The 278,794-nt window shown below is 35.2% G+C and overlaps 7 protein-coding genes across 11 annotated transcripts; 5 read left to right on the top strand and 2 right to left on the bottom strand.

Moving 5' to 3' along the window:
- The first annotated feature begins 4,884 nt into the window (after positions 1–4,884).
- On the top strand, positions 4,885–15,023 carry LOC136036484 (gem-associated protein 8-like). The gene is made up of 3 exons (XM_065718747.1): positions 4,885–5,362; positions 11,498–11,560; positions 14,684–15,023. The coding sequence occupies exons 1-3, from the start codon at positions 4,942–4,944 to the stop codon at positions 14,899–14,901; spliced, it is 702 nt and encodes a 233-aa protein (XP_065574819.1). The 5' UTR covers positions 4,885–4,941; the 3' UTR covers positions 14,902–15,023.
- A 2,036-nt stretch (positions 15,024–17,059) lies between these two features.
- Positions 17,060–52,467, bottom strand: LOC136036483 (juvenile hormone acid O-methyltransferase-like). Of its 2 annotated transcripts, none has more exons than XM_065718745.1 (6): positions 52,390–52,467; positions 35,423–35,638; positions 29,970–30,173; positions 28,124–28,256; positions 26,271–26,424; positions 17,060–17,355 (listed from the first exon to the last, which is right to left on the bottom strand). In XM_065718745.1, the coding sequence occupies exons 2-6, from the start codon at positions 35,593–35,595 to the stop codon at positions 17,177–17,179; spliced, it is 843 nt and encodes a 280-aa protein (XP_065574817.1). In that variant the 5' UTR covers positions 35,596–35,638; positions 52,390–52,467; the 3' UTR covers positions 17,060–17,176. The 2 variants fall into 2 exon arrangements, with proteins under 2 accessions (XP_065574817.1, XP_065574818.1); XM_065718746.1 differs by having other exon boundaries at positions 26,277–26,424.
- Positions 52,468–68,405: 15,938 nt separating this feature from the next.
- On the top strand, positions 68,406–131,369 carry LOC136036482 (DNA repair and recombination protein RAD54B-like). 3 transcript variants are annotated; one of them, XM_065718742.1, is made up of 4 exons: positions 68,406–68,515; positions 96,740–98,465; positions 104,559–104,754; positions 130,651–131,369. In XM_065718742.1, the coding sequence occupies exons 2-4, from the start codon at positions 96,742–96,744 to the stop codon at positions 131,263–131,265; spliced, it is 2,535 nt and encodes an 844-aa protein (XP_065574814.1). In that variant the 5' UTR covers positions 68,406–68,515; positions 96,740–96,741; the 3' UTR covers positions 131,266–131,369. The 3 variants fall into 3 exon arrangements, with proteins under 3 accessions (XP_065574814.1, XP_065574815.1, XP_065574813.1); XM_065718743.1 differs by having other exon boundaries at positions 68,475–68,718; XM_065718741.1 differs by lacking the exon at positions 68,406–68,515 and adding an exon at positions 87,436–87,573.
- Positions 82,468–83,436, top strand: LOC136036594 (DNA fragmentation factor subunit beta-like). Its single transcript, XM_065718899.1, has one exon. It carries the CDS (start codon positions 82,468–82,470, stop codon positions 83,434–83,436), a length of 969 nt encoding a protein of 322 aa, XP_065574971.1.
- Positions 131,370–145,066: 13,697 nt separating the features above from the next.
- Positions 145,067–199,219, top strand: LOC136036487 (galactokinase-like). Of its 2 annotated transcripts, none has more exons than XM_065718752.1 (9): positions 145,067–145,205; positions 149,549–149,729; positions 160,771–160,948; positions 163,781–163,913; positions 172,377–172,502; positions 182,224–182,405; positions 191,740–191,890; positions 195,532–195,652; positions 198,926–199,219. In XM_065718752.1, the coding sequence occupies exons 2-9, from the start codon at positions 149,571–149,573 to the stop codon at positions 199,091–199,093; spliced, it is 1,218 nt and encodes a 405-aa protein (XP_065574824.1). In that variant the 5' UTR covers positions 145,067–145,205; positions 149,549–149,570; the 3' UTR covers positions 199,094–199,219. The 2 variants fall into 2 exon arrangements, with proteins under 2 accessions (XP_065574824.1, XP_065574825.1); XM_065718753.1 differs by having other exon boundaries at positions 145,080–145,189.
- Positions 199,220–229,940: 30,721 nt separating this feature from the next.
- LOC136036491 (LETM1 domain-containing protein 1-like) lies at positions 229,941–278,424 on the top strand. The gene is made up of 7 exons (XM_065718762.1): positions 229,941–229,959; positions 231,694–231,898; positions 242,517–242,689; positions 253,974–254,087; positions 260,680–260,854; positions 262,626–262,775; positions 276,998–278,424. Coding segments are annotated over exons 1-7 (996 nt in total). The 5' UTR covers positions 229,941–229,957; the 3' UTR covers positions 277,175–278,424.
- On the bottom strand, positions 265,007–275,648 carry LOC136036492 (fas apoptotic inhibitory molecule 1-like). Its single transcript, XM_065718763.1, has 2 exons — positions 275,364–275,648; positions 265,007–266,007 (listed from the first exon to the last, which is right to left on the bottom strand). The coding sequence occupies exons 1-2, from the start codon at positions 275,439–275,441 to the stop codon at positions 265,528–265,530; spliced, it is 558 nt and encodes a 185-aa protein (XP_065574835.1). The 5' UTR covers positions 275,442–275,648; the 3' UTR covers positions 265,007–265,527.
- Positions 278,425–278,794: the final 370 nt, after the last annotated feature.

The raw sequence follows: 278,794 nt of genomic DNA, 5'->3' as shown, positions 1-278,794 counted from the left end.
TGAATTAAAAAAGTGAGTGTGGGAGAGATGAGGAGATTCATTTATTGAATATGCCAAGTATTTAAGTGATTAAAGTTATTATGTCTTTCACAGGGAACTTTAATTGAGGCAAAAAGGGGGATTTTTGTTGAAGTAGAACGCGGGAGGCGGGGTCGAAGGGATGAATTTTCACTAGGGGAAAGGTGAGTTGCCTTAGGATTATGAAAGGCATTGTTAGTGAAACACAAGGAAATCTTACTACCTGAGTGAAATTTGGCTCTTTTCAGGGCTTAACCACACTCGACACGTGACTTTTCAGGGCCAGTTTAAACGTGAGAGGGTAGGTTTTTGTTGATGCTTGCATCGGAGCTATCTGGACGCTGTTATTGTTTTAATTTGCCTAGGGTCTTATTGTCCTAAAGACAGGAGTTGAGCTCATATTCACCTCTAGTCCTTGTTAAGACAACCGTCGTTTTTACACTAAAAAACGGATTTCTTCATCCAGTTGAACGAGTGCCGAAAATTCAAATCTATATCAACAAGCTTGTGAAGTAAAGCACAAGCTGTGCTTGTCTAAGTGCTTTATTACTATGGAACGACAACTAATATTTTCCTGGAAATTCCTAAAAAAATCTTGTATCTTTTTTTCCAAATTTTATCAATTGTGTCCAGCCTCAAAACAGCTTTTTCAACTTTATCCGGCCTCAAAACAGAAATGAAGAAGGCTGCCTCGTCTAGGTCAACAAGAGACGGATGAGAAGAGGATGCAAGCAATAAATTTTTGCCGAGTGAATCAAATTCGAAAACACAGACTTGTGATTCTTTTCAAACAGCCCACGTCCTCGTGAAAATGGTTCCTTACCTGAAAACAGAAAAAAAGTTGTTGTGATTAATAAGATTTGACAATTTTATCAATGGGCTAATTGTTCTTAATTTTATTTAGACTTTCTACAGCGAAAAACCGACACGAGATGGACTATAGAGACCTAGGTTTGTCAGAGAGACTTGTGCCCATAGCAACCCGAACTATATAAGCTCCATGAAACGCGGAATGAAGAAAAGTAACGATTAGCCATTTTAGTTGCCGACATGTTTACACAAGTTTCCCAGCGTACGATTATTACGGCCTTCAGCGGCATCTCAAATAAATAAATGCGAGTCATCTAGGGCCATGGGTCTTGTTTTCCAGTAAAGTTCGATTTTCCTATCCCTTTAATTGCTTGATAAGGGAATTAAAATGGGCGACTAAATTACCTTGACAACGGAATACGGCTCTTTTCTGAGCATTCGGGCGAAAGTAGTGTTAAGCGCATGAGGTCTGGGGTGATATTAATATTGACATGTTCAACCAAAGTGAGGTGATTATTAAGCATTTCATGTTACTCATTAAACGTCCAAGGGAGTTAAAATTAGTCAGGTGGGTATTTTTAAGAAACCAAACATATATGATGTTTCAGCTCAAATAGTAATGTACTGTGAGATTGTTAGCAATATTAATAGGAGTATCTAATGCATTTAGTCAGCTTCTGTGGACCCAAGTCAAAAGATCTGGAAATGTTAATTAAATTGTTAAATTTTTGATTTTTATCGATTAATTTAAAATTGAATTTTTAGTTTGTTTAGTCTTTTATTTCCTTAATAAATTTAAGATCTGGAAGCGTTAATTAATTTGTTAAATTTTGATTTTTATCGATTAATTTAAAATTGAATTTTTAATTTTAATTATTCTTTTATTTCCTTATCAAAACTAAAAGCATCACCACATATCATAAAGGTCAAATGTGTTGTAACAGTTCAACAAAATCAAATTGAGTAATCAAAAATAAACAAAAAATTGCTTTCGAACTGAAGTAAAATTTGTTTATTATAAAGTCAATGTACAGAATTGTAAGGTTTAAAATAAAGATTGTTTGTGCACTCCTTCATCTACATTCGATTTCCTTTTAGTTCCGTATGCTAATGGAAGCTAATTCTTAATAGTATTCTTAACTATAAAGAACCACACACTTGAATGACACGCAAAGGGGCGGATCTAAATCTTTGGTGCCCCTAGGGCCCAAATCTTTGCTGCCCCTAAGGGAGACACAAAGATTTACAGGGAAATCCCCCAAAAATGGGTATAGCGGAAGCAATTAACAGAGAACCCCAGTGTTGTTTTAAAACTATATTTTTTTGTGAATAGGCAGGTTAGTAGAGAAGTGCACCTGGCACTTTTACGATAGATAATCACATCAGTCAAGTTCTGCTATATATAAAAAAAAAACGCCAAGTGTGTCTTTTTTTTGCACCCATTGGCAGCATGCGTCCTAAGCCCGGGCTTATTGGGCCTATGCTTAAATCCTGTCCTGATCACATATCTTTTAAAATAAGTACATTTGGAAAAAGACAGATTTGGCCCGTAGAATAAATTTCTTGAAAAACAAATTTTCTATGTGTATTCCTATATACTTGAATGCATAGTCAAACATAGATAAAGTTAACATAAGAATAATTTAGAAGCAATATACGATAAAACTAAATATAATTATACCTAGACGTATTTTGGCTCTGTTACAAGTCGGAAATGTCATTCAGATTGATATCTATTAGTCTAGTTAACATTCTCCTCAACTAGATGAATGTTTGCAGGACTTTCATGACGGATATGAGTGAATGCAGGTATGCACCATAAGATTACATTTAACCAACCCTATCTAGCTTAAGGCAAATCTAACAAAAAAGAATTCGATGCAGGGTTGCGAAAGGGATACTTTTAGTGCTTTTTTGAAATTTTTTCACTCTGGGGGACACCGTGCCACTATTGCGTTAAAAAAGGCAACATTTTGAAAAAAAGGACACTTTTTGGCATTTTTTCAAAATCAATACCATGTGTATTTATTTTCAGTTTTTTCTTAACTGCAACTGCTTTTAATTTGTGCTTTGTGCTTTTCAGGTTCGCTCTCGTCTTAGGGATTTTTTTCGTATCCGCACTACTTTCCTTTTCAAAAGCGCGAAAATTCAAACGTGGTGAAACATTTGACTTGCTCAAGAGAGTTTAGAAAATTTTTTTGATAAAAAACTGAAGCAAGCGTATTACTGCTGGTAAGTAAAAGCTTAAGGTCTTTTATGACTAGTAGCCTACAGGAGTACGCAGAGGTGTGACCTGGATAGTAGTTAGTATCAAACTGTCCGATCCTGATTTGATTTGCTGCTTTGGTTCTCACTCCGTGTGACCGGGGACCTATCTAAACTTTTAAATATACTGGAAATATGAGGTTCTCGCGCCGTTTGACTTGGGGGGACCTATTCAAATTTTCAAATATACTAGAAATTTGAGCAGGTTCTCACGCTAGCAAAACGACCCGGGTTGCCGGGCCCTGGAGCCTTTTGGAGTGCACTCTGGATGCTTTTTGGGCCCCTACGATCGCTCTAGGTCGTCTTAAATCGCCCTGAGAATGGTCTTGATTTTTTTTTTTTTTAAAAACGAAAGCTGAAGCTTTGAACAGATTTCTTGTACAGGAATTCTGCATTAAAGTTTCCCTTCATACTCTCACATTCTTGTAATTTTCTCCTTTCTCTCTTGAAAAACTTGGCCTTTTCTGAACCCAAGGTGTGGCTGGACCTCTGTATAACGCTTCTGAATTGGAATCCGATGCTCACTTTTCGTAAGCCTTCATAACATGGAATGCACCGTATGTGAAATCCAGCACAGTCTTTCCCTTATAAAGGTTTCTTCATGCTGTCTAGGTTTTTCGGTTCGCTCCATCTTGAGCCGCTAAGATGGCAAAGGCCTAGCGCAAAATATTTCGGATTTGCTTAAACATTTGTTGTGCACTATTCTGCTTTTGGTAAAAAGGATTGCGATTAAATAAGCATTTCCATTGTCTCTAACAGACGCCATCGACCTCTTCTCAGAAGAAAGAGAGTGGGCAGAGAGAAACAGATTTTCCTCGAAAAACCATGGCTATTATTGCCACCAAAAAGCCTTTTTTTTTTCATTATTTGTCTCCTTATCAAGTTTGATCTCTTAGTTAATTGATTTCATGAATTTATTAATGCTTGGATGAAATAACGCTGTGGTTGTGTATTTTTACGAGAGCAGCGTTACAAAACGCGTTTGCAAAAGCCAGGTGAAAATGATGTGAAGCACGTTCTAAGCCAAGCGCGTTTCACTCGCTTTTCGATATCAGTCTGCGGGAAATGGTCGATAAAATTTTGCAGAAGACCAGACATCGTATCTGTGGTCTGCTGGCGCAAACCTTTTAAGCCCTGTCTTTATTATGGCGTTTTCCGGCCCAGACGGCTGGGGCGGCTCATAGTGAAGACAGGTTTTTATCGCCGTTTTCGTTTTCTCACGGTACAGAGTAGACATTTTGGCTGAAAACGTAAAAACTAAACAACACATTTTGTCATTCATCTTAATTCTACTCCAACTTTTCTTTACGTTCCTGTAACACCGCAAACGCAACACAAATGATTCAGAATCTTCTGCAGTTCCTGAAATAAGACTGTGCTTTCGAATTTTTTGCCAAAAACGATGAAAATGAAAACTGTCGTCCAAAAAGCGGCAAAGCCGGCTCTGGTGCCGGAAAATGCCATAATAAAAACAGGGCTTTACTGAATTTTCGGAAGAAGAGTAACTAGTACAACCAAAGGTTCAAGAGAACCCGAGAAATTGTACTGAATTCTTTTTCTTCTTCGCGTATTAGGAGATTTGAGGTTTTACATGGGATTTTACGTATTTGAAGAACCGCTTTGCTTTTACTTGAAAAAGAAGAACGTAAATCTGGCCCTGGAGTTGTGAGAAAACCATTTAAAGCCTATTTTTGTCAATTTTTAAAGTATATTGGCTAATTTTCTAGGAGGACACTAAAAGTGTCCCTTTTTGCTGAATTTGACACTTCAGTCCCTAAAACTCTTGGCAATACTGATTCGATGTTGGCATAGAAATTCGAAAAAATACGTTGCTTGTTTTTTCCACAAATGCAAGAAGAATTAATAGAATTAATCAACTCCAGTTTTGCTTCTGGATTTAATGATGGACAAAAATACATTTTTAGGAAAAAGGAAGTGTCAAACACCTATAACAGGCCTAATGTTTACGACAAGAATGCACCCAATGGAGTAGCCCTAAATGAACATTTAAACCCATTGAAAAATGTTGAGAATTGCCAGAACCTTTTAGAAAAATCTTATTCTGAAACAGATCAATCTCCATCCAGGCCAAAAAGAGAGCGTACAAGTGTGAGTAATTCACTAAGGTCTAGTTCTTTTAAAAGGATCAAAGAATCAGTTTCTGAAAGAGAAATCTTAGAAAACACAGAAACTGAGGATGTTCATTTAACAGTAGATAAGGATTTTATACAGTTTCTGAAGATAAGCATGGATCATAAGAAAGAGAGAGGTAATTTTCTTTTTTCAGGAACCATTACTTGAGCCTTGCCTACTATCCTAATGCTTGTTTGTGACCTAATTATTAGGTCATATCCAAAAGTTTACTTTTTTCAATTGGATATAGATCCAATCCCCCTCCCTCATCTGCAAATATATAGCCCAAATTTACTTCTAATACATTCAGTCATCTGTCACTCTTATTTTCTGGTTCTTGTTTTTTATTCAATTTACAGGTCCTACACAAGTAGAAGCAAGAGAGATGCATTGGTAGAATACATAGGAAATGGGTAAAAGACTTCTTTTTTGGAAAGACCATTTTTTTTGGCATTCCATAGGAAATAGGATAAAAGACTTCTTTTTGGGAAATACTACCTTTTTTAGCATAACATAGGAAATAGGGTAAAAGACTTCTTCTTGGGAAAGACTACTTTTCTTTGGCATTCCATAGGAAATGGGGTAAAAGACTTCTTTGCAGGAAAGACCACTTTCCTTTGGCATTCTTTAGGAAATAGGGTAAAAGACTTCTTTTTAGGAAAGACATTTCCTTTGGTATTCCATAGGAAATAGGGTGAAAGACTTCTTCTTGGGAAAGTTAACTTTTCTTTGGAATTCCAAAAGTAGCATTCCAGAGATAGAGTTCCATAGAAAATAGGGTAGAAGACTTCTTTTTTCAGAAAGATCCCTTTTCTTTGGCATTTCAAAAGTAGCATTCCAGAGATGGGATTCCATAGAAAATAGAGTAAAAGACTTCTTTTTGGGAAAGAACACTTTTCTTAGGCATTCCAAAAATAACATTCCAGAGATGGGTTTTGTATTGCCCTTATTTTACTACAACATGATGCAATATGAGTGTAGTAACAAGATCTTCACCTTGTCAGTGAAATTTCATTCATAAATAAATTTCAGTCATAAATTCAAAATGTGGTTTCTGTTTGGTAAATTTTTCTATTACAAATTCAAATTTAGTTCCTTTTTGAGCTCTTGAAAATGACAAAAATATTTCCAGTTTTTGGGGATAAAAAAGATTTAAAATGGCATAACCTAACCATTCTACACCTTCTTCCATCAGCCTTTATATTTTCAATACTTCATTGAAAATGCAGTCAATAATGTGAACAACAAAAAATTTACCCTCTGTTTTGGCAAGCAACTGAAAAAAAATATATATTTAATATTTTTCATTTATAGAATAAATGTCAAGCAATAAAAGTTACATTTAAGAATCAAAAGACAATAATCTTTCTGTTAATATGTGAATAAAACTGAAACACTGAAAGGATATATACATCAAAATAGGATACTTGGTATTTCTTAAAAGAGATCTTTCTTGGTAAATTTCAAGTGTTTGATTCTAAATAATTTTAATAATAACCTTATTGAGTTTTAAATAATTTTTCTTAATTGCATACTAGTTTTTTACCTTGTATAATTTTGGCTATATATTTGCACATTAGGGGAGGGGGGTTGGGGGTAAAGTAGGTCTATAGGAGAGCTGGATACAAAATGTGTTAACTACAATTATTCTGCACATAATGAGGTAATAATTGCTTGGTTGCCATGTTTTCTTCTCAGTAGCCCCTAATCTAGACTTGCACTCAAATTTGCACTTAGGCTAGGCCTGTTGATGTGATATAAGTACAAAAGGTAAGTATAGAATATTTTTATTGCTTTTCTAGGTAGAAGACAAATTACTACTACTACTAACAACTCATTGCAGCACCAAGCTGGCTGAGGACAACACAGCTATGCACACTCACCCTGCACCCCAATCTGTTTAAAGCTTCCCTCTTTATAACCTCCCAAGAAGTTCCCGTTTCCCTTAAATCTATCCTTACATTATCTTCCCACCTCATATGGGTTTAAACTGTTTTTGGTTTGCCCTAGATGGTTTTGCAATAAGCATGATATTTGGCAATCTGTCACTCTTCATATGCAGAATTTGTCCTAGCCATCTCAACCTTTCTCTCATTGTAGCCTTAGAAAGCAGGATTGATCCATTTTTTTTGTAAGCTTACTATTTGAGATGCAGTCAGATACCTTAAACAATCCATTGGCAATTTCTCTGGAAAAAATCCAGAAAATATTCCTCAACTTTCCAGCTCCCCTAAACCTACCCAAAAAGTTTCAAATTAATGTCTTACTTGCTCCTGAGTTATATTGTATTTGTTATTTTGACAGCCATGAGCACTTAGTGTCTTTTGACATAGTTCAATATTCCCCTCTAGAGCATTCCCAGAAAATTTCCACAGTACCCCCTAGATGATCCTAAGATATTGCAAATGTGCTTTTTATATGACCATGGTGTACATAATGTCTTTGATTTTGTTCTACACTATCTCCCCATTCCCTGTAAGTTTCAACTTAATATCCTTAGTAGTTCATAAGATTCTGCATTTATGTCCTTTTGACAACCTGGATGCACATAGCATCTTTTAATTTAGTTCAGCATCCCTCTCAATATTCCATGATATTTTCATCTTAGTATCCTTAGCTCTGCTAGTAGTACAGCCTCTAGATAATGTGTGTTTGAATTTGTCTTACCATGTACTGAAGTTTCAGTTTAATATTCTTTGCCATTCTTGAAATATTGCATGTGCACCATTCAACAAAATTTATGCACATAGGATCTTTTGATTTAGCTTAATATCCTCTCAACATACCCTGAATATTTAACTAAATAATCTTAGTGATTCCTGATATTCTACAGTTGCACCCTTTTTACTGCAGTGTCAATTGATTTTGCTTAGCAGCCTTCTCACAATTAAATGACAGTCAACTTCATATCCTTAGAAGCTCCTAAGATATTATAGATGTGCCCTTTTTGGAAACCAAGATGCACATTGTGCTTGATGGTTTGGTTCAATACCCTCTTAACCTTAGCTGACAGTTTCAACTTAATATTCTCAGCTTTAATATGCTTATTGCATATATACCCTTTTGACAAATGTGATATACTTCATCTTTTTTATTTATTTCAGTATCCCCATTAATATTTCCTGAAGTTTTCAATTTAAAGAGAACGCCTCATATACGTAATAAAAATACACAAATATAGAATTTCGTTACATAAGTTAATTCGTAAGTTACGTTACGTAAGTTACTAAAGTGTAAAGGGTGAGCTATTGTGGAGGAGATGAACCCCCTTATATACGTAATAATTTCTTTTCGTTTTAGGTTCTAATGCTGCTCCTTACTTCCACCTGAAAAAAAACTTTTTTTATTTATTTTCTCGTGTTTTTTTAAAATAATGCTAGAAAATCCAGCGGTCCCTTCATGGAAATTTTATTCCTCATGATAAATTTCTCCATGGAACGATCTTCCCAAGTCACCCCCTCCCCTGACCCCCCTTAACGTGAAAAAATCCCCCTAGAAACCTCTGTACACGTCCCAATAACCATTACTATATGTAAACAACAGTCAAAGTTTGAAACTTGCAGCCCCTCCTCCGGGGACTTTGAGTGAGTAAGTCGTCCCCAAAGACATAATTATTAGGTTTTTTGATTTTGCTAAACAAAATGGCTATCTCAAAATTTTCATCCTGTGACTTTGAAAAAAATGAGCGTGGGAGGGGGCCTACATGCCTTCCAATTTTTTGGTCACTTAAAAGGGCATTAGAACTTTTAATTTACGTCGGAATGGGTTCTATCGCGATATTCGAGGACCGCTGGGCCGATACGATCACCCCTGGAAAAATAAACAAAAAATACAAACAAATAAACATGCATCCATGATTTGTCTCCTGGGCAAAAATACAAAATTACACCTTTTTGTAGATATTAGCTTGAAACTTCTGCAGTAGGGTTCTCTAATACGTTGAATCAGATGGTGTGATTTTCATTAAGATTCTTTAACTTTTATGGGGTGTTTCCCCCTATTTTCTAAAATAAGGCACATTTTCTCAGGCTCGTAACTTTTGATGGGTGAAACTAAACTTGATGAAACTTATATATCTAGAATCAGCATAAAAATGCAATTCTTTTGATGTAACTATTGGTATCAAAATTCCATTTTTTAGAGTTTCAGATACTATTGAGCTGGGTCACTCCTTACTACAGTTTGCTACCACGAACTGTTTGATAGGAAGAAGTCGTAAGAAAGTGTTTAAAGGAAGGTGGAACTTGCTGGGAGGGTGTAAAAGAGGAAGTTTTGAATAGATTGCGACAGAGGAAAAGCATGTGCATCTATGTGGGGCTCAGACGGCATGGTGCTGCAGTGAATTGTTAGTAGTAGTAGAACTATTCTTGAGATAATGCAGATATGGCGTTTTGAAAAGAATGTATGTTACATAGTGTGTTTTGGTTAGTTCAAACCCCCCCCCCCCCTCAACAAGCCTTAAAAGTCTCAGTATAATACCCTTAGCTATTCAAAAATGTTACAGATGCGACCTTTTCATAACCTTGGCGTACATATTGTCTATTGACTTAGTTCAGCATTCCTTTAAAATTCCCTTAAGTTTCATCTTAATACACATATGACCCAAGATCAAGTATCTCCCCATTTTTCAATAATGAATCCTATATACAAACAATAGGCTAATTGCATAATTTACAGTCCTTGCCCCATTGGGTGTGGGGAGTTGTGTCATCTCTGTAGACATAGCTACTGGATCTTTTGACTATTTTGAACATAACAACTATCTCAAGGTTTGATCCCACATCTTTTAGGGAAGGGCACAGGATGGTATAGGTGGGGAGCAGGCTGCCCTGCAAGCACTTTTGACTAGCATTAAAACTTACAATTTCCAATCAAATTAATCCCCTCCGAATTTTCTACAAACCCTTCCATACAAAGTGACGTGGTGAAAAAAAAACCACTCATCCTGAACCCATATTGCTTGGTAATGAAATTAATCCCTGGAAATTTTAGCAGTTTTCTATTTTTAGTTTTTTCAGAGGCAACAATATAGCGTTGGTTATAGTAAAGGCCATATGAGTCCAATGTTTTATTATTTTTTTTTCAGAGGCACTTCATATGGAAGGGGTGTTCGTATACACTTGGGAGGGGGCTCATTCGATTGGAAATTGGAGGTTCTATTGTCCTTTTTAAGAGTCGAAGGTGATCGGAGGGCAACTAGCCCTCCCCCCACGCCCCTTTTCGCCAAATGCATTCGATAAAATTTTGAGTTAGCCATTTTATTAAAAATGTTCAAAGATCAGATAACGAAAACCAGTGTCGACACAGCCCCCCAGAGCTCAAAGGCAGGTGCTGTAAGTTATGCCCTTGGGACATATATGGCTCTTATGGAAGTGGTACTTGTATTAACTTCACAGAGGGTTCATTTGAATGGAAATTGAAAGTCCTAGTGTACTTTTTAAGAGTCATTAGATATGCTAGGGCAACTAGCTCCCCCCCAAACGACCTTTTCCCCAAACCCATCCGATAAAAATTGTGAGATAGCCATTTTGCTATAAGTAGTTCACGCACTAGATAGCCAGGGGGCAAATGCTTTAACTTATGCCCTGGGGGCAGATAAGATTTTACTTATGGAGTGGTCGCATGAACATCAGAGGTGGCTCATTTGGTTGGAAATTGAGGTTAAAGGTACCTTTTTAAGAGCCATCAAAAGTGATCGGCGTACATATACCCCTCCCCCCTCCTTCTTTTCGCCAAATGCGTCAATCAAAATTTTGAGGTGTCCGTTTGAAATGGTCAAACGATCATATGACAAAAGGATTCGGGGTCAACATATCCCCTCCCTCCCCCCAAAACTGGGGGAAGGGTTGTAAATTGTGTTCGGGGATTTAGTGTCCAGAATAACCAAAATGTCCAGAAAAATTAGATTAATCACACAAAAAAATCCCCCCGAATCCCCTTTGCACAACTACTCACCCTCCCCCCTTGAAGAGTGAAAAAAGGGGGAAATCGGAATTTCTATTTGGACGTATTTTTGGCTTTCAGTGGTCGTTTTCGATCCAATCAAGCATGACGAACCCCCCCCCCCCCCAATCTACTCTTGAAAGTATTATAATATTGTTTGCTCATGGTTTTGGGAAGAATGTTCTGATAGGAAACCGATTGCTTGTGTTGATATTTGAGTTAAAAACTCGTCTTTTTTTTTACCTCGTCTGTCTTGAGCATTATGCATTTTTTCTTTTTGCCTGTTAATTCTTTTCTATTTTTAATTCATGTCTTTCTTATTTTATAGAAGAACTGAAGTCTCAACGTGAAAAAGAAGAAAAGATGGTAGAATTTATAGATGTTTCTAATGGTAAGTAATGTTTCTGTGAATTCGAATTTACAGAAAAGGGTATAAAGCTGCTGCGTCGAATCGCTGGCATAACATACGTAGATCGAGTCTCAAATGCCAACCTACTCAAAAGACTGCAGTATAAACCTGGAAGGAGAACTTCTCCTATTGTAACCTCCATGGTCTTCTCAGATTGGCACAAAACAGAGAGCAGTATAGGCGACAAGTACATTTGCTCGTGAGGAAAGAGGCCCCGAGACGACCACCAAGGCCGGACGAGACTTAAATCTAGTATTTGCATGATAAACGCCCTATCGCTCAATTTGTTCATTAATTGACGCATTATAGAACCGTTTTTTTTTTAATTTTTTTTCAGCTTACACGAGACAAGACAAAGAGAAGTGACAGAATAGATTGAAAATATATAATTTGGGCTATATATTTGCACATGACAGGGTGGGGGGGATTTAGAATAAAGTATTTGGACAGTGTAAAGTTAGAAAACAATTCTTGCTATATAATATGCAGAATAATTGTGTCGCACACATTAGGCATGCAGACCCGCTTTACATTTTTGCTTGGCATCGCTTAAACAGACTTGTTAATCATTAGAGCTAAGTCAATTTTTGGAACCCCTTCCAAATAAAGTGTAAAAATCCTTTGTTTCTATTTCCTGGACCAGATTGAGGCTGCAGTTAGCACTAATGAAAGTTATCTTCAGAGAATATTAATGAAATAGTAAAATTAATTAGTTAAAATTCGTAGTTACCAATAAGTGGTGGTGCTAATATAGTGTTAAGAACGGATATATATTTGCACATGACAGGGAGGGGGGGATTTAGAATAAAGTATTTGGACAGGATACTGGTACAGGACTAGCCTCCATCATATGTAAGACAACTTTGAATGTTAGTCTGTACTTTTGTCTGATAAATTGATTTTCGTTATCTAATCTTTATAAGATTAAATAAAAAAAACGAGTTTTTTTAACTGAAAGTAAGGAGCGACATTAAAACTTAAAACGCACAGAAATTACTTCGTATATGAAAAAGGCTGCTTCCTCATCAACGCCCCGCTCTTTACGCTAAAGTTTGACTCTTTCTCTCAATTCTTCTTTTTAAAACAGTAAAAAACTTTAGCGTAAAGAGCGGGGCGTTGATGAGGAAGCAGCCTCTTTCATATACGAAGTAATTTCTGTGCGTTTTAAGTTTTAATGTCGCTCCTTACTTTCAGTTAAAAAAACTCGTTTTTTTTATTTAATTTCTGAACGTTTTTGAATCAATGCATGTTTTGATTTTGGCTCTCCACAGAGGAATAATCAAAACGAAATTTGCATATTTTTTTTTTTTTTGGGCTAAATGGCTTTCTCATAATTTTGATCGAATGATTTTGAGAAAAAAGAGCGGGGGCGAAGCCTAGTTGCCCTCCGATTTTTTGGTTAATTAAAAAGGCAACTAGAACTTTTAATTTTTTACGAATCTTTTTATTGGTAAAAGATTTACGTAACTTATAAATTAGCTTACGTAAAGAACTTTTGTATTCTCATGTTTTTATTACATATATGAGGGGATTCGCCCCATCGTCAGTACCTCGCTCTTTACACTAAAGCTTAAATTTTATCCCAATTCATTAAGAATGACCCCTGAATCACAAAAGCCGTAGAATAAATAGTTGAAATTACTAAAAATACTTTAGCGTAAAGAGCTAGGTATCATAAGGAGGTGAGCCCCTTATATGGGTAATAATTTCTGTTTGTTTTTAGTTTTATTGCTGTTCCTTACTTCCAGCTGAAAAAGCTTTTTCACATTTATTTTTTAATTTTTTTTTTAAATAATGCTAGTAAATCCTGCTCTCCCTTCATGGAAGTTTTCTTTTCCCATGACAAATTCTCGATGGAAAGTTCCCCCAGCATATCCCCCTCTTCTCAACCCCTCCCCCCAACCAAAAAAATCCTCCTGAAAACGCCTGTATACTTCCCAATAACCATTACTATATGTAAGCACAGGTCAAAGTTTGTAACTTGTTGCCCCTCCCACGGGGACTGTGGGGGAGTAAGTCGTCCCCAAAGACATAGTTATAAGGTTTTTCGACTACGCTGAATAAAATGGCTATCTCAGAATTTTGATCCGTTGACTTTGGGAAAATAATTAGCGTGGGAGGGGGCCTAGGTGCCCTCCAATTTTTTTGGTCACTTAAAAAGGGCACTAGAACTTTTCATTTCCGTTAGAATGAGCCCTCTTGCAACATTCTAGGACAACTGGGTCGATACGATCACCCCTGGTGAAAAAAAAACAAAAAAACAAATAAACACGCATCCGTGATCTGCCTTCTGGCAAAAAATGCAAAATTCCACATTTTTGTAGATAGGAGCTCAAAACTTCTACAATAGGGTTCTCTGATACGCTGAATCTGATGGTGTGATTTTCGTTAAGATTCTATGATTTTTAGGGGGTGTTTCCCCCTATTTTCTAAAATAACGCAAATTTTCTCAGGCTCGTAACTTTTGATGGGTAAGACTAAACTTGATGAAACTTATATATTTAAAACCAGCATTAAAATGCGATTCTTTTGATATAGCTATTGGTATCAAAATTCCATTTTTTAGAGTTTTGGTTACTATTGAGCCGGGTCGCTCCTTACTACAGTTCGTTACCACGAACTGTTTGATACGATAGAAGGCTTCATTAAAATGCTGTAATATAGTTTACAACAAACTGACTTTTTTTTAATTTATATTTGTATCTAGTTTGTTTTTAAATTATATATGCATCGTCTAATTCAGACTTGGCTTACCAGGTCTCTTATGTAGGGTTGCTTCCCTATGAGAAAAATCTCTAGACTTTAGTAATTTATTTATTTATTATTTATTTATTTTCTTTATTTCCCTCAAAAAATGAGGAGTACTCTACAATATAATATAAAGAAAAAACAACTGATAACACTTACAATCAAAACCTATCAAATATTGATCCAACACTAAAAAAAAAAAAAAAAAAAAAAAAAAAAACTTGCTAAATAGATTAGCCTATAAATCATGAAGAGCCAGAACTGTTACTAAAAACTGTTACTAAAATCACTGTGGGTGGCAACCCTGCTCTTATGGCCTAAGTGCAGTAGAGAGCTGACTTTATAATTCGTTTTTAGTTCCGTATTCTTCCGAATCGGGTAGAGGGTATTGGAGAGAAATGAAAAAGAAGAAATTAGAAGAGGAGGAACGCACAAAGCACAACATCGATTGCTATGGTGAAGATCTTGCTCAAGTGATTTCTGGAATGGAGATGGCCATGCAGCTGAACTTTCAAAGAAAGTGCCACCAAACTAAACCAGCCTATTGGCCCATTGTACCATTGAATTTTGGGTAATCTTGCTCCGTTTTTATTTCTGTTTGTGTTATTTTACAGCTACTTGATTTTAAACTATGTACCTAATTATTGTAGGATTCTTATACTTCAAGGACAATTATTAAAAACGATAGCCAAATTTAGTATTGTGATTTGTTTTTATTTTATTTTTCTCTTTAGAATATTATAGCGATAGCCTCAGGACTTTCCAGGATGCATCTGGGAATGTTACCACGGATTTGGTACGAATATTGTTATTTCTTGGAGCTGAGCCAATTGACGCCATACGTCTTGTTTGCATGAATCCTTTGGGTTTCAAGTATGGCCGTGTCCAAGATTTTTTTTTGGGGGGAGGGGAGGGTTACAATTTTTTTGGGGGGTGGGGTGGGGGGTACAAATCAAAAATTAATTTTGTTACGTTTTTAAGAGTCAAGGAAATATTTTTTTGTTTAGGGGGGTTAAACACGCCTACCCCTCCCCCTGGATATGGCCTTGGTTTCAATGGAAAAAAGTGGGCAACTGTCTTCCACTTATTTCTATGGTTGTATATTGTCTTTTAGTTACTTTTATCGTAGAAATCAAGACGTTACGTACGCGTGTAGGCAGGTTCCTCCCGCTTTTCCAAATGGTCAGTAATAGACATTGAGTGTGTAAAATTACGATTCCAAGCACTGCGATTCTACTATAGTTTTACAAGTTTTTCTGCAATTTCACGGATTTTATTGCCTCCCTCCATGGCTTATACCGATATCGTACGAGATCACGAAAATTATTTCGAAAATCATGCTTTGAATAAGAAAAACTGTATTGATTCCTTTGTCTCTTCTAATAAAGACGTAAATATGGCTTTAAGTTATGCTTTTGAAGATTTATTGATCCTTTTTTTCTCACAGAAATAGTTGGGAAATAGAGTGCTACTCGTATCTTAGATATCTTAGACTCGTATAAAAAGATCTTAGACTCGTATAAAAAGACTTCATTGCTCACAGGACTACTTCTTGATAATACTTGGTAATTCGAGGCATATTTTTCCGTTTTTCCACTGTCTTTTAAAGCTTTGTCTTGAAAAAAAGAGACATAAATTTCTTATAATTCATGTGTATAACTGTGGGTTAATTTATTTGGTTTACGTCAGTGACGTTTTTAGGCTATCGCATTATTCCTTACCCGTGTTTCAGAGAAACTGCGCCTTTTTGAAACTTTATTGGTTTCTGTGTTGAATTTTAAGCCAGTAAAATTAAATTCCACCTGTCTTTTCGCCTGTTTGAACTACCATATGAAATTTTAAGCCTTAAAAGGAAGAAAAATGGCACAACATCTTTTGCAAGTAAACTCTCTTTTTCTCTGTGTTTTGACTGTAGCATTCTGCATAACGATAAGGAAATTTATTATGTAACCATATAAAAATCTTGGAATATGAAAAGAATGAAGGAAAAAAGAATTACACCGCCATCAGATTCAATATAGAAAAATAATTTCGTACTTGGTAGATCAATTTATCCGGGGATATTCTTTAATTGATAGGTTTTCACAGACACATTCCAGTACGTCAAATCAGACAAGCGAAGGAATAAGAACAAAGGAATTTTTCCGAGACAGTGGAGTGTTCCAATGCTCTTGTTTACCTAACTGAGATGCAGTATGGTCAAATATAGCCTGATGTCCGGTAATGTCGGTAAATTTTACTGACTGGCTGGTTACTTTTACATATTTAGATGGTAAGCAGGTAAAGCTGTTGCAAAGACTAGTAAATTAATGGGAAAGTCGCAGTACAATTAGGGTATGTTAATTTTTCGGGTTTGTAGAGAAACTGTTTTGCTGAGATGCATGCTAAATGATTTATAGATAGTTTTTTCTACGTTAATAAAATGGTTTCTATTTTTACTAAGGTATGAAAACGAAAAAAGGGGTTTACCTGCGTAGATTTCTGTTTCCACAATAAAACAAAAATATATACATTAATTCGAAGCATGGCCTTACAATATCTATTATAGGAAAACAAACCACAGGCCAATGATAAATTATTGTGCAAATTTGTTCTCTTTTAAAGTGATCTGTCATCAGCTTATTGCTTGCTGTCATCTTTCCTGTTTGTCATCTGTCAGTGGTTAATTTTCTATCTTAATAATATTATTTCTGACTTCTACTGTGCTTTAGAAGAAAGAAAAGAGAAAGCGGCCTATGTTTGCCGATTTTTATTTTCCGAAAAAAAAATCAAAATAAATAAATACACCAATTTTGTGCAACCAGAAAAACTCCATTAAAAAAACAAAGCATTCACCAAGTAGATAATAAATCATGGTGACAGTGCCGTCTTTCTAAAATGAGCAGTCATAAGCTTATAGTTTGCTGTCATCTTTCCGTTCTTCGCTGGGCCTGTAATCTCCTGCAAAGTCTGTAAGCAGTCTTGGATGAAGAATTCTTGTAGTGCTGGTGGAATTCGCTGAGTGAAAGGATTCACAGCTCTTACTGCATCTAAAAATACCGTTTAAATGCAATTGACATAAAACTAAAATCAAAGAAAATTAGAATGGACGGAGGTAGGGGCTTTTATTCATACGAGTTGGTTCATAAAAAAGCTTAGAAACGTGAAAATCGAGAAAAATTTTTTTTTGGCACCCATCATGCCCTCTACCCCAAATAAATACATGCGTACATATCCGCCTAAAGAATTCTACATGAGTAGTAAAAGGGGTTTTCAGTTACTACTGGCCTACCCCAGGCAGTAGGGGCACCAGTTCATGAAAGCATAAAAGGGGGGCAAGGTTTTTTAATGAAGATGCACAAAGGTGTTTCTCAAAGCCTGGGGGGAGGGGCAAATCTGTGTTTTGTTCGATTTTCCAATGAAAATATTAAAAGAGTAATCTTTCTAAATCTAGGGCGGAATTGCTTCCCTTCTGTTAGCACCTCCTACCAAGAAGTTTTATAGTAATACTAGGTCATTGAGGAACTTACTAGCTCCTTGCGTCTCGATTTGAATGTTTTAGGCTTGTTATTCGAGTGAGATTGCATCTCAGGTGTGAATCCTTGGGTAGGATTCAGAGTATGGTGCACTCATTGGAACGCATTAAGAGGATTTGATACCATTAAAATCATTTTGATTGCCTCTACGTCGGCTGACCGTCTCAAAGAAATGGGTCCACAAAAAAATTCTCCCAGGAGACTAGTTACAGTTGAGCTTATTAAGAATTTGAGGAAATTTCTCAAATCCACAAAAGAAAGTTGAAAAGAAAGCGACATTGCGTCGGCAAGGTTTTCAATCAAAGGAAATTGGATCACAGGAACCTCCCAAAACTGAAAAATTGATCAAATGACATTTATTTTGAGCTGATTTTTGTTTTTACTAAAATCAAAGAAAATTAGAATGAACCGAGGTAGGGGCTTTTATTCACACGAGTTGGTTCATAAAAAAGCTTAGAAACGTGAAAATCGAGAAAAAATTTTTTTGGCACCCATCATGCCCTTTACCCCAAATAAATACATGCGTACATATCCGCCTAAAGAATTCTACATGAATAGTAAAAGGGGTTTTCAGTTACTACTGGCCCACCCCAGGCAGTAGGGGCACCAGTTCACGAAAGTATAAGAGGGGGGCAAGGTTTTTTAATGAAGATGCAAAAAGGTGTTTCTCAAAGCCTGGGGGGGGGGGCAAATTTGTGTTTTGTTCGATTTTCCAATGAAATATTAAAAGAGTAATCTTTCTAAATCTAGGGCGGAATTGCTTCCCTTCTGTTAGCACCTCCTACCAAGAAGTTTTATAGTAATACTAGGTCATTGAGGAACTTACTAGCTCCTTGCGTCTCGATTTGAATGTTTTAGGCTTGTTATTCGAGTGAGATTGCATCTCAGGTGTGAATCCTTGGGTAGGATTCAGAGTATGGTGCACTCATTGGAACGCATTAAGAGGATTTGATACCATTAAAATCATTTTGATTGCCTCTACGTCGGCTGACCGTCTCAAAGAAATGGGTCCACAAAAAAATTCTCCCAGGAGACTAGTTACAGTTGAGCTTATTAAGAATTTGAGGAAATTTCTCAAATCCACAAAAGAAAGTTGAAAAGAAAGCGACATTGCGTCGGCAAGGTTTTCAATCAAAGGAAATTGGATCACAGGAACCTCCCAAAACTGCAAAATTCATCAAATGACATTTATTTTGAGCTGATTTTTGTTTTTATGACACTTGGTATTAACCAAGCGACATATAGCGATCGCAAATTCTGTCTGTCCGTCTGTCTGTCTGTCGGTCTGTCCAGGTTTTGCTACTTTAGGCACTTCCAGGTAAGCTAGGACGATGAAATTTGGCAGGCGTATCAGGTACCGGACCAGATTAAATTAGAAATAGTCGTTTTCCCGATTTGACCATCTGGGGTGGAGTGGGGGTCCGTTAATATGGAAAATAGAAAAAATGAAGTATTTTTGACTTACGAACGGGTGATGGGATCTTAATGAAATTTGATTTTTGAAAGGATATCGTGTCTCAGAGCTCTTATTTTAAATCCCGACCAGATCCGGTGACATTGGGGGGAGGGGAGTTGGAGGGGGGAACCTAAAATCTTGGAAAACGCTTAGAGTGGAGGGATCGGGGTGAAACTTGGTGGGAAAAACAAGCAGAAGTCCTAGATACGTTATTTACATAACCGGAACGGATATGCTCTGTTTGGGGGGGGGGGGGAGGGAGGGTTAATTCTGAAAAACTACAAAAAATGAGGTATTTTTAACTTATGAAGGAGATATCGGATCTTAATGAAATTTGAAATTTGGAAGGATATCGTGTCTCAGAGCTCTTATTTTAAATCCCGACTGGGTCCGGTGACATTGGGGGGAATTGGGGGGGGGGCCTAAAATTTTGGAAAATGCTTAGAGTGGAGGGATGGGGATGAAACTTGGTGGTAAAAATAAGCACAAGTCCTAGATACGTGATTGACATAACCGGAACGGACCCGCTCTCTTTGGCGGAGCTGGGGGGGGGGGTTAATCCTGAAAAATTAGAAAAATTAGGTATTTTTAACTTACGAAGGAGTGATTGGATCTTAATGAAATTTGATGTTTGGAAGGATATCATATCTGTCAAATCCCGACCAGAACCGGTGAAGGGGAAGTTGGGAGGATAGGGGGACCTAAAATCTTGGAAAATGCTTAGAGTGGAGGGATCGAGATGAAACTTGGTGGGAAAAATAAGCACAAGTCCTAGATACGGGATTGACATAACCGGAACAAATCTGCTCTCTTTGGGGGAGTTGGGGGGGGGGGGTTAATTCTAAAAAATAAAAAAAATGAGGTATTTTTAACTTACAAAATAGTATTCGTATCTTAATGAAATTTCTTATTTAGAAGTACCTCGAAACTCGGATCTCCTATTTTAAATCCCGACCGGATCCAGTGTCATTAGGGGGGGGGGGAATCTTGGAAAACGCTTAAAGCGTGAGATCAGGATGAAACTTGGTGGAAAGAATAAGCACAAGTCCAAGATAGGCGACTGACATAACCAGACCGCATCCGCGCTCTTTGGTGGAGTTGGGGAGAAGAAGTAATTCGGAAAAATTAGAAAAATGAGGTATTTGTAACTTACGAACTTAATGAAATTACGATATTAATGAAATTTGATATAATTACGATATTAATGAAATTTGATATCTAGAAGGATCTTGTGCTTTAGAACTCTCGTTTTAAATCTTGACCAGATACGGTAACATTGAAGGGAATTGGAGGGGGAAGCCAGAATTCTTGGAAAACGTGGAAATCAAGGTATCTTACGAATGGGTGATCGGATCTTTATGAAACTTGATCAAACAGTTCGTGGTAACGAACTGTAGTAAGGAGCGACCCGGCTCTATAGTAACCAAAACTCTAAAAAATTGAATTTTGATATCAATAGCTACATCAAAAGAATCGCATTTTAATGCTGATTTTAAATATATAAGTTTCATCAAGTTTAGTCTTACTCATCAAAAGTTACGAGCCTGAGAAAATCTGCCTTATTTAAGAAAATAGGGGGAAACACCCCCTAAAAGTCGTAGGATCTTAACGAAAATGACACCATCAAATTCAGCGTATCAGAGAACCCTACTATAGAAGTTTCAAGCTCCTATCTACAAAAATGTGGAATTTTGTATTTTTTGCCAGAAGACAAATCACGGGTGCGTGTTTATTTGTTTGTTTTTTTGTTTTGTTTTTTTTCTTTTCCCCAGGGGTCATCGTATCGACCAAGTGGTCCTAGAATGTCGCAAGAGGGCTCATTCTAACGGAAATGAAAAGTTCTAGTGCCCTTTTTAAGTGACCAAAAAATTGGAGGGCATCTAGGCCCCCTCCCACGCTCATTTTTTCCCAAAGTCAACGGATAAAAATTTTGAGATAGCCATTTTGTTCAGCATAGTCGAAAACCATAATAACTATGTCTTTGGGGATGACGTACTCCCCCACAATCCCTGGGGGAGGGGCTGCAAGTTACAAACTTTGACCAGTGTTTACATATAGTAATGGCTATTGGGAAGTGTACAGATGTTTTCAGGGGGATTTTATTTTGTTTGGGGGTGGGGCTGAGGAGAAGGGGCTATGTTAGAGGATCTTTCCTTGGAGGAATCTGTCATGGGGGAAGAAAAATTCAATGAAAAGGGCGCAGGATTCTCTAGCATTACTATAAGAAAACAATGAAAAATAAACATGAAAACGTTTTTTCAAATGAAAGGAAGAAGTAGCATTGAAACTTAAAACGAACAGAGATAATTACGCATATGAGGGGTTCTAAAAATACTTTAGCATAAAGAGCGAGGTATTTAGGAGGAGATAAATACCTTGCTCTTTATGCTAAAGTATTTTTAGTAATTTCAACTATTTATTCTACGGCCTTTCTGATTCAGGGGTCATTCTTAAAGAATTGGGACAAAACTTACGATTTAGTGTAAAGAGCGAGGTATTAACGAGGGTACAAACCCCCTCGTATACATAATAAAAATATAAGGTTATGAAAGTTTGTTGCGTAAGTTAATTCTTAAGTTACGTGTATTTTTTACTAATAAAACGTTCATTAAAAATTAAAAGTTCTAGTTGCCTTTTTAAGTAACCGAAAAATTGGAGGGCAACTAGGCCTCCTTCTCCACCCCTTATTTCTCAAAAATCGTCTGATCAAAACTAAGAGAAAGCCATTTAGCCAAAAAAAGAATTAATATACAAATTTCATTTTAATAATTTATGTGCGGAGAGCCAAAACCAAACATGCATTAATTCAAAAACGTTCAGAAATTAAATAAAAAAAAACAAATTTTTTTAGCTGAAAGTAAGGAGCAACATTAAAACTTAAAACGAACAGAAATTACTCCGTATATGAAATGGGTTGTCCCCTCCGCAATCCCTCGCTCTTTACGCTGAAGTTTGACTCTTTGCCACAATTCTACTTTTTAAAACAATTAAAAGCTTTAGCGTAAAGAGTGAGGGATTGCGGAGGGGACAGCCCATTTCATATACGGAGTAATTTCTGTTCGTTTTAAGTTTTAATGTCGCTCCTTACTTTCAGCTAAAAAAATTAGTTTTTGTTTATTTATAAATAGAAGAATCTTATGTCTCAGATGCTTCATTTTCAATTCGAATCGGATCTGGGGACATAAGGGCTGGAGGGGAAAACGCTTAGAGTGGAGAGATCGGGGTGAAACTTCATGGGAAGAATAAGCATAAGTTATAGATACGAGATTGAGATAATTGGTACGGATTGCTTTCTTTGGGGGAGCTGAGGGTTGTTAATTTGGAAAAACTAGAAAAATTTAGGTATTTTAACTTAAGAACGGGTGACCGGATCTTAATGAAATTTGATATTTAGAAGGAACTCATGTCTCAGAGCTCTTATTTCAAATCCCGACCAGATCTGTTGACATTGGGGGGAGTTGGAGGGGGAAACCGGAAATCTTGGAAAACGCTTATAAATGTCGTAGATACGTGATTGACGTAACCGGAATGGATCCGCTCTCTTTGGGGGAGTTAGGTAGTGGGGTTCAGTGCTTTGGCGAGTTTGGTGCTTCTTGACGTGCTAAGACGATGAAAATTGGTAGGCGTGTCAGGGAACTGTACAAATTGACTTGATAAGGTCATTTTACCCGATTCGACCATCTGGGGGGCTGAAGGGAGAGGAAAAGTTAGAAAAATAGAGCTATTTTTAACTTATGAAAGGGTGATCGGATCTTAATGAATTTTGATATTTAGAAGGACCTCGTGACTTAGAGCTCTTATTTTAAATCCTGACCGGCATTAAGCCTCTGATTTTCCTTTTAAAGCAATCTATTGATTCTTAGAATTTTGCTAGAGCTCATACCATATGAGCTCTTGGCTCTTCAGACCTTGTCACAAGTGCCATATGAGCTCATAGCTCTTTTTTTCTGGCAGGTATGCTAAAAAAGTTTTAGAAACTGGCCTCTCCAGAAAATTCACACTTTCTAATGATGTAAGTTTCATCAAAACCGAATATCTCCATCTCCAGCACAGAACGATAAAAGCTGAATAGTTTCTCTAAGATTTTTGGGAATGGTTGTCGCCATTTAATTTTCCTTTTTTACTTTGGATCTCCTGTCCAGGCTCTTCAAGTTATTAGTTAAAGCAAAAATCCACAAAACAAGTTTTTCAAGGTATAGTAAAGAACTCCACTAAGCCAAAAATGGGCAGAAATAAAGTCAAATAACCTTCCAAGCGTAAAACTACCACAAATCTCCATCAATAAATAAATGAAACTCAAAACGAACAGAAATTACAATAAATAACCTAGCCAAAGTCAAAATGAGCAAAAATTAAAGTGAGTAGGACTGACAAGCCCTATAAAAAAACAAATGACTGTGAATTGTCAGCTTAGTATACATATATTTATATTTTTTCCTTAAAGTTTTTATTATTTTTTTTACTAAAGTAAAAAAGTGAAAACATTTTAAATGTATTTTTTTCTCAGTAAAGTGCAAATTATGTTCTGGGAAATGATTTCGACTATTAAAATGGGCACTATCCCTTTCAATTTCCGATTGAATTTGTCCCTTTCGAAGTTTCTACGGCAACTCTTTCTATACAAAGTGTCATGGTCCAAAAAAATAATACATTGTGCCCACATCGCTCTTTACTTAGGCAGCGCAATAGCGCTACCTATGATGGCAAAGCCGCCCTATAAATTCTAGATAGTTTGGGCACACTAACTAAAAGCGTTTATAATGGACGAGACAGGGTGACTCTTAAGATCTTTAATCCCCTTAAAAAGACACATTGACCTGTTCTGGTATGCATAGTTTGATGAAGGTTTTCTCTGATTTCTGGAAAAAACGTGGAAAATACCTGATTATCGGACTTTCTAAAGCTAATTATCTTTTTTTTCGATAAAATCGTAGAAATGTTTCATAACTAGAGATCTATCAGTTAACTCCAAGACTTTTATTATCAACGTCACTCTGTCTAGTAATTTTTAGTCATCGGATAACTCTTTTTTTTTATAGCTATTTATTATGAAACAAAACTTTTAGAAAAAAATTGACTCAAGTATCATTGAGTTGCAGTTTTGTTTCTATGATTTGAATACGTTCTGGAAAATCTAAATTATATTTCTTTTTAATTGAATATTTTCTTGGCTTCGAAAAACAAAACAATTAAAAGAATATTTTAACGGATAATTCATTTTTCTTTCGGGAGAATTTTAAAATAATTCTTATCTGCTTTCTATCAGTCAACACTATGACATTTATCGTTGTTTTGACTTTGTACAATAACTTTTCTTTTAGTAATTAAATTTTTTTTTCCATAGCTATTTTTATAAAAAATAAATAAATATCGATTTACTGTAATTAAAGTTAAATTACTTTCTGAAAAATCTACGTTTCATTTCTTGTTGGTTGAATGTTTTCCTGATTGTTGAAAAACAAAACAAAAATTGTTTAAAAAAACATTTTATGGATCATTCACTATTATTCCGATTTTTTTTTAAATGGTTCAGAAATATACTACTCTGTCAATTAAAGCACCAATGACAGTGAAAATGAAATCTAATTGCTTGAATTGGCTTGGAAAGTTACCCAGCCATTTACATTTTTAAAATCAGGAAAGTTGGGAATTCAATTTTTAATGAAAAAGAACTCTATATGCCGGTATGCCGTTTTCGGTAGTAGCGAGTGCCGCCTTAAAAAAAAGAAACATGGCAAATTTTGAAATTTATTGATGGCAATTCATCGGTTTGAAATTGTAGATATTTATAGATATTGCGAGGATTATAAGTATTATTTGTGATCTCAACTTGACTGGGTTGATGTATTGGAATTTCCGTTAACTCATTTAAATTATTGCATGGTTGTACACCAATTATTAGGGGTAGGGCAGTCAAAGTTTTACATTTGAAATGGGAGGCAAAGACTTTATGTGGAAATAGTTTTTTAGACATACATTTTACAAGTTTCCAAAAAAGTTTTTTTTATAGATAAATACAGGGCGTGGGTGTTAACCCTCTTGTTTGAAGGAATGTATTTGGACAAAGTGTTAATATAGACGTTGTGGGTGCTTGGAATTGGTAGCTGCCCTCATATTACAATATATCAATTATAAAAGGGAAGACTACCATCGTATACCCATACCTGAAGAGATTGGATAAAACATTTCGTGGTAAAAAAAACTGTAAGCAAGGACCGACTTGGCTAAATAGTAACCAAAACTTTTAAAAAAATCTTTTTATAGGTGCATCAAAAGAATCGGTTCTTCATGCTAATTCCAAATATATAAGACTCAGTAAGGTAGTGTTGCCCACCAAAAGCTAAGAGCCTGAGGGAATTTGCCTGATTTTTGAATGAGGAGGAAACACCCCAAAAAAGAGAAGGAGTCTTAATGAAAATTTCGCTATCAGATTCAGCGTATCAGAGAACCCTATTGTAGAGTTTTCAAGCAAAAATGGGGAATTTTGTATTTTTTTGCCAGAAGAAAGATCAGGGATGCATGTTTTATTCCAGGGGTGATCGTGTTGGAACAATGGTCCCAAAAAATCAGGAGAGGGCGTATTCAAACATAACTTAAAAGCTCTAGTACGCTTTTCGGTGACCAAAAAGATTGGAGAGCAACTAGCCACCCTCACCCCTTTATCCCCAAAACGGTGCTAACCACTTGGCTAGGGCCGCTCTAAAATCCTTCCCACCACCTACATTTTCTTGAATTAGTGTCCTTGTTAACAAGGGTAGTTCTTCTACAAGAAAGAGGGAGGCAATGGGCCTCTGAGGTATGACACTCGACCCAGAGTGCATGGATCCGCCCCGCCATAAAATTAAAATAAAAGGGTGATTCATGAAGAAACTTTGAAATATTTGGAGATATAGCTGGTCATATTTAAAAAAAGAAGCTTTCTCCAGCCACCATAATAAGGTAAAATATTGGATTTGGATACACGTATTCGTACACTCACTGCGAACATGGTTGATGTTTTCAAACAAGAATGACTTCTCAATAGTTGAACAGCTTCTGACATCAAATTTTGATTCCAGTGCCATCTGGGCAAAGTATTCGGCGGGATTTTTTAAATAGTGGGTTCGCGGCACGAAGTTGGACACATCCTAAATGATGAAATATTTTCAGAAAAGGCTATAGTGATTTTCTATGGCGGGGAGAGAGGGTCGTCTGCCTTCCACCTCGTAAAGTAAAGGGAATTTTTCAAGTCTCCCCCTCCCTTACCCCCTGATATACTTTTATTCACCTTTGCATAAATACATGTCACAATTGATGAAAGTCACCATTTGTACCTTTGCTGTAATCCAACAAGTCTTGAAAGATAGGTCATATTCCCCTCGTTTTTTTGAAGTTAATATACCTCAAAACGATAGCTTTTTTGGTGGTGGATAAACAATTTTGAATGGTTGTGTTATTTTCACAATCTGTTTTGACTTACAAAACCAAAACGCATTAAAGGAATAGTTGTTAGAATCTTGAGATGGAGGGATTTCTGGGGGGACAACTCAAGTCTGAAAATAATATGAAAAAACAACAACAGGCAAATTGAATAGAAACAGTGAGAATCTTAAAGGAACAGTCATACAGGTCTCAAAATCAGGGAGGGGGAATGAAGGCCCTACCTCCTGTGTACGCCCATGCCCTATGCTTATTTGGCAAAGTTTGTCAATTATAAGTGCAAAAAAACATTATAGTGCAATTTAAAATGAAGAATATCAATAAGGTCTATAAATTTGTATATTTTAAAATAATTATATATAAAAAGCCTATAAAAGCAACAGAATAAGGACTTGAATGAGGAGAGGATCCTATTTGTATTGACACCACAATAAACATATACTTGAAAGAACAGTCAAAAATAACCGGCCAAAAATAAACCTAATATCAATAGAATAGCTGAGGGCGGGCAAGATCCTGATTAGCTGAGGGCGTCACCAATATCTTGATTGGTTGCCTAAAATTGTGCTTATATAGCCCAGCTTAGGCCAAATAAACAGTAGAACTTAAGTGAATGTGGTGGGAAGAGGCCATATAAGAAGAATTAAAGACAGCGGGAACTTTATCTGAGGGAGAAAAGAGTGAAATCGTGTATAGAGAAGAGATGTGTAAGATGTGCAGCTGTTAAACTCAGATGGCTTAGTGCTGAGATAGTTTCTTTTATTTTCTTTTATAGAATAGAACCTTTTTTTTAAACACAGGTATAAATGCAAAAGTTTGTCAGACAGCACACATGCCTAGTGGTATATTTCAGCGCTGCAGATAATACCCAAACGGATACAAAAGCTGCGTTGAACCAACTCATTTGACAAAAAAAAGAAGAAGCAGAACTACCCTCCTCCAGATTGGTCTATTAGATAATTTTTAACAACCTCTTAAACAGTCACGGTTTAGCCGGAACTGGGTTGCAAATTTTTAGCCCAGTATGACAAACGCTGAAACATGCTCTCGACGTCAGACGAATTTCATATGTAAATTATGATCTATGAGCCGTCAAGTACCAGAGGCGGATCTAGATCAAAATCTTGGTGGGGCCCAATGTGACAAGGGCGCTAATTAGCATAATCTTGGTTGGGTGGGGGGCAATATGACAAGGAAGCCAATAATTGACCAAATTGACAAATTTGAACCACCCCCCTGGATTGCCAGTGTTAAGTACTAATGATAATGATAATTAGCTGAGAAAGTCCTAGAAAAATTCAGCCATGCAATTATTATGGAAAATGTTAGAAATATTTAGTATTTTAAATAATTTTTTTATTTTTAAAACTGAGCATTTTTTATTTAGCTTAAAAAAAGGATGAGTACCTTCATGTATTCTTTCCAGTCGGGCTTATATGACATCAGCTCGTACATGGTGAAAATGGGATTTTGTGCTAGAAACACCAGAAAGGTTTCTCCTCCGGGCTTGAGCAAATCGTATATATTGTCAAGCACTTGTCTGGAAATAAAAGATAGTAAGCAAACAGTAAAATAATCATATTCAATAAAAGAGAAATAATAACAAAATAAAAATCGGAGTAGAAAGTGGTGATAACAACGTTGCTTTTCAGTAATATTAAGTATTTTAAATATCATGAAAAGTAGACTTTCGAACTGCGGAACGAGAGTAAGTAAAGAGAGAAAAATAATAATAATAATCAGAAAAATCCGATATAAAGCACAATAATAATCAGTGTAGGTATCGACGATATCAACAACGTCTTTCAATAATTTAAGAAAAAGGCCAAATTTCTGGAATGAAAACTTTCGTATAATGGATCAAGAGTAAGCAATAAGTTTGAAATAGTAATAATAATGAGAAAAGTGAAATTAATAATGGATAAAGAACATTGACGATAAACAACAGTGCGTTTCAATAGTATTAAGAATTCGAAATTTCTGAAATGAAGGATTTTGAATTTGGAAATGAGAGTAAGAAAGGAAAGAAAAGCAGAGAGTAAGCAAGCAAAGAAAGGAAAAATAAAATTAATAATTGATCAGAGAAATCCAATTAATAGTACAATAATAATATAAGTAGATACTACGATAAAACCCTGCGTTTCAGTAATGTACGAAAAAGCCCAAATGTCTGGAATGAAGGTTTTTGGATAGTGGACTAAAAGTACGCAAGGAGATTAAGATAACGATAATAATCAGAAAATTAGAAATAAGAGTGAAAATAATATGAATAATAATCAGAGGAGATATTTACGATAGAAGACTGCCTTTTAATGATTTTAAATGAAGACAAAAGCTACAATGAAGGCTTTCAAATAGTGAAATAAACCATAACGAGATGAGAAAATAAGAAAAATACTACTACGAAACATGACACAGGCAACCATGACATATAGGAGAAGAGGCATATATAGGAGAATATAGAAGAAAAATACATATAGAATAAGTATAGATTACTTCTATACTTCAAGAAATACAGAAGAAGAAGGAATATAGAATAGAAGAAATATAGAAGAAGAAGAAATATACATCGAGGATGCTTCTTTCAATAAGTGGCAAATTATTTTCAGGACAAACCAGAAATAATAGAAAAGAAAAGGCAGCTTAAATTTACAAACATGAAGAAGAAGAAGTATATAAGAAGAAGAAATATAAAGTATAGAAGACATATACTTCACGGATATTTCTTTCAATACAAAGCAAATTATCTTCAGGACAAACGAGAAACAATAGAAAAGAAAAAGCAGCAAAAATTTACAAACATGAAGAAGAAGAAACATAGAAAAAGAAAAAATATAAAAAAGAAGAAATATACTTGACGGATATTTCTTTCAATAAGAAACAAATTATCTTCAGGACAAACGAGAAATCATAGAAAAGGAAAAGCAGCAAAAATTTACAAGCATGAAGAACAAGAGAAGAAGAAGAAATATAGAAGAAGTAGAAATATAAAATATAGAAGAAATATACTTCGCGGATATTTCTTTCAATAAGAAGCAAATTATCTTCAGGACAAACGAGAAATAATAGAAAAGAAAAAGCAGCAAAATCCACCAACACTGACTTAAAAAAGAATCAATAAAAACCAAAACCGGAAAGCAACAAAGAACTAAAAAGAATGTCCAAAATAAAATGTGATTGAAGACTAAAAAATCCGGATAATTTAGCTGTATGTTAGCAACTTCTTTTTTGAAAGTTTGTGTTTTCTGCCTACCTCAAATCCGTGGTCCAATGCAGACAGTAGAAGCTGAAGATCTTATCAAATCCCTCCGGGAAAAGCATTCTAGGCTCGATTGTTCTTTCTATGTCCATTTGTTTGTAAACCACATTTGGACCGTTCAAATTTGGGAATGTACAGAATTTCCTTGCAAACTCGATCATTGTCCAACTAATATCCACTCCTACTATCTCAGAAGCGCTGAAATTTTGCGTAAAAATATAAAATAAAAATATTAAGAAAAATGATTAATCTCCAAATTCAATAAAACTGAAAAAAGCGTTGTTTTTTTTAAAGTAATTTTGTAAGACTAAACATGAAAGCTTTGACTAGCGTTTTATGTAGAATATTGTCCTTGAATATTTATGTCAAAACAACCCCACATTTTCATTTTACCCTAAAAATTTTAATTTTTCCGGGCATCAAGAAGAAAAAAACCTCTCAGCGAATTTGGAGATAAAAGCGTTTTAAAAGGATTCTTGCTTTTGTTTTGCTCTTTAATCAATCTTTTAGGATAAAAGATTAAATACTTTTATATTTCACCCTAACGACTGTCGTATGTACAACTGTACGAGTGGCACCATAAAAGTTGCACTGCCCTTGCCTCTAGATCCGTTTCTAACTTTCCTTCCTAAGACATCAACTGTTAGTTTTTAAACTATTTTCTTAAATTATTCTTCTAAATCTCCTACATTGTCGAATTTTAAACTCTGCAGTTTCATAGCTAACTGTTTTTGGACAGTTAATGGGGTCTCAAGTAGGTGGGAGAGGGCAATTGAGATTGTCTTGTCTCCTCCACCTATATCTAAAAAAAGACTTTTTTCTTAGGTATGTTTACTGAGAAAAAAAAATCAGAATAGTAAAAAATTGCCCTCGCCCTAGATTTGGAAAAGAAAAACTTTCTTCAATTTTCTCTTGATAAAAGCTGAAAAAATTCTTTTCTCCTCCCTCTACATGTTTGTAGATTGATACCCCCGAGAAAATTCGTCTCAAGTTCTCATCTAGGAGTCTTAACAACGTCGCAACTACCTGGAAGGTACTTGTCCTACCTAATTTCCGCTTTAAATTGTCTCAAGACAGTAATAGATGTTTATCCTTACTTTCAACATTAATAATTGCACTCCTACACACTCTAGCATTTTGTGTAGATACCCCTAGTCTTCGATTTATAGGAAAATAATCGATAAGGTTGGGTGTCTTACCACCAAATGAGCTCCATATTTGCATTTGGGCGACTTTGTGCCCAAATGTACTATTGTGTATGACATTATTATTGTACCTACAAAATTATTTTGGTCTATTATTGTTGCTATTTCCATTCCCTAAAACACATTTACCAAGCTAGCATACCATTTATCTCTATTTGTACAATCATTAGTATTAATCCCTCACCCCCTTAGAAAAATGCTATATTTCTACCTGGGATTATGTCTATTTGTTTCTGTAATTGTATGCAAAATTCCTCTGAGTCACTAATGTCTCTGTCAGTCGGTTCCGTAGGGGCATATACCATTTTCACTGATTTCTTGCACTTTTTGGTCATAAGGTTTAGTAACTAGAATTCTATGATCAATATCATCCCAGCACTAAAGAAGACTTAGAAGTCTCCTTATTTATCATGAACTCAAGTCCCTGCTTATGTAATCCATCTTTTGTTCTTGAATAAACAAACTCCATACCAATATAGTACCTAATTTAGCCCTGGAAGACGAGTTTCTGAAGTTCCCAATAAATCTAGTTCAAAAGGTCTCCATTCGTCAATCAAATGTTAATACGATAGTTGTCTTTCAGTGTTGTGGCGTTCAATTTTGCCATTTTCACGTTAATTATAACGTCGATATTGATATGGTCTCAAGAAAAGCAATAGGTCCCACCAGTGCGGGTCAGAGACTGATAACCTCTTGCACAAAGCACTTAAGTCGGCTTAAAACTGGCCAGCAGGAAGTCCCGATGACCTATAGTTCAATAAAGGATTTTTGCATTCCAGGGCCCATCATAATGACTGCATTTGTTGATGCTCTTCAATCAGCAAGAATCAATGTCCTAAATAAGCAATATAATGCCTATTAAGTCTGACTCACTATATATTTATTGCTGCAAATATGTTCCTTCAATGAGGAGGCAATACATAATAAATAATATGACTAGGTAGAAGCTATTCAGCCCAATTAGTCCACCAAACCAATCAGAATCAAGAAGAACTGTATATTAATGAGCATTAATGTACATAATGAACAGCTTTGTCGTTTTCTAGGGTGTAGTCATCTACAAAAGGTACCACATCTCAAGATCCACCTGCATCGCTCTTCGTAGTCACGTTTGTTGCAAATAAAAAATTATCTATCTATCACGGTTCTGGCTAGGAGATCTCGTGAGGAACGCAATTGCCCGGATGTAACTATGAGAATGGGCAAGTAGAGTTTCCCTTCTAGGGTAAGGATGGAGGAAGGAGCCCATGATAGATTAGAGACCTCAAACCATCTTACAAAACCGGAACAGCTCCAACATTTTATACTTAACCTCTCCTATTCAGGGCATTTGCTAGAAATACCAGTAGAAAACCCCGTGATCATTTTGGGTGTTATTTTGGCCCACAGAAGGACACCATCTTCTTGACAGGAATTTAATAATGCTTTGACATCAATGTCCTTCTGTGAACAGTTGAGCACAGTAGTTTTCTTTTACACACATCTATTTTCCCTATTATCAACTGTCAAAATCACTAGGATTTGAGCTGTCAGAAATTCTACTTTATTTATTTTTAAGACTAAGTTCAGATCACCACCCAGTTATAGAGCAGACTTGAGGGGATTTGCTACTGGTTGGTGCATGCCGATACTGTGGTACAAAAGTTACGTTTTGAACTGTGTCCCTGCTAGTTGACCATTTTCTGTCACATCGGGTAGTGATACTTCACCATTGTGACCTTAGAGTCGAAATTTTGGGCACCCCTCGCGGTCAGTAGCAGAAACCTTATTCATTATTGGAACTGATTGGTGGTCATCGAGACGTCAAGTAGAGTGTCCAAGCTTACCAGTGTCTTACCTAGAGTGTCTTCAAGTAACTCAGTTTCTATTTGAAGCCTGCTCAAGTGTCGCTATGGAGACTTATCAGCCTATTGAAAACCAAAAAATTGAAAAGAGGATTGGACTCAAAATGTAACTTCAGCTGTGACGCCTAATATGGGATAAAGCGTAAAGGCCCCAATATTTACCAATAGATGAAAGAAAAAATGAAACCCGTGATATTTGCGTTCGGCTGTATTTGTTTTTAGGCGTCGGGAAGGATCGCGTGGGACGGTGACAACAGTGATAACTTGGTGTTGCTAAATGGCTATGGCTTGGTAAGGTGCTTTTGTAGCAAGTATCCCAGCAAGTTTATTTGATATAATTGTACATGTTTTTTGAGAGGTGCAACACGAGAATTGTTTTAGATAATCCACATTTTTGGTAAGTGCAAGGACTCATGCCTGTATCCTAGGTCAAGACTCCTTGCCAAACACCTCTTACATATTTTTCTCTTTTTTTAGTCTCAGAAATTTAGGTAATGGCCTATGGATTTGGTCAAAACATAAGCTATGAAATGATGGAACATGAATGAAGGTAAAAGATGCAATAAATTTAATAAGCAGTTTGAACGGCCTCAAGGTATAATAGAAGAAATGTGTCACGAAAAACCTAACATCAGGGTTGAAAAAGGGGGTAAATAACGGAAAAATCGAATTTGAAGAATGAATTCATGTACCAAGGACAGTTAAAATGAAATCTGATTGTTTGAATTGGCTAAGTGGAAACAAATACAACCATGTCTTAATAAATTCGAAAGCTCTGGGATTGAATTTTTAATGGAAAACATCGCTATCTATAGTTTTGCAGTTTTGGTAGCAGTGGGAGCCAAACTTCAAAAAATAATCGTGACGGAAATGAATGAAATATGAGCCAAAATAACTAATTTCACTTTTTTTTTATTTCACGTTAAACATGGCTACACTTATGGTAATGCCCTAAAAACTTTTTAATTTAAAAAACAACACAAAAAGAAATTTTTTAGAAAATCTTGGTTTTAAGGTATGAATTGACCTAAGACGGCTCCAGCCGGCAAGAACAATATTTGTATTTTGTGTTCTTGGTATTTTGTTATTATCAACACGTTATCAAACTTTTTTCACCATTTGTTTTTGACTGCAATACAAGTTTTTTTGCTTTTTTGTCAGTGATTGCACTCTTTGAAATTTCTAACTGTTGTAGATAATACATGGCTATAGTATATAAACATATATAATATATAAACTTGTAAATACATGTTATCAATGATATAAGTACTGGTATTTGAATGTTAATTATAATATAGCCTTCTGCAGTCTAAATCAATTTTTAAATTATATTATCCGTAAGTGTTACTCCAATGTAGGCCGGGCATAATTGTCTGGTATAAATGGTCCAAAACTATTATCCAAAACAACCAAGTAACAAAAGTTAAGGCAATTGCAAATCAACCTGACTTGTATTTTGAAGATCTTTAGGGTTCCTGCATTAAATAGCGATTGAGACCACACTGTTTTTCCTTCATAAATATCAACAACAAGAAGGACAATAGGGGAATCTTTTCGCAAGACAGTGGAATTCTATATTTGCATGAATATTTTGACCCTATGCCCAAAGGCCGTCCTTAGCAAAACATAAATATATAAAATAAAAGAGACTTACAATGAGATACTACCATTAAAACTAAAATGATTTTTTTCTAAAATGTCCCAGCATCCTTACTTTAGCGAAGTTCAACCAGGACTTAATGGTCGTATTTTATTGTGTCTCTTTTCTTTTTCGCAAGACAGTGGAATTCTGTATTTGCATGAATATTTCGACCCTATGTCCAAAGGCCTTCCTCAGCAAAACATAAAGATATAAAATAAAAGAGACTTACAATAAAATACGACCATTAAAACTAAAATAATTTTTTCTATAAGTCCCACCCTCCTTACTTCAGCGAAGTTCAACCAGGACTTAATGGTAGTATTTTATTGAAAGTCTCTTTTCTTTTTCGCAAGACAGTTGAATTCTGTATTTGCATGAATATTTCGACCCTATATCCACAGGCTGTCTTCAGCAAGACATAAATATATAAAATAAAAGAGACTTGCAATAAAATACGACCATTAAAACTAATTTTTTTTTTTAAGTCCCATCCTTGATTCAGCGAAGTTCCACCAAGACTCAATGGTAGTATTTTTTTTTTTAAGTCTATTTTCTTTTATATATTTATGTTTTGCTGAGGACGACCCTTTTACATAGGATCAAAGTATTCATGTGAATATAGAATTCCACTTTCTTGCGAAAAGATTTCCCTATTGTTCTTTTTGTCGTTGATGTTAATGAATTCCTGCATTGCTTTGCTATTTGCCTTCAATCCTATCAGTTTTAATTAAGACCTTACGTACTAAGCCCGTATACCTGGAAAGCCACTCAGCCAAGAGTCCTCGTGTGATTTCTCCAGTTCCGCAGCCAATGTCCAAGATTCGTTCTCCAGGCTTAATCTCCATTTCCCCAATGAAAGTTGCCATCGCGGCTGATGCATCTCTTTTCTGCATTGCACTAGAGATTGCATAGAGCTCAGCGTCTTCCATGGCTTGGAGGGGAGTCGACTAGCCGCAATGCTAGCGTATTTCGCTAAAAGAAATGTCTGAAGTTCAGCTCTTGAAATATGAAGAGTCAGTATTAAAGGAAATCAATTAAACAAGAGGAAGGTCAAAATTTATGCTCCCTAACCACGGTAAAAACCTTGATTATCGATTATAATTTGCTAAGGTCGCTTAATACGTCTTCGGTATTAATTTGGATTACAAAGATCTATTTTATGGAAATTTAGCTGATTGTGGATTCTAAGTCTTTTTTTCAAAGTTAACTGTCATGATGAGAAAAACTACAAGAGAGAGGGATAGAAGTATGATAAAGAGTTAGACAATTTTAGTCGGAGAAGAAGACTATGAAAAAGGACAGAACTACTTTCTTTAATGATACACAACCAGCGCAAAAATTACCCTTTCATGGCAGCCCGAAATTAAAAACAGACTTAGTCCCAATTTCAAAATGAGCCCTTTACATTACCAAAGAATCGAGAATCTGCCTAGGGATGTCATTTGGTACTACAGTTTTTACTTCTGTCAAGATATTAGTCAGTTTTGGCTGTGACAAACTACTTTTCAAAGCCGAACTTTTTTAAATGAACATAGATTTTATAAATTAGACAATTAATTTTAGACTGTCACTTCAACCTCTTTGGGGCCTTGTCTTTTATTCTATCTCATTCGCAAGTTTTTTTTTCGCACGTCTAGACTTTCAATGCTATCCATTTTCAAAGCACTTGTATTCACGAAATGTTTATTTTCTGACTTTAATATATAATATAAGCTGCTGTCCATATAAAGTTTTATAGTGTTTAGAAATACTTCTCATCTCGACTTAACGGCCCGTGTGCTTGATCACTCATTTTTAAAGACTGTCGATGAAATTTCAAACTGTGTATGAAAAGTAGAAAAGTTGCGATGAAAAGTTGTAATGTCATTCTTACGTTCATGTGAAAAACTTGTATTTTATTTTATTTAATTTTGTTAGTGCTTAGTAACCTACCCACGGTTACTCTAAATGTAAAGAGGGTTACCTTCTCTCAAACCTGACTCTTTATGTCTTTATTTTAAATTTTACTTCTACGCAGCATTGTTTCTAGATAAAGAGTGCATTTAGTCTATTTGTTTTTCAAAGTACAGTACAATTATCCGAATTATATCATCTCCGCATATTTTATGCTTCATCTAGTCCAGTTACGTCAATCACGTATCTACGATATTTATAAGCGTTTCCGAAGATTTCCGGTTTTCCCCTCCAACTCCCCCCTATGACAACAGATCTGTTCGATATTTGAAACAAGAGCTCTGAGACATGAGTGCTTTCTAAATTTCAAATTTCATTAAGACTCTGTCACCCGTTCTTAAGTTAAAAATTCCTCAATTTTTCTAATTTTTCCAAATTAACAACCTCCAGCTCCCCCAAAGAGAACGGAACCATTCCAATTATGTCAATCGGGTATCTATAACTTGTGCTTATTCCTCCCATCAAATTTCTTCCCAATCTCTCCACTCTAAGCGTTTTCCAAGATTTCAAGTTTCCAAGATTTCTGCCCCCCCCCCAACCCTCTATGTCCCCAGATCCGATTCGAACCGATTCGAATGAACATTTGAGACATGAGATTCTTCTATATATTAAGTTTTATTGCGATTTGATCACCCATTTGTAATTTTCATGTTTTCCAAAAACATTTCATGTTTTCCCTCGATTTTCATGTTTTCCAAAAATTCTGGTTTCCCCCTCCAACTCCCTTCAATGTCACCGGATCTTGACTGGATTTAAAATGAGAGTTCTAAAGCACAAGATCCATCTAGATATCAAATTTCATTAAGATCTGATAACCCGTTTGTAAGTTACAAATACAAATACAAATATTTACATGGGATGTTGGGGGGGGGGGGTAGTATTGAACTAAATCAAAAGACTTCAAGCGCATCAAAGCCTTGAACACAGTTGTGTGCAACTAGCATGTCAAATTTGCGCATCAGCAATGTACCAGAAAGGGCTAAGGGTGTTTGGATGAAACTTTCAGAGTATATTGAGGAGGATTTTGAACTAAATCAAAAGACAATGTGCACTTTTAAATTAACAAATAAGGTTTATCTCCGATTTCACAGAAACAACTAAGAGTACCAGAATGAAACTTTCAGTGCTTTTTGAGGGAGAGATTGAACTGAATCAAAAGAAACTAACTGCATCCAGGTTGTAAAAAGGGTGTATCTGTAATTTCTCAGAAATTGCTAAAGATATTAATTTGAAATTTTCAGAGAATACTGAGGAAGTTGTTGGAGTAAATCATAAGACACAATGCGGATTCACGTATTCAAAACAACTATCTGCAATATCGCAAAACGAAAAAGTTTATCAATGTGAAAGTGTCAGGGAATGCTTAGTAAATGTCGAACTAAAAAAAAAAATATCCTAAGTGCATCCCAGTTGTCAAAAAATTGTATCTGCAAAATATCGGGAATGTATAAGGGCATTAATTTGAAACTTTCACTGAAATTTGAGATGGATTTTAAACTAAAGACACAATGCACACCATGTTTTCAAAAGGACCTAGCTGTAATGCTTCAGGAACAGCTAAGGGTATTAATTTCAAACTTTAAAGGTATGCTGAGAGGATGTTGAAGGCGCTGTATGTATCCCTATGGTCAAAAGAGCGCATGTGAGATATATCAGGAACGGCTAAGGATATTTTGTTCAGAATTACAGAGTATGTTAATGAGGGTGGGAGGTGCTGAGCTAACTCAAAAGATATTATGTATATCAATGCTGTAAAACGGACGTGTCTACAAAATTTCTAAGCGTTCTACAAAGAACGCTTAAAGGTGTTAGAACTTTAAGTGTTTTTTGAGATAAATCAAAACACATTATGTGCTTGCAGGTTGTCTGCAACATCTCAGAAACTGCTAATAATACTAAGTTTACAACTTTCAGGGACTGTTGAGGGAGATGCTGAATGGTTGTCAAAAAGGCGTGTTTGCAATATCTCAGGAACAGCTAAGATTAGTAAGTTGAAATTTTAAGCGGTTATTGAGGCTTATATTCAACTAAATCAAAGACATCAAGTTCATTAACGTGGTCAAAGCGGTATGTTGGCAATACCTGAAGAGCAGCTAAATTAAAATTTTGCAAAATTTTCAGGGAAAGCCGACTGGAATGATGAGTTAAACTAAAAAACACTATGTGCATCTAGGTTGTCAAAAAGATTTATCTGTAGTATCTCAGGAATAGCTTACTCTGCTTATAGTATTAAGTTGAAACCATTAGGAAATGTTGAGACAACATGTTGAGACAACAATCAAAAGACGCTACATGTATCGTGGTTGTCAAAATAGCATATATGAAATAAGTCAGGGATCGTTAAGGGTTAAAACTTCTAGGGGAAATTCAGGGGGACGTTAAACTAAATTACAAGACACTTTTTGCATCTGGGTTTTCAAAAGGGTATATCTGCTGTACCTTAGGAACGACTTGGTGCATTAAGCTAAAAACTTTCAGGGAATATTGAGGGTGCTGAGTAAATAAATGCAAATGAACTGTATGGATCCAAGTTGTCAAACTCATGTATCTGTAATATCCCAGGAACAGTTAAGGTATTTAGCTGGACTTCCGAGAGATGTTGAAAGGGAAGTTCAACTGAATCAAAAGACACTATTTGCATTTCCTGATTCTTAGTGTAAAATGTTCTTTTTTTATGTAAAGGGAAATATTTTTATTCTTAAGTTTCCAAAAGGGCTATATTATTGAAAAAATTTCAGGGAATGTTGAACTAAATCAAAAGAATCTCTGTGCATTCAGGTTGTCTAAAGTTTGTACCTGCAAGATCTAAGGAATGACTAAGGTTATAAAATCAAAATTTAAGGGAATGTCAAGGATAATGTGGAACTAAAACAAAAGGCACTGTTTGCGTCGAGGTTGTCAAAAGGATGTACCTGCAAAATCTCAGGACGGCTAAGGATATTAAGCTGTAAATTTCATGGCATGTTGACAGGACTGTTGGACTAAATCAAAAGCAACTAAGTGCATCTATGGTGCCAATAGGGTAGGAGGCCGGCAGAACTGCTCTTATTTCTAAACATGGATTAGCCTTGAAACATTCACTTAGCCGTTAGAGAGGGAGGGAAGAAGACCGGTAGGACTGCTCTTATGGTCAGACACTATTTTCTACCAACACGGATCACAAACTGAATGAATTTTATCCCATGGTCCGGAAAAACCGGTTGTTTCATTAGCATTAACCAAACTTCACTTCTTCGTTTTTTGGCAAATCCCGAATTGTTATTTTAACATCCATGGGCAGACACTATTTCCTATCAACACAGATCGCAAACTGAATGAATTTCACCCCATGGTCTGAAAAACCGGTTATTTCACTAGTATCAATTAAAATTTACTTCTTGACAGAACTTGAGTGTGGTGGCTATAAGACACAAGTACCATAGACATTTACCAAATTCATAGAATACCATTTTAAACAGACTGATTAGAATATTTAATTCTCTGTTAATTGCCACAATATTATACAGCTTATTTTTTTCGAGTATGGAAAGCATTCTTAAGAATATTTTAGAAATGGTCATGAGTTGTTCCGTTTGTTTCTTTTTCTCATAAATTTGCTGGAACAGATTGCGCAAGCTCACCAGCAATGTCGGTCTGATCAGTGTGTGGTTAAAATCGAACATATATTTCTGGAAATGACACTTGAATAATAAAAAGAATCGACGAAATACCCCAAGAAAGTACAAAAATATGAAGGATTGATTTATCTTATGAAGATGCATGGTTTATCAATCCATTCATAGAAAAATAAAGTGTTTATGGATGTAAATTCATACAAAAATAGATTAAACGCAAAAACATGGTAAATAGTCGTGTTAATAGGTTATTTAAGTCAAGTTAAATGTAAATAGTCAATACCCATGTTACAACCCTGCTCAGTATGGTATATCGTAAAAAAAGTATAATAAATGAAATGTCATTTATTTCAAATGTCACATCCAATGATACCGACATAGCCAAGAATCGCCAAGAATATACCATCGCAGCCAATGATGGTATCTGTAATCTTTTTCGGGTGGCAAAGGTCGGAGAGTTTTTTTTTTCACAGAAGCATCACACTGTTTCGAATATTATTAAAATTTGTACTTGTTTAAATTTTTGGTCTTGCAGAGGTTGTTTGTAGGGTTGGATCCAGAGGGCTCTAGAGGTTGGATCCGGGGCGACAAAACAACCTTAAGTGGTAATATCTCTGGGCGTAATATTTTACAAAGTTGGTGGTGCAGAAAAGTCAAAATTCCCCCCCCCCCTTCCCCGAGAAAGAAACCTAGCTGTGGTCGTTTGTCAGCCCTTCATTCCCATCGGCACCAGTAGTTCTAGTTAAAGAGGAAAATTTGGTGTCGGTTTCGTGACTTACACTGTTTCTGCAAGAAATAACTTTAAATCTTTCAGTGACTGTGCATGCATCGATAATTAGAGAAAAATTAGATCTAGTGTCATACATCAAGGGATAATCCAGCTCTATTATAGTGCTCTTAAAGTTTGTTAAACTAACTTGACTAACAAACGGTAAAGGGGCTGTCTTTTTTACTTTTCCAGTAAATCTTAAGAACAACCCAAAAGAGTGTGGGTGTACCACTATATAGTGAGTGGAAGCTATTTTTTTTTCTTCGTATTTTGAGATCTGGACATTCACTGAAAGCTCAATAGTTACTTGGAAAATCAAGCGGAAGACTTTTAGAAGACAGTGTAAGCAATGATTCAAATCTTATAGCATGATATAGTTTATAGCAAAGTGCTTAAGTCAAGGAAACTTATGATTAGTTTTTTGACTTAAGGTTCGTGTAAAAATTTTAAAAAATGGTGAAGTACTTAACTCAACGTGTGAAACAATCAAGTATATCACATCGTTAATTGAAATTCAAGAATATGTTAAAGTTATTGCTAGAGTTATTCTACAACTTAAGGACTTCAAGGATCAATGGGGACATTTTAAATATTTAATATATAGAGTTGGTTAGATTAGTTTGGTTAGTTATAGTTCGTTCTGGGTGGCCTGGTTTCCTTAGTTCTCTGTTGTAGTTTCCATAATTTTATTACTAAAGTACTCTATTTTTGTCATATTTTGGAATATTTCACTATGATTAACATAACTTCACTTCTTTAATGTGGTCGATATAAAATGCAAGTACCCAGTAAGTTAAGATTTTTTACCCAATGATTTCTTAGAATTCCACTATAAAGTAGTCACTAGACCCTAGCAGCTAAAGGTATGTCTAAGTATATTTTCTTATTATTCACTATACAGGTACGTACACAGGGCAAGGGGTTTGTGCCCCTCCCCCTCAGAAATCCTCAAGTTTCTTGAATTTCCTGGACCCTTCTAATTCAAGTTATCAAATAAATTTGTTCTACCTCCCCCTCCCCGGTTGCTTCCCCCATAAAAAAAACTATCAAGGGTACATGCCAGGTATATGTTACCGTGAAAGACCGAAATTGGAGAATGTCGACATTCATAGATGAGTGCCCGAAATTCCTTTTTTTTTGTGCTTGGGTTTAGTCGGCTTAGCCAGTCAGCCTTGCTAGTTTTATACTAGGTTAGATGGTGACAGGTTAGGTTAGGTTTTTAACCTATTTCTGAAATTTATATCCAAAGTTAACCTAACTTAATCTAACCTAACTTGAACTAACATAATCTAACCTAACCTAACTTTTATCAGCATAGCTTGCATAAGACTGACAAATCTGACTGGTAAAGCTGATTGAATCAAAATAGAGAAGAAGGAATTTCCGACATTCACCGGTGAATGTCAAGATTTACCAGGTTTTGGTCTTTTACCGTAACATATATATTTACTTGGTCTGGAATTCCTTTGTAAAATTATTGGAGAGTAGAAGTATGACTAATAATAACTTGAATTTGTTTATTTAGTTTATATAATGATATTTAATCACTTGAAACCGTGTATAACTATAAATAGTGTACATTTTGGCTACTTTGATATTAAGCAGTTCATCATAACGAAAGTTAGAAGCGGCTCGGGTTAACCAAACAGTTTGTGGTAACGAACTGTATGTATGGAGTGACCCGGCCGAATGGTAACCGAAACTTTAATTCCCTATTGTATGAAAATCATTAAGTTTAATCTTGCCCATCAGAAGAGACAACTTACTTGATTTTCGAAAAAGGAGGGAAGAATCTCCCAAAACTCAAGCAATCTTATTGAAAATTGTACCATCAGATTCAGCGTATTGGAAAACCCTACTGTAGAGTTTTCAAGCTCCCAGCAATAAAGTTTGGAATTTCGTATTTTGCCAGAAGCAAGGCCATGAATCCGTGTTTATTTATTTATTTTTATTTTTTCTTTGTTCTTTCAAGAAAAAAATTGAGTAGGGAGTAGTGAGCCCAGACTTGTCCCAGTTAAAGGTAGTAACGGGGCCACAATTATTGATACGGAAAGAGTTAAAGAGAGATGGGCAGAACATTTTGAGAATGTGCTAAACTGAGATGTGTTAAACTTGTGATACTTTGGATGTGAAGGAAGATTTATTTTGTGAGGAAGAATTAGTGACAATACTAAAATGATTTAAAAATGATAAGGCCCAAGGTGCTGATGGTGTAGCAAACAAGTTTCTTAGAAATGCTGGCAATGAGGTTAGAAATAAGTTACTGAAGATTATGAATATAATTTTGAAAAAGGGGAATTACAGAGCGATTTTAGGAAAACCCGAATTAAATCCCTGTATAAGAAAGACGACAAAAGTGAGTGGAAATTATAGAGGCACTATCCTGGTTTCTATAGGCAACAAACTACTTAGTATGATGATACTTTTTAGACTTAGAGATGCTGTAGGCAAAGTTTTTAGAGAAAAACAGTGCGGTTTTAGGAAGGATTGAGGATTTGCTGACCAAATTCTCACTCTTAGGTTAATGATTTTGAAGGGCCTATGTTATCAAACACCTTTAGTCCTCAGTTTTACTAAGAGAAATCGCTCGATTTAGCTGATAGCACAGCCTTAGCGAAGGTCTTATCCTTGTATGCTATACCAGACAAATTCATTCAAGTGATTGGTTTTATGTACGAGAATAACACTGCTGCTGTTAAGGAAATTTAGGTTAACAGCTGGTTTTGTATTAAATCTGGAGTTAAGCTGGGCTGTGTTCTATCCCTCTTTTTATGGATCATTTTGATAGACTTTGTCTTAAGCAGTAGAGGAAAGGCAATGGGTGCCACGGAATCAAATGGGGAAGAAAGACTTTTCTTGACTTAGATTATGCTGGTGATTTAAGCATCCTAGATGAAAGTGTGAGCAAAATGAATGAACTCACAGAGGTTGTGTGAGTTTAGAGGTCTAGAATAGATTTGAAAATTAATTTTAAGAAGACTAATTTGGTAAGGCTAGGAATAAGTGAAGGTAAAAGGGTAACCTTGGTGACGAAAAGATCGATCAATTGGACAGCTTCATTTTGCTCACACATCTTTGTAGTATCAAGGAGGCACACTCGTGCCTCTATAAAGAGGCGACACACGACAATGTTAAGCGATCTTCGGTTCCAGTGGTCGCAGACGGATAGGGAGGGATGCATTTCGTAGCCCGAGCTCCAACTAAGAAACCTGCAAAATTTCATCCCCCTCCAACTTTTCCTTCATGGGGAAAATATGACCGAAAGTTTCGACCTGTCAACCCAAGCCCCCCTTTAACGTTGTCCGATCGGGCTGAAATTCACAAGTTAAGGTCCCCTAGGGCCCAGGAGCTTATCCGCGAAATCCGATAACTCCTTCCCTGTTTTCCAGAAACCACGCATAGCCACTTAAAATTCATTTACTTTTTTTTTCTAGACGCCTACAGGTCACATCCGACATCGGATCTGGGTGTACGAAGACTCATTCGATGCGGAATTCTCCGAGTAATTTTCCTGGAAAGTTTCGTAGGAAAATCTTAACCCCCCGAAAGTTTCGACCCTCCAACCACCCCCCCCACCCCTTTTAACGTTGTCCGATCGGGCTGAAATTCACAAGTTAAGGTTCCCTACGGCCCAGGAGCTTATCCGCGAAATTACAGCTCGATCCGATAACTCCTTCCATGTTTTCCAGAAACCACCCATTAGCTATTTAATTAACGGATTTCTCTCCATAAGAGCCCATGTTAATTTGAAATTTTTAAAATCTATTGAGAAGTTATATTTACACACATGCAAGTTATTAGCTCAGTTGGTAGAGCGTGAGACTTTTAATCCTCGGGTCAAGGGTTCAAGTCCCTTACGGGCGGTTTTTTTTCACAACATCAAAAAAATTTTGATAACACCTGGACAGCTTATCATTTGAGAGATAACAGAATATTAGCTTCTTATGAGCAAAAGAAACATTTCGGTCATTCTATCTATTTTTTTTTCTATTTTATACAATGATTTAAAAGCGGGGGGGGGGGGCGGCAGCCACCCAAGTTCCTCTCCTAATTCCTGTACGAGGAGTACAGGAATTATTAAATTACATCCACCATGGATTGTAGAAAAACGTACAGAAATAATATGAAAAAAACTTCGTTTTCTTAAAGAGTTAAAGAGGCTGCGTCCCAAAGTCGAACCTTAAAACGTACAGGAATTAGAAGAGGCAGTTGGGGGGCTGCCGCCCCCCAAACCCCCAGCTTTTAAAGACTCTTTTGTACAGGTTTTTTTTTTTGGGGGGGGGGACTTCATTGTTACTAATTACTAGTTTCGGCGCAATGGTTCTCCTGTCCTCTTGTGTTTAAGGTTTTTCGAAGTTATTCCATTATTCATTCATTTCAATTTTTTGTTAATTAAAAGAGGGCCTTTCCGAAGCCAAGAGCTGGGGGTTAGCAAAAAAACAAAAAACCTGTACAAAAGAGTCTTTAAAAGCTGGGGGTTTGGGGGGCGGCAGCCCCCCAACTGCCTCTTCTAATTCCTGTACGTTTTAAGGTTCGACTTTGAGACGCAGCCTCTTTAACTCTTTAAGAAAACGAAGTTTTTTTCATATTATTATTAGTAAAGACGGTGGTTGCCTGGAAGATGCTAAAAGTAGAATAACCAAGGCTCAGGCACTTTTTTTCACAGTTGAATTTTTTTTTTTTTGGAAGAATAGGAAAATAAGTCTGCAAACTATGATCAGAATATTGGAAGTTACAGTGATGACGTTGGTCAAGTATGGCTCTGAAGCATTGACGCTCCGAAAAATGGATCAAGATTTACTAGAACTTTTCAAGAGAAAATGACTACGGATTGTTTTGGGTACCCGACTAACTGACAGTATTTCCAACTGTAAGCTCTATGAAAAGTGGGATTCACTCCGGCTTTCCAGGGCGAGAACGAGAGACATGCTGAGATGGCTAGGCCACGTTCTGTGAATGGAGGAAGACAGAATGCCAAAGATCGTCCTTTTTGGTCAGCCGTCTACGGCTAAAAGGAAAGCAGGTCGTCCGTGGTTGGGGTGGGAAGATGTCATAAAGAAAGACTTAAGGGAAACAGAAATTTCAGGAAAGGGTGTAAAGATGGAGGCTTTGAATTGATTAGAATGAAGGTGGAGCGTTCGTAGGTGTGTTGGCCTCAGGCGGCTTAATGTTGTAGTGAGTTATTAGTAGTAGTAGTTTTTGGAAAACAATTACAAATTAAATAGAAAATATTTTTTTTCGATTGAAAGGAAGGAGCAACATTTAAACGAACAGAAATTATTCTGTATAAGAGGGGGACTACCTCCTCAATACCCCGCTTTTTAAGCTAAAGTTCAACCTTTTGTCTCAATTATTTAATTGTATCTCAAGATACAAGACTATGAAAAATTGCTTGATTTTTGAGAAAGTCGAAAACAACCCCAAGATGGTGAGTGATCCTAATAAAAATAAAAAATGTATCATCAAATTCAGCGTATCAAAGAACCCTGTAGTAGAGGTTTTAAGCTTCTTGAGCAATATTCGGCCGCTGGTACTAAGGTTCGTTGCAACTTTAATTATCGTGCCCCTCCCGACTTAAACATAAATAAAAAGACCCCAGAAGCCTCAGTCGTGCCTTTCCCCTAGCCACAACGCCCGGAGCAGCTCTATGGTATGCATGCTTAACTTTGTACGGTAGTTTCCAAAGGATGTGCCACAGCCCTCGTGGGAGTCGAACCTATTCACATGGGCGCTATAGAAAATTTAAGCTTTCATTTCCATTTAAAATTATTGGCTATCTTAAAACGGATTGTGGTTGCAGCGGTAGCTGCAACTTAGTAAAGAGTGAACCACAGCCCATAGTAACCAAAAGATAAAGAACGTGTCAAACAGTTCGTGGTAACGAACTGTAGTAAGGAGCGACACGGCTCAATAGTAACCAAAACTCTAAAAATTGAATTTTGATATCAATAGCTACATCAAAAGAATCGCATTTTAAAGCTGATTTTAAATATATAAGTTTCATCAAGATTAGTATTACCCATCAAAAGTTACGAGCCTGAGAAAATTTGCCTTAGTTAGGAAAATAGGGGGAAACACCCCCTAAAAGTCGTAGGATCTTAACGAAAATGACACCATCAGATTCAGGGTATCAGAGAACCATACTGTAGAAGTTTCAAGCTCCTATCTACAAAAATGTGGAATTTTGTATTTTTTGCCAGAAGACAAATCACGGGTGCGTGTTTATTTGTTTGTTTTTTTTGTTTTTGTTTTTTTCCCAGGGGTCATCGTATCGACCAAGTGGTCCTATAATGTCGCCAGAGGGCCCATTCTAACGGAAATGAAAAGTTCTAGTGCCCTTTTTAAGTGACCGAAAAAATTGGAGGGCATCTAGGCCCCCTCCCACGCTCATTTTTTCCCAAAGTCAACGGATCAAAATTTTGAGATAGCCATTTTGTTCAGCATAGTCGAAAACCATAATAACTATGTCTTTGGGGATGACTTACTCCCCCACAATCCCTGGGGGAGGGGCTGCAAGTTACAAACTTTGACCATTGTTTGCATATAGTAATGGTTATTGGGAAGTGTACAGACGTTTTCAGGGGGATTTTATTTTGTTTGGGGGTGGGGCTGAGGAGAGGGGGCTATGTTGGAGGATCTTTCCTTGGAGGAATCTGTCATAGGGAAAGAAAAATTCAATGACAAGGGCGCAGGATTCTCTAGCATTATTATAAGAAAACAATGAAAAATAAACATGAAAACGTTTTTTCAAATGAAAGGAAGAAGTAGCATTGAAACTTAAAACGAACAGAGATTATTACGCATATGAGGGGTTCTAAAAATACTTTAGCATAAAGAGCGAGGTATTTAGGAGGAGATAAATACCTTGCTCTTTATGCTAAAGTATTTTTAGTAATTTCAACTAGTTATTCTAGGCCTTTCTGATTCAGGGGTCATTCTTAAAGAATTGGGACAAAACTTACGATTTAGTGTAAAGAGCGAGGTATTAACGAGGGTACAAACCCCCTCGTATACATAATAAAAATATAAGGTTATGAAAGTTTGTTACGTAAGTTAATTCTTAAGTTTTTACTAATATATTTTTTACTAATAAAAACGTTCGTTAAAAATTAAAAGTTCTAGTTGCCTTTTTAAGTAACCGAAAAATTGGAGGGCAACTAGGCCTCCTTCTCCACCCCTTATTTCTCAAAATCGTCTGATCAAAACTAAGAGAAAGCCATTTAGCCAAAAAAAGAATTAATATACAAATTTCATTTTAATAGTTTATGTGCGGAGAGCCAAAACCAAACATGCATTAATTCAAAAACGTTCAGAAATTAAATAAAAAAAACTAATTTTTTTAGCTGAAAGTAAGGAGCGACATTAAAACTTAAAACGAACAGAAATTACTCCGTATATGAAATGAGTTGTCCCCTCCGCAATCCCTCGCTCTTTACGCTAAAGTTTGACTCATTCTACTTTTTAAAACAATTTAAAGCTTTAGCGTAAAGAGCGAGGGATTGCGGAGGGGACAACTCATTTCATATACGGAGTAATTTCTGTTCGTTTTAAGAATGTCGCTCCTTACTTTCAGCTAAAAAAATTAGTTTTTTTTTATTTAATTCAGAAAAAAGCTGACACGGATTCAGAAATGGTAACTACTATTTAGGTTCGTTTTAAAAGTAAAAGTTTATTGCGAAAAGAAATTTATGGTGATTTCGAAAAAATGTCTAAAACCCCTCGAAAATGGTGTCAAATCAAGTTGAAAAGTATACCATTGGAATCAGCATGGTCGAAAACATAAAAAAGGGAAACTACATCCCCCCTCCTTGAACAGCAGGGAAAGTCACTTTTTGAATGGTAGCACTGACTGAGCTTCATAGAGAGTTGTGTAATAGCTCATTCGAACGGAAGTTTGAGCTAGGGGGTATCGGTACGCTGTACTCTGCATCGGTATCAGACGTATCGATGTCAAGAGCATCGGTATGGGCATATTGTTATTGGGCGTATTGGTATCGCCTGTATCTTAGAGAGATTTTTAGTAGCTCATATAAAAGATAGTGCTCATATATACGTCCTTCGTGTAAATTTCCCCATCAGCAAGTTCTAACTGGCACTAAAAATGGCACTTTTTGTGCCTTGTCTCATGTGGAAAAGCTGGGGCTACTGGGCTACCAGAACTTTTTAGAATGACGTTTACTGACTCATTTGAAAGCTATTGCTCAGATCTATTTGATTTTATTAATTTTATCATCCGTAAGTGTGATACAGCACTAAAAACAGTGTTATACACTTTTTCACCACTGCCTTATAGTTTCTATTTACAATTAACTTAACAAAAAACAAAGTTTTTCCGAGGGAAATAAAGAGCGAAGTTGAAACTTGAAACGAACAAAAATTATTAATTCACAGCCTATCTAACATATATCAGTAAAACTGAAAATAAGTCCACGGAAGTTTCCCCATGTTTGTAGGATTACGGAAAACCGTCGCTTTACTGAAACACAAAACTATATGTGAGTTTTGGCATGGTAAAAGTAAACCATTTAAGGACACTTTTAACAGTATAAAAGTAAAGCATTTTATGATTGTGGCTTTATTTATTATTTTTTGTTTAATTTGGCGTCACTTCTGCACAATGAGCTCAGTTCAATGATTGACTGTCGTTTCGGATCTGAAAAGGACATTTGATTACTATTTTGTAGACAAGTTCACAAGTGAAGAAATCTTATTAGCATTGAGACTACAGGCTCGCTTTAAAGTTTGAATCACAACTTGAAATTCTCCGTTTTATAGAAAGAAATAACTGGATTTCCAGAGTGCATATTACGGTTGATATGTTCTTCATTTCGGGCAATACTAGGTGTGACCAAAGTGTTACCTGATAAATCAATCCGTTATTTTTAATGCTGTTTAATGATTTTATTATTTTATAACTTAGTTTTTAAGAAAATTTTAATTTTATACTGAAAGTTACTGATATCAAAGCTCATGGAAGACTATGAAAAGCGTTATAGATTAGTTTGTTGTTGTGAGGTTACGTATTTACTTTTGACTCCTAAATCAATATTCTTGTTTTTTATACTTGGATTTTGTGTTTTCAGTGAAGCGCTAGTTTTCTGTAATCCTACAAACATAGGGAAATATCACCAGTTGATTTATTTGCATTAGTTTTACCGATATATGTTAGATAGGCTGTGAATGAATAATTTTTGTTCGTTTTAAGTTTCAACTTTGCTCTTTACTTCCCTTGGAAAAACTTTTTTTTTTAAATTAATTGTAAATAGAAACCATAAGGCAGTGGTGAAAAAGTATGGAGTCAGAAAGGGAGCTGGGAATAGGCAAGTCCGTTGAAGTGAGAACTACAGATCTAACGTCGTAAAAGTAGAGTATGGTAACAGTTTAAATAATTCTATCTTGTTGGTATATAGGATATTATAACTTTGATAAAGTACGGAGTTAGCAAGGGAGCTGTGGATAGGAAAAGGTTGGGAAGGAGGAGCCAAAGATCAAACGTTTTAAAAAGAGAGCAGGGTAATAATTTAAACAATGGTATCTTGTCCGTGTATATTCTACTATAGCACCAGAAAGTGTGGAGTCAGCAAGGTAGCTAGGAATAGGCAAGTCCGTTGAAGTGAGAACTACAGATCTAACGTGGTAAAAGTAGAGTATGGTAACAGTTTAAATAATTCTATCTTGTTGGTATATAGGGTATGATAACTTTGATAAAGTACGGAGTCAGCAAGGGAGCTGTGGATAGGAAAAGGTTGGGAAGTAGGAGCCAAAGATCGAACGTTTTAAAAGGAGAGCAGGGCAATAATTTAAACAATGGTATATTGTTCTTTCGTAGACTACTTTAGTACCAGAAATTGTGGAGTTAGCAAGGAGTTGGGAATAGGACAGGGTACGGAATTACAAGCCAAATATCAAACAGTTCAGGGTAACGAACTGTAAGTATGGAGAGACCCGGCTCAATAGTAACCAAAAATAGTAAAAAACAGAATTTTGACACCAATAGATACATCAAAAGAATAAGTGTTTATTTGTTTGTTTTTTTTTGCCAGGGGTGATTGTGTCGACCCAGTGGTCGGAGAATGTCGCGAGAGGGCTCAATCTAAAGGAAATTAGAAGTTCTAGTGTCCTTTTTAAGTGATCTTTCCATGGAGAAACTTATCACGGGGGAAGAGAATCTCTCTGATTTCTCTTAAGGGGTTGCTGGATTTTTCAGCATTACTTAAAAATTAATGAGAAATTAAATTAAAAAAAATAGTTTTTCAACTGAGAGTAAGGAACAACATTAAAACTTAAAACGAACAGAAATTGTTACGTATATTAGGGGGCTCGTCCCCTTCTCAATACCTCCTTCTTTACGCTAAAGCATTTTTAGTAATTTCAAAACAGTTATTTATTCTAATTAAAAGGCCTTTGTGATTCAGCGGCCATTCTTAAAGAATTGGAACAAAATTCGAACTTTAATTTAAAAAGCGAGGTATTGACGAGGGGGTGAACCCCCTCTCATATACGTAATAAAATATACGAATATAGAAGTCTGTTACGTAAATTAATTCGTAAGTTACTTATATTTATTACTAATAAAAACGTTCGTAAATAAAATAAGTTCTAGTGGCCTTTTTAAGTAACCAAAAAATTGGAAGGAAATTAAGCCCCCTTCTCCGCCCCCTTTTTCTCAAAATTGTCCGAACAAAACTTCGAGAAAGCTGTTTCACAAAAAAAACAACAAATTATGCAAATTTCGTTTTAATTATTCATGTGCAATGAGCCAAAATCAAAATCTGCATTAATTCAAAAACGTTCAGAAATTGAATAAAAAAACAAGTTTTTTAAACTGAAAGTAAGGAGTGACATTAATGCTAAACGAATAGAAACTATTCCGTATATGAAAGGGGCTGTCCCCTCCTCAACGCCCTGCTCTTTATGCTAAAGTTTGACTCTTTGTCATAGTTCTACTTTTTAAAACAATAAAAAATTTTAGCGTAACGGGTGGGACGGTGAGGAAGAGACAGCCCCTTTCATTTACGGAATAATTTCTGTTCGTTTGAAGTTTTAATGCCGCTCCGTACTTTCAGTTAAAAAAGCTTGTTTTCTTTTATTTAACCTGATATGTTGAAAGGAAAATAAACATTCATGAAGGGCAATTGTTTAAACAATGCTATTGTGGTGGTATATCGGTCAATACAGTTTTGAGAAAGTATAGAGTCAGTAAGAGCGCTGGGAATCGAAAAGAGCCTGGAGTAAGAACCTACAATCTAATGTATTAAAATGAAAGTAGGCTATTATGAAGGGGATAGTTTAAGTAGTTATTTTATGGTTTATATGCCACTAATAAAAGTATCCAAACAACATAATAGTTTAAGCCTAGAATTTGAAAAGGATAAAATTGTACTTACCAAACACCAGCAGAAGAATAGTACTTGAGCTGCTGTATCCATTACTTTAAATAAGTTTTGCCATTAGTTATCGTATCTAAATATAAGAGAAAAGAAAAAAGAGTCAAAGAAGACCAATGTAATCACGATAAACCTATGACCAGTATTGTTAAACCAATCTAAATTTGGTTATAAAATAACTAAGCCTCGACCTATTGCTCTTATTTGCTAATGGTAGTTTTAGTTCGTTGTCCCTTAGCCAGAGGTTCAAAATGCTGCATTACGCAAGATTGAACCCGATAGTACATTTAGACAAACCTACTTATTGAATCCTACAAATTTGAACATCATTTAATTGGTAAAGTTGATTAACCATTTATTATGATACATTTAATTGCAAGCTTTTATGTGTGAATTATAAACCTTTGAGCTGGATTTAAGACCTCAGAGTAAAAATTGGGGCTATTCCATCCTCTCATCGCGAGAATTTCGGTTATAACGTGACCTTTTACCGTGCGGATGGAACGCTTCTCATTCAGAGAAATCATGAGCAGCGCAATACCGCTGCCTGTGATTTCTCAGTTATGCTGATGTAAGGAGCGAAGTGGATACTTTTTTTTAGACCACGGCGCTTCGTATAGAAGGAGTTGTCGCAGAAATTGAAATTGCAATTTGAAATTGCGCTGTGGGAAATTGTTGGCAAAGCGATATGAGCACAATACATTTTTTTTTTCTAGACCAGGAATCTTCATATAGAAGGAGTTGTCGTAGAAATTTCAAAAAGGGCTTATTCATTTGGAAAATAAAAAGGCTATTGCTCTTTTGATAGTCGAAAGTGATTGGAGGGCAACCAATCCCCCTCAATGGTTGCCCTCGATTCACACTTACATCCTATCCAATCGATCCAACACTTAAAATCCTAGCCTTGAAGGCTGTGGGGGAGGGGCTTCATCCCCAAAGACAGCTCTTTTGCTGAGCGTAGCTGAAAGGTCTGGAAATTGTGTCTTTGGGGATGAAGCCCCCCATCAGAGCCTTAGGGGATAGGATTTTAAGTTATATACGGTTTTTATAAAAAGGGTGTTCTTATAAACTTTGGAGGGTGGTTTATCGGATTAATAATCAGAAGTTCTTGTGCCCTTTTTAAGAGTCAAAAGGATCAGAGGGCAGCTTCTCCCTCCCCACATTTTGTATGTTTTCGAACGGCATCTGATTGAAATTTTGAGATAGTCATTTGTTCGAAAAATAGTCCAAAGATCACATAACAAGGCCTTTGCGGTTGATACAACCCCAATGAGTCTTGGGGCAAGGGTTGTAAGTTATGCCCTGGGGTGTATAGTTTGTTTATAGAAAGGATGGGTACATATGCTTCGAATCGGATGGGGCTTATTTGATTGGAAGTCGGAAGTTCTAAAGCCCTTTTTACGAGTCAAAAGTGAATCGAGGGTAACCATTCCCCTCTTCTCACGCCTATTATTCGCCAAACGTCATCCGATCTTAATTTTAAGATATATTGTTTAAAGCATTGTTATATTATAACATTGTTTAAAGATGTAGTAACCATGTTTTAGGGATGTCAACCTCCCTACAATCCTCAGGACAATTAAAAAAAAAGTATTTCGAACTCTACTTTCCAAAAAAAGAAGGGCATTCAGGCGAGGCTTTCAGAGAATATTGAGTAGAGTGTTGAATTTAATCAAAAGACGGTATGTTCATACTGATTGTCGAAAGGGCGTAATTCAGGAATAACTGAGTACATTTATTTGGAACTTTTAGGAAATGATAAGGGAGATGATCAAAAAGAAAATATTTGCATGCTACCTATACTACTACAACTACCACCACTACCACTACCATACGACTTCATTTATAACATTGAGGGACTAAATCAAAAGACACTATGTGCATGTACATTGTCAAAAGAGCGTATCTCAAGAATTGAACTGGGTATTACGTTGGAACTTTCATAGTATGATTAAAGGGGAAGATCATCTGACCAAAAGGCAATGTGTGCAAGCTACTGCTAATATTACTATCACTGGTACATATACTAGCACTACTACTACTACTTTAACTATTACTTCTATTGCAACTACTTGTAAGGCTATGAGTGTTGAGAGGAAAAGTTCGAGAAGTATATAAACAAACGAGCTATCAAAGGGAGATATCAGCGACGTCATAGCAATGGTTAATTGTATTAATTTGAAATTTCCAGGACTTGCCAAAAGAGATGTTCATCTGATCAAAAGGCAATGCACTAATAATATTGTTGCTACTAGGACAACTGCTATTGCAATTAATTACACTACTACTACTCAGAACAAAATACTTTTAATGTTTTCGCTTTTTTTATTTTAATAAAAAAAGTTATCAAAACTTTAATGACAAATTTCAATATATGTATATTAAACTGACAATTCACAGTCATTTGTTTTAATTTTTTTCTGTAAAGCGTAAATCATGTTCTGGTCTTGAGCAGGCATGGGGGTTGTCATCCATACTCATGCTAATTTTTGCTCGTTTTGAGTTTGAATCGATTATTTATTGTGATTTCTGTTCGTATTAGGTTTCATTTATTTATTGAAGATGATGCGTGGTAGTTTTACGCTTGGAAGATAATTTGAATTTATTTTTGCTAATTTTTGGTTTGATCGAGCTCTTTACTTTTCTTTGGAATTCTTTTAAAATTAATTAAGTAAAAACAAGTTTCTTCAGCTATAAGTAAGGAGCAACAGTAAACCTTAAAACGAACAAAAATTGCTGCCCCTCCTCAGTCCCACGACCGTTACGCTAAAGTTTCTTAGAGCTTTAAAAAAGCTTCTTGTGTCAGTTAAGCGACCTTTGTGTTTCAGCATTTGTTCGTAAGGAATTGGGACAAAAAATCAAATCTTAGCCTGAAGAGTGGTAGATTGAGGGGAGAATATTTAGTCAAAATTTCAATGAACAGTACATTATTTGGGTATTATTATTTTTTTCTGACTTAGGCACTTCATATAGAAGAATTTGTCGTAAAAAGCTATTCGAGGGCAACCAACCCTCCCATCCCTATTATTTCCCTAAACACATCCAGTAAAAATTTGAGATAGCCATTTTCATCAGCCTAGTTAAAAGGTCCGGTAATTACGGCTTTGGGGATAACAAGCCCCCACAGCCCATAGGACAAGGGCTAAAAGTTATACTAGTTGTCCGTTATTAGTATATAAGGATTTTTATGAAAGGGATGGTAGTATAAACTTTGGAGGGGGGTCATTCGATTGTATACCAAAAGTTCTAGTGCTCTTTTTAAGAGTCAAATTTCTATTCGTTTTGGGTTTCATTTAGTTAGTGAAGGTGATTTGTGCCAGTTTTACGCTCGGAAAATCTTTCGAATTTATTTCTGCTCATTTTTGGTTTTATCGAGCTCTTCACTTTTCTTTGGAAAAGTTTTTTAAATTAATTAAGAAAACAAGTTTCCTCAAATGTAAGTCAGGAGTGAGGTTTAAACTCAAGCGAACCAAAACTTGTTGCCCCTCCTCAATCCTATGGTCGTTACGCTGAAGTTTCCTATTGCTTTAAAAAGCTTCTTATTTTCATAAATGACCTTTGCGTTTCAGCATTTGTTCGTAAGGAATTGGGAGACAAAGTCAAATTTTAGCATAAAGAGGAAGGAAGCTGAGGCTAAGGGGAAGGAAACCTCCTTATATACCCAATATTTTCTGTTCTCTTTATTTTTAATGCTGCTCCTTGCTTTCAGTTAAAAAGAAAAACTTGTTTTGCTTTTTCATTAATATCTGATCGTTTTTCAAATCATGCCCAGGTGTAACCAAGACATGATGTGTGTTACCGACCCCATAAACCCCTGATTTCTTTCTGTTAAATTGTATAGATCAATAGTCGTCAATTGATTGGTGCCGTCCCGCTTTTTTTTCAATTTTTCTGCTTCAGATTTAAAATGTTAGATTGTAATTAAAATTTCAAACAAATTCCGAATATTTAGCCAGAATCTCCGATGAATAGTACATTATTTGGGTATTACTATTTTTTTTTCTGACCAAGGCACTTCATATAGAAGGAGTTGTCGTAGAAACTTCCAAAGGGGCTCATTCGATTGCAAATTGAAAGCTATAGCGCCCTTTTGAGAGTCAAAAGTGATTAAAGTGCAACTAACCCTCCTAGCCCTATTATTTCCCAAACACACCCAGTCAAAATTTGAAACAACCATTTTGCTCAGCCTTGGAAAAAAGGTCCAGTAATCATGTCTTTGGGGATGACAAGCCTCCGGCAGCCCTTAGTACAAGGGATATAAGTTATACTAGCTGCCCATTATTAGCATGTAAATTTTTTATGGAATAGGTGGTCGTATAAACTTAAAGGGGGCTAATTCGATTGGAGATCAGAAGCTCTAGTATTCTCTAGTGTTCTTTAAGAGTCAAAAATGGTCGGAGGGTAACTATCCCCTCCTCCGACCCCCATTTTCCCCATATGCATCCACTACAAATTTTGAAATAGTCATTTTGGTAAAAAGATAGTCCAAAGAGCATATAACAAGATCTTTTGGATTTACACAATCCTCTGTAGCCTGGGGCATGAGTTGTAAGTTATTCCTTGGAGGCACATAAGGTTTCCAATGGAGTGAGTGATCGTTTAAAATTCTTGTGCATCATAAGGGGTATGTTAAACTGACCTATAGACAACATGTATCTTCTACTACTGCTATTAATACTGCTGCTGCTACTGTTACTACTACTACTAATAATATGAAAAAAACTTCGTTTTCTTAAAGAGTTAAAGAGGCTGCGTCCCAAAGTCGAACCTTAAAACGTACAGGAATTAGGAGAGGCAGTTGGGGGGCTGCCGCCCCCCAAACCCCCCGCTTTTAAAGACTCTTTTGTACAGGTTTTTTGTTGTGGGGGGCTGCCGCCCCCCTAACCCCCGCTCTTGGCTTCGGAAAGGCCCTCTTTTAATTAACAAAACAAAAAACCTGTAAAAAAGAGTCTGTAAAAGCGGGGGGTTTGGGGGGCAGCAGCCCCCCAACTGCCTCTCCTAATTCCTGTACGTTTTAAGGTTCGACTTTGGGACGCAGCCTCTTTAACTCTTTAAGAAAACGAAGTTTTTTTCATATTATTTCTGTACGTTTTTCTACAATCCATGGTGGATGTAATTTAATAATTCCTGTACTCCTCGTACAGGAATTAGGACTGCCTCTCCTAATTCCTGTACGTTTTAAGGTTCGACTTTGGGACGCAGCCTCTTTAACTCTTTAAGAAAACGAAGTTTTTTTCTTATTTTGTGAGAAAAAACCGCCCGATAAGGGACTTGAACCCTTGACCTTAGGATTAAAAGTCCCACGCTCTACCGACTGAGCTAACCGGGCATGTTTGAAGTTGAAATACCTGCATGTGTATAAATATAACTTTTAAATAACTTTTAAGAATTTCAAAAATTAACATGGGCTCTTATGGGAAAATGGGTTTTTCTAAGCTAGAAAATCGGGGGGTTAAGATTTTCCGACGAAACTTTCCAGGAAAATTACTCGGAGAATTCCGCGTCGAATGAGTCTTCGTACACCCAGATCCGATGTTGGCTGTGACCTGTAGGCGTGGCGAAAAAGAAACAAAAGGAGAATATGAACATTAAGTGGCTATGCGTGGTTTCTGGAAAACAAGGAAGGAGTTATCGGATCGAGCTGAAATTTCGCGGATAAGCTCCTGGGCCCTAGGGGACCTTAACTTGTGAATTTTAGCCCGATCGGACAACGTTAAAGGGGGGTGGTGTTGGGCGGTCGAAACTTTCGGCCAGATTTTCCCCATGAAGGAAAAGTCGGAGGGGGGTGAAATTTGGCAGGTTTCTTAGTTGGAGCTCAGGCTACGAAATGCATCCCTCCCCATCCCTCTGCGACCACTGGAACCGAAGATCGCTTAACATTGTCGTGGTTCGCCTCTTTATAGAGGCACGAGTGTGCCTCCTTGATACAACACTATTACTGTTAGCACTGATCCTACTATTACTGGTACTACTATGATAGTACTATTAAGGCTACGTATATGAAGGTGAAAATTATAAATAATATATAAGAGAAATTTTAACTAAATCAAAAGATGCTATGTGCATGCAGATTTTCAAGAGGATGCATCGCAGGAATAGATTTGGGTGTCAAGTTGGAGCTCTCAGAGAATGCTTAAAAGGGAAGATTAATTGACCAAAAGGTAATAGTGTATGCTACTACTAACGCTACTATTACAACTACTTTTACTGCTACTCCTACAGCTACTGCTACTAAACTACTCCAACTACTACTTAAACTGCAACCACTTGTAAGGCTAAGAGGATTAAGATGAAAAAGGTGTTAAAGGGGGGGAGGTCAAAAGGACACTTCAGCAATATTTTTGGGACGGCTTACCGTATTCAGATGAAACGTGTTGGTTATTATGAGGGAGATGTTCAACTAACCAAAAGGCAATATTTACATACTATTACTGCTATTAATACTGCTGCTACCACTGTTACTACTACTGCTAATACAACACTACTATTGTTACTACTACTAAAATAATAAAAAAAGAACAAGTTTTTTTTAACTGAAAGTAAGGAGCGACATTAAAACTTAAAACGAACAGAAATTACTTCGTATATGAAAGGGACTGGTCCCTCCTCAACGCCCCGCTCTTTACGCTAAATTTTCTCTCAATTCCACTTTTTAAAACAGTTAAAAAACATGAGCGTAAAGAGCGGGGCGTTGAGGAGGGACCAGCCACTTTCATATGCGAAGTAATTTCTGTTCGTTTTAAGTTTTAATGTCGCTCCTTACTTTCAGTCCAACTTTTTTTTATTTAATTTCTGAACGTTTTTGAATTAATGCATGTTTTGATTTTGGCTCTCCGCAGATGAATAATTAAAACGAAATTTGCATATTTATTTTTTTGGCTAAATGGCTTTCTCATAGTTTTTATCGAATGATTTTGGGAAAAAAGGAGCGGTGGAGGAGGCCTAGTCACCCCCCCCCAGTTTTTTGGTTACTTAAAAAGGCAACTAGAACATTTAATTTTTTAAAAACGTTTTTATTAGTAAAAGATATACGTAACTTACGAACTAGCTTATGTAACGAATTTTTGTATTCGTATGTTTTTATTACGTATATGAGGAGGTTTACCCCCTCAGCAGTACCTCGCTCTTTACAACAAAGCTTAAGTTTTGTCCTTATTCCTTAAGAATGACCCCTGAATCACAAAGGCCGTAGAATAAAATAGTTGAAATTACTAAAAAGACTTTAGCGTAAAGAGTGAGGTATTGAGGAGGGGACGAATCCCCTCATATGCGTAGTACTTTTTGTTTGTTTTAATGCTGCTCCTTACTTTCAGATGAAAATTTTTTTTCATATTCATTTTTTATTTTTATTTTTTAATAATGCTAGAAAATCCTGCGCTCCCTTCATGGAAATTTTCTTTCCCCATTACAAATTACTCCAAGGAATGTTCCCCCAACATATCCCCCTCTTCTCAACAACTCTCCCCCCCCCCAACCAAAAATCCCTCTGAAAACGTCTGTACACTTCCCAATAACCATTACTATATGTAAGCACAGGTCAAAGTTTGTAACTTGTAGCCCCTCCCACGGGGACTGTGGGGGAGTAAGTCGTCCTCAAAGACATAGTTATAAGGTTTTTCGACTATGCTGAATAAAATGGCTATCTCAGAATTTTGATCCGATGACTTTGGGAAAATGATTAGCTTGGGAGGGGGCCTAGGTGCCCTCCAATTTTTCTGGTCACTTAAAAAGGGCACTAGAACTTTTTATTTCCGTTAGAATTAGCCCTCTTGCAACATTCTAGGACCACTGGGTCGATACGATCACCCCTGGCGAAGAAAAAACAACAAAAAAACAAATAAACACGCATCCGTGATCTGCCTTCTGGCCAAAAATACAAAATTCCACATTTTTGTAGATAGGAGCTTGAAACTTCTACAGTATGGTTCTCTGATACGCTGAATCTGATGGTGTGATTTTCGTTAAGATTCTATGACTTTTAGGGGGTGTTTCCCCCTATTTTCTAAAATAAGGCAAATTTTCTCAGGCTCGTAACTTTTGATGGGTAAGACTAAACTTGATTAAACTTATATATTTAAAATCAGCATTAAAATTCGATTCTTTTGATGTAGCTATTGCTAACAAAATTCCGTTTTTTAGAGTTTTGGCTACTATTGAGCCGGGTCACTCCTTACTACAGTTCGTTACCACGAACTGTTTGATAATGCAACACTACTACTGCTACTATTTCTTTTACTACTACCACTACTACTATGATACTAGTACTATGAAGGCTAATGCGAATACTTGTTGTCAAGGGGACGTATCAGCAATGCTTCAGGAACGGTGTTAAGTCTTAACTTTCAATGTATGTTGAAGCGGATGTTGAAGAAAATCAAAAGGTGCTATGTGCATACTGCTACTACTGCTACTACAACTATTGCTACTACGCAAGCTAACTGTATTAAGGTGAAGCTTTCAAGGAATATTTAGGCAGATGTTGAACTAAATCAAAAAGATCTATGAGCATGAAGATTGTCAAAAGACACAGCATTATCTTAAAAACGGCTTACATTATTAAGTTAGATCTTTCAGGGTAAGTTGCGGCATATTTTGAATTAGCCAGAAGGCACTATGTGTACACTTTTAATTCTACTACTACAACTACTGTAACTGATGACGCTAAGAATATTAAGGTGAAACTTTTAGGAAACGTTCAGGGGGATTTTCAATTAGACGAAAAGACTATGTGCATACAGGTTTTCCAAAGCGCGTATAAGCAATACCATTGGCAGCGGCACTCTATCATAGATAGCAATATCATTGAAACTTTCATAGGAGCTAATTCGATTGGGAATTAAAAATTCTAGTGTCCATTTTAAGATTCAAGAGTGATCGGAAGACAAGTAGCCCCCTCCAAAGCACATCAATTTTTCAAAGACATCCTATCAAAACTTTGAGGTAGCAATTTTGTTCTATATACTTTAATGGTCCAATGACTTGGTCTCCAGGGATATTGGGTATTTCAACCCCCCACACATATGTAATTGTCCCATTATGCTGAGAAACCAAATATTGCTTTTAAATTATATCAAAAGGCACTCTGTGGTTGCTGGCTGCCGATAGTTAGAATTTTCAGGGCTACTACTGTAACTATTTTTTCCCCTACGATTTAACTAAATCAAAAGAGTGTAAGTGTATCCAGGTGGTCAAAGAGAATAGATATAATTTTTGGGAATAGCATTAAGTTCCCTTTTTCAGGTCAACTTTAGTACTTATAAAACTAAATTAAATAGCACTATTCGTGTCCAGAGTTTCAAAAGAGTGTATGTTCTTAAAAATTGTTGAAAAATTTCCTCCAGCATAAAAATAGCAAGCTAAACTATGGATTCTTACAGAAATAAAATCGAAAGGGTATAAGATATGGTTTTGTTTTGCTACGAAAAAGGCTATATCAATAAAAAACGTATAGAAATGAATTTAAAACCTTTTCCCACAAAACTAGTTTTTTATAAAAAGAAAAGTAAAGAGCTCAGTTAAACCAAAAATAAGCAGAAATTAAGTCAAGTGATCTTTGAAGCATGTAACTACCACAAACCATCATCAATAAATAAAAGAAACCCAAAACGAACAGAAATTACAATAAAAAACCGAGTCAAACCAAAAACGGGCAGAAATTAACATGATTAAGGCTGACAATCCCCATGATTTCTGAAGACCAGAACATAATTTCTACTTTACTGAGATAAACAAATGAATGCGGATCGACAGTTTAATGTACATATACTGATATTTACTCCTAATTTATGTCTTATTAAGTTTAAAAAAGTGAAAGCATATAATATCCACTACTACGACTAACAACTCATCGCAGCACCAAGCCTCCTGAGGCAAACACAGATACGAACGCTCCTCTTCCATCACAATCTATTCAAAGCCTTCCTCTTCACACCGTCACAGGAAGCTCTCATTTCCTTTAAATCTTTTTTTAAAAAAAATTCTCCTACCCCAACCGCGGATGACTTGCTTTTCGTTTAGCCCTAGACGATTGGCCGAAAAGGACAATCTTCGGTCTGTCATTCTTCATCCGCAAAACATGCCCTAGCCATCTCAACCTTTCTCTCATTACAGCCCTAGAAAGCGGGATCGAACCACACTTTTCGTAAACCCTACTGTTTGAAATACGGTCGTTCGGCTTTCTTTAATATGCATTTTGTTTTCAGCAAATTGCAAACTGTGTTTTGGCTTTCAGAGGGCATAAGGGTTGTCAATCCTACTCATGTTAATTGCTCGTTTTCAAATTTGAATCGGTTATTTATTGTAATTTCTGTTCATTTTGGGTTTTATTTGCTTTTCTGTTTACTTTTCTTTGAAAAACTTATTTTGTGGAAATAAATCTTTAAATATATTTTGTAAGAAATCAAATGAATCAGTATAGTTCAATGATAGTTAAATCAGCATAATTTGAAAAAAATTTGTATAATAGTCCTCGTGGCCTCGTGATTTACGACAGCAAGTACGGCTGAAGGTTCTATAACCACGAAGGGAGGAGGAATGGCCATGGTCGGCAAATTGAAGGGTCACCTGCTGCCCCCGAGCCGTCTTGGTGCGGCCCGCAAGACCCTCGCCGCAACGCACCTAACGGGCCATATTAGCACCATACCAATGCACAACTGAGTGAAAGGGGGCACGATCTAGTATTCTGCCATCTAGGCATTGGTGAAAAATCTGTAAACGCCATTTAGCGTAGTTAGTTTGATGTTCAACCATCCAGATCAGTTATTTTGGTTTTTTACACTGTTTTTATAAGCCTACCTTAGAGCTTAGGACCCCTCCCCCCCGAAAAAATATTTCGTCTTTAGATTTTCTTTGTTTATCTTCCTTCCAGATGGAGCTACAGGATTAGAGGCATAGCAACTTCTTCAGCACGTTTTAAGCATTCAATAATACGGTAATAAATGACATTCAAATCCAAACGAGCTAGAGATGAGAAAGTACCAGTACAAAGCAGGTAAAATTGGACTCAGACATTAGCGAGGAGTCCAGCTAGAGTAGTAATATATAAAACATTATTAGGATTTGACCAATCCCATTTGTAATACCACTTCTTTGCACTTATGCTTACCAAATTACGGCTAGTTTGATTCACAAAACGGGCAATGGTTAGAGGTAAGGGGTCATAATCGCGTTCATCTTCATCCACGCGCACTGCCGAACAAAATATAGCTGTAGAGCAAATACAATCATCAATATTAGATAAAGCCCTACTATTTTGAATGTAACTGTAATTAAGGTCTTTTTCCACGATTCGGTAATTATTTGGGAGGAAATCTAATGCTAGGTCAGTGCGCATGGACTGGTTAAGCACATCACAGATGAAATCACCAATAAAAAACCATTTGTCGCCACGGTTTTCTATGTGTTTGACAAGATTCTTCACAGAGGAGCAGGCGCTGGAAAATCGAGTAAGGGAAGCAATGCGTTTTCGGTCACACGGCAGGTAAACATTGATGAGCACACAATCTCCGATTTTTATTGCAATGAAATTTTCGTCAGATTTATAGAGGGAAGGTGAAAGATCCGACAAACTTTGCTTAATGATACAAGCCAGACCAGCAGAGGGTCTCCCTCTGGTACGCCGGGCATTCGTAGTAAATGCAAAATGCACTCTACTCCTTCGCAGCGAATTGACACTGACAGCAGGGAGGAAATGTTGTTGAAGAAATAAAAGCCATAGTCTTACATTTTCTGGTTTATTGTGTGGTCCTTATCTTTAGTCCCATTAATATTAAAGGAGCATAAACTTAAGCCTCTTGATTCAATCATTTAGGGATGTTATTCTGCTTAGACAGGACTTCACGAAGGATACAGCATTTGAGACTAAAGGACACATGGGGGCCACCGCAGTTGGCGCATTTTGAATTCGCTGCTTGACAAGGGGAAGATCTGGAGGATTCGCACTAGCCAGCTCGACGAGAACAGTTGGGTATTGTGTGATTAGGAGACTGACATTTGTAGCAACAGCGTGGTAGTCTCACAAAAATATGAACTCGAAAACTTCATATCCCACTTTTATGCCAAGCCGCAGAGCATTTGAGAGTGTGATTCCATCTGTATAAGTTACTTTTACTGCCATCGATTTTCCTTCGGTTTTGCCTCAGTCACACCATCACAGCCCTTAAACAAATAAAGATCAAAGTTCTCTTGTATACTTTTGAGTATTGCATGGTGTTTTTGTTCATTCAACTTGACGTGACAGTCCTTCAGTACGCCTGGGATTGCGTCACAAAAATCTTTCGCAGGAATTTTGTCAGCGCAAATTAATAGCTTATCACCAGAGGGCTTTATACTCTGTACAGCTTTGTGCCCACAAACTTGGTCTTGGTCTTGCTTGCTTGCGCTTAGCAGCATCATTCAAATCAGACGGAAAATTCGAGATCACAACTGTCATAGGATTTTGTGAAGGATGGGGGCAATGATCCGATAGAGATGGAAAGTTCAGATCATAGGATGTCACCTTATCACAAATAGTCTTTAGCGTAGTTTCCGTTAAAGCTAGTTTAGAGGCAAGTATTGAATAAGCTGCTGCAGGAATTGCCGGCACTTCCGTTGGAGAGATGATAACAAAAGTGGGCAGATCAACTTGTTCATTGTCGCATTTTTGCAAAAATTCAAGCATATCATTTAAATGCCTCAGTGAGGCCAGATCACCTTTTGGTCCCCTTGAGGTTAGGAAAATTCTACTGCTACTATTGTTACTACTATCACTAAAGTTAAGGGTACAAAGGTGAAAATTTTGATAAAGATTGAAATAGTACTGAACTAAATCAAAACACACTATGTGCCTACAAACAGTTAAGAGGACGAATCAGCCATGCTTCAGAAATGGTTTGTGGTATTATATTAAAACTTTCAGCGTGTGTTGAGGAGGATGTTGAAAAAACGCAAAGATGCCTTGTTCACACAGATACTAATGCTACTTTTGCAACTTCAACTATTGCTATTACCCAAGTTAAGACTGTTAAGGCGAAGCTTTTAAGGAATATATAGGTGAGGAACATTTAGGTGAGCTTCAAGCAAACAAAGAATCTATTTACATGCAGGTTTTCAAGGGGTCACGTAAGCAATATCACAAGAAGCGCAGTGTTATAATAGATTGCAAAATCAAAGAAAAAGGAGGCTATTACTAATGGAAATTGAAAGATGTAGCGCCCTTCTTAAGAGTCAAACGTGATTGGAGGACAAGCAGTCCTCCTCCCAGGCCAATTAATTTTCGAAACACACCCAATCAAATTTTTGAGATAACCATTTTGTTTAACATAGTTGAACGGTTCAGTAATCCTCTAAAAGTACTCGAAGTCTCTAAAAGTACTGGATATGTCAACCTTCCACCGTTTTGCCGTTTACCCATTGTGATTTAAAGCTAAATATTGCTTTGAAACTAAATCAAAAGGTACTATATTTAGGCTGGTTGCCAATAAGACTTCTCAGCAATATACCAGGAACGACAGATGGTATTAAATTGAAATTTTCAGGGCTACTACTATTTCTCCTCCTGCACTTACAATTTAACTAAATCTAAAGAGTATAGGTGTATCTAGTTTGTCAAACAGCATAGATACAGTTTTTTTGGATTGTTATCAAGTTTAATTTTTAGGTCAACTTGAGAAGGTATAAAACCAAATTAAACAATGCTCTTTTTATTCAGATTTTCATAAGAGTGTATTTATTAAAAACTGTTTAAGAATGTTCTCCAACATACATTTAGCAAGACAAACTATAGATTCTTAACGAAAAAAACAAAAAAAACAAAAAGATTTAAAATATAATTTTACTTTTTCCTTGAAAAGACAATATCAATAAAAAATGAACAAAAATTTATTAAAAACTTTTTCCACAAAGCAAGTTTTTCGAAGAAAAGTAAAGAGCTCCATTCATCCAAAAATAAGGAGAACTAAAGTCATTAATTAATATGACCATTGTTTGGGTATCTGTCTGACTGACTGTATTTCAAACATTAAACTACACAAAAAACTGTACCACTGCCTAGGGCTATAATGAGAGAAAGCTTGAGAAATGGGATGGGAATAGATCGTAAGAAAGGACCTGGAGGAAATTTGGACTCCTTAGGAGGTTGTAAAGAGGGGAGCTTTGAAAAGGTGCAGAAGAATCGTACGTAGTGCTGTTGGTCTCAGGTGGGCTGGTTTTGCGGTAAATTGCTAGTAGTAGAAACAGTAGTAATGCAAAAATAAGAGTAATTCAGATCACAAAATAGTATCTTATGTCGTAATCTGGATTGCTAGATTTACTTAGCCATGACAGTTCCACAGATCGGATTGTTATATGGATTGTTGACTGTATCTTTTTGGTACCCAGAACGAGGAGTTGAATTTAATCTTTTTTAACAGATAATTTTGACGACAAATCTTTTGTTGTATTGTCAATAATTCTTACGCCTGTTTAGTATTTTTCTGTTTAGATGAAGATAGTTGATCGTTAAAAAAAAAAAATGCAATTCAATTATCTTGTCAACAAGGACAAGCAAGGCTTATATTCCTGTTTTTATCGAATAACTCACCGAAAAAATCCGCTGTTCATTTTTTACTTTTCACCTGTAATTGCTATTTTAGGCCTGCTTCCATCGTTTTTTTTCTTTACTAACAATTGTTTTCTCCGAAAATTTATATCAAAAACTGTAAATAAAATTCTTTAAAAATTTGGAGAAGATTTAGCAAAAATCTTTGCTAGGTTTTGACTCTAAATTTTGAAAGAATAATATATTTTTATCAAGTACTAATATATATTTAATAATTAAAATCAGGTAGTTGCGGGCATCAAGCCATGATTAATTGTAGAAAAAGCCAAGACAGATAGTCCGGGTGAGAGACAAATCTGGCATTAGCTCTTTTTAGAATTGTATAAAAATAATGATTTCTGAGACAAGACTACCTAATACTGACAAAACACAAAATCGGAAAGAAAAGAAGAACGAGGACAATTAACAGCCAGTGAAAAAAAGCCAGTATTTTCACTGGCTTTTATACTCATAGAACTAAGGGATGAAAAATTGGATTGATTTTGGATTGTCGCGTGACGGACAATGTCCACTGATCCTATATGCAAATAGGAGACTGATCTTTCTTGGACTCACAGGCGAACAAGTGACCTAAGCGTAATAGGCTTGGACGCTTATTGTCTCAGGTGGAACACCATGTCATAAGATTGACACATGATCAACAAGTCCTGTGGATTTGCAGGCAAATAGCGAGACCTAGAATATTTTGGTTAAATGGCAAGGGAAATAGGCGGGAGTAAGTATGATTCTCTAATTGAACAAAAACTTTTGTGTTAGTTTTTGGAAAGGCACGCCCGCCTAGAGTTTAAGGCAGATCGACCAACAATTTAAAATTGTAAGAGGACCGTTTTAGATTGCCTAGTATGACTGGAAAACAAACGTCCAAAGAAAAAGAGAGAAAAAACTCGAATCCAGGGAATAAAAAAATTCGTATGGATGACTTTTGTTGTCTCAAGTTGTAAGTATCAATATCTATCCTTCAAAACTTGTGGCCTACATAGTTTCTAATCCTCCCTACCTACAGGTTAAAATTTTAGAATGTTTTTCAATCCCTATTAGTTTTCATACATTTAGTTAAATTTTAAACTAAATCTCAATCTGTTTAAATGATATATAGGGTTGACTGAGAATTAAAACTGATGACCTTCCAGGCTTGACAACACGGAATGGAATACATCCATCCTTTGGAAGCCACTTTAATGAGCTTAAGTGATAAGATTCAATTTGAATTTTCACAGATATAGCCATAAGCTTCTCAACCAATTAGAAAGCCGCTTTTTCAGCCAGTTTTCACTGAGCCAACTACTATCCTACGACTAAATTAACGAATCATTTAGACGGGAAAGGCAGAATTTTGGCTTATATGCTGCAAAACTGGAGAATTTTGGTGGATAAACTTAAAAATACTTTTTCTGTAGATTACACAAGATGATCCAATCTAATTCGTAATTTGGTAATTGGCCGAGTATTTTCAAAGTCGAAATCACGGCTTTTCTTCAGTTAATAGACGTTTTGTTTGTAAACACTGTCTAAAATTTTTAAAAATTCAACTCTCAACTCTCAAAGCTTGAGGTATGTATGTGAAGAGAGTTTACGTCTTCCCTTTTGACCTACCAATCTTTTTTGTGAAATTGGAAATTATTTTACCTAAATGTTAAAAGTTGTGAAGGGTAAAGTTCTAGTTTACGGACTGCCTTGAAAAGTGGCCAGGATAGTTAGGTTGGTGAATAAAACTTTCAGGAATGGATAGAAGGCATAAAATATATCTTGGGAAGGTATTGAAAAGCTACTATGTATACCCTTTTCTTATTTCTAGGTATTAGAAAACGGTGTACATGACAGGTATATCTGAAATTTTATCTAGCATCTGACTAAAACATTTTTGGCTAGGCTACCTCAATTTTTGATCTAATTAAGTAATCCCTTTTTCATTGGCATTAGGTTTTGAAAATACAATTCTTCTTGTCTTATTGGAATTTTAGGCTATGTCAAGGTTTTTTTTTTCCAAATTCAGGATGTAGCCTAAAGATCTTCAAAAATTACAAATCAGGGTATAAGCCTAGAAACTGGCCTAGAATTAGGGCTGGTGAGAAGGAAACATGGGTAAAATTCTAGTTAATTGACTTCTTGCTATCTCAGAAAGGGTTTAGGTTAAGAAAATGAAATTTTCAGGGATGAATCTATAGGCTAAAATAAATAAATAAATGTGCCGGGAAGGTATTTTGAAGCAACTGCATCCACTCCTTCTCCCTTTAGAGGGCCCTGACCTTTGATGAAAAAAGATAGTGTTATAAAAGTGAAACCTTGCAAAATAGATCTTCTGCTTAATTGAACTACAACAAAATTGTTTTCAGCTTCATAATTTTGCTCAATTCCATTTTATAAGGTTTTAAAGATATGCAAATACACTTCTTAAATTTTGAAAAAAAGCATTGATATGGCTCAAAATTCTACTCAAATAACAGGAATTGCATTTTCAGAACTAAAGGCAGAGAAAAAGCAACTAGTAACTAAAAATTAAGGTAAAATATTGTTTTGTCAAAATTTCAATAGGTATTGACCTGTCATGTAGGCAAATTTCAGGGCCCTCTAGAAGGAGAAGGAGTAGAGGTGGGTACTTTAAAATACCTTCCTGGGACATACTTTAGCCTGTAGACCCATCCCTGAAAGTTTCATTTTCCTAACCTAAACCCTTTCTAGGATAGCAACTACTACTACTACTAATAACTCACTGCAGCACCAAGCTCCCTGAAGCCAACACAGCTACGCATGCTCCTCCTCCAACCTAATCTATTTAAAGACTCCCTCTTTACACCATCCCAGGAAATTCCCATTTTGTTTAAATCTTTATTTATGACATCCTCCAGCCCAGACAAGGACAACCTGCTTTCTGTGTAGCCCCAGACAGTTGGCCAAAAAGGACAATCTTTGGTAATATGTCATCCTTCATCTGTAGAAGTCAATTAACTAGAATTTTACTGGAAACATGTTCAGAAAACAAGTCTTACTTCATAATAGCCTAGCCTATACAAAATGATAGTAGCTAGCACATTTTAACTGCAATGCCACTATGGGCTAATTTAACCTCCTCCTTAATTTACAATTATATGCAGGACACAAGGGAATTAATTAAGTCAAGTAAAAATTGGGTAAATGCTTAGTTTCATCACAAGCTGTATAGACTAGAAACTATGCTGCAAAACAGCATAGTTTCCAGTTTAGAGCACTTAGAAATGCTAGTTCTAGAAGTGTATCCATTTTTTAGCTTTCTAAAATCCATTTTTTTTGCATTTTAAAATCCCCCTTCAACTAACTAAAAATGCATAAAGTGGGCAGGGTTTTGAAGCTGAGGCAAATGTTGGGGTTGTACAATATGAATGGAATTGTATTTTAAATACTATTTCCAGTCATCACTGGTAATCTGTGTATAGTAGTAAGTTGAAAGATATTAAAAAACTTATGTATCCATTAATGCTAATTATCCACTTTCACATTTGAGTTGAAACTAGCCAGTGAATCAGAGCAATTAGTTAAATATTACATTTATGTTCTGTTGATTTGCAGAAATGCCTTTGAATGCAATGGAGATTATACAGTTTGAAATTAAATTTGTTTTAAAAGATTCTTTGGCTATGGGAAGGCCTTGGTGAAACAGATTCGTTTGAATAGTGATTCTTGTGAGTGAATATTACCTATAGAGCAATGTGAATTGGTCCATGAGCCCTGTGGGCAAGGTCTGTATTCTGTATTTATTGAATAATTATTCAGCCTGAAAGAGCAAAAAAAGTAGGTCATAAATATGAACTAACAATTCAACCAATCAGATTACAGACCTTGCCCCACTGCCTGCTAGGCTCATGGACTAATTTGCTTTGCTCTATAGGTAATAGTCACTCATGAGAATCACTATCCAAACAAATTTGTTTCACTAAGGCCCTCCCATAGTCAAAGAATCTTTTAAAATAAATTTAATCTTGTACTGAAAAACTGTATAATCTCCATTGCATCAGAAGGCATTTCTTCAAATCAACAGAACCTAAACATAATATTTAACTAATCACTCTGATTCACCAGTTCACTGGTTAGTCTAAACTTGAAAGTGAAAGTGGATAATTAGCATTAATGGATGCATGAGTTTCTTAATTATCTGTCAACTTCTTACTATACAGAAATTACTAATGATGACTGGAGTTAGTCTTTTGAATATTATTTCATTCATGTTGTACAACCCCAATATTCCCCTTGGCTTCAAAACCCTGCCCACTTTATGCATTTTTAGTTTGCCCCATGGAGTAGGAGGGTCAACCAGAAATGGATTTGTTTCTAGAACTAGCATTTCTAAGTGCTCTGAACTGGAAATTATGCTACTTTGTAGAATAGTTTCCACTTTAGACAGCTTGTGATGAAACTAAGCATTTACCAAAAACAGTATTCATCATGACTTTTAAAAAAAATAATTAGATCATTTCAATCCAGTAAAGAGTAACCTATGCCAATAGCCATGTCATTTACCTTTAAGAAGGAGAGGGCTTCAAAGTGTCAAACAGTCAAGGCCCACACCACACAGATGCATCGATTCCATATCCCAAAAAACTAATTGGTTATAGGGGACTAATATTTAGTTTTCCCATCCTTACCATATATTTTTTCAGATGTTTGACATTACCTGCTGTATCTTTTTCCTCCAGCTTAACATCCATTTTATAAAATACCTCAAAAAGGTATGTAATCTTTACCAAATATATGTGTATTGATGCCTTCTTGCTTTTGTAACCATCTCATGTTTTGGGCAAAACTGGTGAATCAGCTCTTCCTATTTGGGTAAGGTGATTCTGATATTTTTCCAATATGTATAATGGCCTCAGTAGCAAACTATATACCAGATCTATTAATTTTTAAAAGATATTTAGTCAGTGTAGCACCTAGCTCCAGAAGTACTGCCTTTGTTTCTTTATATCCCACTGTTCTATATCAGTCACCCCCTCCCCCTCATAGCTCCTTATTGCTGTTTTCTAGCAGTTTTGGGAGGTGGAAATGAAAGGCTCCAGTTCTTGATACATCATTGATGCCTTAGTCTTACCTGCTTCATAACTTGTTATTTCCTTGTTCAAACTAGGAGTATCTTGGTATATAATTGCAAAAAAAAGCTAGAAAATAAAAGTATGATTGAATAAATGTGAAATTGTAGTAAATAAAATAGCTTAAATTTAATATGAAAAAATAATCTAGTCCTTGTGGTATTTCAGTTTTCTATGTTTGAAGATTGAGATGAAGCTTTTTCTGAAGGTCTTTTTTGACATTTTGACCACACGTTTACCAAGTCGATGGTCTCCTATTGTTGATCTATTCTTCAAGATGAAGTTATCCTAGGTACAGCTAAGCCAATTGTCTTCCATTACCTTAATATGCACTTCAGAGTGATATTAAGGTCCATACTGGATCTGTTTTGCTCCATGTCAGTGATGGCAATGTAATTTAATGTCACTCTATTAAGGGCTGACATGCTGTAAGGGAGATTTGCTGGATATATGTAAATTTAAGCCCATTTAGTAATGGTGACCATGAGGTTGGTATGATCCATAAGGATGATTCTTCAGTGCTTTAGAGTTGACACCAATACACAACAGTAACTTCAGATACAGTGTGCTAAAATTTTGAGAATGACAAGTGACATCAATATCTAAGAAATGCACACTCATGAAAAACTTTTATCATTAATCAGTGTCTGGCTGAATGAGACAAACAGTCCTACTTACATTCTCATGGCTGGTTGCTCTATTCTTTGTCAAGTTTGGACTTGAAGGATTTAGTCACCATTTCGTCTTGATGGCTGTTCTAGTCATTAATGACATGTTCAGCAAAATAGTCTTTCTGTATTTGGATCTTCAAAGTTTTTATGAATGGCTTCTTGTATGGTGCTGACTTGCATGTTTTGTGAATAGGGTATTGTTGGGTTGGCTATTAAATTTTTAAGTCAGCATCATGTCACTGTGCTGGCATCTGAAGATGAGCATTGAGAGTTGTAGGTGCTCCAGCCTCTTACTGTATGGCATATTTCACACAACATTTATGCATTTTTTGGCATGCCTTTGAACACCTTCAACTATGCTAGTATCATTCTTATAGTAGGGGGAGGTAAGGCACGTCCCAAAAGTAACTGTAGATTCTCTGTTTGAGCAAATCAAGAATAAAGTTTGTTTCAATACTGCCAATAGCCAGTCTTTATGGAATTTAAGTTGGTCACCAACTATAACACCCAAATCTCTTTCATCATGGTTAATCTGCTGCTGGATGTAAGACTGTCCCAGGTTAGAATTAGGATCATTTGCCCAGGTTAGGATTTTCAGGAGATTGGAATGTAGGCTTTGTTGGTCTGCTGGTCCAAAGAGCTTGAAATCAGCAGCATAGAGTGTGATGTTATTGGTGATTTCCTTTGTCATATCATTGATATAAGTAGGAAAGAGGGTAGGGCCCAAAACCATACCTTAAGGGACTCCACTGATGACATCAAATGGTAGCAAAAAGACTATCAGTGCTATTTGTAAAAAGTTGGTCCTGCTGCATCTGATCTGCCAAGAAATTCATTACACATTCAACCAAGTCAGTATTGATACCATCAGCTGATAACTATGCCTTAAGACATTTGTTTAGTGCTTTGTCAAATGCTTTGGCAAGATCAACTCCACTGGTATTTCCTTGTCCAGGAGGTCAGTAAAGATATTATATGTGTTGAGCAAGTTAGTCTGTACTGACTTAATTAGAGGAAGCCATGCTGGTCTTAGGACAAAATACCATTGGACAGGATATCTGCATTGACTATACACTCCTGGGTTTTGGCTATAGCTGAAGTCAAGCTGATGGGTCAATAAATTTGAGCTGATGACTTCTGAAATATTTGACATTGTTAATCTTTAACTGTTAAAAACAAATTTCATCTTCCTAGATGCATGTCAATCTTTGGCTAATGTTACTCAACTCGCTGTTGTAAAAGTTGGTTGTCTATAAAAAGAAACAAGCGGTTTTTTTTTCTTTACTAGAGAGAATAACTGACAGACTTGAAAACGTTTCTGGCACTTTTTCAAATTTATGCAAAAAAGCTCCATTTCACATTGGAATGTCTGAACAGATATTTCAGTTAGAGGAAACTTAGCACAGAATGAGTAATATAGTAAAGGATTTATATGCACAAGAAGCCAAACACAAGAGGGGCCAGTTCTGTTGATTCTTCATATTCAAAGGCCAGCTCTTTGACTAGAATTGCTAAGACTTTCTTGAAGTCTATAAAGTATGATGTAGAAAGGGTCATTGGTAACACTCTGCTGGTCTTCCTTTCCTTGACAAATCTTCTAGTTTCTGTGCTCACCATTGAAGCATGAGTAGAAATCTGAAACTGATATGGTATTTCTGACTGTTTCATCCTCTACCTGTTTAGTCATAGGGATGGTAGGGCTGCCACAATGTCCCTAAAATTAAGTGAAGGTCCTTGTTGGTCCCTTAAATTGATAAAGGTCCCCGAGGTCCCCTTTCTTGCTTTGGTTTGAAGCTCTGTTTTCTGAAGGCTGCCAATACTTTTGAGGGCACAGTTTTCAGTATGTTCATTTTGATTGAGATTCTTGCAACCTGTTAGGGGCAACAACTGCGACCTTCTATAGGCTAGAAGGCAACAGAGTTTGATTGGCTTTGTTAACTACTTGGAAAACTTTCATGGGTGTCACTTTGTTACACACAGGGAAAAAAAAAGACAATGACTCCAAGTACAAAGTACAAAGGAGATGATGTTAAAACTGTTTTTTTGGACATGACACAACTGAAGACTTGATGTCAGAAATATTCAAAACATCAACAAAAAACATTTCCAACTGATGAACCGGTCTCTTCCTACTTGATAGGTAGGCAAGGTCTCCTGATGTTGGTACCTGCAATGCTTCCATTTGGTACACAATGCTTTTCAGAAGGATTTGTTGGAAATTGGCAAAAATGTTTCTGATCATCAAAGTGTACTATTTTTTTAGTGGCTGGTCAGCTAGACAAGAAGATTACAGGATGAATCAAAAGAAAATTGGCGACTTTAAGTCTTGCTTTTTGAAACATTTACCCGCCAGATGGTTAACAATTGGACCTGCCACTTTGTGCCTAAGGGAACAGATGCCAGCTCTATTTGAGCAATTCCTTGCCTATATTCCAAAGAAAAACCCAAGTCTTATAAAATCAAATGCATACCAAGAGATCATCTGGCTGATCAAACAACCAACCATGAAAGCAAAGTGTCAGTTTGTGGTTGATAGTTTGAATCTTATCACGTTTTTCTCCAAAAAGTTTTAACAGGAAGAGCCCCTAGTGTGTGAACTCTACATGGAGATGAATCTCCTGGTCATGACATTAGCTGCATGAGTTTTAAAACCTGAAGTGACTGAAGAACTTGGGGTTGAGCCAACACTTCTAAACATTCAAAGAAGAAAAAAAGTTTGCTACAGACAGTTATTAGTTACATGATTTTTGACTTTATTGAGTCAGTAGATGATCTTCTAAAATGCTGGCTCACACCACACGGTTTGAAGCATTGTTCTGTGGCTGCAAGATATGTCTTTAGGCTACTCAGCAGAGAATTTTGTCAGTTGCTGAAAGCATTAACTTTTCTTCATCCTGATGGAGTTTCAAACCAGTTTCTGCTCAGAGTTTATTATATGTTGCCAGGAAGTTACCCATCATGCCAAAAAGAACCTGCTAGTTGATGAGTTTAAGCAAGTCCAGTTATCTGGACTTCCATCAGAGCCAGGAAGGATTGACAACAAGTGGAAAAATGTGATCTGGGGAGGAAAATGTCCAAACTTCTCTGAAGTTGTAAAAAAATAATTTGACCATTTAACATGGATCTGCCATTATTGAGCAGGCTTTGTCTCTTTCTGGGTGAGTTCTCAACAAAGAAAGAGCTTCAATGAACGAGCAAACTTTGAATGCAAAACTGTTTGTTATAGATGGGTTGGGTAGATTTGGAGGAGGTGGACAAAATGCTTCTATTACGGAAGACTTGATAAAACTGGCCAAATACAGTAGAACAAACCATGATTTGTACCTACGGCAGGAAAAAGCCTTGAAACAAAAAACTTAGAAAGAGCAGATAACTTCGAAGACCACACTGCCTTTCCGTTACGAAAGTATAAGAGTTCAAAATAGCGATAAACCTCTTTATTGATAATGAACAGATATCAAATTTTTAACTGGATATTTCGAATACATATACAGTGTTCATCGTCAGCAGTAAAACTAAAAGACATCGATAAAAAAAATATACCTATTATTTTAAACTGTTATACTTTGATAAAGAGCAGCAGGATTTGGTGGTAAAAGGATCCCTGAGAGAGAGCAGGAGCTCTCTGAAACCTCTTTGAAAAGACAGACAACAGAGACTATCAAAGAAAAAAAAAGGAATTGTTTGGTTCCAAGGAACAGGCCACAGACGAGTTGCTGAAGGAAGCTCATAACCGGCTGAAAAAAGGCATTGAAAAAAAAACAGGTAGGAGGATATGGTCAAGATACAGCTAGCACAGGTCATGATAGATGGGACTCTGTCAATGTATACTGAACAAAAAGAGATAGCTGCTACAATTGAAACTGCTCACCAGCAGTTAGAGTTGAAGAAACAGTTGCTGATCACATCTCTGTTCTTTCAAGGCTTTGCAAAAATGGAAACAAATAAGCTGTGTATTCTAGTTACCATATCCTTATCTCTTTCATTGTATTTCTTGTATTTTAAAGTAAAAAGTTCAGAGAAAAAGAAGAAAAAAGCTTCTCCCACGACATGATGATTCTCACGTGGTCTGTTTCTTAATTATTACTTGGCCCCTGATTGTGGAGAGATGTCTACAAATGATTGTTCCCTTTTCTTAACCTTATTCTAGTGTCATTTGCTCTTGTGTCTCTGTTTTTTCTTTCAAAAGGTTTTGGGGTCCATTTGGCATCCAGAATGGTCCTTTTTTTGACAAAAAAAGTCCCTAAGTCCCTAGGTTTTACCACTTGAACCTGTGGCAGCCCTGGGATAGATGCCACAACTCGACCAACGATCATAGACTCTATCATAACTCTCGTTCTTGCATTCATTATGCAACGTATGCTTACAATATATTGCTCAATAGTAAATAAATCACAGAGCTTTTGTGTGACGATAGTGCCCTCATAAACATTACTTGTGCAGTAAAGTCAAAATGAGTACTCCTTCAGGCTTTCATCCATCTGGGTTTGTTACCAAGATCACTTACATATGCCTTTTCCCTCAGCAGCACAACAATCATCAGAAGGGTGCTCTCTGTAGGTTTCAGGTGATTTGTCTGGCAGAACACCTGGTTTTTGACAAACATTTTAACAAATTGAAGCACTATGACCCCCCCTCCATCTAGTGACAAATTTATAGGTTTGCTTCAAAACATAAAACATGTTACACGTTAAAAAGTTTGATTCAGTGTAGGGATTCATGATAATGTTCCCCCAACAGACTAGCACTTGAGGTATTAGATATATCCTCCTATCTTCTTAGAAATATGAGCATGTAGTTCTTTGATATGTCCATTCATGTTGCTTGCAAAATCACACTATTGAAATGCCAGCTCATCTCTGCAATTGTGAGTAAATGCTATTTGGTAGTTCTGTAACTATCCACCTACTTCATGCCAGCTGCTAAACACTCTTCATGGCTGACAGTGGGTGCTCTTTGGTCAAAAAGTCCAAAACAATCAGCTTCATCAACTTTATCTATTGCTTGCTGAGTGAGCTGTGTTCCAACAATGGAAAGTAGTTCATATTGGCTACATCCTGACATATAAAAGTGATATCAACCTTTTCATTATTTAATATCCCATTTTGTATATTGTGCCTCAGAAGAAGCTAGTCAATATAATTCACTTTATTGCCACAAAATGACAACATGTTTACCTAAATTTGGAGCAATATTTAGCAACCTGCATATACATATATGGATATTATAGATATTTATTCAGATACAATTAACAAACAATAATAGACAATAACTTTATAATCATTTGATTGAAAACGAGGGTATTTCATCCTTTGATGCCTTTCCTACATATTTCATGCCATTTTCCAGTTCCTTCAACAACTAATTTCTGGTAGATTGTTATTTTGGGGTTCACATCCTGGTACAGCTGGGGACAATGAGGAGGCGAATCAGTTGGCTGAGTCATTCTTCATACTATACTCCATGTGTAAATACTGATTGTACCCAGTTTCTAGCAAAGTAGAAAGGGCGCTTGAAACTGTGGGCCTTGAATCCTTCATTTATTTGGAATTGACTTAGGGTTGAAAGGGTCCATGTTCAATAAGTTTCTGCTTTTCAGAGTTTAAAAGCCTTTTCTTCTGAGGTGGAATTTTACAATTCTAGCTTGCTTTAAACTTTTATGTGTTTTCGATTGACAATCTATATACTTGCCTTGGATTTTAGAATTATGAAAAGAAAAGTAAATTTTGCAATTAAAAAAAAAAAATCCTGTAAAAGTATAGTGTAACTAAATGAATTTAGGTTTAATATTTGACTTAGGGCCAGATCAGTATATTGGCCAGCCAATATGGGGCTCAGCGTCATTATCAGATATTAGAAAAAAAAAATCGGATATCAGCCATTTTTTTTGTTTCTTTGTATTTTTTTTTTATAATTTTTGCTTGTGCAGTCTTTGGGGGTGGAGCCATCTAAGACTGACTATGGGGGGAGAGAGCAGCAGAGGTGAGTCAAATGAATCAAAAGTATATTAGTTGTCAATACCTGGTACAGTAGTGTTTGAAATATACAGTGAGTTCAAGAATGAACAGCTTCTACCAAAAGAACTAAAAAGAATGCAATAAACCATACATTTCTGTCTCTTGAATGTTCGCTTGCATGGATGAAAGATCCAAGATTCAATTGGTTAAAACTATGATATCCAGTCAGGGGTACTGCTCTGCAAATTTAGCTTGTATTTACATTTGTTGGTTTTCAGAACGACTATGTTGTCACATTCTTCAAATCTCTCCTCTAAAATTAGTTCTTGAGCTGGAACTCTGTATGTAGTGTGCCTGGCATGGATTGGTTTGTAAGAAACCATATTCGTTTGTATTTACATATGATTGTAAAGTAAATTTTTCATATGAATATATTAATGATTCAAATACGAATTCCCGCTACTGAAATTTGGGTTTCAAATAATCAATTTCAACAAGTATCTAACACTTCTTTCAATAATATTTTCAGATGTTTGTGCTTATATTACTAAAACAGCTTAAAATAGTTTTACTGTCATGACTAGAACTTTATTGTTCTTCTAAATCTATCAAACAGTTTGTGGTAACGAACTGTTTTGTTAAAAAATACAAAAACGGAATTTTGTATTTGTTTTGCCAACAGATCATGGATGCGTGTTTATTTGTTTGTTTTCTTGTTGTTTTTTCCCCAGGGGCGATTGTATCTATCCAGTGGTCCTAGAGTGTCGCGAGAGGTCTCAATTTACGAAAGTTAAAAGTTCTAGTGCCCTTTTTAAGTGACCCAAAAATTGGAGGGCACCTAGTCCCCCTCCGGCACTCATCCCCCAAAGTCACTAGATAACAATTTTGAGATAGCCATTCTGTTCAGCTTAGTCGAAAACCTATTAAATATGTCTTTGAGGACAACTCCATCCTCCACAGTCCCCAAGGGAGGGGCTACTAATTACAAACTTTGACCATTTTTTACATATTGTGGTTGTTCTGAAGTGTACAGACGTTTTCAGAGGGACTTTTCGCGTTGACGTGGGGGTGGGTCAGGGGGGGAGGGGGTTATGTGGAAGAATCTTTCCATGAAGGAATTTGTCATGAGAGGAGAGACTTTCCATGAAGGGGGTGCAGGATTTTCTAACATTATTTAAAAAACAAGGAGAAAATAAATATTTTTTTTTCAACAGGAAGTAATGAGCATCATTAAAACTTAAAACGAACAGAAAATATTATGTATATAAAGGGGTTTGTCTCCTCAATACCTTGTTTTTTACGCTAAAGTATTTTTAGTAATTTCAACTGTTTATTCTACAGCCTTTGTGATTCAGGATCATTCTTAAAGAATTGGAACTACGTAAGTTACGTATATTTATTACTAACAAAAACATTCGTAAAAAAATCTAGTCGCATTTATAAGTAACCAAAAATTGGAGGGCAACTAGGCTTCTTCCCCCACCCCTTTATTTTATCAAAATCGTCCGACCATAACTAAAAGAAAGCTATTTATTATTAAAAAAAAATAATGTGTAAATTTTGTTTTAATTATTCATTTGCGGTTAGCCAAAATCAAAACATGTATTAATTCAAAAACATTCAAAAATTAAAGATAAAAAACAGGTTTTTTAAGTGCAAGTAAGGAGTGACATTAAAACTTAAAACGAATAGAAATTATTCCGTATATGTAAGGGATTGACCCCTCCTTAACGTCCCGCTCTTTACGGAAAGTTTGACTCCTTCTCACAACTCTACTTTTTAAAACAATAAAAAACTTTAGCGTAAAAAGCGAGGCGCTGAGGAGGGGACAACCCCTTACATATACGGGCTAATTTCTGTTCGTTTTAAGTTTTGTAATTCTCTCTAACCTTCTCCCCCTCCACCATCAAATAAATAATATCTTTGATAATTTTGGGGTTTATCCAGGAAAGCAACATCAAATATTTAAGAAAAATTAGACAAAAAAAGAAACTACCATATGATTTCTAAGAAGTAACAATTTTGATCATGTAAAGAAAGATAAAATGCATGCATGTTGTAAGCTGTTGAATATTTCCTACAATCTGATAACCCAAAATCCACAGCTCTCAATTGAAGTGGGGTTGTGAATTTATAATGCAAACAAGAATTTGACTTTCACATTGTGAATTGAAGTGGAAACCTATGATCAGATTGTGAATAAAAATAATACTTGATGATAAGGTTCTCAATTTGAGAATCCAGACCAAGTTGTAAGTCTAAAAAGTCTTTTAACCTCTCATTTGGCTCAAATTGCTTTTTTTTTCTGAGAGACAATTTTCTTCAACTTACTATCAAGCCTGTGTCTATATTTGCTATACGAATCCCCTATTCGCAGCACCTGTTTTGTGATGTGTGACTTGTCATTAAAGGGATCCAACTTAACTTCAAGCATAAATATTTTGGTAATTTGATTCCATTGGTAATGCACAAAAAAAGAAGAAGAAAGATTTTACTGATTCCAACTGTTTCTTTGTGACAGTTTCTGAACAACAGACTTTTTACAAGACCTTTTTCTCTTTTGCTAGAACCCACCATTCCAATTTTGCAAAGCACAACCGACTTAAACTCTTTTAGGTACACATTCATCTGCACAGACTCCATTGTTTTTCATGGGTGGACCAGAAATTTCTTTTTAAAAAGACCACAACTTTAAAATATTGCCCGTTGTAAACTCCGTGATTTTATGCTATCTGCCTTTCAAAGTATTTGAATGGATAAATTTATTATTGACAGATCCCCGTAATGTCACCGGATTCAGTCGGGATTTAAAGTAAGATCTCTGAAACACGATATCCTTTCAAGCATCAAATTTCATTAAGATCCGATCACTCCTTCGTAATTTAAAAATACCTCATTTTTTCTAATTTTTAAGAATTAACCCTCCCATCCAACTCTCACAAAGAGAGTGGATCGGTTCCGGTTATATCAATCACGTATCTAGGACTTGTGGTGATTTTTCCCACCAAGTTTCATCCCGATCCTCCACTCTAAGCGTTTTCCACGATTTTAGGTCCCCTCCCCAAATTTCCGCAATGTCACCGGATCCGCTCGGGATTTAAAATAAGAGCTCTAGACACAATATCCTTCCAAACATCAAATTTCATTAAGATCCGATCACCAGTTCGCAAGTTAAAAATACCTCATTTTTTCTAATTTTTCAGATTTAATCGTCCCCCCACTCCCCCCATCAGATGGTCGAATCGGGGAAACGACAATTTCTAATTTAATCTGGTCTGGTTCCTGATACGCCTGACAAATTTAATCGTCCTAGCTTTCCTGGAAGTGCCTAAAGTAGCAAAACTGGGACCGATAGATCAACAAAATTTGCGATCGCTATATGTCACTTGGTAGATACCAAGTGCCACAAAAATTGTTGGCCTGTGTAATCAACTTTGATTTGCCGTTAGAATCGAGTTTTTTTTTCTTTTTTACTCACCCCACTAATGCTTCTATAATGTTGTCATTGGTTTTAATGAGTTTTAGGTTTATATTTGTGACTTGGAATTTGAGTAACTGAAGGTGTGCAAAGACATTACTTTTTTTCCGAGATATTCAAAGGAGGCTGAAATCTTTTTTCCCCCTTTGTTTTGACCCAGGGGCCAGTTTCACAACTCGAATCCTGGCACCTAGAAAGGCATTGTCATTATATGTTATGGTTGGGAACCTGTTAGTGTTATTTTTTATTAGCAGTTTTGCTACTTTTGTAGAAGAATAGATTAAATTATTTTGTTTTGTTTAGGAATTCCTGAAGTAGATTCCTGTGCATTTATAGAGCAATGATTAAAAAGCTAATCAAAGTGAAGCAGTTAGAAACTGGTATAATGAGTGGCATAGCTGCTGAGAATTTAGTGGAAGTGAAAGAAAAGCTTTTGAAACTCGTTTATAAAAAAAAACAAAATCTTAATATATACCTAGAAGACTTCACTGAACTTGTTGATGAGGACTATTTTCAACAACTTGATAACAATTTGATAGTCTTAGCCTGTGAGGAGGATAAAGACCCCAGGGTATTAGTATCAGATCATGTGGTGAACCAGTTGAGTAGGGCTATTGAAAAGAATATGAATAATATTAATGCTATTCTCAGTAAACCTGAAATTGTTCAAAAAATTAAGAATTTATCAGAGAAATTGACAAAATCACCAAAGTGTGGTTTTAGTGGTAAAGAGGAGCATCCTGAGTGGTTTGATGGTTGTCCAACTGTGGCAAGGACAAAGGAGGAGTTTATGTTCAAAAGATGTCAGGACCGCATACGAGGCTATTTACGTTCATTTGTGATGCAGCTGAAAGAACATAGCGAAATTGCGTGTATGGACTATTTTGTAGTTCTGTTTAAAGAAAGATTGAAATGTAACATGTACCATGGGCATTTTTTTGATAGGTCAGCAGTTGACCGTGAGCGATATTGTGATGAATCTGGAGATTTTCCTTGTCAAGGAGAAGAATATGTTCCAAATTTGAACCAAAAGTCATGTTGCTATACACATATAATAAATCCATATGATTCTAAGGAGTCAAGAGTGCTTTTTTCTACTTGGAATTTGGATCATATTGTTGAGAGGTCTAGAACTGTAGTTCCATCTTTAATTGAAGCATGGAAAAATAGAAATGGTAGGTTAGTGAACTGGTCATATTTCTATGATCTAATGTTTACCACAAAAAATTTGAGACTTGTACATCCTGTGTGTCATAATAAAAAAGCGCATAAAGAACATTTGTGTGATGAAAAATATATTTATGTCTGATTTTCGCTGTTCAGAGATTATTTTTTTAATGAGGACAAACAAATAAAAAGCAAAAAAGAACTCACATTTTCTAAGGGTGTCTTGGTTTTTCACCGTTTTGTGTTGAAGAAAATGACTAAATAGAAAGAGAATTTTTGCTTTACCTTTACTGTACAATATTGCAATGTAAGTGTTAAACTCATCATCATTGCAGTATTTGTTTCAAATTTTGACTTTTATTGCATATGTACTCGTGGTAAAAAGTTTATGTATTCCCAAAATATTTAAAACTAGGGTAAATTTAGTTAGGATGTTTGGAGGAAAGTGGGTATGATGCCAGGAGTGTTTTGAAGAAAAATTTCTGTTGGTAAAAAATAACATGTGCTATTATAGCTTCAAAAAGGATTGGTAAATCATCTCCTCTCCTGAGCCGGGTCCAAAGAACCCACTTATGGAGTTGAATATTATAGCTAAACTGCCCTTTTTTCTTGTTTTAATCTCTCCTTTCAGGATTATGACTGTTTGTAATCAAGTTGTTTAAATTTGTGTCATACTAATGGTATTTTGACGACTTAAGGGTAACTTCTGTATGTCAAGTTGCTTGTCTTCACATTTTTTTATAATAAATGTTAGACTTAATTATTGACTTTTTTTTGTAGTTTTGATGAAGTCTCTATGTGGTAGCTGGTATATATATATATAAAAAAAAACTTATGTTACTTTTGATCAGTGCGTCTCAGCCTTTTAACACCTGTCAACCACCAAAACTAGGAAAAGTTTTGATGTGCGTTATCTGCATATCATAACCTGAGAGTTAAAACAGACAAAGAGATCTTTTTCGTTGGATTTGATTTTGTTAATTACGTTGTTGTGTGACATCTGGTGCTTCATCATTGTAAATATATATGTATATATATATATATATATATATATATATATATATATATATATATATATATATATATATATATATATATATATATATATATATATATATATATATATATATATATATGCAGAAGGAGAAAAGTAAGACTGTTTTCCTACATTAGTAATTAATATAGATCAGTACTTGAATGAGGCCATGGCTAGGGGGCTGTGTGAAATGGAATGCAATGATAATATCCACTTGATCCCATTGCTTTGTTTTTATTATATGACTCTCTGAATAGATTAAATGAAAAAAAAACGAGTTTTTTTTTTTAACGGAAAGTAAGGAGCGACATTGAAACTTAAAACGAACAGAAATTACTTCTTATATGAAAGGGGCTGCTTCCTCATCAACGCCCCGCTCTTTACATTAAAGTTTGACTCTTTCTCTTAACTCTACTTTTTAGAACAATAAAAAACTTTAGCGTAAATATTAGGAGGAGGTGGCTCATCATATGTGTCACCCCCTAAAAGTCATAGAATCTTAACGAAAATCACATCAGATTCAGCATATCAGAGACCCCTATTGTAGAAGTTTCAAGCTCCTATCTACAAAAATGTGGAATTTTATATTTTTTCCCTGAAGGCAGATCACGGATGCGTGTTTATTTGTTTGTTTGTTTTGTTTTTTTTCCCAGGGGTGATCGTATTGACCCAGTGGTCCTAAAATCTTGCGAGAGGGCTTATTCTAACGGAAATGAAAAGTTCTAGTGCCCTTTTTAAGTGACCAAAAAAATTGGAGGGCACCTAGGCCCCCTCCCACGCCAATTATTTTCCCAAAGTCAACGGATCAAAATTCTGAGACAGCAATTTTATTCAGCGCAGTCGAAAAACCTTATAACTATGTCTTTGGGGACGACTTACTCCCCCACAGTCTCCGTGGGAGAGGCTACAAGTTACAAACTTTGACCAGTGCTTACATATAGTAATGGTTATTGGGAAGTGTACAGACGTTTTCGGGGGGATTTTTTGGTTGGGGGAGGGGTTGACAAGAGGGGGATATGTTGGGGGAACTTTCCATTGAGGAATTTGTCATGGGGGAAGAAAATGTTCATGAAGGGAGCGCAGGATTTTCTAGCATTATTTAAAAAAAAAATGAAAAAATAAATATGAAAAGTTTTTTCAACTGGAAGTAAGGGAAGGAATGAAAACTTAAAACGAACAGAAATTATTACGCATGGCTCACCTCCTTCTAATACCTCGCTCTTTACGCTAAAGTACTTTTAGTGATTTCAACTATTTATTCTACGGCTTTTGTGATTCAGGGGTCATTCTTAATGAATTGGGACAAAATTTAATTTTTAGTGTAAAGAGCGAGGTACTGACGAGGGGGTGAACCCCTCATATATGTAATAAAAAGATGAGATTACTAAAGTTCGTTACGTAAGCTAATTTAGAAGTTATGTTTATCTTTTACTAATAAAAAAATTCGTAAAAAATTAAAAGTTCTAGTTGCCTTTTTAAGTCACCAAAAAATCGCAGGGCAACTAAGCTTCCTCCACCGTTCCCTTTTTACTCAAAACCATTCGATCGAAACTATGAGAAAGCCATTTAGCCAAAAAAACTTGCAAATTTCGTGTTAATTATTCCTTTGCGGAGAGCCAAAATCAAAACATGCATTGATTCAAAAACGTTCAGAAATTAAATAAAAAAAAACAAGTTTTTTAGCTGACAGTAAGGAACGACATTAAAACTTAAAACGAACAGAAATTACTTCTTATGTGAAAGGGGCTGCTTCCTCATCAACGCCCCGCTCTTTACGCTAAAGTTTTTTACTGTTTTAAAAAGCAGAGTTGAGAGAAAGAGTCGAACTTTAGCGTAAAGAGCGGGGTGTTGATGAGGAAGCAGCCCCTTTCATATACGAAGTAATTTCTGTTCGTTTGAAGTTTTAATGTCGCTCCTTACTGTCAGCTAAAAAAACTTGTTTTTTTATTTAATTGCTAAGAGACCCAGTACTGGGAGAGTACAAGTTACCAACTTACCTAGCTTATTTCAAAATTTATTTTAAGAAAATTGATAGTATTTCAAAAACTTGTTTAGACAGAAGTCGCATAACCATAGTTATTGCACTCCATCTTTTAAAATTTGTAAACATCTTCTAAAGGCCATAGCGTTTTCTACGCTTTACTAAAAACGAAAGTCATTTCGCGTTGCGTGTTTTTTATTTTTCTTAACATCAACAGCAAAAGTAAAGGAATAATATCACTGGGAGGCTTTGCAAATAAGAGTGGTTGTAATCCCCCTCCCTCCCAAGTCCTTTTAACGACTTAAATGTTTTTCAGTTTTTATTAATGAAAAAAAAATCACCTTAAATGTTCCTTTTGACATGCATTTATTTATTGATAGTAATATATGTTCGTTTTAATGTTGAATTTCTGTAGATTGTTATTTGTAGGATATTATTTCTAATCATCTTAGGTTTCAATATGGCTATTTACTTTTCTTTGAAAAACATCTTTTTGAAAAGGGATTAAAAAAAGGCTGCAAAAATGGAAAAGTTAGGACTAATCGCGGCAAAAAAGCTATGGTATTGTCGCAAGGAGGAGTTTGACATCTTTTCACAGAAGTAGAGAATATAAATAACTCAAAGCTTGTTAAGATTTTTGCCACTGTTGCCGAAATATTGGCAATTTTAATTTTTGCGAGATACGAGGATGTAGCGGAATTATTGGCGATTTTAATTTTTGCGAGCTACGAGAATGTAGCCGAAATATTGGCAATTTTAATTTTTACGAGCTTCGAGGATGTAGCCGAAATATTGGCAAGTTTAATTTTTACGAGCTTCGAGGATGTAGCCGAAATATTGGCAAGTTTAATTTTTACGAGCTGCGAGGGTGTAGCTGAAATATTGGCAATTTTCATTTTTACGAGCTACGAGGATGTAGCCGAAATATTGACAATTTTAATCTTCCAGTGCTTGAAAGGGTGTCTAATTTGTAGTCTATATAGCACGATTTCAACATTAGGCGACCCTAGTTGCATATAGTCTAAACCAAATAAGTAAATCTTGAAAGTAACAGATCCATGGCCGGTAGGTAGCAGAAGAAGCACAATAATCAAAGATATATTTTACCTGCATGACAGCAAGGCGTCTCTTTCGTTAAAGAAGGGAAATAATTTAAGCCATGACTACTTCTTTATTGTTGACTGGAGTGGTTATTTCTTGTTTAAATTGTTACGGTTTAAATTCTTCTCTTTTTCTACTCAAAGCGTGTTGCTGTGATACAGGTAAAATGTTTATTTTTACCTAAATAAATATTTACGTAAAATATTTATAATAATTAATATTTTAATAATTAAAGCTATAATATTAAATATTAAAAGGTAAAATATTCATTGATTGCTCTTCTTTTCTTCCTAGTGGCCACAGACCCACTGTTTTTAAAATTTACGTCTCTGCCTTTGTCATGGTGGACCAGTTTGGCTTTAAGTTTCTTTTATAATCCAAGCCCGTAGTGGGTTACAAATTCTTTCTTTTTAATCCAAAAATAGTGTCTTATGCTGAATAAATTATTTCGTTTGGGACAGGGGTCGGTGGCGTGACTCTGTAAGCTCAGCCAGAGTCGACCCAGCTCTAAATGGGTACCTGGAGAAATCTGGGGAAAGTAAGCAGGAAGGGTGTGCGAAAGCACAGTATGGTTGGCCCCCAGCCCCCCATTGCACTTCCTGGCTGAAGGGCCATGAAACGGAGATCAGCACTGCCGGTTCGGACCTTAAGGGTCTTGTGCCGTCTTACTTAATTTTACTTTTTTATGCTGAAAAAAGCGTGTCTGCATCGAATGATCCAGTTTTGATGCGTTAATGTATTTTTTCTCCAAATTTTCACGGACGACCGTCTTTGCAAGGTTTAACACAAATTATTTGTAGTGTTTGAATATTATTTGTAGAAGCCGTTCTAGTCGATGGCTAGCATGCTAGGCTTGAAATTCTTTGTCCGGGATGACAGGGATTCGAACCCTGATGTTGGTAATTCTTTTATTTAGAACGGGGTCTGTCGCGTGACTCTGTAAGCTCAACCTGAGTCAGACCTACTCTAAAGGGGGATGTGGAGAAATCTATAGAAGCGAAATAGGAAGGATTTGCGAAAGCACAGAGCGGCTGGCCCCCTTATCCCCTTTGCACTTCCTGACTGAAGCTTCTCCTTTATGCAGCTTCTCCTTTTCACCAGGTTTTTTATGTCGATTGGTACATTTTTTAGAATGCTCAGTGGGGGAGGGGGATACCAGCTCAGTTTTCTAACACGGGTGGGAGTAGAGAAATAAGACGTCCAGGTTTTCAATAGTGCGGGACAGTTTCTCAGTATTTTCCAATTCCGCTTCACAGTCCCTATACCATTCTTCACCAGATCGAGTGTTGTTTGTTATCAGTATATTTCATCTCAGTTTATAAAGGGATGAAATAGTCTCTCTCTAATAATGGATGAATAAGATTAAGTGACTGTACATAAAAAGCGGACAAAAGTTTTAATTGAAACAGTTACGTAGTAAGTAATGTCCTTCCGTTCGAAAGACTTGAGTCAATGTTAAATAAAAATAAACAAGTTTTTTCAACTGAAAGTAAGGAGCAGCAGTCAAACCTAAAATAAACAGAGATTATTACGTATATTAAGGGGACTTCCCCCTCCTCAATACCCTGCTCTTTACGCTAAACCGTTACTTTTTGTTCCAATAGTTTAAGAACGACTCCTGAAAAACAAGTAGTGTTTGATTAGTATAATAAGCTTTTTAGAAGTTATGAAAAAACCTTTAACGTAAAGAGTGAGGAGTTGAGGAGGGGGCAACCTACTCATATCTGTTATGAACAGATAATATAAATTTCTATTCGTTTTAAGTTTTACTGTTGCTTCTTGCTCTCAGCCGAAAAACTTGTTTTTAGTTTAATTTCTGATGCTTTTTAAATAATGCAGGAAATCCGCCCCCCCCCCTCCATGGAAAATTCCCTTTTCCCACAGTAAAATCCTTCCTCCATGGAATGATCCTCCTTCTTAGCCCCCCCACAAGAAAATCCCCCCGAACAATGTATGTATGCTTTCCAATAACCAATACTATATATAAACAATGGTCCTAGTTCATAGCTTGAAGCCCTTCCCCCGAAGACTGTGAGGGGTCAAGTCGTCCTCAAAGACATAATTATTAGATCTTTTGCCTATGCTGAACAAAATGACAATCTCAAAATTTGATCGGCTGACTTTTGGGAAAAAAGGGGCATGGGAAAATCACTTAAAAAGGACATTAGAACTTTTGATTTCCGATCAAATGAGCCCTCTACAGATCTTCTAGGATCACTAGCTCGACACGGTCACCTCTGGGGAAAACAAAGAAAAAATAACAAAGCAAACAAAAAAATAAACACGCATCTGTGATCTTTCATCTGGCAAAAAAAAAAAAAAAAAATGCAAAATTCCATATTTTTGTATATTGGAGCCTGAAACCTCTACAGTAGCGTTCTCTGGTATGATGACTCTGAGGGTCTGATTTTGATTAAGATCAATTGATGTTTTGGGGGTGTTTCCCCCCTTTTCCTAAAACTGGGCAAATTTTCTCAGGCTCGGAACTTTTGATGGGTAACATTAAACTCGATGAGTTTTTATATACTTTGAATACGCATCAGAATTTGATTCTTTTGATGCTTCTATTGTTATCAAGACTCTGTTTCTTAGAGTTTCGGTTACTATTGAGCCATATTGCTCCTTTGACATGAATAGTAAAAAAAAGGCTGTGCAGAATTTTTGACCGCACATAAAACAAAATTTGCACATTAATTTTTTAGGGCTAAATGGCTTTTTCATAGTTTTAATCGGAAGATTTTGAGAAAAAAAGGAACGAGGGAGGAGGCCTAGTTGCCCTCCAATTTTTTATTACTTAAAAAGGCAATTATAACTTTTAATTTCTTACGAACGTTTTCATAGGTAAAAAATATATGTAGCTTACGGATTAACTTACGTAGCGAACTTCTATATTCGTATGTTTTTATTGCGTATATGAGGGGGCTCACCCCTCGTCGATACCTCACTCTTTACACTAAAGCTTAAATTTTGTCCCAATTCCTTAAGAATGACCCCTTAATCACAAAGGCCGTAAAATAAATAGTTGAAATTACTAAAAATACTTTAGCGTAAAGAGCGAGGTATTACGAGGAAGTAAACCCCTCATATGCGTAATAATTTTTGTTCGTTTTAAGTTTTAATGCTGCTCCTCTCTTTCAGTAGAAACAACTTTTCATATTTATTTTTTCATTGTTTTTTAAATAATGCTAGAAAATCCTTCGCCCCCTCCATTGAAAGTCTCTTCCCCCATGAGAAGTTCCTCCATGGAAAGATCCTCCCACGTAACCCCCCCTCCAACTCTCCCCCCAAACCAAAAAAATCTCCCTGAAAATGTCTGTACGCTTCCCAGTAACCATTACTGTATGTAATAACAGGTCAAAGTTTGTAACTTGTAGCCCCTCCCACGGGGACTGCAGGGGAGTAAGTCGTCCCCAAAGACATAGTTATTAAGTTTTTCGACTATGGTGAATAAAATGGCTGCCTCAGAGTTTTGATCCGGTGACTTTGGAGGAAAAATGAGCGTGGGAGGGGGCCTAGGTGCCTTCCAATTTTTTGGTCACTTAAAAGGGCACTAGAACTTTTATCGTTAGAATGAGCCCTTTCGCGACATTCTAGGACCACTGAGTCGGTACGATCACCCCTGAAAAAAAAACAAAAAAACACGCATCCGTGATTTGTCTTCTGGCAAAAAATGCGAAATTCCACATTTTTATAGATAGGGGCTTGAAACTTCTACAATAGGGTTCTCTGATACGCTGAATCTGATGGTGTGATTTTCGTTAAGATCGTATGACTTTTAGGGGGTGTTTCCTCCTATTTTCTAAAATGGGGCAAGTTTTCTCAGGCTCGTAACTTTTGATGGGTACGACCGATCTTGATGAAAATTATATATTTAAAATCAGCATTAAAATGCGATTCTTTTGATGTAACTATCGGTATCAAAATTAACTATTGATATCCATTTTTAGAGTTTCGGTTACTATTGAGCCGGGTCGCTCCTTACTACAGTTCGTTACCACGAACTGTTTGACAATTGGCTTGGGATCATAGAGACTTTTAATCTCGACCTATGCTTCATAATTAATTCAGTAACCTTGTTATTTCGCAACAGTTGGCTTGGGATTGTAATGACATACCTTACCAATGTACCTTAAATCCATTCGTTATAAGGGTATGGAATTTCCAGCCTCTAAAAAGGATTGGTCTAAATTGATCCATTCTGAGAAGCTGGATAAAAGTGATCCTTATAATAGTGATTCGATTTCTAGTTCAGCTTGGTACGTTTACTATTCGGGATTTTTTCCAAAATTAATTTCTTCGTGTAGTCACATTATTCTCGGTTACTTTCTAAAATTCTTCCGCCTTCGCTTCATCAAGGCCATATTATTCCAGTATCAATAACTGCTGTTGGAAATGCAATTAAGCAGCTGAAATCTTCATCCGTTGATATTGATGGTCTTAGTGTACATAATCTAAATCCAAAGTGTGTTGTTCTTTTATTTCATTTGCAGTTGTTGTACCAAATGTGTTTAACACTGGTCCCGGATAGCTTTCTTTGTGGAACTGTCACCTCAAATCTAAAGTGGAGAAAACTCCCTTCTCAATGTTCATCTTATCGCCCTATAACCACTACATGTAACTTGAGTAAAATCCTTGAATATATCTTAATTCCTCATTTAAATGAAAATATAAATTTCGGATTGAATCAATTCGGGTTTCAATCTGGTATTGGTTGTCAACATGCACACGGTGTTCTTTCTTCCGCCCTTAAGAATAGCATGGCTGAGGGGTCGCCACTTCATATATGTACTTTGGAATTTTCTAAAGCTTTTGACAATGTAGTTCACAGTCAAGCTTTTTTCCCCCTTTTTAGTAATGGTGTAAATATTTCAGTCATTTTCTTCTTCCTTTTTGGTATGAGAATTCTTTCTTCCGAATTAATAAATCTGGATCTCCGTTTGTCCGTTTATGTCGGGGTGTCAAACAGGGAGGGGTTTTATCACCTAGTATATTTAAAATGTGTATCCCTGGTATTTTAGATGAAGTTAGATCAAATTATTTTATTGGACTCTCAGTTGTTTCTTATCTTGCTTATGCGGATGATCTTCTACTTTTGTGTAAAAATAATCTCTCGTTTATGGTATCAAAAGTTTCACGTCTATTTTCTGAAATTGGTTTTTCTCTTAATGTTGAGAAATGTGAATTTCTTGTTTTTAATGGTCCGACTTCCTCTAATGCTCCCTTAGTTTGTCGCGGTTTTTCTATATCCTTTGTTTCCGCCTTTCGGTGGTTGGATATTACTGTTACTAATTCAATTTCTTGCCTACGGCAGTGCACTGTTCGTGATGTTCAAAAGAAAATTCAAATGGGCTATTCTAAGATGCTAATCGAGGGAAGTATAATAGACGTACACTGGGTAGGCTATATGCTACATTCTGTGATCATTCTGTCCTTTATCTTTCTGGTCTTTATCCCCTTCTACCAGATTCGGACTTTTTATTTCAGATATTGTAAATTTTTACTTTGTCTCCCCCCTTGGTATAGCAATGGTAAGATAATTCGTAAGTTTGATGTTCCTGATATAAATGCAAAGTTGGCCATCCTGCATGGAAGGTTGTCGGAATCAGCTTTTTATCGTTTATCGCCTCATCATCCTTTGGTCCGTCTGTTCGGTTAATCTCATTGTAGCGTAGTTTTTTTTTCTATTTTATAGTGTATTTTTTTTGCAGTGTATTTCATTTTCTTTTTTTTTGTGTTACTCCACAAGTGCCATAACTTGTTATGATTGGGGTTATAAATATATTATAATTATTATTATTGTCTATTTTAAATTCATGTTCCTATACCCATATTTTACTCTATTGCTTCACATTACTATGGCTTTCTTAGTACGGTATGTTTTCTCTAGACAATTCGTTTGAAAAAAAACACGGCTCCTTCCAAATTGCAGGGCGTCGTGAAGCTCCAAAGTCAAACTAAAAACTTTGTCAAGAAAACAAGTTGTAGACTCTTGTCTTCCCAGGTTTTTCTGCAAGTTGTGTTTTTTTCACGATTGTAGTCTAATTTTTTGTGTTCTTCTTATTCTTTTCTATATAAGCGACCATTTTTACATTGAATTTAACAGAAATAAATCTGTAAATAAGTGGTTGTTCAAACTTACCCAAAGCAGGGCCAACTTTGGACAAATTGAGAACTTCCGTGAATAGTGCTTGAAATATAATAACGCCGTTCAAAACTGGAGGAAGGGTAACTTTTTGGAATTTGGCGATTTCAGGTCTATCAAATTGGCATTGCAGTAGCTAGGGATTTATGCCAGGGGGAGGGCAAGTCGAGGGGCTGACCAGAGGATGGAGAAGTCACAGCACGGTCTCAATTTCTAGTAATCTAATTATGTCAGTTTTTTAGTGAAGTTGACGAACTTAGGAATTTATTAAGGATCCTAGTTGAATTTATTGGTTGCCATATGGCTCTTAATGAAGGCGCTATTAAGTTGAATTTATCAAGTACGAGTAGGTATATAAATTAGCTCTTAAATCAGCGATTTAACAGCTCTCTATGATGTTCCAGTGTTCCACCCATGACTAAGAAAACAAGAGCTAAGAGCTCATATGGCACTTGTGACGAGGCGAGAAGAGCTAAGAGCCAAGAGATCATATGGTATGAGCTCTAACAAAATTCTATGAATCAATAGATTGATTTAAAAAGGAAAATAAGAGGCTTAATGCCGGTCAGGATTTAAAATAAGAGCTCTGAGTCACGATGTCCTTCTAAATATCAAAATTCATTAAGATCCGATCACCCACTCGTAAGTTATAAATACCTAATTTTTTCTAATTTTTCCTCTCCCTTTAGCCCCCCCAGATGGTCGAATCTGGGAAAACGACTTTATCAAGTCAAATTGTGCAGCTCCCTGACACGCCTACCAATTTTCATCGTCCTAGCACGTCCAGAAGCACCAAACTCGCCAAATCACTGAATCCCTCCCCCAACTCCCCCAAAGAGAGTGAATCCAGTACGATTCTGTCAATCACGTATCAAGGACATTTGTTTATTCTATCCACCAAGCTTCATCCCGATTCCTACACTCCAAGTATTTTTCCAAGATTTTCCCCTCCAACTCCCCCCAATGTCAAACGATCTGGTCGGGATTTGAAATAAGAGCTCTGAGACATGAATTCTTTCTAAATATCAAATTTCATTAAGATCCGATCATCTATTCGTAAGATAAAAATACCCCAATTTTCACGTTTTCCAAGAATTCCGGTTTCCCCCTCCAACTCCCCCCAACGTCACAGGATCTGGTCGGAATTTAAAATAAGAACATTAAAGCACAAGATCCTTCTAAATATCAAATTTCATTAAGATCTGGTCACCCTTTCGTAAGTTACAAATACCTCAATTTTCAAAATTACCCCCCCCCTCCAATTCTGCCAAAGAGAGCAGATCCGGTCCGATTGTGTCAGTCACGTATCTTAGACAGGTTTTTATTCTTCCCATCCAGTTTCATCCTGATCTCACCGCCTTAAGTATTTTCTAAGATTTCCGGTCCCCCCCAACTGCCCCCCAATTACGCTTGATCCGGTTGAGATTTAAAATAAGAGATCTAAGTTACGAGGTCCTTCTAAATATGAAGTTTCATGAAGATCCGATCACTCCTTCGTAAGTTATAAATACGTCATTTTTTCTTATTTTTCAGAATTAACCCCCCCCCCCCTCAATAGATCGGATCCGTTCCAATTATGTAAATCACGTATGTAAGACTTCTGCTTATTTTTACCACCAAGTTTCATCCCGATCCCTCCAATCTAAGTGTTTTCCATGATTTTAGGTTCCCCCACCCCAAACTTCCCCCAACGTCGCCAGATCCAGTCAGGATTTAAAATAAGAGCTTTGAGATACGATATCCTTCTAAATATCAAATTTCATTGAGATCCGATAACCCGTTCGTAATTTAAAAATCTCTCAATTTTTCTAATTTTGCAGAATTAACCCCTCCCCCAACTACCCCAAAGAGAGCGGATCCGTTCCGGTTGTGTTAATCATGTATCTAGGACTCGTGATTATTTTTTCCACCAAGTTTCATCCCGATCTCTCCACTCTAAGTGTTTTTCAAGTTTTAGGTTTCCCCCTCCCAACTCCCCCCCCCCCAATGTCACCAGATCTGGTGGGGTTTAAAATAAGAGCTCTGAGCCACGATATCCTTCTAAATATCAAATTTCATTGAGATCCGATCACCCGTTCGTAAGTTAAAATACCTCATTTTTTCTAATTTTTCAGAATTACCCCCCCCCCCCCCCCAACTATCCCAAAGAGAGCGGATCCGTTTCGATTATGTCAATCATGTATCTGGGACTTTTGCTTATTTTCCCCATCAAGTTTCATCCCGATCCCTCCACTCTAAGTGTTTCCCAAGATTTTAGGTTTCCCCCCTCCAACTCCCCCCAATGTCATCAGATCTGGTCAGGATTTAAAATAAGAGCTCTGAGACACAATATCATTCCAAACATCAAATTTCATTAAGATCCCATCACCCATTCATAAGTTAAAAATACTTCATTTTTCTATTTTTGCCGAATTAACCGGCCCCCCACTCCCCCCCCCCCCCCCCAGATGGTCAAATTGGGAAAACGACTATTTCTAATTTAAGCTGGTCCCGTCCCTGATACCCCTGCCAAATTTCATCGTCCTAGCTTACCTGGAAGTGCCTAAAGTAGCAAAACCAGGACCGACAGACAGACAGACCGACAGAATTGGCGATTGCTATATGTCACTTGGTTAATACCAAGTGCCATAAAAAAAAGCAGAAGAAAAAGAAAAAATGAGGAAACACTAATTCTAAGGCAAAAAATAATTTTGTTGTTGTTCAAGGTGAGGGGGCTGTAATTTTCTTGTACAGGGTTTACGAGAATAAAGATTGCAATGGTGTGGTTTTTGTTTCGAACTGACGCCATTTTTCCGAGGTTTCAGGTTCTTTTCAAAATTCCTGTAAATTTGTTTTTAAAATAATATTTTACTATTAAGACACTACTATATAGTAGTTACCATTTCTGAATCAGCTAAAAATAACGAATTTTTTTCACCAGACAGTTTTTTTTCAAAACGAATTTCTAAATTTTGCTTACTATGGCCCGTGGTTTGCTCTTTACTAGATTGCAGCTATTGCTGCAACTGTGTTCTATGCTGCCTACTAAATACTTATCAGAAGCCAATTGTTTGTTCAATTGGCTCAAAAACAAAGAAGAAGCAATTTGGTTGGAATACATATTATGGACAGGTTCGTTTATTGCTATGTGGACGTTACTTTAGAACTATTTCAAGTAAAAGCACCAAACGCCTCTTTTTTTTTAGGTATGAGACGATCCCTCGCCCCCTCGCAGCTACCCTTTAAGGAAGAAGGAGTGATTAAACGTAGCCCAAGTAGCATTTTGGCGCTTATTTCAAAGTCAAAAGACGATGATAAGCCACCACCTATGAAACGTATGTTTGAAGTTCCAGTTAAAAATGTGCCAGTTATCAATTCTTTTACCATAGATGAAAAAAGTAAAAAATTGCTGAGTGATTCTGCTGATTCTGTTATTGGGCTTGCACATGTTAGCAACGATAATGTTAGTGATTTTACCCAGAGCTCAGAAACCCTTTATTTTTCTGCTGTTTGGGGCAAGCAATCAAACCGTAAGCATAAGAAATGGGAAGGAGATGGAGTATTAGTGGTTTCTAAAAAGTGTGTTACTCTAATTGACTCAGATGGCAAAGAACTTGGTAAATTGAGCAATTCTAAGCTAAAAACCTTTGAATCAGGTGAAAGATTCTATTTAGGCTCAAGAGAAGTTGAAATTTTGGATCCTATTTCTCAGTCAGATTTTTTGAAAGGTCGTTGCTTTGAAAGATGTCAACCCAGTATTTTTGCGTTGAAGCCTCCTCGACCTGCTCAATTTCAGCTTCCAGTAATCTCTGGTAATGCACAACCTATAAAAAGTAACATTTTGAAGCCGCGACATAACCCTGAAGACAAGGGTGCTATTGTACTACCTCGTCCTGATTCTAAAGTCCAGTTCAACAGCAGTACGAGAATCGTTGATGTTGTCATCGATCCTTTTCTTGGTCGTCATCTGCGCAAACATCAAATTGACGGTGTTATATTCATGTATGAATGCGTTATGGGATTCAGAGATGGTGGAAGCACAGGATGTATTCTTGCCGATTCAATGGGTCTTGGCAAGACACTTCAGTCTATTACACTTATTTGGACGATGCTGCATCAAGGGCCGTTTGAAGGTAAACCGATTGCTAAAAGGGTAATGATCATAGCTCCGTCAAGTTTAGTGCATAACTGGGAAAAGGAGTTTCAGCGCTGGTTAGGACGAGAAAGACTCCTACCATTTGTCATCGATAATAAAAACAAGCCTACTGATTATGCAAAACAATTCAATAGGCCGGTTATGATAATATCTTATGAACTGTTTGTGCGCAATGCTGAAATAATTGAAAAAATTCCTTTTGACCTGGTTGTATGTGATGAAGCTCATCGAATGAAAAACCTGAAAGTGAAAAAATCGGAAAGTTTAGCTAGACTTGATTGTGGACGAAGGATTTTCCTTACTGGAACTCCAATTCAAAATGATTTGTCAGAATTTTTTGCGTTGGCAGACATTGTGAATCCAGGGATATTGGGAAGGCCCTCTGCATTTAAGCGCATTTTTGAAGATCCGATCAACGCCTCAAGACTTCCAGACGCGTCTGAAGACGTGAGAGAGATAGGAGAAATGCGTGCTCAAGAATTGAATGAAATAATATCGAAGTTTGTTTTGCGTCGAACCCAAGATATGATAAAGGAATTTTTGCCACCAAAAATTGAGAACGTTGTCCTGTGTAAAACAAGCCAAGATCAAGCTGTCATCTATGAGGAGATTACTGGATGTAAAGGGGTTCGATCCATTTTTATAGGTTGCTATAGTGGGTGTGCTCATCTTTATTATATTTCTCTTCTGCGCAACCTATGCAACCATCCTTCACTATGCAATGTTACTGGTAACAATGAAGAAGATGAAAGAGATGTTGACTTTATGAAACTGAGGTAACTCTTTTGTTCTTTTGACTTGTCGAGATTGAAATCTAAAATGATGTAGTTTTTAGTTATTACTGTCAAGATTATTGTTATTTATTTTAAAAGTTCACAGTTAAAACACTTTCTTTTTAAAATAACAGTTGCAACAATTTTCCTGCCATAAAAATAAAAATTGATTTCGACCATTTTGACCACTTGGTGTAAAAAAATTATTGTTTTGTCTGTAATAAATAATTGTTACTCTATGGCATACCGTCGATACTTAAAAGTCATATTGTGTATATGAATTGTATATGAACTGTATATATTATGTTTTAATTCTTGTATGAGTTCACTAAGCCTTCCTTTACCGTTCTTCTCTGGACTGTACCACCCTTCTTTGCAATTTTTATTCTCACCCAAGCAGACGGGCATGGGTGCTTATCTCCATAATAACATAAGGTTGTAATCTTTTTTTTGTCTCTTTCTGTTCTATTAATTAGCTCAGTTTGGTCACTGCAAGAATCAATTGCCATTTCAACTAGTTCCCCGTTCAATCTTCTTTATATTTTATGCGACTTGACAAACGCGTATTTTTTTTCGTTATTATGGGCCATGGCCCAGGATGTTTTATGCGACTTTTGATCATCTTTACTGGGGCAGTTTTTTGAAAAATGCCCTGTAGTACCAAAGTTATAGCATGTTACTTCTCTTTGTTTGTGCTGAAATGCATTTTTTTGCTCTGTGTTATAGTGCCTGTTTTTATTATACTCTTAATATTGAAATATTTTTGTGTCCTCAGTTTCCTCTCTTATTTTGATCCACTTTCTGTCGTCTTTTCTTTTATCTCCTCTGGGTCTTCTACCGTTCCGTAATTTTCTAGCTCTAGTCATTTTAAACACATATCTTTTAATTTGTACCAGTATTCCCTGTAAGTTTCGTTGTCTCGGTTTCTTTCGCTTTTAGACCTTCTTTGAAAGCGCTCAGGGGAGAGTTTCTTTTCAAAAATGGATTGTTTTAATCATTCAAAGTCTTTTGCGTAGTGCATCGGTAATGCTTTAAAAATAGTTTGTGCTTTGTAGTTAATGAAGGGTCGAATCAATGTCACCCAGTTTTCTCTCGGCCATCCAGTTAATTCCGCCGTTTTTTCGAAATTGTTTAGGTATAAATGTACATCCTCATTTTCTTTCATTGGCTGAAGGTTTATTAGATGTATTAAATCTACTGTAGATGATCTCTGAGACTCTTAAGAATTTTTTCCTGGGATCATTTTCATTACGTGTTTTCTTTTCTCTCTATTTGCCTCCTCTTTTTTCTTTAGCTCTTATATATCTCTCTTTCTTCTCTTTCTTCTTCCTCCTTTCGTACTCTTGCTATTCTAATATTCTCATCTCTCTGTTCTTAAGCATTTCTCTTTTTCTTTTCTCTCTTCCTCCTCTTTTCGTTCTCTGGCTTTTCTTTCAGCCTCAATGAAATTTAATATATGCTGTTAATATATCTATATTAATAATTTAATCTACATTTTCGTTCCCCCTAGTGTATCTCGATTCCATATTGCTTCTATTACTGCTGCTACTAGGCCTTTTTTTATTCTCTCTGTTGTTATATTCTCTTAATTCGTTTTCTGAGTTTGTTCGCTCTATTTCCTCTGTCTTTATGTGTATTTTCTCTTACTCGCAGCTCCCCTTCATTTTGCGTAGCATCTGAGGGGCGAGTTGGTTTTTTCCTCGTATTTTCATACACTAATTTTTCTTTGTTTATTACTGCCTCTGTTTCTATTTCATGTTCTCTCATATTACCGGGTCTGTTTCTTTATATGGGTCTCCCATATCCGGGAATAATTCCTTTTGAGTCTGCAGTGTATTCGCTTCTCCCTCTACAGGTCGTACAAGGCATCGTCCTATCCTTGAATTTGTTTTGAGGTTCCCCCCTTGGTACTTGTCAGGAATGTCTATTTCACTCCCCGAAAGATATAGGGTTCCACTGGATGGTGAATTCCCTAGGGTACTTTTAGCTGGAGTCGCATATAAATGTGAGTCTGAGATTGTTTTTTTGTGGTTTACTACGGTAGATTGTTTCGACCTCATATCTAATTCTATTAATTCTTGTTCCTTTCCTGACCTTGTGTGAATATTCTGTCTCTCCGTCATTATTCCAAAATTCAGATAATATCAAAGTACTTCTTCATTCTAAATGAAAATCCTTATTCCAGTGTCAAGCTTCCGGTCTCTGTGAATACTTCTTACAAAACAGAAAATAACTTACAAAGCAAAAATATATCCTAAAAAAATCACATTCTTATTACAAAATACAAAATACTACTCACAGAACAATAAATACTTCTTACAAAACAGAAAATAATTCTTAAAAAACAAAACTACATCTTAAAAAACGTAAGAAATTCTTATTGCAAAATACTTCTTACGATACAAAAGCTAATTTTTACAAAACAAAAATACATCTTAAAAAATTACAAATTTATTTTACAAAATATAAAATAATTCTTACAAAACAAAAAAATTCTTACAGAACAACAATACATCCAAAAAGATCACAATTGGTCTTACAAAATACTTCTTACAAACCAAAAAATTATTCTTTTAAAACAAAAAATACATCCTAAAAATTTTAAATTCTTCTTACAAAATACAAAATACTTCTTCCTAAAACAAAAAATAATGGTTACAAAACAAAAATACATCCTAAAATATCACAAATATTTCTTAAAAAAAGTATTTGTTACAAAAATAAATTCTTACTAAAAAAATCAAAAAAAAAAAAAAATCACAAATAGCTGTTAAAAATAATTCTTATAAACAATAAATAATTCATGCAAAGCGAAAATATATAATAAGAAATCACAAAACATTCTTAGAATATACAAAATACTTCTTACAAAACAAAATATAATTTTTACAGAACAAAATTACAACCTACAAAATCACAAATCATTCTTGAATAACAAAAAAATTCTACCTAACAAAAATAGAACCTAAAAAATCCCAAATTTTTCTTAAAGAGTACAAAATACTTCTTAAAAACAAAAATAATTCATACAAAACAATACATCTTAACAAATCACAAGCTCTTATTACAAAATTTAAAATACTTTTAACAAAACGAAAAATAATTCTTACGAAAGAAAAATACATCCAAAAAATCACAAGTTTTTCTTTCAAATATAAAATTCCTCTTACAAAACAAAAAATAATTCTTACAGAAAAAATATATCCTAAAACCCCCAAATTTTTGTTACAAAATACTTGTTACAAACCAAGAAATAATTCTTTCAAAGCGAAAATATATCCTAAAAAATACCAAATTGTTCTTAAAAAACACAATATAATTTCTATAAAGCAAAAGTTATTATTTTTTACTACCCCAAGTGTTCCCATCTATTCCGATAAGTTATAGATGGTAGAACAACTGATTTTTACCTGTACCTGGATACCTGCAGTCAACTTGCTGCCATTTATTTCACTATGGCTATAGATTACAGCACAACTGATTTTTTGTCTAGATTATATTTTGTTTTGTGAGAAGTATTTTGTAAGAACAATTTATGATGTTTTGGGAATTATTTCTGTTTTGGAAGAACTATTTTTGTTTTGTAAAAATTATTTTTTTAGAATAATTGTGATTTTTTTGTTTGTAATAAATATTTTGTATTTTGTAACAAGAAGTTTGTGATTTTTAGGATATATTTTTATTTTGTAAGAACTATTTTGTGTTTCGTAAGAAGTATTTTTGTTTTGTAGGATTTCTTTTGTGAGAAGAGTTTGTGACTGTTAAGGATGTATTTTTGTTTTTTGAGAATAATATTTTTGTTTTTTGTAAGAAGTATTTTTTTATTTTGTAATAAGATTTTCTTATTTTTTAGGATGTGTTTTTGTTTTGTAAGAAGTGTTGTTTGTTTTGTAATAGCCATTTCGTATTTGTATGAGGAATTTGTGATTTTTCAGGTTTTAAAGAACAATTTGTGATTTTTTAAGACACTTGTGATTGTTGAGGGCGTATTTTTATTTTTTTAAGAATTATTTTTGGTTTTGAAGAAGTATTTTGTAATTTGTAAGACGAATTCGTGATTTTTCAGGTTGTATTTTTATTAGCTAAGATTTTCTTCAGTAAGAACGATTTGTGATTTTCAGGCTGTATTTTGGTTTTGAAAGAAATATTTTTTGTTTTGTAATAAATATTTGTTTTTTTAAGAACAATTTGTGATTTTTATGGGGTGTATTTTTGTTTTATAAGAATATATATTTTTTTGCCTTAAGTATTGTGTGAGAACAATATGATTTTTTAGGTTGTATCTTCGTTTTGCAAGAATTATTTTTTGTTTTATATGAAGTATTTTGCAATTTCTAAGAACAGTTTATGATTTTTTAGGATGTATTTTTGTTTTGTAAGAATCGTTTTTTGTTTCTCAAGAAGTATTTTTGTTTTATAAGAAGTGTTTTGTATTTTGTAAGAATTGTTTAGGATTTCTTGGGATTTATTTTCGTTTTGTCAGAAATTTTTTTTGTAAGAAGCATTTTATATTTTGCATGAATATTTTGTGATTTTTTATTTTGTATTTTCGTTCAGAAAGAATTAGTTTTTGTTTTGAAATGAGGTATTTTGTATTTTGTAAGAACCAATTGCGATTTTTTTGGATATACTTTCGTTTTGAAAGAGTTATTTTTTATTTTATATCCTGAATTTTGTATTTTGTAAGAATACTTGATTTGTAAAAATTTGTTTTGTAAAAATTAATATTTTTTTGTAAGAAGTGTTTTGTATCTTTTGTAAACAATTTATGATCTTTTAAGGTACTTTATGATTGTTTAGGATGTAATTTTGTTTATATAAGAATTATTTTTGGTTTTTAAGAAGTATTTTGTAACAAGAATTTGTGATTTCTTAGGTTTTGTTTTTGTTTGTCAATTTTTTTGCAAGAACGATTTATGATGTTTTAGGTCATATTTTTGTTTTGTAAGAAATATTTTTCTTGTTTTGTAAGAAGTATTTTGTTTTTTGCAAGAACAATTTGGCATTTTTAGGACGTATTTTTGTTTTATAAGAATATTTTTTTTTGTATGAAGTATTTTGTATTTTGTAAAAAATAGTTCATGATTTTTTTGGATGTATTTTTGTTTTTTAGGAATTATTCCTTGCTTTGTATGAAGTATTTTGTGAGAACAGTATGTGATTTCTTAGGATGTATTTTTATTTTTGTAATACTTATTTTTTGTTTTGTAAGAAGTATTTGTATTTTGTTAGAACAACTTGTGATTTTTCAGAATATATCTTTTTGTTTAATAATATTTATTTTTTGTTTTGTGTTCACTTTTTTTTGTAAGAAGTATTTTGTAATAAAAATTTGAGATGTTTTCGAGGATATATTTTTGTTTTGTAAGAGGTATTTTTTGTTCTGCAATAATTTTTTTTATTTGTAATAAGAATATGATTTTTTACGATTTATTCCTGTTTCGTATGAATTATTTTCATACGAAACACCTGCAACTTGAGGAAAACATTTGCATAAGTAAACAAAAAATTTCTATTACGTAACATACTGGTGCACTAAAGTAAACCTGTTTTTGCTGGATTATAAAGGCCCCCCGGAATCCAAACAAGGCACGCAAGATTATGTAATATTCAATAAATTTAACAAGTCACACAACTCCTATTACGTAACAGACACCTGCATCGTGAAGAAAATTAATAACACCTGAATCTTGAGGGAATCGTCGTTAAACTTCGTCGTAACTAACGATCTAGAAGAAAAGAGGAAAGTCTATGGGCCTTTTTAAAACAATTGAGGCATCACTACTCCCAAAAACATAGAAATATGCATAGACGATGTTTCGAAATATCTTGCCTCAGTATAGAAAATACAGATTTTACATCCTGATTCAAACCTCTGAAGCTAACGTCTGGTTGAAGATAGTATATATTGGCAAGTGAAACTGAAAAAGTGACGCTGATCGCTTTTTGACTTTCGCCAAGTAACGCTTGTCTGCCATGCTTGTCTATACATATGTAAAAAAAAAATACTATTACTAATTTTGATTCTCAGCTGAGCCGAGTGTGCTTGTGAGCCTAGTGCACTCTTAATTTCCCAACTACTTATTTTTTTTTCAGTCACAGAATGACAGGCGTCTCGACAAAGTTAGAAGTATTGAAAAAAATGTTAATTACACTGATGGAAGAAGGACAGGAGAAAATGGTTATCGTATCTTACTTCACCAAAACATTAGACTTAATTTCTGAACATTTGAAAGCCCTGCGTTATACCTATTTGAGGCTGGATGGGCAAACGAAAGTATCAGACAGACAGGTGAGTAATTTTGGCCATGGCCCATACTTATTTATATATATATATATATTTGGCAATGGCCCATATATATATATGTATATATATATATATATATATGTATATATATATATATATATATATATGTATATATATATGTATATATATATATTATATATATATATATATATATATATATATATATATATATATATATATATATATATATATATATATACATATATATATATATATATATATATATATATATATATATATATATATATATATATATATATATATATATATATATATATATATATATATATATATATATATATATATAGTTGTTTGTTGTAATAAGTTGTAATTCAAAAACGAATGTATTCAAGCCGAAGTAGCTGAGTTGGTAAAGCGTTATGTTCCAGGTTCTAGGTTCGAGAGGTTCCAGGTTCGAACCTTGGCTTTAGCAATAATACAAAAGAAGAAAAAAAACTAAAACAGGTAAAAACTACAAAAAAACTAAAAAGAAAATACTAAAAAAAACTAAAAAAGCTAAAAAACTAAAAAAAAACTAAAAAAGGTAAAAAACTAAAAAAGAAACAACTGAACAATAAAGGAGAAAAAGAAAACTAAAAAAATAGAAAAATAAAAAAAACTAAAAAAGCTAAAAAAAATGGTAAAAACCAAAAAGACTAAAAGAAAAAAAGGAAAAAAAACAAAAAATTTATTTCATCATATACCAATTCAAAAACGAATGTATATGCAGACCGGGACACCGGGATACAAATGACGACCGGGACACAGGGAATATAAATGACGACCGGGACACTCAAAGAGAAATTACAGACTGGGACACCGGGACACAAATGACGACCGGGACACAGGGAATAAAATTTATATATATATATACTAGCTGTTGGGGTGGCGCTTCGCGCCCCCCCCCCCCAAGCTCCCCCGCGCGCGTAAGTCGTTACGCGCCATATTAGTTACGCGCCATTGTAGTTTTGTCCCTGTGTCCCACCTGTGAATATAGATAGATTTATATATGTGTTTCAAACTACGTAAAAATTGCGAATATACAACATTCTTGGCTTTCCCATTGTCTGTGCATATACAAAGCCGTATGTACTAATAATGACGTCATAGATAGATAGATACAATACAAATTAACTGCGTAAAACTTGCGAATATACAACATTCTTCGCTGTCCAATTGTCGCTGCATATAAATAGATTGTCAGGTTTACCGACCCTCGAACATGCAACGTACAATTGTCCATGGGAAAAACAATCAGTATTAAGATCTATACCACATTTTTCTAATGATTGACCTTGAGCTTTGTTAATGGTGATTGCAAATGCTAATGGAATTGGAAATTGCAATCTTTTAAATTGAAAAGGCAGATCCGTTGGAATCATGGGAATGCAAGGAATAAGAACAGCCTCACCCTCAAAAGGCCCCGTCAAGATTGTGGCCTCTATTAGGTTTTCCATTGTTTTTTTTACGGCAAGTCGCGTGCCATTGCAAAGCTTTGGAGGGTTGATATTTCTTAAAAGTATTATTGATACGCCTATTTTTAGTTGTAGCACGTGTGGTGGAAACCCTGAAAGATCCACGGAATTTAAAAATTCAGATGGATAATTAACCGCTTCATTTGGTTCCAAAACTGTGTCGACTGACTTGTAAAGGACTGCCTGGTCTCGAATCTTGGTCAAAACAATATTGTTGATTTCGTGGACGTCTATATTTTAGGGTGCGAGAATCGCTCTTTCACTTACCGGAAGACACGGGCCGTAATGTCATGTCTATGAACCGCCGATTGTCCTTGAAGTAAAAGCTGCAGTATCTCGTCCCAAGATTGATTACATGTAAATGTAATAAATAAATCTGGATGACCATAGAGACCAACATACGCAATAGCATCTTAGCCATTTATAATTTTTTAGAATATTCGGAAATACTTTTTCAATCAATTCATTTTTGGACGTCACTAAATTACAGAAATCAGCAGGTAGTTGTATACGTACTGAAATTGAGTCTACTGGGAGCTTTCCGTTTCCAATTGCCAGCAATTGATCTGAAAATGTTTGACCAGAGTCATCGTTTTGCAATCGGACACGCATATTTGTTGTTAATTTTAATGTTTTTACGTGTGCCCATAAATTAGAATTTTTCAGGCAAGCATTCATTTCGTCTGCAGGAGTTGATCTAGGTATTATAGGTAATGTTTGCCTGAAATCTCCCGCAAGCAATATTAATGTGCTGCCAAAGGGTTTCGACTTCCCTCGCAAATCTTTCAAGTATTGATCCAGAGCCTCGAGCGATTTTTTGTGTGCCATTGTGTACTCATCCCAAATAATAAGTTTGCATTGCTGCAATACTTTACCCATCCCAGATGATTTGGAAATATTGCACGTGGGAGTTTCTGTAGAATGCAAATTCAGAGGCAATTTCAAAGCGGAATGAGCAGTTCTTCCACCAGGCAGCAATTTTGCGGCTATTCCGGACGACGCAATTGCCAACGCTATATCATTTTTTGATCGAATTGATGCCAGAATCAGTTTTATCACAAATGTTTTACCAGTACCTCCTGGCGCATCCAAAAAGAAAATTTCTCCAACGTTGTTATCGACACAATGCATTATCGTATCATAAATGTCTTTTTGTTCCGACGTTAACTTGGAAATGTTATTTTGTACATACGACAATAGATCACTCGTACTGTAACTTTGTTCACGATCCAATTCTACACATGTCGAAACAGCAGCGATACGGTTAGGTGAAGGCATTCCCAAATCCTGAAGAGGTTTGTTTGCCATTCGTACGCACAAATCTTCTATAATAACTAAAGTGTAGTTATAAATTTCTGATGTAAAATCAAAAGTCATATCTGACGTCTCTAACTGTTTTCGATGGAGTATATCTTCGGACATTTTTGACTTATATTTTTCCCATAACTCTGTAGGAGCTGATGGAGAGCAAGTTGTTAAAATGATGCCAAACAATGCACGAATTTAACTTGGGGTTGACGTTTCGCACGCGTCATTGATGCAGTTATCCTAGTGTTGGTCATTCTCCAATAAATTCAGAGCCGGAACAAACAAATTTCACTTACCGGAAGACACGGGCCGTAATGTCATGTCTATGAACCGCCGATTGTCCTTGAAGTAAAAGCTGCAGTATCTCGTCCCAAGATTGATTACATGTAAATGTAATAAATAAATCTGGACGACCATAGAGACGAACATACGCAATAGCATCTTAGCCATTTATTATTTTTATAATTTTTTAGAATATTCGGAAATACTTTTTCAATCAATTCATTTTTGGACGTCACTAAATTACAGAAATCAGCAGGTAGTTGTATACGTACTGAAATTGAGTCTACTGGGAGCTTTCCGTTTCCAATTGCCAGCAATTGATCTGAAAATGTTTGACCAGAGTCATCGTTTTGCAATCGGACACGCATATTTGTTGTTAATTTTAATGTTTTTACGTGTGCCCATAAATTAGAATTTTTCAGGCAAGCATTCATTTCGTCTGTAGGAGTTGATCTAGGTATTATAGGTAATGTTTGCCTGAAATCTCCCGCAAGCAATATTAATTTGCTGCCAAAGGGTTTCGACTTCCCTCACAAATCTTTCAAGCATTGATCCAGAGCCTCGAGCGATTTTTTGTGTGCCATTGTGTACTCATCCCAAATAATAAGTTTGCATTGCTGCAATACTTTACCCATCCCAGATGATTTGGAAATATTGCACGTGGGAGTTTCTGTAGAATGCAAATTCAGAGGCAATTTCAAAGCGGAATGAGCAGTTCTTCCACCAGGCAGCAATGTTGCGCTATTCCGGACGACGCAATTGCCAACGCTATATCATTTTAGATCGGATTGATACCAGAATCAGTTTTATCACAAATGTTTTACCAGTACCTCCTGGCGCATCCAAAAAGAGAAAATTTCTCCAACGTTGTTATCGACACAATGCATTATCGTATCATAAATGTCTTTTTGTTCCGACGTTAACTTGGAAATGTTATTTTGTACATACGACAATAGATCACTCGTACTGTAACTTTGTTCACGATCCAATTCTACACATGTCGAAACAGCAGCGATACGGTTAGGTGAAGGCATTCCCAAATCCTGAAGAGGTTTGTTTGCCATACGTACGCACAAATCTTATATAATAACTAAAGTGTAGTTATAAATTTCTGATGTAAAATCAAAAGTCATATCTGACGTCTCTAACTGTTTTCGATGGAGTATATCTTCGGACATTTTTGACTTATATTTTTCCCATAACTCTGTAGGAGCTGATGGAGAGCAAGTTGTTAAAATGATGCCAAACAATGCACGAATTTGACTTGGGGTTGACGTTTCGCACGCGTCATTGATGCAGTTATCCCAGTGTTGGTCATTCTCCAATAAATTCAGAGCTTGGCATACACTACGGTAAGTGTCATGTTTAGTACCGTTTACAGTTCTCAAATACTCAAAGGATGTCGGACCGGGTACATTCACCAAAAGCAGGTGTAGAAAGAAGCATTCATGTTGATTGGGGTGAACGGTGTAGAGTCTTCCTATCGTGGTATCTTTGAAGATGGTAGGTTGGCCGTCGACTGACTTACCCTGTTTTCGACGTTCAAATACTTTATTTTTAGTATTCCACGTGTAATACGAAGGCACTTCAGTATACAACAGTTTTTTTGCAAAAGAATCATTTTTGCAAAGCGAAAAGAAAGCGGTTAACTTTGTATCCGGTGGATTCAGGGCTCTTTGTTGCACGTTGATATCCGAGAAATAAACACGTTGACCATTCTGTAAATGTACCGCTAAGTGAACAACAGCTGGACTACGTTCATGTATCGGAAATGAAAGAATTCGCCAAACAGCTTCATTACTGCTTATGTATCTTCCAGCCTGATATTGTACGATTTCGTCGATATCTTTGATTTCGGGCTGCAAGCCAGAAACTGCCATGTCACTGCCTTTTTTGACGTATTTACATATGTATTTGATTGCCTTTACGGAGTTACAGTATTCAACGTTTATGTGTGCATTAAATGTTTTTGATAATAATGGGGAATATGGAACAACCCACTGGTTATCTACTTCGATGGTGGTACCGTTACGCTTCTTTATTATTGCTGTTTTACCGCCATCTTCAGTAGATCTTCTTCTATATTGTGGGTAACCATCATTGCCAGTAATTGTGTTGGATACTAAAAGTCGAGGATATTGCTTTGTGCACCTTCCTTTGGCCATGCATGGTGAATTTTCGTTCAGTGCACTGCAAGGTCCATGTATCATATTTTTTACAATAATATCATGTAACCCCTTATCGACATTTTCATCAGGTATTTCAGCGGAAATCACATCATCAATTTCGTTCGAGGTAATTTTTTTATGTAGCCAGATTAGTATATGTGCGTGTGGCAAACCTCGTTTTTGCCATTCCACTGAGTACATCCAGCATCGCACTGACCCAAACACTTCAAGTTTTACTATGTAGTTTATCAGTGATTTCAACTTTTGCCGGAAGACACGGGCCGTAATGTCATGTCTATGAACCGCCGATTGTCCTTGAAGTAAAAGCTGCAGTATCTCGTCCCAAGATTGATTACATGTAAATGTAATAAATAAATCTGGACGACCATAGAGACGAACATACGCAATAGCATCTTGAGCATATTCATGCATATGACAGGGACTGCCAGCATATGACGAAGGTAAAATTGTTAATCTTCCAACGTTTGTGGTATTACCGTCATTTATAACTGCATCTCGCAAATGAATGTATTGTTCAGAGCGGAGCTTGGTCTGATTCAGGCGGAATATAATTTTCTTCATCCTGCCGAATCATTAGTCTATAGGAATAATAATGCATTGCACTGCATTTCTTATTCATTTCTTTGTTAGTGGCTGGATTCATCAATTTAATATTAAAGTGATAGCCGTCGGCTCCATCCTAAAAAATGATAGGATATTGTAGGGCATCGTAGCATCGATGAGTTTCAGCAATTCTTAACAACTGAGCGTTTCGCTTATGAAGAATAATATCTCGAGGTAAAAACTGATCACCGACCATAACGATTGCCACTTCGTCGATAGTTGGAGCATTGTATCTACGCACATGTTGGCCAGGAGGCGTTTTGTCAGCGGAAATAACAATTTTATGCGTATCAGTAGGCATCAAATCGATGGCTGTTTTGGACAGATGCACTAAATTATTACTTTCGTGGAAAAGACGTTGCAACTGGGAAACGATTGTCCTTTCAACGTTGGGAGAAATTTCGCAACGTGCATTCAATTCAGAATTTCTATCACTGACGAAGTACAATTGTAAAAATTTATGATTCTCGCCTGAGAATGGTAGAAGGGACCCTGCTCTATGATAAATTTGCCCTTTTACTTTGAAAGTAGACATAAATTGATCTGTATTTTCGATTTGGGCTCCAAACGACGTCATTTGGAAACATGAGTTATATTTTCTGATTTGTGACAAAAAACGCTTAGATTCTGAGGTAGTTCCAGTAAGTCTTCAATGGCTCTGGTGGTGCAGCCAATAGAGGAAGTTTAACTTTTCCTGAGGCGCAACACATTCCCATTGTTTCACCATTGAATTTCAAGGCCTTGCAATAGGGACAAATTTTAGACATAGTCCCTATTTGAACACATCTACTCAAGCTATAATCATCGACTGGGCTGTACCTGAATGCCAGGCGATAATTTTCAGGTTGCTCTGATTCCTCGGCACGCTTTCTTTTGGCATTATCTTTTGAAGCCGCAATCCTGTTTTCACGTTGCTCTTGTGATTCCTCGGCACGCCTTCTTTTTTCACTTTCTCTTTTAGCAGCAGGTCTGGTTTCGCGTTGCTCTGGTAGTTCCTCGACACGCCTTCGTTGACGGAAATTGAATATTCCTAATCTGGCATTATCTCTTGAAGCCGCAAGCCTGGGGAATAGCAATCTTTTAAGTTGAAAAAGAAGACCCATTGGAATCATGAGAATTCGAGGAATAAGAAAAGCCTCACCCTCAAAAGTCCCTGTCAAGATTGTTGCCTCTATTACGTTATAACAGAAATAACAGATATATATATATATATATATATATATATATATATATATATATATATATATATATATATACTAGCTGTTGGGGTGGCGCTTCGCGCCACCCCAACACCTAGTTGGTGGGGGCGCTTCGCGCCCCCCCCCCCCAAGCCCCCCCGCGCGCGTAAGTCGTTACGCGCCATATTAGTTACGCGCCATTGTAGTTGTGTCCCTATGTCCCACCTGTGAATCGACCATTCCCTGAGTCGCCATCGTCATTTATATATCCCCCTGTGCACCCCGGCGTCCCCTTTGTAGTTATGTCCCTGTGTCCCGGTCGTCGTCATTTATACTCCCTGTGTCCCGGTGCTTTGTTGATTGCTAATCGAACATTCCTTTTGTCCCGGTCGCTTTCTCTTTGAGTGTCGTCATTTATTTAGATTGTTTCTCCTTTATTTTTCAGTTTTTTTCCTTTTTTTAGTTTTTTTTCTTTTTTAGTTCTTTTAGTTTTTACCTTTTTTAGTTTTTTTAATTTTTTAGATAAAAATTTTTTTTAGTTTTTTTCCTTTTTTTCTTTTTAGTTTTTTATTGGTTTTTACCTTTTTTTTAGCTTTTTTAGTTTTTTTCGTTTTTTCTTTTTACTTTTTTTTTAGTTTTTATCTTTATTTTTTTTATTTTTATTCTTAATTTTATTAGTTTTCTTTTTCTCTTCTATTTTTCAGTTTTTTCCTTTTTTTTAAGTTTTTTTTTTAGTTTTTAGTTTTTTTTTCCTTTTTTTCTTTTTAGTTTTTTATTGGTTTTTACCTTTTTTTTAGCTTTTTTAGTTTTTTTGGTTTTTTCTTTTTACTTTTTTTTTTAGTTTTTATCTTTTTTATTTTTTTTTATTTTATTCTTAATTTTATTCATTTATATATCCCCCTGTGCACCCCGGCGTCCCCTTTGTAGTTATGTCCCTGTGTCCCGGTCGTCGTCATTTATACTCCCTGTGTCCCGGTGCTTTGTTGATTGCTAATCGAACATTCCTTTTGTCTCGGTCGCTTTCTCTTTGAGTGTCGTCATTTATTTAGATTGTTTCTCCTTTATTTTTCAGTTTTTTTCCTTTTTTTAGTTTTTTTTTCTTTTTTAGTTCTTTTAGTTTTTACCTTTTTTAGTTTTTTTTAGTTTTTTAGATGAAAATTTTTTTTAGTTTTTTTCCTTTTTTTCTTTTTAGTTTTTTTATTGGTTTTTACCTTTTTTTTAGCTTTTTTAGTTTTTTTCGTTTTTTCTTTTTACTTTTTTTTTAGTTTTTATCTTTTTTATTTTTTTTTATTTTTATTCTTAATTTTATTAGTTTTCTTTTTCTCTTCTATTTTTCAGTTTTTTCCTTTTTTTTAAGTTTTTTTTTTAGTTTTTAGTTTTTTTAGTTTTTTTTCCTTTTTTTCTTTTTAGTTTTTTATTGGTTTTTACCTTTTTTTTAGCTTTTTTAGTTTTTTTCGTTTTTTCTTTTTACTTTTTTTTTTAGTTTTTATCTTTTTTATTTTTTTTTCTTTTATTCTTAATTTTATTAGTTTTCTTTTTCTCTTCTATTTTTCAGTTTTTTCCTTTTTTTAAGTTTTTTTTTTAGTTTTTAGTTTTTTTAGTTTTTTAGTTTTTTTAGTTTTTTTAGTTTTTTAGCTTTTTTATTTTTTTTATTAGTTTTTAGTTTTTTTTGTAGTTTTTGCCTTTTTTTAGTTTTTTCAGTTTTTTTTTTTAGTTTTTAGTTTTTTACCTTTTTTGTGGATCGTCACCTGATCCACAGATCCACAGATCCACAGACAACTTATTTATATATATATATATATATATATATATATATATATATATATATATATATATATATAAAATAAGTTGTGTGTCTGTTGCCATTGTAGGCTCTTCAGTCATTTTACAATTAAACATTTTTCCGTCCACGATCTTCTTACAATTAAGAATTTGTCTAAGAACGATTTTCTTAAATACTTTTAATGACCTCAGCGTCATAACGAATATGACGACAACTAACTTCATGACAACATGAACGACATGATGACATGACGTCACTCGAAAGTTGTATGTCTGTTGCCCTTGTAGGTTCTTCAGTCATTTTACGATTAAATATTTTTCCGTCTACGATCTTCTTACAATTAAAGATTTGTCTTTGAACGATTTTCTTAAATACTTTTAATGACGTCATCGTCATAACAAACATGACGACAACTAACTTCATGACAACATGACGACATGATGACATGACGTCACTCGACAGACAGACAGACAGACATAACACACAAACAACTTATTTATATATATATATATATATATATATATATATATATATATATATATATATATATACATATATATATATATATATATATATATATATATATATATACATATATATATATATATATATATATATATAGATATATCCATCTATCTATATAAAAATAAGTTGTTTGTGTGTGTCAGTTGACTGACGTCATGTTTGTGTGTCGACTGACGTCATGTTTGTCGACTGACATCATTATAAGGATTGAGCTGTATGTCGTCAAGAAGTTGTTTGTCGACTAACATCATGTTTGTCGACTGACGAAATTACAAACTGGGACACAAATCACGACTGGGACACAGGGAATATAAATGACGACCGGGACACAGGGACACAACTACAACGGGACGCCGGGGGCACAGGGGGGGTATATAAACGACGACCGGGACACAGGGAATGTTCGAAGAGAAATTACAGACCGGGATACCAGGACACAAATGACGATCGGGACACCGGGACACAGGGAATATAAATGACGACCGGGGCACTCAAAGAGAAATTACAGACTGGGACACCGGGACACAGGGAATATAAATGACGACCGGGACACAGGGACACAACTACAACGGGGACGCCGGGGGGCACAGGGGGATATATAAATGACGAGGGAGACACAGGGAATGTTCGATTCGCAATCACCGTCAACAAAGCTCAAGGGCAATCATTAGAATAGTGAGGTATAGATCCGAATACGGATCGTTTTTCCCATGGACAATTATATGTTGCATGTTCAAGAGTCAGTAAACCTGACAATCTATTTATATGCACAGACAATGGGACAGCGAAGAATGTTGTATATTCGCAAGTTTTACGTAGTTAAAACATATATATATATATATATATATATATATATATATATATATATATATATATATATATATATATATATATATATATATATATGTATACATATATATATATATATATATATATATATATATATATATATATATATATATATATATATATATATATATATATATATATATATATCTATATATATATATATACATATATATATATATATATATATATATATATATATATATATATATATATATATATATATATATATATATATATATATATATATATATATATATATATATATATATATATATACGCGCCATTGTAGTAATGTCCCTGTGTCCCACCTGTGATATATATATATATATATATATATATATATATATATATATCACAGGTGGGACACAGGGACACAACTACAATGGCGCGTAACGACTAACGCGCGCGGGGGGACATGGGGGGCGCGAAGCACCCCCACCAACTTGGTGTTGGGGTGGCGCGAAGCGCCACCCCAACATACATATATATACGCATGGATCCATTTTTCTCATGAAATTTTTTGTTAATTCATGTTAACTCAAGTGTGATTCAAGCATTCATGACAGAGATTGATTAAAGCTTTGAAATAAGCCTTGTATTTTTGCTTGATTCGAGTGAAATCAACAAGGGCTCAATCTAACCAAAGGTAAATTTAAGATAAGCTCATATCCAACTTTTGTTCCCTACATTACGGAAAATATAAACAAAAACATGCAGCTACTATCCCACTTTTTATTATTTGGTAGAGGCATATCCAATGGTTTTTCTTTATTCACTTCTGAAAAAACATGGTTTTATTGTTGCCTTCCTCTTTTAATGTCCCTTTTAATTTTTTTATATTTATATTTTTTTTTGTTCTACCTATTTTTTTCTCTTTAGCTTGTTATGACTAATCTCAGCTCAAATAATGCCTACTGAACAGATTTTCAGTCTTAGGTTTAATTTTGGCGGTTTTATAGTTTTTGTTGCTTTTTGTGTTATTATGCGTCCTGTTTTTAATGATTGGCCCCTGAATTGGGCCTTTCGGGGCATTTAATCGTAATTTTTAAATGAATTTCTCATCTTATCTCATGCTTCATTACTGGAAGCTTTCTTTCTCTTCTCAACTGAACACTAACCAAAGTATAACTTCCTTACATTCATAAAATTCTATCTTTGCGATTTTTCTCAAATTTCTATTTAAAAGTTGAACTTTCTATCTATTGAAGTCAAATTTTATGTCCCTATCTGATCTCTGTTCTATAAACAAGATTCAACAAGATAAGTACAAAAAATAATTCCAACCAGCAAAATCTGCAAACTTGTGGATGTAATCCAGGGCATTATCCTGGCATTAGAGGTGAGGAGGGGAGGGGCTCTAACATTCAACTAAACTGAAAGCAAGTTCAGTTTTTCTGAGGCTTCTGAGGTTTTTTATATGAGGCTTCTTATTGGCAACCTTTTAACGCAATGCCTTTTTATATATTTTTAGAGCAACATGTAGTCTGAAAGTATAGTGGGCCAATTGCATAATCGTGGGGTTTTACATGCCTAATATCCCTAAAGACATTGTTGCTGGACCGTTCTACATTACTGAAAAAAATGGCTGTCTCAAAATTTTGACTGGATGCACTTGAAAAATGAATAAGCTTGAGAGAAGGGCTGCTTACCTCCAATTTGTTGTTACTCTTAAAAAGGGCACCAGACACTCGTGCTGTAATGGGATTGCATGGGAGAGGACTTCCCCCTTGATATATCTAGTAAAAACACTTTAAACAATTAAAAACGAAGTGAAAATATTTTAAATATATTTTGTTTTCAGTAAAGTGCAAATTGTGTTCTCTTTCAACTTTAATATATTAAAATTATTAAAATTTAAAAGAATATTTATGAGTAGGTCTATGTGTGTATTAAACTGACAATCCACTGCCAATTTTTTCAGTTAAGTTCAAATAAGTGTCTGGTCTTGATAAGGTATGGGGTTTGTCAAAGGCATAATTTCAAGACCTTTTCCACGACACTGAATAAAATGACTCAAGATTTTGATTAGATGTGTTTTGGGAATTATTGGGCGAGGTGGGGGGGGGGACTTGTTACCCTTCAATCACTTTTGACTAATGAAAAGGGCACTAACCCTCTCAATTTCCAATCGTAGTCTTTTTTGATTCAACGACAGCAAATAGCCATCTGAAAATTGCTATAATATGCATTACGGAAAAATACGAGGTTTTGAGGTGTGGGGCTATCCACCCTCCGACCACTTTGAATATTTAAAAAGGCACTAGAACTTTTGATTACCAATACAACGAGCCCTCTCCGAAGTTTATACGATTGCTCTTTCTATATATACCTTATATGCCCCCAGAATATAATTTATCTTGCCTTGAGGGCTTTTTTTTGGGGGGGGGGTGTCGTCTTCAAACGCATAATTTTTGGATCTTTCAACGATATTGAAATGAATGGCTATCTCAAAATTTTGACTAAATGTGCTTGGGGAAATGGTTTTTCGTGGAAGGGGCTTAGTTTTTCAATCATTTTCGATTATTAAAATTAGCACTAGCCCTTTTAATTTCCAATCGAATGATTCCTTTTTAAAGTTTTTACGACTACTCCTTCGACACGTAGTGTCCTGGTCAAAAAAAGTTTAATTTACTGAGTTCCCCCCTCAACACTTCATGAAATTTTCATCTTAATACTCTTAACACTAACACTTAATATTAGCAGTAGTAGTTGTAGAAGTAGTAGTAGTAGTGGTAGTAGTATTTGTAGTAGGATTCATATATTGCCTTTTGGTTAATTGATCGTCCCTTTTGAGTATTCCCTGAAAGTCCCAACTTAATACCCTCGACGCTCTTTCGACAATTTGCATGTACCTAGTGTCTTTTGATTAGGTCAAATTTCCGCTTTATATTTACCCAGATTTTCAGTTCAATATTTTCAGCCTTGGTAGCTCTCCCTACAGAAGCAGTAGTGGTAGTAGTTGCAGTAGTAGAAGCATTAACAGTAGTAACGTGCAAATATTGCACTTTTGATCCATTGATCATCCTTCATTCTTGGGAAATCATTTTTAATCATTTTTCAAAAATGAATGAAAATCATTCATTCTTCATTCTTAATCATTTCTCGGAAGTTCGAAACTAACATACTCAGTAATTCCTGAGTTACACCCTTTTCGTAACCCATATACACTTAGCATGTTTTGGCTTAATTCCTCACCCTCCTCAATATTTCCTGAAAGGTTTACCTGAATGCCCCTCCTCTTTTTGAACACTAAAGGTCAAATTTTCTCACCAAATACAAACGATGAGCAAATTGCATAGCCTACAGCCCTTGCCCCGAGGGATGTGCCCGTGCGGGGGGGGGGGGTTGACATCTTAAGAGACATGGTAACTGTACCTTTCAACTGCGCTGAACAAATTTCTATCTCAAAATTTTGATTGGATGTGTTTGCGGAATTGATTGGCGTGGAAGGGGGGCTTGTTGCCCTCCAATCACTTTTGACTATTAAAAAGGACTCTGCAATTTTCAATATCCAATAGAATGTGCTTCTTTCAAACTTTCTACAACAACTCCTTCTATAGGAAGTGCCCTTTTAAAGAAAAAAAAAAAAATATCGCTCTTTACTTAGGCAGCGTAATAGCGCTGACTTTGATCCAGGATCAATCGTGCCCTCTTTTCAAATAGTTCGTGGTAACGAACTGTTGTAAGGAGCGACCCGGCTAAGTAGTAAACGAAACTCTAAAAACAGAATTTTGATGCTAAAAGATACATAAAAAAGAATCGGATTTACATGCTGATTTTAAATATATAAGTTTCATCAAATTTAGTCTTTGTCATCAAAAGTTACGAGCCTGAGAAAATTTGCCTTATTTTGGAAAATAGGAGAAAAAACCCCTAAAAGTCATAGAATATTTCAAGCTCTTATCTACAAAAATGTGGAATTTCGCATGACGGGTACGTGTTTATTTGTTTTTTTTCCCCAGGGGTCATCGTATCGACCTAGTGGTCCTAGAATGTCGCAAGAGGACTCGTTCTAACGGAAATGCAAAAGTTCTAGTACCCTTTTTAAGTGACCAAAAAATTGGAGGGCATATAGGCCCCCTCCCACGCTCACTTTTTACCCAAAGTCAACGGATCAAACTTTTGAGATGGCCATTTTGTTCAGCATAGTCAAAAACCATAATAACTATGTCTTTGGGGATGACTTACTCCCCCAAAGTCCCCGGGGGAGGGGCTGCAAGTTACAAACTTTGACCATTGTTTACATACAGTATTGGTTATTGGGAAGTGTACAGACGTTTTCAGGGGGATTTTTGGTTTGGGGGGGGGGAATGAGGGGAGGAGCTATGTGGGAGGACCTTTCCTTGGAGGAATTTTTCATGGGGGAAGAGAAATTCAATGAAAAGAGCGCAGGATTTTCTAGCATTACTGTAAAAAAAAGAAAAAATAAACATTAAAAAGTTTTTTTTTCAATTGAAAGTAAGGAGTAGTATTAAAACTTAAAGCAAAAAGAGATTATTACGCATGTGAGGGGTTCTTCTCCTCCTAAATACCTCGCTCTTTATGCTAAAGTATCTTTAGTAATTTCAACTATTTATTCTACGGCCTTTCTGATTCAGGGGTCATTCTTAAAGAATTGGGACGAAACTTAAGCTTAAGAGTAAAGAGCTAAGTATTACCGAGGGGACAAACCCCGTCATATACATAATAAAAATATAAGAATATAGAAGTTTGTTATGTAAGTTAATTCTTAAGTTACGTATATTTTTTACTAATGAAAACCTTCGTTAAAAATTAAAATTTCCAGTTGCCTTTTTAAGTAACCGAAAAATTGGAGGGCAGCTAGGCGTCTTTCCCCACCCCTTATTTCTCAAAATCGTCTGATCAAAACTAAGAGAAAGTCATTTAGCCAAAAAAAAACTAATATGCAAATTTTATTTTAATAATTTATGTGCGGAGAGCCAAAATCAAACATGCATTAATTCAAAAACGTTCAGAAATTAAATAAAAAAAACTAGTTTTTTTAACTGAAAGTAAGGAACGACTTTAAAACTTAAAACGAACAGAAATTACTCCATGTATGAAAGGGCTGTTCCCTTCTCAACTCCCTGCTCTTTGCGCTAAAGTTTTTTACTGTTTAATAAAGTAGAATTGAGAGAAACAGTCAAAATTTAGCGTATAGAGCGGGACGTTGAGAAGGGAACAGCCCCTTTCATACACGGAGTAATTTCTGTTCGTTTTAAGTTTTAATGTCGCTCCTTACTTTCAGTTAAAAAAAAACTAGTTTTTTTATATTTAATCTTAATAAAAAGCCTTATATGTTAACAATGGGCATTAGCTATGTCATAAGCTTGAACAGATGCATTTTAGAAAAAGGGCGTGAGAGGGGGGGCTGCCTTCCGTTTGCTTTTGACTCTTATAAAAGGGTACTGGAAATTATGTTTTCAATCGACTGAGCCGCTACCAAAGTTTATTCGGTCCCACCTTCCATAAAAACCTTAAATGTTAAAAATGGGCAACTTGCATGACTTACATCCCTTGTTCTTTGGGCTAGGGGGCTGGTGTCTACCCTAGAGGGATGGTTATTTGAGCTTAGGACTATTATGAACAAACGACAAATCTCAAAATTTTGATCTAATTGATTTGGTGGAATAAAGGTAGTTTATACGACCACGCCTTCCCTGAATACTTTTATGTTAACAAGGGCAAATAGTATAACTTACAGCCTTTGATCGGGGGGCTCTGGGGGATTTTTTTAAACCTGAAGGCATATTTTTTGGCCTTCGGACCATTTTGAACAAAATGGCTCTCTCAAATTCTGATCGGATGTATTTGGAGAAAAGGGAGCGGGGTTAGGGGCTTGTTCCCCTCTAGTCACTTTTGACTTTCAAAAAGGATACTAGAACATTCAATTATCAATCAAATGATTCCCCTCTAGAGTTTATACGACCACCCCTTCCATAATAAGCGCCTTTTGGAAGAAAGATACTTCATTGAAGCGTTTTGGCTCTTCACTATAGGCAACGTTACAGCGTTGCCTCTGATTCTACTCTTGTCTTCGATTCTTCTGATTCTCTGATACTAGCATCTCTGCTAGGTCCAGTCCATATGTTTCTTCTGTTACGGATCCAAACGCAATTCCAGTGTTCGGACTCGCCTATAAATTCCAGTAAATTCCTATATTTTAATGGACTCCTATAAAATGCCTATATTTTGGCTAAATTCCTATTATTCCTATATTTTCGGCTGAAGAGCACTAAGAACATTGCTCATGATTCGCAATTTTCTGTCTTTTGGTGTAGATTGATAAGTAATTACAACTGTTGAGCTTTTGAACTTAACTAATGCTTTGTGTTGGGCTTAGTAAGCTTCTTCTGCCTGGGCTATGCTGTTGTGTTGACTTAGTAGCCTATGTTTTGTTTTTTATCATGTTGGGCCTGTCCGAAATGAGCGAAGATCAGTATATAGGCTAGCAGTCTCTGCTTAATGAGACTGGAGTTCTTGCGACTTATGTGTTTCCTGGCTGAACGCTGGCTGGCTGATGCGAATACGGCCCAGTTATTCAAATGGGCTATTCTAAGATAGTTGCTAATTGAGGGAAGTATAATAGACGTGCACTGGGTAGGCTATATGCTACATTCTGTGATCAATCTGTCCTTTATCTATCTGGTCTTTATCCCCTTCTAAAGAAAAATTATGTTAATCAGATTCGGACTTTTTATTTCAGATATTGTAAATTTTTACTTTATCACCCCGCTTGGTATAGCAATGATAAGATAATTCGTAAGTTTGATGTCCCTGATATAAGTGCAAAGTTGGCCCTCCTGCATGGAAGATTGTCGGAATAAGCCTTTTATCGTTTATCGCCTCATCATCCTTTGGTTCGTCTGTTCAGTTAATCTCATTGTAGCATAGTGTTTTATGGCACTTTGTATTAACCAAGTGACATATAGCAATCGCAAATTTTGTCGGTCAGTCTGTCTGTCGGTCCTGGTTTTGCTACTTTAGGCATTTCCAGGTAAGCTAGGACGATGAAATTTGGCAGGCGTATCAGGAACTGGACCAGATTAAATAATAAATAGTCGTTTTCCCGATTTAACCATCTGGGGAGGGGGAATGGGGGGCCTGTTAATTCAGAAAAAATAGAAAAATGAAGTATTTTTAACTTACGAACGGTTGATCAGATCTTAATGAAATTTGATTTTTGGAAGGATATAGTGTCTCAAAGCTCTTATTTTAAATCCCGACCGGATCTGTTGACATTGGGGGGAGTTTGGGGTGACCTAAAATCATGGAAAACGCTTATATCGGAGGGATTGGGCTGAAACTTGGTGGGAAAAATAAGCACAAGTCCTAGATACATGATTGACATAACCAGAACGGATCCGCTCTTTTTGGGGTAGTTTGGGGGGGGGGGCTGATTCTGAAAAATTAGAAAAAATGAAGTATTTTTAACTTACGAACGGATGATCGGATATCAATGAAATTTGATATTTAGAAGGATATCGTGTCTCAAAGCTCTTATTTTAAATCCTGACCGGATCTGGCAACATTGGGGGAACGTAAAATCATGGAAAACGCTTAGATTGGGGGGATCGGGATGAAACTTGGTAATTTATGTAACGATGCATCCCACGCCATCTACCACAGATCTGATCCCGAGGACTTCTGAATCCTATATTTGGGCCCGGGAAATCCTATAAAAATAGGACAGAGCCTATAATTTGAAACGAACCGACCTGTCCGAACCCTGCAATTCTTAAACTTATTTGTAAATTACGAATCCAGGGAAGTGAGGTCAGGGTCGAGCATATCCCTAGTCACTTGGGAATCAGATTGAATGGTACTGCACAACTGCCAGCAAATAATCCAGCAGGTATCCCACAGTCTGGCTAGCCTTTGAAGTGGAATATTAGGGATGTTTTGAGCCTATCATTTTCAAATGCTGTTTTCTCCATTCCAGTTTAGGGACTTGTCCCTAATTTGTTACTGCCTGGAAAATTGTTATTTTTTTGTAATCGATGTTCTTTTTAGTCGGGGATTTAAATATCGCTTAGCGAAAAGGACTAGTTCCGCCAGAATGGTTGTCGATAAGATTTTGTTTGCTCTTTAGTTTCATTTCTCCATTCATAGTAACTTCTGTTCCTTTGTAGTTTGGTATTCGTTGTAACCAATTGTGTGCTCGTCTTAAGTTTTAAATTACATAAAAAAAACTAGTTTTTTTAACTGAAAGTAAGGAGCGACATTAAAACTTAAAACGAACAGAAATTACTCCGTATATGAAATGGGTTGTCCCCTCCGCAATCCCTCGCTCTTTACGCTAAAGCTTTTAATTGTATTAAAAAGCAGAATTGTGGCAAAGAGTCAAACTTTAGCGTAAAGAGCGAGGGATTGCGGAGGGGACAACCTATTTCATATACGGAGTAATTTCTGTTCGTTTTAAGTTTTAATGTCGCTCCTTACTTTCAGTTAAAAAAACTAGTTTTTTTTATGTAATTTCTGAACGTTTTTGAATTAATGCATGTTTGATTTTGGCTCTCCACACATAAATTATTAAAATGAAATTTGCATATTAATTCCTTTTTTGGCTAAATGGCTTTCTCTTAGTTTTGATCAGACGATTTTGAGAAATAAGGGATGGGAAAGGAGGCCTAGTTGCCATGCAATTTTTCGGTTACATAAAAAGGCAACTATAAATTTTTATTTTTAACGAATTTTTCTATTAGTAAAAAATATACGTAACTTAAGAATTATCTTACGTAACAAACTTTTATATTCTTTAATTTTTATTATGTATATGAGAGGGTTTGTACCCTCGTTAATACCTCGTTCTTTACTCTAAATCGCAAGTTTTGTCCCAATTCTTTAAGAATGACCCCTGAATCAGAAAGGCCGTAGAATGAATAGTTGAAATTACTAAAAATACTATAGCATAAAGAGCGAGGTATTTATCTCCTCCTAAATACCTCGCTCTTTATGCTAAAGTATTTTTAGAACCCCTCACATGCGTAATAATCTCTGTTCGTTTTAAGTTTCAATGCTACTCTGCACTTTCAATTGAAAAAAAAATTTCCATGTTTATTTTTTCATTGTTTTTTTATAGTAATTTTAGAAAATCCTGCGCCCTTTTCATTGAATTTCTGTTCCCCCATGACACATTTCTCCATGGAAAGATCCTCCCACATAGCCCCCTCCCCTCAACCCCACCCCCAAAACCAAAAAAAAATCCCCTGAAACCGACTGTACACTTCCCAATAACCATTATTATATGTAAACACTGGTCGAAGTTTGTAAGTTGCAGCCCCACCCCCAGGGACTTTGGGGGAGTAAGTCATTCCTAAAGACATAGTTATTATGATTTTTGACTATGCGGAACAAAATGGCTATCTCAAAATTTTGATCTGTTGACTTTGGAGAAAAAATGAGCGTGGGAGGGGGCCTAAGTGCCCTCCAATTTTTTGGTCACTTAAAAAGGGCACTAGAACTTTTCATTTCCGTTAGAATGAGCCCTCTTGCGACATTCTAGGACCACTTGGTCGATACGATGACCCCTGGGGAAAAGAAAAAAAAAAACAAAAAACAAATAAACACGCACCCGTGATTTGTCTTCTGGCAAAAAATACAAAATTCCACATTTTTGTAGATAGGAGCTTGAAAATTCTACAGCAGGGTTCTCTGATACGCTGAATCTGATGGTGTCATTTGGTGTCATCTGATGGTGTCGTTAAGATCCTACGACTTTTAGGGGGTGTTTCCCTCTATTTTCCTAAATAAGGCAACTTTTCTCAGGCTCGTAACTTTTGATGGGTAAGACTAAACTTGATGAAACTTATATATTTAAAATAAGCATTAAAATGCGATGCTTTTGATGTAGCTATTGATATCAAAATTCATTTTTTTAGAGTTTTGGTTACTATTGAGCCGGATCGCTCCTTACTACAGTTCGTTACCACGAACTGTTTGATTAAATAAAAAAAAACAATTTTTTTTAACTGAAAGTAAGGAGCGACGTTAAAACTTGAAACGAACAGAAATTACTTCGTATATGAAAGGGGCTGCTTCCTCATCAACGCCCCGCTCTTTACGCTAAAGTTTGGCTCTTTCTATTAACTCTACTTTTTAAAACAGTAAAAAACTTTAGCGTAAAGAGCGGGGCGTTGATGAGGAAGCAGCCCCGTTCATATACGAAGTGATTTCTGTTCGTTTTAAGTTTTAACGTCGCTCCTTACTTTCAGTTAAAAAAAATTGTTTTTTTTTATTTAATTAACGTTTTTGAATCAATGCATGTTTCAATTTTGGCTCTCCGCAGATGAATAATTAAAACCCAATTTGCATATTTTTTTTTGGCTCAATGGCTTTCTCATAGTTTTGATCGAATGATTTTGAGAAAAAAGGAGTGGGGGAGGAAGCCTAGTTGCCCTCCGACTTTTTGACTTAAAAAGGAAACTAGAACTTTTAATTTTTTGCGAATGTTTTTATTACTAAAAGATATACGTAACTTATAAATTAGCTTACGTTACGAACTTTTGTATTCTCATTTTTTTATTACATATATGAGAGGGTTCACCCCCTCGTTAGTACCTCGCTCTTTACACTAAAGCCTAAATTGTGTCCCAATTCATTAAGAATGACCCCTGAATCACAAAAGCCGTAGAATAAGTAGTTGAAGTTACTAAAAATACTTTAGCGTAGAGAGCGAAGCATTAGGAGGAGGTGAGCCCCTCATATGCGTAATAATTTCTGCTCGTTTTAAGTTTTAATGCTGCTCCTTACTTCCAGTTGAAAAAACTTTTTCATATTTATTTTTTCATTGTTTTTTTTTAATAATGCTAGAAAGTCTTGCGCTCCCTTCATGGAAATTTTCTTTCCCATTTCAAATTCCTCGATGGAAAGTCCCCCAAACATATCCCCCAACATATCCCCCTCTTCTCAACCCCTCCCCCTACTAAAAAACCCCCCTGAAAACGTCTGTACACTTCCCAATAACCATTACTATATGTTAGCACCGGTCAAAGTTTGTAACTTGCAGCCCCTTCCGGGGAGACTGCGGGGGAGTAAGTCGTCCCTAGAGACATAGTTATTAGGTTTCTCGACTATGGTGAATAAAATGACTATCTCAGAATTTTGATCCGGTGACTTTTGGGAAAAAATGAGCGTGGGAGGGGGCCTAGGTGCCCTCCAGTTTTTTGGTCACTTAAAAAGGGCACTAGAACTTTTAATTTCCGTTAGAATGAGCCCTCTCGCGACACTCTAGGACCACTCAGTCGATATGATCACTCCCAGGGGACTGTGGGGGAGTAAGTGGTCCCCAAAGACATAGTTATAAGGTTTTTTGACTATTTTGAGTAAAATGGCTATCTCAGAATTTTGATCAGTTGACTTTGGGAAAATAATTGGCGTGTGAGGGGGCCTAGGTGCCCTCCAATTTTTTTGGTCACTTAAAAAGGGCACTAAAACTTTTCATTTCCGTTAGAATGAGCCCTCTCGCAACATTCTAGGACCACTGGATCGATACGATCACCCCTGGGAAAAAAAAAAAACAAATAAACTCGCATCCGTGATCTATCTACTGGCAAAAAATACAAAATTCCACATTTTTGTAGATAGGAGCTTGAAACTTCTACAATAGGGTTCTCTGATACGCTGAATCTGATGGTATGATTTTCGTTAAGATCCTGTTTTCTGAAAAGAGGTAAATTTTCTTAGGCTCGTAACTTTTGATGGGTACGACTAAACTTGATGAAACTTATATATTTAAAATCAGCATTAAAATGCGATTCTTTTGAATTGAGCCGGGTCAGTCCTTACTACAGCTCGTTACAACGAACTGTTTGATTGGCTCTTTAATTTTCGTTGATCTATATCGCTTAAAAAGGGTAAACCTATCTGTATTTTTGATTATGATAGTATACGTATATAAATGAATATTAGGTACATTTGCCATTAAGATACACTGTATAGGATTTTCCGGTAATATAATGAAAATGTGAATAACCCGTCTTTGTTTTGGGAATGAGGCTGGCTATGTTGCAGATTTTATATTCATCGTACTAAATTTTTTTATTAGGGGGACTCTTAAATATTTCTTCGGGGGAATACCAGGAAATAATATTTCTTCGGGGAAATATTTCTTCCGGGAAGTACCACTAATACCAGTGTGATTGCTGAACAGAATTCTGTTCGTTTCGATTTTGTTTCTTTTTGTCTTTTTAAAGTAGTAATGCTGTGGAGTCTTTTAACCTACTAGAAACTGTGTAACCCAGCTAAAATTACGTCACTTTCATTTTTATCAAGGGTGGCCTTGACATCATAAATGGTGGTTGTTAAACTTGTCGCAGGGAGAAACTGCTACCTCTGGCAACCTGGTCATTAGACATAAATATGTTCGTTTTTTTTTTGTTTTTTTTTCATTTCTGTGGTTGTACATTTATGTAAGTTCTAATCTGCTAGCCTAACAGAAACTATTTAATGTAGTGAAGATAATGTTTCTTTCGTTGTCATCAAGCGAATAGCCTGGGAGTGGCCTATAAGTTCTTGATAGTTGCTCTTCAGTGTTTTTTTTAGAGAGAAACTTGCACCTGTGTGAACTTGGTTGCTTAACAGACATCTGTTCTTTTTATGTTGAATATTTTGGCAGTTTTTGCAGAAGTCTTAATCTGTAAGTAACGTTCATTGTATTAGACCCGGTTGTATTAATAACTTCATTTTATTCATTTTATAACTTCATTGTATAATAACAGTGTTCGGACTCGCCGATAAATTCCAATAAATTCCTATATTTTAATGCACTCCTATAAAATGCCTATATTTTGGCTAAAATCCTATTATTCCTATATTTTCGGCTGAAGAGCACTAAGAACATTGCTCATGATTTGCAATTTTCTGTCTTTTGGTGTAGAATGATAATTAATTACAACTGTTGAGCTGTTTGAACTTAACTTATGCTTTGTGTTGGGCTTAGTAAGCTGCTTCTGCATGGGCTATGCTGTTGTGTTGACTTAGTAGCCTATGTTTTGTTTTTTGTCATGTTGGGCCTGTCCGAAATGAGCGAAGATCAGTATGTAGGCTAGCAGTCTCTGCTTAATGAGACTGGAGTTCTTGCGACTTATATGTTTCCTGGCTGAACGCTGGCTGACTGATGCGAATACGGCCCAGTTATTCAAATGGGCTATTCTAAGATAGTTGCTAATGGAGGGAAGTATAATAGACGTACACTGGGTAGGCTATATGCTACATTCTGTGATCAATCTGTCCTTTATCTATCTGGTCTTTATCCCCTTCTAAAGAAAAATGATGTTAATCGGATTCGGACTTTTTATTTCAGATATTGTAAATTTTTACTTTATCTCCCCCCCCCCTTGGTATAGCAATGGTAAGATAATTCGTAAGTTTGATGTCCCTGATAAAAGTGCAAAGTTGGCCCTCCTGCATGGAAGGTTGTCGGAATCAGCTTTTTATCGTTTATCGCCTCATCATCCTTTGGTCCGTCTGTTCGGTTAATCTCATTGTAGCATAGTGTTTTTATGGCACTTGGTATTAACCAAGTGACATATAGCAATCGCAAATTCTGTCTGTCTGTCGGTCCTGGTTTTGCTACTTTAGTCACTTCCAGGTAAGCTAGGATGATGGAATTCGGCAGGCGTATCAGGAACTGGACCAGATTAAATTAGAAATAGTCATTTTCCCGATTTGACCATCTGGGGGGAGTGGGGGGCCCGTTAATTCAGAAAAAATAGTAAAATGAAGTATTTTTAACTTACGAACGGTTGATCAGATCTTAATGAAATTTGATGTTTGGAAGGATATCGTATCTCAGAGCTGTTATATTAAATCCCGACCGAATCTTGTGACATTGGGGGAGTTTTGAGGGGGAAACCTAAAATCTTGGAAAACACTTTGAGTGGAGGGATTGGGCTGAAACTTAGTGGGAAAAATATTCACAAGTCCTAGGTACATGTTTGACATAACCAGAACGGATCTCTCTTTGGGGTACTTGGGAGGGGGGGGTGATTCTGAAAAATTAGAAAAAATGAGGTATTTTTAACTTTAACTCTTATTTAAAATCCCGACCGGATCTGGGGACATTGGGGGGATTTTGGGGTGACCTAAAATCATGGAAAACGCTTAGATTGGACGGATCGGGCTGAAACTTGTTGTGAAAAATAAGCACAAGTCCTAGATACATGATTGACATAACCAGAACGGATCCGCTCTCTTTGGGGTAGTTTGGGGGGGGGGTGATTCTGAAAATTAGAAAAAATGAGGTATTTTTAACTTACGAACGGGTGATCGGATCTCAATGAAATTTGATATGTAGAAGGATATCGTGTCTAAAAGCTCTTATTTTAAATCCCGACCGGATCTGGTGAAATTGGGGGGAATTTGGGGGGGACCTAAAATCATGGAAAACGCTTAGATTGGAGGGATCGGGATGAAACTTGGTAATTTATGTAACCAGGCATTCCACGCCATCTACCATAGATCTGATTCCGAGAACTTCCGAATCCTATATTTGGCCTATATTTGGGCCCAGGAAATCCTATAAAAATAGGACAGAGCCTATAATTTGAAACGAACCAACCTGTCCGAACCCTGTAATAACTTAATTTTAACTTGTATTTATAACTAAAAGTTCTAGTTGCTTTTTTAAATAATCAAAAAAAGCTCCTCAACGCCCCGCTCTTTACGCTAAAGTTTCTTACTGTTTTAAAAATAGATTTAAGAGAAAGAGTCAAACTTTAGCGTAAAGAGCGGGGCTTTGAGGAGGAAAAGCCCCTTTCATATACGGAGTAATTTCTATTCGTTTTAAGTTTTAATGTTGATCCTTACTTTCATTTAAAAAAAATTGTTTTTTTTTATTTAATGGTCATCAAGGGACGGCCTTTAAATATTTGTTGCTGACTTGTGAATATTTCTCAGAGAAAAGCTGTCAGCATGGTCGTCGAACGAAGTTCTGTTCAGTTTAGATTCAATTTTTTTGTACTTTTTACTGAATTACTTCTCTTCGTTTACTGAATTGATCTGTTTGATACGCAGCTTGTGTTTTTGTTTATGTTTTGCGAAGGTGTATCCAAAATGCTTCTTACTGCTGAGTACGAGTTGAGTGCTTGCATTTTTTTTTTCGGGTGAAGGCAAACATTAATTAGTTCCCTAAGCCAGGAGAAGGGGGGAGGGACAATGTCATATTTTCATTCAGTGCTAAAAGAATGGGGGGGGGTTATGTATTGGTCTTATAGAGAAGAGGGAGTGGGGTTGGAGGAGTAATGTCGATCCGCCTCTTTGCTCCCCATGGGTCTCTATGCCACTGCTTTGTTTCTGTTGGCTATTTGTTACTTATCAAAGAGGTGGAAAATTGAAGTTAGATTTAAAGATTTTTAATTGTGACTGTGTTTATTTTATAGATTAAGATAAAAGCATTTAAAGGATCTGGCCGAATTACTAAAACTCGTGCAAGAATTTTCTATGATTGCAGGGGATTGCACAAAAAAAAACATCTAACGAGATCCTGAATTACTTCACAATACTGAATGCAGCGGGAACGCTGTTTTATTGTCTTTAGATTTATATTTTCTTGGACTTAAATTTCTTATGGCTCTTCGATATTTCATACGGAGAAACGGCCAGTCCTGCCAAGAGGGTTGTCGCCAGAATAGTAACTAATAGAAATAGTAGCTAGTAGTTGATTGCTGAAGAAATTTTTTCCCTTGTAGGTAATTGTTGACAGATTCAATCGCCCTGACACGGAGCGGTTGTTCCTGCTAAGTTCAAAGGCTGGTGGTGTTGGTTTGAATCTAATCGGTGCGTCTCGTATCGTCCTCTACGACATTGACTGGAATCCAGCAAACGATGAACAGGCTATGGCTCGTGTATGGAGGGATGGACAGAAGCGTGTGGTTCATATTTATAGGCTTCTGAATGCTGGTACTATAGAAGAAAAAATTTTCCAAAGACAAATTGTGAAACAAGGACTAAGTAATTCAGTTGTAGATGCACAGGAACTGGACAATCAGAAATTTGGTGTTGACGAGTTGAGAGATATCTTTTCCTTCAAGCGAGATATTTACAGTGATACTCACGATCTGTTGAATTGTAACTGCGAAGGTGATGGCACTGTGGAGGTTCAGGAACGTGCTGCAACTCCCATTAGAGCTTGTCAACTTGGAACTGTTGAATCTGATACTGTGAAGAACAAGAATATAAGTCAACTACTTGAATGGCAACATTTTCAAACGCCTTTCTGTGTGGGTTTAGATGATACTTTGCTCCATGCTTGTAGGGATCTACTAACCTTTGTATTTAGAAAGGACTATTCTCTTTCTGAGTAATTTCTTCCTTTTTTAGTTTTTTTTTTCTTCACTGATATGACATCTGATTTAACTGAATTTTTCAAGAAATAAAGTCTTTCTAAGAAATGTCGTATTCTATTTTATTTATGAAATCAAATTTATCTGAATATTTTGATTTATCTGAATCAAGTGTGTTTTTAGAAGCTATAAATCTAGATACTGAGAGATTTGACGGTTCAGGCACTTTATTAAATTAATAATGCTGGCGTTAAAAATTGGGTAGCACGTGTATTCTCTCTCGCATCTAAAACTACCCTGTTCTTCTCTTCAAACTTTGTTTGCAGCGTCTTTTAGTCTATTATTATGTATTTGTTTGTTTAGTCTATTATCTATTTTTTAGTCTAATGTTTATTAGGTATCATCATGATAAGGAATTAGCCTTCTATAATGAAATCAAGCTGCTCTTTATAATTTTAAAATTCACTCTAATCACTTTTCTTATGAAAATGCTTAGTTCAAGTTTTCTTAAAGTCACTATGTATATGAAAAGAATTAAAGGTAAGACCTTACCTTGGACCTTAGATCCTCCTGTGCCTCCAAAGGTGCCCAGGGTGTCCAAGAAGAGTCTCCAGTTAACTCTGAAACTTGTGGCTGCGACAAAATCTTCCCACTCCGGCTGTATTGAGGCGTGATGGTGCCGCAGGTCGTTGTCGTAGGTACGACGGAGTGTATTTTTGGGTTTTCCTCTGTGGCGGGTGCCTCCAGGTAACCAGAAAAATGGCGATTTGGAGATTTTGGAATCATCCATGCGCAGCACGTATCCAAGGTAGCTCCATCTACGCCTTCTTTGGTCTCGATGATGGACGGTTGACCTATGATATGAACTATAAAAGAACCGTGATATGAACGTAAAAAGATCACCCTAAGACACTAAGTCTCTTCCCATACTATGTCTATTCCCAAACTAAGTCTCCTTTGTTAGAAGTCAGATTTAACGTCTTCTAAGAGTTCTTTGACTCTTTCTCTTAACTCTACTTTTTAAACAGTAAGAAACTTTAGCGTAAAGAGCGGGGCATTGAGAAGGAAAAGCCCCTTTCATATACGGAGTAATTTCTGTTCGTTTAATGTTCTCCTTACTTTCATTAAAAAAAAAACTTGTTTCTTTATTTAATTTCTGGACGTTTTTGAATTAATGCATGTTTTGATTTTGGCTCTCCGCACATAAATAATTAAGACGAAATTTGCATACTAATTAACGGCAATTAAATGGAAGATTTTGAGAAAAAGGAGTGAAGGAGGAGGCCTAGTTGCCCTCCAATTTTTTGATTACTTAAAAAGGCAACTAGAACTTTTACTTTTTAACAAACGATTTCATTGGTAAAAATATACGTAACTTACGAATTAACTTACGTAACGAACTTCTATATTCGTATGTTTTTATTGCGTGTATGAGGGGGTTCAACCCTCGTCGATACCTCGCTCTTTACACTAAAGCTTAAATTTTGTCCCAATTCCTTAAGAATGACCTCCGAATCACAAAGGCCGTAGAATAAATAGTTGAAATTACTAAAAATACTTAGCGTAAAGAGTGTGGTATAACGAGTAGGTAAACCCCTCATATGCGTAATAAATTTTGTTCGTTTTAAGCTTTAATGCTGCTCTGTACTTTCAGTAGAAAAAACTTCATATATTTTTTTCATTGTTTTTTCAAATAATGCTTGAAAATCTTTCATTGAAATTCTCTTTCCCCATGAGAAATTTCTCCATGCAAATATCCTCCCACGTAACCCCCTCCCTCAACTCTCCCCCTAAATAAAAAAAATCCCCCTGAAAACGTCTGTACACTTCCCAGTAACCGTTACTATAAGTAAACACAGGTCAAAGTTTGTAACTTACAGCCCCTTCCGGGGGGACTGCGGGGGAGTAAGTCGTCCCTAGAGACATAGTTATTAGGTTTCTCGACTATGGTGAATAAAATGACTATCTCAGAATTTTGATCCGGTGACTTTTGGGAAAAATGAGCGTGGGAGGGGGCCTAGGTGCCCTCCAGTTTTTTGGTCACTTAAAAAGGGCACTAGAACTTTTAATTTCCGTTAGAATGAGCCCTCTCGCGACACTCTAGGACCACTCAGTCGATACGATCACTCCTAGGAAAAAAAAACAAACAAATAAACACACATCCGTGATCTGTCTTCTGGCAAAGCATGCGAAATTCCACATTTTTGTAGATAGGAGCTTGAAACTTCTACAATAAGGCTCTCTGATACGCTGAATCTGATTGTGTGATTTTTATTAAGATTGTATGACTTTTGGGGGGTGTTCCACCCTATTTTCAAAAATGGGGCAAATTTTCTCAGGCTCGGAACTTTTGATGGGTATAACTGATCTCGATGAAACTTATGTATTTAAAATCAGCATTAAAATGTGATTCTTTTGATTTAACTATTGGTATCAAAACTCCATTTTTTAGAATTTCGATTACTATAGAGCCGGGTCACTCCTTACTACAGTTTGTTACCACGAACTGTTTGATTTGAAGGTTGGAAGGAAATCGTGTCTCAGAGCTCTTATTTTAAATCCCGACTGGATCTGGTCACATTGGGGGGAATTGAGGGGGGGACCTAAAATCTTGGAAAACGCTTTGAGTGAAGGAATTGGGATGAAACTTGGTGGGAATAATAAGCACAAGTCCTAGATACGTAATTGACATAACCGGAACGGATCTGCTCTCTTTGGGGGAGTTTGAGGTGGGAGGGTTAATTCTGAAAAATTAGAAAAAATGAGGTATTTTTAACTTACGAAGGAGTGATCGGATCTTAATGAAATTTGAAGTTTGGAAGGATATCGTGTCTTAGAGCTCTTATTTTAAATCCCGACCAGATCCAGTGACATTGGGGGAGTGGGGGGACCTAAAATCTTTGAAAACGCTTAGAGTGGAGGGATCGGGATTAAACTTGGTGGGAAAAATAAGCACAAGTCCTAGATACGGGATTGACATAACCGGAACGGATCTGCTCTCTTTGGGGTAGTTGGGGAGGGGAGGGCTAATTATAAAAATTAGAAAAAATTGAGGTATTTTTAACTTTCGAAAGAGTGATCGTATGTAAATGAAAAAAAAACAAGTTTTTTTTAAATGAAAGTAAGGAGCAACATTAAAACTTAAAACGAACAGGTATTACTCCGTATATGAAAGGGGCTTTTCCTCCTCAACGCCCCGCTCTATACGCTAAAGTTTGACTCTTTCTCTTAACTCAATTTTCAAAACAGTTTAAAAACTTTAGCGTAAAGAGCGGGGCGTCTTGACAAACCTTCGAAAATCTTGGAAAACGCTTATAAATGTCGTAGATATGTGATTGACCTAATCGGACTCGACCCGCTCTCTTTGGGGGAGTTAGGTGGTCGGATTCAGTGCTTTGGCGAGTTTGGTGCCTCGGACGTGCTAGGACGATGAAAATTAATAGGTGTGTCAGGGAGCTGAACAAATTGACTTGATAAAGTCGTTATCCCCGATTGGACCATCTGGGGGCTGAAGGGATAGGAAAAATTGGAAAAATTGAGGTATTTTTTATCTTAGAGTGGGTGATCGGATCTTAATGAATTTTGATATTTAGAAGGACCTCGTGACTCAGAGCTCTTATTTTAAATCCCGGCCGGTATTAAGCCTCTGATTTTCCTTTTAAAGCTATCTATTGATTCTTAGAATTTTGCGAGAGCTCATTGGTTCTTCTGACCTCGTCACCAGTGCCATATGAGCTCTTAGCTCTTGTTTTGAGATTTGAAGTACCGCAGTAAGGTAAGGTCAATTGTTCTTTACCTGGGTTGCCCTTTGGATTTAAATTTGGCAGAGCCTTTTTGCCTATTTTGGCAACCTAGAAAATTAAAAGCATCTAAAAATCCTTATCATGAATTGTTGATTTAAGTTAGTGAATATAAATGGCATTGTAGTGCCTTTATGCATGCAGGGTATCAGGTTCATCATACTTGCTAAAACCAATAGCAGAAAAAAGTAGGAGACAAATATCTGTTGACGTATGTGTGTTAATTCTCCCCGTCCCCCTCCTAAAGAAGGAAAAAGGGTAAACTAATGGAAATTGAACGTTTGCTTTTTTTGTAGAAAGAATCAGTGGCTGCTAAACAGGGACATACATAATGCCATCTATTTTGTTTATTGGATATTAGTGAGCTGCTTACCCGACCAGAGATGCCTCTTTGTTCTGAATTAGAAAGCTTTTCTGTGAGTTTAGATCCAAAAGAGCACCCATCCGAATATTGAAGGCCCAATCTTGTGAAGAACTAGAGTACAAAATTGGTTGGTCTCTTAGCCGATATCTATATTTCAACGCTAATTTTGTTTAAACTAGCCTTTTTCAGACGGAATTTCATAGGGGCAATTCATCATATAAGTTTAAACTACGAACTTAAATGATAATTTGAAAAACCACTTCCACCTCATCAAAAAACATTACACAGTCGCAATGTACTTCCAACCGAAAAATCGTTTTTGTTTTTAAAAACCGGTATCTATGTGAACCCAAGGTGAAAGCGAAGATTGTAAGGAGTAGAATAATTAAGTTTTATTTCTCTTATTTTGAGTTTGTAATATGCAGGCACGTATGATGGAGGCTTTTAAGAGCCTAGACTTGCGCTAAATGAGAAGATTTTCTCAATTTCCGCCTTTCTAGTTTGCAGTTAAATAAAATTATTTTATTTGAAATTTTCAGGATCTATTCTAGTTTCAGTTAAAGCTTTCAGTCTAGTTTCAAAATAAGTTGTTTTTGTACATTGACTTTTCATATTTATTTTTGGTTTTTCTCTGTCTTTTTTGGCATTTTACTTAAATATATTTTTTTTTTTGTTCGCACTGAAGAAGAGAGGCCATAGTTCTTTCAAAATATTTGCTTCGTGTGTGTGTTTTTTTTTATATTTTCGTTTGGCCTTAAAACTTCCCCATTTTAAATCGGGTTTTCCCTATACTTTGGCTTAAGAAATTGCTTTAAGAAAATTAAACCTGTATGGTTTAAGAAATTGTCTTTATGTTTAAATATTATGAATATCGATTGCCCAGTCTTTTTGGCGTGTAATTCCTACTATGTCCATTTTCTACACCTGTAATACCTGCGAAAGGGAAAACCTTCACGTTCCTTGGGACGCCAGTGTCAGATATATCAAAATTTTATTTGATCCATGGGTGCTTATCCTTTGTCTGAGAGGACGCGGGTTCGAATCCCAGTGTACCGAAATTTTTGATCGTGTATCAATCAGTTTATCGAAATTTTATTTAATCCATTGGTGCTTAAAGAGTGGACTAATCAGATAATAAAACAAAAATTCTATTAAACTGGTAAAATATATTATTTACCAAACTATGAGTATCATTTATTGGGTTTCCTGGATGCTTTTTAGCTTGTTACATGTATATTTAACTATATATAACTATGTTATATTAGTTATATATATATATATATATGTATATATATATATATATATATATGTATATATATATATATATATATATATATATATATATATATATATATATATATATATATATATATATATATATATATATATATATATATATAATCTCTTTATATTTCTCTCTCTTCCCCTCTCTCTCTCTCTCTGTCCCTCTTTCTCTCTCTCTCTTATCCATTTCTTTATGTCGTGCTAAATTAAGCGTTTTTCATCCCTCGGACTAGCTTTGCCTATTGAGTGTATTATTTGTTATGTTTTATCAAACAGTTCGTGGTAACGAACTGTAGCAAGGAGCGACCCGGCTCAATAGTAAACGAGACTCTAAAAAACAGAATCTTGATGCTAAAAGATAAATCAAAAGAATCGGCTTTTAATGCTGATTTTAAATATAGAAGTTTCATCAAATTTAGTCTTTGTCATCAAAAGTTACAAGCCTGAGAAAATTTGCCTTATTTCGGAAAATAGGGAGGAAACAATCCTTAAAAGTCACAGAACCATCGCATTCAGCGTATCAGAGAACCCTATAGCAAAAATTTCAAGCTCCTATCTACAAAAATGTGGAATTTCATATTTTTTGCCAGAAGAAAGATCACGGGTGCGTGTTTATTTGTTTTTTTCCCCAGGGGTTATCGTATTGACCAAGTGGTCCTAGAATGTCGAAAGATGGCTCATTCTAACGGAATTGAAAAGTTTTAGTACCCGTTTTAAGAGACCAAAAAATTTGAGGGTACCTAGGCCCCCTCCCACGCTCATTTTTTCCCAAAGTCAACGAATCAAAGTTTTGAGATAGCCATTTTGTTCCGCATAGTCGAAGACCATAATAACTATGTCTTTGGGGATGACTTACTCCCCCACAGTCCCTGGGGGAGGGGCTGCAAGTTACAAACTTTGACCGATGTTTACATACAGTAATGGTTATTGGGAGGTGTACAGACGTTTTCAGGGGGATTTTTTTTGGTTTGGGGGGGTGAGGGGAGGGGGTTATGTGGGAGGATCTTTCCTTGGAGGAATATGTCATGGGGGAAGATAAATTCAATGAAAAGGTCGCAGGATTTTCTAGCCTAAACCTAAACATAAATATCTTCTAAACCTAATAAATATGTCTTTAGGGACGACGTACTCCCCGCAGTTCCGTGGGAGGGGCTGCAAGTTGAAAACTTTGAACTGTGTTTACATATAGTAATGGTTACTGGGAAGTGTACAGACGTTTTCAGGGGGATTTTGTTGGTTTACGGGGGAGAGTAGAGGGGGGGGGGGGTTACGTGGGAGGATACTCCCATGGAGATACTTCTCATGGGGGAAGAGAATTTCAATGAAGGGGCGCAGGATTTTCTAGCTTTATTTGAAAAAAACAATGAAAAAATAAATATGAAAAGTTTTTTCTACTGAAAGTAAGGAGCAGCATTAAAACATAAAACGAACAAAAATTATTACGCATATGAGGGGTTTACCTCCTCGTTATACCTCACTCTTTACGCTAAAGTATTTTTAGTAATTTCAACTATTTATTTTACGGCCTTTGTGATTCAGAGGTCATTCTTAAGGAATTGGGACACAATCTAAGCTTTAGTGTAAAGAGCGAGGTATCGACGAGGGTTGAACCCCCTCATATGCGCAATAGAAACATACGAATATAGAAGTTCGTTACGTAAGTTAATTCGTAGGTTACGTATATATTTACCAGTGAAATAGTTTGTAAAACATTGAAAGTTCTAGATGTTTTTTAAGTTATCAAAAACTTGGAGGGCAATTAGGCCTCCTCCTTCGCTTCTTTTTTCTTAAAATCTTCCGAGTAATTTTAATTAATGAATATGCAAATTTCGTTTTAATTATTTATGTGTGGAGAGCCAAGATCAAAACATGCATTAATTCAAAAGCGTCCAGAAATGAAATAAAAAAAACAAGTTTTTGTAACGGAAAGTAAGGAGCGACATTAAAACTTAAAACGAACAGAAATTACACCGTATATGAAAGGGGCTGCTTCCTCATCAACGCCCCGGTCTTTACGCTAAAGTTTTTTACTGTTTTAAAGAGAAGAGTTGAGAGAAAGAGTCAAACTTTAGCGTAAAGAGCGGGGCGTTGAGGAGGAAGCAGCCCCTTTCATATACGGAGTAATTTCTGTTTGTTTTAAGTTTTTATGTCGCTCCTTACTTTCCGTTACAAAAACTTTTTTTTTTTTTATTTCATTTAAATAAAGGATTGCAGAACAGCACGACATGCGTTAGATATGCCTTTAGCTTACACGACATTGTTTGAACACGTTATTACTCTCATTAGAGAAGGTTTAACTTATTTAAAGGACCAAATCCTGTTTGTTAACTCATATTTGCCAAACGATCGTAGGTTTAAAATTGATAGCAATTGCAGGTTAGATTGCGATTATTTCAGAAGTTATAATTAATTCTTTAGATTTTATTTTGAACATGAAATGTTCTTGATAACCCCGTTCTTGAAAACATTTGTGGAAGGTAGGTAGGTAGGTAGATAGGTATGCGTTTATTTCATCAAATAAAAATTACTAAAATTGCACTTACAATCAATAATATACTGCTCAATTTAGGGACCTAAAATATCCCTGTTCAGCAGCAAAACTACAACAAATAAATGATAACTATTCATTCAAAATCAAAAAAAAAAAAACAAAAAAAAAACACTATACAATCTCTAAACAGCCATCTCTCATCATAAAAAAAGAAAAAAAAGGGATAAAAATTTAAACAATATAATTTATAATTTATTCAAAAAATAATTTTTTATTCTTACTTTAAATAACATAAGATTTTCAGAACACCTAACACTCTCTGGAATTGAGTTCCAAATAACAACACCTACATGTTTAATCATAAACCCAGATCGCGTTGTATGCCTGATTTCACTAGTCAGCTGATCAGAGCTCCTAGTAGAATAATCGTGGTAATTTGAATTATATCGATAAAAACTTCTAAAATATTGAGGAGACAATCCATTTAAAACCTGGTATACAAAAATTAAAATCTGTTGAGATTTAATAAAATCAATATTCAAAATATCTAAATCTCTAAAACTATCTCTAGTACTATCACACGCAAGATACTCACCCAAACTTCTAATTGCCTTATTCTGCATAATCTGGACCCTTTTTACATGACTAGAAAAATTGCTTGCATACAATGAACAACCATACACTAAATAAGGATGGACAATTGAATAATAAATTGCTTTCAGGACATGTAGAGGAAAAAAATTATGAAATCTTCTTAAAATACCGACTCCGCGAGCCAATTTTGAAGATAAAACTTTGCAATGATGAATCCAACTAAAATTTACATCAAAATAAAATCCTAGATATCTACATTGAAAAACCTGACTAATGGAAACACCTTGTAAAAGAATACTATGACAGTTATTTACAACTTTACCAATACGACTAAATATCATATAATTAGTCTTCTCAGTATTCACTGCAAGAAAACTATGCTTTGTGAACTGAGATAAATTCTCCAAAGCTACATTAGTTATCTCTATAAGATCTTCGACAGATTCCCCAAACACTGTAAGCGCTGTGTCATCTGCGAATGATGTAACTACCGCACCAGGAATGTAAAAACGCATTGTATCCACGTATATAAGAAACAGTAAAGGTCCTAATACCGAACCTTGGGGCACTCCACAATTCACATTGAAGGGTTTCCCTACCACATCATCTATCATAACTTTGATGGACCTACCATGCAAGTAAGACCTAAACCAATCCAAACACTTCTCTCGGACTCCCAAACAAGCTAGCCTACTTAATAAAAGATTAAAATCAACGGTATCAAATGCTTTCTTAAAATCTATGAACAGAGTAAGAGGGATAAGATTCCTTTCTAGGGCACTGTTAACGCACTCCATTAGATGGTATGCCGCATGAACAGTTAAATGTTTAGTTCTGAAACCGAACTGTGACTCACTTAATATTCCGAGCTTGTCTAAATATTCATACAGCTGTCGATGTACTATTTTCTTGTATATCTTTGAAAATAATGGTAACAAGCTTATAGGTCGATAGTTCGTCATATCTTGCTTATTGCCTGATTTGAACAGTGGTAGGACCTTTGCTTGCTTAAGCGCTTCAGGGAATTGGCCGACTTCAAGTGACAGGTTAACGAGGTAGAGAAGACATGGTAATAGATACACTGAAACTACTTTGAATGCTTTCAGATTCAAACCGTCAATACCAGCAGCATTTGACTTTAAATTCTTCACGATTTTTGTTAATTCTTCAATTGACGCTTTTTCAAATTGAAATTTATGATGCTCACCTCGATTATCTTCAAAGAGCGTGTCACTTTTCACTGGGTCTCCGTGAGAAGTGTCTTCCCTGATTCTACTTCCAATACCAGAGAAGAATTTACCAAACTCGTCAGCAATCTGCTGCTTATCAGTCACTGTAACACCCTCGACAGTGATAGCATTTATGAGGCCATAATGTTTACCTGTGCCTTTAATCACGCCGTTAATGGTCTGCCAAGTGCCCCGCATATCACCTTTTTGTTCATTAAATTTTTCGATGTAATATTTTTTTTTTTTGAACGTCTTAACTTATTCACTAAATTTCGTTGACGAATATATTCATTTTTACTTTCTTCAGATGAGTCGTTTAAACTTTTAAAGAAGCAAGCGTTACGAGCATTTATAGCTTCAACAACTTCATCATCAATCCAGGGTTTTCGGGGGATATCTCGTTCTTTTTTCCTAGTAAGTTTCAAGGGACAAGCAGACTCAAATATCGGAGTAATTATCCCAAGAAAGTTGTTGAGGGCACGCGAGGGATCCGGTTCTTCATACACTTTCTCCCAGGATATTACACTTATTTGTTCACGGAACTCATGTAAATTTGCCGGCCGAAGATCTCTTATAAGTTTACGCCTAGACTTTTCGTAAGTCGGGCTCCGTTTCTTTATCGTACATGAAACAGGAAGATGATCAGATCCCGGATGGATCATGATATCACAATAAGAATCAGGAACTAAATTTGAAGGGAGAAACACATTATCAATAAGAGTAGCAGAATGTTCAGTTATTCTAGAAGGAAGGCGATTCATTGGAAAATAACCATGCGATAACATCAAGTTAAAAAACTCAAAATTATAGCTATTCAAACATAACAAATCAAAATTAAAATCACCCATGATTATGCATTCATTTTTTACAGACAGAAGTTTACATAAATAATCATCAAATAAATCAAGGAACTCAACCGAGGGAGTGCTAGGTGGTTTATAAACCAAACAAATTACTATCTTTTTATTCTCAACAAATACAATTTCCACAGAAAAAATTTCCACCTTCCCTTCAATCCAAAGGCATAAGTCATCCCTTTCTTCAAATTTTATTCCATTTCTCAACAAAAAAGACAAACCTCCTTGTCTCATCCGATTTCTAACCTTCGAAATCATTTGGTAACCTGGAAAAATGTAAGACGAGAGACAGCTGTCCATAGATAAAAACGTTTCACAAATACCTAATACATCAATACTACTATTCATAGCAGACAAAAAATTTTCAATATCCTCAGACGATGACGTAACATGGCAATTCCATTCAGACACACGAAAACTCTTATTTTCTTTCCGTATTGGAAATTCAAATGATACATACTGACTTTTTCTTACTGGCTCAGGGCATTTTACAACACTATCTTGAGCAATTTTACACTCTAAAATTTCATTAACATCTAAAGCATTATTTTCTAATTCATCCAACCGATCCTTCTGGTGTAACGGTAAAACTAATTATCTAGAAATAAGAACAATATAAACTGTACTGATTCCTATTGGACAAAAAAAAAATCTAAGCGACATCTTGCAACGACCATAGGCGACGGGGGAAAGCATCACTCGCAAGGCGTATATAAATTCGGCCTTGATCAGACCACACTTGTTTATTACCGTATTTTTCACGTGCTAGGTTCAGAATATCCCGTCTCTGCTTTGTTAAATTTTCTGATACAAATACACCAGTGCGCACTAGTTTCGACTTAAGCTTAAAAACTTTTTGGGCAATTTCTTTCGACCTGAATTTGACCAGGACAGGAGCTATGGCATCTTGACGAGTTGTAGAACTGTTTATTTTAAATCTTCTCACTTCCACAATATCACCATCAGACACTTCAGATATTTCCATTTTATTGCGAATCACACCCCCGATTACAGACTTTAAGTCACTACTTGGAGGCTGTTTGATACCATTGAAAAGAAGACTATCTAGCCTTAAGTCCTGATCATACATATCTAATTTCTGCTCTGCATTCTTAACTCTCTCCTCAAGAAATATTATTTGATTTCTTAGGAATTTCAGCTCGTTACTGAGGGCTAAGAATTTCGGTACAAACTCAACAATCAAAGCTGAATAAACTTCACTAACGATATTTGAACTCTGAGCTTTTATGGCATGCAAAGTGTCACTGGATAGAGACTGCCTACCAGCAGCAGTGGCCACTAGTTTTTCATCCAGCTTTTCGTCTATTTTTTTAGCAAGATTTTCCATCACACTTTGGATTTCCTGTTCTGTCGCGGATATGCGAGTAATAATAGCCGACAATCCCGCTATAGTTTGTTGCCCAAGATTTGGAATTTGGGTTTTTAGCTTCTCTTTGCAAAGTTCTATATAAATGTTCGGTTGATGAATAAAATCATCAAATGCTCCCTTTACACCCTTGCTAGTAGATTTCATAGCTTCAGCCTTATTTGCTTCAAACTGCATAAGCTGTGACTCGAGGACAAACTGGGTTGAGGACAAGATGAACTTAGACAAGCCATAAGAACGGAGTTTATCGATTGCCGAATAGGCCGCGTTCCATAGGCCACGTTCTTGAAAACATTTGTGGAAGACAAGATGAACTTAGACAAGCCATAAGGACAGAGTTTATCGATTGCCGAATAGGCCGCGTTCTTGAAAACATTTGTGGAAGACAAGATGAACTTAGACAAGCCATAAGGACAGAGTTTATCGATTGCCGAATAGGCCGCGTTCTTGAAAATATTTGTGGAAGACAATATGAACTTAGACAAGCCATAAGGACATAGTTTATCGATTGCCGAATAGGCCGCGTTCCATAGGCCGCGTTCTTGAAAACATTTGTGGAAGACAAGATGAACTTAGACAAGCATAAGCACTGAGTTTATCGATTACCAAAACCTTCTGGACATCTATATTATATACCTTTGTCAGAAGTGGCGACCAACAGTCTATGGAACTCTTAGTTTCATTTCAGGTAAGCGTCAAAAACGTTAAAAAATTTAAAAACGTTGTCAAGCACATTTATTCAATAAGTCTTAAAGGTGTTTTCGAAATCATTTATTAAGCCCAGGAATACAGGTCTTACCCAAATGAATCTCCTAATGGTACAATATAACCTGAATTTATTTTTTTCTGGTATTTTTTCTCTAATGTATATCTTCCATTAAATACTACTGCATTTGAGTTAAAATTAGCAGTCGATCGTGGCCCGATCAAGTGATTTATAAATTGTACCCTTGTTTAAGGGTACTGTCATAAGTTTTCTTGGAAGTGAGGGATTAGTGAATGCTGAACAATTGAAACGATTGGATTCAATCTTGCATTTTATTCCTATTTAAAGTTTGGGCCGCATCACGTGTTCCACAGGGAACTTCAACCTGAAGAGGCATTTTTAAACTAACTTTTTCAATATTTAATGCTTTATATTCTAAATAATTACTAATTAAAATTTTTAAATTTTATAAAATCAATGTTAGTTTACAACATTATTTCTATGGGAGCATTTTTGAAGTCTCTGTGCAGTAGTAGTATGGAGTTGAACACAAACTGAAATTTTCTGCCATTGAAATCTAAAGTTCTCAAATAAGAATACGGCCAAATTTTTTTTATTTTAGTTGCGATCGATGAGGATTTTTTTAACACGTGAAAAAATTTCAACAAAAAATTTGAGAAAAAGAAGAATAGAAGTAGTATTTTTGCCAAAAGTGTAAAACATGGTTTCAGAATACAAACATTTTTTTTCCTTTTTTGGTCTTTCTTGAGGATGGATGTGGAGTTGCGGAGTTTGATACCTCCTACTGATGCACAACACCCCAATTAGGGTCTAAAATCGTCCCAAATAAAAAATGTCGTCCTTAAAAAACAGTTGTTCAATGGCTCACCCATCCCGTGGTCTTACTTGATGTTCCTGCCAAAAACACACGACTTATCGCCTCTAGAACGGTCAGTGCTTGGCTTCAACATTGTAGATATACCGGTTAATGTATTATTTTTCCACCAAGATGCAATGTATGAAAATGTTAGATATGCAAATTAGGTTTATGGTTAGGTATGCAAATTAGGTTTATCGCTAGATTACTTTGATGTATGAAAACCGGTTTAATGACATAGTCAGTTCTAGAGGTTTTTTGTGTTGTTTTAGTTCTGAGGCTTCACTTTGTTTGAACATTAGTAAATTTTTCACTATTTTCGGCTGTAGAAATTAGAACATAGCGACGATTAAAAGGTAAAAGGATTTAAAGGTAATTAATTTTTTTTCTGTTTGTTCAAGTATCTTCAGAAAAAAAGAATGGTAAAATTCTAGTTAATTGACTTCTTGCTGTCTCGGAAAGGGGTTAGGTTAGGGAAATGAAACTTTTGGAGATGGGTCTACAGGCTAAAGTATGTCCCGGAAGGTATTTTGAAGTACCCACTTCCACTCCTTCTCCCTCTAGAGGGCTCTGAGATTCGCCTACATAACAGGTCTACATAACCTATTGAAATTTTGACAAAACAACATTTTACCTTAATTTTCAGTTACCAGTTGCCTTTTCTCTGCCTTTAGTTCTGAAAATGCAATTCCTGTTATTTGAGTAGAATTCTGAGCCATGTCGACGTTTTTTTTTTCAAAATTTAGGAAATGTATTTGCATATCTTTAAAACCTTATAAATTGGGATTGAGCAAAGTTGTGAAGCTGAAAACAATTTTGTTGTACTTCATTCAAGCAGAAGATCTTTTGCAAAGTTTCACTTTTATAACACCCATATTTTCAAAGGTCAGGGCCCTCTAGATGGAGAAGGAATAGAGGTGGGTACTTCAAAATACCTTCCTATGACATACTTTAACCTGTAGACTCATCCCTGAAAGTTTCATTTTCTTAACCTAACCCCTTTCCAAGATAGCTAAAAGTCAATAAATTAGAATTTTACTAAAAGAATAAATGAACAGGAAAGTATTTAGAAATTTTGAAATGACATGAAGTTAATTATAAACAGATGAAATTACCAAAGATGAGTCGTCATGCAACCCCACCCTTTTTTCCCCTGTATAGTAATACATGTTGGGACCCGCGTTTACACCACCTTTACCCGTCCTATCGCATTGTAAGGTGTAATACACATCTCCCTGGCGCGTTTTAGGACTTTTTGCTCTAGCGGATTTCTTGTGTTTGTTTCTGCGCCTTTTAATAGTGTTCTTTTCGCTTGCTGAAGGGCTCATTTTACGATAATTAGAGGTTATTTATCCTCATTATTTCTCAGCTAACATGCTGTATTCGGGCTAGCCTTCAAAAACACTCGTTTCTATTCAATACAGCCTAAAAAATGATCCCGTATACCCTTCTGAGCAAAGGGCTGCTATGGATAAAGGGTATGTCAATAGAAAACGTACTAATTGTATGAAGCCATTCAAAAGTATGATGAATTTTATCTTTTAGCCCCTTTAGCTTGGATGTCACAATAGACACATCAAAAGAATTGAATTTTGATGCTTATTCAATATACGTAAAATTCTTTCAAATTTAATGTTACCCGTTAAAGGTTGCGAGCCTTAAAAAAATTGTCCAATTTCTACAAAAGGGAGGAAACATCCCCACAACATCGAGTGATCTTAATGGAAATCGCACCATCAGATTTAGCATACTAGAGTATCCTACTGTAGTGCTTTTAAGCTCCTATGCATTTTTTTTTGCCAGAAGAAAGCTCACGGATGTGTGTTTATTTGTTTTTTTTTTGTTTTTCCTAGGGGAGATGGTATCGAAACAGTGATCGTAGAAGATCGAGAGAGGGTCATTTGATCGGAAATCAAAAGTTCTAGTGCCCTTTTTAAGTGGCCAAAATACTGGAGGGTTGCTAGCCCCCTCCCACGTGCAGGTTTTACCCGAAGTCTCCCAATCAAAATTTTGAGACAGCCATTTTTCTCACCATAGCCGAAACAATCTAATAAATATGTCTTTGAGGATTACTTCACACCCCTAAAGTCTTCGGGGGAAGGGCTGCAAGCTAGGAACTTTGCTCATTGTTTACATACAGTATTGGTTATTGGGAATTATACTGACGTTTACCAGGAAGGATTTTTGTGGCAGAGTGGGGGGTGGTGGTAAGTGGGAGGATCTGTACAAGGAGGAATTATTTGTGGGGGAAGGAAATTTTCCATGGAGGGAGAGCCAGATTTCCCAGCATCATGTAAAAAAGAGCAGAAACCGAATTAAAAAAAAAAACAATTTTTTTCAACTGAAAGTAAGGAGTAACATTAAAACTTGAAATGAAAGAAAATTATCGCGTATATGAGGGGGTTACCCCCTCCTTAACACTTCACTCTTTATACTAAAGTGTTCTATAGAACTTTTAAAAGAGCTTATTGTTCTAACTAAACGGCCTTGATTCTGGAGCCATTATTGAATGATTAGAGCAAAAAGCCAAACTGTAGCTTAAAGAGCAAGATATTCAGGATGGGGTAATCCCCCTCAAATACGTAATAATTTCTGTTGGTTTTGAGTTTTAATGTTGCTCCTTACTTTCATTTGAAACAACTTGTTTTTTAATTTAATTACACTAAGGCGCCTATAGGATCTACAAATCTATTCATAGTTAGCTATCCAGGTGAATACAAAAAAAAAAAGAAAGAAAAACCACTATATCAAATTGACATCTCAGAAATTGCTTGGGAATAAAGTTGGAACTCTTAGAGACTGTTTGGGGGGGTTAGTATGAAAGTGGACATCGAAATATGACTTTGGGAAGTAAGTTCAAATAATGAAAAAAACATTTTTTGCGTCTGGGTTAGCAAGTAAAATCACCAGTATCTCGGTAATGGCTGGCAGGATTGAGTTGAAACTTTCAGGTTGTGTGGGAAAAATAAGGGAAAGAGGCAGGAGGATCAAAATTTTGTTTTGGGAGAAGTGGCTAAGAGCTCTTTTGGTCCAAATTCACTTCAATGCTTTCATATTATAGCCCCCTACGGGAATTGGAACCTTTTTACATTTATGTAGCAAGGTAAATAAAAAACACCGTAGGGCACCTGGCTACCAAAACTCTGTATCCACAGCATCATTGGAATGTTTTGGGGTATCAGAATTAAATTTCAAGGAATGTAGAGGGGTGGGAGGGGACACTGGGAGAGAGGCTAATAATTTTTTTTCCTGATCCACCCAAACATTGTTTTTCAACAGAAGCCCCTATGAGAGCCATAATCTATTCATAGTGAAGGAACATGGTAAACAAATAAAAACCAAATGTTTCCAGATTATCAAAATGGTATATCTGCGATATCCTGGGAACAATTTTGGGGGGTCAAGTTGAAAGTTTTAGGGATATTTTAGGGTGTGGGGCAAGAGAGCCATTAATCTTGAGTTGGGGGAGGGGAAGGGTCTACAGATTTAAGTATCCTATCTGTTTTTCGTACTATGAACTCCTATTCGTTTTAGTATCTATTCTGGTGAAACAGTATGTGGAACAAAAGCAAACATGTGTATCCAGGTTACCAGGGTTACCAGTACTGTTATCTTACGAACAGCTTGGGGATCAAGGAGGGTTCTCAAAAGTGGGGAAGGGCCAAGTGGACTTAGAGGAGAGCCAGGGTTAAATTGAAAATAACCATGTATCTAAGCTATCAAAGTAGTATGCAAATAATCTAAAACCAAACCGACATACTGTGTTAAAACAAAGAAGAAAATCTCGCAAAAATAGCCGGTCCATGGCCTGCGGGACGGAAAAAAAAACAATCACACCAAAATTTGCCTGCATCTCATAAGACGTCGGGAGTGTTGAAAAAACGCTCGACATAATAGTTTAAAAAAGAAAAGCAAAACCCGAAAATCAGGAAAGATTAAAAAGAAAACGGTAAAAACGATATATGCAGAAGTAAAGCAAGTAGAAAATATTGTATTTGAATGAGGCACTTCCTTAAAACCTGACAAAACAAAAGAAGCTATTTCTTATATTGCTTCTGTGCTTCCTCATTCGATTGTAATACTTGCTATTTTTTTGTCGATGTTTTGGCAAATAAAACACACGGTTTAATATGGAACCAAAAGCTTATGGTTTAGTAGCCCTACTCGTGTTTGTGGTAATTTCTGTCTGTTTTCAGACTGATTTGATTATTCATATTCAGGTTTCATTTACTCACCTGATCTTTATGTTTGATCTGACTCTTCTGACTTGCTGTTCGTTTATCGTTTTGATTTATTCATCGATATCAACAATCTGTTCGCTTTAAGTTTGATTTTTTTTATACAACTCTGCTTCCGCTCACATTAGTTTTAGTATGGGTCTTTACTTTTCTTTGAACAACCCTCTTCCTTCTTTGAAAAAGACACAGAAGATATTTTTATCCACCATAAAAATAAATATCTCATTTATAACCAATTCGAGCATAAATCTGCTGCCATAAAAAAAATCCTATTCTAAATTTCGAAGATCTGTTTGTGAAATTGTTTTTCGCCTTTTAAATTTTTGCCTTTATGTTTTAGTTGTAGAATTCGTCACCATTAGAACTGTAATCACTCGTCGCTATTCTTTAATGTCAAGTTCTATAGTTTTTAAGTTAATAAATTCTTTACTTTTGAATTAAATTTGGGGTCTTAAAGCATCTCTTATTATTTTACAGAATCCTTAGGCAAATTTTTATTATGAGTACAGCATGTGAAGACGTTTTAGCTCTTGCTATTGAAGCATTTACTGAGACCTTTGGTGACGTAAATGGAGATATGGTCTATGGTTTTGCCCCAGGGAGAGTTAATCTGATCGGAGAGCACACAGATTATAATGATGGTTTTGTCTTACCTATGGTAAGTTTTTTCAGGTATATTGATGCTTGGCGTAGGCTAGTAATTATGTCAGTATTCTAAAATATTGTTCCTCAACATCAACTTCACTTGAAGACATAGAAACAAGAGTTGCGTTTGATTTCACAAAACTTTTTCAACTAACAAGGCTACTTTTATCGCTTTTAGCGTTTTATTTGCCAGAAGGTGAATACAGTGAAATAAGAAAGTTTGTCAGACTTTTGTAAATAGAACGAGAAAGTTGCTATTTGCCAAGAGAGTTGAAGTTGCTATAGCGTGAGCCACATAAAAATTGAGAACAGACAATCAGGTTCAGGAAGGTGAGGTCTGTAATAGTCAAAACAATGAAGAAGGCCAAAATCAACCCTTTGATGAAAATACTACACCTCTTGCTTCCTTTTAGCATAGTCAATGTAAGTTAATTTTAGGGGTTACCTCAAACAAATTGCAATAGTTTTGATTTTGGTATCATTCGAACCGGAAGAAAAATTTCTATAAACAAAAGTTTCTGCTCTTCAGTGAAAGTTCTTGCTTTTCTTTATGGTAAATCTGGTTCCTTTATGGTATATATTTGCAACTCCTGTAAATAATAACTGATTTTTTACATTATTCAGTCAATTACATTATTCAGTCAAACATTACATTATTCAGTCAATTAGGCTGAAAAATTGCTTAGATGCTGATAAATTTTTAGAGTAACTTAGAATAGATTTTAATAACTCAGCCGTCCTGGCTGAGTGGTTAGCGCGCTGGCGTGGGAATTCTGTGTCCAAGGGGCACGGCTTCAATCCCAGTTGTGACCAATTATTTAGTTTGGTATGGGGGTCAGTGACGTGACTCTGTAATCTCAGCCAGAGTCGACCCAGCTCTAAGTGGGTACCTGGAGAAATCTGGGGAAGGTAAGTAGGAAGGGTGTGTAGCAGAGGATGGCTGGCCCCCAACCCCCCATTGCACTTCCTGGCTGAAGGGCCATGAAACGGAGATCAGCACTGCCGGTTTGGACCTTAAAGGTCTAGTGCCGTCTTACTTACTACTTACTTAGAATAGATTTTAGGTATAGAATTTTTTATTTTTTAACTATTCAGCTTTTTTTTTATTACTTTGCTTGATAAGCGAAAAGCCTACCAATATATGCGACTTTAAAGACTGATCTCAAATTGCCTAATTGCCAAGCACTTTAATCTTGTCAGAAGCCTGCAGCTTCTGTGTTTAATTTTTTCGTTCCTAAATTCATAGCGCCAGGTACATTCAAGTATCTGATATGCCACTACTCTTTTACATTGATCCATCACGTACTGTAAATACCTGTTGAAGCTTGTTCCAATGGAATTGACAGAGCAAATTCTGCGAATTACCCAGGAAGATGGTTCCGAATCGAAGTACAACTTCGGACGAGGCTATTCATCAAGTACTCTGTTCTCAGTGAGTCAACCTTAACATAATCTGTCTGAGATGTAAGCTTTCCTGTCTGCCTTATCTGGTGGACAATGGGGAAAGTATGGGAAAGTTCTACAAGAGGAGATAAATTCATGTGCTTGCAACAATCGTGGATAACGACTGAACCTGCCCCGTTAGGTGTAATTTTAGATCTTCTAAACTGGTATTGACAACATTTCCAAGCACCAGCATACAGCTGGCGTCCATATTAAGCAACGGGTTAGAGAGCAAGACTTGTACGCTGGGTGGGAGAAGGCTTCAGCAGCAGAGTGATGGCTTTGGTGAACGATGAAGGTTTCTTCAGGAAGCTCTCACCCAATCAAGGTGAGTCTCCTAAGGGAGATCTATGAAGAAGTAGACAATCGGAAGACACAACCTGTCGACTTTCTTTATATTAACATTAACGATGACGTAGTTGAGGTGTATGCTTCACGCTTTTGATCGGGAGATCAGAACTTTCTTTGATTTTGGATCATTGTAATTGACCATCAGTACTTTTCAAAATTCTGAAATATTCGTCTGTAGGGAAGTTTGTGTTAGGTCTTCATGTTATTGGGTGGTGACGTGGGTTGTGCTGTCCTTGGTAAATTGAGAAAGAGAGCTTACTAGGCTTGATTTTGATGAAATTGTTAAATAAAATAAAACCAAAGAAGAGCTATCCCATTTTATTTATATAAATATGGAAAATCATAGGTTGAGAGGTAATACCCTGGAGTCCACTTGTTTTTACCGGATGCTTGCGAGAAGGGAGCACTCCAAGAACAGCCAGCAGAAAACCAGAAAAAGGAAAGCTCTCAAAAATTTTTGGAGATGTACGTCGACAAGGCGGGTGCGGAAACACGATAGGTGTTACCGACCAAGAATGAGCAATATATCGATTCTGCTGAAATTAGACACACCCAATCGATTGGTTAGAATCATATAATCCCCTTCTTTCTTGACATTTCCTTAATTTTTTCACCCACTCAAAACGCGTTGTAATAAACTTACCACCAGTTTAGCCGACCAAAAAGTGTTAAATGCACAAATATACCATAGCCGAAGATCGTCACATAGCATCTTTTAAATTGTCAACTTTTGGATTGCTGAATATCGCACATAAAGTATTCTATCTAAAAAATATCACTTTCCATCATAACCTGCAGAAAAGATTAAGTGTCATATAACCATTGATAGAACTATGTACATAGGAAACCTTTTTCTCAAAGAAACTTTGAAGGAGGCTCAGAAAACTTAACTAAATAACCGGTCATTATGACATTTTATGGCTAAGATTCATAGTCTCATTTTGAGATTATGGCAAAATCCTTTAAGTAGCACTTTTCCAGGAGGCCTTTTAGCTATCTCGCATTTCCTTTACAGGAAACAGGTTTATTTGCTCGGATGGTTGAATTTTATAATGAAATTGGTAGAAAAAACAAACGAACAAAATTATCATCCCTCAGCCCATTCCGCATGCTCCGATGTAAAATTGAATTTCACTGGTAAATATATACGAGATTCCATAACTGAGGTACCGTTCATCAACTACGCGTTATTACTACGCGCTATTATTAAAAAATTGGGGCTATTGAGAAGGGAACATGCAAAGAGAACAAACAATTCTTCATAGTGTGCTGAAAAATTGAAGTTAACACATTGTGTGGGCACTTCCACTGTACCCCAAAGGCACACCCATTTTTTTTTCTTTTCCATGCATTTCAACATGTGTCACTCTTGTTTGAACTTAATGCTCCTAAATTGAATTAACGCTGACAAAAAAAAAAAAAAAAAAAAAAGAAAAAAAGAAAAATCCACAGGAAATATATAATTTTGGCTAAATATTTGCTCAGTTTGGGGGTAAAGTATGGTGGAAGTACCCACAAAATGTTTTGACTATATTTTTTTCCTTTTTTTTAACATTTTTCCTTCTCAATAGCCCCAATTGTGCACTAGTACCCTCACTTTTAGCCTTAGAATATAGGCTTATAATTTGTAAAAGACTAAAGAAAACACTTGGACTACAAAATTTTAATTTATAATATGCAGCAAGTTGCTACAATTGTTCTCGCATCCATGGTATTTACTTAGTACTTAGGACCTCCCTCGCCGATCGGCACATATAGCGGCAGCGATGTATCTCGAGGATGATCTCTCTTGTTTCTTCGGCCAAAGATTATCAAGGGATGATCTTGAGAGCGCTGCGTCTTTGTGAAGGCTACGTTCAACTACAGCCTTCTGTTGTCCGTGGTGTTAAACTGTGGGAGATATCTAACACCAAACATCTTGAAGCAGGCGATTGTTGTCCATTCTAACCATGTGTCCCCAATATCACAACGGATCTTTACTTTACAATCCCTTGCTCTTTACGCTAAAGTTTTTAATTGTTTTGAAAAGCAGAATTGTAGCAAAGAGTCAAACTTTAGCATAAAGAGCAAGGGATTGCGGAGAGGACAACCCATTTCATATACGGAGTAATTTCTGTTCGTTTTAAGTTTTAATGTTGCTCCTTAATTTCAGTTAAAAAAACTAGTTTTTTATGTAATTCCTGAACGTTTTTGAATTAATGCATGTTTGATTTTGGCTCTAACAAACTTTTATATTCTTAAATTTTTATTATGTATATGAGGGGGTTTGTACCCTCGTTAATACCTCGCTCTTTGAACTAAATTGTAAGTTTTGTCCCAATTCTTTAAGAATGACCCCTGAATCTGAGAGGCCGTAGAGTAAATAGTTGAAATTACTAAAAATACTATAGCATAAAGAGTGAGGTATTTATCTCCTCCTAAATACCTCGCTCTTTATGCTAAAGTATTCTTAGAACCCCTCATATTCGTATATAATCTCTGTTCGTTTTTAAGTTTCAATGCTACTCCTTGCTTTCAATTGAAAAAAAACTTTTCCATGTTTATTTTTTCATTGTTTTTTTTTATAGTAATTTTAGGAAATCCTGCGACCTTTTCATTGAATTTCTGGTCCCCCATGACATATTTCTCCAAGGAAAGATCCTCCCACATAGCTCCCTTCCCTCAACCCCACCCCCAAAACCAAAAGAAATAACCTGAAAACACTGTACACTTCCCAGTAACCATTATAATATGTAAACACTGGCCGAAGTTTGTAACTTGCAGCCCCTCCCCCAGGGACTGTGGGGGAGTAAGTCATTCCCAAAGACATATTTATTGTGGTTTTTGACTATGCAGAACAAAATGGCTATCTCAAAATTTTGATCCGTTGACTTTGGAGAAAAATGAGCGTGGGAGGGGGCCTAGGCGCCCTCCAATTTTTCGGGTCATTTAAAAAGGGCACTAGAACTTTTCATTTCCGTTAGAATGAGCCCTCTTGCGACATTCTAGCACCACTTGGTCGATACGATGACCCCTGGGAAAAAAACAACAAATAAACACGCACCCGTGATTTGTCTTCTGGCAAAAAATACAAAATTCCACATTTTTATAGATAGGAGCTTGAAACTTCTTCGTTCCTACTACAGTTCGTTACCACGAACTGTTTGAAAGAAAATAATTCGGTATTTCGGGGCTTCTGACATTATTACTCCTTTGCGGAAGTTAGGCTCAAAATTGGAAAGGGATTATATTTTTTCTCTGGGCCCCTTCCACCTCTTAGTTCGTTTATTTTCCCGTTAGTTTTCACCTGTTTTCGCTTTATAGTTGTGTTATCTCTTAGCAGCTCTTTCGTTAGTTGAGTTATGGTTGTCGTATATATGTTTTATCGCTCGTATAGATGTGTTATTTTCAAATTATACTCCATAATAGAGAGGCTCCGAACACCCAGCATTGTATATTAAGTTATGAATTTGACTTTTTTTCTAACGTGACCAGATTCGTCCTGCGCCCTGCGCCCTTTTCATTGAATTTTTCTTCCCCCATGACATATTTCTCCAAGGAAAGATCCTCCCACATAGCCCCCTCCCCTCAACCCTACCCCCAAAACCAAAAAAATCCCCCTGAAAACGTCTGTACACTTCCCAATAACCATTATTATATGTAAACACTGGTCGAAGTTTGTAACTTGCAGCCCCTCCCCCAGGGACTGTGGGGGAGTAAGTCATCCCCAAAGACATAGTTATTATGGTTTTCGACTATGCTGAACAAAATGGCTATCTCAAAATTTTGATCCGTTGACTTTGGGAAAAAAAGAGCGTGGGAGGGGGCCTAGATGCCCTCCAATTTTTTCGGTCACTTAAAAAGGGCACTATAACTTTTCATTTCCGTTAGAATGATCCCTCTTGCGAAATTCTAGGACCACTTGGTCGATACGATGACCCCTGGGGAAAAGAAAAAAAAAACAAAAAAACAAACAAACAAATAAACACGCACCCGTGATTTATCTTCTGGCAAAAAAAAAACAAAATTCCACATTTTTGTAGATAGGAGCTTGAAACTTCTACAGTAGGGTTCTCTGATACGCTGAATCTGATGGTGTCATTTTCGTCAAAATTCTACTACTTTTAAGGGGTGTTTCCCCCTATTTTCCTAAATAAGGCAAATTTTCTCAGGTTCGTAACTTTTGATGGGTAAGACTAAACTTGATGAAACTTATATATTTAAAATCAGCATTAAAATGCGATTCTTTTGATGTAGCTATTGATATCAAAATTCAATTTTTTAGAGTTTTGGTTACTATTGAGCCAGATCGCTCCTTACTACAGTTCGTTACCACGAACTGTTTGACTATTGGCAGTTTAGTCTTCTCTTTAATGAATGTGTTGTTGATGTTGTCCGTCCAGTTGATTTCAGTAATTCGTCGGAGACAATTATTTTCAAAACTTAGGATTTTTTTCTCTAGCTCATAGGATTTTTTCTTCTCCGCATTCATAGATCATTTTAAGTTATATTTGATATCCAACAAATTTGAATTTTTTTAAGACTCAGATATAAATGTAACAGGTGACATTCGTGTAACAGATAACAGTCACAGTAACAAATATAACAATGTAACAGTCATGACAGGTGAAAAATACGTTCACATAGAAAACGAAGCATCATCAAACATTTTCAAAAAGGGATTTTAGTTCCTCTTTCTAACTTTTTTAAAGTTCTTTTTATGAAGTTATTTTGAACCCCCCCCCCCACGCACACACACTTATTTTTAGTCTGACTTATAAGAACAAAAATTATATACAAACAAATTTATGATTTGCTTTTTCAATCCTCATATCCTCATGAAGTTCGGCTATGAATATAAAAAGGAACAAAAATTAATTACAGAAGAGTTTTTCCAAATAAAAGGAAAAAACAAACAAAAATAAAAATTTGGACAGGAACAACCGTTTAATAAAATAGCCCTTCGCCCGGGGCCTGTGGGGGGGGGGAAGTCACCCTCAAAGACTTAGTTATTAGATTTTCAGACTATGCTGAACAAAAGGCTATCTCAAAATTTTGATTGGGCGACTTTGGGGAAAAATGAGAGTGAGAGGGGAGCTAGCTGCCTTCAAGCATTTTTGGTCACTTTAAAAAGGTACTGGAACTTTAGATTTCCAATCAAATGAGCCCTCTCCCAGCCTCTTACGATCAATTGTTCGATATGATCACCCCCGAGGAAAAAAAAACAACAAATAAACATGGATCCGTAATATTTCTTCGGGCAAAAATACAAAATTCCACATTTTGATAAGTAGGACCTTGAAACCTCTACAGTATGTTTTTCTGGTATGCTGAATCTGATAAAATAATTTTCATTAAGATCACTTAGTGGTTTGGGGTGTTTCACCCTTTTTCAAAAATAGGGAAAGTTTTATTCAAGCTCGTAACTTTTGATGGGTACCATTAAATTTGAAGATCTTACATATTTTGAATAAGTATCGAAATTCGATTCTATTGATGTATCTATTGTTATCAAGTTATCAACTGTTATTAAGTTTTTAGAGTTTCGGTTACTCTTGAGTGGTATCGCTCCTTACTTACAGTTCGTTAAGTATTTAAAAACAAGTATTAATATTGTAATGCAATACTGAACCTGTACTAACATTTCTAAACTGAAAAGTTAACATTCTGTATGTAATTAATGCTCTTTTTTGAAAAGATCTTTAATCAAACAGTTCGTGGTAACGAACTGTAAGTAGGGAGTAACCCGGCTCAATAGTTACTGAAACTCTAAGAAGTGGAATTTTGATACCAATAGATACATAAGAAAATTAGATTTTTATGCTGATTTAAAATATATAAGCTTCATCGAGTTTAGTCTTACCTATCGTCCTGCGGCGGCACACTGGGTTTGACCTTAGCTTGGTAATACGGGACCCAGAGATCGAATCATGCTGCGGCAATGCACTGCAGGGCCGACACAGGGACCTTAGTAGTCAAGAAGCGTCGTTAATCTGATACAATACAGTCAGTCTTACCTATCAAGATTTACGAGCCTGAGAAAATTTGCCTTATTTTCAAAATAGGTGGAAGAATCCCCTAAAAATGGTAGAATCTTAATGAAAATCACACCATAAAATTCAGCATATCAGAGAATTCTATTGTAGAGGTTTCAAGCTCCTATCCGGAAAAAATGTGGAATGTCTTATCACGGATGCGGATGCGTGGTTATTAATATTATTATTTTTTTTCCTGGGTTGACCATATTGACCAGGTGTCCTAGAATATGGTGAGAGAGCTTTTCTGAAAGGAAATTAAAAGTTCTAGTGCCCTTTTTAAGTGACCAAAAAAATCCATGAAGGAATTTCTTATTGGGGAAACGGACATTTTTATTAAGGAGGTGCCGGATTTCCCAGCAATATTTAAAAAGCGATCAGAAAAAAAAAACAGTTTTTTCAACTGAGAGAAAGGAGCAACGTTAGAACTTGAAACAAATAATGGCGAAAGAGCTGACTTGAACAGAAATTAAAAGTTCTCGTGCCCTTTTTAAGTGACCAAAAAAATCCATGAAGGAATTTCTTATGGGAAAAACGGGCATTTCTATGAAGGAGGCGCCGGATGTCCCAGCATTATCTAAAAAGCGATCAGAAATTAAAAAAAAAGAAAGTTTTTTCAACTGAAAGTAAGAAGCAACATTAAACTCAAAACGAATAGAAATTATTACATATGTCAGGGGGTTCGCCCTCTAGTCAATACCTCGCTCTTTACGCTAATTTTTTAGTACTTTGAAAAGAGCTATTCATTCCAATTAAAGGGCCTTTGTGATTAAGGGGTCATTCTTAATAATTGGAACAAATTTCAAACTTTAGCGTAAAGAGTGAGGTATTGACAAGATGGCGAGCCCCCTCATAAACGTTATAATTTCTGTTCGTTTCAAGTTTTAATATTGCTCCTTTCTTTCAGTTGAAAAAACTTGCTTTTATTTAATATTGAATAAAAAAAAAGTTTTTTTTAAATGACAGTAAGGAGCAACATTAAAACTTAAAACGAACAGAAATTACTCCGTATATGAAAGGGGCTTTTCCTCCCAAGGGGGCCTAGCTTAGATTTTGTCCCAATCCTTTATGAATGACATCTGAATCACAAAGGCCGTAGAATAAATAGTTGAAATTACGAAAAATACGTTAGCGTAAAGAGTGATTTATAACGAGGAGGTAAACCCCTCATATGCGTAATAATTTTTATTCGTTTTAAGTTTTAATGCTGCTCCTTAATTTAAGTAGAAAAAACTTTTCATATTTATTTTTCCATTGCTTTTTCAAATTATGCTTGAAAATCCTGCGCCCCCTTCATTGAAATCATCTTCCCCCATGAGAAGTTTCTCCATGGAAATATCCTCCCAAGTAACCCCCCCCCGCCCCTCAAATCTCCCCCCTAAACCAAAACATCCTCCTGAAAACGCCTGCACAATTCCCAGTAACCATTACTATGTGTAAACACAGGTCGAAGTTTGTAACTTGCAGCCTCTCCCACTGGGACTGCGGGGGAGTAGGTTTTTCGACTATGTTGAATAAAATGGCTATCTCAGAATTTTGATCCGGTGACTATTGGGAAAAAATGAGCGTAGGAGGGGGCCTAGGAGCCCTCCAATTTTTTCGGTCACTTAAAAGGGCACTAGAACTTTTAATTTCCGTTAGAATGAGCCCTTTCGCGACATTCTAGGACCACTCAGTCGATACGATCACCCCTGGAAAAAAAAGAAATAAACACGCATCCGTGATTTGTCTTCTGGCAAAAAAATGCGTAATTCCACATTTTGTAAATAGGAGCTTGAAACATCTACAATAAGGCTCTCTGATACGCTGAATGTGATGGTGTGATTTTCGTTAAGATTGTATGACTTTTAGAGGGTGTTTCTCCCTATTTTTTTAAATGTTGCAAATTTTCTCAGGCTCGTAACTTTTGATAGGTATAACTGTTCTTGATGAAACTTATATATTTAAAATCAGCAATAAAATGAGATTCTTTTGATGTAACTATTGGTATCAAAATTCCATTTTTTATAGTTTCGGTTACTATTGAGCCGGGTTGCTCCTTACTACAGTTCGTTACCACGAACTGTTTGATTGCTCTAAATACCATTATTTGGAATAGAGTATCTTCAGAAATTTGAAAATGACCCCCGTCAAACTGGAGTGCAAAGTGGTTGATGACTGGTTGGATATCCAATTCATCTAACACTTTTCAGTGGGCAAGAAGAATTGCCAAGTTGTTTGGTCACCTCTGTCCCATTGTTGATTGGAAGTGTGACTTCTGAGGGTGCTAGGTTTTGTTGTTGCTCTCGGGATTGGAACTATACGGAGAAGCTTGATGCATTTAACTACTTCACATTACAGTTCTGCAACTGCTGGCTCTTATGTAAAGCACTGTCTTGCATCACGGATGTATTTTAAAACTGGTAATTTCTTATTAGTAATGTCAGCTAACATATTCAAGTGTAAGCACAGTCTCTTAATGTCTAGCTCCTTTTTGAAAGACTAAATTGATTTTACAAAATCTGTTTCCTCTTTATGTACTAAAATAAAGCGCTCAACTGTTCAACTGGAAAGACTTGTGTGAGTCCAGTTGATGTGAACCTCTTAGTAATGCAAAGTTCTACCATTTAACAAGGTAAAAAGTAAAGAGCTTTGGATTATTCCTTTAAGGGTTTTGAAAGTGTGTAGCCAGGTCACTTCGTTGTTTTTATGGTTTAAAGGTATACATCGACATCGATACCAAGGAAGCGATAAATCATGAACTTGTGATTGTTCTTCTTTTAAATACAACTCAAAAAAGTGATTGCAACTACCACCTCTTCTGTTCAATATGCAATTAAATAAAAAAAAGCAAGTTTTTTGCCTCACCGAGGGTTAAGGAAGGCTGCCTCTTTCTTTAATCGTCACTCTTTACATCGAAGTCTTAAATTTTTTTTAAATATACTTCTCATTCAAATTCAATTACTGTTATTTTTCAGGAGTCGTTTTTAAACAGCTGGGATAAACATTAAAGAGTGAGGGATGAAGAAGGGGCAACCCCTTTATACGTGGAAAAATTTCCTGTTCGTTTCAATTTTTAATGTTGTTACTTACTTTAAGCTGCAAAATATTACTTTTGTTTATTTAATTATTTTCAGAGCTGAGCGCTGGTAATTGGTTGAGAGTAACCAACATCACGAATCATAGAATTCCGGGTGTGAATTAGGCTTTGTCCTTTCTATTGTTTCATCTTTCTGTATTTTAAACAAATCTTCTTCATGGTTGTAGGCTTTACCTCTTGTTACCGTTGTCATTGGCAGAAGAAATAATACCCAAACTTCACGCATAGTTACAACATGCGAAACAATTGACGACCAAAAAGATATAACATTTGAGCTAGGAAGTATTTGTCGTGGATCACCAAAATGGGCCAATTACGTAAAAGGAGTTATTTTCAACTTCCACAGTAAGTTTCTATCCATCTATCTATTTCAAAAACTACAAAAGGTTGCTGAAATATAAAACACGATCAGTCGAAACTTTGAAATTTTTTGAAAAAAAGGGAAAAAAATCTAGAATAGAGTGTACTAAGGCAATGGATATGATTAAAAATAGCTTAGAACTAGGTGTTGATTATTTTAAAAAGATTTTAGAAATTATTCTAAAAAATTCTAGAAAGATTACACCAGTATACTGCATACAGATAATTATTCCCTCCCTATGGTTGCACCCATCAAGTTTTTGTGGGAAGATAACACCAACTAAGCATTGTAGCCAGAAAGATGACCTCCATAGGGCATTAATCTATGCCCTATGAATATTACTATCCCCCGAATATTACTTCCTCTTTTGCGCTTGCACTTCACCTGTACTCAATCTCACACTAACGATAAACACAGAATTGGTAGGCAAGCATCCGAGGTATCCAAGGTGGGACCTTGGACCTGATCGTCCCAACCCTGTTTATAAGGAGATGGTTACGCCTATTTGATCAGAATTATTCAGGAAGTTATCTCTCAGTATCTCTAAAGAAGATTGTACCCACTGAAGATTTTGCAAGTGTAAGGTTTTACCTAAGTAATTTTATACCCACAGAATATCATAGCCGCAGAAGGTTTGACAATGGGGCTTATGTGTGATTAAAAAATAAAATAAAGCGTAAAACTGTCTTCAAGAGCATGGGGAATAATTATCATTTAAAAGTGGACCTGAAAATAAGGATGAATAATCCATGGAGGGCTTTGCTCAGGCCTCTTAGGAAGAAAGGGGGGCTTAAAATTTTAAAACTAGTCAAAAGGATAATGAATTTCATATTAAGTGAATAAAATATGGGAAGAGGGTTTGTGGATAGACATATCAGTTTTGCTGGGATACTTAGCTGGAATTCAGGCAGTTCATGAAGGGTTCAAAGGCTTATAGGATGTGTCTATTCGTCTTATTTATAAGCTTTTCTAAAAATAAATTTATTTGCTTCGTTTTGGAACATCCAAAACTTGGGATTCCAAGACACCTGAAAGCAATGTAATAAAATTTGAAAGGCCTTTGAGGGGGGGAGGGACAGTTATTATATCAAATTAGAGTTGAAAAGAATGATATAATTTATTGAAGGCAAATAAAAGGATTGAAAAAGGCATGCATATGTACTCTAAGGCTCTTGGGTGGTTTTAGAGGAGGTGATTTTGCCGACATTAGCTGAAAAAAATAAAGATGAAAATAAAAATAGAGCCTTAATAATAAGCGAGTAAAACGTTTTGATAGGGTGAAGTATAATTATTATTTATAATAGACTTGAAAAGAAAAACTTATCTATTTAAGATTTTTGATAAGGAGAGAATATACCTATGGGTGCAGGCAGGATCTTGTCTGGGGGCGGGCAGATCCTTTGAATGTAGGTCCTTAAAAACTAATCATTATATATTTCGCTAAAACTTGGTCATTGGCATTTTCCAGGTTCTAATTTTCGGCACTACTAAAATATAATAAACTTACTATCCGACTTCCAATTTCCAGAAACTTTAAACACCATAAAAGCGATTTGACACAAATCACATCACAGTTAGACAACAGCTTCTTGTTCTATGAATTAAATTCAAAATTTTAAGTTGGGCGATATTAAATATTAAAATTGATATAGCTTTATGTCGGAACAAATATAAAAATTTAATATCGAAACGTAAATATCGATCTCGAAAACTATGTTTGGAAATTCCTGTTTATTTCCAGCGTTTTTAGTCATCAATCAGTGAACATCAAAAAGAAAAGTTCCAACATACGAAAAGTTATCGTTAACATCTAGCGTAAAATTGAAGTTCTAGGAAGGGAGGCAACCTTCCCCTATCCCCTCCTTGCCTATGCCCATGAATATACCAGTCTCACTTGTGAATTTTGACTATCAAATTTAAGCATTTTAGAAGGAACTGTATCCTTATCTTATAATGAAATAAATTGGCATTGGAAAACTTCACATGTTGGAGGGTTACTAATAAAGCCTGAAATTGGATACAGCTTGTCGATTAGATGATGGCAGATCCGATAATACGATAAAACAGAGATTTGGATCCAAGATATAAAATCTGAAAATATTTCTAGTTTAAAAATAAGAATAGACTAAAAAAAAGATGAAAAAAATCGGGTTAAAAATAAACCCGCCAGAATTTGTTAAATTTATAAACTGGATGACATCAGAAAACATAAGGAAAATATCTGAATTCTAGCTTGAAGAGTTTTCCTATATTATCTCTCTAAATTGAAATAAGTTTGCATTTGAACGACAGAAAGAACTGGGCAGAATAGACTAGGCCAAATTAACAAGAAAAACATAAGGTATCCCTCAAGCTTGGCTAGGGTCTTAATTTATATCTTATAAAACAGCCTACATTTCAAACATCACATAATCAACGGAAAATGTTTAGCAAATCTTCAAAAATTGACTTATGAACAAAAAAAAGGCTTTAGGACATGGCCATGAGTGACATTTTTAGAAATTTAAAAATGTACACACATGTAAGGACAATCTTTTGGGGTTGTTCTTCATTTCTGGACACCATCTCCAGCGTGTAGTCTTGCTTAGTGCAGCATTTGGTGGGTATAATCTTTGGCTGTAACCTCCTTGATCTAATCTGTAATGGAAATCACCCTGTGTGCAACATTTTGGGTGGCAACTGTTCTTCTTTTGATCAGATAATAAAATACAATTCTTTTATCATATTGTTTTCATAGAGAAAACTTCGTTGCCTTCCCTTTTATTCCAAATAAAAATCCCACTACTTTCTTCTTTATGTTCTTATTATAATTTCAGGACCGGTTCGGGAAGGTTTTGATGCAATCATCGCAAGTAGTGTCCCATTGGGTGGTGGATTATCATCCAGTGCTTCTTTAGAAGTTGCTGTATATTCATTTTTAGAAGCTTTAACTGGAACAAATGAAGCAGAGTAAGTATAACTTATCTTATAATTATAATATAATTATAATCTTAGTATTATAATATAATTATGATTGTAATATATATCTTATGATTATTTTATAATTTATCTTAAATAATCATAATATCATAATTTTTATTATAATTATTATAACAAAAATTATTATTATAATTTTTTATGAATCTATAAAATTGGCTAAGCATTGCACATTTCCTGAATTTTGGCTAAGTGTCGTACTAAAAACTATAAGTGGAACACTTAGATAACAAGCATGGTATTAAAGTGAACGAAGTCCATTTTGTCACAAAACACTTTCTGAATCTCTAGTTGATAAAGTTTCTCTAGGGTATAAGGTATGGAGAAACTAAGGTTAGTTTCTCTAGGGTAGAGTATAAGTTTACCATTAGAGTATACATTTACTCGAAAGTTGTCTTTAATCTTAAGAAAGTTTACCGCCAATGATTTTAGATATTTATGTAAGTATTTCAGTTTGTTTTAGGTTTTAAGTTTGCTGTTATTTGTCGTTAAGTTTGTTAAGGTTCTAAGGTTGCTGAAATTTGTTGTTTGTTTAAGTTTGTTGCATAGTTTCGTTTCGATTTAGGTTTGAGAGCTTATATTCTGACTACTTTTCACTTTTTTACTTCTTTCACTTTGTTACTGAACCCTTTATAAGCAATTTGATAAGGTTGTCGCAAAATAACCGTGTTTATTGTTATATGTTTAATACAATGTAACACTCGCACACATGAGGAATTTATGTAACAAAGTTGCACTGCAGATGAGTGCAAGAAAAAAAAAAGAGGGATGAAAATTGGTATTGGCAAAAACTCAAAACTATAATTTTCCTGTAAGTTCATGCAAATTCACAAACAAATAAATAAATTAAACAACATTTTATTGCTGGAAAATACCTATGAGGGTTTGCGGTCGCGCGAAAGTCCACGTAACTACTTACCAATTAACTCGAGTATTTACTCAAATCTCAACTATTAAATATATATAATATTAAAAATATATATATATATATATATATATATATATATATATATATATATATATATATATATATATATATATATATATATATATATATATATATATATATAATATATATATATATAATATATATACTGAATTAAAAATAACAATTAATAAATAAAATATAAACAAGAAAAAAATAACAAATCCAGTCTCTGTCACTCTTTAATACTAAATTCCCCCTCCTCCCCTCCCCTGCTCTACCAACTCCACCTTAGTCCATGCTCAACCCTACCTTCCCAGCCTACCTTACCTCTCCAGCTCTTCTTCCTCCCCTACCCAACCTACTAGCCGTACTAAAATTTATGGCTTAAAGTTTAAATTAATATGGCTTAAAGTTTCAATTAAAGGTTAAGATACAAGGAGCTTAAAGTTTTAAATAATCAGTCATTCATTCCTATAGAACGTCAAAACACACAACCAGAGAGAAACAGAAAGGTCACTCGTAAAAATTTCATTATGTGGAAATCCTTTTCTTCTTTTTACTGATTCGAAATTTTGTGCAGAAGAACCATTTAAATATAATTGAACTTTGTGTTCTTTTTACTGGCTTAAAATTTCACACAAGAGAGCCTATCAGGTTTAAAAGGGCGGTGCTATTTGTCTCTCCTTAAATTGCATTTCTAAGTCAAAATGTGATTGGGTTACAAAATACGTCACAGACATAAATAGATAAAGCTGAAGGACTATATTTACCACCCTCTCAAAGGAAAACAATTTGCCTCCTTTGATGCAACATGGGGCACGGGAGACATAGAAGAATGAACAGAAGTCAACGAAAAAACCAAAAATTCTACTGCATCGATTAGAAAATACACCTTAGTTGGGGTTTTGTTGTTTTTGTAATATTTAACACAAACAACAGAGACACAATAAACACACAGGCATTAAACAAAGAATGCATATACGGGACAACAGTGAGGCATTAACCACATTGTCTTACGATGAGACGTATAGAATAGACAGAAAAAATTCACTCGAGGAAAAGTGTAAAAAACAACTTTAAGAAAAGGTTAAATTTTGCAATATCGTTTTTTATCAAATTGAAAAATTAACAATGCTGAGTGGCAGCTCAAGGCGATTTGTCCCAAAGTTTCTCAAAGCATCAAAATCAGACCTAATATTTGTAGTTTTAGTTTTTCATATGTTTTTTTTTGCGAAAACGTTAGTTTAGCGTTTTTTTTCATTTTAGGTAACATTAAAATCAGCTCTTCGGTACTCCTATCAAGGCCTCTTTTAAGGCTCCTCCCGGGCCTCCAGGGATCTGGGTCCTGGATCTAAGTTCGGGAGACAGTTTGCGAATTCCGCTACTAGAATTACTGGGGATGTGAATTGCTAATTTTGGTGCTCATTAAAATTAATAAGGTAATTAGATAGCATAATATTGACCGGCAATGAATATAGGTACCGAGGGGAATAATCTTATAACTGCATCAATACCACTTGATACTGCTTTGGTACCCAGGAAAAGCCAACAAAACAATGCAAGTAGCATGATGGTTCCTCCACGGGTGCATAGATGAAAAATTGAAATAAGTCTTTGTGTTTTTACTAACTATATTCTCCTAAGAGCCAAAACCATAAATTCTTTACGATTAACGAGAATTGAGCGGCACGGGAGGGGGGCTTGAAGCCTCATATAATACATTCTTTGAGTCGAATTTTGTACTTTTTCGTGAGAGGTTCTTTGGGTCAGTTTGGAGGCCCTAGAAAGTATTGTTGTTCTGAGGAGTTTTGATCGGTTTATTGGTTGTGCATCAAAGCTTTCCTTTACAAGAGCAGTAGGGAGCTGCACTTAAGTACGGTATTAAGATTAAATCTTACTTGTATCCGAGTCTCCTATCTCTTAGGAGGAGCAAAATAATTCATTTTAAATATGCAAATTTTGAATAGACTAAAACTATATACTCTTTTCCATTTCGAGGTTTCAGTATATTTTGCAGTTTTATTAGCAAGATATGCAAGAGCGATTTATTACTGACCGATGTTGGTGATATTGCTAAACACACTTCCGTGGTTTTCTTATGGAGGAAAAAAAATGCAAAATTCCGCAATTTTACCGATGGGAATTTAAAACCTAGTAGGGTTTTTTAATGTGGTGAATTTTATTATATGATTTCCATCAGGATTACTTGATCATTTGGGGGCGTTCTCTTCATTCTTTTTGTAAATCAGCTAAACTTTCTCAGGCTCCTAAAGTTCGATGTGTAACACAAAACTTAATTAACTTTAAATATTTGTAATTAGCATAAAAAATTCAATATTTCGGTGTATTAATCGTTAACAAAGTTCCCTTTTTTAGATTTTTTGTTACTATTTGCATGAGTATTTATAGCTCGTTACCAGGAACTGTTCGACTCTGTACCCTATATTATTCATGTATTTTGGGATATAGGTAAATCAGAGGAGACGCTATAGCGTTGCCTATAATAAAGGCCATAAGGCTCCAATGTTTATTATTGTTATTTAGAATTTTTCCCCCAGAGGCACTTCGTATGGAAGGAGTTGTCGTATTAGATTCTGAGGGGACTCATTCGATTGGTAATTGGACGTTCTTGTGCCCTTTTTATGAGTCAAAAGTGATCTGAGGGCAACTATCCTCCCATGCCCTTTTCCCCCAAATGCATTCGATAAAAATTTCGAGGTAGCCATTTTGTTCAAAATAGTTAAATGATCAGATAACAAAACTTCAGGGTAAACACAGACCCCCAGAGCCCGAGGGCAGGTGTTCTCAGCTATGCCCTGGGGGCGTATATGGTTCTTATACAGGGGATGCTCGTATAAACTTCATAGGGGACTCATTAGATTGGAAATTAAAACTTCTAGTTCACCTTCTAAGAGTCAAAAGAGATCGTAGTATAACTAGCCCCCCGAGCCTTTTCTCTCCAAGCCCATCCGATAAGAATTTTGAGATAATCATTTTGTTGAAAATAGTTCAGAAATCAGATAACAAAAACTCTGGGGTCGACACGACCCCCCCCCCCCAGATCCCAGTGACAAGCGTTCTAAGTTATTTCGAGGAGATCTCTAAGGTTTTTATGTAAGGGGTGACCGTATAATATTGTTGGGTGATGATAGATATCAATATATCGCACCAAATATCGATATTGAATATTGAAACGTAAATATCGATATCGAAAACGATGCTATTTTGGCTTTTTCTAGTATCTACCTGTGAACGTCCAGCAGAAAAGATCTAACATCGAAAATTGTTCTGCAAATGGCCGAGAAGAAGAATAACCTATTCAATATACTGACTCATATATAAAGATACACAGCATGCACAACTGTATCTATAAGATGGCATAGCCCGTTTCTAAACTATGTTTAGTGAGGGTCGACTCTCAAATGTTGCTGAGAACCTCCAAAAGACTTGGCTAGATAAAATACCTTCTAAACTTACAGGCCTTGTTCAGATCACACTCCTCACGATTGCCACATACTTCAATCTGCGTTTCTAGAAATTGTATATTATCCTGACTATCTTTTCCAAGTTGAGAGTAAAATAGCAAAATACATGGATTGGGCCTTACTGGAATCTGTATCAGTAGATACAAGTCCAGAATCAAGAATCAAGATCATCATCAGCTCAATATCAAGATCAGTCATCAGAATCAAGCCAGTTTTTGGGGATGACATGATAAAGTTTTAGTAGTCAATTAAGACAAGCTTCGTCAGCAGCTGTACAAGTTACGGCTCTCTAGATTTTCAGTAGGTAGTATTTAGTTCCAAGAAAAACTGAGCCACTCAAGTCGTTGAAGTCTTCTAATAGGGGTCTCAGAAATACCTATACAAAGTTGTCATAAAATTATTGTCCATGCCCACCACCAATGTCCATTCTAAAAGTGGATTCAAACCAAAACTATCAACCGAACGACTGTTTGGAAGTTGAGAAATAATACTAGAAATCTCAGAAGCATTGCATGGGGAAAGGAAAGAAGACTTTTCTGCCAAGGGAAAACAACTTACAACTTTTCTACTCTGGGGTGGAATGAGAACTGAAGAAAGTGTGGCGGAATACGAATTGAAGGTACTTGCTAAGGATTTTTATCGACAATAGGTGCATCAGCTTTCCTATAAAGACATGGGGAAGACTGTTTGAGTTTCTTGCGGGAAAGAGCTTCATTAACTACAGTCCAAACCTTGCGCAAATTCCCCTTACACTCATTGATTCGACGCAAAAAATACAGCTTTTTTGCTGCACGAACTGAAGAAGTGAGCACATTTTTATAATGTTTATACTTCAAAAGATCATCCTGTGTCTTACTTTTACATGCAGCCTTGAACAGAGACGCCTTCATATGTGTTATATTGATCAGACCTCTAGACATCCATGGGCATTTGGGTGTAGAATTCCTTGTCCTCTTAAAATTCCTTGACCTCCCGTGCTCCTGTTTTACCAAAGTCATGCCATCAAAATTTTGAGACAGCCATTTTGATCAGCATAGTTGAAAGTTCAAGCCTCTGGAGTTGATACGACCCTGCAAGTCCGTGGAGAAAAGTGTTGTAATTTATGAAATTTGCCTAGTGTTTACATATGGTTTTTGTTATTGGAAAGTAAATAGACATTTTTGGGGGAGAGTGAACTTTGTGTGTGGAGGGAATTCCCAAGGGAGAATTTTTTATGGGGAGGGAAGCTTCCGAGGAAGAACTTTTGAAGGGAGACTATACACAGGGGAATTTAATAGAATTCTTATACAAAATTCTTTTTATTTGATTCACTTTCTCTTTGTAATTTTTTTTACATATGGAGATATTCCGGGAAAATTGCCCAGGGAAAACTTTCAAAGGAGTTGCGATTGTCCGGGGGATTTTTCCGTGCGGGGGAGATTTTCCTGGGGACAGATTCTCCATGGGGAATTTCAGAGTTTTCAGCAGGGATGAAATTGTCCGAGGGATGGGAGATCTTGCACGAGAGGAACTTTCAACGGAAGAATTTTCTTGGGGGGGGGGATTTTCCATGGACAAAAAAGACATATTCTCTGGAATTGTTTGAAAACGATCAGAAAGCAAATAAAATAAAACTAATTTTTCAACTATGTCTAAGGAGCAATACTAAAATTTAAATCGAAAAAAAATTATCCCGTATATGATGACAAATTCCCCCCCTCCAATTCCTAACTCTCTAAGCTAATTTTTATTTTTGTCCCAATTATTTAAAAAGAAATCCTGAAATATAAGAGCCATCTAATTAGAGTAAGGAGATTGTTAAAATACAAATAGAAACTTTGGTGTGAAGAGCAAGGTATTGAAGAGAAGAGAAGTTATACCCTCATATACAGAAGAATTTCTGTTCTTTTAAGTTTTAGTGTCGCTCCTTACTTTCTGTTGAAAAAAAAAACAATTTTTTATTTATTTAATCACTGAAACACTGAACCTATTCTCAGTGGAAAATATTAAGATGTCGCTGGCTTGGATAGCCGAAAATACCCAGCGGCTTATTTTTCATTATCCCGAACCCAAGGAATACCAAATCACGGTTTTTGTAATATTTATTCATGTAATAGAAGTCTTCTGTGTTTTATTTAAAATTTCGGAAAAATTGTGGAAAACGCTCTTTTTGTTATTGAATTACTTTGTTATTGAATTTTGCCAAACCCTAAAGTTAATCTGAGCAAAAAAAGGAAGTAAGGAAAATTGAAATCGATATATGGATTTTAGAAAGTAAAAATATTGATATATCGTTTGATCAAATCATCGCCTAACACTACCGTATAAACTTCAGAGGTAGCTCATTTAATTGGATATTGAAAGTTCTAGTTACCATTTTATAGATCAAAAGTGATCGGAGGGCATCTATCCCCCCCCCCACACACACCCTCTTTTCCCGATGAAAATGCATCCGATGAAAACGTTGAGATAGCTAGCTAGTTTGAGATAGTCCAACGGTCAGATAACAAAACTTCGGGTCAGCATAACCCCCTCACCCCAGAGCCCAGGGAAGGGTTATAACTTGGGCCCGGGGGCATATAAAGTTTTTATGTAAGATGTGGGTACCTGGACGAATCTGGGGGGAAAACACGGGAAGTGTTAGATGATTTGCCCCCCAAATAGGCATTGTTCTCTCGGTTGAAGGCATTGAATCAGGGGGTCGGTACCTGCGCAACGCAGACCATTGGTCAACATGCGAAAAGATTTACTAAGTTTCAAGCCGTCGCATAAACTTCGGAGGGGACTCGACTGATTAGAAATTGAAAGTTCTAAATCCCTTTTTGAAAGTCAAAAGGGATCCAATGGCAACTAGTCCGTCCTTTCAACCCTCTTTTCTCCAAATGTGTCCACGCGAATTTCTTATATAGCCATTTGGTTCAAAAATAGACGAAAAATCATATAACAAAGGTATAACACAGTCCCAAAGAAATCGAAGACAAGTGTCCCTCCTTTTTTCCATTTTTGTTTGTTTGTCTTACCTTTCCTTTGGCTGCTCAATTTTGTATGTGGGGGAAATTTTCAGGGGAGAATTGTCGGGGGAATTGTTTCAGGCGTTACATGCCGCACCCTAGGATGGTCTATGGCTGAATGTCAACTGGAGTTACCAGAAGCACGCCTCTATTTATGCCCATTACTTTCAAGGGCACCACGAGAAGGTTGTCATCATTACCCCGACAATATATCAAGCAATAAGATGTATGGTAAATCTCACCTTCTCCGGCTATAATGAAAGGAAGGCTGAGATAGCTAGGTCACATTTTAGAGACGAAAAATGACTGATTGCCAAACATTGGGCTTTTGGCCATCTATCTAGAGCCAATCAAAATCAGATAATCCCTCAATGCATGGGTAGAAAATCAGAACTTCATGGGAGGAGCTATGGGCGGGTGAAATCTGAGGCTCTCTCTAACTTGGGATGAATGATTTGTTAGCCTAAGGTGGCTTGGAGCCGCAGTGAGTTACCAGTAGTAGTTGTAGTAATCTTCTCATTCTTTGATCCCTGTTATTGCTACCATTCTATTATATATAAAATCATTATTGGTATTATTTACGTTTATTCCTTTGAATTTTAAAATGGTTTACTTCAGTGTGATCTTAGGCTGTTTGGTAAAAGCGTAAGCTTTTGGAGCCCGTGGCATATTGTGTTTTTATTGTTGCATTTCTTTGTAAAATAAAATCTATTTCATATACAAGATCGTTTCAGTTGTCCCAAGAATTATGGTAGTTGGAATACTTTTCATATTTCATGGAAAAGTCTCTATACGTATAAATACATGTTATAAATTATTGAAAAATTAATGCATAAGTTTGGTTAAAACTAAAATCTATTATTCTTCTTCTTCTAGAATCAGTGCCTGAAACATATTTTATGTAAAAAGATATGGATAAATTCAATGTTTAAAGAAATACAATATTGCTATTCTATCATTCTTCCTTTTTTGAAAAGATCTTATACCTCAATATTATATCCCAGTATTTATATCCCTGTTATTTCTATTTTAGTTTGTCTAGAAAAGCATTGGCTTGCCAAAAAGCTGAGCACGATTTCGCAGAAGTGCCTTGTGGGATAATGGATCAATTCATTTCAACAATGGCTAAAGAAGGACATGCACTTCTTATAGATTGCGCGTGAGTACAAAGTTTTTCTTTTATGGGGGAATACTTTTTTTTGTCGAATTTTTATAGGATTTCCGTATACAACGAACAATAAATAAACAATGTACAAACATCATCCTATACCCCTACTAGGTTCTATGGCCGGAAATGCAGGGAGCCGGCTCCATTTCAGGGATGACTTCCACTGTAAGTTAAGATATTCCCATGAAAATGAGTCCCTGCTTTTAAAAATACACGGAATCCTGATTCCTATTCCGATAAATAGGCGAGTCACGAGCTATTACTGAATGAAGTAGCTATGGTCTGTGAAAAAGATGAGAAATAACTATTTATACTGATTTTTAGTACAATCTTCATAAAATTACTACAAAACAAAGTCAGCGATGCTTTTTAGCAAATATTAACAAAAAAGCCTATTTCAAAAGATGTATTGACCTGAAAAAATTACTTTTACCCTTCTTTTTTTCGAATAGAAAATAAAACTGTCTTATTCCGTTCTGTTTTATCATATATTCTCTGAGGCCAACCTGACTTTTATACATAATAATAACAGATGGTAATAAGCTTACCTAAGCTATGGATGTCAGGTGATTAATTTTTTAACGATAATTTTGACAGGACCTGTGCCTATCTTGCCCTTTAGGGCAAGAAATTAGAATTTAATCTGATGATGACAGGGACAGGTCCTGTCGAAATTATCGTTAGAAAAATCAATCACCTGACATCCATAGCTTAGGTAAGCTTATTACCATCTATTATTATTCTGTTTTGTCACAGTGCCTGAACTTGTATCAGACGACATTCAGGTAAAATATTGATGTCTATGTAATTTAATAGGAATATAATATAGATATGGAGGATTTAGAGGGGTAGGGGGGCTCTGTTGTAAACCATCCAATGGTATTAGTAGTGCTATCATGTCTACGATGTCTACGATTGGTTAAAAAAAAAATGGTAAAAGAATGACGGCAATCCAGCTTCATATTGTCCGATTAGCCTACTCTCAAATCTTGGTAGAATATGTCAGCGTGCCATTGCGAATAGAAAGATTGCGATTAGCACTGAAAATAGCTGGCTTTCACCCCTTTAGTTTGGCTTCCCTAGTGGGAAAAGTACTATTGACGCAATTGATGGTATCGTTGCCGCGGTGGAGGAAAACATGCGGAAAAAATCTTTGCATTATGCATTTTTTTGATATAAAAGGCGCATTTGACGCCGCGTGGCATCCTGGAATATTGAAAAAGTAAAACGTAAAATCATACCCTGATGGGCTCTTAAATTTAATTTATAGTTACGTTTCAGATAGTGTTGTTAAATGTAAGGGTGAATATTCGTACATTTTAAAGCGATCAAATCCTCAAGGTGGAACATTATTCCCCTTGTTATTGTCTGTTAATATAAATGATCTTCTAGAACTAAGTATCCCTAATGTAAAAATTCAGGCATACGCTGATGATGTTTGTGCTATTATCACATCAAGTAAAGTAGCAATTTTAGAATCCTTGTCATCAAGGGTATTTTCGTATTTCCAAACTTGGTCAGTAGATAATAAACTTATGTTTGACAAATCCAAGACAGAAGCAATTTTATTCTCAAGGAAGCATCAGCTTCCGACTGTAAGGCTAATGTATGATGAAATTGAGATACCTGTTAAAAAGAAGGTTAAATATTTGGGTGTAATTATTGATAGAAAAATATTATGGACTTACATGTTAGACATAAAATTAAATCTGCAAAATAATATTCTTCTCGTCTTTTAACGGTTGCCAAGAGTACTTGGAACTTGAATCTATTTGCATTGAGGATGCTATATAAATCAGTAATCGAAATCCATATTTTATACGCGTGTCCTATTTGGATCTCTGCACTGAGAAATAGAAACATTCAGCGAATGCTCTGGTCGGCGCAAAGATCTTCTATGATCATAATTTCTGAATCTTTTAACACAGCTCAAACGCATGTGGTAACCGCTCTCGCAGGAGTGCTTCCAATGGATTTAAGAGCATTAGAATTAAGTATGTTAAGATACGGAAAAAATAGTCGACATCAAAATTGCCGAGGGTTTTGAGGCCTACTTTTAATGGAATTAACTATTCGGCACATCTTAGCCATTATACAGACCAAATTATTACAAATTTTTTAGGTCCTTCCTTTAATGATTTTAGTGCATTTCAGCCCTTTCATATAGACCGTAAATCTTTGAATGAGTTTTTCCATACAAAATGGTTTGATGTGTTTAAAAGTTCTGTTAGCACATGGCCGATTAACTTTTTTGAAAATAAAGATGACCTTATTTCTGCATCAAAAATCCACCCAAATAGCAGATTAACACAGCTTAAGCTTATTACAGCGCATAACAGATTGCTTCATCAAACAGCTCGTGGTAACGAACTGTAGTAAGGAGCGACCCGGCTCAATAGTAACCGAAACTCTAAAAGATGGGATTTTGATACCAATAGTTACATCAAAAGAATCGCATTTTTATGCTGATTTTAAATATATAAGTTTAATCTAGTTTAGTCTTACCCATCAACAGTTACAACTACCGGAGAAAATTTGCCTTACTTTAGAAAATAGGGGGAAACACCCTAAAAAAGTAATAGAATCTGTACGAAAATCACACCATCAGATTCAGCGTATCAGAGAACCCTGCTGTAGAAGTTCTAAGCTCCTATGTACAAAAATGTGGAATTTTGTATTTTTTGCCAGAAGACACATCACAGATGCGTGTTTATTTGTTTCTTTTTCCAGGGGTGATCGTATCGACCCAGTGGTCCTAGAATGTCGCGTGAGGGCTCATTCTAACGAAAATTAAAAGTTCTAGTGCCCTTTTTAAGTGACCAGAAAAATTGGAGGGTACTTAGGCCCCCTCCTACGCTCATTTTCCCCCCAAAGTCTTCGGATCAAAATTTTGAGATAGCCATTTTGTTCATCATAGTCGAAAAACATAATTATTCAGTCTTGATGATTTTCTAAATGTAAACAATCGTCAAAGTTTGTGATTTGCAGCCCCTCCCCAGGGGACTGTGGGGGAGTAAGTCATCCCCAAAGACTTTTTCCCACAGTTATTAGGTTTTTCGACTATGCTGAATAAAATTGCTATCTCAAGATTTTGATCCGGTGACTTTTGGAAAAAATGAGCGTGGGAGGGGGTCTAGGTGCCATCCAATTTTTTGGTCACCTAAAAAGGGCACTAGAATTTTTAATTTCCGTTAGAATGCGCCCTATTGTTACATTCTAGGATTACTCGGCCGATACGATCACCCCTGAGAAAAAAAAAACAAAACCAAAAAAAAAGAAAAAAATACAAATAAACACGCACCCGTGATCGGTCTCTTGGCAAAAAATATAAAAATTCTATATTTTTTATATAGGCATCTGAAACTTCTACATTAGGGTTCTCTGATACCCTGAATGTGATGGTGTGATTTTTGTTAAGATACTATGACGTTTAAGGGGTGTTTCCCCCTATTTTCCAAAATAAGGCAAATTTTCGCAGGCTCTTAACTTTTGATGGGTAAGACTAAATTTGATGAAACTTCAATATTTAAAATCAACATAAAAGTCCGATTCTTTTGATGTATCTATTAGTATCCAAATTCTGCTTTTTAGAATTCTGGTTACTATTGAGCCGGGTTTCTCCTTACTACAATTCGTTACCACGAACTGTTTGACCAAAAATTGGAGGGCAACTAGGCCTCCTCCCCCACCCCTTTTTTATCAAAATCGTCTGATAAAAACTATGAGAAAGCCATTTAGCAAAAAAAAAATTATATTCAAATTTCGTTTTAATTATTCATGTGCGGTGAGCCAAAATCAAAACATGCGTTAATTCAAAAACGTTCAGAAATTAAATAAGAATACAAGTTTTTTTAACTGCAAGTAAGGAGTGACATTAAAACTTAAAACGAACAGAAATTATTCCGTATATGAAAGGGGTTGTTCCCTCCTCAACGCCTCGCTCTTTACGCTAAAGTTTTTTATTGTTTTAAAAAGTAGAGTTGTGACAGAGAGTCAAACTTTAGCGTGAAGAGCGACGCGTTGAGGAGGAGGCAACCCCTTTCATATACGGAATAATTTCTGTTCATTTTAAGTTTTTATGTCGCTCCTTACTTGCAGTTAATAAAACTTGCTTTCTTATTTAATTTTTTAAATAGGATAGGGAAAGCTGATTCTCCATTGTGCTTTTGCGGTCTAATGGAAACATGTAGTCATCTTTTATTTGATTGCTTACTGTCGAGCACGTATAGTAATGGAGTTCGAATTAAGTGAATATGAAATAAGTGTGTCATTTGTTGTATCGATGATAATTAGAAATAATAGGGTTCAGACTATTGTAAACAGATTTTTATTCTGCACGAAGATACTCGACTTTTAGTTAGTGTTTTCCTGTGAAATACCTGTTTTTTGGTTTAATCACGATATAAAGTATCAATCTATCTATGCTGTATTAAGATACATTTATTTATCTTTGGAGACCCTTTGGAAGGAGGTCATGCCATAAGTTGTAAATAAAGTGAGATGTAAAAAGAGTTTCACCAGGTCTAAGGAAGCTTAACTTTGTCCCAAGTTCTAGTTTTACTGGTGCGAGGTTAGTTTAACTTTAAAAAAATAAGCCTTCTAGTATTACAGTCTTACTATTTACTCTCTGCTCACATTGGTTAAAGGTTTTTTCTTAATTATGAAAAAAGATGTTAATTAAGAAATAAGATTTTTATTTTAACATCGACAAAGATCTTCCTAGAAAAAGTTTGTCGAAAAGCTAATCAGTTACAACCAGTAAAACAGTAAATAATACATACACGTGCTTTAAAACTACTTTTTTAGGCAGTTTGCAATCATCCTAATCCCCGCACCCAAATGAAAACCATCTCTCCGAAACGTTATTAAATCTTATAGGTTATTAAATTAAGAAAAGACAAGTTCTGTCAACTGAAAGTAAGGAGCAACATTAAAACTTAAAACGAATTGTATGTGAGGGGACTCACCCCCTCGTTAATACCTCGCTCTTTATAATAAAGTTCGAATTTTCTTCAAGTTATTTAATAATGACAACTAAATCACAAAGGCCCTTTAATTAGAATAAATAGCTCCTTTGAAAGTACTAAAACAAGCTTTAGCATAAAGAGCAAGATATTGACGAGGGGACAAACCTCCTCATATTTCTGTTCGCTTTAACTCCTTACTTTCAGTTGAAAAAACTTGTTTTTTATTTAATTTCTGATCGTTTTTTTAATAATGCTGGGAAATCCGGCGCCCCCTTCCATGGAAGAATTACCTTCCCCCTTGAAGAATTCATTCATGAAAAGATCCACCCACGTGACCCCTTCCCCTCGACTGCCCCCATCAGAAAAAATCACCCCTGAAAACGTCTGTATCCTTTCCAATAACCAATACTATATGTAAACAATGGACAAAGTTCATAACATGCAGCCTCTCCACCTGGGACTCTGGGGGACTAAGTTATCCTCAAAGACGTAGTTATTAGGTTTTTCGACACTGCTGAACAAAATGGCCATCTCAAAATTTTCGTTGGGTGACTTCAGAAAAAATGAGAGTGAGAGGGGGCCTAGTTGTCCTCAGTTTTTTGGTCACCTCAAGAGGACACTAGAACTTTTAATTTCCATTAGAATGAGCCATCTCGCGATATTCTAGGACCAATGAATCGATACTGTTACCCCTGGGGAAAAAACAAATAAACACGCATCCGTGATCTTTTTTCTGAGAAAAAACACAAAATTCCACAATTTTGCAGATAAGAGCTTTAAACCTCTACAGTAGGGTTTTTTGATACACTGCATCTGATGGTGTGATTTTCATTAAGATTCTATGATTTTTAGGGGGTGTTTCTCCTTTTTTTTAGAAATAAGGCAAATATTCTCAGGCTCATAGCTTTTGAAGATTAAACTTAATAAAACTTACATGTTTTAAATAAGCATAAAAATCCGATTCGTTTCATGTTTCTATTGGTATCAAAATTCCGTTTTAGAGTTTCGGTTACTATTGAGCCCGGTCGATCCTTACTTACAGTTCTTACCATGAACTGTTTGAAAATGCAAGATAAATGAATCGCAATCTACTGCTTTCCATATACGCGTAGAGAAAATATTTCAGAAATATGGCAAAATAAAAAACAATACCTGTTTACGCTCATGTCATCTACCTGATAAGCATGAACAATGATATAAATAATAATTTAATTGTTTTTATTTATGTTTTTGTCATTTAGTCAAGTTGTATTTCGAATAAATGAAAAATTTATTAATTTTTTTGCAATTTTTTTCAACAAAATACAAAAACAGGAATTTTCAATAAAAATACCAAAATAAGGTATTTATCGTAATATGGTAGGGGGGTCTAGGGGCAAATTTTTTATTTACCTTTTCTGAAGTTTAGTTTATGCTAGAATCAACCATGTACATCGAACAATAGAAAAATATTAGAATGATACAGGCTAGTGATGCCATCAGCTGTGTATTATAGTTTAATTTTAGCATTGCTTCCGTACTTACTTTAATTATTAAGCTTAAAAAATATCTGTACCATTTTCATTCGATGATTTGAGAAGATTAAAGTGATTCAGACTAGAGCATCTCAATGATTAATTTTGAATTCCTGCACTGTTTCTGCACTTTAATCACTGCACATTAAAAATTACTGCTCACTATATGCATCATACAACTGAAAAAGACCAACATTTTGAAGTTTTGAAACAAGCCATGTGAAAATTATTGTCTAGAGATTAAGCTTTTTGGCCGTCCATTTCGAGCTAAATGAAAAGCAGCTACCGTCCCTGAACGGGCTGGAAAGGGGTTATTAGAGATGATTGAAAGAAAGTGGAACTACATTGAAGAAGGTAAAAAGTGAAGCATTAAGTAGATTACGGTGGAGGGGGAGTAGGCGCCAAGCCACTTCAAGTGGCTTGTACTATAGTGAGTCGTTAGTAGTAGTAGAAGCAGTTGTGGTAGTAGTATTAATTAGTATTACTAGTACTATTAGCAGTAATAGCAGTAGTAGTAGTAGTTAGAAGTGGTAGTAGAAGCAGAAGTAGTAGAGTAGTAGTATTAGTAGAAGTAGAAGTTGTAGTTGTAGAGTAGTAGTAGCAGTACGCCCTAGTAGTAGTTGTGGTAGTAGTAGTAGTAGTAGTAGTTGTAAAAGTAGTAGTAGTAGTAGTAGTAGTAGTAGTAGTAGTAGTAGTAGTAGTAGCAGTAGTAGTAGTAGAAGGAGCAGTAGAAGTAGTAGTAGTAGCAGTATCATTGATAATAGTAATGGTAGTAGTAATAGCAGTAGTAGTAGTAATAGTAGTAGTAGTAGTAGCAGTAGTAGTAGTAGCAGCAGTAGTAGTAGTAGTAGAAGTAGTAGTATAAGTACTGATATTAGTAGTAGTAGCAATAGCAGTAGGTAATAGTAGTAGTAGTAGTAGTAGTAACAGTAGTAGTAGTAGCAGCAGTTGGAGTAGTAGAAGTAGTAGTAGAAGTAGCAGTAGTAGTAGCAGCAGTATTGGTGGATGAGATAGTAGTAGTAGTAGTAGTAGTAGTAGCAGAAGCAGTAATTGTAATAGTAGAAGTAGTAGTAGCAGTAGTAGTAGTAGTAGTAGTATCAGTAGTAGTAGTAGTAGTAGTAGTAGTAGTAGTAGTAGTAGTAGTAGTAGTAGTAGTAGTAGTAGCAGTAGTAGTAGTAGTAGTAGTAGAAGCAGTAGTAGTAGTAGTAGTAGCATTAGTAGTAGTAGAAGTGGTAGTAGGAGCAGTATTGGTATTAGTAGAAGTAATAGTAGTGGTAGTAGTAATAGCAATAGCAGTAATAGTAGTAGCATTAGCAGGAGTAGAGGTAGCAGTGGTAGTAGGAGCAGTAGTAGTAGAAGTAGTAGTAGCAGTAGTTGTAGTAGTAGTAGTAGCATTAGTAGTAGTAGGAAAAGTAGTAGCAGTATGTGTAGTAATAGTAGTTGCAGCAGTAGTAACAGTAGTAGTAGTAGTAGTAGTAGTAGTAGTAGTAGTAGTAGTAGCAGTAGTAGTAGTAATAGTGGTAGTGGTAGTAGTAGTAGTAGTAGTAGTAGTAGTAGTAGTAGTAGTAGTAGAAGTAGCGATATTAATAATAGTAGTAGCAGTAGTAGTAATAGCAGTAGTATTAGTAGTAGTAGTAGTGGCAGTATTGGTAGTAGTAGTAGTAGTAGTGGTAGTAGTAGTAGTAGTAGTAGTAGTAGTAGTAGTAGTAGTAGTAGTAGTAGTAGTAGTAGTAGTAGTAGTAGTAGTAGTAGTAGTAGAGGTAGTAGTTAGTAGTAGTAGTAGTAGTAGTAGTAGTAGTAAAAGCAGTAGTAGAAGTAGTAGTAGTAGTAGCAGTATTTGTAGTAGTAGTAGTGCTAATAGTAGTAGTAGTAGTGAAGTAGCAGTAGAAGTAGTAGTAGTAGTTGTAGTAGTAATAGTAGTAGAAGTAATGGGAGTAGTAGTAGTAGTAGTAGTAGTTTAAGTAGTAGTAGTAGTTTAAGTAGTAGTAGTAGTTTAAGTAGTAGTAGTAGTTTAAGTAGTATCAAAAGTAGTAATAGTAGTAGCAGTAGTAGTAACAGTAGAAGTATTAGTAGTAGTAGTAGCAGTATTGGTAGTAGTAGTGGTATTGGTAGTAGTGGTAGTAGTAGTAGTAGTATAAATAGCAGTAGAAGTATTAGTAATAGTTGTAGTAATAGTAGTAGTAGTAGAAGCAGTAGTAGAAGTAGCAGTAGCAGTAATAGTATTTGTAGTAGTAGTAGTAGTAGTAGTAGTAGTAGTAGTAGCAGAGGTAGTAGTAGTAGTGTTTGTAGTAGTAGTAGTAGTAGTAGCAGTAGTTTTAGCAGTAATATTAGAAGAAGTAGTAGAAGTAGAGGAGTAGTTGTTATAGTAGTAGTGGTAGCAGTAATAGTAATAGTAGTAGTAGTTCTAGTAGTAGCAGTAGCACTAGTATTAGTAGTAGCGGAAGAAGTAGTAGCAGTAGAGAAGTAGTAGTTGTAGAAGTGTGTGGTAGCAGTAGTAGTAATAGTAGTGGCAGTAATAGTAGTAACAGTAGTAGAAGTAGTAGTAGAACTTGCAATGTAGTTGAGTAGTAGCTGTGCTAAAATGTGACTAAGACTTTGATAAACTAACTTGAATTATAATCAACGTTCTGAACTTGATCTTTCTCCTCCGATAATTTTGATGCTCGCAAACACTCGCACAATGTACAAGATACCTGTTAGTGAACTTAAACCCTTAGTGATCGTGAAATGATACCCGTTGGTAAACTGAAACCGACCCTAAATAAAATATTCTTGTAGGAATTTCTATGGGATTATTGAGCTAAAGTTTAACTTTATGTTGAAAAACAACCTTCACTGTAAATACAACCTTTGGTTGTATTTTCCCAATAATTTAAAGACCCGAGATGCTTTCAATGATTATCTAAGCTATGTCATCTCCAGCGTTGCCAACGCTTTGAAATAAAACGTATCAGTTTTCTAACTTAAATTGTACATCGAGATAATGATTGGTACCATCTGAGCAATAAGTTCAAAATTGCCATAACAAGAAGGAACTTTTCGATGACCTTAAGCTTGAAAACATATTTGCGGCAGAAAGAGCAAGTAAAACCCATATGTACCAGTAACTTTGCATTGTGCCAGCAAAATTTAAATTGTACCGCAATGTACCAGTACCGCTAAACTATACAAAAAAATGGTACACTTGTACTGCGTTGGCAACACTGGGGATCACTTGCACTTCTTTTCCAGGTCTCTAGAGGCTACATCAGTACCATTAGATGATCCCAACGTAAAGATTGTTATTGTTAATTCAAATGTAAGACATGAGCTAACGGGGTCAGAATACAAAACAAGAAGAGACGAATGTGAAAGTGTAGCATCACATCTTGGTGTCAAAAGCTTGAGGTTTGCGACAAGAGATAATCTGAACGGTACAATTCTTCTGGCTCATAGGCTATACATAGAATAGAATATGTTTATTCATTAAAATAGTTTGAAGCTGACATTATTATGCTAAAGAAGGAATTGAATAATATAAGGAGCAGTTAGAAACAGTAACAACAAAAATAGAAAGTAGTACCATTTAAGGTCAACGCAATAATATATATTTAGTAAGATATATATAAACAATCCAGAACAAAAAGAACGGTTAAAAGCCCCATCTTAATTGTTGTAGTGAGTATCAAAGGGATTATAGGGTTGATGTACAAAAACTGCAGAGAGCAAACTTTTTATTGTCTTAATTCATATAAAACGACAAATAGTAGAAGCCACGCCATCATCTCCCTCTCTGAACCTATAGCCATTCCGAAAAATTAACCGGGTAGCTTTTAACCAAGAATTTGTTTTTTCATATGATCTTATGTATGCGTATTGCGTATGATCTCTGTTTAGGTAGTTTTATTTATTTATTTTTTGTAATAAAGGCTCCTGGATATGAATCTGAAATATTTAGACTGTCATTATTATTTGGGTTATGAAAAAAAGGGTTTGGTTTTTATTTTTGCTCTAGTGTCTCATTGTAAGTTTTATTTGTTTTCAGTATTTTTTCGGTTCATTTTAGTTATAAGAAAACTAAAGAGGAAGAACTGAAAATTAATCTTCATTAGAGGGGACTATTACGCCACTGTGTTAGGAGATTATGACAATTGTATCAATTGTAGCTGCACAATTGATGATACAGCACAATCAATTTTGAACCAATTGGAATTGGTTTCCTTTTTTTCTCAATACTTGAAAAATGCTCTGAGGGAAGAGCCACATAATAAAAAGTTTAAATGGGTTTATCTCGATACTTTCAAGATTCAATTGTATTCGCTTCTAAAATAAAACTCTTTATTTCCCGAAATGGGTGTACACGTAAAACTTTATATATCAGTTTATATAATATGTATCATCTGTTTAAAATGAAGCCAAATTTCATGTTATGCTACATTAACTGTGACTGTCTTTCGAGCTTCAGTCGAACAAGGTCTAAAAAGAACCGAAACCCCCTCCCCAAAAAAATAAATGTGATAACAATTAATACGTCAAAAGAATTGAATTTGTATGCAGATTCTAAGAAAAAAATTGTTTCGTTTATGGTTATGAGATTCAGCATATCAGAAAACCCGTTGCCGACGGTTATAGCTACTATTTGCACAAATGTGGAATTCTGTATTGCCAGAACAGAATATCACGGATCATTTGTTTTTTTAGTCAATCTATTTTTTCACAGGGGAGATTCGATCGAACTAATGGCTCTAGAAGATTGGGAGAAGGTTCGCTCACACGGAACTTCAAAGTTCTAGTGCTCATTTTAAGGAACCATTAAGCCATGAGTGTAACTAGTCTCTTCACACGCTTCTTTCTCCCCGAAGACATTCGATTGAAATTTGGGACAGTCAATTGGTTCAACATTGTAGAAGGGTCCAAAACCTTTGCCTTTTAGTATGATAGGACCCCCACAGCCCCTAGGGAAAGTGCTGTCAGTTATAAAATTTGCCCAGTGTTTGCGCATAGAATTTGTTATTGGGAAATAAGTAGTGGAGAGGTTCTGGTGCCCAGACAAACAGCTTCAGCCTGGTTACTATCCATGAAACAGGGTCGACGGCTACATGATTAGCCTACTTACATGAACATAAAATTAGAACACGTTCTAGATAAGTGGAACGATCGCAATGAAAGTTGAAAGACCTATATTTATTTGACACATTTTTTTGTAAATAAGGTTCATCTCTCTGATATAAAACTAACACTGTCGAATCAGAAGCTCAATAATAAAAAAGTGATCTCAAGATACTGGTGTTTATGTAAGTAATTTTGAATTCATAATCTGTTAGAATTATATAAGCCCTACCTTTTAAATTATCCATTTGGGGGAATAAATTATGTATATATATATATATATATATATATATATATATATATATATATATATATATATATATATATATATATATACATATTTATATATATATATATATATATATATATATATATATATATATATATATATATATATATATATATATATATTATATATATATATATATATATATATATATATATATATATATATATATATATATATATATATATATATATATATATATATATATATATATATATATATATATATATATATATGTATATGATAAATACATATCATATCATATCAATAAATTTATTGTCATCTTGTTAAAATTCAGTGAATAAACCTTGTCAAATATAATTCATCGGTTCAAACTTTATGCTTAAATGAGTTAAGCCTTTTAGTCCATTGGAAAATTCAAGGAATAAACCGTGTCAAATGTAATTCACCTGTTCAAACTTTATAATCAACAGAGCTAAGCTATTCATTCTTTGGAAAATTCAAGGAATAGACAGTGTCAAATTTATTCATCAGTTCAAACTTTATATTAAATGGAGATAAATCTTTTAGTCCTTAGGAAAATTCAAGGAATAAACCGTGTCAAATTTGATTCTTGTGTTCAAACTTTATGATCAACAGAACTAATTGTTTTAGTCCTTAGGGAAATTCAAGCAATAAATCGTGTCAAATTTATTTCATCTGTTTCAACTTTATAATAAACAGATTTAACCTTTTAATTGTTAAAGCTATTCATTCATGAGTTCAAACTTAATAATCAACAGAATTAAAGCTTTTAGTCCTTATAAAAATACAAGGAATAAGCCTTTTCAAATTTAATGTATGTATTCAAACACTATAATTAACAGAGTTAAAAATATTCATTCTTTTTAAATTCACTGAATCAACCACGTCAAGTTTTATTCATCTGTTAAAACTTTATAATCAACTGAGTTAGACTTTTTAGTCCTTAGGAAAATTCAATGAATAAGCCGTGTCGAATTTAATTCATATTTTCAAACTTTGTAATCAATAGAGTTAAACCTTTTAGTCCTTAGGAAAATTCCAGGAACAAAACGTTTCAATTTTGATTCTTCTGCTCAAACTTTATTTTCAACAGAATTAATCCTTTTTGTCCTTAGGAAAATTTAAAGAATAAATAGTTGCAAATTTATTTATTAGTTCAAAGTTTATAATAAACAGAGTTAAACCTTTTAGTTGTTAGAGCTATTCATTTTTGAGTAAATTCAAGGAATAAACCGTGTAAAATTTTATTCATCAGTTCAAACTTTATAATCATCAGAATTAAATCTTTTAGTCCTTAAAAAAATTGGAGGAACAAACCGTGTAAAATTTAGTTCAAGTGTTCAAACTTTATAATTAACAGAGTTAGAACTATTCATTCTTTTGAAATTCACTGAATTAAACACGTCAAGTTTAAGTCATCTACTAATACCTTATAACCAACAGAGTGAAACTTTTTGGTCCATAGGAAAATTCAATGTATTAGCCGTGTCAAATTTAATTCATGTGTTAAAACTTGTAATCAATAGAGTTAAAGTTATTCATTCTTTGGAAAATTTACTGAATAAACCATATCAAACTTAATTCATCATTTTAATCTTTATGCTCAGCAGAGTTAATTCTTTTACTCGTTAGAAAAATTCAAGGAATAAACAAAATGAAATTTAATTCATCTGTTAAAACAATGTAATCAAGAGAGGCAAAGATATTCATTATTGGCAAAGTTATCTGAGCAAACTACGTCAAATTTACTTCATGAGTTTAAAATTTATACTCAACAGAGTTAAACCTTTCACTCCTTAAGGATTTTACTCGCAAGACCAATTCTTAATAAACATGATTTTTTCCTAACGTACGAACCTTCCAAATATATTGAATTGACAGAATTATTAGTTAGAAATCATTTCAAGTTGTGTATGTCAATCTCATTACTAATCATAATCTCTTTGATTATCTAAGTCAAAGACTTTGTACCAGGGTACATCCCTTGATTCAAGTTTGTTTTTACCATGTAACAACAAACATTTCCTCAAAACAGGCCACTTACAAGACAAATTCTTGATTTAAATCTAAACTTTTTACCAATTTAACAATCTATTGAATAAGTAACAAGTGTGTTACTTGTTATTTCTGAAATCTATAGCCCGAAGCTGAATTAAGTAAAGCAAGCTTCCGTAAATTGCCAAAAAAATATTACTTAAACGCTGGATCATAAAAGTGGAACAACCAGTAACTAATTTAACAACTTATTGTTCTAAGACTACCTTCCACATATATTCACTTGACAAAACTATTACGCAGAAATCATTTCAAATTGTTTGTGTCAATCTCATTACTATCATACTCTGCCCAATTTTAATATGAAACCTTCAGAAATCTCATTAATTATCAAAAGTAATGAAGGTTCCTAGGGGTACATTCTGTGATTCAAGCTTGTTTCTACCTTGTAACAATAAAAAATTTCCCCAAAACAGGCCACTTGCAAGACAAATCCTTGATTTAAATCTGAATTTTTACCAATGTTACTATCTATTGAATGAGTAACGTATGTGTTCTTAGTTCTGAAATTTATAACCCAAAGCTAATTTTGTGAAGCAAACTTCCGTGAATTGCTAAAAAAAAACTAATATTAATTAAGCACTGCATCATAATAGTGGAACAATCAATCACTTTCACAGTCATTAAGATTCAGGTTACACTTGGAATTATAATATTTGCTACGACACGTGAACTTATGGTGGACATTTCCTTGCATGTTCATTTTTAGTTTGTTTAAACTAGCTTATTTATCGTAAACCATTTTTCCATTATAGTTAACGGTTTGTCAAAAGTGTCTCATCGAGTACATCGCTTTCAACATGGCCAGGAGACTACATTTCTTCTTCCTCAAAAAGTATTCAAAATCTTTTCATCATCTCTCCTGTGTCTTTTTGGTGTTGATGAATTTTCATTGACCTAGAATATAAAACAAAATGATTTAATTTCAATTTATGTTATCTTCATCATCTATGTAAACGAAAGAAAATAGAATGAATATAGAGAAAATATTTATCAGCATTAAAAAAAGTAGTAGCAGTAGTAGCATTAGTATTAGTAGTAATAGTAGTGGTAGTAGTAGAATTAGTAGTAGTAGTAGCAGTAGTAGTAGTTGTAATAGTAGTAGTAGTAGTAGTAGTAGTAGTAGTAGTAGTAGTAGTAGTGCTAGTTGTGCTATTAGCGGTAGTAGTATTTGTAGTAGTAGTAGTAGTAGTAGCAATAAAAAGTAGTAGTACTTGTATTAGTAGTAGTAGTAGTCCAAAAAATTCTTTCTTTGTCATATCAGAATGTTTTATATTAGCCATTAACACCAAAAACAGATCGATAAGCTTTCGAGATAAAAAAAAATTATATATCTAGCCCCACAAGACACCCCCTATTATCCCCCAACATATACTTTATGGTTATTCTTTCCCCCTCCATAACTCTCTGAAAATTTCACCTAGAAAGCCCTAGCCATTCCCCCGATCTCAATGAATGACTCCTCTAGAATCTATAACACCTTTTAATCTTGGCTAATCGAAAACATTCACAGTTACTATTTTATACAGAGTTTGCTGCTTCATCTGAGACAAAAGAGTGAAAACGTGTGGTCTCTCTCTGCGGACCTCTCCCCCAACAAAGGGACTAAGAAGTAAATTCCTAGTCCTCATTACCCAAGGAACATATTCAGAGGATATTCAAGTTTATCACACAAACTATTCTCGATATAGTCCTTTCAATAGAATAACTCTCGAAAGTTGTCAACTCTCGAAAGTCAAAAACATTTTACATTAGCTATTAAAACCAAAAACTTGAAATTAAAGCATCAATTTAGCAAAGAACGTTTTCCTTTTTAGGTATCTGTTTCCTCTTAGGTATCTAATCGAAATTCGAAATTTTGATTGCTCACCCAGGGTTGTTTTGAAAAGAGAACCAGTTCAGTGCTAATATTGAACATAGCCAGGTTAGTTTATTATTGCTGGTTCAATAGACAACTGTAAAAGTGGATTTATATATATTTTGTGCAATGAAAATAAAATTGATTTCCCCTAATGGATAAGTTAAAAGGTAAGGCATGTATAATTCTAATGGATTATGAATTCGAAATTACTTACATAAAAAGCTTTATATTGAGATAGCTTGTTCATTGTTGAACTTTAGATTCAATAGTGCTAATTTTCTATCAGAGAGATGAACCTTATATACAAAAAGTATGTCACATAAACATAGAATTTTGAACTACCAGTGCTATCGTTCCTCTTACCTAAAACGTGTTCTAATTTTATTTTTGGGTTAGTATGCTAATTATGTAGTTGTCGGCCCTGTTACACGAACAGTAACCGATTATACTAATCATTTGCGTATGGGCTCCAGAACCCCTCCACTACTGAAATATACGTTTTCCGGGTAGTATTTTGTGCAGGTGGAATTTTCCACAGAAAAAAATTTCCGTAGAGAGGAATTTCTTTTTTGGGGGGGGGGGGGGATTTGTACGGGGTAATTTTACACGGGAAAAGTTTCCTGAATTCATATTTGGAGCTCTTTTTTTTACTTTCCCTTTGGCTATTCACTTTTACATATGGAGAGAAAGGTTCCAGGGGAGTTATCCGGGGCAAGTGTTCAACGGGGAGAGAATTATCGGGAGGGAGTTTTCGTAGGGAATAGGTTTGTGAAGGAAAAATATTCCCAGTGGAGAATTATCGTGCGAGGAACTTTCTGTTGAGGGTGAATTATCCAGGGGAAATATCCCACGAGAGGGATATCTGGCGATGATTAGAAAGAATATCAACTGGTTAATAGAAAACTTTTTAGGAATTAAACGAAGAAAAAAATTGCAGCAAAAATTTCCCAAGGGAATTTCTTAGGGCTCAAATTTTCAGCGAGGAGGGAGTTGTGCGGGGGATTTATTTGTGTATTTTACATGAGAGGAAATTTCTCCGAGAAAGTTTTTTCGTGGAGGTGGAGTTTTCCACGCAAGAGAGAGGCTGGTTTACCGACATTTTTTGAAAAACGGCCAGGAATTAAATAAAGTTTTGTCTCAACTACAACTAAGGAGTGCCATTAAGACTTAAAACGAGCATAAATTATTCAGTATATGAGTGGGCTTCTCCTCTCATATACGCTTAGGTCAGACTTCACGTCCCAACTCTTTAAGAGCGCCTTTTGAAACACAAGGACGTGTAGTTGGAGCGAACGAGGGGTGGATCCAGGAGGGGTTGTTCTCCCTTATATACGGTACAATTTCTGAGTATTCCAAGTTTTAATGTTGCTTGTTGGTTTCCGGTGAATAAAACTTTTTTTAATTATTTCTTTAAAATATATTGCAATTAGTTTTACCATGCATACAGACATTATGGCTGTATTCAGAAGGAGAGGGTCAATTGGTATGGACCCTCCTTTAAGTATGCTACATGACTCTTAAATTGGATTATAACATAAAAAGCCTAATATTTCAGCCCCTAAAAAAAGATTAAAAGCCAAGTGCAATTCAGGCCATAATTTATAAAAAAAAGTCCACGAGAAGATATTGTTTTGGAAAGGTACTGGGTAAGTTTTAACTTAAGCCTTTGAACAAACAGATTAAGGGGGTAACAGTCTCCCTCCTGTAAAAAATTGTATTCTTCTTTAGTTTTAACGCGCGTCTTTGCTTTCTTTTGAAAAAACTTGGTGTTTACTTAATAATTTATGCGTCATTATATGGTACATTGTTAGGTAAAACAAATGAAAATTCGTTTTTTGGGTTTAAATGGGAATATTACTTCCATTAGTCCTTATGAAGCTCTTTTTATTACACTAAACTCTTTTGAATTTAAATTTTTCACACTACTGGGACTGTTCGCTAAACTTCGAGGAATGGAATAGGTTCCATGATTTAGCATAATGCTAGGGAATTTTTAAGCAAATGTTATTTCTGCTACCCTTATTATGGCATAAATTTCTAAACAATTTCGAATTAAAGTTTCTTCATGTTGCTCACTGAAATCCGATAAAAAAGATTTTTAACCGTTTGAATCCCTGTTTAGTACACAGAGACTGTCTCAGAAGATAATGCCAATGGAAAAAGATCCGCATTTATTTTTGTATGTTTTATGTAATTAAGAAACAACTTTCCACAGTCACATCCCCTTCAATGCCACGTTATGAAATGGAGGAGAAAAAAAGCACAAAACAAAACAAAAACATTATGCGCACTGCCACCACTAACTCAGTACTTAACTCCTTCCTTTAAACAATTCATTCAAAATTAAAACACGAAAAGTTATAATGCTAATACTCATGATTTAGTACCATTTTATATCCTATCAATTTAGTCACTAAAGTCATATTTGGAAAATATTTTACTTTTCAACCTTACCTCAGATCTCAATTCCCCCATGGCCAGGGTTGGCGCTTAGGGCATCACCGAAGCCTCACCAGACGTCCTGGAGCGTAGCAGCAGCCGTGACGTCCTCCCACTGTGGTTTTAACGACAGCTCAGCCCTCCACAGGTCTAGGTCGTATTGTCATCGGAGGGTTGGTTTTGATCACCCTTTTTTTTCGCTCACCCTCAGGTTGCCACTTGTAGACAGCATTCAGAAGACAATCCAGGAGAAGATGGAGATAGATACATCTTCTCCGCTTCAGGAGATCATTGACGGGCTGTTGACCTGATTTTTCAACAGCCTTTTATATCCACTGACATCACAAATACTTTTAATTTCCTCACCTAACGAATTCCATAGCTTAAGACCTAAAAAACATAGAAAATCACGACTTAGACTTAAACGGGTTATTGACATAAATTTTATTCATCGACCTTATACGATTAACCCCGTTAACATGCGTTAACACGCCTAGAAAAGAAGCAGACATACCTTTGACGACAATTATACTTGAGGACGCGAGTAAAAATTTCCGGAGAGCAGCCGTCGGAAGCATTTTTAACTCAACGTAAGCCTCTAGACATCTCAAGCCTCTAGACATGATTTACAACCTATAACAATATTACAAAATAACAATATTTTGTGGAAGCCGAACCGGTGAAGGATTGAAGAAGAAGTCCCCAAGCAAATTGAACTACAATGCAAAATACAAAGGGGATTTAACAAAATTATAGATGGAGACTGATTCGGTGTTTAGATGAATCAAATGTTTATTTGTCTAAATCTAAAATAAATTCTGGGTCCATAACATGTCCAGTTTTAGCAAAAATAACTAAAATTTCTGCGATTATTCTTTTTTCAGACCAAACTCTCTTTCAGCCTGAATCCTAAACATAATCAACTACCTTCTTTCGTTCTCTCTGCCGTTTCTCTACAGTATACTGAGGTATATCCCTCAAACAGTGTCTTTGAATAGTATATTTATGTGAACGTACCTCAATATTTTTCTAGGAGTGAGGGCAAAGCTAAGTACTGAAGAGGCTAAGAGAGCCTGTCATGTAATCTCGGAAATTGAAAGAACAAGAAGAGGTGCTGAATTGCTTAAAAACAAAGATTATCAAATGTTTGGAAAGTTCATGATAGACAGCCATAATTCCTTAAGGTGAGTTGTGTCTATTTTATTATGTTGAACTAGTTAATAAGTCACTGAGGCTGGTCATGAATTAATCGCTTACTTAATTGTTACCCACTTTACACATTTACTTAATTTATTGCTTACTTAACTATTATCCAAAGCTACCCTATCAAAAAACTACTGAGTTATGTGATACTCCAAAGGGTTTCCAGCTAAACTAACAACCAGTTTCTGATAAAAAAAAACTGTAAGTAACGAGTTAGTCAGGCCAAAAGTAAACGAAGTTCTTAAAAACGGAATTTTCATAACAATAAATACATCAAAAAGATTGTTTTTGTGCTAGTTCAAAACATACATAATTAATTAAGTTTTATTTTACCCATGAAAAGCTACGAGCCTGGAAAAATTTGTCTCGTTTTCGAAATTAATGAAACTCATTTCATCAGATTCAGCATATCAGATAACCCAACTGCAGAGGTTTCAAGCTGTTATCTACAAAAATATGAATTTTTTTAACCAGAGATCACAGATGCGTATTTACTTTTTTCCCAGATGTGTAATCTTATCGAAGCAATGGTCCTTGAGAATTATAAAATGGCTTATTCGAAGGAAAGTCAAAATTTATACTGCCCTATTCAAGTGATCAAAAAGATCACAGGGCAACCATCACCCCTTCCAAGAACACTTTTCCCCAAGACATACGACCAAAATTCTGAGGTAGCCATTTGATTCAACAAAGTTTAAAGACCCAATAACCATGTCTTGGAATAATATAACTTCGCATAGTCCCTGGGAAAATGGTTGTAAGTTATGCAATGTGTCTGTTGTTCACATATAATGTTTGTTATTGGGAAACACATGAATTTTTATTTATTTGGGTGGGGGATATTTGCGATGATATTATCCACGGAGAGGACTTTTGGTGAGAAGGAAAGTCTCCGAGGATAATTTTCTAGGGAAAACTTTTATATGGGGCTGAGAGAAGGGCATTTTCTGGTATAATATGAAAACATTTTCTTTCAGCTGAAATTAAGGAAGGACCATAAAGCTTAAAATGAACGGAAACTGTTCCATATATTTGGGGGGCTGCCCTTTCCTCAACCCTCGCTCTTTGCGCTAAAGTATGACTTTTTGTCACACATATTTAAGAAAGACTACTCACATACCAAGGCCGTTGAATTTAATTGAAAAGCTATTTCAAAGAACTTTAAGAAATTATCGTAAAGAGTGTAGGAATATAACAAATATACACACACACACACACACACACACACACACACACACACACACACACACACACACACACACACACACACACACACACATACACATACACACATACACATACACATACACATACACATACACATACACATACACATACACATACACATACACATACACATACACATACACATACACATACACATACACATACACATACACATACACATACACATACACATACACATACACATACACATACACATACACATACACATACACATACACATACACATACACATACACATACACATACACATACACACACACACACACACACACACACACACACACACACATACACATACACATACACATACACATACACATACACATACACATACACATACACATACACACACACACACACACACACACACACACACACGCAAAAACACACACACACACACACACATATATATATATATATATATATATATATATATATATATATATATATATATATATATATATATATATATATATATACTAATAATACTAGGCTGTTACTACTACTACTACTAATAATTCACTGCAACACCAAGCCACCTGAGGCCAATACAGCTACGCACGCTCCTCCTCCAACCTAGTTTATTCAAGGCCTCCCTCTTTACACCCTCCCAGGAAGATCCCATTTCCTTTAAATATTTATTTATGACATCCTCATAACCCAGACAAGGACGACCTGCTTTCCATGTAGCCCCAGACGGTTGGCCAAAAAGGACAATCTTCGGCAATCTGTCATCCTTCATCCGCAGAACGTGGCCTAGCCATCTCAACCTTCCGTTCATTATAGCCATAGAAAGCAGGATTGAACCACATTTATCACACAACCTACTGTTTGAAATATGGTCACTCTGCCGGGTACCCAGAACAATCCGTAGGCAATTGAATATATATACAATATAAGAAGCAACTAGGAAAAGTAAAAAGATCTCAAAGCAAAGATGGCAAGGATGGAACGCTTTTGTCAAGAAAAGATGACATAATTGCAAAATCGCTGTGCCACTTCCAAAAGCCTTTTAACCCCAATAACAACATTCCTTCCGCTTAAACGCCTCCCGCTAAAGATCGAAGAGGCAATCAAGAAGCTGGGAATCAGAAGGTGCCAGACACAGATTCTATCCCAGGCAAAATCTGCAAAGCTGTTCCTATTCTGGTTGAGAAACTACAGAAGCTCTTCTTCTCAATCTGGTCTCAGGAACAGTTTCCCCAGGCATGGCAAGAGTCCCCTATAATGCCAGTCTTCAAGAAAGGTGATAGGACTGAATCCAGAAACTACAGAGGGATCTCACTAATGAGCATGGCGGGAAAAATCTTTGCAATTATCCTGCTTAACCGATTCTGCAAAGTCCACAACGATAGAACCCACCCCAACCCATCTGATTTCCGAGCTGCCATGGGCACTTTTGAACAACTCCTCACCCTGAGGCAGATTTTTGACCATAGAGCCAAGCATCAACAAATCACCGTCTCTGTCTTCATCGACTTCATTACGGCCTTCGATTCATTCACCCGGGGAGGAATTTGGCTGGTTATGAAAGAAGATTTTGTCCCACCTAAGATCATATGACTCATTCAAGCTTAATATCAACACACACAAGCCTGCATCCTGGTCAACGGAAAACTTTTGCCAATATTCAATATCGATTCCGGTATGAGGCAAATGTGTGTATTCTTTCGCGAACTATTCAATTTTGTTGTCGATTGGGTAATGAAAAAAGCAGTGCTAAATTTCGAAAAAAGTCAAGGTTAGCCGTGATTTCAATACCACCGACCTGGATTATGCCGATGATGCTGCTCTTCTTGAAGAATCCGTTGGTCAAGCTCGGAACATGCTTCTGAAGTTGCTAATTCTCCGAATTTTCTGCACCAGGGGGCTCAAGATTAATACTGACTAGACTAAAGCTATGTCTAATGTCCCGGATATAAACTCTACACCTATAACTTGACGGTTACAAAAGCACACAAATGACGGTTACAAAAGCACACAATTTGACAAATGACAAATGACGCAATGCAAATAAATCCAAAACTTTGACAATGCCTATGACAATGGCAACCAATGACAAGCCTATATAAATACATTCCAGGGAGTCGAATCAAAGTTTGGCTGTTTTTGAGGTGGCTCAGTTCTTCTTTGGATAGCATCTAAGGGACTAGTCATTGCATATCTGGTACATACAGAAGTGTTGCTAGCTCAAATATATAGTGTAGGATTTGCCCATTTTTATTGAAAGAAGAACGACACCCACTCTTTTTTAAGTAGAAGGGGGTCACGATTCAATTTTAAGCCTAAGATATTAGCTTTATGCCTATTATTCAGTTCAGTTGTATGCTTTTTTCATGTTTTCTAAATTTTCACTCCTGATTTTAATTTAAAGGAAAGATTTTGAAGTTTCATGCAAGGAATTGGACGAGCTTGTTAATATTGCCTTGTCAGTTGACGGTGTCTATGGCTCAAGAATGACCGGAGGAGGTTTTGGAGGATGTACAGTATCACTGGTAAGCAAAAGAAAGAATCATTATATTACTATTTTTCAAACCACTAATTACTTGGTAATAATCATTCTGGTAAAAACAGATAATTATAATCAAAGTCTTCGTGGTATCCCTCTTGCTCTGTAAATCATAATTCTAGACAATTACCATAAAAAACTGTTAACAATAGTGTCTAGGTGTTTGCTATTGAGCTCTTCATTATTTATCATCTAATAATTTCCCTCAGTATTTCGAAATTTACCTTCAAATATTCGTGTAAATACCATAGTAAATACCCACCATATGACTTAAAAAATTTATGAGACCACAAATCACTCTATTACATTTGGTAGTCTTGCCTTCATCCTTCTAGCTATTTACCATCAATTGCTGAAGTTAACAATTACAATTAATTGATAACAGTATATCGCTAGATGATAACAATTGAAGCTGTCTACCACTAATCTTGGCAATTACTATTCTAGATACTTACTTAAAATTACTAATGGTACAATGTTTGATGGTAATCTGTTGCTAGCCAGTCATTTAATTCGTTATATGCCATTAGCCTCGGTAATCATCATTCTAGCTAATTACCGTCAATGGCTCTAGATAATTATAACTTTAGATGATTAGCCTAAATAATTAACTTATCAAGCTTATACTGCCTAGAGAAGAACTCATTCTAGGAAGATAAAACAAAAATGACTGAATTATATTGAAAAATATCGTAGAAAATTGGGAAAGAAAACTTAACATTTTTAGATGTTTTTGTGGGTTAAGCCCCAAAGTCCCCTATAATTAACAAGTTTCTGAACTTCGTCGCTGATTTCGACTCTGTAACCCGTGAATACGCTCGGAGAATCATGGTAGAGGATGGTACGCCGGTTGAATTTATAGAGCTGCTGTAGGCCTACTATGAGCATTGCAAAGCAACTGTCAGAGTGCTGAGTGAAGAAACTGAGACCTTCAGTGTGGATTTCGGAGTAAAACGAGGGTGCATATTACCTCCCATTTTGTTTAATTACTGTATACGTTGGGTTCTAGAAAGAGCACTCTAAAGTTTTGAATGTGTCATTATGGGATTGGGTATTCACGTGTCTGATCTGGACTGCGCGGAGGACATCGTTGATCTTGCTGCTGATCCAGCAACTGCCCACGAAATACTAAATGAAATAGCATATTTCTCTCAGTTACTGGGTATGAAGATCAAAATGTTCAAAGATATAGTCATGGACATAAATGTACAGTCGGATTATCAGCTTGTGCTTTACGGACAGGAACTGGAAAAAGTCGAAAGCTTCACTTATCTTGGCTCACTAATAGACTCTCGTGGAGACTGTGATCTTAATGCTCAGGAGAGAATCAACAAAGCCCAAGCCATACTCTCTCAAGTTTGCCGCCATTTGTGGAACCGACGGGAGATCAGTTTGAAGACAAAAATTTGTGTCTAAAAAGCGGCAGTTACTTCTGTTCTATTCTTCACAGTGGAGAACTGGCCACTAAAGGTGATTCATCTTAATGATTTATAATTCTTTGACCACCTTTGCTTATAAAAAAAATCCTGAGGTTTCGATACTCCGACAGAATCTCAAATGCTGGAGTGCGTCACCACTGCTGTAACATCCAGCCTACAACTACGATCGTCAAATAAAGAAGACTACGTTGGCTTGGCCATGTCCTTAGAACACATCATCAAGCAAGTGTTTTTAGCTGTTCCTCTGTCAGATTGGCGCAGACGTCCGAGATGTCAGTTGAAAAATTGGTTGGCAACTATCAAAAACAACCTCGATACGATTGGTGGATTTTGGAAGTTTGGCAGAAAGTGGGAGAATTGCTGGCTCCGGTTTGCTGAAGAGCACGAGAGAGTCAGTCATAAGGAGTCTTCTAGATGCCGGGTGAAGCGTTCACGTCTGGTCACACAGCAAGCACAAATAAGTAAGTAAGTACAAAGTCCCCTACGCTCTGCTAATATACGGTAGACTAGGGATTTAAATCGGAAAAACAATTGTAAGCAGATGCGTTGTCTCTCGTAAAGGTTAATTTGGAGAGTCGCGCAAGAAAACGTTAAAGGAGAGACGTTAATTATGACTTTTTTGGCACAAATGAAAGCTGTATGTGTTATTCTCCAGTTAAACCTAGAGCTAAAACAATAAACTACTTTTTCTGGGCAATGCAATTTTCAAGAAGTTGTTCAGTCTTTCGTTATTCATTTAATGAAAACTTAAACAAAACGATCGGTACTTGTTTTTTTTTCTTCCAACCACTATCCTTGTATAAAAAATAATCTTTAGTTTAACAATTAGGTATGTTTCCTGAAGTCCGCATATTCTCTTTGGGAGCCTGTAAGATAAACTTCGCTGTTTTACCCTATATTCCTAAACTGAGCGACGAACTGGGAATATTTGGGGAAAAATAGCATAATCGTACTGTCAACTTTAAGAATTCAAGAGTTTTCACCTACAATGTGAGGGTTAAACCAGCCCCATTCAGAGTATCGATGGTCCATCAATTCTTTTTTGCACTTATCCAAATGGAAATTCTGATAGAATCTTACCTACAGAATGACTAGCATTCAAACATACCTTGTACAAAGAAATTCCCACTAAAGTTTGCTCACCATGCATTACCGTGTTTTTTATTCAGTTCTCCTTCCATCTTTATTTGAGACACGACCTTCTCTATTATAGTTCTTTTGTTATTTGTCCTTATATATTTTCTACAGACATTAGTGTAATTCCGTCTTAGTTTTTCTATTCAGTTGTCCTTTTACCGTTGCTAGAGAAAGAACATCTTCTATTTTAGTATTGTTTCTAGAGTCTGTCATTTTATGTTTTCTTTTGGACCTTAATCTGTATTTTATTCTTCTTCCTGTGCTGAAGAAGGCTGGAACTTTGAGTCTAAGCCGAAATATTTACATTTTTTTGCTTTTTCATAGGCTTTGATTTACTTTGTTTTTCACTTGTAGGCCTATGTATTCCTGTTTTGTCATACTTAGCCAGTGTGGTCAAAAATTACTTGTTATTTTCTTTAGAAGCAACTTAATCTAAAAAATGGCTAAAAAAATGTTTTTTCTTATGTGGTCAACGCCAGATTAGGTTTATTACCGCCTTTCCGAGAGTCTTAACCGACCCAATCCTAACTAACAGAATTTCGAGAATCGTTAAGGCCTATCCTAAATAGACCCAATCTCATTTCGACTTGGGGTTAATATAGGTAAACAAAACTAAATTCAATTTCAGTACTTCATTCGCTTACCAGAAATTTGAAAATTTAATTTTTTTTAATTTTTTCCAGGTTAAGACTGATGCTGTGGAGAATTTAACTGACAAAATAATGAAAAACTACTCTGGCAATGCAACACTTTTCGTTTGTTCTGCAGGTGGTGGTGCTAGATTTGGCAAATTGCAAGATATCCCGCTGAAGTTATGGAGTGACTCTCAACTCTTTCCTGTTCATTTGTAATTGTTTAATGGATATGTCACTGAAGCAAAGGGATTATTAGAAATGCAATTATGTCGAGAAAAAAAAGCTTAATTGTAAAAAAGGAGTAAAATAGAAAAAAGTAAAATAAACATTAAAAACCTAAAAGTATCTTTTTTTTTTAAAATAGATGTCCAGGATTTATGGTACGCTTGCCATAATAATGTGGCAGCTCGAATTTTCAATAACGCACTTTCAAAACAGGATTATAATTAGGTTATAAAAATGAAATAGAATGAAAACATAAAACAAAATTTATGAAATAACTAGGTCAAGAGAATATACCGTATCAAGATCCACAAGAAAAGAAAGTCTATTCATCAGACAGTCATTTTAGAGTTATGTTTGAAAATGTTGCAGTTATTGCTTTCACATATTACATACTAAAATTTCAACAGCTCTATGGAAAACTTGCTGCTTTACATAATTAAGTAGAACTAGTACTTTTGATGCTATAGATACCTATTTGTGGCAGTTGATACAAACAGCATATTTCTGATATAACAGCTACTGCTAGCAACTGTCAGCAAGAACTTTTGAAATTACTCAAGAACATTAGTTAGGAATACCAAAAACTGCTATCAAAAGCTGTTGGGAGTGTTTTATTCGGTGAAAGAAACAAAAATACTAAAAAATCTTAGCCGCTGAACAGAATAGAAGAAAAAACACCAATATTTCTACAAAAACCTCCGCTATGATGTTTTCAGTGCTATAAGAAGAAAGACGAATAAAAAAAATAAATAATTAGAGAAATCAAAATGTGGGAAAAACAGAAAAAAAATAAATCCTAAAAAATACGCTGGGGTATTTGGGGTATATAAACAAAGAGCAATTTTCAGTTTTTTTTTATATTTTCCAGGCACAGAGATTCGTGGGGCTCTTTGTCAAAACTTCTGTATTTTCCTTTTTGTCTGTTTGACCATTATCATTATTATTATTAGCTTAGTCTCAGAACTTGGTAACTTGTGTTTTGCAGCAGTTTAAAGCAGTTTTTAAAACACCCAAACCAGCAAAAGAAATGATTTATAAGACTTAAAACATGCAAGACGTCCTAAATCATTTATTTGATGAAGAAGAAAAAAAAGTTTCATTTTTGTATTATCCAATTTTCTAAATCTGGTACCTTCTTACTTACTTTTCTTACCTTTCTTACTTACCTTTTTTTACTTTCTTACTTACCTTTTTTACTTACCTTTCTTACTTTTCAAAATCTGATTTCCTGAAGAAAATTTCATTTTGCTGAAGACATTCATTGCTAGGAACTGTTTATTGCTATTTCGTGGAAACATGTTTTTTACTAAGACGTTTCTGCACAAAATTGTCGTCAAGACACCGAAAACATGTCGGGAAATTCCATCAGAAGTGTTTATCAGCTATGAATTAATTTAAAAATTATAGGGACCGTCATGCAGAGCCATTCCTTGGATTGGTGATTTCCGGAAAAATATTAATTACAGCGCCCTTCTCTCTACTCCAATATAAGCATAATCAGTCAAATCAAGATGAAAATTTGGATGAAGGTAAGCAATTCCCCAGCTAAAGGTGCCCCATCTCCCCCATCCTTGGTTTCCGAGGTGATTACCTCAGTTCCCCCCCCCCCCATTAGAATAGGCTCTGCCACTATGTACATATTAGTAAGATTTTTCATTTGTCTCATTTTTCTATCCCACAACACATACATTGAAGTTTCATCTTCTCCTCATTAGGTTTTACTCTTAGGTCAATTGGTTGAGACTTATTAATGTAACTAGATAACTAAGGTAATTTAGTAAAATATGATATAATTTAATATAAAACTATATAATTTAATGTAAAAGAGATCCTAGTAAGTCTTTATTAGCTGGCAACACTTGCTAAGATATCTTTACACAACAGGAGATAGGGGGAGTGTTCCCATGGCTGTAGTCCTAAATCTACGAAACCTTGTCATATATAGTGAACATTTATATACTTGACATGAACAAAAGTGAAGGTAAACTAATCCATCTATTTATTTTAATTCCTAAATCGGTTCTTACTGAATCGAACAAAACTTGTTCCCAATGAAAACTTGAAAAGTCTATTTTACCTCATCTGCATTATCATGAGAATGTGAAATACGCCTTTCAATTTGAATAAGATGTTTAGACATCTCCAAATTATTATTTGGAGATGGGCATCTCCATGCCAAATTATTTACCTGATTTGAAGCTAATGCAGTTTTATTGTCTTTGAATGTGAAGAATATTGAAGCTACTTTAAATGCAATCTCGTAAATATTTATTTAATATAAATAGCTAGATCTGATCTGATCAATAACGCAATCGACTTTTTTCTGATTGCCATTTCTCAATTTTTGTTTTTCGTTTGTTTCCACTCTGTTTTTATTATAGCATCTTTTGGTCCAATTAAATATCAAACATAACTTGCTTTCAAAATTGGGGTTAAAAAACCCTTCCCATCATCGTCTAATATTGCTGTTGAGCTCAGGCACGTCAATTGGCTAAAGGATGGGAGGCAATTGCTTCCCTATATTTTTTTATTCCCCCTCCCCCCTCCTCTTAGACTTAGATAACATCTAAGTCTAACGTTTGGACAAAAACTGGATCGAAGTTATGCAGAAATGGGCCCTAGACTGCCATAGATGGAGCTCCACCGCTTACGAACTATTGGATGCCAGGAATGGCTTGCAGGCGTTGTCTTGATCCAAGCACAAGTACAAGAACGCTTCTTAACTATTATTCTAAGAGTGAAATTTTTTTCGACACATCGTCTCTAGTTCTTGAAATCACACTATTCCTCTCTTAAAACTTTATCTAGAGTATCTCTAAGTCTAAAAACTATCATCATACTAAGTAATCTGCTTTCAACAGAAATCAAGCGCTACTCGTCAGCAGAACCATAGGCAGTGCAATAGTGCAAAAGAGCCGTGTGGACACAATATATATTTTTTTTTAACAAGGCACTATTTAAAGGAGTTGTCGAAGAAACTTTGGAAGGAGCTTATTTGATTGGAAATTGAAAGCTCTAGTCCCTTTTCAAGAATACAAAGTGATTGGTGGGCAACCAGCTCCCCTCCAACGCCCATCGATTCCCCAGGCATATTCAATCGAGATTTTAAAATATGTATTTAGTTCAGCATAGTTAAAAAGTCTAGAAACTTTGTGTCCTGGGAATTCAACCCCCCAAAGCCCTCAGGGCAAAGGCAGTAAGTTATCCAATTTACCCGTTGCTTACCTGCAGTATTTTTTATTCGAAAAGAAGCCCTGTTTGATCTTTAGCATTCGAAAAAAACACGGATATTCAGATGAAGCTCTCTGCGAACGTTGTGGGGAGGGTTTAAGTATATAAAACCACATTTTGTGAATACGGGCTGTCAAAAGGGTGTAACTGAGGAATGGCTGTGGTTATCCAGTTGAAACTTTCAGGGAATGACGAGGGGGATTATCAGTTGACCAAATAAAATAAATATTTACACGCTGCTACTGCTATTACTACCGCTGCGATTAGTGCTACTAAAACCATTGCTTCTATACCAACTTCTACTAAGGCTAAGGATATTGAGGTGGAATTTTAAGGAGATGTTGAGTGGAAAATTGAACTAAATCAAAATATACAATGCGCATACAAATTGTCAAAAGGGTGTATCCGCAATATCTTAGGAACGCCTTACAAGATAAGGCTAAAACTTCCAGGGCGCTATGAGGGAGATATTCAACTGGCCAAAAGGAAATATTTGCATTCTACTACTGCTATTACTATTATTATTACTGCTAATACAACACAAGTGCTACTAAAATACGACTACTGCTATGATACTATGCTAGTACTATTACTACTCCAACTGCTGCTTCTGATGCAACTACCACTACGGCTGTTAAGGTGAAAATGTTAAGAAATGTTGAGGGAGTAGTTGAACTTAATTAAAACAAACCATGGTCATGCTTGTTATAAAAGGGTATATTGACAGTATCCTAACAATGGCTTATTATATTAAGATAAAATTTCCTGGACTTGATGAGGGGTTGTCCTATTGACCAAAAAGCAATATGTACATACTACTATTGCTACTAACTTTAGTGCTACTACTTCTAGTCTCACTACTACCAGTAGTACTATTTCTACTCCTGCTACTACTACTAGTACTCCTACTGCTGTTGCTATTACTGCTACTTCAACTAAAGTTAATGGTATGAAGGTAAAAATTTCAGCGAACATTGAATGAATAGTTAAGAAGAATCAAAACACGATGTGTTCATTTAGGATGTCAAAAGGACGTATCATCATTATCTTATGAACGACTTGTAACATGAAGTTGAAACTTATAGGGCCTTTTGTGGGGATGTTGAACTGGCCAAAAGTAAAACAAAGTCAATAGCGAAGCGTGCACAACATATTTTTTTCACCAAGGCGCTTCGTATAGAAGTAGTTGGCGTAGAAACTTCGGAAAGACCTATTTTGATTGGAAATTGAAAATTCTACTGCCCTTTTTAAGAATCAAAAGTGATTAGAAGGCAATTGATTCCCCCTTTTATGCCATTTTATTCTACAAACACATAGAATCAGAATTCTGAGAGGGCCATTTTGTTCAGCATAGTTTCAAGTTCCAACAACTATGTCTCTGTTGAATATAATTCCTCAGATCCTTCTGGACAAGGGCTGTAAGTCCTTGCCCCAAGGGCTGTAATTCATTCGTCAGTTATAAATAGTATATGTTATTGGGAAAGGAGGGTATGTTTCACCTTTCATGTTCAAAAAGGCAAAATGCATCAATTTCAAGCTTTCAGAGAGTGTTGAGCGGAGTGTTGGTTTGAATTAAAACATGCTGTGCGCAAGCAGGTTGTCAGAAGAGCTTAGCCAAGGAATTACTACAGGTATTAAGTCAACTTTCTGGGAATGCATAGGAGGCAGATCAATCAGCCAACAGGCAATACGTGCACGCTACTGTTACGGGGGGGGTTTTATATTTTAATTTAAGAGGGTGAAATTGGTGTGTGTTTTTACTTAAGGGGGGATTGTTGCTATGAAGTACTTGGGATTTTTCTAGGTCTTGGTAGCTTAATGTTGATATGAGATATGGGAGCTAAATTGATAACAGAATAAAAAGGCTCTGTAGGTAATCCCCAGTAACCTGGGAGACAGAATCATCTCAGTGATGTTCGAGTCTCTTAAATAGTATAGATTCCCTTGGGACCGTACCTGAAGACTAGAGGAACTGTATCTGATGCCCTAATACATAGACAAAGATGATTAAAGACAATAACTTTTATTTTCTTACTTACATACAACTTTGGATAAAACAACTTCAATAATGTATTGAATGAAATGGTACTTGTGAACGCCAGTACTCAACTGATCCTTTGGCTACGTGCATTGCGCTAATATATCACTCAGACTGGATTTCTAAAACAAGAGCTTTGCAGATACATGGGCAGGTGACCTCTACTGCAAATGTCGCAATACGACTGGTATTTCCCAATCATGAAGCATTAACCAGTCTCCACTCCCAAGAGACAAAAAAGAAGTATTTCTCTTTTGGTTTTTTGAGTTCAAAGGTTCATATGAATCATTAATAGAGATTTGACTTTGAATGGCTATGTCAAAAAAAGAAGCTTTTCAGCTTTTGCTTGCCACAGCAAATAATTCGACTTGTGGTAAGGGTGTTGAATTTAACTTTAAAATTATAGATGCTTTGAAGAGTCTTAATTTGAAATTTACTAAAGGGGTAAGAACAAGAAATTTGGTCCTGAATGTAAGAGTCTCTAAAGGGGTATGAATGAGAGATTTGGTCCTGAGTTTTATAGAGGGGGGGGCTGGCCTATATGTTACACTACTGCTAATACTACTACCACTACTAGAACTACTGCTGTAGCTGTTCCAATTAATAGAAAGGCTATGAGTGTTAAGGTGAAAACTTTAACACTCATAGGGGATGAGTGTCCCCGAAACATCCCCTCATCAGGGGATGTTTCGGGGAAAGCAGAGCTAAAATAAAACACAATAGGCATACAGGCTACCAAAAGGGCATTCCGGCAATATCATAGCAACAGCATATAGCATTAAGTTGAAACTTCCAAGGCTTGATGAGGGGGATGTTCAACTGACCGAAAGGAACCATACTACTACTGCTACTACTACTACTACAGGTACTACTGTTTATTACTACAAAATGCAAACTGTGCACTATTCTTTAGAAGCCATGATAGATTTTAGCACTATTCACTTTAATTTCTACTCTTTTTGAGCTTGACTCAGTTATTTATTGTAATTTCAATTGGTTTTGGGTTTCATTTATTTATTGACTGTGATTTATGGTAGTTTGCGCTTCATATTTCAATTTAGTTCAGTTTTGTGCTTCATTTTATGCTTTATTTTAGCCCGTTTTGGTTCAATCCAGTTTTTTAAGTACTTCTCTGAAGGAAATTTTTTGTAAAGTAATTTTAATCATTCAAGTATGAAGCTTCATATTTCTTTTATGATGGTCCTTAGTTTAGTTCTTCAGTTTAGTTTTAGTTTAGTTCTTCAGTTTAGTTTTCTTTTAGGATGGTCCTAAGTTTAGTTTCAGTTTAGTTTAGTTCTTAAGTTCAGTTATTCTTATAAGAGTATTAAACTGGAGAAAAAAAAAATACTATTGTGCTAGCAGTTCGGTTTCTAAATGCAGCATTATCACTTGCTAGAACCACATACTGCGCATACATTGGAGGGAAACTTTTCGACAAATTAACGTACCCAGATGACATCGTGAAAATAAACAGTCTTGAACATCTCCTCCGAACAAGCACAAAAGAGCTAGTGTCAGCAACCAATGACTTTAGGATGGTTGTCAACATAGCCAAAATAAAATTCATGCGGTTATCGAGAGACTTGGCATCACAGAGCCATATAGCTAACCATAAAATGAGAGCAGACAGAAGATATAGAATCTTTCGTCTACCTCGGAAGTCTTTTAACTTCTAATAAAAATTGTTCAAAATCAATTAGGTTTAGACTTGGCCTTGCAATAAGCAGCTTTAAGAGCCTATAAACGATATGGAAAAGTAATACACATCCAAAATAACTGAAGGTCTGGCTGTTTAACTTTCTCTCAAGATCCCTATTGCTATATGAGCAAGTGAAACTTCGTCAATTAAAGCTGGTGATGAGCGTCGAATCTCCAAATTTGAAAAAAAAATACCTATGTTTCATAGTAGGGATTACCTATATTGACCATGTATCCAATAAAGACCTTCATGAACTCTATTATTGCTCATGCACTATCATGGAACGAACTAGAAGTCAGCAGATTTGGTCAAATCCAAAAAATTGCATCAAATCAAACCCCCGGAAATCACATTTGAAGGACGGGTAAATGACACAGGAACTCGTGGATGACCTCGTAAAAGACGGTATGACGACTCCAATGACCAAAACCCCCCCAACTCTTTCGTCTAGCACCTGATAGAACCGAACACTGTCGCCTCATTCAACGACTAGTGAGAAGAGAAGAAACTCCAATATGGCTACAGAGGCCGGATGCGATATAAGTCAAATAAAGTTAATGTTTATGCGTCTATTGGCGTATTTTTCACCCTATAAAGCAAAATTGATTTCTCGTTTTTCCATCCCAGCATTCGAGAGAATGATTCCATTAGAAAATACGGCCACAGCTACGTTCAGTGGTTAGCGGCGCAATATGAAAAAGAGTGAGGCAAAAATATTTAAAATTTCTGGACATGCTCATTTTCTGAACTTAAAGTTAGTCATGACTTGTTACATGATATCAGTTTTTTTTACAGGCCTTTGAAAATAATAGTAATTTGAAAATATAAGAAATTTATATTCTTACTCTTAAATGTTCATAGGAGTAATATAGGTAATAATTAATAACTGATGGGCATTTGGTCATAATTTTAGTTAGCCTAATTCTTCCATTCGAATAGTATTAGTTTGGCCGAAAGTCAACATGATTACAGATTAATGGGCTTAGAAAGCTTCTAAGTGTATACACTTTGGTTGTTTTGATAAAGAATTGAAATTCTGCAATTTGAAAAAGGTCTTTTTTTTACTTTTAGAAAACTTCATTAATAGCTTTATCTATGTGTACATACATAGTTTTATCTAGTACAGCTACAATAAAGCATTCGACAAATTTGCACACCTAAGGCTGAAAAGAAAGCTTCAAGCTTGTCACATCCACTTGGACATCATTGAATGGATTGTAGACTTCCTGGGAGAACAAACCCAAAGAGTTGCTGTTATTAATGATAAAGGAGTACATGTACTATCATCACCTATACCTGTTCTTAGCAGAGTTCCCCAAGGAATTGTGCTTAGGCCATCACTTTTCAACATATATATCAATGATGCTCCTGAAATACTCCAAAACCTTCTCACACTCTATACAGACGATTCTAAGCTCATTGGGGCACCATCATCTTGGGTGGAGGCTTGCTAAATCCAAGCCAATCTCGATAAGCTGGATGACTGGGCTAGACAATGGCTACTTGAATTTAATTCAAGTAAATGTAAAGTTTTACATTTTGGCAATAAAAATCAAAAACATATTTACACCATGCAAAACCAAATAACTGGTCAAAGAGAACCCCTAGTTGAAGTTAAAGAGGAAAGAGACTTGGGTGTCATAGTTGACTGCCAGTTAAAGTTTCAAAGTCATACTGAAAAGATTGTAGCTAGTGCAAACTGTGCTTTAGGGACAATTAAACAAACATTCACAACTAGATCTCCACAAACAATCACCAAGCTATACAATAGTCTTGTCAGACAAAGGCTAGAAACTGGCATGTCAATTGCATCTCCCTCCTACAAAGTGGACAAGGACATGATAGAGAAAGTACAGAGCAGAGCAACAAAGATAGTAGACAGGTGCCAACATCTTCCTTACCCAATGAGACTGCAAACTCTGAACTTATGCAGTATAACTTACTGAAGAAAAAGGGGTGACATGATTAACACTTACAAATTGATTCATAACAATCCAATTCATGGTCTCTTCTTCATCAATTCATCACAGCAGACAAGGGTCATTCTAAGAAGCTCATAAAGGTCAATGCTCATAGGAGGTAACACCATCACTTCCCAACCAACTGGGTAGTAGACCATTGGAACTCCCTGAGCGATCATGCTGTATCCAGTAAAACTGTCAAAGAATTCAAAGTCTCACTTGACAAGGAGTAGAGCAATAAGGAATGGAGGCTGGAATGGGACACCTTGGAGTCCCAGACCAGAAAATAAACCCTAGTCAATAAAACCAACACAATATTCAAAACAATTCCAAATCAATCCACATGGCAATTTTTGAAGAATTGCTGAGCAATGCTACAGGATGGAAAATCCTTCAATTGCTCCAAGTTGCAATTTAAGGTAATAAAACTAGTTGCTTTAAAAGAGCTAGGTTTAATGCCTGCTGCTGCTCAAAGGAGAATTTGTGATGCAGAACATTTTTTTTCTCCCTTAAAGTTTAAACATTAAATTTTGAATGTCTAAAGTCTGGTTGGAAATTTGTCAGACTTAGCTTTTGATTTTTCTTTTTTGGTAATTGATGGGTAAATATATGACTGTTCATATTATTTACTTATTAATAAAGTGAATATACCCCTTGATGCCTTTTTTTATGCTCTTTACAAATAGCCTATGATAATTGCATCTATCACAAATTTAAATTTAAACACTTTTTGATCTAACCTTACTATAAATAATTTTGGCACTGAGAAAATGTAGTAGTCTAGTCTAGGCTATCATTTTGTCAAAAACAACAAAGAAAATGGTGCTGAGAAACTGTAGTATTATTTTGTCAGAAAATGACTGATAGGCTAAATCATAGCCTACTTTAACTGAAAATTTATTGTTTTTAAGAGCTCAAAAGTGCAATAGAAGCAATTATTTTATTCATAAAGAGAATAAAAAAGGTATTGAGAGGTATGTTCACTTTATTAATAAGTCAATAATATGGACAGTCTTATATTTATCAATTGATGAAATAGACAAATACAGTCATACAGTCATACCTATTCAGTACTTTGCTCACTGATTTATACTAGTATGCTTATTATACTGTAGAAGATTTCCCTAACTGAAGACCAGCTGTGCAAGTAACCTTCTGAGTTTTGACATAAAGCTGACATAAGACATTCTGACTTGACTTAACACTCTTACTCAGCAGGGTTGCCAGCATAGAGGGAACTGGTTGACAGTGCTGTCAGTCTTCTCCAAGTAGCCCTGTCCAGGGCTAAGGATGGGGCCTCATTGGGGTTGATGTTGCAGCTGAGCAAGTGTTGGTTTATTATATCAGCCATCTAGTGCATTGCCTCCCTGGAGGGTGTTTCTAGCCATTTTCTGAGAGATTAAAGTCCAAGATGATACTTGCAGGGGTACTTAGTGGGAGACAGAATAGGTGGCTCTACTACCTTAGATAGAGTGCTTCTACTTGGGTAGAGAGGTTCACCAGATCAAAGGTCTTCAGGATCTTAGTATTTTGGATCTTGTCATACCATTTGCTATTTTTTTTCTTCACAAAAAGACAGAGCCATACATAGATTTCTTTTGTTACATCCACCCCTATAAAGTGGTTTTATCTCTGTTTATTTCCAAGCAGTTGGGAATTTATCACAATCTAAACAAAGGTTAAAAAGAAAAGTAAGATGAATGGCTCAACAAGAAGCCAAATCACATATCACAACATTTAAAACATCATCAATATCATACGTTTTATCAACAGAAAAATCATGCCTAGTGTTTTGTGCATGTTCAGGTGCAATATCTGGGCTGTCAAACTGGACTCATTTCGTCATAAAGAAGCTACCTGTAGGTTGTATATGGGCAGTTGGACTTTCATAAAGCTGATGAAAAGATTTCATTAAAAATAGCTTCCTTCCTCTTATAATCATCAACAGATTACAAGTGACTAAACAATCGAAAATTGTAGACACTGGTGATTCATCATTGTTGCCTTTATCTATATACTCCCAGTTACTTTTCAGACAGCATTGCAGAGTGCCAATGATATTTGACTCTTCTGATTCAGTTTTTGATCACATAGAAATTTGTTGCTTTCTTATAAGCACACCAGGATTGATCACCTATAACCAGCAAATAATTGTTCCAGTATATTTTTCATGGATATAATGCCCAGGATAGTTTTTGGCAGGCTATTGTGTTTTTTTGTTCATATTCTTGTAACAATGCTGAAACTTGCCAACCACATCAATAGAATGCAAAAACACATTGAATGTATCATACATACCTCTAGAGCAATCATAAACAATTTTTATGTGAGATTTAACAGAATAATCACATAAACAAATATAGAACATATCATGTGATGGCTTTTAATTATAGGGAGTAAAAATTCAAGACTATATAGGTCAGCTGGGTGCTTAATTATAATAAGGTCAAAAATAGACAGATTGCTTCTGTCTACCTAGAGCATTAAAGTCACCAGCAACCACAATTCTTGATGAGATTGAGGAAAGGTAGATAAGGCTACTGAGCAGGTTCTTATATTGTAAATACTATCAGTACTTTTTGAAGGGCTGCAATAGACAACTACAACATGAAAGTTTTGAAACAAACCTAAATGTCTCAACTTCAAACTTCAATTTTTTTCTGGACTCTTAAACATCAGATCATCTACTTTATATTTAAAACTCAGAAAAGATGAAACATGGCCACAGACTCCTTGTTCATAATTGGTGTTGTATATTATACAAAATCACTTGATTCCTAAAAATTAATGGATGATTCCATTGTGACATCTTAGTTGTAACCCTGAAGGTTTCAACTTAATACCCTGAGTTGTTCTTTGAGATAATGCTGAGATGTCTTATTGATAGCCAGTACATATATAGCGGCTTTTGATTTAGTTTTATAGCACCATTAACTTCCTGTGAAAGCCTCTACTTTTTACCTGATCATAAGATATTGTGCTTGGATATTTTGACAACCTGGATTTAAACTGTTTTGATTTAATTTAATGTTAGTAGTTGAAGGGGCAGGAAACATGGTAGTAATATTTGTAGTTCTGGGAGTTTCAGCTTAAAACCTTAAGCTAAGCTAATGCTTGGATGTTGCTTCATTTCAAATGACCCACATGTACATAGTGTGTTTTGAATCAGTTTATTGGTGCCCTCACCATTCTCTGAAAGTTTATTTAATACCCTTAGCATTAGCAATAATAATAGGCATACTAACAGGAGTAATAATAGGAGCAATGAGAGCAGTATTAGTAATAGCAGTAGTAGTATTAGTAGTAAACAGTAATAGTAATCACATTGTGTCTTTTTGGTCTAGTTTAACATCCTCTCCTCATGTCCTCATAGTTTGAACTTAGCACTTTAAGTCATTTCTGAAACATTGCTGATAAATCCTGTTGATAACCTGTATGCACATAATGTGTCTTGACTTAGCCTAAATCCCCCTCAACAGTCCCTGAAAGTCCTACATTAATGCCATTAGCCTTAGTAATATTACCAGCAGTAGTAGAAGTACTACTAATAATTTCATTTGAAACTACTTTTTTTTTTGTTTATAATATAATATCTGTGCACACTTCATATCTTATTTTACTCTATTCAGCTTTCACTCTTTACTTTCTCCTGTGAGGTTCCAAATTTCTTTAGATCTTTGTAATGACCTCATCCTACCTTATATAAAGATGTCCTGCTTCTGTTTTGTAATGTTCCCACCACTTAAGGATTAGAGATGAATATAACTACGGTATGGTGGAGATTATGCAATTTATACAGCACGCAGGGAATTGTGGACTAACTTCAGTAATGAAACAACCTAGCCTTGGATTGATTTCTCATAGAAACCCAGACAATAAGTTACCTAAAAAAAATCACTAAGTATATGCCATATGCTTAACGCAACTACAATATGCCTCCTCCTTCTTTGAGAGGAAAAAAAATACATAAAGATTAAAAGAAAAATAAGGCCATGCAAATGCTTTAAGTTTAGTTCACTGATGATTCAACTATTGAGAGTACTGGCTTCTCTATGGTCTAACTTAACTATGTTTAACTCACTGAATTATAGTAAGACATAGGCACTATGCTCACTACCTGTGATAAATAAAATGGGTTTATACAAGACACAGGCATTTCATAAATTGAGTTTTGAAGAGGTTCTACCCTTTTCCCATATCTGTTAGTAAACCCTGTATTTATTTCTGCATTTTCTGCTCTATACTACATCAGTAATGGCTTGCTGAATTTTTATCAGGCACAAGGGAGATAAATATAGCAGCTTTTCACCTTGGTTTGTTGTCAAATTCTATTTTGCCAAGCCCTCTGCTCCTTCATGTCCAGCTTGATTTGATTAGGAATCACATTTGTCTTCTCTGCTACAAGTTCAGACATGTATTTATTTGATATATACTATTTTTCTTATATATAGCCCTTACAATGTTGTCTTCTGTAAAAGGGACTGGGGTGCAAGTTCTTCTTCTGCTGAGACCACACTAGCTAGAATCCCTTTTCTCCTTTTCCTGCTGTCTATACAGCCACTAAATCTTCTCTTGAGTGGCTGATAGTTGCTTTGGTAGTTTTTCTATTTTTGTGGTATGTTTGACTCTACTCTCTTGCCCTATTAAACGATTCAAGATTGATAATTACTGGCTGTAGATTTTTTTCCATTGAAAGTTTGACTTCTTCCCATTAAAAGTTCAGCTGGTGAAGCAGAAATACCAATTGGTACATTTCTCTGCTCAAGATGGGCCCTTTCCAATTGTTGTTTTTGGTTGGTTGGTATGGTTTTTATTGTTTTTTTGCTGGCTGACTTTTTTTTTCTGTCATTTCATTTGATTTTAGATGGTTTAGACCTGATCTGGAGTGCCCAACGTCCCATTCTCTTCAAAAATGCTTCAATAATTAGGAACTAAACGTCAGCCCATTGTTGGATGTTTGTATATTGGGAATAATCTCTATGCCAAAATGACTTTTCAGGATCTTTCTTACACTTTTCATAAGGAAATAAATAAAATGCAAATGGTGTTCTGACCTTGTATAATGCATTAATGGCATTAATCATACTCCTGTTTACTGTAGTTTCTGTTCATTTTGAGTTTAACTTGACTACTTACTGTAATTTCATTTCGTTTTGAGTCTCACTTATTAATTGATAGTGATATATGTTCATTTTATACTTAAATTACTATTTGACTTTATTTCTGCTTGTTTTAGGTTCAGTATAGCACTTTACTTTTCATTGAAAAACTTACCTTGTGGAAAAAGTTGTCTTTTCTTTTCAAATTAGTCTACTTGAATAGTCCACTTCACTGTATGGTATTTTTCACTACTGCTACTAACTACTCACTGCAGCACCCAGCTGACTAAGGCCAAAACATCTATCTGTGCTTTACATTCATCCTGATCTATTCACAGCCTCCCTCTTAAAACCCTCCCAAGAAGTTCACATTTCCCTTAAATCTTTCCTTACAACATCCACCCATCCCCTTTGGGGGCAACCTGGATATAGTAAATATCTTGTCACTCTTTACCTTTGAAACAAACAGAATCGGAGTATATCTCAATTACTTCAAGTCTTTGGTCACAGACACATGCTGGTACTTGTTTAGTTCTTTTTAGTGCTTGGGTGTACTATGTTTATTTTATATTTATGCTTGAGTCATATTTACTTGTTGTCAGTTCAAAATTGACATCATAAATGTCCAGGAAATTTATTTCCTGGGCATTAAGGGAAAAGAAAAACACCAGGAAAAAGAAAATCTTCTACAAGTGAAAAACCTCCTTCAAATTCAAAATCTGATGCAAAAAAAGAGCCTTTGACTTCAAAACAAGCAGAAGCAACTGTTGCAACTGTGGAAGAGCAGAAGAAAATATTTGGAGAGGATGAACTGCCATTCACCATTGATGCGATATTTGCAGGAAACATCAGAAGATATCTGAACCACTCCTGGAATCCCAACGTCTTTGTTCATAATTTATCCATCAACACTCACAACCTAAGGTCCTTGTGGGTTGTATTTTTCGCAAATCGTTTCATTCCTGCTGGCTCAGAACTAACGTGGGGTTTCCAGTATAAAATTGGTAATGTACCCAACAAGCATTTGACTTGTCATTGCGGCACTGATAATTGCCGTGGACGTTTGTTTTGTTGTGATTGCTTAAAGATTTCTCAGGTGTTTTCTACTACTGGACAAACAGCATATTTCAATTATTACTTTTTTCTTTCATTTCAAAAATTCTATAGAGTCTATCCATCTTATTTATAGAGAATGAAATCTCAGTTGTAAAACAATCTTTAAGTACTTAAGAAAGAATTCTTGCTTTAGTAAGATAAATCCTCTATAAGCTGTATGGCACTGTCCATTGCCAATTGTTGTTACATTAGCCACAAGAATTGCTATCCTTCTCTTCTTATAAAATAACTAAAAAAAGCTGGCGTTTGTCTGGCCAAAATTGCTTCCCAGGAATTTTGATCCTGGTCTACTTTGTGGTTGTGATGCCTTGCTTCCAAGTCAGGTTTTTGGAACTCTTTGTTTAAATGACACTTCTTGAGGCTCGACATAGATAACTTCGAAGACCACACTCCCTTTCCATGACGAAAGTAAAACAGTTCAAAATAGGGATGAAACCTTTTAAATGACAGTGAACAGATGTAAAATTATTTAACTGGATATTTCGGACACATATACAGTGTTCATCATCAGCAGTAAAACTCTTTTACTGTTTTACTGCTGATGATGAACACTGTATATGTGTTTGAAATATCCAATTAAATAATTTTATATCTGTTCACTGTCAATTAAAAGGTTTCATCCCTATTTTGAACTGTTTTACTTTCGTCTTGAGGCTCCACTGCCTCTCTTCAACCTGGTGCTCTTAATATTATTTCTACAAAATTTTCTGACTTGAATTGCTAAACTATTTATTCAAACCACTGAATTAGAAAAAAAAAAAAAATCAAGCTTAAATGTCAATAGGAAATTTGATGCAGCTCCTCAGAAAGCTCAAAAATAACATTTTATTTCCTGCTTTAATGAGCTTGGAATAGTACTAGATGCAGTGGTATACTATGCCATTTTTCATTCTCTTTGGGTTTGTATGTGTATTCTAGCTATTTACAGTTTCGTCAAAGGTGATTTTTCCAGTACTATGTTGCAGTTTATCATACAACTGTGGTAAATTTGTGCCACAGATCAAGCAGTCACAATTGTTTCATCAACACTTGCTGTAGCGTAGTAAACAACTCTTACATGAATGTAAAGAGTGGTTGGAACGTGAAGAGTTGTAATTCTTGACTATTTGACCCTGACTATGGCTCATACAATGGACCAAGACCCTTCGAGAAATCATTTTTGTTTTCAGGGCTGAAATGGGGTAAACCCATCAATGATTTGACAGTTCTTGTAAGAAAAGACACTGTTACTACTCTGGAAGGCTTAATTTAAAGACTCTTGGTTTGAAAAGGGTTTCATTATATAGGAAATATCTAGGAATCAAACTGTTTGATTAGAGGTTTGAAGTTTTGTCAGAAAAAAGGCACTAAACTATGATTTTCTGGAATTGAAGCGTTTTCATCTACAAATTCAACAGAATTCAAAAACAACAGAAAACAAATTAAAAAAAAAACTGCCTGTTTTCAGCCTAAGTCAGAAACCCAATTTGACACGTGTCGAAACACGTGGGTAATGCTTTTGGGTGAACTCTGGTGCATTCGACATGCTAATTCTGTTATTTTATTCTTTTGCGTCTCTTTAGCTTTGTTTATGTGTATTCAGATCGTCGAAGCAAAAAAACTGAAAAAATTGTCTCATGTATGGGAACAAAATTGAATAACCATAAGAAGCGTAATCATGCAATCTAGGTCATATGACTCTTTCCTTTTCTTTCACAGTGTTGCATATATACCACAAGAATAGTGTCTCCAAATGCTCTCTGGAATGGCCCACTTCCTCTCAGCTTTAACAGCCCAGCAAAGATTTCTTTGTTGTCAACTGTGAAAATGTTTCCAACGTTTGGCCGTTTCAAAGTTAATCTGACATTTTAATCCACTTTAAAAATTTTAGTTTTTACTATCCTTTATCAGGAAAGTTCAGAATCCTTTAAATACGCATGTCCTACTTAAGATTATTAGAAGCTTGTGACACTAAGGAGTTGAACATGTTTCACCAGCGTTTTGGGTGTTATAGGGTCTAAAAAACGGGAGGGGATTTCAAGAATTATAAGAAGTTTGTTGTCATAATATTTGACTTAGTGGAATTTACTCTCATATGTAAATTTTTAGCTTCATCCAAAACATGGGTAGGATTTTGAGGGGGTCACTTTTCATGTTTCTATGACTCACTTCAAGGATCAGCAGGTCATCTACATACTAATTCCTTTGGGTTATTAGCAGTGTTATTAGGTACTATTAAAAGTATTATTAATACCTTTGAGGCTCTTACCAATTTCATTAATCAATACTAGGCATAAGAGTGGTCCTAACAAGGTCTCTTGAGGGATTCTGTGCTAAGTAGGAAGGGTTTCAGAGACAATATTATTTATTTATAACGTTGGATCTCTTTGAAAGAAAACACATACAATATTTACTAAAAGATGGTGTACTTGAAAGTTATTCAGTGATAAATGGATTAGGTTGTTGCGATCAACCAAGTCAAACGTTTAAAAATATGAACATGGTATGAGACAAGGTGGCAGTTCCTCAGATGATGGGAATATCTAGCATCAAATCAGTAAACCACTAAAAAAAAATTTTAAATAATTTTCATGTGAAATGTTATTTGAAATAAAAATCCCCAAAATCTCTCGTTATTGAGAAAGTACCCATAAATTTGACAATAATGTTTTCGTCAGAGGACCCTTGAATTTCGGCATCAATTATTTCTCATCTCTTTTACATGCTCAGTGAAGTCTCGACAGAGTCACTTATATTTTGACAGGGCATCTTGCTGTCTGTCGAAAATTTTACCTGGTTACTACAATATATTCTCAAAAGAAATGAATCTCTTGATAGAAGCCAATATCAACTTTTGGATTCGGCTGAAGGAACACTTGTTGTTGGCCTGGTATTCCACTAAATCAGGCAAGAATCTTTGACAGTTGGACCATTTTAGTTTCATCAATATAATATTCACTGTCATTTTAATTTAATTTTCTCAAGAAAAAAACCAAGGTGGCTACATTTTAAAGAAGATCAGATGCATCTTGACGCATTGGTACTGATCCCAATTTTTTTTTGCAAAAAAAAAAAAAATGATCAAGTAATGAAAATTTGAACATTACATAGCTAAAAATTGTTGGAGGCTCATTTTGTGTCGAAAACAGGAAACTGATTGAATTGAATATCCTGTTCTGATTTGACAGGAGCGACCTGGCTCAATGGTGACCGAATCTAAAAAACGGAATTTTTATATCAGTAGTTACATCAAAAGAATCGTATTTTTATGCTGATTTTAAATATATAAGTTTCATCAAGTTTAGTCGTAGGCTACTCATCAAACGTTAAGAGCCTGAAAAAATTGGCCTTATTTTAGAAGGGGGGGGGGGGGGTAACACCACCCTAAAAGTCTTAGAATCTTACCCAAAATCACACCATCAGATTCAGCGTATCAGAGAACCCCACTGTAGAAGTTTCAAGCTCCTATCTACAAAAATGTGGAATTCTGTATTTGTTGCCAGAAGACAGATCACAGATGTGTGTTGATTTGTTTTTTTTTGTTCTTTTTCCAGGGGTGATAGTATCGACCCAGCCAACCTAGAATGTCGTAAGAGGGCTCATTCTAAAGAAAATTAAAAGTTCTAATGCCCGTTTAAGTTATCAAGAAAATTGGAGGGTACATAAGCCCCCTCCCACGCTCATGTTTTCCCAAAGTCAGCGGATCAAAATTTTGGGATGGCAGTTTTGTTCAGCATAGTAAAAAAACTTAATAAATATGTCTTTGAGGACGACTGAATCCCCCACAGCTCCCGGGGAGAGGCTGCAAGTTACAAACTTTGACCATTGTTTACGTATAGTAATGATTATTGGGAAGTGTAGAGACGTTTTCAGGGGTATTTTTTTTGTATGGGGGGTGGTCAGGGGGAAGTGGTTACGTGGGAGGGTCTTTCCATGGAGGAATTTAAGGCGAGGGAAGATAATTTCCATGAAGTGGGAACAAAATCTTTGTAAAACTATTAAAAAAAACAATGAAAAAATAAATAAAAAAAGTTTCTTCAAGTGGAAGTAAGGAGCAGTGTTAAAACTTAAAACGAACAGAAATTACTGCGAATACGGGTGGGGGGTTGTCTCCTCCTCAATACCTCCCTCTTTACGCTAACGTATTTTTTAGTAGTTTCAGCTATTTATTCTACGGTCTTTGTGATTCAGGGGTCATTCTTAAAGTATTGGGACAAAATTCAAGCTTTAGTGTAAAGAGTAAGGTAATGACGAGGGGGAAAACCTCTTCATATACGTAATAAAAATATGCAAATACTAGCTGTTGGGGTGGTGCTTCGCGCCACCCCAACACCTAGTTAGTGGGGGCGCTCCCCCCCCCCCCAAGCACCCCGCGCGCGTAAGTCGTTACGCGCCATATTAGTTACGCGCCATTGTAGTTGTGTCCCTGTGTCCCATCTGTGAATATATATATATATATATATATATATATATATATATATATATATATATATATATATATATATATATATATATATATATATATATATATATATATATATATATATATATATATATATATATATATATATATATATATGTAAAAATAAGTTGTTTGTGTGTTATGTCTGTTACATTATGTCTGTTACGCCAGGTTATATCTTCTATATATAAAAAATAAGTTGTATGTATTTTTGTGTTGAGGGTTTGCATATCATGTCTGGAAAATAAAGAAGAAAAAGGAAACAAACTAACATAATTTTTAGTATAGATCTTAAAATGACAGAAGAAACAGCCGAGGAAGCTGCTCAAATAGTTAAAACAAAGAGAAATTTTAGTATAAATCCTACAATGGCAGAAGAAACAGCCAAGGAATATGCTCAAAGGGTTAATGCCAAAAGGCTTGCGGCTAAAGAACGCAAAACCACGCAGTTAGATGAAAATCCACCTGGACAGCGAGAGTCAAAACGCATCAAAACTGAAAATGATTAGCGATGATAATTGGGTTTGGGATTTTGACTTGGATAAGGTCATCAATGCCTACCAGATTTTAGTTAAAAAAACAAAGGTTTGGCGATATGTCTTTCATAGTGACGCTGAAAAATAAACAAGAAAAAGAAAACTGAAAAAAGAAAAATGGTAAAAAACTAAAAATAAACTAAAAAGAAAAAAACTAAAAAAAACTAGAAAATAAAAAAATTATAAAAAGAAAAAACCTAAAAAGAAGAAACGTAAAAAAAGGTAAAAAACTAAAAAGAAAAAAAACTATAAAAAGCCAAAAAACTAAAAAAAGAAAAAAAACTAAAGAAAACTGGGAATTGCACAAATATTTCAATATATTTTGACAATAGATTAAAGTAATTCGAAAACCTTAAATCAGATACCCAAAATTTGAGGTTTATTATAAATTGTTGGAGCTTTAGCATGCTTGGCACGTAAAGATTTTTCCAAGTGTCAATGTTAGAATGAACATTGACAAATTGAAGAAAACAAATCAATAAAAAGAAGAAACTAAAAAAAAGAAAAACTAAAAAAGAAAAAAAACTAAGAAAAGAAAAAACTAAAAAAGAAAAAAAACTAAAAAGGAAATTGTATCTATATAAATAAAAATAAGTTGCATATATGCATGGTTGTTTGTTTGTGGGTTTACATTTGACGTCATTATAAGTATATAAGGCTTTGTATATGACGTCATTATAAGATGACACTACAGACCGGGACACCGGGACACAAATGACGACCGGGACACAGGTAACATAAATGACTACCGGGACACTCAAAGAGAAATTACAGACCGGGACACCGGGACACAAATGAGACCGGTACACCGGGACAGAGGGAATATAAATGACGACCGGGACGCTCAAAAAGAAATTACAGACTGGGATACCGGGACACAAATGACGACCGGGACACAGGGAATATAAATGACGACCAGGACACAGGGACACAACTACAACGGGGACGCCGGGGGCACAGGGGGATATATAAATGACGACGGGGACACAGGGAATGTTCGATTAGCAATCACCATCAACAAAGCTCAAGGGCAATCGTTAGAAAAATGTGGTATAGATCTGAATACAGATTGTTTTCCCATGGACAATTATTATGTGGCATGTTCAAGAGTTAGTAAACCTGACAATCTATTTATATGGACAGACAATGGGACAGCAAAGAATGTTGTATATTCGCAAGTTTTACGTAGTTAAATATATATATATATATATATATATATATATATATATATATATATATATATATATATATATATATATATATATATATATATATATATATATATATATATATCTATATCTATCTATATTCACAGGTGGGGCACAGGGACACAACTACAATGGCGCGTAACTAATATGGCGCGTAACGACTTACGCGCGCGGGGGGGCTTGGTGGGTGCGAAGCGCCCCACCAACTAGGTGTTGGGGTGGCGCGAAGCGCCACCCCAACAACTAGTTGGCGGGGGCGCCTGTGAATATAGATAGATTTACATATGTGTTTCAAACTACGTAAAAATTGCGAATTTCCCACTACTGGGAGCTTTCTGTTTCCAATTGCCAGCAATTGTTCTGAAAATGTTTGACCAGAGTCATCGTTACAGAGACAGACAACTTATTTTTATATATATATATATATATATATATATATATATATATATATATATATATATATATATATATATATATATATATATATATATATATATATATATATATATATATATATATATATATATATATTCTTTTTAGTTTTTTTGTAGTTTTTACCTTTTTTAGTTTTTTTCTTCTTTTGTATTCATGCTAAAGCCAAGGTTCAAACCTGGAGCCTCTCGGACCTAGAACCTGAAACATAACGCTTTACCAACTCAGCTACTTCGGCTTGAATACATTCGTTTTGAGCAGCTTCCTCGGGTGTTGCCATTGTAGGTTCTTCAGTCATTTTACAATTAGGAATTTCTCTTTCAACGGTCTTCTTACAATTAAAAATTTGTCTTTGAACGATATTCTTAAATACCTGTGTCCTGGTCGTCATTTATATTCCCTGTGTCCCGCTCGTCATTTGTGTCCCGGTATCCCAGTCTGTAATTTCTCTTTGAGTGTCCCGGTCGTTATTTATATTCCCTCTGTCCCGGTCTGTAATTTCTCTTTGAGTGTTTTTTCTTTTTAGTATTTTTTAGTTTTTTACATTTTTTCTTTTTTCAGTTTTCTTTTTCTTCTTTATTTTTCAGCGTGTCCTGGTCGTCATTTATATTCCCTGTGTCCCGGTCGTCATGTTTTTTACATTAACTAAAATCTGGTAGGCATTGATGACCTTATCTAAGTCAAATCCCAAACCCAATCATCATCGCGATCATTTTCAGTTTTGATATGTTTTGACTCTCGCTGTCCAGGTGGATCTTCATCTAACTGCGCGGTTTTGCGTTCTTTAGCCTCAAGCCTGTTTCCTTGCTGTTCTTTTGATTCCTCGGCACGCTTTCTTTTCTGACTTTCTCTATCAGCAGCAAGTTTTTTGGCATAGACTCTTTCAGCATCTTCATCGGCTTTTGCCATGGTAAGTTCATCAGTCATTGTAAACTTAAACATTAATAGATTTCTACGTGAACATATGTCTTAAATATCTTGAATGACGTCACCGTCAAAGCAAAAATGACGACAACTAATTTCATGACGTTAGCCGACACAGAAACATGACGTCACCTGACAACTAATTTCATGACGTCAGCCGACACAGAAACACGACGTCACCTGATCCACAGACAGACAGACAACTTATTTTTATATATATAGATATATATATATATATATATATGTATATATATATATATATATATATATATATATATATATATATATATGTATAATATATGTATATAATATAATATATATATATATATAATATATGTTTTAACTACGTAAAACATGCGAATATACAACATTCTTCGCTGTCCCATTGTCTGTGCATATAAATAGATTGTCAGGTTTACTGACTCTTGAACATGCAACATATAATTGTCAATGGGAAAATCAATCCGTATTCAGGTCTATACCTCATTATTCTAATGATTGCCCTTGAGCTTTGTTGATGGTGATTGCTAATCGAACATTCCATATGTCCCTGCCATCATTTATCTATCCCCCTTTGCCCCCCGGGGTCTCCGTTGTAGTTGTGTCCCGGTCGTCATTTATATTCCCTGTGTCCCGGTCGGCATTTGTGTCCCGGTTTCCCAGTCTGTAATTTCTCCTTTGAGTGTTCCGGTTGTCATTTATATTCCCTGTGTCCCGGAGTCTCGGTCGTCATTTGTGTCCCGGTCTATAATTTCTCTTCGAACATTCCCTGTGTCCTGGTTGTCATTTATATATCCCCCCTGTCCCCCCGGCGTCCCCTTTGTAGTTGTGTCCCTGTGTCGCGGTCGTCATTTATATTCCCTGTGTCCCGGTCGTGATTTGTGTCCCGGTGTCCCAGTCTATAATTTCTTTTTGAGTGTCCCGGTCGTCATTTATATTCCCTGTGTCCCGGTGTCCCGGTCTGTAATTTCATTAGGCGACAAACATGACGTCAGTCGACAAACAACTTCATGACGACATACAGCTCAATCCTTATAATGACGTCAGTCGTTAAACATGACGTCAGTCGACACACAGACATGACGTCAGTCGACAGACACACAAACAAACAACTTATTTATATATATATAGACAGAAGTTCGTTATGCAAGTTAAGTATATTTATTACTAATAAAAACGTTCGTAAAAAAATAAAAAGTTTTAGTTACATTTTTAAGTAAATTGGAGGGCAACTAGGCCTCCTCCAACATCGTCCAATAAAAATCGTCCAACCAAATTATGAGAGCCATTTAACAAAAAAAAAAAAATTAATACGCAAATTTCATTTTAATTATTCATGTGCGGTGAGCCAAAATCAAGACTTGCATTAATTCAAAAACGTTCAGAAATTAATAAAAAAGCAAGTTTTTTCAACTTAAAGTGAGAAGTGACATTAAAACTTAAAACGAACAGAAATTATTTTGTATATGAAAGGAGCTGTCCCCTCCTCAACGTCCCGCTCTTTACGCTAAAGTTTTTTATTGTTTTAAAGAGTACAACTGTGACAAAGAGTCTAACTTTAGCGTAAAGATCAGGGAGTCGAGGAGGGAAAGCGCCTTTCATATACGGAATAATAAGATGTAAAGTCCATGTTTGGCATTGCCAAAATATAACGTCGACCTGAAGAGATGGTGTTCTAAGTCACAACTAAGTCGAGCTATTCTGTTTTGAAGGAAGATTTTGACAGTGGTTCAAAAATTGCAGTGTCGAATCATTAGCGCCTTTACCCTATTTACTAAACTTTTTTTTAAATACTCCTTCATTTTCTCTTTCTCATCTCTTGTTAAATTTCAAAGACTAAAAACTTTTCTTTCCTTTCCACCAAAATAAATCAGCAAGTATGTACATTGTGTATTTTGTAAGCTGGTGTTAACCTATTGTTTGTCCATAATTCCTTCAAATTGCACGATTCCAAATCAAACGGTTTTCCCATGCTGTGCACGTTGTACCTCCATTTTAGGTTTGGATTTAAAGTTTTGACGCTTCTAGGCCCAATCGTTTTTGCTGCTCGGTTTTTGCAAGTTTCTCAAAGAACTTCCCGAAAACTTGGGGGTAGTGGAAGCTCTGAACAGAACCCAACTGATGAGTCAAAAGTAATAAAAGAGAGAGATGATACTTAACTCTCAGCTACGATTCTTGGGAGACATCTGGGAATTTATAAACGGCCACGGAATTCCTGGGTATTTTCAAGTCACTCTCCTGTGAATAGGCAGAGTGGCGGCAGAGTTCAAATGGCGCTTTGACGTTTCTAGACCCAATCGTTTTTGCGAGATTCTCGAAGAAATCTCTGAAAATTCGGGGTATAGTGGAAGCTCTGAACAGAACGCAACTGATGAGTCACTAGTAATGAAAGAGAGAGGTGATACCTAACTCTCAGCTACGATTCTTGGGAGACATCTGATAGTTTATAAGCGGCCATGGAATTCCTAGGTTGTTTTAAAATCACTTCTCTGTGAATAGGCAGCGCAGTGGCAGAGTTCACCCGGTACTTTGACGGTAGATCCCATAAGTCTAATTTTTGTTAAGAAAGATTCACTCTAGTGATAATTTATTACGCCCTTTGACATTGTGTGCCTCAAGATCCAGGCCTTGTTGGCCTATCGGTAAATCTGGGGCTGCATTTATTGCACTTCTCACATCATGTAATGTTTCCAACACTCAAGAGTTTAAGCTGAATACAACTGCAGTGAGCTGAGGGTAAATCAAAGCACATTAATACCGCAAGCTGGAGACCAGGGACTAACTTCAGTTCTGCAACAAGCAAACTTTGAATCCAAATATATATATTTGGATTCAAATATATATAATATATTTCAATATATAAATATATTGGATTCAAATATATATATTACAATATAATATATTATATAATATATACAATATTATATAAACCCAGATATCAGCAGACTGCCTGAAAAAACAAAAAAAACAACAATCAATCAGTACGAGTGTAAAAGAAAACTATAATATGGTGCAGCTTGGCTCCAGTAAAATTTCTAAAATGTATAAAAATGTATAACCTTTGTCAGTCTATAATCCTTAATTGGTAAATGTAACCAGTGTTACAAAAAAAAAAAACAAAAAAAAACTTGTAAGCGAGGATGTATCCAGAAGGTTTCCCCCCCCCCCCCCACACTGGAATTTTTATCCGACTCGTATAAACGTAAACAAATTACATATAGTACATTTTGTGCATTTTTAATTGCGGCACTTGTATGATATACCCCCTGCAGCTCAAATTGTTCATGCATTGGCGCACTATAAAACGGTTTCTTTCAACTTAGCGTGAAAAAAGACAAAGATAAGTGACAGAATAGAGGGGAAATGTATAATTGGGGATATATATTCGCACATTAGGGGGTGGGGTTAAAGTATTCGGACAGTATGAAGTCAAAAAACAATTCTTACCTCATAATTTCAGGATAATTGTGGCTAACACATTTTTCATGCAGATCCGCTGTACTTTACCTCCCCCCCCGTAATGTGCAAATATATAATGTCCAAACTTGTTTTCAGAGTGTTATATTTTTATCATACTTAGATATATTTTATTAGGATTAACGTAACTTCACTTCCTGAGCTGCAAGGGGTATATCAATCAAGTACCTTCAAGTTCCTTAATTTTTGCTGTATCCTCCAAAAAATGACTTTATATAAAATCATTTCATTAAGTTCGTTTTTCTTCAAGATGAACTAGATAAGTCTTCAGTTCCTTTTTGAACTCTTATTTTATTTCCATGAATGTAAAAGATAGTTTTAGTCGTTGTACAATAATTAAGTACAATAATAAAGGTTGATATGGCTAGGGCACGTTTTGCGGATGAAGGATGACAGATCGCCAAAGATCGTCCTTTTCGGCCAACCGTCAAGGGCTAAACAGAAAACAGGTCGTCCTCGTCTGGGGTGGGAGTATGTCATAAAGAAAGATTTAAAGGAAATTGGAATTTCCTGGAAGGGTGTAAAGAGGGAGGCTTTGAATAGATTGGGATGGAGGAGGAGTGTGCGGAGCTGTGTTGGCCTCAGGCGGCGTGGTGCTGCAGTGAGTTGCTAGTAGTAGTAGTACAATAATCAATTGTTCGTCAAAGATGAGCTATCTTAAAAAAAAACTAAGCTGGCAAGGGTTTGTTGCTAACAAAGGATGGAAAAAGATGACAATAATAACAAACAGAATAAATGAAATGAAATATTATTTTGTCTTAGTAATTAAGAATTAGTAGATTGAACTATGTAGGCTACTAAGTTAGAATTAATAACCAAACGCATAAAACATTAAGTTTGATAACCCAAAACAATATAATAATTAATGTATGACATCACTGATTTCAAAATGACAATAGTTCATACTCTCTGAACTTTTCTAGGGTCCAGGATTCATGCCTGAAACTGTTGTTTCCGAGAATTTTCTTTTGGCTGTTTTGAAATTGCGGAGTTTTAAAGGCAGTACTGTATTTTTGTAATTATGGCCATATTAAGGAGTGAAAATAAAACATTAAAAATAGGTAATTAAATTTGACAAATATTTTTGTTCTTAAAAGTTCAAATAAACATTCTGTTGGTTGCCATAGACAACTACAAACTTAAAAGGGAAGAAACTTAAAACAGAAAGAAACTTAAAACAGCTTTTTGCTGTCATCTGTTTCTGGCCTTTTTTCGTAGATTTTCACCCGCTTTTCTATTTTTTTCTTTAATTTGGGACCACTACTACCAAAATCTATATAACTGCTTATGGAATTCTTTTTAACTATATTTTAGAGATGTATGTAAGTTTCCACTGTGTAAGTGGAATAAATATACTTAAACTAAATTCCTTAAATTATATCTTAATTTATATTTGAGAGATGTATGTAAGTTTCCACTGTAAGTTGAATAAATATATTAAAATTATATTTCTTAAATTATATCTTAAATTATATTTAAGAGATGTATGTAAGTTTCCACTTTACCAATTTAAGTAATCAAATTTCGTCTTCGATGTCACTTGGTGCTTAAAAAATTTAAGTAAAACTGAATAAAAAAATAAAAAAATATGAAATGAGAAATAAACAGCTAAGAATATCAAGGCCACAAAGTATATTACAGTATTTGTTGTTTGATTGTCCGGTAGAATATAGAAGCTGGACTTGATTAGACTTCAAAAGAATTTCCTTAGATAATATAAAATATTATTTTTCTTTTAGGATTGCAACAAAAATTTGTATTCAGGATTTTTCAAAATCAGTTATTGATTGATTGATTATTCCGTAGCTAAAAAAAATACTTTAGCAATTTGTTATTTAATTATTACAGTTTTTTATTTAATTGTTATTTGTAATACTTTAGCAATTTGTTATTTATTGTTTAGCGATTTGTTATTTAATAAACAATTTGTTAATTTAGATACTGAAAGTTTTTATCAATTTCTCTGCCAAAAATGAATTGATAAACATGTTAATAGCGACAAAGACCACACTGCCTTTCCATAACAAACAAATACAACGTAGAGACAATAGGGAAAATTTCAAGACAGTGGAAATTATTTCTGTAGATATTTCGGCCCTATGTCCAAGGGCCGTCTTCAGCACAATACAAGAATAAGAGAGAAACTATATATATATATAAAAGAACTTACATCAAATTGTGAGGATTAAAAACTAAATAATTAAAAACACTTTTTAAAACTTTTTTTTATTTAAAAAAATATAGCCCTAGCATCCTTACTTCAACGAAGTTCAACCAGGACTGGCGAAAAGAATGAAATGAAAATATAAGCTCATTCAAACTGAAGAGAATAAAATGATTAGATGCAATTTCTTAAAGCTAATCTTGCTTGTTTAGCAGCCTGTCTCAAAGGCCTTTTCGTTGTTGGTTCAGTACCATTGTAAATCGGTTTAGTAAAATATTTTGTTAGATCATTTTTAATTAAATTTGAGTATAAAGAATTTAGTGAGTATTCCCCCAAGTCCCTGTTCAAAGAAATATTTTTATTTATTTTGAGATTAATTTCGATTGATTCTCGAACCACCTGTTTTATTCCCAAATCATTACTAATGAGTGAAGAGTTTTCAAAATGTATAATGTGGGATGGATTATTAAATATATGCCAACCTAAAGCAGAATCAAAGGAGTTGTTGGAACTACTTGAAATTAAGGCCTTGTCTATGTCGTTTTTATGCTGTTGTAACCGTTTATCTAGATTCTGATGGGTCCTGCCGACATAGTATTTTCCGCAATCACATGGTATTTGATAGACCCCTCTTTGGCGAGTAACTGGGGTCTTATCTTTACCCGAATTTAAGAAATTGATGATTTTAAAATTATTAGTAAAAACTACGTACAGATTATTTTTTGTGCAAATATTTTTTAATTTTGTTGTGATCTTTGGGATATACGGAAGATAGACAATATTTGAGGGCTTATCAGTAGCCTCACATTGTGAAGTATCTTCTTCGATTTTACAAGAATGTCTTTTTATTCTACGGTTAATTATTTTGTTGACAAAAGGAATGGGGTATCCATTACCAAAAAGAATATCTCTGATAAAATTTATTTCTGAATTTATATATGAGTTGGAGCAAATATTCAGGGCACGATCAATGAGGGAAGTCACAACTGCTCTTTTAACTTGTGGGGGGTGATTTGAATTAAAGTGAAGATATCTATTGTTTTGTGTTGGCTTTCGATATATAGTAAAATCCAGTTGATCAGCATTGCGAATAATTAATACATCTAAAAACGGAAGTTTATTTTCAATTTCAACTTCTAGGGTGAACTGCAAATTTCGGTCATAAGTGTTAAGATGATCTAAGAAGCCCCGAAGCTCAGCTTCCCCATAATTCCAAAGTGAAATTACGTCATCCATGTAACGACCCCAATAGACGTGTTTTAAAAAATAAGAATTCAATGCCCAATTTTCAAGATTCTCGACGTAAATATTTGCTAGTAGCCCGGATAAAGGTGCTCCCATGGGTAACCCATTTTTTTGCTGATAAAAAGAATCGCGAAATTGAAAATACATAGAAAACTTATTACAAATTTTAACAAGAGTCATTAAAACTTCACAATCAATTCCTGTCGCTGAAGTCTCGATCAAGTGGTAATTTTCTTCTATTTTGTTTTTTAATAATTCCTCTGAAATAGTTACATCTATATTTGTATACATTGAAACAATGTCGAAACTACTAACTATTGTGTTTTCTGAAATACTTGTGTTGCTAAGTTTTTTAACCAAATCTGCAGAGTTACGAATATAGGAATTTTGAGAATACAATAAAGGTTTGAAAGGCTTGAAAGCAAAATAATTAACCGTAGAATAAAAAGACATTCTTGTAAAATCGAAGAAGATACTTCACAATGTGAGGCTACTGATAAGCCCTCAAATATTGTCTATCTTCCGTATATCCCAAAGATCACAACAAAATTAAAAAATATTTGCACAAAAAATAATCTGTACGTAGTTTTTACTAATAATTTTAAAATCATCAATTTCTTAAATTCGGGTAAAGATAAGACCCCAGTTACTCGCCAAAGAGGGGTCTATCAAATACCATGTGATTGCGGAAAATACTATGTCGGCAGGACCCATCAGAATCTAGATAAACGGTTACAACAGCATAAAAACGACATAGACAAGGCCTTAATTTCAAGTAGTTCCAACAACTCCTTTGATTCTGCTTTAGGTTGGCATATATTTAATAATCCATCCCACATTATACATTTTGAAAACTCTTCACTCATTAGTAATGATTTGGGAATAAAACAGGTGGTTCGAGAATCAATTGAAATTAATCTCAAAATAAATAAAAATATTTCTTTGAACAGGGACTTGGGGGAATACTCACTAAATTCTTTATACTCAAATTTAATTAAAAATGATCTAACAAAATATTTTACTAAACCGATTTACAATGGTACTGAACCAACAACGAAAAGGCCTTTGAGACAGGCTGCTAAACAAGCAAGATTAGCTTTAAGAAATTGCATCTAATCATTTTATTCTCTTCAGTTTGAATGAGCTTATATTTTCATTTCATTCTTTTCGCCAGTCCTGGTTGAACTTCGTTGAAGTAAGGATGCTAGGGCTATATTTTTTTTTAAATAAAAAAAAGTTTTAAAAAGTGTTTTTAATTATTTAGTTTTTAATCCTCACAATTTGATGTAAGTTCTTTTATATATATATATAGTTTCTCTCTTATTCTTGTATTGTGCTGAAGACGGCCCTTGGACATAGGGCCGAAATATCTACAGAAATAATTTCCACTGTCTTGAAATTTTCCCTATTGTCTCTACGTTGTATTTGTTTGATAAACATGTTATATTTCTCTACATGTCCAAAGTTAAAAAAAACAAAATAAAGGAAATTTGACGAATTTATAAAGTCTACAGAGGATTTCAAAACTAGCTCAAGAAATAAATAAATTTTTAATTCAGAAACTAAATATTTTGATCACTTTCTCTGCAAAAAAGTGTATTGTTAATGGCATTTTTTCTCTCAACACGTCCAAAATTAAGATATAAAAACTAAACAAAAATAACACCTGAAGACAAGAAAATTTGAAAAATACACTAAAACCAACAAATCTAAAAAGAATTTAAAAGCTAGCTTCGCAAATAAAAAATATTTAATTCTGAAACCGAAATTTTGATTATTTTCTCTGCCAAAAAACGAATTGTTAAACCTGTTCTTTTTCTCAACGTATCTAAAGTTAAGACGAACAAAAAAAAAAAAAAACTCGTGATGCAAACGAATATTTGAAAAATTATGAAACCCGACAAAGCTGCAAATGATTTTAAAACTAGCTTCGCAAATGAATAAATAAATTTTTAGTTGAAAAAAGGAAGATTTTGATCACTTTCTCTGCAAAAAAAAACGATTTATTGAAGGTATTCTTTTTGTCATTTGGAATTCTTAATTCTTTGCAGTCCACTGAATTCTTTAAGCATGGACTTTTTGTTTTATAATCTGAATTTTTAAAAATGCCTAATTGGCAAGTCTTCAAAATGATTTTCTTGCTCAAGATCTTCTAGTCATAACTCTAATAAACTCAGGTAATCTCTCTTCTTCTCTCTTATGTTTATGCTGCGTAAAATTTCCAATAGACTTTAGTTCTTTTTTGTCTTACTTCTCCAATTTTGACTTTCTATTATCTAGATTTAGGACTTTTTATTTTCTAGGTCTGGATTTAGTATGAGCCAAATTACACGGTTTTTGCGATCTACAAAAACCTATTTTTTTATATGAATTTTTCCTTATTTTATGCTGCTTAAAATTTCCAATAGAATTCAGTTCTTTTTTTGTCTTACTTTTCCAATTTAGACTTTCTATTATCTAGATTTAGGACTTTTTATTTTTTAGGCTTGGATTTAGTATGAGCCAAAATCGACGTTTTTTTTTTATCTACAAAAATCAATTTTTTATCGTTGATTTTTCATTATTTTTATGCTGCTTAAAATTTCCAATAGACTTTAGTTCTCTTTTGTCTTACTTTTCCAATTTTGACTTTTTATTATATAGATTTAAGACTTCTATTTTCCAGACCTGGATTTAATATGAGCCAAAATCGACGGTTTTTGCGATCTACGAAAATTTGTTTTTTTATGACCTTTTCTTATTTTCATGCTGCTTAGAATTTCCAACAGACTTTCTCTTTTGTCTTACTTTTCCAATTTTGACCTTCTATTATCTAGATTTAGGACTTTTTATTTTCTACACCTGGATTTAATATGAGTCGAATTCGACGGTTTTTGCGATCTACGAAAATCCATTTTTTTTATGGATTTTTCGTTATTTTTATGCTGCTTAAAATTTCCAATAGACTTTAGTTCTTTATTTTTCTTACTTTTCCAACTTTTACTTTCTATTATTTAAATTTAGGAATTTTTATTTTCTAGGCCTGGATTTAATATGAGCCAAATTCGACGGTTTTTGCGATCTACGAAAATCCAGATAAAAGATACAGCAAAAAGAAAAGTTTTCAAAAGATATTTAGATTTTATTGGCAAATATGAAGAAATCTTGCAGAAAAAATTCCCAAAAGCAATGAAGGTTTACAGAGTTTTTTCCGTGGGATTCAAAGATTTTTATGGTGACGTTAAGGTTGGTGTTTTTCCTCTTTTTCTATTGCTTATTATACGCTTTTAGGCCTGCTGGCTAGCATATAGTGTCATTATATATGCAAATTAAGAAAAAAAACCTATTTGTTAAAAAAAAACTGGAGTTGTTTAACGTGTTTTTTTTTAGTGTGATATTTTTTTTACAGGAATCATCCAAGGTGCTTGTTAACCTGCAAAAAAGGAAATAAGCATCCTTTTAATTTTAGAATTTGTTTTTCTCAACACTGTTTTGTATTATCAGTTTTTGAACAGCTGAAATATTGTAGCAAAAAAGATAAAGCAAAATGAACCGCATGAATCAACTAGTGTGAAAACTTGACCAGAAAAAATATATAATCCAGTTATACAGGCACTCATGGAATGTTATCTCTTTGTTTGTGTTGCGATGGGGAAAAGGCCTTCAGTCTTGGGGTTGTACATTTTTTTTTAATGGGTGTCATGAGGTTATGTTGAGCTTTGTTCATCCGTAATCGTTGTTCAGATCGTATGATACGATAAGAAATCTAGAAAACTACAACTACTATTACTAACAATTCACTACAGCACCAAGGCGCCTGAGGCAAACACAACTACGCCCGCTCCTCCTCTATCCTAATTTATTCAAAGCCTCTCTCTTTACGCCCTTTAACCATCTCAAGCTTTCTCTCATTATTGCCCTAGAAAGTAGGATCGAACCACAATTTCCGTACAACCTATTGTTTGAAATACGGTTAGTCAGTCGAATACCCAAGAGATTTATTTTAAAAGTCCTAATTTTATTTTGTCAAAATGTTTCTTTTAGTTGAGGAGCCAAAGTAGAATATTACCAAAGAAAACAATGAAGCTCTAATCTTCTTATAGGCAGGGTGTTTCTGTTTATTATGTTTTCTTTGTTTGTTATCCAAATTTTAAATCATTTTTGGTAAATTGGCAGCGGTTGATTGCATCTAAAGATATAATAAAATGAAAGTAGTATCGGTGGATTCCTTGTTTTGTGCTCTTTTGAAATATCATGATAACTTTTCTGACAACGCAGACCGCCCACTTCCCACGATGGTCCAATATATAGCCATAATAATATGTTTCTCCATTGTTTTGCGTCTGCGGTATGATATTTCTTCTTTGTTAACCAATTTTTCTTGTATTCTTGATCTTTTTTGAGGTTGCTGTCCTACCTATGGGGCTAGCACGCTAGACTTGAGACCCTTTGTCCGTAAGGACAGGGGTTCGAGTCTTGGTGTTCCTGGTTACTCAGGGTCAATGGCGTGACTCTGTAAGCTCAGTCAGAGTAGACCTAGCTCTAAATGAGTACCTGGAGATATCTGAGGGACGTCAACACAAACGGTGTGTCAAAGTACAGGATGCTGGCCCCCAACTCCCTATTGCGTTTACTGGTTGAAGAGCCATGAAAGGGAGATCAGCACCGCCAGTAGGGACTGTAAATTTCAATGCACTATTCTTTGCCTTTATATTTTTGTTGAGGTCCTAAATTTTGTTAATCAGACCAAATACCAGGATTAATATAGATACGATAGATGTTCATTTCAAACAATTTACTATCACAGACTCAGATAGACTGAGTTCGTATTTCGGAAAAAAAAAAAAGTATAAGACCGAAATTCTAGCCTAGACTAGGCTAGATTTGAGCAGTAAAATTCAATAAATTCCACATACACTACATTACCTATGTTTTGTACTAAACGTAAAAACAGAAACGAGATTATAATTTAATAAAGATAGGTGATTGCATTTTTTGTTGCAGCATTTTTGTAAAATTAATATAAATATTCTTTTTCTTGTTTTAATGGCTGAAATATCAACTGTTCTTAATTTATCAAACCTAATCTTAATATGGAGCTATAAGGAATAACTCCAACTCAAGGACTTTCACTTTGATGGCGAATTGTTGTAATGTCTGGAATTTTTTTTTATATTCCTCAAGCAGTTGTAATGGCCATGATCATAAACGTCGCAAGATCAGTAGACACAACTGAACCTCTTCTCATATCTGCTAATAAGCAGAGTACGAGACCTTCAGCTGGGAATTTCAAGCCCCTCTAAGATCCATGCTATTGTCACCTAAGGACATTATCACCTATTATCCCCTCCTGCTTGAATAATCCTCTGATACCGGACTCCAGAACCAGTGGAGGACGGGTAATAACACATCTTATCAAGTCTGCACGAAGCGCTTAAGCTAGCTTAGAACCGTACAGCAGGAAGTCCCTGGGACCTGCAGTTGAATGGAGGCTTTGTGCAATCCTGGGGCTATCTTAGTCACAACATGGTTTTCCGCCCTTGGCGATGCTCTTCTATCAATAAGAGTAGAAATACTGCACAGACAATCCCAAGCCAAATAAGTTCCACTACATGCCTACTGCTACTACGGGGAGGCAACTCATAATAGATAAAATCAGCTAGGAAGGGGGTTTTCAGCTCAAAAGAGCCCACCAAACTAAGAAGAATTATCAGTCAATCTGAATCAGTGCAAATGCCGTGTCGTTTACTAGGCTATAATTTTTTTCGAGGGGTGCTACTCTTCCAGGTCACCCTGCAGCGCTGCTAGCGGTCACAGGTTTGCTTAGGAAAACTAGTGAAAGTCCTACCTTGATTCCACTACGAGGCCGCACAAGCAAGGATTTTTCTGTTGGAGATACGAACGGAGAGAGGAACTTTTGACGAAGCGGCGGGAGACCCCCAAACCATAGACAAGACAGAAGTACAATGTAAAAGAGACACAGGAACAAATGCAATACAGATAAACATGGGAATAATTAAGCATTAGTTTAACATTTTTCTTCTCTTCGGTATGTTCAGTTTTCTTTTTAGTCTTTTTCTTTTTAGTCCTTTTTTTCAAGTACTTTTTCTTTTCTTTAGTCCTTTTTCTTATTTTTAGTCTTTCCAATGACTACCCATTGCATCTCATATCACCTTTGACTTCGCCTTTGTGCCTATAGTTTTTTCCAAGGGTAAAAAGGGTAGAAGGCTTAAGTTGGAGGTGAATGATAACAAGGATGTTCGTGAAAACAAAAAAGGAGCTTGTTCCATCTAGTCGACGATCCTTCTATTCTTCATCGATCCGCCTTCCAATATCTTATATTCAAAGAAGAAACAGTTTAAGAGTCGAATACCATATTGTAACTGTTCGGAATCATCTAAACAATTTGATTGGGTTCTTGATTAGTTTGACATTAACTTCGAGTATCATTATTACTTTTTGATATTTTTAAATCATTGATTTGGCAAGTACTTGTTTAAGTCATTCTTTAAATGAAACTGTCAAGAAACATGATAATGATGAATCATCTGAAATTTTTTCTGCCATTTTTAGCCCTGAAATATTTTTCCTCATTCTCTAGTACATTCATATATAGATTACTGTCCCATTATTTTTTTGAATACTTTTAAAGCTCATATTCTTCCCCTTTTTTTATTAGCCTAGCCCCTATTCTTACCAAGGTAAATCGTATCAAATTTTTAACATTATTCCACTGAGTCTTTTTCCATCTTTCCACTCTATTTTATTATACGACAAAATGTGTTCAACGTCTTTTTCCTGATTATTTTTAATTATTATAGCATATTTTTTCAAGATGATAATCAGATTTTACATGCTTCTTTAACCCGTGGCAGCTCTGCATTTCGACAGCCTTTAAGAAAATCTGAAAGGACCCGTTTTTCACCAGGGCATAACATTATGCATAATCGGAATAAATTCACAGTTTTGTAGATTTGAATAAATCCCTGGCTAATAATAAAATTAGTTTAAAGAATCTTTTAATTAGTAATTATTAATTTAACTTGAATTCTGGGGTGGAGGCCCCTTTATTTTTTATGTTATTTTTTTCCGGCATTTGGAGACAGTGTTAGTTATTTATTGTTGAGATTACAACCCACACACGAATTAACGTCACTGTGGATCATTAATTTAATAGTTTTATTATTTTTTTTAAATTGATTATTAAAGAACTTGAAACTATTACTAATTTAACAGTACGCTTGCGTACTGCACTTACTAGGGCTTAAATGCTGCCGGGAAATGAGTTACTTCTCATTCTATCATGCTATTTTCAGAGTTTAGTTTGTAATAAAGGATAATAGAAATAAATAATAGTAGGACTGCTATGAGAGTCTGTTAAACTTCATATCTGAAAAAAAAATGCTTGAAGAGTTGTAATGTTGTGCAATATTAAAGTTACATAATAGAAATAACTTAAAAGAAAGAGCCAAGATTATTTAGGGTGAAGGTGTTTTGCTCTTTTTTTGTTTGAATAGCTCATTGTATGGTTTTTGGATAGTTAAATCTATAAAATTATTATAGTTTTTAAGGAAAGCTTTTATGTATTTTATTTTCTGTTCTATTTGACTTCTATTCTTCTATGCGATTGCAGAAGAAAATGGGTACGAATTAAATGAAAGCTCCTTTTTCTCAGGATCATGGCGATTGACTTCTAATCTAGGAGTGTGATCGGCTAGCATACTACCCACCCCACTACCTACCCACAGAAAGCTGATTAATGAGACATTCAACTTTTTATTTTCTAATTTAAAAAATGCTTTCTTTATCTATTGCTTTTTTAGGAGATTCTGGATAATGGAAACAAGATAAATGATTTTCTTGTTTTTTCACTCATCTTGATTTTGCTGTAATGTCTAGCCAGTGTTAAATTTTTCTTAGCAAACGAAATATAATAAAATAGACATTATTTTTATTATGTTTTGATTCACAATTTTTGACCGTGCAATTTCTATGCTACTTAGTAAAATAAGCCATCTTAAATATTTAAGATTTTTTTTTAAAAGTAAAAAAATTTAAAATTAAATTTTTTCTTTAAAATAATTTTTTTTAAATTTAAAGAAATTTTTAAGTTTTTTCTTAAATTTTGTTAATCCATTATCTTTGTGCCAATGACCAAAAATGTCATAGTTCAATTCATAATGATACAATTATTAATACATTGATGGCATTGATTAGGGAAAATTAACGCACACAATTGGCCTCTAAAGTTCATCAACTTGTTCAAATTGTGTCAGCTAAGTTGGACAATTATAGTCTCAATTACCCTCAGTTACCAAAACCTATAGGCTCTAATCGCCAGTCAACCACTATTGTCGTCTCTCAAGTGCCGTCTCATCTATCGGATCCAATTAAAAGGAAAGACGCTATTGATAAAATCAGTGGCCATGAACTTGTATCCAGTATTCGCCCGGTTCACGACAAGTGGTATGTAAATATTGATAAATCTGCTGCCGAAGACTTCCGTGCATCTGTTCCCGTCATTCTCGCCGGTACGTCAACCAAAGAAATTTCTTAGAAATATTCAGCCATTATAAAAGGTGTTCCAGAGGATTATGCGATTCAGTCTTTCACAAATTGTAGCGGTATTGTTGCTGCCAAAAGGCTTGGCTCTTCGAAAACAGTTAAGCTTGATTTTGTGGATTCTTTTGCTAAAGCAGCTTATTTCAAAGACGGTGTACGAATTGGTTATGAATTCTTTAGACTGAGTGAGTTTAAGGAAATTCCAAAGTGATGTTTTAAGTGCCGATCGCCCCATCACTTCCAGTCTTCTTGTCCCAGTCCTGCGCCCAAATGTGCTCGTTGTGCCGGCCCTCATATTAGTTCAAAAGAAAATCCATGCAATGCCTCACCAAAATGTGCCAATTGCAATGGTGGACACGTGTCCTTTAGCATGTCATGCTCCGTTCTCCGTGGTTTTGCTAGTCAACAAACCTCTAAATGACTTTACAAATTTCAATCATATCGCACAATATCAATGGCACAAAAAATAAATATGCTTATATTGACGATCTGTACGAGAACTTCGACGTTATCTGCCTGCAAGAAACTTTGTTAACTGCCTCTAGCAGAAATTCCCTTCACCGGAGCTCTGTTCATTCGGTTTTTACTTCTGATGCTGTTACCACGTGTGGCCGCCCTTCTGGAGGCCTGGCCTGTATTTTTAAAAAATGTATTGATCTTTCGAACCCATCCCTTTTTTATTCGGATAAGCACATTCTTGCTGTTAGAGTAAATAGTACTGTGTTTGCTAATGTTTATCTTCCATATAAAAATAATACAGTGGAGTCAATAAATAAATTTGCTATTACATGCAAGTCTTTAAAGTCCGTGATGAATCGTGTCAAGGAAAATAAACTTGATTTTATAGTTCTTGGTGACTTTAACACGGATTTGGATGAACAAAGTTATCGATCCCGAGAAATATTGGAGTGCATGCCCCCTTACGTGATTCTGAAGAAAGATTTATCATACTCCTATATCCATCAATCTGGTAGTGTTTCTAATATTGATCATATAATCAGTTCATTACTGAGTAATCAGTTCATATACTTCAGTTCATATAATTCAGTTCATTCATGTTGATATTGAGTCTGATGACATTGACCATATATCGCTTTCATTTACTACTGAACTGAAACGTAACCTTTGCAATGTTGCCCCTATTGGGAATTCTTAATGGTTTAAATGTAGCAATTGGAAAAGAGCCGATATTGCTTTATATATATTGTCCTTATCTACACTGCTTAATTGTATTCGTGTGCCTTATCATCTACTTTAATTGCAAGTAAAGGGTAGTAAGCGTGATCTTGATACATATTATGATGATATAATTAGATGTATGAAAGAAGCTGAAAATATTGCGGTTCCCCAGGAACGTATTCGTATAAAAACGCGGAAATCTATATGGGCTGCCGATCCTGAACTAAAGAATTTTAAAAATAAGGCAAAACTTTGGCTTCGAATTTGGGTTGATTGTGGTAGACCTATAACGGGGTCTGTTGCGGATATAAAACAGAAAACAAAGAATGATTATAAAAAGTACCTTAAATCTATTCGTTATAAGGGTATGGAATTTCCAGCCTCTAAAAAGGATTGGTCTAAATTGATCAATTCTGAGAAGCTGGATAAAAGCGATCTTTATAATAGTGATTCGAATTCTAGTTCAACTTGGTATGTTTACTATTCGGGAATTTTTTCAAAAATTAATTTTTTTGTGCAGTCACATTATTCGCGGTTACTTTCTAAAATTCTACCGCCTTCGCTTCATCAGGGCCATATTATTCCAGTATCAATAACTGCTGTTGAAAATGCAATTAAGCAACTGAAATCTTCATCCATTGATATTGATGGTATTAGTGTAAATAATATAAATCTAAAGTGTGTTGTTCTTTTATTTCATTTGCAGTTGTTGTTCCAAATGTGTTTAACATCTTCTCTGGTTCCGGATAGCTTTCTTTGTGGAAATGTCACCTCAATTCTAAAGCGGGGAAAACTCCCTTCTCAATGTTCATCTTATCGCCCTATAACCACTACGTGTAACTTGAGTAAAATCCTTGAATATATTTTAATTCCTCATTTAAATGAAAATATAAATTTCGGATCGAATCAATTCGGGTTTCAAGCTGGTATTGGTTGTCAACATGCACACCGTGCTCTTTCTTCCGCCCTTAAGAATAGCATGGCTGAGGGGTCGCCACTTTATATGTGTACTTTGGACCTTTCTAAAGCTTTTGACAATGTAGTTCACAGTCAAGCTTTTTTTCCCCTTTTAATAATAGTGTAAATCTTTCAGTCATTTTTCTTCTTCGTTTTTGGTATGAGAATTCTTTTCTCCGAATTAATAAATCTGGATCTCCGTTTGTCCGTTTATGTCGAGGTGTCAAGCAGGGAGGGGTTTTATCACCTAGTATATTCAAAATGTGCATTTCTGGTATTTTAGATGAAATTAGATCAAATCATTTTATTGGACTCTCAGATGTTTCTTATCTTGCTTATGCAGATGACCTTTTACTTTTGTGTAAAAATAAGCAAGGTCTCTCGTTTATGATCTCAAAAGTTTCACGTCTATTTTCTAATATTGGTCTTTCTCTTAATGTTGAGAAATGTGAATTTCTAGTTTTTAATGGTCCGACTTCCTCTAATGCTCCCTTAGCTTGTCGCGGTTTTTCAATACCCTTTGTTTCCACCTTTCGGTGGTTGGACATTACTGTTACTAATTTAATTTCTTGCCTACGGCAGTGCACTGTTCGTGATGTTCAAAAGAAAATTCAAATGGGCTATTCTAAGATAGTTGCTAATCGAGGGAAGTATAATAGACGTGCACTCGGTAGACTATATGCTACATTTTGTGATCATTCTGTCCTTTATCTTTCTGGTCATTATCCCCTTCTAAAGAAAAACGATGTTAATCAGATTTGGATTTTTTATTTCAGATATTGTAAATTTTTACTTTATCTCCCCCCTTGGTATAGCAATAGGAAGATAATTCGTAAGTTTGATGTCCCTGATATAAGTGCAAAGTTGGCCCTCATGTATGGAAGGTTGTCGGAATCAGTTTTTTATCGTTTATCGCCTTATCATCCTTTGGTCCGTCTGTTCGGTTAATCTCATTGTAGCGTAATGTTTTTTTTCTATTTGTAGTGTATTTTACTTGTAGTGTATTTCATTTTTTTTTGTCTTTTTGTTACTCCACAAGTGCCATAACTTGTTATGATGTGGGTTAAAAATAAATTATTATTATTATTATTAAAGGGAAAATGATGTCTTAGAAACACAATTTTACCTTTAAATCCTTTTTATATTTTCATTCTGCAGGCACACACACGGTGGGAGGGGGGACGTATCTCCTGATACATAGACAATTTATTTTAATTTCCATAATTTGACTATTTGTTTTTTCTTTTTTTTTATATGTTGCCCCTGCAAATAAATTCTCGACTACCTGCCTCTCAGAATGATTACATGAATTTTATTACTAAAACAGTTCATTCTAATGAACTGTAAGTAAGGAGTGATTCGGCCGAATAGTAATCGAAACTCCGAAAAACTCCAAAAATAGAATTTCGAGAACAATTCATACATAACTAAATTTGCTTTGTATGCTGATGCCAAATATGTAAAGCTCAATAAGGTTAATGTTACCCTCCAAAATCTACGAGCCTGAGAAATTTTGTCTGATTTTCGAAAAAGGAGGGAAAACACCCCCAAAGGGTCTAGGAATCTTAAGGAAAAGTCCACCATCAAATTCGGTGCATCAGCGAGCCCTAGTGTAGAGGTTTTGACCTCCCATCTGGAAAAATGTCGATTTTTTTTGCGGCAGAATAAAAATCACGGATGGGTGCTTATTTATTTACTTTTTCTTCCCAAGGGTGATTGTATTAAACCAATAGTCTAAGAAGATCAGAAGAGGGCTCATCCGAATGTTTCTATTTGTCCTAATTTCTCTTTGGTAACTCGATTTTACATATAGAGATTTACCGGAAGAATTTTGAGGGGGATTGGAACTGTTTCTGGGATTTTTCCGTGGGAGTGGGATTTTTCGTGTGGTAAATTCTCTGTGAGGGAATTTTCCGCGAGAGTAACTTTTCACTGGGGGGGGGGGGGGTTCTTTGAGAAATTTTCAACGGAGATGGATTTTAGGCGCAATTTGAAAAATAATCTGAAATTCAATGAAAATGTTTTTTTTTTTCAAATGAAAGTAGGCTGAGGAGAATTTTTCGGGTGGAATTGCAGGAAGTTTTTTTTCGGGGGAGGGGGAATTTTCAGTGCCGGTGAAATATCTGGGAGGTATTTTACGAGGAAGAAACGTTTCATTGAGGGATTTGTCGTCAGTGGTGATTTTTCATCGAGGGGGAGGAGAATTTTCTGGCATAATTTGAAAAATTATCAGAACTTAAATAAATAAAACAAGTTTTTTTTTTTAAATTGAAAGCAAGGAGCAGCATTAAAGCTTATCACCAGAAATTATCCCTTGTGTGACTGCCCCCTTCTCAGTACCTCGCTCTTTACGCTAAATTTTGAATTTTTGTCCTAATTCTTTAAGAGCGACTCCTGAGACACAAGGGGTCGTTTAATAAGATTAAGAAGCTTTTTTAAATTACTAAAAATCTTAAGCGTGAAGAGTGAAATATGAAGGAGGAGGCAACTCTGTTGGTAAGTTTTAATGTCGCTCCTCACTTTGAGTGTTATATATATAATATATATATTAGAAAAAGTTCGGCCTTGTAGTCTTTGGTAAGAAATGAATGCAAATGCGATTTTTTTACGAATATAAATTGAAAGTTTAGTTATTTTGATTTTCATAGTCGAGATCATGCCAAAAAATTATTATTAATTTTTTTTTTATTGCAGAGGACTGTTTTGCTTTAATCGAGTCGTCGTTAATTTTTAACCAAACTTTTTGATTTTGAATCACTTGCGAACGTTTTCTTCTGCGAACAGACTGTTTAACGCCAGTCAATACCTGTGTCATGAAAGAGTGGTTTCGGTGGCTTAGAATTTTTTTCGGAATAGGCAAAGATCGTGTCTTTAGAATCTGCTGAAACCTAAAGTGGCTTAAAAGAAAAGCTGACTGCTCCTGAAAATGACTTAATATTTTTTAGGATTCCCTGGAGGGAGGAGGGAAAACTAAACATTTAGACACAGGGGGATAAATGAGAAGGGATTGCCATATGAGGTTTAATGCTTTGACGTATTTGTAGTGGTAGTTGTTGATTTTTTTTTATTTTCACTTCTTCATCTATTCTATTTTATCTGTTTTTTTTTATTTATTATTACAATTGTTTTTTTTATTACATGTTGTTTTTCCTATTTTCATTTACAGGAATTTGCAAGAGTTGCACGATTAGCCCGACTATCTGAGAATGGCAGTCTCCAACATTTGACAAGAAAGGAGATAGAGATATACGACAAAATTCCTCGTGATATCCTTAAAGTATCTCCTGTACTACTATTAACTCCCTTGCCGTTTACAAATTATCTTGTTTTCCCTTTAGCGTAAGTGTTATTCTTTATACTCATATGAGTCTCAACTAGCTCACTCTACATAAACTTGGTTCTTTCCGTGCCGTCTGGCAAGTAAGGTAACGCCAGTATTTCTGCACGACGGTGTCTTAGATTCTTCAAAAAAAAGATCTTCTAAGACGACATTTGCACTGCAGCATCCATCTTGAGAAATTGTTCTGGCTTGGTTTTCAATCTCCTGACCCACCTGGAGGGAGAGGGGGAGCAGTACTGATAGAGGCAAGGCTGTATGTAACCTTATAACCAGTCTAGTGTATGCCAAGAATGAAACAAGAAGTTAAAAAATTTCTGCTTAGTCAATGTACTGGATATATACATCTAACTGAAAAGTTAAACTGTGAGTTTCAGGGAGTATGCATACATTCCTTCACAGTGTTCTTAGTTCATTGAAGTAATTTCCTGCACAAGGTTACTGTCAGATTTGCAAAGGCTTCGAACAACGGCTCGGCCATATCCTTGGGGGGGTTGGAGGTAATAATCCCCCCTCGAAATGGCTGTCGTACTCGTAGAAAATGTAACAAAAATGAATATAAAAAATATGTGATGCTTTTTTAAACTTTTTTGTACCCCCCCCCCTCCGGAATTCTTTTTTTTAAATAACCGAAAAAAAATCCTGGATATGGCCCTGACTTTGAATATACCTGAACTCTTCTCAGTTGCCTGAAACCTGACTATCACTCTGCTCTTTTTTATATAATCGTGGAATTGGTTACAGACCACACTGGCAAGACATAATAGATGAAAAATCGTAAGAACAAAAATAACATTCGAACCATGAAAAATGGCTAAAAAAAATTTTGTTTGAGTTTTTTCTCTTTTTAGTTCTTAAAATTTTTGTTTTTCATCCAACTGCAGATTTAGTTCAATGTCCATAGAAATAAAAATTTTAACATGAACAATTTCCTGGTTACAGACCACACTGGCAAGACATAATAGATGAAAAATCGTCAGAACAAAAATAACATTCGAACCATGAAAAATGGCTAAAAAAAATTTTTGTTTGAGTTTTTTTCTCTTTTTAGTTCTTAAAATTTCTGTTTTTCATCCAACTGCAGATTTAGTCCAATGTCCATAGAAATTAAAATTTTAACATAAACAATTTCCGATTCCATTGCAATTTTTTATATTTAATGCTTTGGTTTATCACATCACCCTGACAGTTGTCCTTTCAAAATGACTGATTCATCTATGTAGGCCCTTTGACATTATGAACTTGAAACAGATAGAAAATATTAGGGTGTTGCAAATAAACTTAATTAGGCAGGGCATTTAGGCTTCAGATTTAAAACAGGTTTGCATTTAAGGAAGAAAAAGCCAATAAACTTACAAGGAAATAGTATTGGAATCTGAAAACTATTAAAAAGAAAAAAAGCGAAGAAAGGAGGAAAAAACATATGAAAAACTTTCACAGTTGTATGTTCAACCTTCTGAGCAATATCTTATAACGTTAAAAAACTGCACACGATTCTAATTCAAGCTTAATATATCTTTTGAGCTCAATTAGTAGAGTTAGAGCTCAATTAGTAGATCTTTTAACGTTAACAAACCGCACAAGATTCTAATTCAAGCTTAATATATCTTTTGAGCTCAATTAGTAGAGTTAGAGCTCAATTAGTAGGTCTTATAACGTTAAAAAACTGCACAAGTTTCTAATTCAAGCTTAATATATCTTTTGAACTCAATTAGTAGAGTTAGAGCTCAATTAGTAGGTCTTATAACGTTAAAAAACTGCACAAGTTTCTAATTCAAGCTTAATATATCTTTTGAGCTCAATTAGTAGAGTTAGAGCTCAATTAGTAGGTCTTATAACGTTAAAAAACTGCACAAGTTTCTAATTCAAGCTTAATATATCTTTTGAACTCAATTAGTAGAGTTAGAGCTCAATTAGTAGGTCTTATAACGTTAAAAAACTGCACAAGTTTCTAATTCAAGCTTAATATATCTTTTGAACTCAATTAGTAGAGTTAGAGCTCAATTAGTAGGTCTTATAACGTTAAAAAACTGCACAAGTTTCTAATTCAAGCTTAATATGTCTTTTGAGCTCAATTAGTAGAGTTAGAGCTCAATTAGTAGGTCTTATAACGTTAAAAAACTGCACAAGTTTCTAATTCAAGCTTAATATATCTTTTGAACTCAATTAGTAGAGTTAGAGCTCAATTAGTAGATCTTAGAACGTTAAAAAACTGCACAAGATTCTAATTCAAGCTTAATATATCTTTTGAACTCAACTAGTAGAGTTAGAGCTCAATTAGTAGGTCTTATAACGTTAAAAAACTGCACAAGTTTCTAATTCAAGCTTAATATGTCTTTTGAGCTCAATTAGTAGAGTTAGAGCTCAATTAGTAGATCTTAGAACGTTAAAAAACTGCACAAGATTCTAATTCAAGCTTAATATATCTTTTGAACTCAACTAGTAGAGTTAGAGCTCAATTAGTAGGTCTTATAACGTTAAAAAACTGCACAAGTTTCTAATTCAAGCTTAATATGTCTTTTGAGCTCAATTAGTAGAGTTAGAGCTCAATTAGTAGGTCTTATAACGTTAAAAAACTGCACAAGTTTCTAATTCAAGCTTAATATATCTTTTGAACTCAATTAGTAGAGTTAGAGCTCAATTAGTAGGTCTTATAACGTTAAAAAACTGCACAAGTTTCTAATTCAAGCTTAATATGTCTTTTGAGCTCAATTAGTAGAGTTAGAGCTCAATTAGTAGGTCTTATAACGTTAAAAAACTGCACAAGATTCTAATTCAAGCTTAATATATCTTTTGAACTCAATTAGTAGAGTTAGAGCTCAATTAGTAGATCTTATAACGTTAAAAAACTGCACAAGATTCTAATTCAAGCTTAATATATCTTTTGAGCTCAATTAGTGGAGTTAGAGCTCAATTAGTAGATCTTATAACGTTAACAAACTTGACAACATTTCTAATTGATGCTGAATATATCTTTTGAGCTCAATGATTCATTGCACAAACTGCACAAGATTCTAATTCAAGCTGAATATATCCTTTGAGTCCAATTAGTAGAGTTGGTGAAAAAAGCCTTTTATTTGTGCATATTAGTTCACAAAAGGTGTCAACCAAACATCAAACAATATTTAAAGGTGGCAACACCCTATAGGGATCCCAGTCCGATTCCACTACCCTTATGTTTTTTTTTGGTTAATAGGATTAGCAAATATGGTGGACGCAGTGAAGATGTAAAAAGTAGTTTACCCAAGGTCCAGAGTGTTTGTTCACAATTTTAAAAAGTTTGGTGGAATTAGAAGATAAGTCTGGGAACCAAGATTAGAATATTGGAAGCTAGAGTGATGACAGTGGTCAATTAGGGTTTTGAAACGTGGACGCTCTGAAAGACGGATTTTCTAGATGTTTCTAGGATTTTCTAGATGTATTCCAGAGAAATTACCTACGGATCGTTTTCAGTACCTGTCTGACTGACCGTATTTCATACAATAAGGTGCACGAAAGCTTCTGCTCTATCTCGTTCTCAAGGGCTTTAAAGAAAGATAGGTTGAGATGGCTAGGACATTTTCTATGGATTACCGACGACAGATTGGTAAGGATTGTCCTTTTTGGCCATGTATCTAAAGCTAAACAAAAAGCAGTTCATCCACAATCGGGTGGGAGGAGTTCTTAAGGAAGGATTTAATCGAAATTTTAACTTGTTGGGAGGGTGTAAAAAGTAAGGCTTTTAATAGATTGGGATGGAAGAGGAGTATACGGAGGTGTGTTGGCATCAGGTGGCTTGTTTCTGCAGCGAGTTGTTATTAGTAGTGGTAGATTGATGATAAATCTGACTAAAATTGAGATTCGATTTTTCTTTCCGTATGTGGGTATTGCCAAAGTTATAGGTTCAGTAGGTCTACCCTGTTTTGTCTAATGGCTGGGGGGTCGAAATGGAACTTCCAGATAAATTTTTTTTGGGGAAAGGGTTGCTTCTGAACTTGAGGAGGGGCAACCTATTAACATTTGTTTACTGTTTGTTATTAATATTTGATTGTTAATGTGTCGGATCTCTGCATCTCTAAGTCAGCTTGATAGGAATTTAAGTGAGTGATTTACTGTTATAAGGGATTGCCCAGAAATTTTGACCTGCAATTATAAAAGAAATTCTGGTATTATATATATAAATAATATATACATATTATATATATATATATATATATATATATATATATATATATATATATATATATATATATATATATATATATATATATATATATATATATATATATATATATATATATATATATATATATATATATATATATATATGATGAGAAGAGAAATCACCAGTTCAACAGCACAAACTCATAAAAAAAAGAAAGATAGAAGGAGAAAAGGAAGACTGTTTTCCTACATTAGTGATTAATACAGATCAGCACTTGAATGAGGCCTTAACCCTACTCATCCATTCAATCACATAGGTCAAACAGCATAGCCATACACAATCAACCATAAAGAATAATCCATGGACAGGCAGTCGTATATATATATATATATATATATATATATATATATATATATATATATATATATATATATATATATATATATATAAATATATATATATATAATATATATATATATATATATATATATATATATATATATATATATATATATATATATATATATATATATATATATATATATATATATATATATATATATCTATATATATAAAAATAAGTTGTCTGTCCGTTACGCCAGATTATATCTTCTATATATATAAAAGAAAACAAACTAGAATGTAAAAACTGGAAATTGCATAAATATTTCGAAATATTTTGACAATAGATTAAAGTAATTCGAAAAAAGAAAAATGGTAAAAAACTAAAAAAAAACTGAAAATAAAAAACTAAAAAAAAATTAAAAATTAAAAAAATTAAAAAAAGAAAAAAACCTAAAAAGAAAAAACGTAAAAAAATAAAAAAGATAAAAAACTAAAAAAAAAACTAAAAAAAGCTAAAGAACTAAAAAAAAATAAAAATAAACTGGGAATTGCACAAATATTTCAATATATTTTGACAATAGATTAAAGTAATTCGAAAACCTTAAAACAGATACCCAAAATTATTATAAATTGTTGGAGCTTTAGCATGCTTGGCACGTAAAGATTTTTCCAAGTGTCAATGTTAGAATGAACATTGACAAACTGAAGAAAACAAATCAATAAACAGAAGAAACTAAAAAAAAGAAAACTAAAAAAGAAAAAAACTAAGAAAAGAAAAAGCTAAAAAACAAAAAAAAAACAAAAAGGAAACTGTATCTATATATATAAAAATAAGTTGTATATATGCATGTTTGTTTGTTTGTGGGTTTGCATTTGACGTCATTATAAGTATATAAGGCTTTGTATATGACGTCATTATAAGATGACACTACAGACCGTGACACCAGGACACAAACGACGACCGGGACACCGGGACAGAGAGAATATAATGACGACCGGGACGCTCAAAGAGAAATTACAGACTGGGATACCTGGACACAGGGACACAATTACAACGGGGACGCCGGGGGCACAGGGGGATATATAAATGACGACGGGGACACAGGGAATGTTCGATTAGCAATCACCATCAACAAAGCTCAAGGGCAATCGTTAGAAAAATGCGGTATAGATATGAATACGGATTGTTTTCCCATGGCCAATTATTATGTTGCATGTTCAAGAGTTGGTAAACCTGACAATCTATTTATATGGACAGACAATAGGACAGCAAAGAATGTTGTATATTCGCAAGTCTTACGTAGTTAAATCTATATATATATATATATATATATATATATATATATATATATCTATATATATAAAAATAAGTTGTCTGTGTGTGGATCTGTGGATCAGGTGACGTCACCTGAAAAAACTGGATCAGGTGACGTCAAAACTGAAAAAACTAAAAAAAGGCAAAAACTACAAAAAAAAACTAAAAACTAATAAAAAAAAATAAAAAAGCTAAAAAACTAAAAAAACTAAAAAAAGGCAAAAACTACAAAAAAAACTAAAAACTAATAAAAAAGCTAAAAAACTAAAAAAACTAAAAAAAGGCAAAAACTACAAAAAAAACTAAAAACTAATAAAAAAAATAAAAAAGCTAAAAAACTAAAAAAACTAAAAAAACTAAAAAAAGGTAAAAAACTAAAAAAAACTAAAAACTAAAAAAAACTAAAAAAAAGGAAAAAACTGAAAAATAAGCTAAAACAAAGGTAAAAACCAATAAAAAACTAAAAAAAAAACTGAAAAAACTAAAAAAAGGCAAAAACTACAAAAAAAACTAAAAACTAATAAAAAAAGTAAAAAAGCTAAAAAACTAAAAAAACTAAAAAAACTAAAAAAAGGTAAAAAACTAAAAAAAATAAAAAATAAAAAAAACTAAAAAAAAGGAAAAAACTGAAAAATAAGCTAAAATAAAGGTAAAAACCAATAAAAAACTAAAAAGATAAAAAGGAAAAAACTAAAAAAAATTTTCATCTAAAAAACTAAAAAAAACTAAAAAAGGTAAAAACTAAAAGAACTAAAAAAGAATAAAATAAATGACGACACTCAAAGAGAAAGCGACCAGGACAAAAGGAATGTTCGATTAGCAATCAACAAAGCAACGGGACACAGGGAGTATAAATGACGACCAGGACATAAGTAAAAAAAAAAAACTAACAAAACTAAAAAGAAGGTAAAAACTACAAAAAAACTAAAAAGAAAAAAACTAAAAAAAGGCAAAAACTACAAAAAAAACTAAAAACTAATAAAAAAGCTAAAAAACTAAAAAAACTAAAAAAAAGGCAAAAACTACAAAAAAAACTAAAAACTAATAAAAAAAATAAAAAAGCTAAAAAACTAAAAAAAACTAAAAAAACTAAAAAAAGGTAAAAAACTAAAAAAACTAAAAACTAAAAAAAACTAAAAAAAAGGAAAAAACTGAAAAATAAGCTAAAATAAAGGTAAAAACCAATAAAAAACTAAAAAAAACTGAAAAAACTAAAAAAAGGCAAAAACTACAAAAAAAACTAAAAACTAATAAAAAAAGTAAAAAAGCTAAAAAACTAAAAAAACTAAAAAAACTAAAAAAAGGTAAAAAACTAAAAAAAAAAAAAAAAAAAAAAAAAAAAAAAAAAAGGAAAAAACTGAAAAATAAGCTAAAATAAAGGTAAAAACCAATAAAAAACTAAAAAGAAAAAAAGGAAAAAACTAAAAAAAATTTTCATCTAAAAAACTAAAAAAAAATAAAAAAGGTAAAAACTAAAAGAACTAAAAAAGAAAAAAATAAATGACGACACTCAAAGAGAAAGCGACCAGGACAAAAGGAATGTTCGATTAGCAATCAACAAAGCACCGGGACACAGGGAGTATAAATGACGACCAGGACATAAGTAAAAAAAAAAACTAACAAAACTAAAAAGAAGGTAAAAACTACAAAAAAACTAAAAAGAAAAAAAAACTAAAAACTAATAAAAAAACTAAAAAATCTAAAAATCTAAATAAACTAAAAAAGAAAAAAAAAAGGAAAAAAAAAAAGGAGAAAAACAAAACTAAAAAACGAATGTATATACAGACCGGGACACCGGGATACAAATGACGACCGGGACACAGGGAATATAAATGACGACCGGGACACAGGGACACAACTACAACGGGGACACCGGGGGAAACAGGGGGATATAAATGACGACCGGGACACCGGGACAGGGAATGGTCGATTAGCAATCACCATCAACAAAGCTCAAGGGCAATCATTAGAATCATGAGGTATAGATCTGAATACAGATTGTTTTCCCATGGACCATTATATGTTGCATGTTCAAGAGTCGGTAAACCTGACAATCTATTTATATGCAAAGACAATGGGACAGCAAAGAATGTTGTATATTCGCAAGTTTTACGTAGTTAAAACCATATATATATATATATATATATATATATATATATATATATATATATATATATATATATATATATATATATATATATATATATATATATATATATATATATATATATATATATATATATATATATATATATATATATATATATATATATATATATATCTATATTCACAGGTGGGACATAGGGACACAACTACAATGGCGCGTAACTATTATGGCGCGTAACGACTTACGCGCGCGGGGGGGCTTGGGGGGGGCGCGAAGCGCCCCCACCAACTAGGTGTTGGGGTGGTGCGAAGCGCCACCCCAACAGCTAGTATATATATATATATATATATATATATATATATATGATTCGCTCTTTGCGAATCAGTGATTTGTGTCTCTTCTTTGTATTTTGTACTTATCAATGTAACGCCCTAAATTGAATGAAACTTTTAGGATTGGGCTTGTCACTGAAATCATAGCCCGATGGTTTTATTGCAAACTATGAACCTTTCAATTAGGACTTGGGTAAGGATGTACCAAGGGGCAAATAAAACATCGATTTTATAACTGGTTCCCAATCAGTTCTACCACCTGCAGCACGAAAGTGCTATTTTAGCACCATTTCATTATTTGTAGCACTGTAGCACGTGCTCAGGGTTGCCAAAGTGGTGCTAAGTAAGTGCTATTTTACTATTACAGCTAATTTTTAAACTCTGGCGCCGAAAATCGCTGTGTAGCACGCAAATTTAGGCAATTGTATTACTTAAGGAACTGACCAAGGTGGCAACTCTGTTTCCAAAGCTCCAGTTTGACTTTTGAAGTTACGCAAAAGCATTTTGTTGTGTCTGTGTGATTGATTCATTCTGATGTCTGAATTTGCTATAACTAAATAATTGTCGCAAGTATGTTACATAAAAATTTTGATCTACTATAACAACAAAAAGTGAACAAAGTGTGAAGCAACCACCTGACCACTTACGTAACCACAGATCTTAGGTCACTTGTTCGCCTGCGAGTGCAAGAAAATTCATTCCCCCATTTTGCGTACAAATCCAGTGGACCTTGTCCATTATGAGTCAACCCAAAAATCTTCATCCGTCAGTTTTCTATGGCTGTCTACCTTAGTTCTGTCCAAGAATGAATGAATGGGTGATAAAGTATCTATCAACAAGTGAAAATGACATCATTTTGTACAGTTCTGAAAAAGGCTTATGCCAGCTTTGCCTCTCACTTAGACTATGTGTATTAGCTTTTTCTCCAATTATCCATGGCTCGGTGGCTGCTTGATGTCTATTCAAATCAAAATTCTTTATTTAAAACAAGATGCCTGAGCTTATGCATTGGGTCGCTCGTCTGACACTCTGGGCGGGCGAGCCCTATTAGGCTTTGGACTGGACGCTTTTTTTACCTGCGATTTCAGGCAACTTAATTGTCATGTGTTTACTCTAAAACTTGGTCAACCTGCCTGAGACTCTATACAGGAATACCTCTCCAAAATTCAACACAGTATCTGCCCAATAAGAAAGGCCTAGCTACTCTCGCCGTTTACCAGAACACTTGGAAAAATATTGGTCTCCCCGTTCGCCTGCGAGTCCAGGGGACTTGTTAGTCATCTGTCGATCTTAAAACGGTAGTCCGCCTGAGACTCACAGCGGGCAAGCGTATTATGCTTAGGTCACTTGTTTGCCTGTGAGTCCAAGCAAATTCAGTTCGACGTTTTGCATACAAGTCCGGTGAAAATTTTCTGTCATGATTCAACCCGAAAATTTTGATCATCTCTTAGTTCTGTGACTATCTACCTTAGTTCTGCCCAAGGATGGATGGATGATATAGTTATGAGAATGTGCTTGGAGCCTCTCATAGTCTCAGAATTGAACTATATTCAGGACATTTTATCTTGCAATGGGTACCTCATAAAAGTATTTGAAACCATTATAGATAAAAGACGAAAAAAGGCAGAAAAGAATGCATCAACTCCACAAACCCCAAAAGGTATCATTCCATTGGTGGATGAGAAGAAACTTTTCGCTGTTCTACCCTACATTCCAAAATTTGGTGATAAACTGAAAATAATCTTTAAAAAACAAACTTAACACCACCTTAAAAAGTTCAAATACAACACAGAGCTTTTTCTACAGTGGCCAAGATAAAACCAACCCAATTTTGGGTTGTAGTGTTTATAGAATTTTCTGTTCTTGTGGCCATTTTTATATTGGAAGAACCCTACAGCAAATAGGGGAAAGGTTATCAGAACATAGGTCCTCAACAGACAAGGTCATGGGGCTACAGCTGATATTTTTTATTCCACCTTGGCTGACTATTTGTACGACAATCCACATCATTTTATTTTATTTGACAAAACCTCCATTATTGCCCCCGTTAAAGGTCTCATTCATGTTTTTAGGGAGGCAGTTGAGATAAAAAGCACATACACCGAAAGGCAGCTCTCAATAGAGATAACGGAGAAACGTCCAAGTCCCATTTATGATGAAATTATGAATTATTATCGTTTCGCATACATCCACAAAATTATGATTTGCAGTCGAATAGAATCTCTGATAATAACCTACCTGGAAAGTGATTAGCCTTTAAGAGTGCTTTACATAAGATGAAATTGTGAAAAGCAATTTAGACTTGTGTTTTTATTCAGTTACCCTTTCATCGTTACTAGGAATGGGTCATCATATTTTAGTTGTGTGTTTTGTTTTAAGGTTTTTTTTTTATATTTTTATCAGTTTTATTCTGCACTGAGGACGGTCATGCAGAGGTCTTGACCAAAATATTTGCATAATTTTTCAACTTTTTCACTGGCTGTTTATTGTCCTCGTTTTCTTCCTTTCTTCGCGATTTTATGTTTCAACTTCTGTTTTACCTACTGATATTGACTTTTATTTTTAGAATACTGAAAAATTAATTCCAGTAGTTTAGTTGCACAAGGGTTGAGTTGCATGGTGGTTCTGTTGCACGGGGGTTTGGTTATGGGATGGTTTCAGTTGCATGGTGGTTCTGTTGCACGGGGGTTTGGTTATGGGAGGGTTTCAGTTGCATGGTGGTTCTGTTGCACGGGGGTTTGGCTATGGGAGGGTTTAAGTTGCATGGTGGTTCTGTTGCACGGGGTTTGGTTATGGGAGGGTTTCAGTTGCATGGTGGTTCATTTACAGGGGTTCAGTTTCTTGGGGTTCTTACACGGTGGTTCAGTTAAACGCACACCTAATATCATCATTATAGAAGTTAGTTATTGCTACTGTTTTCGATGGTTAATTAAAATGATTAATGAATAAGTATACTCTTTAAAAAGAACAGAAATCTGACATATTGATTTCTATTTTTTTTTATTCCACGGTGTAAAATTTATATTCAATCATTTTTTTTTAGGTATATGTTTCCACGTCAATTGCTTTGCTCGCATTTTTGGTCCCTTCAACAGCGTATTGATTTTGCAGTCCAACTACAAAGAAAACGATTACTCCACTACAAGCCGTTATTCAGGTTTTTTCTTCTTAAATCTGTTACTACCATGCTTTTTTGTCTACCATTGAATTTCTTCTCTCGTTTCATCTGGATCAATTTACTTTTCACCTCCTGTTTTTTGTGTTTATCAGCTACTTTTCCGTGTCTTTTTTTATACTTATGCCTTTTAATCACAACTTGACTTGCCCCTTGTTATCCATTTCTTATGTTGGCTTTTATTTGTCATCCGTGATGGGACTAAATTATGACGGTATTCAAAGATCTCATGCGGGGTAATTCAAAAGGTTTGGTGATTCAAAAGAGGAATATGCGGCGATTCAGAAGGGGCAGTGATTCAAAAGGTGAATATACCGTGATACAAAAGGTGTAGTGATATAAAAAAAAAATCGTGGTAATCCAGAAGGTCAATACAGAACTTAGCTTGATAAATCGCACCAGTGAGTCGAAAAATTGAAAAAAAAAATTTGGGTGTCGGTATTTTTTTTATGTCGGAAGTGACAGTAACCAGCTTGCATGTCTCAAAGATGCTTTTTATTTGGATATTTTAGTGAGAAATTTTCAAATGGAGCAAAATGTTGGAGTTTATTATCTTAGAGAAAACAAAACTCAAGTTGAACATTGATTTTTCATAAGAAACATTTTTTTACTGTTATAAGCAACCAGTTGTTCTTACAAAAAAAAAAAATGTTTGCTTTTGGTATCCAAGATATATTTTTGATGTTTTTTGGGCCACATCGTGCGGATCGATTAATGACCGTGGATTAAAGTTTTATTGCCCATTTGAAGGGTCAAAACTAAACAGAGGGTGACCAGCTACATTCAAAGCATCCTGTAGGTCTTTGGATGCCCCATTCACCATGATATAAGATCCTAAATATGTATATACAGTTTTGTTGGTTAAAATGTGAAAAAGACATGCCTCAAAAAGGTGACATGATCAGTCCGAAATTTTTAATAATCTGATTATCAATATACCAGTTAGGAGTTCTTTTATTAATACACTTCCCAAGTGGAAAAAGATAGTATGAAACATTTCACCCCACCCCACCAGTCTTAATTGGTGGCAAAATAAAAATATGGGAAATCATGGTGACCCATTGCTACTGCTACTACTGCAGCCACTCACTGCAGTACCAAAGTGACAAAAGTCACCATAGCTGCGCACGCTTCTTGTCCACCCAGTCTACTCGAAGCCTCGTTGTTTTCTCCTACGATGTAGTTCACATTTCTTGTAATCCTTTATTATGACCTTCCCCCACCCCTTTTTGAGATGACATGCTTTTTGTTTGGCCTTAGGCGGATGGCCAAAACAATAACCTTTTGTAATCTGTCTTCTGTAAATCGTGAGGTAGTCTAGCCATCTTAGCTTTTGTTTAATTGTATCCCTGTAAAGTGAAATCGAACCGCACTTTTTGTAGAGCTTAGGCTACTGTTTGATACACAGTTAGTCAAATGAATACTTAAACCGGTTTTTAGGCAATTCTTTTCGACAATATTTGGTGTGTCGAAGCGCCCACTTTTCAGAGCCATACTTGACCAATATCAATACCCTGGCTTCTATCTTTCTAATGTTGGTTCACAGAAACTTCCCATTTTTCCAAACTTTTTCAACTGCAAAAATACCCTGCGTCATATCTATTCTTATTTTTATATCTTTGTCGAATGCACCTTCTTTACTAATAAAGAATACTAGTTGACTTAAGCTTTTTAACGATTTCCTCGTTACCTATCGTCACCTCTTCACCCTCATTTATTGTGTATTCTAAGTAACTTAGTCTTCTACACATTGATTTCAACCTATAAATACACACATAAATCTTTAAACCTCTAAAAATCACTTTACTTCGCTAATATTTTTTATCTAGAACACTCGAACCCATCAGTAGAATTTAAGTCTAAGAAAGTGTCAATTCCGATTTGATACCATATTCTCCAAAGCCTCTTGCCTTGTTCCTTAGGACAAGTACATCAAAGAAATCCGTATAAATGGAATAGGATACAACCCTGAATAACTCCTGATTCTATAGTGATCCGCCTACCTTAATGCACCCTAATACATTAATCCGCTACCTTAATGGATTATACTGATATTCCTACCTGAGTGCAGAAATGTTATACCAATAGTAAGTTATTCATTAGCACACTTTTACTTATATCTATATATATAAAAATAAGTTGTCTGTGGATCTGTGGATCTGTGGATCAGGTGACGTCATGTTTCGGCTGACGTCATGAAATTAGTTGCCATCATTTTTGCTTTGAAGGTGACGTCATTCAAGTTATATAAGACATATGTTCGCGTAGAATTCTATTAATGTTTAAGTTTACAATGACTGATGAAGATGCTCAAAGAGTCTATGCCAAAAAACTTGCTGCTGATAGAGAAAGTCAGAAAAGAAAGCGTGCCGAGGAACTACCAGTGCAACGCGAAAGCAGACTTGCTGCTAAAAGAGAAAGTGAAAAAAGAAGGCGTGCCGAGGAATCAAAAGACCAGCAGGGAAACAGGCTTGAGGCTGATAGAGAAAGAAAGAACAGAAAGCATGCCGAGGAACTACCAGAGCAACGCAGAAGCAGACTTGCTGCTAAAAGAGAAAGTGAAAAAAGAAGGCGTGCCGAGGAATCAAAAGACCAGCAGGGAAACAGGCTTGAGGCTGATAGAGAAAGAAAGAACAGAAAGCATGCCGAGGAACTACCAGAGCAACGCAGAAGCAGACTTGCTGCTAAAAGAGAAAGTGAAAAAAGAAGGCGTGCCGAGGAATCAAAAGACCAGCAGGGAAACAGGCTTACATTACCTATAATACCTAGATCAACTCCTGCAGACGAAATGAATGCTTGCCTGAAAAATTCTAATTTATGGGCACACGTAAAAACATTAAAATTAACTACAAATATGCGTGTCCGATTGCAAAACGATGACTCTGGTCAAACATTTTCAGATCAATTGCTGGCAATGGGAAACGGAAAGCTCCCAGTAGACTCAATTTCAGGACGTATACAACTACCTGCTGATTTCTGTAATTTAGTGACGTCCAAAAATGAATTGATTAAAAAAGTATTTCCGAATATTCTAAAAAATTATAAAAATAATAAATGGCTAAGTGAAAGAGCGATTCTCGCACCCAAAAATATAGACGTCCACGAAATCAACAATATTGTTTTGACCAAGATTCAAGACCAGGCAGTCATTTACAAGTCAGTCGACACAGTTTTGGAACCAAATGAAGCGGTTAATTATCCATCTGAATTTTTAAATTCCATAGATCTTTCAGGGTTTCCACCACACGTGCTACAACTAAAAATAGGCGTACCAATAATACTTTTAAGAAATATAAACCCACCAAAGCTTTGCAATGGCACTCGACTTGCCGTAAAAAAAAACAATGGAAAACCTAATAGAGGCCACAATCCTGACAGGGCCTTTTGAGGGTGAGGCTGTTCTTATTCCTCGCATTCCCATGATTCCAACAGATCTGCCTTTTCAATTTAAAAGATTGCAATTCCCAATTCGATTAGCATTTGCAATCACCATTAACAAAGCTCAAGGTCAATCATTAGAAAAATGTGGTATTGATCTTAATACTGATTGTTTTTCCCATGGACAATTGTACGTTGCATGTTCGAGGGTCGGTAAACCTGACAATCTATTTATATGCAGCGAGAATTGGACAGCGAAGAATGTTGTATATTCGCAAGTTTTACGCAGTTAATTTGTATTTCGGAACCAAATGAAGCGGTTAATTATCCATCTGAATTCTTAAATTCCATAGATCCTTCAGGGTGTCCACCACACCTGCTACAACTAAAAATAGGCGTACCAATAATACTTTTAAGAAATATCAACCCACCAAAGCTTTGCAATGGCACGCGACTTGCCGTAAAAAAAAACAATGGAAAACCTAATAGATGCCACAATCTTGACAGGGCCTTATGAGGGTGAGGCTGTTCTTATTCCTCGCATTCCCATGATTCCAACGGATCTGCTTTTTCAATTTAAAAGATTGCAATTCCCAATTCGATTAGCATTTGCAACCACCATCAACAAAGCTCAAGGGCAATCACTAGAAAAATGCGGTATAGATCTTAATACAGATTGCTTTACCAATGTACAATTGTATGTTGCATCTTTGAGGGTCGGTAAACCTGACAATCTATTTATACGCACAGACAATGGGACAGCGAAGACTGTTGTATATTCACAAGTTTTACGTAGTTAATTTGTATTGTATCTATCTATCTATCTATCTATATAAAAACGAGTTGTGTGTATGCATGTTTGTTTGTTTGTAAAAAGAGCGTTTGCATATGACGTCATTATTAGTACATACGGCTTTGTATATGGACAGACAATGGGAAAGCCAAGAATGTTGTATATTCGCAATTTTTACGTAGTTTGAAACACATATATAAATCTATCTATATTCACAGGTGGGACACAGGGACACAACTACAATGGCGCGTAACTAATATGGCGCGTAACTAATATGGCGCGTAACGACTTACGCGCGCGGGGGGGCTTGGGGGGGGCGCGAAGCGCCCCACCAACTAGGTGTGGGGTACCCCAACAGCTAGTAGGAAATATTTTTGAAGCTTGACCGATTTTTTAGACTTTTTTGCACTTAGATTAGGGTGCACATCAACTTGATACGCTTTGTACGATATACGCCTACGCCATACCCAAGGAAGGGAGTGGCGCTGGTTGTTTATAACTGTCAGAAAGGTGAATAAAGGGCTAAACTCTCTCTTTTCTATGTGAAAATTTAATCCGTTGGTCTTTCGCAAATGCTTCAAGGGCTTCCTCGCTAAACACAGGGAAAACTACCTGTTCGGTGTTTCACCTGAACGGAGTGAGAAAGTGTGTATGCAACTAATTAATTGAAGTCTTCTAAGAAATGACAAAGAAATTTATGGATTGTCTCTTTTTATCTTAATGTATGAATCACCTGGTCAGAAGTTATGACTATTTAATTTTGTTTCATCTTAAATAATTTTGTAAGTTAAACCACTTTTCCAAAATTCTTATTCTATAATAGATCTTGAGTATGTCTCTTTTCTCTTTGTTTTGTCTGTCATTGCCGTGACTGATTTTCAACCCAGTTTTCGTTTGGTAAAACCCCCGTTGTTAGGTAAAAAAAAAAAGTCTGTACAAAAGTTGAAACGGGGCCAAACTTACATTACAAAATAACACTTGAATCAAATTACATTACATATTTACAAAGCATAACACATGCGTCAGTACCTGATCGGAATTAGGCCCTTGAACGAAGACGCAACAAGGACTCCAAACCGAGGGTCGGATTCTATTGTTTTAATATAAATTCCAGGATGTCAACTTTTATAAATTGCGTAATGACTGTAACTCCAATCGAAAATTATTAGAAAAAAAAATTAGTTTAAAAATTTTTCTGCAATTTTTGACAAAAATGCTCAGTTTCAAACAACTTTTACGACCCAAAATCAAAACCTCAGTTAATATTTCAGTATTTTAAGCTGATCTTATGTAAGTAAGGACTACTCTATGCCGACCTTTCCTTCATAGTGATGCTCACTTACTAGGGGGGGGATGTCCTACAGCGTAATAATATGTACATCATGAGAACTAGGAATTTAGTGACAGACATTTTAACGAAATAAAGGATTGCCTCTCCCGAAAAAATTCTAATTTTCTCAAGTACTCTGCCTTAAGTATCGTTATATTGAGTAAACTGTAATAAGTATTCCCGCATATTCGCCGTTAAATAAAATAAAAAACTAATTTTACTATATAGAAAACTGAAAATGATGAAGTTGCCGTGAAATTTCTATTTCTATTCTATTTTCTTTAATTATTTACTTTTCTGTTTATCGATTTTACATTTAACTTTTCTATTTTCATTTTAACTTTACTCTTCTATCCTGTTTTACATTTTTTATAACCAATGAAACTTCCTTTCTTATTTATCTATTTTTGACATATTTTACCTGCGAACTTAGTCGCTTTAGTTCAGCAGCATTTTCCCTCTATTTTTCTTCGACTTTTACAACCTCCTTTATATCAGTCTTAACAAACATCCTGAGGAGGTTTTGGAAGACTCTGGAAATTCTAGTCTCTTTTTCTGGTGGAGGTATAAACCCTCCTTGCAGTTTACTGGAGGATTTGCCAGAGCTACCAAGTTTTGATTCAGGATACATACAATACTGAATGAAATCACTTCAGCCCCCCTCCCCTCCCAGGAGTATACCAAAGACCAACATGTCAATGTAATGTCAGTCTAAATTGTCGATGACCAATATGTCAGTTGTTGATGCTACCATGTCATGTTATGTCAATGTCTTATGACAGTATTTCCATGTCAAGCCTCGTTTTTGTTCTTCTTAATTTTTGGCTTTGAACGGCTTCCTCATTTCTCAGGCGTAACAAAAAAAGTAAAAATTTTGTAAAAACACTTCACCATAGTCTTTTTAACAAAAAACCCAATTAATGGCATTAATGATTAACTAAAGGGGTAACACTTGTAATTCTTTTTTTATGCCTGAAAATAAAATTGAATGCCGAGTTTTTTTTTTTACCAAAAATTGGCCACGGATTGAGCTTATATTTGTGCTATAAAAAAAAAATTGAAATTTTTTCCAGGTGCCTTCAAGCCAGAGTTGATTCTATTTCGGATAAAGACCTCCGCAGTAATTTTCAAAATATCCTATACAAGCTTGGGAGTGGGATGCACCCAACTACCAATGAAATTATTTCTGTGAAGCCCTTATTTTCTGATCGTCCTTTTCATCTGAATCTCCTCTGGCCTAGTCATAAGGTATGCTTATTTATTTAACAGCAAATTTAAAGATAGCATATGCAAATTAGAATCAACGTGAGCTAGGCTATAGGCAGGATTTCCACCTAGGTACACCTGTGACTCTTTTCTTGTCTGGGCGTAAGGTATGCTTCTTTTTATAGCGTCTCTAAAATATATTACACGTAAAATTGAATAAAAGTGAGCCTGATTGCTTTGAGCCTGATTTTTTTTTTTTTACAATTTTTAAAAGTAAGTAAAAAAAAGATGGTTGGAATATTAAAGCAAAAAATTTTGGATGAAAGTTCAATCTTATGTCGTAGTTCATCCTTTTTTTCCGTTTTTTGGACTGCTTGTGAATTTTTGACATAAATTTATTGCATACAATATAGCATATAAATTGCAAATATATTTTTGTGTTTTAGTAGTACCACAATAGTACCCAAGGACGTATTCTAGTGTTTCCGAAAACTAAAATTCGGCGGTCTGCAGAGAGGTTAGTTGCACCTAACCTGAAACTTAAATGTAAATTTTTTTCAGTTTTTCAAAGCAAAATAAAGAGAAACTTGGTGAAACAAAGTTAATTTCGATAAACTACATTTGAACTATTAAAATATTTGTGGTTGTTTTTTGATCTTTACTTGTGTTTAGATGGTCTTCGCTGGTATAATAAAAGATAGAAACACTTTTGAAATATACATCTTTTTCAGTAAGTGCACAAATAGCTCTCTAGCTTTGAAGGAGGTGGTCTAGGGGGACTCAGTATAGCATGTTTATTCGGTATATTTCCAGTCAGTTATGGGTATAACTCTTCATCAACTTCTGTTTATTTCAAATTGTATTTCTTATATGAGTTAATATCTACACGATCTAAGCTTTAATATCCCTCTTTACATTTCTTTGAAAAAAAAATGTGTTGCTATTTTAGTTTGTCTTTGGGCTTTTTAGTCAGCATACTTTTATTGTTTTTTATACGAATTTGTCGTGTTTATACAAAAAGTAGGATTCCTTTGAATGGAGTGGGAAGAGCCATAAGGAAATATTTAAAGAAAGTAGGAGGGAGTGGGAGTGATGTTCTTATAGGAGTGGGCTGAACGAGGAGCTTGTGCAACTAATGTTTGCCCTCAGATGGTTTGGTGCTGCAGTAAGCTGTGCAGTCGAATTCTAGCACCTGTAGGAGTGTAGCTGGAGGCAAGAATGTTGGTAACTATTTAAAAATACAGAAAATCACCTAGCTTTATTAAAAATAAAGAATTAGGGGGATCTTGAAATATTTCTTGGGGGGCTAATCAAAGATTTCCTTAAGGTATGTTCTTGAAGGTGGTGCTGGGAACTAAACTTTGTTTCTAATTCAGCTTGTTTGATTCTTTAGACAGGAAGATTTTAGCCTACTGGTATTAATTTTTTTACCTCTATGTATCAAAATGTGCTAAATAAAATCTCCATAGCTTTATAGAGCATTTCTAAGTGAAATAATTATCTTTGAGCTTCTTCTATAATTTTGACATTTTTGTCATAAGCGTTTTTTTTAAGTGTCGGGTATGTTGAGCTTTAAACATTCTTACTAACCCTACACAATTCATGTTCGGGCATTGTAAATCCTAAGTTTTAAAGTTGCTTCCCTTATTATATTGTATCATACATTGTATATTGTATCTTTATTGTATTACACCTACTTATTATAATCAAGATGTTATTGTTTCTGTCTTTGATTTAAAATGGCACCTATAAAATATTCTTACTTTACCACTTTCATTGGACTTGCTTATCTCTTCTAATTTATTTTTTTTAGAACAATCTTCTACGTGTTCACGGACTATCACCAATGTTTGGATTTCGGAGGCGGGCCCGACTTACAGATAAAGCTTATTACATTCGAGAAATGGATTTGGCCTACTTAAAGGAAGGAGTAAATAGTATGACCCTAGATGAACTTAGAAATGTAAGTGTGTTTCTTATAGAACGTACATGTGCTAGAAAGCTATAAATACCTCAATAATATATTGCCATCGAGTCTGTAGTCTGAATTCCTGTCTTAGTGTGTATATTTGCTTATCTTATTGGTGTAAGCAATAGACATCCTTAATTTTGGGATGATAATGTGAACAGGGATAAAAGCCCTATTGACGCCAAAGCAGAACATCTTTGTATTTTTCTTGTTCATCTTATTGTTATGCACCTTATTATACATTTATATATTTATACATACATATAATTCATCTTATTCATAGGATTTCATCTTATACATATAATACATATTACATCTTATACATATAATACATATACATCTTATACATGTTATACATATTCATCTTAGTGTTATTTCTTATTACATCTTATTATAACCTTAATATTTTTCTTATTCATTTTATTATTGAAGCCCTCTCCAGTAACTGCTCAAAATAGTTATTAGTTCAGAGTGAGAGGAAGGCGTGGCCTTCCCTTGTTTGTTAGCTTCATAAGAATAGAATTCGTTGCCCCCTTTACATTAATTTATGGGGGGCTTGAACCTTGAACGATTGAAGAGTAATTTCGAATAGCGGCTGTTCAACACATTCATTTTTTGAACGCAATTTAATGAAATTTATTAAAACCTCAACTAAACCCCTTTATAAGAAAGGTGACAAGAGTAAATGTGGTAATTACAGACACTGGCTTGATTTCTGTAGGAAGTGAATTAATTAGTGTCGTGATGCTTATTAGACTTAGAGATTTTATAAATACAAATTTGAAAAAAGAGTATAGTTCTGAGACGGAAAGAGGATGTATCGTCATGAATTTCGCTTTTAAGCTAATGATTGAAAAATGTTTGAATCATAATATACTTTATAACTAATTAGTAGATGTTTCACTCAGTTGATAGATCAAAGACCATCAAAGTGACTAGTGTCGGGCACGTGAACGATATTGCTGAATTTGAGGTAGTTTTTCTATTATTGAGGTAGTTGTCTGATGTAGTTGTATCTATATATTGAGGTAGTTGATCAAAGGTAGGATTTGAGGTTAGTGTTTTTATTGATGTGGAATTGCCAATTAAGCAGAGTTGTGTCCTATCCACATTTATCAACGGGGGAATGTAGAATAGGATTCTACTTTATTGTAAACAACATAACGCAGCACCAAACCGCCTGAGGCCAACAGCTACGCGTGCTCCTCCTCCACTCTAATCTATTCAAAGCCCTTCTCTTAACACCCTCCCAGGAAGTTCCCTTTTCCCTTAAATCTTTTTTTACGAAATCCTCCCACTCTCACTGTGGAAGCCCTGCTTTCTATTTAGTCCTAGGTGGTAAACCCAAAAGGACAATATCTGGCAACCTGCCATCCTTCCTCCGCAAGACGTGCCCTAGCTTTCTCGACCTTTAATTCATTATAGACCTAGAAAAAGGGATTGGACCACACTTTTCGTACAGCCTACTGTTTGAAATACGGTCATTCAGCTGGGTACCCTAAACAACCCGTAGGCAATTTCTCTGGAAACATCTACCAAATTTTTATCCGCTTATTGGAGTGCCCATGGTTCAGAGCTGTATTTGACTACTGCCATCACTGTAGCTTTCTATGTTTTAATCTTCGTTCGCAGACTTTCTTCCTATTCTTCATTTCCCTGTTCTTCCAGGTTTTTTTTTCAATTGTAAAAAAAATACACTGAGCCTTGGCTATGCTATTTTTAACATCTTCGCTGCCCCCACCGTCGATATTAATAATACTACCAAGGTAAGTGAAGCTTTCTACTCGATTGATCTCTTTGTCTCCCAACATCACAGAATTATATGCCCTTGTTTTGAATTTAGAACGACAGGAATGATTAGGGTGCCAGAGTCAGGCTTATAAAAAAAGATTATTTTTACGAATAGTTTTGAAAGGCGAATATTTTCTGAGTCGTTTCTATTATTTTTATTTTGATATACAAACTTCCTTATCTGCAGGTCCTTTGAAGGTAATTCCTTTATAATTTTAATAGGAAAAGATTTTAATAATTAGCTTACGCGTCAGGCGTCGATGGAATCTTAGAAGAAAGGAAATTCAAGAAAAATTTTCTCCCCAAGAAGATTTTCTGCGAAAGATTCCTCCCGAGAAATTCCCCAAGAAATATTTCACCCTCCCAAAAAAAAAATTGTGCCATGAAAAATCGCCGTTATCCTTCCACAGTAAATTTTCTCTGCAGAAAATCCCCTTAAAAATTCTACCGTGCGGGAAGTACCCCCTCCCCCCTCCGTATGATCAGGATCATGTTTTAAAATTTAAAATTATATGAAAAATTACCCCTGCGGGGAGCTTTTTTGTCGAAAAGTCCCCCCTCTTCTGAAGAAAATTTCCAGCCCCATGGAAAAATTCTGCCCCGAAAAATTCTCCCGTATTTTAATAACGATCGTATTTTAAATTAAAAAGTTTTGGAAAATTAGATTAGTATTATTAGCGGTTTACTGCCCCAGTGCCATCTATTCAAAGTATTCGTTATCAGATGTCTCTAATTTCAAAAAAAGTATTTGAAAGATTAGGTGGGTCTTGGGATGGGGAAGAAATTGTTTCACCTAGAATCTTCCCAAGAGTATGCTCAACAATTTCTTAAAGCTTCTTGGTGATCGGATGAACGCTGTAGTAGTTGTGAATGCACAGACAAGGGTACACAGACAGACATACATTTGATTTTACTTGTACAGAAGATAAGAAAGGGTGGATATTACCGTGTCCAATTAGTCACTTGTTATAATAGGGGGTATTATCTGTTTATCAATTTTAAGATAATATTGCAACTCTTTGTCGTCTTGAACTATCTTAATCGTGGCCTCTCTCCCTTTCGTTAAGAAGAATCTCATCTCTGAACCCTCTTCTGTAAATTCTGACTCCATTTCAACAGCATTGCCATTTACATAGATCTCTATTTTTTGTGTGTCTAGTACAACAACGGTATCATCGCTGGGGCACCACGTTTTTAAAACTTTATTTTGTATGTCCGTAAATGCTTCTAATGGCTTTCCGTTCATTGTAAGAGTGTAGCGGAATTTTAGCCCTTTTATCGAATCGATATTGATGGCACATTCGTTTTCACCGATGTAGAATATATCAGTGCCTACTAAGCGAAACATCCAGTCTTTACGGTAGATTTCTTCACCGTCTAAGCGAATAACTCGTTTCCCTGATATTGATCCATGTTCCAGTTCTACCACATAGACCTGAAAGAAAAATAATTTCAATACTAGTTATTGCAGAAAAGTTTAGTTATCAGTAATGAGGACCTTCTCTGGTTTTCAGCTGGAAAGATTCTTCTTCTATCTTGTATTGCATATTTTTTGCATCTGTATTGACTACCAAAGGGTTGATGCAAGTTTTTAATAATGCTAATTAGTTAATTAAGATGCACAATTGTGGTTTAAAAATAGGGTTTGTTATTGACTAATCTTACTTGACAAACTTCTATTATTTATTTTCTATTATTGACAAACTATTATTTTTCATTAAGTAGCCTATCTAAAAGATTGACGGTTTCATAGAAGTAATTTCATTTTGTGATATTTTTTGGCGAAAAACAGTATAGGCAATATACCACAAAGTGGCACTAAAATCGAACTTTGGGTCAATTAACTCTCTTCCCTGGTATTGATCTGTGTTCCAGTTCAACCGCGCAGACCTGAAAAAAAATTTCAAGTTGATGCAGACGGCTGTTTATCATTAATTGGGACTAATAAGGCAATTCCTGATTTTGAACTGGGAAGGTCATTAGCGGTAAATGCCTGTACTATTCGCCAAAAAAATTATCAGAAGGTTATTTAACTTTATACTTGTTTTCTATTTCAATAATTGTATCAGAATTTCAGTTTCGGTTATGATTTCAAACTATCTAAAACTTTTTTCAGCTTTCTGTTAAACTATTTTTAGTCACAAAGTTTGATGTTTAAATAGATGCATTTTCCTGCTGCGATATGTTTTTCTGAAAAGTTATATAAATATTTATTTACGCATATAGAAAAGTTCTCGTTTTATGCCTAGGTTTCAGTGTGTTTTTTTAATAAGATGTAATACATGTCAATTTTGAAAATTTTTAAATAATAAATAGCTATCCAGTACTCTGAAATCAGTATATCTGCCTCTATTTAAAAAGTGTGCTTAAAATGCGGAATTTTATATTAGACTTACGAAGGTACAATATAAAATTTATGTGTTCCCAAAGAATACGACTTTTACGGGTTTTACACGACTTTTAATGCGATTTTCTGCTTCGTTTCTCCATTAGGAACTTAGTAACGGAACATTTTTTGGTGGAAAAAGGAGAGATTCTCCAACTCAGGGAACGATTTTCATTCTGGGAACTGGACACTGTTAGAACATAGGACAACTAGGAATACGACTTTAAGAGGTCTCAGATTAATTTTTAAATAATATAGATGTTGGAACAATGTGGACCTTCATTGTGTTGCGAGAGCAACACATTGGTTTTGTCGTTTTTTTTTTTTTTTTTTTTTTTTTTTTTTTTTTTTTTTTTTTTTTTTTTTTTTTTTGTACTTAGCACCGCGATTTCAGCTTATTCCTAGAAAGTGGTAAGGGTCAAACCTCTGCGATTTTTACGGAAAGTGTGGACCTTAGGCTGGATTGATGAATATGACTTCGCATTTTGGAAAGCTTCGTAGAAACTATCTAAAGCTTTCTGTTAAACTATTTTTAGTCACAAAGATTGATGTTTAAATAGATGCATTTTCCTGCTGCGATATGTTTTTCTGAAAAGTAATATAAATATTCAACACCAAGCAGTTCTCAAAATCGGATTTGAATAGAAGTGCTATTTAACTTTTCCCTGATGTTGATCCAAGTCCCCGTTCTGTCACGCAGACCTGAACAAAAAGCATCAAAGCACTTGTTGTCGTAAAAAAAGTTCGGTCCTCATTAGTTGGGACTTTAAGGACATTCTCGGATATTGAACAGGAAATTAATGGTATTCTGATTTAGCCTTAATACCTTCTAAGTGTCAAACAGCTGTAATCATTTGTACCAAAAAATCCAATAAATTTTTTAGAATAGTGTTGGATTATTTTGAACGTGATGTTAAAATTTTAATTCAGTTTTTACTCTGACTTTATGTATTTAAGTTATTCAAATCTAAAAGTTTGATACAAACACAATAAATATTAAGTAAAGAAAAAATAAGGAAAACCTAAAAAATCAGAATTTTGGATTTTGAGATGGAGTTTTTTTCACTTTCTAGAAATTAAACATAAACTTCTCTAAATATATGTTGATATTTAATGTTTTAAAATCTACACCCAAATCAAGGGCTTTTCACTAGCACAAAACATGGCAAACTGTAAAATAGAAATTTTCTGAAGGAATTTGATTTTGTTAAAACTAAGTCAAGCTCCAATATTGGAAGTGTCTATCTGTGAAATTGCTTTATTTTTTTCAAAATAAATAAGTAACCTCTAGGAGACCAGGCAAATTTTTTTTCAGACAGAAACTTTCCTATTCATTTACGCATATAGGAAAGCTCTCGTTTTATGGCTAGGTTTCAGTGTGTTTCTTGAATAAGATTTAATACATGTCAATGTTGAAAATTTGTAAATAATAAATAGGCATCCAGTACTCTAAAATCAGTATATCTGCCTTTATTTCAAAAGTGTGCTTAAAATGCGGAATTTTATATTGGATTATCGAAGGTATAATATAAATTTTATCTGTTCCCAAAGTATGCGACTTACGGATTTTATACGACTTTTTAATGCGATTTTCTGCTTCGTTTCTCCACTAGGAACTTAGTAATGGAACGTTTTTTGGTTGAAAAAGGAGATTCCCAAACTCAGGGAACGATTTTCAATCTGGAAACAGGACACTGTTAGAAAACAGGACAACTAGGAATACGACTTTAAGAGGTCTCAGGTTGATTTTTAAATAATATAGACGTTGGAACAATATGGTCTCAATGAGGTCTCATGTCAATTTTTGAATAATGTAGATATTGGAACAATGTGGTCTCAATGGGGTCTCTGGTTAATTTTTAAATAGTCTCAATGGGGTCTCTGGTTAATTTTTAAATAATATAGACGTTGGAACAATATGGTCTCGATGAGGTCTCATGTCAATTCTTGAATAATGTAGATATTGGAACAATGTGGTCTCAATGGGGTCTCTGGTTAATTTTTAAATAGTCTCAATGGGGTCTCTGGTTAATTTTTAATAATATAGATGTTGGAACAATATGGTCTCAATGAGGTCTCAGGATGTTGGAACAATATGGTCTCAATGAGGTTTCAGGTTAATTTTTAAATAATGTAGATGTTGCAACAGTGTGGTCTCAATGGGGTCTGGTAAATTTTTAAATAATGTAGATGTTGGAACTATGTGATCTCAATGGGGTCTCTGATTAATATAGATGTTGGAAAAATATGGTCTCAATGAGGTCTCAGGTTAATTTTTAAATATTATAGATGTTGGAACAAAATGGTCTCGATGGGGTCTCAGGTTAATTTTTATGTGGACCTTCATTTTGCTCTATGATGCAAAACGACGGGTAACGGTTGTCTATTGAGCTGCAATCACACTCGGGCATAATTTGATTTTCCTGATCTACATTAAATTGCTGATCCTCACTTTATGAAAACGGGTCCTACCGTTTCGAATTCGATTTCTGGGGGGATTCAAAGTGCGGTAAGTCTACCCCCAATTCAAGGCACGCCTGAAGAAACACTTCTTGACAGACCAGCATTGAAAAAAAAAGAGTGTTTGTCATAGTGATTGGAAGTTATGAGACTACAGCATTTTTTGTTCCTTCTTTCAGTGTTCTTTTTTCTCTTTTTTTTTTAAAGTAGTATAGATCAAGTTGATTTGAAATAAGAAATCACTTTGACTGTCTTTACATGCCCATTTGGATGTTCCTGCATTTTTTTCTTTGGTAGTGTGTGATTTATAGTAATTTTGTTTAATAAATTATTTGTGAACTTGTGAACTTGAACTTAGCAATCGGCTTTTGGAAATTACCTTAGAAATCATATTCTCATATTAAGATTCATACCAAGATTTTATATTCTGAAATTCTTTTGATATGTAGATTACTGAGGTTCTCTGGAACATCACATTTGGTGATTAAAAATCTAAAGTCAAGCTGGCCTACCGTGTCAAAACTAACGAGGTAAATCTTGAAAACAACCGAGTCTATGGCCAGAGAGGAAAAACAATCAGACTAGTGTTTGCCTGTATACTACAAGACATCTTCAGCAGCAGCAAAATTTCAGACCTTCTTTGACAGAAGGTGTCACTTAGGTCTCCATCCAATGGGTTTTAAATGCAATAGGCTAGACATTGAAGGTAATCAGGGAGGGATGAGTAACAGTACTACCACCATCGCTTCGATAAGCCATTATTAGCTTCGTGTTGCACTAATAATAATTTATTTTTAACCCCCCTAAAATACGAGACAAGTTGAGTAACTAAAAGATAATGAAAGAAAGATAACACAGCTACACGTGAGATAAAACATATAGAACACAACCATAACTCAACCAACAAAAGAATCTCTAAAAGGTAACAACTATAAAACGAAAACAGGCGAAAACTAACGGATAAATAAATATAATATGGATGAATAACGAATAATAGTTCAGCTTACACTGAGTTTTAATAATACAGTGGACTCTATCTTCTCATCTGCTCCTATATCTGGTATAAACTGAATGAATAGTTAAATTCGACTAGTTTGTTCAAAGAGAGCAAATTTGAGTGCTGTTTTAGGGATAACTGTACATACCTACTGAAATATTACTACTTAGACAAATTTTTGAAATCTTTTGATGATTAAGGTAACCTTAACTTAATTGTCCCACCAACTTGTATAGTTTTTCAAAACAGGGGCGGATCTAAAGCGAAATCTTGGGGAAAGCCAAAAGTGACAAGGGTGCCAATGAGCAAAATCTTGGGGGGGATGTGACAATGGTGCCAATTAACTGAGCAGATTGACACATTTATTCTAAAACAAGAGTAAAAAAGGAAAGAAAAAACAGGACAAGAGAGTGCCAGAAAAATCCTGGGGGACCCGGGGCTCCCCTGGATCTGCCACTATTTCAGTATAAAAAAAAGTAAAGGATACGGCATTAGACTTTACAGTCCCTACCGGCGGTGCTGATCTCCGTTTCTTGGCCCTTCGGCCAGGAAGTGCAATGGGGGGCTGGGGGCCAACCATCCTGTGTTTTCGCACACCTGTTACCTATTCCAGATTTCTCCAGGTACCCATTTAGGGCTGGGTCGACTCTGGATAAGCTTACAGAGTCACGCCACTGACCCTCGTCCCAAACTAAACAATTGGGTACACTGGGATTCGAACCCGCGTCCTCTCAGACGAAGGATCCTGAATCCAGCGCACCAATCCACTTGGCCAGTTTTGGCTGATCTAATAAGTTGTCCTGTAATTTGGTTTAGTGTGGTCTGGTTGAATTGATTGTTATGTAACTAGTGTTGTAACTGGTAAAATTGGTCACTGTAAAATTGGGTATTTTAGTAACGGACCACGGCAAAATTCATATTGTACCTATTTTAAGTAATTTACGTATTTTATGGAAATTATATATTTTACCCATTTTACTGGTGGTTTACGTATTTTATCAGTATCTTACATATTTTACTGACATGTATTACGACGCTTTGCAATTTTCACAGCACTAAAGCGCACAGAGGCTGTCAGAAAAAAGATTGAGTGTGATTTTGTTTTGTGTAGAGCTGTGTAAACTGTGTTAACCCTTTGACAAATACCCAGGCCACATTTTCCTACAGAACTAACTGGAGAGAAGGAAACATGTTAAGAAAACAATTTTTACTTCTTAATATGCAGAATAGGCATAGTTAACATGCAGTTGCACGCAGCACTCAGCCTCTTTATTGAAACGCATAGTTGTACGCAACCTCTCTATTGAAACGCATAGTTGCACGCAGCCTCTCTATTGAAAGCTGTAAATTGAAAGCCGTAATTGAAAGCTGTTTGCCATGCAATTTTGAAAATTAGTCTGGGAATCATTCTGCTTCAGTTATGATTAAATAAAAAACAACAAGTTTTTTTTAACTGAAAGTAAGGAGCGACATTAAAACTTAAAACGAACAGAAATTACTTCGTATATGAAAGGGGCTGCTTCCTCCTCAACGCCCCGCTCTTTACGCTAAAGTTTGACACTTTCTCTCAACCCTACTTTTTAAAACAGTAAAAAATAGAGATAAATAAAGCTAGAATGAGCCCTCTTGCAACATTCTAGGACCACTGGGTCGATACGATTACCCCTGGAGAAAAAAAAACACAAAGAAACAAACAAACAAATAAACATGCATTCGTGATCTGCCTTCTGGCAAAAAACACAAAATTCCACATTTTTGTAGATAGGAGCTTGAAACTTCTACAGTATGGTTCTCTGATATGCTAAATCTGATGGTGTGATTTTCGCTAAGATTCTATGACTTTTGGGGGATGTTTCCCCCTACTATCTAAAATAAAGCGAATTTTCTCAGGCTCATAACTTTTGATGGGGAAGATTAAACTTCATTAAACTAATATATTTAAAATCAGCGTTAAAATGCGATTCTTTTAATGTAGCTATTGCTATCAAAATTCCATTTTTTAGAGTTTTGGTTACTATTGAGTCGGGTCGCTCTTTACTACAGTTCGTTACCACGAACTGTTTGAAAGTGGGTGTTTCGTGTGGTGGTAATAAATGTGTTATGTATTTTATCGGTATCCTATATATTTTACTGACATATATTACGATGCTTTGCAATTTTCAGAGCACTACAGCACAAAGAGGTTGTCAGAAAAAAGATTGAATAGCTGTGTTCCCTGGTTAAAAAGGTGGCCTATCTGACTTAGGTTTCTTGCTATCAAAACGATAAAGTGTGTTATAATACTGGTAAACACAATTTTAAAATGGTGAAATATCAGTCAAAATGAAATTATATTAGTTCTGTGAACTGTTATAGACAGAAAGGGCTCAAAGCAGGATTGACATATGACCAAAGCAAAAAAAAAAATTAAATAGCCGAGAAGAATGAGGGTAATGTCAGCCAGCGGACAGAAAAAAAAAGCAAAAATGACAGAAGTAGATATTTTGTCAGGGGCTTCCGCCCTTCCGTCTTCAGTGCTCAAAACAAAGAAGGAAAACTAACCTTTTGAATTAGCTCCAACTGAGCAAAAGAAAGAGTGAATCAAACAAACCAAAAAACCGAGGCAGAATAAATGAAAGACTATTCACCAATTAGATTAGGCAAGAATTATCCGCTTAGTGATAGATTTAGCTTGTCTACTGACCTAATTTTCATTAAAAATGGGGACAGATAATCTTAATTTAAACTAAAGGACAACTATTTGAATCCTTTAATATTAAGCTATTGTAAATTGGGTCTAGGAATATCTAAGTTAATGTAATAAGTTAATATTAAGTTATTGTAATAAGTAGGGTTTATAGGAATATCGCCAGTTTCTATCTCTATTTGAAGCAAGACCTCTTATTATAGATTTTTTTTTTAATTTAAGTTGCCTCCTAAAACAATGTGAGAAGCCATTTGCTTCACGTGTTAAAATTGCCTCATAGAAAAAGAACTACATGATCGGGATTTTCAGCAGCGAAATAAATATCATCCTTTTTATTTTAAATTTCACACCTCGGAGAATTCTTCTATTCATGCCGTCTTTTCCCCGCGAGCCGGCGTTTACCCTCCATCCCTGGAAAATACCTCCACGGAATATTTCCCCCGCGGAAAACTATCCCCTATTTTACCCTTGGATAATTCCAGAATTTTCATTAGAAGAGAACTTAAAATTTCTATTCTCCTATTTAAGTCAGGGACAATCACATTGCATTACCTATAGTAAAAGTAAAGAAGATCCATCGGGTTTCGATCTATTCATATTATTTAATTTATTTTTTCCGAGAGGCACTTCATGTAGAAGGGGTGTTCGAATAAACTTTGGAGGGGGCTCAGTAAATCGGAAACCGAAAGTTCCAGTGCTCTTTCTAAGATTTAGTGACCTTTTCTCTGCTTTTCAATGAATTACTATCGAAGGAGTTGTTGCTGACTACAATGTCTAAAAGAAATTCTTATTCTAGTTTAACCCCCATGCACTTTAGCGGTTGTTTTGAAGGAATTTTGAGATAAATACAGAATTAGCTCCAAGGGAGATGATTGGAGGGTGGAGGTAGAAGTCAATCTATAATCCTCAGGGCCGTATCCAAGACTTTGGTTTAGAGGTGGTGGGTGGGGGGGGGCTTCGAAACAGGCACGGTAACCTGAATCAAATTCTAAGTCTATGAAATGGAAGTGACTATTACAATGAAAGTGACTGAATGTTCCGCTCTTGCGATCCAGTGCTTAGTCAATCAAAGGGTTTCAAACCTATTATTTAATTGTATTCCGTACTTTTATAAATAAATGAATAATTAAACATGTATATGATATGAGGAATGTGCCTGAATGCGGCTATTTAAATATGTAAGGCTGTTAGGGTAATATTTCTTAGGTTTAAATATAGAAAAAGATGACTATTATGATTTTTCGTCCAGATAATGTTAAAGTTTTTTTGTTTTTTTTCACAAAATAGATATCGGAAATCAGGCTCTGTCCAATTGCTGAGGTATTACCTTAGGCACAAGACTACCAAAGGGATAAACTATATAGTTAATTAAATTGATGAAACTCTAGATGAAGAGGCATTCCCTTTTTAACGCGGGAAAAATCGGAATCATTAAAAATTTCATTAAAAGCAGTAAGTTGTTTAAAAAGTAAGTGATGCTGTTTTTTCTGTACTGGGCCAGAGGCGGTCTTGAGGGATGGACAAAGGGGGAACTTTCCTTGGGCGCAGAAATTTTTGGGGTGCAAAATTTCAAATGGATAATCTAACGTTTATTGTCATTTTGCAGTTTTTAAAATTTTATTTTATCAAAATAAAGTAGGAACCGCAATCGATAAATGAAAATAATAAGTAAATTATTATTTAATTAATGGAATAAAAATAAAAAAAATCATCAAGTAATTATAATAAAGCAACTAACAATGACCAAACAACTTGAATAATAAATTATTAATCCAGTGAACAACTCTGGGGCAAAATGAAAATTTTGCCCCGGGCACAAGAGGTGCCAGAACCGCCACTTTACTGGGCATAAATTGGATGTCAGTGACTGGCTTCCACCACAATTAGCTCATATATATATGATTTTAGTATAGGTTCAAGGTTAATTGTTTAATTTTAGTGGACACTTGTTTGACTGGTGTTTCTCAGAACACCTTCAACACATTGACTCTTTGACTTCACGCTCTTTTTGAATGTGTTCTTTTTTATGGCACCTGGAACACTGAGGAACTATGGTACATTTCTCGTTATTAGTTATAAACAAACAGACAAAGTAATATTTTATATTATTTAGTTTTATTATTATTTTATTATCATTTAGGTGAATTAAGTCGATTGTAGAAATGTTTTACACAGCATGCCTGGTGTTTATTTATTGATTAAAAAAAGTGCAAAGGCCTGCGAAAAAAAATAGGCCAAATAATTTTAAGAATTTTTTACAACCTTATCTGGAAGAGGAACATTCCAACGAGCAATGTAACTGTCACCTTTTCCCATTTTCAAGAACTGATTATTTACCATGGTCTCTTTTAATTTGTATATTAGCCGTTTCCATAGTAACTGTATTTTGTATCATCAGTAGATTGTTCTTTCATCTGTATTTAGGATTTAGCACTACTTAGGAGGTTTTCACGCTATTGGCTGGTTTCAAGAACAAATATGGGTTTAGGTTCCTTTTGTAAAGAAATTGTAGTGTCCCATCTATACTTGGCTTTGGGATTATCGGCTGACAAACCCAATTGTGAAATTTAATCTCAATAGTAAATTGTCGTTCCATGTAATTCATATCTTACATATGCTATTTCAAAGAGATATGGGTTCGTGACTTCATAATATATATATTGTGAATTCAACGACTCTGCTCAAACCATATCATGGTTTGATCATGTAATTAAACCATGGTTATCATGCAATCATATCATGGTTATCATGGTCATAATCATGTTGTGTGTACCAAAGAATGTAATTTTGGTTTATGGACTTCGTCAGATTCTGTGGACTTTCCCGGGTTCTAATCGGTTCTATGGACTTAACCGGGTTCTGTGGACTTAACTGTTCTACAGTTTACTATTCGAGAATACAGTTTTAAAAACTAATTTTATGACTTATTTGTTCCACCGATTATTATGGATCTTGTTTCAACATTTAAATAAAAAACAAGTAATTTCCAAATGAAGGAAAGAAGTGACATTAAAACTTAAAATGAAAAGAAATTATTCCTGATATGATTGGGGCCACTCTCTCCTGAAGCTTTATCTTAAAATCTCCACTAAAAAAGTTGGCTGAAAGAGCAGGGGGATGAGAAGGTGGCAGCCCCATCATATACAGGATGATTTCTGTTTTTTCCAAATTTTAATATCGCTCCTTACTTTCATTTGACAAAAAGTCGTTTTTTACTTAATTTATGATAATTTTTCAAATCATGCCCTGAAAATACAAGATATAATGGGGGATACCATCCCAATAAATCCCCTACTGCCTGCTGTAAAGTTTGAGCAGTTGCAGATTGATCCTGTGTTAAAGCAAACGATGATTCACATCATTCTGTGTTAGAATATGTTATAATTTTCACTTTGTATGGTATATTTATTCCTTACAATTTTTTCTTTTTTTTCATGTGAACCAAACGTTAATCTTACTGAATATATTATATAGATTGGTTGTTTAAGTTGAAGTAGTTTAAAACATTTATACGTATAAAAAACAAGTTTAAGAAAACATCCAAAAATATATAATATATTTAAATGTTAAATAATATATTTATATATTTAAAATATATAATATATTTAAACGGAAAGACAAATGTATCAGTGCTGTTTAGAGCTAATTCGTCGTCATTTTTGCATGGATATACGTTGAATTTACCCTTCTCCCCCAAAGCACGACTTTCTCCCGCGTATTCTGTTTCTAATAACCTATTCTTGTAATAGCTTGTTGGGAAATTTCTCATAGACTATCAAGCTCAAGGAAACAGTTATATTAAGTTAAAGTCCTATCTTTCTCGTTACTTCTATCCTTGTCACTCTGTCTCATCCTCTTCTCTCATAAAAACAGACTGTTCGCATCTTTTCTTTCAGGCATGCTTTATGAGAGGATTGAATCCAGTGAACATGCGCACTGAAGATATGGTTGAATGGCTGGCACAATGGTCTCATGTAGCTAGCAATGTTGATGAAAGTTCATACTCGCTTTTGCTACATTGTCCTGTCCTTCTTGGTTACAATCAACCCACTAATTGGGTTTTGATACACTAAGTTAAGATAAGTCGGTCACTTGCCTTACAAAATGCCATTTGACTTACCATTTGAAAAGGCCATTATAAAAAGCCAGAAAATCTCGGTCGTCGATAATCTAAATACATTCGCTGCCCAAAGAAGTTTTGATTAAATGCATAATATATGGTTCTCCCAACTGTTCAGTCGATTGGAAAAACATTTAAAAATAAATAATTATGCTATGAATCCTTACTTGAAACACCGCATGTGCAACTTAGTATCATTGTGCTATCATTGCAAATTGCATGGTGTTCTAGAGCCAATTCGAGTTGCTCTTAGTAACTCTCACCCATAGCACCGAACCTTAAAACTAACTTGAAGTTATTTTTTAAGTTATGAGTTAGAAATTAGAACTAAATTTTAATTAATAGTCAAAACCTTTCGAACTAAGAAAGTTGCATAATCATATTAACGCTAACTAGCTCACTTGGTCGAAGTAGGTGACTTATCCACAGAGAATATACAAAGAGACTATTCATACCTCAAGAAGAACAAGAAGAATTAAAAAGAGGCCTTTTTAATAATAGTAGAAACGAATAAAATTGCTGAAACAGATTATTTGAATAAAATGCCTCGAAGAAAGTTAGAAATACTTATAACATGCGTGTTATATTATGTATTTCGAGCCTCGTCATAATATTTTTTTGTCTGTTTTCAACACAGCAATTTTTTTCTTTACTATTGAAATTGATAGCAAATCAAGATTTTAATTTTAACTATTAAATGTTCAAGCCGACTCGTAGGAGAGTACGTACTTACTAATGCTTGCATTTCAATTGGATACTGTTACTCAAGATTAGATGAGAGATCTAATCAAAGTAGGTTAGTAGATAGATCAAAGTAGTTGGTCTAACCAGAATATAGATCAGTAAAAAAAAAAAGCGTGATTAACCGTACGTTTAACTTTAAAAATAGTAGCTCAGAATCATTTTTTGCTAAAAATTCGACGCGATTTTGTCTGCCCGATTTTTATTATTTGGCCTGTACTGATTTATTAAAAGTGCAGAGATTGGACGAATATTTCGGCGTTGGATGCTCTTGTGACGGTTGCTCCTTTTCTTTTAATCTTACATATCATGTTAAAAGTGGATGGCTTTTTAGTAATGTTTCGAACTGGTTTTTTGTTTAGTGACTGCCTTTTCTTAGTATTAATGCACTAGTTATGCTTATGTATTTAACTTCTAAAATTTCGTTTTACGTTTTTTGAAGAATAAAATATTCTACGAAAATACGGAACTTGTACTGGAGAAAATGAGTTAGCGTGTTGTACTTGACATACTTATGGCCAGGCACTGGTCATAAATCACACTGGAATGGGAGTCAGTGTGAAATCTCCTGGTGTAATCTTCTTAGCTGCCAAAAGCAGGATCACTTACCGACATCTCAAACTGGAGACCCATATCGATTTTGCCAGTTTTGTCAAACATTTATGAAAAAGCAATGCACAAAAGACTTTATGAGTATTTATTGAAATGTGGATTTTTGTCCGAGACGCAATTTGGTTTCAGGGCAGCTCATTCAACTGTGCATGCTCTGGAGGACCTGATGGATACCGTAAATAGTGAACTAGATAAAAGGAATTTTTGTATATCGATTTTT

This window comes from Artemia franciscana, chromosome 15, assembly GCF_032884065.1.
Source record: "Artemia franciscana chromosome 15, ASM3288406v1, whole genome shotgun sequence".
In the NCBI taxonomy this organism is placed as follows: Eukaryota; Metazoa; Arthropoda; class Branchiopoda; order Anostraca; family Artemiidae; genus Artemia; species Artemia franciscana.
Note: the sequence above shows the minus strand (reverse complement) of the source record. Positions and strands in the feature narration are given on the sequence as shown.

What these genes read in the sequence shown, in the direction of transcription:
- LOC136036484 (XM_065718747.1), top strand. Translation starts at nt 4,942, where the DNA reads ATGCAAGAAGAATTAATAGAATTAATCAACTCCAGTTTTGCTTCTGGA. An exon ending in GGATCATAAGAAAGAGAGAG is followed by an intron (nt 5,363 to 11,497) that starts GTAATTTTCTTT and finishes CTTATTTTATAG; the next exon opens with AAGAACTGAAGTCTCAACGT. An exon ending in ATTTATAGATGTTTCTAATG is followed by an intron (nt 11,561 to 14,683) that starts GTAAGTAATGTT and finishes ATTCGTTTTTAG; the next exon opens with TTCCGTATTCTTCCGAATCG.
- LOC136036483 (XM_065718745.1), bottom strand. Translation starts at nt 35,595, where the DNA reads ATGGAAGACGCTGAGCTCTATGCAATCTCTAGTGCAATGCAGAAAAGA. An exon ending in CATTGGACCACGGATTTGAG is followed by an intron (nt 28,257 to 29,969) that starts GTAGGCAGAAAA and finishes TTTTATTTCCAG; the next exon opens with ACAAGTGCTTGACAATATAT. An exon ending in ACTGGAAAGAATACATGAAG is followed by an intron (nt 26,425 to 28,123) that starts GTACTCATCCTT and finishes TTCATCATTTAG; the next exon opens with GATGTGTCCAACTTCGTGCC.
- LOC136036594 (XM_065718899.1), top strand. Translation starts at nt 82,468, where the DNA reads ATGATTAAAAAGCTAATCAAAGTGAAGCAGTTAGAAACTGGTATAATG.
- LOC136036482 (XM_065718741.1), top strand. Translation starts at nt 87,471, where the DNA reads ATGACTACTTCTTTATTGTTGACTGGAGTGGTTATTTCTTGTTTAAAT. An exon ending in GTTGACTTTATGAAACTGAG is followed by an intron (nt 98,466 to 104,558) that starts GTAACTCTTTTG and finishes TTTTTTTTTCAG; the next exon opens with TCACAGAATGACAGGCGTCT. An exon ending in CGAAAGTATCAGACAGACAG is followed by an intron (nt 104,755 to 130,650) that starts GTGAGTAATTTT and finishes TTTCCCTTGTAG; the next exon opens with GTAATTGTTGACAGATTCAA.
- LOC136036487 (XM_065718752.1), top strand. Translation starts at nt 149,571, where the DNA reads ATGAGTACAGCATGTGAAGACGTTTTAGCTCTTGCTATTGAAGCATTT. An exon ending in ATGGTTTTGTCTTACCTATG is followed by an intron (nt 149,730 to 160,770) that starts GTAAGTTTTTTC and finishes TCATGGTTGTAG; the next exon opens with GCTTTACCTCTTGTTACCGT. An exon ending in ACTGGAACAAATGAAGCAGA is followed by an intron (nt 163,914 to 172,376) that starts GTAAGTATAACT and finishes TTTCTATTTTAG; the next exon opens with TTTGTCTAGAAAAGCATTGG.
- LOC136036491 (XM_065718762.1), top strand. An exon ending in ATTTTTATGGTGACGTTAAG is followed by an intron (nt 231,899 to 242,516) that starts GTTGGTGTTTTT and finishes TTTCATTTACAG; the next exon opens with GAATTTGCAAGAGTTGCACG. An exon ending in TATCTTGTTTTCCCTTTAGC is followed by an intron (nt 242,690 to 253,973) that starts GTAAGTGTTATT and finishes ATTTTTTTTTAG; the next exon opens with GTATATGTTTCCACGTCAAT.
- LOC136036492 (XM_065718763.1), bottom strand. Translation starts at nt 275,441, where the DNA reads ATGGTAAATAATCAGTTCTTGAAAATGGGAAAAGGTGACAGTTACATT. An exon ending in ATGTTCCTCTTCCAGATAAG is followed by an intron (nt 266,008 to 275,363) that starts GTTGTAAAAAAT and finishes TTTTTCTTTCAG; the next exon opens with GTCTATGTGGTAGAACTGGA.